Source organism: Corythoichthys intestinalis, chromosome 3 (genome assembly GCF_030265065.1).
Source record: "Corythoichthys intestinalis isolate RoL2023-P3 chromosome 3, ASM3026506v1, whole genome shotgun sequence".
Classification (NCBI taxonomy): Eukaryota; Metazoa; Chordata; class Actinopteri; order Syngnathiformes; family Syngnathidae; genus Corythoichthys; species Corythoichthys intestinalis.
Genome location: NC_080397.1, coordinates 52,779,708 through 53,068,065, shown reverse-complemented (window position 1 = coordinate 53,068,065; position 288,358 = coordinate 52,779,708). Strand labels below are relative to the sequence as shown.

At 38.9% G+C, this 288,358-nt stretch overlaps 5 protein-coding genes across 12 annotated transcripts; 4 read left to right on the top strand and 1 right to left on the bottom strand.

Annotated features, from left to right (window-relative positions):
- The first annotated feature begins 60,415 nt into the window (after positions 1-60,415).
- On the top strand, positions 60,416-71,402 carry cenph (centromere protein H). Its single transcript, XM_057832651.1, has 10 exons — positions 60,416-60,610; positions 60,692-60,790; positions 60,858-60,913; positions 60,978-61,023; positions 61,098-61,166; positions 65,537-65,593; positions 65,675-65,738; positions 70,901-70,952; positions 71,034-71,185; positions 71,256-71,402. Exons 2-10 carry the CDS (start codon positions 60,702-60,704, stop codon positions 71,346-71,348), a joined length of 678 nt encoding a protein of 225 aa, XP_057688634.1. The 5' UTR covers positions 60,416-60,610; positions 60,692-60,701; the 3' UTR covers positions 71,349-71,402.
- A 43-nt stretch (positions 71,403-71,445) lies between these two features.
- dimt1l (DIM1 dimethyladenosine transferase 1-like (S. cerevisiae)) lies at positions 71,446-92,086 on the top strand. Of its 3 annotated transcripts, XM_057832648.1 has the most exons (12): positions 71,454-71,667; positions 73,596-73,669; positions 73,737-73,823; positions 78,928-78,989; positions 79,059-79,152; positions 84,858-84,907; positions 84,985-85,108; positions 85,174-85,266; positions 85,512-85,576; positions 89,306-89,369; positions 89,443-89,549; positions 90,705-92,077. In XM_057832648.1, exons 1-12 carry the CDS (start codon positions 71,610-71,612, stop codon positions 90,745-90,747), a joined length of 921 nt encoding a protein of 306 aa, XP_057688631.1. In that variant the 5' UTR covers positions 71,454-71,609; the 3' UTR covers positions 90,748-92,077. The 3 variants fall into 3 exon arrangements, with proteins under 3 accessions (XP_057688632.1, XP_057688631.1, XP_057688633.1); XM_057832649.1 differs by lacking the exons at positions 79,059-79,152; positions 84,858-84,907 and having other exon boundaries at positions 71,446-71,667; positions 90,705-92,080; XM_057832650.1 differs by lacking the exons at positions 71,454-71,667; positions 73,596-73,669; positions 84,858-84,907 and having other exon boundaries at positions 73,738-73,823; positions 90,705-92,086.
- Positions 92,087-99,590: 7,504 nt separating this feature from the next.
- Positions 99,591-149,632, bottom strand: LOC130913274 (kinesin-like protein KIF2A). Of its 3 annotated transcripts, XM_057831744.1 has the most exons (23): positions 149,545-149,632; positions 149,391-149,461; positions 136,247-136,341; positions 135,844-135,960; positions 135,651-135,705; positions 131,633-131,746; positions 131,405-131,449; positions 125,639-125,739; positions 124,214-124,309; positions 124,080-124,134; positions 123,849-124,011; positions 123,652-123,742; positions 123,524-123,587; positions 123,359-123,450; positions 121,065-121,207; positions 120,764-120,968; positions 115,022-115,132; positions 114,869-114,936; positions 114,551-114,676; positions 111,152-111,299; positions 107,187-107,288; positions 106,942-107,080; positions 99,591-100,290 (listed from the first exon to the last, which is right to left on the bottom strand). In XM_057831744.1, exons 2-23 carry the CDS (start codon positions 149,449-149,451, stop codon positions 100,205-100,207), a joined length of 2,277 nt encoding a protein of 758 aa, XP_057687727.1. In that variant the 5' UTR covers positions 149,452-149,461; positions 149,545-149,632; the 3' UTR covers positions 99,591-100,204. The 3 variants fall into 3 exon arrangements, with proteins under 3 accessions (XP_057687727.1, XP_057687728.1, XP_057687729.1); XM_057831745.1 differs by lacking the exons at positions 131,405-131,449; positions 149,545-149,632 and having other exon boundaries at positions 149,391-149,537; XM_057831746.1 differs by lacking the exons at positions 114,551-114,676; positions 149,545-149,632 and having other exon boundaries at positions 99,592-100,290; positions 149,391-149,537.
- Positions 149,613-184,628, top strand: unc45b (unc-45 myosin chaperone B). 4 transcript variants are annotated; one of them, XM_057831740.1, is made up of 23 exons: positions 149,613-149,667; positions 152,386-152,479; positions 157,519-157,710; positions 157,862-158,006; positions 158,160-158,321; positions 162,903-162,939; positions 163,020-163,195; positions 163,412-163,501; positions 165,035-165,202; positions 165,321-165,486; positions 167,327-167,497; positions 167,577-167,748; positions 167,854-168,154; positions 170,490-170,584; positions 170,948-171,089; positions 171,178-171,318; positions 177,248-177,375; positions 177,495-177,561; positions 178,888-179,001; positions 179,088-179,203; positions 179,294-179,411; positions 179,494-179,649; positions 181,589-184,627. In XM_057831740.1, exons 4-23 carry the CDS (start codon positions 158,004-158,006, stop codon positions 181,859-181,861), a joined length of 2,796 nt encoding a protein of 931 aa, XP_057687723.1. In that variant the 5' UTR covers positions 149,613-149,667; positions 152,386-152,479; positions 157,519-157,710; positions 157,862-158,003; the 3' UTR covers positions 181,862-184,627. The 4 variants fall into 4 exon arrangements, with proteins under 4 accessions (XP_057687723.1, XP_057687722.1, XP_057687724.1 ...); XM_057831739.1 differs by lacking the exon at positions 149,613-149,667 and adding an exon at positions 149,684-149,897; XM_057831741.1 differs by lacking the exons at positions 149,613-149,667; positions 157,862-158,006 and adding an exon at positions 149,685-149,897.
- A 2,537-nt stretch (positions 184,629-187,165) lies between these two features.
- Positions 187,166-287,956, top strand: pip5k1bb (phosphatidylinositol-4-phosphate 5-kinase, type I, beta b). Its single transcript, XM_057831721.1, has 15 exons — positions 187,166-187,404; positions 223,151-223,252; positions 225,461-225,529; positions 229,058-229,188; positions 243,304-243,421; positions 246,675-246,827; positions 250,118-250,417; positions 269,805-270,001; positions 270,138-270,221; positions 272,385-272,433; positions 272,524-272,608; positions 274,240-274,401; positions 278,195-278,321; positions 287,078-287,201; positions 287,280-287,956. Exons 3-15 carry the CDS (start codon positions 225,461-225,463, stop codon positions 287,280-287,282), a joined length of 1,602 nt encoding a protein of 533 aa, XP_057687704.1. The 5' UTR covers positions 187,166-187,404; positions 223,151-223,252; the 3' UTR covers positions 287,283-287,956.
- The last annotated feature ends 402 nt before the right edge of the window (positions 287,957-288,358 follow it).

Here is a 288,358-nt window from a genome sequence, read left to right as displayed (position 1 = left end):
CCAAATGTCCCCGAATGCATTGCTGCTTATGGAGGGTGATGCCATTGACGTCCATGGACGTCCAAACTTCCCATTCATTTCCAATGGCATTTCTTCATGTTTGTTAACTCTATTGATGCCAAAGTACTTGGATTCCATTGACGCTTATGTAAGTTGATACCATTGACGTCCATGGACGTCCAAAATTTTTCCCATTCATTTTCAATGGGAATTTTTTTTTTCCCCCAAATCAACAGAAAATGACTAGATATCATAAGGACGTGTCCCCCAAATGTCCCCGATTGCATTGCCGCTTATGGAGGGTGATGCCATTGACGTTCATGGACGTCCAAACTTCCCATTAAATCCCAATGGCATTTCTTCATGTTTGTTCATTCTATTGATGCCAATGTACTTGGATTCCATTGACGCTTATGTAAGTTGATACCATTGACGTCCATGGACGTCCAAAATTTTTCCCATTCATTTTCAATGGTAAATTTTTTTTTCCCCCAAAGCAACAGAAAATGACTAGATATCATTAGGACGTGTCCCCCAAACTTCCCCGATTCCATTAACAATTATGAAAGGTGCCGCCATTGACGTCCATGGACGTCCAATTCTCCCATTCATTTCTAATGGCTTTTACTTTGTTTTGTGCCAATGACTGGCATTATGATCCATTCTATTGATAGACCTGAGTGGGGCTAAGATCTGTATCTCCACAGAGGAAAGACCAAGGTGTGTAATTTCTCCCGAAATTGCAGTTTCTAGTTATTATTATTATTATTATTCAATAATTCTCCGCGTTTTTTTGAGCCAACGCACAGCCCAAACCGTAGCACCGATCGGCACCGTTGAAGTATCGGCACGACCGGATTTTTCGCGTGACGATGGGAATTTTTCAAACCGCCACGAAAAATTTTCCGTTCGCCCGTAAACGGCAATTTTCCGAAAAATAAAAAAAGTTTCAAAATGTATCTAGTCCTACAATTTTTGACCAAATCGCATAATTTGGGCATCAAAAATTCCGGGACATTGAGGGGCATAAAAGTTGTATACAGAATTTGGCAAAAATTTACGGTTCCCCGGAAATTTGCCAAAAACTTTCCTATTCATTTTGAATGGAAAAAAAACGCGCGCTTCACAGCCCGAACCGTGAGACCGATCGGCACCGTTCAAGTATCGGCACGACCGGAATTTTCGCGTGACACAGGAAACTTTACAAATGGCCCCGAAAATTTTTCCGTTCGTCCGTAAACGGCAATTTTCCGTGAAAAAAAAAAAAGTTTCAAAATGTATCTAGTCCTACAATTTTTGACCAAATCACATAATTTGGGCATCAAAAATTCCGGGACGGTGAGGGGCATAAAAGTTGTATACAGAATTTGGAAAAAAATTACGCTTCCTCGGAAATTTGCCAAAAACTATCCCATTCATTTCGAATGGGAAAAGTTCCCATTCACTTCCAATGGGATTTCCAACGGAATTTACATTGCATTGATGCCATTGACGGCCATGCATGTCGAATCTACTGATGCCAATGTACTTGGATTCAATTGACTATATGGATGTCGATGCCATTGACGGCCATGGACGTCCAAAATTTTTCCCATTCATTTTCAATGGGGAAAAAACTACATTTCCCCAAATCAACAGAAAATGACCAGATATCAATAGGACGTGTCCCCCAAACGTCCCCAACTCCATTGAGGCTTATAGGGGGTGCTGCCATTGTCGTCCATGGACGTCCAAAATTTTTGCCATTCATTTTCAATGGGGAAAAAACTAAATTTCCCCAAATCAACAGAAAATGACCAGATATCAATAGGACGTGTCCCCCAAACGTCCCCAACTCCATTGACGCTTATGGGGGGTGCTGCCATTGACGTCCATGGACGTCCAAAAATTTTCCCATTCATTTTCAATGGGAATTTTTTTTTTTTCCCCAAATCAACAGAAAATGACTAGATATCATTAGGACGTGTCCCCCAAATGTCCCCGATTGCATTGCCGCTTATGGAGGGTGATTCCATTGACGTCCATGGACGTCCAAACTTCCCATTCATTTCCAATGGCATTTCTTCATGTTTGTTCATTCTATTGATGCCAATGTACTTGGATTCCATTGACGCTTATGTAAGTTGATACCATTGACGTCCATGGACGTCCAAAATTTTTCCCATTCATTTTCAATGGGAATTTTTTTTTTTTCCCCAAATCAACAGAAAATGACTAGATATCAATAGGACGTGTCCCCCAAATGTCCCCGATTGCATTGCCTCTTATGGAGGGTGATGCCATTGACGGCCACGGACGTCCAAACTTCCCTTTTATTTCCAATGGCATTTCTTCATGTTTGTTCATTCTATTGATGCAAATGTACTTGGATTCCATTGACGCTTATGTAAGTTGATACCACTGACGTCCATGGACGTCCAAAATTTTTCCCATTCATTTTCAATGGGAATTTTTTTTTTTTCCCCAAATCAACAGAAAATGACTAGATATCATTAGGACGTGTCCCCCAAATGTTCCCGATTGGATTGCTGCTTATGGAGGGTGATGCCATTGACGTCCACGGACGTCCAAACTTTCCATTCATTTCCAATGGCATTTCTTCATGTTTGTTCATTCTATTGATGCCAATGTACTTGGATTCCATTGACGTTTATGTAAGTTGATACCATTGACGTCCATGGACGTCCAAAATTTTCCCATTCATTTTCAATGGGAATTTTTTTTTTTCCCCAAATCAACAGAAAATGACTAGATATCATTAGGACGTGTCCCCCAAATGTCCCCGATTGCATTGCCGCTTATGGAGGGTGATGCCATTGACGTTCATGGACGTCCAAACTTCCCATTAAATCCCAATGGCATTTCTTCATGTTTGTTCATTCTATTGATGCCAATGTACTTGGATTCCATTGACGCTTATGTAAGTTGATACCATTGACGTCCATAGACGTCCAAAATTTTTCCCATTCATTTTCAATGGGAAATTTTTTTTTTTCCCCAAATCAACAGAAAATTACTAGATATCATTAGGACGTGTCCCCCAAATGTCCCCGATTGCATTGCTGCTTATGGAGGGTGATGCCATTGACGTTCATTCACGTCCAAACTTCCCATTAAATCCCAATGGCATTTCTTCATGTTTGTTCATTCTATTGATGCCAATGTACTTGGATTCCATTGACGCTTATGTAAGTTGATACCATTGACGTCCATGGACGTCCAAAATTTTTCCCATTCATTTTCAATGGGAATTTTTTTTTTTCCCCCAAATCAACAGAAAATGACTAGATATCAATAGGACGTGTCCCCCAAATGTCCCCGATTGCATTGCCTCTTATGGAGGGTGATGCCATTGACGGCCACGGACGTCCAAACTTCCCATTCATTTCCAATGGCATTTCTTCATGTTTGTTCACTCTATTGATGCCAATGTACTTGGATTCCATTGACGCTTATGTAAATTGATACCATTGACGTCCATGGACGTCCAAAATTTTTCCCATTCATTTTCAATGGGAATTTTTTTTTTTTCACCAAATCAACAGAAAATGACTAGATATCATTAGGACGTGTCCCCCAAATGTCCCTGATTGGATTGCCGCTTATGGAGGGTGATGCCATTGACGGCCATGGACGTCCAATTCTCCCAATCTTTTCTAATGGCTTTTACTTTGTTTAGTGCCATTGACTGGCATTATGGTCCATTCTATTGATAGACCTGAGTGGGGTTAAGATCTGTATCTCCACAGAGGAAAGACCAAGGTGTGTAATTTCTCCCGAAATTGCAGTTTCTAGTTACCTTGGTCTTTCTGAAAGAAAGAACAAGGTATTGTTATTGTGCAACTTTATTACCTTGGTCTTTCTGAAAGAAAGAACAAGGTATTGTTATTGTGCAACTTTATTGTACTTATTATTTATTCATCTTATTCTCCGCGTTTTTTTGAGCCAACGCACAGCCCAAACCGTAGCACCGATCGGCACAGTTCAAGTATCGGCACGACCGGAATTTTCGCGTGACGATGGGAATTTTTCAAACCGCCACGAAAAATTTTCCGTTCGCCCGTAAACGGCAATTTTCCGAAAAATAAAAAAAGTTTCAAAATGTATCTAGTCCTACAATTTTTGACCAAATCACATAATTTGGGCATCAAAAATTCCGGGACGGTGAGGGGCATAAAAGTTGTATACAGAATTTGGCAAAAATTTACGGTTCCCCGGAAATTTGCCAAAAACTTTCCTATTCATTTTGAATGGAAAAAAAACGCGCGCTTCACAGCCCGAACCGTTAGACCGATCGGCACCGTTCAAGTATCGGCACGACCGGAATTTTCGCGTGACACAGGAAACTTTACAAATGGCCCCGAAAATTTTTCCGTTCGTCCGTAAACGGCAATTTTCCGTGAAAAAAAAAAAAGTTTCAAAATGTATCTAGTCCTACAATTTTTGACCAAATCAAATAATTTGGGCATCAAAAATTCCGGGACGGTGAGGGGCATAAAAGTTGTATACAGAATTTGGAAAAAAATTACGCTTCCTCGGAAATTTGCCAAAAACTATCCCATTCATTTCGAATGGGAAAAGTTCCCATTCACTTCCAATGGGATTTCCAACGGAATTTACATTGCATTGATGCCATTGACAGCCATGCATGTCGAATCTACTGATGCCAATGTACTTGGATTCAATTGACTATATAGATGTCGATGCCATTGACTGCCATGGACGTCCAAAATTTTTCCCATTCATTTTCAATGGGGAAAAAACAAAATTACCCCAAATCAACAGAAAATGACCAGATATCAATAGGACGTGTCCCCCAAACTTCCCCAATTCCATTGACGCTTATGAAGGGTGCCGCCATTGACTTACATGGACGTCCAAAATTTTTCCCATTCATTTTCAATGGGGAAAAAACTAAATTTCTCCAAATCAACAGAAAATGACCAGATATCAATAGGACGTATATCCCAAACGTCCCCAATTCCATTGACGCTTATGGGGGGTGCTGCCATTGACGTCCATGGACGTCCAAAATTTTACCCATTCATTTTCAATGGGAAATTTTTTTTTTTCCCCCAAATCAACAGAAAATGACTAGATATCATTAGGACGTGTCCCCCAAATGTCCCCAACTGCATTGCTGCTTATGGAGGGTGATGCCATTGACGTTCATGGACGTCCAAACTTCCCATTCATTTCCAATGGCATTTCTTCATGTTTGTTCATTCTATTGATGCCAATGTACTTGGATTCCATTGACGCTTATGTAAGTTAATACCATTGACATCCATGGACGTCCAAAATTTTTCCCATTCATTTTCAATGGGAATTTTTTTTTTTTTCCCAAAATCAACAGAAAATGACTCGATATCAAAAGGACGTGTACCCCAAATGTCCCCGATTGCATTGCCGCTTATGGAGGGTGATGCCATTGACTTTCATGGACGTCCAAACTTCCCATTAAATCCCAATGGCATTTCTTCATGTTTGTTCATTCTATTGATGCCAATGTACTTGGATTCCATTGACGCTTATGTAAGTTGATACCATTGACGTCCATGGACGTCCAAAAATTTTCCCATTCATTTTCAATGGGAATGTTTTTTTTTTCCCCAAATCAACAGAAAATGACTAGATATCATTAGGACGTGTCCCCCAAATGTCCCCGATTGCATTGCCGCTTATGGAGGGTGATGCCATTGACGTTCATGGACGTCCAAACTTCCCATTAAATCCCAATGGCATTTCTTCATGTTTGTTCATTCTATTGATGCCAATGTACTTGGATTCCATTGACGCTTATGTAAGTTGATACCATTGACGTCCATGGACGTCCAAAATTTTTCCCATTCATTTTCAATGGGAATTTTTTTTTTCCCCCCAAATCAACAGAAAATGACTAGATATCAATAGGACGTGTCCCCCAAATGTCCCCGATTGCATTGACGTTTATGGAGGGTGCTGCCATTGACGGACATGGACGTCCAATTCTCCCAATCTTTTCTAATGGCTTTTACTTTGTTTAGTGCCATTGACTGGCATTATGGTCCATTCTATTGATAGACCTGAGTGGGGCTAAGATCTGTATCTCCACAGAGGAAAGACCAAGGTGTGTAATTTCTCCCGAAATTGCAGTTTCTAGTTGTACTTATTACCTTGGTCTTTCCAAAGGAAAGAACAAGGTAATGATATTCTACAACTTTATTGTACTTATTATTATTATTATTATTATTTTTATTCATCTTATTCTCCGCGTTTTTTTGAGCCAACGCACAGCCTAAACCGTAGCCCCGATCGGCACCGTTCAAGTATCGGCATGACCGGAATTTTCGCGTGACGATGGGAATTTTTCAAAACGCCACGAAAAATTTTCCGTTCGCCCGTAAACGGCAATTTTCCGAAAAAAAAAAAAAGTTTAAAAATGTATCTAGTCCTACAATTTTTGACCAAATCACATAATTTGGGTATCAAAAATTCCGGGACGGTGAGGGGCATAAAAGTTGTATACAGAATTTGGAAAAAACTTACGGTTCCCCAGAAATTTGCCAAAAACTCTCCCATTCATTTCTAATGGGAAAAGTTCCCATTCACTTTCAATGGAATTTACATTGCATTGATGCCATTGACGGCCATGCATGTCGAATCTACTGATGCCAATGTACTTGGATCCTATTGACTATATGGATGTCGATGCCATTGACGGCCATGGACGTCCAAAAATTTTCCCATTCATTTTCAATGGGGAAAAAACAAAATTTCACCAAATCAACAGAAAATGACCAGATATCAATAGGACATGTCCCCCAAACTTCCCTGCTTCCATTGACGCTTATGGGGGGTGCTGCCATTGACGTCTATGGACGTCCAAATTTTTTCCCATTCATTTTCAATGGGATTTTTTTTTTTTTCCCAAAATCAAAAGAAAATGACTACATATCAATAGGACGTGTCCCCCAAACTTCCCCAATTACATTGACGCTTATGGAGGGTGCTGCCATTAACGGACATGGACGTCCAATTCTCCCAATCTTTTCTAATGGCTTTTACTTTGTTTAGTGCCATTGACTGGCATTATGGTCCATTCTATTGATAGACCTGAGTGGGGCTAAGATTTGTATCTCCACAGAGGAAAGACCAAGGTGTAATTTCTCCCGAAATTGCAGTTTCTAGTTATTATTATTATTATGCAATGGTTTCTCCGCGTTTTTTCGGCGCGCCGCGCAGCCCGAACCGTACCACCGATCGGCACCGTTCAAGTATCGACACGACCGGAATTTTCGCGCGACGATGGGAATTTTTCAAACGACCCCGAAAAATTTTTCGTTCGCCCGTAAACGGCGATTTTCCGATTTTTTACAACTTTTTCAAAACGCTACTTGTCCTACAATTTTTGACCAAATCACATAATTTGGACATCAAAAATTCCGGGACGGTGGGGGGCATAAAGATTGTATACAGAATTTGGAAAAAATTTACGGTTCTCCGGATATTTGCCAAAAACTATCCCATTCATTTCCAATGGGAAAAGTTCCCATTCACTTTCAATAGTATTTCCAATGGACTTTACATTGCATTGATACCATTGACGGCCATGCATGTCGAATCTATTGATGCCAATGTACTTGGATTCATTTGACTATATGGATGTCGATGCCATTGACGGCCATGGACGTCCAAAATTTTTCCCATTCATTTTCAATGGGGAAAAAACTAAATTTCCCCAAATCAACAGAAAATGACCAGATATTAATAGGACGTATACCCCAAACGTCCCCAACTCCATTGACGCTTATGGGGGGTGCTGCCATTGACGTCCATGGACGTCCAAAATTTTTCCCATTCATTTTCAATGGGGAAAAAACTAAATTTCCCCAAATCATCAGAAAATGACCAGTTATCAATAGTACGTCTCCCCCAAACGTTCCGAACTCCATTGACGCTTATAGGGGGTGCTGCCATTGACGTCCATGGACGTCCAAAAATTTTCCCATTCATTTTCAATGGGGAAAAAACTAAATTTCCCCAAATCAACAGAAAATGACCAGATATTAATAGGACGTATACCCCAAACGTCCCCAACTCCATTGACGCTTATGGGGGGTGCTGCCATTGACGTCCATGGACGTCCAAAAATTTTCCCATTCATTTTCAATGGGAATTTTTTTTTTTTCCCCAAATCAACAGAAAATGACTAGATATCATTAGGACGTGTCCCCCAAATGTCCCCGATTGCATTGCCGCTTATGGAGGGTGATGCCATTGACGTTCATGGACGTCCAAACTTCCCATTAAATCCCAATGGCATTTCTTCATGTTTGTTCATTCTATTGATGCCAATGTACTTGGATTCCATTGACGCTTATGTAAGTTGATACCATTGACGTCCATGGACGTCCAAAATTTTTCCCATTCATTTTCAATGGGAAATTTTTTTTTTTCCCCAAATCAACAGAAAATGACTAGACATCATTAGGACGTGTCCCCCAAATGTCCCCGATTGCATTGCTGCTTATGGAGGGTGATGCCATTGACGTTCATGGACGTCCAAACTTCCCATTCATTTCCAATGGCATTTCTTCATGTTTGTTCATTCTATTGATGCCAATGTACTTGGATTCCATTGACGCTTATGTAAGTTGATACCATTGACGTCCATGGACGTCCAAAATTTTTCCCATTCATTTTCAATGGGAATTTTTTTTTTTTCCCCAAATCAACAAAAAATGACCAGATATCAATAGGACGTGTCCCCCAAATGTCCCCGATTGGATTGGCGCTTATGGAGGGTGATGCCATTGACGTCCATGGACGTCCAAACTTCCCATTCATTTCCAATGGCATTTCTTCATGTTTGTTCATTCTATTGATGCCAATGTACTTGGATTCCATTGACGCTTATGTAAGTTGATACCATTGACGTCCATGGACGTCCAAAATTTTTCCCATTCATTTTCAATGGGAATTTTTTTTTTTTCCCCAAATCAACAAAAAATGACCAGATATCAATAGGACGTGTCCCCCAAACTTCTCCAATTCCATTGACGCTTATGAAGGGTGCCGCCATTGACGGCCATGGACGTCCAATTCTCCCAATCTTTTCTAATGGCTTTTACTTTGTTTAGTGCCATTGACTGGCATTATGGTCCATTCTATTGATAGACCTGAGTGGGGCTAAGATTTGTATCTCCACAGAGGAAAGACCAAGGTGTAATTTCTCCCGAAATTGCAGTTTCTAGTTATTTATTCATCTTATTCTCCGCGTTTTTTTGAGCCAACGCACAGCCCAAACCGTAGCACCGATCGGCACCGTTCAAGTATCGGCACGACCGGATTTTTCGTGTGACGATGGGAATTTTTCAAACCGCCACGAAAAATTTTCCGTTCGCCCGTAAACGGCAATTTTCCGAAAAATTAAAAAAGTTTCAAAATGTATCTAGTCCTACAATTTTTGACCAAATCACATAATTTGGGCATCAAAAATTCCGGGATGGTGAGGGGCATAAAAGTTGTATACAGAATTTGGCAAAAATTTACGGTTCCCCGGAAATTTGCCAAAAACTTTCCTATTCATTTTGAATGGAAAAAAAACGCGCGCTTCACAGCCCGAACCGTTAGACCGATCGGCACCGTTCAAGTATCGGCACGACCGGAATTTTCGCGTGACACAGGAAACTTTACAAATGGCCCCGAAAATTTTTCCGTTCGTCCGTAAACGGCAATTTTCCGTGAAAAAAAAAAAAGTTTCAAAATGTATCTAGTCCTACAATTTTTGACCAAATCAAATAATTTGGGCATCAAAAATTCCGGGACGGTGAGGGGCATAAAAGTTGTATACAGAATTTGGAAAAAAATTACGCTTCCTCGGAAATTTGCCAAAAACTATCCCATTCATTTCGAATGGGAAAAGTCCCATTCACTTCCAAAGGGATTTCCAATGGAATTTACATTGCATTGATGCCATTGACGGCCATGCATGTCGAATCTACTGATGCCAATGTATTTGGATTCAACTGACTATATAGATGTCGATGCCATTGACTGCCATGGACGTCCAAAATTTTTCCCATTCATTTTCAATGGGGAAAAAACAAAATTACCCCAAATCAACAGAAAATGACCAGATATCAATAGGACGTGTCCCCCAAACTTCCCCAATTCCATTGACGCTTATGAAGGGTGCCGCCATTGACTTACATGGACGTCCAAAATTTTTCCCATTCATTTTAAATGGGGAAAAAACTAAATTTCTCCAAATCAACAGAAAATGACCAGATATCAATAGGACGTATATCCCAAACGTCCCCAATTCCATTGACGCTTATGGGGGGTGCTGCCATTGACGTCCATGGACGTCCAAAATTTTACCCATTCATTTTCAATGGGAATTTTTTTTTTTCCCCCAAATCAACAGAAAATGACTAGATATCAATAGGACCTGTCCCCCAAATGTCCCCGATTGCATTGCTGCTTATGGAGGGTGATGCCATTGACGTCCAGGGACGTCCAAACTTCCCATTCATTTCCAATGGCATTTCTTCATGTTTGTTCATTCTTTTGATGCCAATGTACTTGGATTCCATTGACGGTTATGTAAGTTGATACCATTGACGTCCATGGAGTCCAAAATTTTTCCCATTCATTTTCAATGGGAAATTTTTTTTTTTCCCCCAAATCAACAGAAAATGACTAGATATCATTAGGACGTGTCCCCCAAATGTCCCCGATTGCATTGCTGCTTATGGAGGGTGATGCCATTGACGTCCACGGACGTCCAAACTTCCCATTAATTTCCAATGGCATTTCTTCATGTTTGTTCATTCTATTGATGCCAATGTACTTGGATTCCATTGACGCTTATGTAAGTTGATACCATTGACGTCCATGGACGTCCAAAATTTTTCCCATTCATTTTCAATGGGAAATTTTTTTTTTTCCCCAAATCAACAGAAAATGACTAGATATCATTAGGACGTGTCCCCCAAATGTCCCCGATTGCATTGCCGCTTATGGGGGGTGATGCCATTGACGTCCATGGACGTCCAAACTTCCCATTCATTTCCAAAGGCATTTCTTCATGTTTGTTCATTCTATTGATGCCAATGTACTTGGATTCCATTGACGCTTATGTAAGTTGATACCATTGACGTCCATGGACGTCCAAAATTTTTCCCATTCATTTTCAATGGGAAATTTTTTTTTTTCCCCAAATCAACAGAAAATGACTAGATATCATTAGGACGTGTCCCCCAAATGTCCCCGATTGCATTGCCGCTTATGGGGGGTGATGCCATTGACGTCCATGGACGTCCAAACTTCCCATTCATTTCCAAAGGCATTTCTTCATGTTTGTTCATTCTATTGATGCCAATGTACTTGGATTCCATTGACGCTTATGTAAGTTGATACCATTGACGTCCATGGACGTCCAAAATTTTTCCCATTCATTTTCAATGGGATTTTTTTTTTTTTTCCCAAATCAACAGAAAATGACTAGATATCATTAGGACGTGTCCCCCAAATGTCCCCGATTGCATTGCTGCTTATGGAGGGTGATGCCATTGACGTTCATGGACGTCCAAACTTCCCATTCATTTCCAATGGCATTTCTTCATGTTTGTTCATTTTATTGATGCCAATGGACTTGGATTCCATTGACGCTTATGTAAGTTGATACCATTGACGTCCATGGACGTCCAAAATTTTTCCCATTCATTTTCAATGGGAATTTTTTTTTTTTTTCCCAAATCAACAGAAAATGACTAGATATCAATAGGACGTGTCCCCCAAACTTCCCCGATTCCATTAACAATTATGGAGGGTGCTGCCATTGACGGACATGGACGTCCAATTCTCCCAATCTTTTCTAATGCCTTTAACTTTGTTTAGTGCCAATGACTGGCATTATGGTCCATTCTATTGATAGACCTGAGTGGGGCTAAGATTTGTATCTCCACAGAGGAAAGACCAAGGTGTGTAATTTCTCCCGAAATTGCAGTTTCTAGTTATTATTCATCTTATTCTCCGCGTTTTTTTGAGCCAACGCACAGCCCAAACCGTAGCACCGATCGGCACCGTTCAAGTATCGGCACGACCGGATTTTTCGTGTGACGATGGGAATTTTTCAAACCGCCACGAAAAATTTTCCGTTCGCCCGTAAACGGCAATTTTCCGAAAAATAAAAAAAGTTTAAAAATGTATCTAGTCCTACAATTTTTGACCAAATCACATAATTTGGGCATCAAAAATTCCGGGACGGTGAGGGGCATAAAAGTTGTATACAGAATTTGGCAAAAATTTACGGTTCCCCGGAAATTTGCCAAAAACTTTCCTATTCATTTTGAATGGAAAAAAAACGCGCGCTTCACAGCCCGAACCGTTAGACCGATCGGCACCGTTCAAGTATCGGCACGACCGGAATTTTCGCGTGACACAGGAAACTTTACAAATGGCCCCGAAAATTTTTCCGTTCGTCCGTAAACGGCAATTTTCCGTGAAAAAAAAAAAAGTTTCAAAATGTATCTAGTCCTACAATTTTTGACCAAATCACATAATTTGGGCATCAAAAATTCCGGGACGGTGAGGGGCATAAAAGTTGTATACAGAATTTGGAAAAAAATTACGCTTCCTCGGAAATTTGCCAAAAACTATCCCATTCATTTCGAATGGGAAAAGTCCCATTCACTTCCAATGGGATTTCCAATGGAATTTACATTGCATTGATGCCATTGACGGCCATGCATGTCGAATCTACTGATGCCAATGTACTTGGATTCAACTGACTATATAGATGTCGATGCCATTGACTGCCATGGACGTCCAAAATTTTTCCCATTCATTTTCAATGGGGAAAAAACAAAATTACCCCAAATCAACAGAAAATGACCAGATATCAATAGGACGTGTCCCCCAAACTTCCCCAATTCCATTGACGCTTATGAAGGGTGCCGCCATTGACTTACATGGACGTCCAAAATTTTTCCCATTCATTTTCAATGGGGAAAAAACTACATTTCTCCAAATCAACAGAAAATGACCAGATATCAATAGGACGTATATCCCAAACGTCCCCAATTCCATTGACGCTTATGGGGGGTGCTGCCATTGACGTCCATGGACGTCCAAAATTTTACCCATTCATTTTCAATGGGAAATTTTTTTTTTTCCCCAAATCAACAGAAAATGACTAGATATCAATAGGACCTGTCCCCCAAATGTCCCCGATTGCATTGCTACTTATGGAGGGTGATGCCATTGACGTCCAGGGACGTCCAAACTTCCCATTCATTTCCAATGGCATTTCTTCATGTTTGTTCATTCTTTTGATGCCAATGTACTTGGATTCCATTGACGGTTATGTAAGTTGATACCATTGACGTCCATGGACGTCCAAAATTTTTCCCATTCATTTTCAATGGGAATTTTTTTTTTTTCCCCAAATCAACAGAAAATGACTAGATATCATTAGGACGTGTCCCCCAAATGTCCCCGATTGCATTACCGCTTATGGGGGGTGATGCCATTGACGTCCATGGACGTCCAAACTTCCCAATCATTTCCAAAGCCATTTCTTCATGTTTGTTCATTTTATTGATGCCAATGTACTTGGATTCCATTGACGCTTATGTAAGTTGATACCATTGACGTCCATGGACGTCCAAAATTTTTCCCATTCATTTTCAATGGGATTTTTTTTTTTTTTTTCCCAAATCAACAGAAAATGACTAGATATCATTAGGACGTTTCCCCCAAATGTCCCCGATTGCATTGCCGCTTATGGAGGGTGATGCCATTGACGTTCATGGACGTCTAAACTTCCCATTCATTTCCAATGGCATTTCTTCATGTTTGTTCATTTTATTGATGCCAATGTACTTGGATTCCATTGACGCTTATGTAAGTTGATACCATTGACGTCCATGGACGTCCAAAATTTTTCCCATTCATTTTCAATGGGAAATTTTTTTTTTTCCCCAAATCAACAGAAAATGACTAGATATCAATAGGACCTGTCCCCCAAATGTCCCCGATTGCATTGCTACTTATGGAGGGTGATGCCATTGACGTCCAGGGACGTCCAAACTTCCCATTCATTTCCAATGGCATTTCTTCATGTTTGTTCATTCTTTTGATGCCAATGTACTTGGATTCCATTGACGGTTATGTAAGTTGATACCATTGACGTCCATGGACGTCCAAAATTTTTCCCATTCATTTTCAATGGGAATTTTTTTTTTTTCCCCAAATCAACAGAAAATGACTAGATATCATTAGGACGTGTCCCCCAAATGTCCCCGATTGCATTACCGCTTATGGGGGGTGATGCCATTGACGTCCATGGACGTCCAAACTTCCCAATCATTTCCAAAGCCATTTCTTCATGTTTGTTCATTTTATTGATGCCAATGTACTTGGATTCCATTGACGCTTATGTAAGTTGATACCATTGACGTCCATGGACGTCCAAAATTTTTCCCATTCATTTTCAATGGGATTTTTTTTTTTTTTTCCCAAATCAACAGAAAATGACTAGATATCATTAGGACGTTTCCCCCAAATGTCCCCGATTGCATTGCCGCTTATGGAGGGTGATGCCATTGACGTTCATGGACGTCTAAACTTCCCATTCATTTCCAATGGCATTTCTTCATGTTTGTTCATTTTATTGATGCCAATGTACTTGGATTCCATTGACGCTTATGTAAGTTGATACCATTGACGTCCATGGACGTCCAAAATTTTTCCCATTCATTTTCAATGGGAAATTTTTTTTTTTCCCCAAATCAACAGAAAATGACTAGATATCAATAGGACCTGTCCCCCAAATGTCCCCGATTGCATTGCTACTTATGGAGGGTGATGCCATTGACGTCCAGGGACGTCCAAACTTCCCATTCATTTCCAATGGCATTTCTTCATGTTTGTTCATTCTTTTGATGCCAATGTACTTGGATTCCATTGACGGTTATGTAAGTTGATACCATTGACGTCCATGGACGTCCAAAATTTTTCCCATTCATTTTCAATGGGAATTTTTTTTTTTTCCCCAAATCAACAGAAAATGACTAGATATCATTAGGACGTGTCCCCCAAATGTCCCCGATTGCATTACCGCTTATGGGGGGTGATGCCATTGACGTCCATGGACGTCCAAACTTCCCAATCATTTCCAAAGCCATTTCTTCATGTTTGTTCATTTTATTGATGCCAATGTACTTGGATTCCATTGACGCTTATGTAAGTTGATACCATTGACGTCCATGGACGTCCAAAATTTTTCCCATTCATTTTCAATGGGATTTTTTTTTTTTTTTCCCAAATCAACAGAAAATGACTAGATATCATTAGGACGTTTCCCCCAAATGTCCCCGATTGCATTGCCGCTTATGGAGGGTGATGCCATTGACGTTCATGGACGTCTAAACTTCCCATTCATTTCCAATGGCATTTCTTCATGTTTGTTCATTTTATTGATGCCAATGTACTTGGATTCCATTGACGCTTATGTAAGTTGATACCATTGACGTCCATGGACGTCCAAAATTTTTCCCATTCATTTTCAATGGGAATTTTTTTTTTTTCCCCAAATCAACAGAAAATGACTAGATATCATTAGGACGTGTCCCCCAAACTTCCCCGATTCCATTAACAATTATGAAAGGTGCCGCCATTGACGTCCATGGACGTCCAATTCTCCCATTCATTTCTAACGGCTTTTACTTTGTTTTTTGCCAATGACTGGCATTATGATCCATTCTATTGATAGACCTGAGTGGGGCTAAGATCTGTGTCTCCACAGAGGAAAGACCAAGGTGTGTAATTTCTCCCGAAATTGCAGTTTCTAGTTATTATTCATCTTATTCTCCGCGTTTTTTTGAGCCAACGCACAGCCCAAACCGTAGCACCGATCGGCACCGTTGAAGTATCGGCACGACCGGAATTTTCGCGTGACGATGGGAATTTTTCAAACCGCCACGAAAAATTTTCCGTTCGCCCGTAAACGGCAATTTTCCGAAAAAAAAAAAAAGTTTCAAAATGTATCTAGTCCTACAATTTTTGACCAAATCACGTAATTTGGGTATCAAAAATTCCGGGACGGTGAGGGGCATAAAAGTTATATACAGAATTTGGCAAAAATGTACGGTTCCCCGAAAATTTGCCAAAAACTTTCCTATTCATTTTGAATGGAAAAAAACCGCGCGCTTCACAGCCCGAACCGTTAGACCGATCGGCACCGTTCAAGTATCGGCACGACCGGAATTTTCGCGTGACACAGGAAACTTTACAAATGGCCCCGAAAATTTTTCCGTTCGTCCGTAAATGGCAATTTTCCGTGAAAAAAAAAAAAGTTTCAAAATATATCTAGTCCTACAATTTTTGACCAAATCACATAATTTGGGCATCAAAAATTCCGGGACGGTGAGGGGCATAAAAGTTATATACAGAATTTAGAAAAAAATTACGCTTCCTCGGAAATTTGCCAAAAACTATCCCATTCATTTTGAATGGGAAAAGTTCCCATTCACTTCCAATGGGATTTCCAATGGAATTTACATTGCATTGATGCCATTGTCGGCCATGCATGTCGAATCTGTTGATGCCAATGTACTAGCATTCAATTGACTATGTGGATGTCGATGCCATTGACTGCCATGGACGTCCAAAATTTTTCCCATTCATTTTCAATGGGGAAAAAACAAAATTTCCCCAAATCAACAGAAAATGACCAGATATCAATAGGATGTGTCCCCCAAACGTCCCCAACTCCAATGACGCTTATAGGGGGTGCTGCCATTGACGGCCATTGACGTCCAAAATTTTTCCCATTCATTTTCAATGGGGAAAAAACTAAATTTCCCCAAATCAACAGAAAATGACCAGATATTAATAGGACGTATACCCCAAACGTCCCCAATTCCATTGACGCTTATGGGGGGTGCTGCCATTGACGTCCATGGACGTCCAAAATTTTTCCCATTCATTTTCAATGGGGAAAAAACTACATTTCCCCAAATCAACAGAAAATGACCAGATATCAATAGGACATATCCCCCAAACGTCCCCAACTCCCTTGACGCTTATGGGGGGTGCTGCCATTGACGTCTATGGACGTCCAAATTTTTTCCCATTCATTTTCAATGGGAATTTTTTTTTTTCTCCCAAAATCAAAAGAAAATGACTACATATCAATAGGACGTGTCCCCCCAACTTCCCCAAATCCATTTACGCTTATGGAGGGTCATGCCATTGACATCCATGGACGTCCAAACTTCCCATTTATTCCAATGGCATTTCTTCATGTTTGTTCATTCTATTGATGCCAATGTACTTAGATTCCATTGACGCTTATGTAAGTTGATACCATTGACGTCCATAGGCGTCCAAAATTTTTCCCATTCATTTTCAATGGGAAATTTTTTTTTTTCCCCAAATCAACAGAAAATGACTAGATATCATTAGGACGTGTCCCCCAAATGTCCCCGATTGCATTGCCGCTTATGGAGGGTGATGCCATTGACGTTCATGGACGTCCAAACTTCCCATTAAATCCCAATGGCATTTCTTCATGTTTGTTCATTCTATTGATGCCAATGTACTTGGATTCCATTGACGCTTATCTAAGTTGATACCATTGACGTCCATGGACGTCCAAAATTTTTCCCATTCATTTTCAATGGGAATTTTTTTTTTTTCCCCAAATCAACAGAAAATGACTAGATATCAATAGGACGTGTCCCCCAAATGTCCCCGATTGCATTGGCTCTTATGGAGGGTGATGCCATTGACGGCCACGGACGTCCAAACTTCCCATTCATTTCCAATGGCATTTCTTCATGTTTGTTCATTCTATTGATGCCAATGTACTTGGATTCCATTGACGCTTATGTAAGTTGATACCATTGACGTCCATGGACGTCCAAAATTTTTCCCATTCTTTTTCAATGGGAAATTTTTTTTTTTCCCAAATCAACAGAAAATCACTAGATATCAATAGGACGTGTCCCCCAAACTTCCCCGATTCCATTAACAATTATGGAGGGTGCTGCCATTGACGGACATGGACGTCCAATTCTCCCAATCTTTTCTAATGGCTTTAACTTTGTTTAGTGCCAATGACTGGCATTATGGTCCATTCTATTGATAGACCTGAGTGGGGCTAAGATTTGTATCTCCACAGAGGAAAGACCAAGGTGTGTAATTTCTCCCGAAATTGCAGTTTCTAGTTATTTTTTATTATTATTCAATAATTCTCCGCGTTTTTTTGAGCCAACGCACAGCCCAAACCGTAGCACCGATCGGCACCGTTGAAGTATCGGCACGACCGGATTTTTCGCGTGACGATGGGAATTTTTCAAACCGCCACGAAAAATTTTCCGTTCGCCCGTAAACGGCAATTTTCCGAAAAATTAAAAAAGTTTCAAAATGTATCTAGTCCTACAATTTTTGACCAAATCACATAATTTGGGCATCAAAAATTCCGGGACGGTGAGGGGCATAAAAGTTGTATACAGAATTTGGCAAAAATTTACGGTTCCCCGGAAATTTGCCAAAAACTTTCCTATTCATTTTGAATGGAAAAAAACCGCGCGCTTCACAGCCCGAACCATAGCACCGATCGGCACCGTTCAAGTATTGACACGACCGGATTTTTCGCGCGACGATGGGAATTTTTCAAAATCCCCCGAAAAATTTTCCGTTCGCCCGTAAACGGCAATTTTCCGGAAAAAAAAAAAAGTTTAAAAATGTATCTAGTCCTACAGTTTTTGACCAAATCACATAATTTGGGCATCAAAAATTCCGGGACGTTGAGGGGCATAAAAGTTGTATACAGAATTTGGCAAAAAATTACGGTTCCCCGGAAATTGGCCAAAAACTCTCCCATTCATTTGTAATGGGAAAAGTTCCCATTCACTTCCAATGGGATTTCCTATGGACTTTACATTGCATTGATGCCATTGACGGCCATGCATGTCGAATCTACTGATGCCAATGTACTTGGATTCAAGTGACTATATGGATGTCGATGCCATTGACTGCCATGGACGTCCAAAATTTTTCCCATTCATTTTCAATGGGGAAAAAACAAAATTACCCCAAATCAACAGAAAATGACCAGATATCAATAGGACGTGTCCCCCAAACTTCCCCAATTCCATTGACGCTTATGAAGGGTGCCGCCATTGACTTACATGGACGTCCAAAATTTTTCCCATTCATTTTCAATGGGGAAAAAACTAAATTTCTCCAAATCAACAGAAAATGACCAGATATCAATAGGACGTATATCCCAAACGTCCCCAATTCCATTGACGCTTATGGGGGGTGCTGCCATTGACGTCCATGGACGTCCAAAATTTTTCCCATTCATTTTCAAAGGGAAATTTTTTTTTTCCCCAAATCAACAGAAAATGACTAGATATCAATAGGACGTGTCCCCCAAATGTCCCCGATTGCATTGCTGCTTATGGAGGGTGATGCCATTGACGTCCACGGACGTCCAAACTTCCCATTAATTTCCAATGGCGTTTCTTCATGTTTGTTCATTCTATTGATGCCAATGTATTTGGATTCCATTGACGCTTATGTAAGTTGATACCATTGACGTCCATGGACGTCCAAAATTTTTCCCATTCATTTTCAATGGGAATTTTTTTTTTTTCCCCAAATCAACAGAAAATGACTAGATATCAATAGGACGTGTCCCCCAAATGTCCCCGATTGCATTGCCTCTTATGGAGGGTGATGCCATTGACGTCCACGGACGTCCAAACTTCCCATTCATTTCCAATGGCATTTCTTCATGTTTGTTCATTCTATTGATGCCAATGTACTTGGTATCCATTGACGCTTATTTAAGTTGATACCATTGACGTCCATGGACGTCCAAATTTCCCATTCATTTCTAATGGCATTTAATTATGTTTTTTCATTTTATTGATGCCAATGTACTTGGATTCCATTGACGCCTATGTAAGTTGATACCATTGACGTCCATGGACGTCCAAAATTTTTCCCATTCATTTTCAATGGGAATTTATGGGACGTCGGCGTCATCCGCACGTTGGACTTCGTCGACTGGACGTCGGCGTCATCCGCATGTTGGACGTCGGCGACGTTTGCTAGTTGGACGTCATCACCGTCCGCTCATTGGACGTCGGCGCCGTCCGCTCGTTGGAAGTCGGCGCCGTCTTTATGTTGGATGTCGGCAGCGTCGGCACTTTGGACGTCGGCAGCGACAGCAATTAGGACGTCGGTGACGTCCGCTCGTTGGACGTCGCCAAACTTTGGACGTCGGCGTCGTCCACTCTTTTGACATCGTCACCATCCGCTCGTTGGACGTAAGACGGCGCATTCTGCACTTTTGACGTTTGCTTGTTGAACGTCGTCATTGTCCCACGTTGGACGTCGGCACCGTCCGCTCGATGGACGTCGGCAGCGTCAGCACTTTGGACGTCGGTGACGTCCGCTCGTTGGACGGCGCATTCTGCACTTTTGACGTTTGCTTGTTGAACGTCGTCACTGTTCCACGTGAGATGTCGGCACCGTCCTCTCGATGGACGTCGGCGTCATCTGCTCTTTTGACGTCTTGGAAGTTGGTGACGTCCGCTCGTTGGACGTCGCCAAACTTTGGACGTCGGCGTCGTCCACTCTTTTGACATCGTCACCATCCGCTCGTTGGACGTAAGACGGCGCATTCTGCACTTTTGACGTTTGCTTGTTGAACGTCGTCATTGTCCCACGTTGGACGTCGGCACCGTCCGCTTGATGGACGTCGGCAGCGTCAGCACTTTGGACGTCGGTGACGTCCGCTCGTTGGACGTCGGCGCCGTCAGCAGTTTGGAAGTCGGTGATGTCCGCTCGTTGGACGGCGCATTCTGCACTTTGGACGTCGGTGACGTCCGCTCGTTAGACGGCGCATTCTGCACTTTTGACGTTTGCTTGTTGAACGTCGTCACTGTTCCACGTGAGATGTCGGCACCGTGCGCTCGATGGACGTCGGCGTCATCTGCTCTTTTGAGGTCTTGGACGTCGGTGACGTCCGCTCGTTGGACATCGTATTCTGCACTTTTGACTTTTGCTTGTTGAACGTTGTCACTGTCCCACATGGGATGTCGGCGTCATCTGCTCTTTTGACGTCGATGACGTCGGCCTCTCACGCTAACTTTTGACGTCGGCGCCGTTTGCTCGTTGGACGTCGTCACCATCCGTTTGTTGATCGTCGGGGACGTCGGCGTCATCTGCTCTTTTGACGTCTTGGACATCGCATTCTGCACTTTTGACGTTTGCTTGTTGAACGTTGTCACTGTCCCACGTGGGATGTCGGCATCATCTGCTCTTTTGACGTCGGTGACGTCAGCCTCTCGCGCTAACTTTTGACGTCGGCGCCGTTTGCTCGTTGGACGTCGTCACCATCCGTTCGTTGATCGTCGGCGCCGTCCTCTCGATGGACGTTGGCGTCATCCGCTCTTTTGACGTCGGCGACGTCCAATCCACTCTGAGGTATACGCATAAAGTAGGAAACTGACCGGGGATCGAACCACCATCCTCTCGTACCAAGGTCAGCGATAATAACACTGAGCTATCCATCTGCTAAATGCAGTGTTGTGTGATATGTATATAAAGTTATCATGTATGTGATACAGGCATTGACAAAAGCTAACTTGGTATTGACAGAGGTTCGATCCTACGACCTCCCGCATCAAAGTCATTTTTTTCAATTGGAATTTTTTTTTTTCCAAAAATCAAAAGAAAATGACTAGATATCAATAGGACGTGTCCCCCAAACTTCCCCAATTCCATTTACACTTATGGAGGGTGATGCCATTGACGTCCATGGACGTCCAAATTTCCCATTTATTTTTAATTATGTTTTTTCATTCTATTGATGCCAATGTACTTGGATTCCATTGTAAGTTGATACCATTGACGTCAATGGACGTCCAAAATTTTTCCCATTCATTTTCAATGGGAATTTTTTTTCCCCCCAAATCAACAAAAAAACGACCTGATATCAAAAGGACGTGTCCCCCAAACTAGTCCAATTCCATTGACGCTTATGAAGGGCGCCGCCATTGACGGCCATGGACGTCCAAATTTCCCATTCATTTCTAATGCCATTTAATTATGTTTTTTCATTCTATTGATGCAAATGTACTTGGATTCTATTGACGCTTATGTAAGTTGATACCATTGACGTCCATGGACGTCCAAAATTTTTCACATTCATTTTCAATGGGAATTTTTTTTTTTTCCCCAAATCAACAGAAAATGACTAGATATCAATAGGACGTGTCCCCCAAATGTCCCCGATTGCATTGCTGCTTATGGAGGGTGATGCCATTGACGTTCATGAACGTCCAAACTTCCCATTCATTTCCAATGGCATTTCTTCATGTTTGTTCATTCTATTGATGCCAATGTACTTGGATTCCATTGACGCTTATGTAAGTTGATACCATTGACGTCCATGGACGTCCAAAATTTTTCCCATTCATTTTCAATGGGAATTTTTTTTTTTCCCCCAAATCAACAGAAAATGACTAGATATCATTAGGACTTGTCCCCCAAATGTCCCCGATTGCATTGCCGCTTATGGAGGGTGCTGCCATTGACGGACATGGACGTCCAATTCTCCCAATCTTTTCTCATGGCTTTTACTTTGTTTAGTGCCATTGACTGGCATTATGGTCCATTCTATTGATAGACCTGAGTGGGGCTAAGATCTGTATCTCCACAGAGGAAAGACCAAGGTGTGTAATTTCTCCCGAAATTGCAGTTTCTAGTTACCTTGGTCTTTCCAAGGGAAAGAACAAGGTTATGTTATTGTACAACTTTATTGTACTTCTTTATTATTATTACCTTGGTCTTTCTGAAAGAAAGAACAAGGTATTGTTATTGTGCAACTTTATTACCTTGGTCTTTCCAAGGGAAAGAACAAGGTTATGTTGTTGTGCAACTTTATCGTACTTATTTTTATTTTTATTATTACCTTGGTCTTTCCAAGGGAAAGAACAAGGTATTGTTATTGTGCAACTTTATTATTCTTATTTATTACCTTGGTCTTTCCAAGGGAAAGAACAAGGTATTGTTATTGTGCAACTTTATTGTACTTCTTTATTTCTTTATTATTATTATTATTCAATAATTGTTGACGTTTTTTTCGGCGCGCCGCGCAGCCCGAACCATAACTCCGATCGGTACCATTCAAGTATCGGCACGACCGGAATTTTCGCGCGACGATGGGAATTTTTCAAACGGCTCCGAAAAATTTTCCGTTCGCCCGTAAACGGCAATTTTCCTGAAAAAAAAAAAAGTTTCAAAATGTATCTAGTCCTACAATTTTTGACCAAATCACATAATTTGGGCATCAAAAATTCCGGGACGTTGAGGGGCATAAAAGTTGTATACAGAATTTGGAAAAAAATTACGCTTCCTCGGAAATTTGCCAAAAACTATCCCATTCATTTCGAATGGGAAAAGTCCCATTCACTTCCAATGGGATTTCCAATGGAATTTACATTGCATTGATGCCATTGACGGCCATGCATGTCGAATCTACTGATGCCAATGTACTTGGATTCAATTGACTATATAGATGTCGATGCCATTGACTGCCATGGACGTCCAAAATTTTTCCCATTCATTTTCAATGGGGAAAAAACTAAATTACCCCAAATCAACAGAAAATGACCAGATATCAATAGGACGTGTCCCCCAAACTTCCCCAATTCCATTGACGCTTATGGGGGGTGCTGCCATTGACGTCCATGGACGTCCAAAATTTTTCCCATTCATTTTCAATGGGGAAAAAACTAAATTTCTCCAAATCAACAGAAAATGACCAGATATCAATAGGACGTATATCCCAAACGTCCCCAATTCCATTGACGCTTATGGGGGGTGCTGCCATTGACGTCCATGGACGTCCAAAATTTTACCCATTCATTTTCAATGGGAAATTTTTTTTTTCCCCAAATCAACAGAAAATGACTAGATATCAATAGGACCTGTCCCCCAAATGTCCCCGATTGCATTGCTGCTTATGGAGGGTGATGCCATTGACGTCCAGGGATGTCCAAACTTCCCATTCATTTCCAATGTCATTTCTTCATGTTTGTTCATTCTATTGATGCCAATGTACTTGGATTCCATTGACGCTTATGTAAGTTGATACCATTGACGTCCATGGACGTCCAAAATTTTTCCCATTCATTTTCAATGGGAAACTTTTTTTTTTCCCCAAATCAACAGAAAATGACTAGATATCATTAGGACGTGTCCCCCAAATGTCCCCGATTGCATTGCCGCTTATGCAGGGTGATGCCATTGACGTCCATGGACGTCCAAACTTCCCATTCATTTCCAAAGGCATTTCTTCATGTTTGTTCATTCTATTGATGCCAATGTACTTGGATTCCATTGACGCTTATGTAAGTTGATACCATTGACGTCCATGGACGTCCAAAATTTTTCCCATTCATTTTCAATGGGATTTTTTTTTTTTTTCCCAAATCAACAGAAAATGACTAGATATCATTAGGACGTGTCCCCCAAATGTCCCCGATTGCATTGCTGCTTATGGAGGGTGATGCCATTGACGTTCATGGACGTCCAAACTTCCCATTCATTTCCAATGGCATTTCTTCATGTTTGTTCATTTTATTGATGCCAATGTACTTGGATTCCATTGACGCTTATGTAAGTTGATACCATTGACGTCCATGGACGTCCAAAATTTTTCCCATTCATTTTCAATGGGAATTTTTTTTTTTTTCCCAAATCAACAGAAAATGACTAGATATCAATAGGACGTGTCCCCCAAACTTCCCCGATTCCATTAACAATTATGGAGGGTGCTGCCATTGACGGACATGGACGTCCAATTCTCCCAATCTTTTCTAATGCCTTTAACTTTGTTTAGTGCCAATGACTGGCATTATGGTCCATTCTATTGATAGACCTGAGTGGGGCTAAGATTTGTATCTCCACAGAGGAAAGACCAAGGTGTGTAATTTCTCCCGAAATTGCAGTTTCTAGTTATTATTACCTTGGTCTTTCTGAAAGAAAGAACAAGGTTATGTTATTCTACAACTTTATTATTATTATTATTATTATTATTATTATTATGCAATGGTTTCTCCGCGTTTTTTCGGCGCGCCGCGCAGCCCGAACCGTACCACCGATCGGCACCGTTCAAGTATCGACACGACCGGAATTTTCGCGCGACGATGGGAATTTTTCAAACGACCCCGAAAAATTTTTCGTTCGCCCGTAAACGGCAATTTTCCGATTTTTTACAACTTTTTCAAAACGCTACTTGTCCTACAATTTTTGACCAAATCACATAATTTGGACATCAAAAATTCCGGGACGGTGGGGGGCATAAAGATTGTATACAGAATTTGGAAAAAATTTACGGTTCTCCGGATATTTGCCAAAAACTATCCCATTCATTTCCAATGGGAAAAGTTCCCATTCACTTTCAATAGTATTTCCAATGGACTTTACATTGCATTGATGCCATTGACGGCCATGCATGTCGAATCTATTGATGCCAATGTACTTGGATTCATTTGACTATATGGATGTCGATGCCATTGACGGCCATGGACGTCCAAAATTTTTCCCATTCATTTTCAATGGGGAAAAAACTAAATTTCCCCAAATCAACAGAAAATGACCAGATATTAATAGGACGTATACCCCAAACGTCCCCAACTCCATTGACGCTTATGGGGGGTGCTGCCATTGACGTCCATGGACGTCCAAAATTTTTCCCATTCATTTTCAATGGGGAAAAAACTAAATTTCCCCAAATCATCAGAAAATGACCAGTTATCAATAGTACGTCTCCCCCAAATGTTCCGAACTCCATTGACGCTTATAGGGGGTGCTGCCATTGACGTCCATGGACGTCCAAAAATTTTCCCATTCATTTTCAATGGGGAAAAAACTAAATTTCCCCAAATCAACAGAAAATGACCAGATATTAATAGGACGTATACCCCAAACGTCCCCAATTCCATTTACGCTTATGGAGGGTGATGCCATTGACGTTCATGGACGTCCAAACTTCCCATTCATTTCCAATGGCATTTCTTCATGTTTGTTCATTCTATTGATGCCAATGTACTTGGATTCCATTGACGCCTATGTAAGTTGATACCATTGACGTCCATGGACGTCCAAAATTTTTCCCATTCATTTTCAATGGGAATTTTTTTTTTTTCCCCAAAATCAACAAAAAATGACTAGATATCATTAGGACGTGTCCCCCAAATGTCCCCGATTGCATTGCCGCTTATGGAGGGTGATGCCATTGACGTCCATGGACGTCCAAAATTTCCATTCATTTCCAATGGCATTTCTTCATGTTTGTTCATTCTATTGATGCCAATGTACTTGGATTCCATTGACGCTTATGTAAGTTGATACCATTGACGTCCATGGACGTCCAAAAATTTTCCCATTCATTTTCAATGGGAATTTTTTTTTTTTCCCCCAAATCAACAGAAAATGACTGGATATCATTAGGACGTGTCCCCCAAATGTCCCCGATTGCATTGCCGCTTACGGAGGGTGATGCCATTGACGTTCATGGACGTCCAAACTTCCCATTTATTTCCAATGGCATTTCTTCATGTTTGTTCATTCTATTGATGCCAATGTACTTGGATTCCATTGACGCTTATGTAAGTTGATACCATTGACGTCCATGGACGTCCAAAATTTTTCCCATTCATTTTCAATGGGAATTTTTTTTTTTTTCCCCAAATCAACAGAAAATGACTAGATATCAATAGGACGTTTCCCCCAAATGTGCCCGATTGCATTGCTGCTTATGGAGGGTGATGCCATTGACGTCCACGGACATCCAAACTTCCCATTAATTTCCAATGGCATTTCTTCATGTTTGTTCATTCTATTGATGCCAATGTACTTGGATTCCATTGACGCTTATGTAAGTTGATACCATTGACGTCCATGGACGTCCAAAATTTTTCCCATTCATTTTCAATGGGAAATTTTTTTTTTTCCTCAAATCAACAGAAAATGACTAGATATCATTAGGACGTGTCCCCCAAATGTCCCCGTATGCATTGCCGCTTATGGGGGGTGATGCCATTGACGTCCATGGACGTCCAAACTTCCCATTCATTTCCAAAGGCATTTCTTCATGTTTGTTCATTCTATTGATGCCAATGTACTTGGATTCCATTGACGCTTATGTAAGTTGATACCATTGACGTCCATGGACGTCCAAAATTTTTCCCATTCATTTTCAATGGGATTTTTTTTTTTTTCCCAAATCAACAGAAAATGACTAGATATCATTAGGACGTGTCCCCCAAATGTCCCCGATTGCATTGCCGCTTATGGAGGGTGATGCCATTGACGTTCATGGACGTCCAAACTTCCCATTCATTTCCAATGGCATTTCTTCATGTTTGTTCATTTTATTGATGCCAATGTACTTGGATTCCATTGACGCTTATGTAAGTTGATACCATTGACGTCCATGGACGTCCAAAATTTTTCCCATTCATTTTCAATGGGAATTTTTCTTTTTTTCCCAAATCAACAGAAAATGACTACATATCAATAGGACGTGTCCCCCAAACTTCCCCGATTCCATTAACAATTATGGAGGGTGCTGCCATTGACGGACATGGACGTCCAATTCTCCCAATCTTTTCTAATGGCTTTAACTTTGTTTAGTGCCAATGACTGGCATTATGGTCCATTCTATTGATAGACCTGAGTGGGGCTAAGATTTGTATCTCCACAGAGGAAAGACCAAGGTGTGTAATTTCTCCCGAAATTGCAGTTTCTAGTTATTATTATAATTCATCTTATTCTCCGCGTTTTTTCGGCGCGCCGCACAGCCCGACCCGTAGCACCGATCAGCACCGTTCAAGTATCGGCACGACCGGAATTTTCGTGCGACGCGGGCAATTTTTCAAACGTCCCCGAAAAATTTTCCGTTCGCCCGTAAACGGCAATTTTCCGGAAAAAAAAAAAAGTTTCAAAATGTATCTAGTCCTACAATTTTTGACCAAATCACATAATTTGGGCATCAAAAATTCCGGGACATTGAGGGTCATAAAAGTTGTATACAGAATTTGGCAAAAATTTACGGTTCCCTGGAAATTTGCCAAAAACTTTCCTATTCATTTTGAATGGAAAAAAAACACGCGCTTCACAGCCCGAACCGTTAGACCGATCGGCACCGTTCAAGTATCGGCACGACTGGAATTTTCGCGTGACACAGGAAACTTTACAAATGGCCCCGAAAATTTTTCCGTTCGTCCGTAAACGGCAATTTTCCGTGAAAAAAAAAAAAGTTTCAAAATGTATCTAGTCCTACAATTTTTGACCAAATCACATAATTTGGGCATCAAAAATTCCGGGACGGTGAGGGGCATAAAAGTTGTATACAGAATTTGGAAAAAATTTACGCTTCCTCGGAAATTTGCCAAAAACTATCCCATTCATTTCGAATGGGAAAAGTTCCCATTCACTTCCAATGGGATTTCCAATGGAATTTACATTGCATTGATGCCATTGACGGCCATGCATGTCAAATCTACTGATGCCAATGTACTTGGATTCTATTGACTATATGGATGTCGATGCCATTGACGGCCACGGACGTCCAAAATTTTTCCCATTCATTTTCAATGGGGAAAAAACAAAATTTCCCCAAATCAACAGAAAATGACCAGATATCAATAGGACGTGTCCCCCAAACTTCCCCAATTCCATTGACGCTTATGAAGGGTGCCGCCATTGACTTCCATGGACGTCCAAAATTTTTCCCATTCATTTTCAATGGGGAAAAAACTAAATTTCTCCAAATCAACAGAAAATGACGAGATATCAATAGGATGTATACCCCAAACGTCCCCAACTCTATTGACGCTTATGGGGGGTGCTGCCATTGACGTCCATGGACGTCCAAAATTTTTCCCATTCATTTTCAATGGGGAAAAAACTAAATTTCTCCAAATCAACAGAAAATGACCAGATATCAATAGGACGTATACCCCAAACGTCCCCAACTCCATTGACGCTTATGGGGGGTGCTGCCATTGACGGCCATGGACGTCCAAAATTTTTCCCATTCATTTTCAATGGGGAAAAAACTAAATTTCTCCAAATCAACAGAAAATGACCAGATATCAATAGGACGTATACCCCAAACGTCCCCAACTCCATTGACGCTTATGGGGGGTGCTGCCATTGACGGCCATGGACGTCCAAAAATTTTCCCATTCATTTTCAATGGGATTTTTTTTTTTTTCCCCAAATCAACAGAAAATGACTAGATATCAATAGGACGTGTCCCCCAAATGTCCCCGATTGCATTGCTGCTTATGGGGGGTGCTGCCATTGACGGCCATGGACGTCCAAAATTTTTCCCATTCATTTTCAATAGGAATTTTTTTTTTTTCCCAAAATCAAAAGAAAATGACTAGATGTCAATAGGACGTGTCCCCCAAACTTCCCCAATTCCATTTACGCTTATGGAGGGTAATGCCATTGACGTTCATGGACGTCCAAACTTCCCATTCATTTCCATTGGCATTTCTTCATGTTTGTTCATTCTATTGATGGCAATGTACTTGGATTCCATTGACGCTTATGTAAGTTGATACCACTGACGTCCCTGGACGTCCAAAATTTTTCCCATTCATTTTCAATGGGAATTTTTTTTTTTCCCCAAATCAACAGAAAATGACTAGATATCATTAGGACGTGTCCCCCAAATGTCCCCAATTGCATTGCCGCTTATGGAGGGTGATGCCATTGACGTCCACGGACATCCAAACTTCCCATTCATTTCCAATGGCATTTCTTCATGTTTGTTCATTCTATTGATGCCAATGTACTTGGATTCCATTGACGCTTATGTAGGTTGATACCATTGACGTCCATGGACGTCCAAAATTTTTCCCATTCATTTTCAATGGGAATTTTTTTTTTTTCCCCAAATCAACAGAAAATGACTAGATATCAATAGGACGTGTCCCCCAAACTTCCCCAATTACATTGACGCTTATGGAGGGTGCTGCCATTGACGGACATGGACGTCATATTCTCCCAATCTTTTCTAATGACTTTTACTTTGTTTAGTGCCATTGACTGGCATTATGGTCCATTCTATTGATAGACCTGAGTGGGGCTAAGATTTGTATCTCCACAGAGGAAAGACCAAGGTGTGTAATTTCTCCCGAAATTGCAGTTTCTAGTTATTATTCATCTTATTCTCCGCGTTTTTTCGGCGCGCCGCACAGCCCGAACCGCTGCACCGATCGGCACCGTTCAAATATCGAAACGTCCGGAATTTTTGCGCGACGATGGCTTTTTTAAAAACGGCCCCGAAAAATTTTCCGTTTTCCCGCAAACGGCAATTTTCCAGAATTTTTTTTTTTTTTCAAAATGTATCTAGTCCTACAATTTTTGACCAAATCACATAATTTGGGTATCAAAAATTCCGGGACGATGAGGGGCATAAAAGTTGTATACAGAATTTGGCAAAAATTTACGGTTCCCCGGAAATTTGCCAAAAACTTTCCTATTCATTTTGAATGAAAAAAAAACGCACGCTGCACAGCCCGAACCGTTTGACCGATCGGCACCGTTCAAATATCGGCACGACCGGAATTTTCGCGCAACGATGGGAATTTTTCAAACGGACCCGAAAAATTTTCCCTTCGCCCGTAAACGGCAATTTTCCGGAAAAAAAAAAAAGTTTCAAAATGTATCTAGTCCTACAATTTTTGACCAAATCACATAATTTGGGTATCAAAAATTCCGGGACGGTGAGGGGCATAAAAGTTGTATACAGAATTTGGCAAAACTTTACGGTTCCCCGGAAATTGGCCAAAAACTCTCCCATTCATTTCTAATGGGAAAAGTTCCCATTCACTTACAATGGGATTTCAATGGAATTTACATTGCATTGATGCCATTGACGGCCATGCATGTCAAATCTATTGATGCCAATGTACTTGGATTCTATTGACTATATGGATGTCGATGCCATTGACTGCCATGGACGTCCAAAATTTTTCCCATTCATTTTCAATGGGGAAAAAACAAAATTTCCCCAAATCAACAGAAAATGACCAGATATCAATAGGACGTGTCCCCCAAACTTCCCCAATTCCATTGACGCTTATGAAGGGTGCCGCCATTGACTTCCATGGACGTCCAAAATTTTTCCCATTCATTTTCAATGGGGAAAAAACTAAATTTCTCCAAATCAACAGAAAATGACCAGATATCAATAGGACGTATACCCCAAACGTCTCCAACTCCATTGACGCTTATGGGGGGTGCTGCCATTGACGTCCATGGACGTCCAAAATTTTTCCCATTCATTTTCAATGGGAAAATTTTTTTTTTCCCCAAATCAACAGAAAATGACTAGATATCAATAGGACGTGGCCCCCAAATGTCCCCGATTGCATTGCTGCTTATGGAGGGTGATGCCATTGACGTCCAGGGACGTCCAAACTTCCCATTCATTTCCAATGGCATTTCTTCATGTTTGTTCATTTTATTGATGCCAATGTACTTGGATTCCATTGACGCTTATGTAAATTGATACCATTGACGTCCATGGACGTCCAAAATTTTTCCCATTCATTTTCAATGGGAATTTTTTTTTTTTCCCCAAATCAACAGAAAATGACTAGATATCATTAGGACTTGTCCCCCAAATGTCCCCGATTGCATTTCCGCTTATGGGGGGTGATGCCATTGACGTCCATGGACGTCCAAACTTCCCAATCATTTCCAAAGCCATTTCTTCGTGTTTGTTCATTCTATTGATGCCAATGTACTTGGATTCCATTGACGCTTATGTAAGTTGATACCATTGACGTCCATGGACGTCCAAAATTTTTCCCATTCATTTTCAATGGGATTTTTTTTTTTTTCCCAAATCAACAGAAAATTACTAGATATCATTAGGACGTGTCCCCCAAATGTCCCTGATTGCATTGCCGCTTATGGAGGGTGATGCCATTGACGTTCATGGACGTCCAAACTTCCCATTCATTTCCAATGGCATTTCTTCATGTTTGTTCATTTTATTGATGCCAATGTACTTGGATTCCATTGACGCTTATGTAAGTTGATACCATTGACGTCCATGGACGTCCAAAATTTTTCCCATTCATTTTCAATGGGAATTTTTTTTTTTTCCCAAATCAACAGAAAATGACTAGATATCATTAGGACGTGTCCCCCAAACTTCCCCGATTCCATTAACAATTATGAAAGGTGCCGCCATTGACGTCCATCGACGTCCAATTCTCCCATTCATTTCTAACGGCTTTTACTTTGTTTTTTGCCAATGACTGGCATTATGATCCATTCTATTGATAGACCTGAGTGGGGCTAAGATCTGTATCTCCACAGAGGAAAGACCAAGGTGTGTAATTTCTCCCGAAATTGCAGTTTCTAGTTATTATTATTATTATTCATCTTATTCTCCGCGTTTTTTCGGCGCGCCGCACAGCCCGAACCGCTGCACCGATCGGCACCGTTCGGATATCGAAACGTCCGGAATTTTTGCGCGACGATGGCTTTTTTAAAAAGGGCCCCGAAAAATTTTCCGTTTTCCCGCAAACGGCAATTTTCCCGATTTTTTTTTTTTTTTCAAAATGTATCTAGTCCTACAATTTTTGACCAAATCACATAATTTGGGTATCAAAAATTCCGGGACGGTGAGGGGCATAAAAGTTGTATACAGAATTTGGTAAAAATTTACGGTTCCCCGGTAATTTGCCAAAAACTATCCCATTCATTTCTAATGGGAAAATTTCCCATTCATTTCAATGGGATTTCTATGGAATTTACATTGCATTGATGCCATTGACGGCCATGCATGTCGAATCTACTGATGCCAATGTGCTTGGATTGTATTGACTATATGGATGTCGATGCCATTGACGGCCATGGACGTCCAAAATTTTTCCCATTCATTTTCAATGGGGAAAAAACTACATTTCCCCAAATCAACAGAAAATGACCAGATATCAATAGGACGTGTCCCCCAAACGTCCCCAACTCCATTGACGCTTATAGGGGGTGCTGCCATTGACGTCCATGGACGTCCAAAATTTTTCCCATTCATTTTCAATGGGGAAAAAACTAAATTTCCCCAAATCAACAGAAAATGACCAGATATTAATTAGACGTATACCCCAAACGTCCCCAACTCCATTGACGCTTATGGGGGGTGCTGCCATTGACGTCCATGGACGTCCAAAATTTTTCCCATTGATTTTCAATAGGAATTTTTTTTTTTTCCCAAAATCAAAAGAAAATGACTAGATGTCAATAGGACGTGTCCCACAAACTTCCCCAATTCCATTTATGCTTATGGAGGGTGATGCCATTGACGTCCATGGACGTCCAAACTTCCCATTCATTTCCAATGGTATTTCTTCATGTTTTTTCATTCTATTGATGCCAATGTACTTGGATTCTATTGACGCTTATGTAAGTTGATACCATTGACGTCCATGGACGTCCAAAATTTTTCCCATTCATTTTCAATGGGAATTTTTTTTTTTTCCCCAAATCAACAGAAAATGAGTAGATATTATTAGGACGTGTCCCCCAAATGTCCCCGATTGCATTGCCGCTTATGGAAGGTGATGCCATTGACGTCCACGGACGTCCAAACTTCCCATTCATTTCCAATGGCATTTTTTCATGTTTTTTCATTCTATTGATGCCAATGTACTTGGATTCCATTGACGCTTATGTAAGTTGATACCATTGACGTCCATGAACGTCCAAAATTTTTCCCATTCATTTTCAATGGGAAATTGTTTTTTTCCCCAAATCAACAGAAAATGACTAGATATCATTAGGACGTGTCCCCCAAATGTCCCCTATTGCATTGCCGCTTATGGAGGGTGATGCCATTGACGTCCATGGACGTCCAATTCTCCCATTCATTTTTAATGGCTTTTACTTTGTTTCGTGCCATTGACTGGCATTATGGTCCATTCTATTGATAGACCTGAGTGGGGCTAAGATCTGTATCTCCACAGAGGAAAGACCAAGGTGTGTAATTTCTCCCGAAATTGCAGTTTCTAGTTATTTATTATTATTATTCAATAATTCTCCGCGTTTTTTTGAGCCAACGCACAGCCCAAACCGTAGCACCGATCGGCACCGTTGAAGTATCGGCACGACCGGATTTTTCGCGTGACGATGGGAATTTTTCAAACCGCCACGAAAAATTTTCCGTTCGCCCGTAAACGGCAATTTTCCGAAAAATAAAAAAAGTTTCAAAATGTATCTAGTCCTACAATTTTTGACCAAATCACATAATTTGGGCATCAAAAATTCCGGGACGGTGAGGGGCATAAAAGTTGTATACAGAATTTGGCAAAAATTTACGGTTCCCCGGAAATTTGCCAAAAACTTTCCTATTCATTTTGAATGGAAAAAAAACGCGCGCTTCACAGCCCGAACCGTTAGACCGATCGGCACCGTTCAAGTATCGGCACGACCGGAATTTTCGCGTGACACAGGAAACTTTACAAATGGCCCCGAAAATTTTTCCATTCGTCCGTAAACGGCAATTTTCCGTGAAAAAAAAAAAAGTTTCAAAATGTATCTAGTCCTACAATTTTTGACCAAATCACATAATTTGGGCATCAAAAATTCCGGGACGGTGAGGGGCATAAAAGTTGTATACAGAATTTGGAAAAAAATTACGCTTCCTCGGAAATTTGCCAAAAACTATCCCATTCATTTCGAATGGGAAAAGTCCCATTCACTTCCAATGGGATTTCCAATGGAATTTACATTGCATTGATGCCATTGACGGCCATGCATGTCAAATCTACTGATGCCAATGTACTTGGATTCAATTGATTATATGGATGTCGATGCCATTGACTGCCATGGACGTCCAAAATTTTTCCCATTCATTTTCAATGGGGAAAAAACAAAATTACCCCAAATCAACAGAAAATGACCAGATATCAATAGGACGTGTCCCCCAAACTTCCCCAATTCCATTGACGCTTATGAAGTGTGCCGCCATTGCTTACATGGACGTCCAAAATTTTTCCCATTCATTTTCAATGGGGAAAAAACTACATTTCTCCAAATCAACAGAAAATGACCAGATATCAATAGGACGTATACCCCAAACGTCCCCAACTCCATTGACGCTTATGGGGGGTGCTGCCATTGACGTCCATGGACGTCCAAAATTTTACCCATTCATTTTCAATGGGAAATTTTTTTTTTTCCCCAAATCAACAGAAAATGACTAGATATCAATAGGACGTGTCCCCCAAATGTCCCCAATTGCATTGCTGCTTATGGAGGGTGATGCCATTGACGTCCAGGGACGTCCAAACTTCCCATTAAATCCCAATGGCATTTCTTCATGTTTGTTCATTCTATTGATGCCAATGTACTTGGATTCCATTGACGCTTATGTAAGTTGATACCATTGACGTCCATGGACGTCCAAAATTTTTCCCATTCATTTTCAATGGGAATTTTTTTTTTTTCCACAAATCAACAGAAAATGACTAGATATCAATAGGACGTTTCCCCCAAATGTGCCCGATTGCATTGCTGCTTATGGAGGGTGATGCCATTGACGTCCACGGACGTCCAAACTTCCCATTCATTTCCAATGGCATTTCTTCATGTTTGTTCATTCTATTGATGCCAATGTACTTGGATTCCATTGACGCTTATGTAAGTTGATACCATTGACGTCCATGGACGTCCAAAATTTTTCCCATTCATTTTCAATGGGAATTTTTTTTTTTTCCCCAAATCAACAGAAAATGACTAGATATCAATAGGACCTGTCCCCCAAATGTCCCCGATTGCATTGCTGCTTATGGAGGGTGATGCCATTGACGTTCACGGACGACCAAACTTCCCATTAATTTCCAATGGCGTTTCTTCATGTTTGTTCATTCTATTGATGCCAATGTACTTGGATTCCATTGACGCTTATGTAAGTTGATACCATTGACGTCCATGGACGTCCAAAAATTTTCCCATTCATTTTCAATGGGAATTTTTTTTTTTCCCCAAATCAACAGAAAATGACTAGATATCATTAGGACGTGTCCCCCAAATGTCCCCGATTGCATTGCCGCTTATGGAGGGTGATGCCATTGTCGGCCATGGACGTCCAAACTTCCCATTAAATCCCAATGGCATTTCTTCATGTTTGTTCATTCTATTGATGCCAATGTACTTGGATTCCATTGACGCTTATGTAAGTTGATAGCATTGACGTCCATGGACGTCCAAAATTTTTCCCATTCATTTTCAATGGGAATTTTTTTTTTTCCCCAAATCAACAGAAAATGACTAGATATCAATAGGACGTGTCCCCCAAATGTCCCCGATTGCATTGCCTCTTATGGAGGGTGATGCCATTGACGGCCACGGACGTCCAAACTTCCCATTCATTTCCAATGGCATTTCTTCATGTTTGTTAACTCTATTGATGCCAATGTACTTGGATTCCATTGACGCTTATGTAAAATTATACCATTGACGTCCATGGACGTCCAAAATTTTTCCCATTCATTTTCAATGGGAATTTTTTTTTTTTTTCCCCAAATCAACAGAAAATGACTAGATATCAATAGGACGTGTCCCCCAAATGTCCCCGATTGCATTGCCTCTTATGGAGGGTGATGCCATTGACATCCAGGGACGTCCAAACTTCCCATTAAATTCCAATGGCATTTCTTCATGTTTGTTCATTCTATTGATGCCAATGTACTTGGATTCCATTGACGCTTATGTAAGTTGATACCATTGACGTCCATGGACGTCCAAAATTTTTCCCATTCATTTTCAATGGGAATTTTTTTTTTTTCCCCAAATCAACAGAAAATGACTAGATATCAATAGGACGTTTCCCCCAAATGTGCCCGATTGCATTGCCGCTTATGGAGGGTGATGCCATTGACGTCCATGGACGTCCAAACTTCCCATTAATTTCCAATGGCATTTCTTCATGTTTGTTCATTCTATTGATGCCAATGTACTTGGATTCCATTGACGCTTATGTAAGTTGATACCATTGACGTCCATGGACGTCCAAAATTTTTCCCATTCATTTTCAATGGGAATTTTTTTTTTTTCCACAAATCAACAGAAAATGACTAGATATCAATAGGACGTGTCCCCCAAATGTCTCCGATTGCATTAACAATTATGAAGGGTGCCGCCATTGACGTCCATGGACGTCCAATTCTCCAGTTCATTTCTAATGGCTTTTTGTTTTGTGCCAATGACTGGCATTATCATCCATTCTATTGATAGACCTGAGTGGGGCTAAGATCTGTATCTCCACAGAGGAAAGACCAAGGTGTGTAATTTCTCCCGAAATTGCAGTTTCTAGTTATTATTTATTATTCAATAATTGTTGACGTTTTTTTCGGCGCGTCGCACAGCCCGAACCGTACCTCCGATCGGTACCGTTCAAGTATCGGCACGACCGGAATTTTCGCGCGACGATGGGAATTTTTCAAACGGCCCCGAAAAATTTTCCGTTCGCCCGTAAACGGCAATTTTCCGAAAAAAAAAAAAACTTTAAAAATGTATCTAGTCCTACAATTTTTGACCAAATCACGTAATTTGGGTATCAAAAATTCCGGGACGGTGAGGGGCATAAAAGTTGTATACAGAATTTGGCAAAAATTTACGGTTCCCCGGAAATTTGCCAAAAACTTTCCTATTCATTTTGAATGAAAAAAAAACGCACGCTGCACAGCCCGAACCGTTTGACCGATCGGCACCGTTCAAATATCGGCACGACCGGAATTTTCGCGCAACGATGGGAATTTTTCAAACGGACCCGAAAAATTTTCCCTTCGCCCGTAAACGGCAATTTTCCGGAAAAAAAAAAAAGTTTCAAAATGTATCTAGTCCTACAATTTTTGACCAAATCACATAATTTGGGTATCAAAAATTCCGGGACGGTGAGGGGCATAAAAGTTGTATACAGAATTTGGCAAAACTTTACGGTTCCCCGGAAATTGGCCAAAAACTCTCCCATTCATTTCTAATGGGAAAAGTTCCCATTCACTTACAATGGGATTTCAATGGAATTTACATCATTGATGCCATTGACGGCCATGCATGTCAAATCTATTGATGCCAATGTACTTGGATTCTATTGACTATATGGATGTCGATGCCATTGACGGCCATGGACGTCCAAAATTTTTCCCATTCATTTTCAATGGGGAAAAAACAAAATTTCCCCAAATCAACAGAAAATGACCAGATATCAATAGGACGTGTCCCCCAAACGTCTCCAACTCCATTGACGCTTATGGGGGGTGCCGCCATTGACTTCCATGGACGTCCAAAATTTTTCCCAATCATTTTCAATGGGGAAAAAACTAAATTTCTCCAAATCAACAGAAAATGACCAGATATCAATAGGACGTATACCCCAAACGTCTCCAACTCCATTGACGCTTATGGGGGGTGCTGCCATTGACGTCCATGGACGTCCAAAATTTTTCCCATTCATTTTCAATGGGAAATTTTTTTTTTTCCCCAAATCAACAGAAAATGACTAGATATCAATAGGACGTGGCCCCCAAATGTCCCCGATTGCATTGCTGCTTATGGAGGGTGATGCCATTGTCGTCCAGGGACGTCCAAACTTCCCATTCATTTCCAATGGCATTTCTTCATGTTTGTTCATTCTATTGATGCCAATGTACTTGGATTCCATTGACGCTTATGTAAGTTGATACCATTGACGTCCATAGACGTCCAAAATTTTTCCCATTCATTTTCAATGGGAAATTTTTTTTTTTTTCCCCAAATCAACAGAAAATGACTAGATATCATTAGGACGTGTCCCCAAATGTCCCCGATTGCATTGCCGCTTATGGAGGGTGATGCCATTGACGTCCATGGACGTCCAAACTTCCCATTAAATCCCAATGGCATTTCTTCATGTTTGTTCATTCTATTGATGCCAATGTAATTGGATTCCATTGACGCTTATGTAAGTTGATACCATTGACGTCCATGGACGTCCAAAATTTTTCCCATTCATTTTCAATGGGAATTTTTTTTTTTTCCCCAAATCAACAGAAGATGACTAGATATCAATAGGACGTGTCCCCCAAATGTCCCCGATTGCATTGCCTCTTATGGAGGGTGATGCCATTGACGGCCACGGACGTCCAAACTTCCCATTCATTTCCAATGGCATTTCTTCATGTTTGTTCATTCTATTGATGCCAATGTACTTGGATTCCATTGACGCTTATGTAAGTTGATACCATTGACGTCCATGGACGTCCAAAATTTTTCCCATTCATTTTCAATGGGAATTTTTTTTTTTTCCCCAAATCAACAGAAAATGACTAGATATCATTAGGACGTGTCCCCCAAATGTCCCCGATTGCATTGCCGCTTATGGGGGGTGATGCCATTGACGTCCATGGACGTCCAAACTTCCCATTCATTTCCAAAGGCATTTCTTCATGTTTGTTCATTCTATTGATGCCAATGTACTTGGATTCCATTGACGCTTATTTAAGTTGATACCATTGACGTCCATGGACGTCCAAAATTTTTCCCATTCATTTTCAATGGGAATTTTTTTTTTTTCCCCAAATCAACAGAAAATGACTAGATATCATTAGGAAGTGTCCCCCAAATGTCCCCGATTGCATTGCCGCTTATGGAGGGTGATGCCATTGTCGTCCAGGGACGTCCAAACTTCCCATTCATTTCCAATGGCATTTCTTCATGTTTGTTCATTCTATTGATGCCAATGTACTTGGATTCCATTGACGCTTATGTAAGTTGATACCATTGACGTCCATAGACGTCCAAAATTTTTCCCATTCATTTTCAATGGGAAATTTTTTTTTTTTCCCCAAATCAACAGAAAATGACTAGATATCATTAGGACGTGTCCCCAAATGTCCCCGATTGCATTGCCGCTTATGGAGGGTGATGCCATTGACGTCCATGGACGTCCAAACTTCCCATTAAATCCCAATGGCATTTCTTCATGTTTGTTCATTCTATTGATGCCAATGTAATTGGATTCCATTGACGCTTATGTAAGTTGATACCATTGACGTCCATGGACGTCCAAAATTTTTCCCATTCATTTTCAATGGGAATTTTTTTTTTTTCCCCAAATCAACAGAAAATGACTAGATATCAATAGGACGTGTCCCCCAAATGTCCCCGATTGCATTGCCTCTTATGGAGGGTGATGCCATTGACGGCCACGGACGTCCAAACTTCCCATTCATTTCCAATGGCATTTCTTCATGTTTGTTCATTCTATTGATGCCAATGTACTTGGATTCCATTGACGCTTATGTAAGTTGATACCATTGACGTCCATGGACGTCCAAAATTTTTCCCATTCATTTTCAATGGGAATTTTTTTTTTTCCCCAAATCAACAGAAAATGACTAGATATCATTAGGACGTGTCCCCCAAATGTCCCCGATTGCATTGCCGCTTATGGGGGGTGATGCCATTGACGTCCATGGACGTCCAAACTTCCCATTCATTTCCAAAGGCATTTCTTCATGTTTGTTCATTCTATTGATGCCAATGTACTTGGATTCCATTGACGCTTATTTAAGTTGATACCATTGACGTCCATGGACGTCCAAAATTTTTCCCATTCATTTTCAATGGGAATTTTTTTTTTTTCCCCAAATCAACAGAAAATGACTAGATATCATTAGGAAGTGTCCCCCAAATGTCCCCGATTGCATTGCCGCTTATGGAGGGTGATGCCATTGACGTCCATGGACGTCCAATTCTCCCATTCATTTCTAATGGCTTTTACTTTGTTTTGTGCCAATGACTGTTATTATGATCCATTCTATTGATAGACCTGAGTGGGGCTAAGATCTGTATCTCCACAGAGGAAAGACCAAGGTGTGTAATTTCTCCCGAAATTGCAGTTTCTAGTTATTATTATTATATCATCAAATTATTCTCCGCGTTTTTTCGGCGCGCCGCGCAGCCCGAACCGTACCACCGATCGGCACCATTCAAGTATTGACACGACCGGATTTTTCGCGCGACGCAGGGACTTTTTCAAAATCCCCCGAAAAATTTTCCGTTCGCCCGTAAATGGCAATTTTCCGAAAAAAAAAAAAAGTTAAAAAATGTATCTAGTCCTACAATTTTTGACCAAATCACATAATTTGGGTATCAAAAATTCCGGGACGATGAGGGGCATAAAAGTTGTATACAGAATTTGGCAAAAATTTACGGTTCCCCGGAAATTTGCCAAAAACTTTCCTATTCATTTTGAATGAAAAAAAAACGCACGCTGCACAGCCCGAACCGTTTGACCGATCGGCACCGTTCAAATATCGGCACGACCGGAATTTTCGCGCAACGATGGGAATTTTTCAAACGGACCCGAAAAATTTTCCCTTCGCCCGTAAACGGCAATTTTCCAGGAAAAAAAAAAGTTTCAAAATGTATCTAGTCCTACAATTTTTGACCAAATCACACAATTTGGGCATCAAAAATTCCGGGACGGTGAGGGGCATAAAAGTTGTATACAGAATTTGGAAAAAAATTACGCTTCCTCGGAAATTTGCCAAAAACTATCCCATTCATTTCGTATGGGAAAAGTCCCATTCACTTCCAATGGGATTTCCAATGGAATTTACATTGCATTGATGCCATTGACGGCCATGCATGTCGAATCTACTGATGCCAATGTACTTGGATTCAATTGACTATATGGATGTCGATGCCATTGACTGCCATGGACGTCCAAAATTTTTCCCATTCATTTTCAATGGGGGAAAAAACAAAATTACCCCAAATCAACAGAAAATGACCAGATATCAATAGGACGTGTCCCCCAAACTTCCCCAATTCCATTGACGCTTATGAAGGGTGCCGCCATTGACTTACATTGACGTCCAAAATTTTTCCCATTCATTTTCAATGGGGAAAAAACTAAATTTCTCCAAATCAACAGAAAATGACCAGATATCAATAGGACGTATATCCCAAACGTCCCCAATTCCATTGACGCTTATGGGGGGTGCTGCCATTGACGTCCATGGACGTCCAAAATTTTACCCATTCATTTTCAATGGGAATTTTTTTTTTTTCCTCAAATCAACAGAAAATGACTAGATATCAATAGGACCTGTCCCCCAAATGTCCCCGATTGCATTGCTGCTTATGGAGGGTGATGCCATTGACGTCCAGGGACGTCCAAACTTCCCATTCATTTCCAATGGCATTTCTTCATGTTTGTTCATTCTTTTGATGCCAATGTACTTGGATTCCATTGACGCTTATGTAAGTTTATACCATTGACGTCCATGGACGTCCAAAATTTTTCCCATTCATTTTCAATGGGAATTTTTTTTTTTTTCCCCAAATCAACAGAAAATGACTAGATATCAATAGGACGTTTCCCCCAAATGTGCCCGATTGCATTGCTGCTTATGGAGGGTGATGCCATTGACGTCCAGGGACGTCCAAACTTCCCATTCATTTCCAATGGCATTTCTTCATGTTTGTTCATTCTATTGATGCCAATGTACTTGGATTCCATTGACGCTTATGTAAGTTGATACCATTGACGTCCATGGACGTCCAAAATTTTTCCCATTCATTTTCAATGGGAAATTTTTTTTTTTTCCCCAAATCAACAGAAAATGACTAGATATCATTGGGACGTGTCCCCCAAATGTCCCCGATTGCATTGCCGCTTATGGGGGGTGATGCCATTGACGTCCATGGACGTCCAAACTTCCCATTAAATCCCAATGGCATTTCTTCATGTTTGTTCATTCTTTTGATGCCAATGTACTTGGATTCCATTGACGCTTATGTAAGTTTATACCATTGACGTCCATGGACGTCCAAAATTTTTCCCATTCATTTTCAATGGGAATTTTTTTTTTTTTCCCCAAATCAACAGAAAATGACTAGATATCAATAGGACGTTTCCCCCAAATGTGCCCGATTGCATTGCTGCTTATGGAGGGTGATGCCATTGACGTCCACGGACGTCCAAACTTCCCATTCATTTCCAATGGCATTTCTTCATGTTTGTTCATTCTATTGATGCCAATGTACTTGGATTCCATTGACGCTTATGTAAGTTGATACCATTGACGTCCATGGACGTCCAAAATTTTTCCCATTCATTTTCAATGGGAATTTTTTTTTTTCCCCCAAATCAACAGAAAATGACTAGATATCATTAGGACGTGTCCCCCAAATGTCCCCGATTGCATTGCCGCTTATGGGGGGTGATGCCATTGACGTCCATGGACGTCCAAACTTCCCATTCATTTCCAAAGGCATTTCTTCATGTTTGTTCATTCTATTGATGCCAATGTACTTGGATTCCATTGACGCTTATGTAAGTTGATACCATTGACGTCCATGGACGTCCAAAATTTTTCCCATTCATTTTCAATGGGATTTTTTTTTTTTTCCCCAAATCAACAGAAAATGACTAGATATCATTAGGACGTGTCCCCCAAATGTCCCCGATTGCATTGCCGCTTATGGAGGGTGATGCCATTGACGTTCATGGACGTCCAAACTTCCCATTCATTTCCAATGGCATTTCTTCATGTTTGTTCATTTTATTGATGCCAATGTACTTGGATTCCATTGACGCTTATGTAAGTTGATACCATTGACGTCCATGGACGTCCAAAATTTTTCCCATTCATTTTCAATGGGAATTTTTTTTTTTTTCCCAAATCAACAGAAAATGACTAGATATCAATAGGACGTGTCCCCCAAACTTCCCCGATTCCATTAACAATTATGGAGGGTGCTGCCATTGACGGACATGGACGTCCAATTCTCCCAATCTTTTCTAATGGCTTTAACTATGTTTAGTGCCAATGACTGGCATTATGATCCATTCTATTGATAGACCTGAGTGGGGCTAAGATCTGTATCTCCACAGAGGAAAGACCAAGGTGTGTAATTTCTCCCGAAATTGCAGTTTCTAGTTTTTATTATTATTATTATTCATCTTATTCTCCGCGTTTTTTCGGCGCGCCGCACAGCCCGAACCGCTGCACCGATCGGCACCGTTCGGATATCGAAACGTCCGGAATTTTTGCGCGACGATGGCTTTTTTAAAAAGGGCCCCGAAAAATTTTCCGTTTTCCCGCAAACGGCAATTTTCCAGATTTTTTTTTTTTTTTCAAAATGTATCTAGTCCTACAATTTTTGACCAAATCACATAATTTGGGTATCAAAAATTCCGGGACGGTGAGGGGCATAAAAGTTGTATACAGAATTTGGTAAAAATTTACGGTTCCCCGGTAATTTGCCAAAAACTATCCCATTCATTTCTAATGGGAAAATTTCCCATTCATTTCAATGGGATTTCTATGGAATTTACATTGCATTGATGCCATTGACGGCCATGCATGTCGAATCTACTGATGCCAATGTACTTGGATTCTATTGACTATATGGATGTCGATGCCATTGACGGCCATGGACGTCCAAAATTTTTCCCATTCATTTTCAATGGGGAAAAAACAAAATTTCCCCAAATCAACAGAAAATGACCAGATATCAATAGGACGTGTCCCCCAAACTTCCCCAATTCCATTGACGCTTATGAAGGGTGCCGCAATTGACTTCCATGGACGTCCAAAATTTTCCCCATTCATTTTCAATGGGGAAAAAACTAAATTTCTCCAAATCAACAGAAAATGACCAGATATCAATAGGACGTATACCCCAAACGTCCCCAACTCCATTGACGCTTATGGAGGGTGCTGCCATTGACGTCCATGGACGTCCAAAATTTTTCCCATTCATTTTCAATGGGAATTTTTTTTTTTTCCCCAAATCAACAGAAAATGACTAGATATCAATAGGACGTGTCCCCCAAATGTCCCCGATTGCATTGCTGCTTATGGAGGGTCATGCCATTGACGTCCAGGGACGTCCAAACTTCCCATTCATTTCCAATGGCATTTCTTCATGTTTGTTCATTCTATTGATGCCAATGTACTTGGATTCCATTGACGCTTATGTAAGTTGATACCATTGACGTCCATGGACGTCCAAAATTTTTCCCATTCATTTTCAATGGGAATTTTTTTTTTTTCCCCAAATCAACAGAAAATGACTAGATATCAATAGGACGTGTCCCCCAAATGTCCCCGATCGCATTGCTGCTTATGGAGGGTGATGCCATTGACGTCCACGGACGTCCAAACTTCCCATTAATTCCAATGGCATTTCTTCATGTTTGTTCATTCTATTGATGCCAATGTACTTGGATTCCATTGACGCTTATGTAAGTTGAAACCATTGACGTCTATGGACGTCGAAAATTTTTCCCATTCATTTCCAATGGCATTTCTTCATGTTTGTTCATTCTATTGATGCCAATGTACTTGGATTCCATTGACGCTTATGTAAGTTGATACCATTGACGTCCATGGACGTCCAAAATTTTTCCCATTCATTTTCAATGGGAATTTTTTTTTTTTCCCCAAATCAACAGAAAATGACTAGATATCAATAGGACGTGTCCCCCAAATGTCCCCGATTGCATTGCTGCTTATGGAGGGTGATGCCATTGACGTCCACGGACGTCCAAACTTCCCATTAATTCCAATGGCATTTCTTCATGTTTGTTCATTCTATTGATGCCAATGTACTTGGATTCCATTGACGCTTATGTAAGTTGATACCATTGACGTCCATGGACGTCCAAAATTTTTCCCATTCATTTTCAATGGGAATTTTTTTTTTTTTCCCCAAATCAACAGAAAATGACTAGATATCATTAGGACGTGTCCCCCAAATGTCCCCGATTGCATTGCCGCTTATGGGGGGTGATGCCATTGACGTCCATGGACGTCCAAACTTCCCATTCATTTCCAAAGGCATTTCTTCATGTTTGTTCATTCTATTGATGCCAATGTACTTGGATTCCATTCACGCTTATGTAAGTTGATACCATTGACGTCCATGGACGTCCAAAATTTTTCCCATTCATTTTCAATGGGATTTTTTTTTTTTCCCCAAATCAACAGAAAATGACTAGATATCATTAGGACGTGTCCCCCAAATGTCCCCGATTGCATTGCCGCTTATGGAGGGTGATGCCATTGACGTTCATGGACGTCCAAACTTCCCATTCATTTCCAATGGCATTTCTTCATGTTTGTTCATTTTATTGATGCCAATGTACTTGGATTCCATTGACGCTTATGTAAGTTGATACCATTGACGTCCATGGACGTCCAAAATTTTTCCCATTCATTTTCAATGGGAATTTTTTTTTTTCCCAAATCAACAGAAAATGACTAGATATCAATAGGACGTGTCCCCCAAACTTCCCCGATTCCATTAACAATTATGGAGGGTGCTGCCATTGACGGACATGGACGTCCAATTCTCCCAATCTTTTCTAATGGCTTTAACTATGTTTAGTGCCAATGACTGGCATTATGATCCATTCTATTGATAGACCTGAGTGGGGCTAAGATCTGTATCTCCACAGAGGAAAGACCAAGGTGTGTAATTTCTCCCGAAATTGCAGTTTCTAGTTACCTTGGTCTTTCTGAAAGAAAGAACAAGGTATTGTTATTGTGCAACTTTATTGTACTTATTATTTATTCATCTTATTCTCCGCGTTTTTTTGAGCCAACGCACAGCCCAAACCGTAGCACCGATCGGCACAGTTCAAGTATCGGCACGACCGGAATTTTCGCGTGACGATGGGAATTTTTCAAACCGCCACGAAAAATTTTCCGTTCGCCCGTAAACGGCAATTTTCCGAAAAATAAAAAAAGTTTCAAAATGTATCTAGTCCTACAATTTTTGACCAAATCACATAATTTGGGCATCAAAAATTCCGGGACGGTGAGGGGCATAAAAGTTGTATACAGAATTTGGCAAAAATTTACGGTTCCCCGGAAATTTGCCAAAAACTTTCCTATTCATTTTGAATGGAAAAAAAACGCGCGCTTCACAGCCCGAACCGTTAGACCGATCGGCACCGTTCAAGTATCGGCACGACCGGAATTTTCGCGTGACACAGGAAACTTTACAAATGGCCCCGAAAATTTTTCCATTCGTCCGTAAACGGCAATTTTCCGTGAAAAAAAAAAAAGTTTCAAAATGTATCTAGTCCTACAATTTTTGACCAAATCACATAATTTGGGCATCAAAAATTCCGGGACGGTGAGGGGCATAAAAGTTGTATACAGAATTTGGAAAAAAATTACGCTTCCTCGGAAATTTGCCAAAAACTATCCCATTCATTTCGAATGGGAAAAGTCCCATTCACTTCCAATGGGATTTCCAATGGAATTTACATTGCATTGATGCCATTGACGGCCATGCATGTCAAATCTACTGATGCCAATGTACTTGGATTCAATTGATTATATGGATGTCGATGCCATTGACTGCCATGGACGTCCAAAATTTTTCCCATTCATTTTCAATGGGGAAAAAACAAAATTACCCCAAATCAACAGAAAATGACTAGATATCAATAGGACGTGTCCCCCAAATGTCCCCAATTGCATTGCTGCTTATGGAGGGTGATGCCATTGACATCCAGGGACGTCCAAACTTCCCATTAAATCCCAATGGCATTTCTTCATGTTTGTTCATTCTATTGATGCCAATGTACTTGGATTCCATTGACGCTTATGTAAGTTGATACCATTGACGTCCATGGACGTCCAAAATTTTTCCCATTCATTTTCAATGGGAATTTTTTTTTTTTCCCCAAATCAACAGAAAATGACTAGATATCAATAGGACGTTTCCCCCAAATGTGCCCGATTGCATTGCTGCTTATGGAGGGTGATGCCATTGACGTCCAGGGACGTCCAAACTTCCCATTCATTTCCAATGGCATTTCTTCATGTTTGTTCATTCTATTGATGCCAATGTACTTGGATTCCATTGACGCTTATGTAAGTTGATACCATTGACGTCCATGGACGTCCAAAATTTTTCCCATTCATTTTCAATGGGAATTTTTTTTTTTTCCCCAAATCAACAGAAAATGACTAGATATCAATAGGACGTTTCCCCCAAATGTCCCCGATTGCATTGCCGCTTATGGAGGGTGATGCCATTGACGTCCATGGACGTCCAAACTTCCCATTAATTTCCAATGGCATTTCTTCATTGTTTGTTCATTCTATTGATGCCAATGTACTTGGATTCCATTGACGCTTATGTAAGTTGATACCATTGACGTCCATGGACGTCCAAAATTTTTCCCATTCATTTTCAATGGGAATTTTTTTATTTTCCACAAATCAACAGAAAATGACTAGATATCAATAGGACGTGTCCCCCAAATGTCTCCGATTGCATTAACAATTATGAAGGGTGCCGCCATTGACGTCCATGGACGTCCAATTCTCCAGTTCATTTCTAATGGCTTTTTGTTTTGTGCCAATGACTGGTATTATGATCCATTCTATTGATAGACCTGAGTGGGGCTAAGATCTGTATCTCCACAGAGGAAAGACCAAGGTGTGTAATTTCTCCCGAAATTGCAGTTTCTAGTTATTATTACCTTGGTCTTTCTGAAAGAAAGAACAAGGTATTGTTATTGTGCAACTTTATTACCTTGGTCTTTCTGAAGGAAAGAACAAGGTTATGTTGTTGTGCAACTTTATTATTATTATTATTATTCAATAATTCTCCGCGTTTTTTTGAGCCAACGCACAGCCCAAACCGTAGCACCGATCGGCACCGTTGAAGTATCGGCACGACCGGATTTTTCGCGTGACGATGGGAATTTTTCAAACCGCCACGAAAAATTTTCCGTTCGCCCGTAAACGGCAATTTTCCGAAAAATAAAAAAAGTTTCAAAATGTATCTAGTCCTACAATTTTTGACCAAATCACATAATTTGGGCATCAAAAATTCCGGGACGGTGAGGGGCATAAAAGTTGTATACAGAATTTGGCAAAAATTTACGGTTCCCCGGAAATTTGCCAAAAACTTTCCTATTCATTTTGAATGGAAAAAAAACGCGCGCTTCACAGCCCGAACCGTTAGACCGATCGGCACCGTTCAAGTATCGGCACGACCGGAATTTTCGCGTGACACAGGAAACTTTACAAATGGCCCCGAAAATTTTTCCGTTCGTCCGTAAACGGCAATTTTCCGTGAAAAAAAAAAAAGTTTCAAAATGTATCTAGTCCTACAATTTTTGACCAAATCACATAATTTGGGCATCAAAAATTCCGGGACGGTGAGGGGCATAAAAGTTGTATACAGAATTTGGAAAAAAATTACGCTTCCTCGGAAATTTGCCAAAAACTATCCCATTCATTTCGAATGGGAAAAGTCCCATTCACTTCCAGTGGGATTTCCAATGGAATTTACATTGCATTGATGCCATTGACGGCCATGCATGTCGAATCTACTGATGCCAATGTACTTGGATTCAATTGATTATATGGATGTCGATGCCATTGACTGCCATGGACGTCCAAAATTTTTCCCATTCATTTTCAATGGGGAAAAAACAAAATTACCCCAAATCAACAGAAAATGACCAGATATCAATAGGACGTGTCCCCCAAACTTCCCCAATTCCATTGACGCTTATGAAGGGTGCCGCCATTGACTTACATGGACGTCCAAAATTTTTCCCATTCATTTTCAATGGGGAAAAAACTAAATTTCTCCAAATCAACAGAAAATGACCAGATATCAATAGGACGTATATCCCAAACGTCCCCAATTCCATTGACGCTTATGGGGGGTGCTGCCATTGACGTCCATGGACGTCCAAAATTTTACCCATTCATTTTCAATGGGAATTTTTTTTTTTTCCCCAAATCAACAGAAAATGACTACATATCAATAGGACCTGTCCCCCAAATGTCCCCGATTGAATTGCTGCTTATGGAGGGTGATGCCATTGACGTCCAGGGACGTCCAAACTTCCCATTCATTTCCAATGGCATTTCTTCATGTTTGTTCATTCTTTTGATGCCAATGTACTTGGATTCCATTGACGCTTATGTAAGTTTATACCATTGACGTCCATGGACGTCCAAAATTTTTCCCATTCATTTTCAATGGGAATTTTTTTTTTTTCCCCAAATCAACAGAAAATGACTAGATATCAATAGGACGTTTCCCCCAAATGTGCCCGATTGCATTGCTGCTTATGGAGGGTGATGCCATTGACGTCCACGGACGTCCAAACTTCCCATTCATTTCCAATGGCATTTCTTCATGTTTGTTCATTCTATTGATGCCAATGTACTTGGATTCCATTGACGCTTATGTAAGTTGATACCATTGACGTCCATGGACGTCCAAAATTTTTCCCATTCATTTTCAATGGGAATTTTTTTTTTTTCCCCAAATCAACAGAAAATGACTAGATATCATTAGGACGTGTCCCCCAAATGTCCCCGATTGCATTGCCGCTTATGGGGGGTGATGCCATTGACGTCCATGGACGTCCAAACTTCCCATTAAATACCAATGGCATTTCTTCATGTTTGTTCATTCTTTTGATGCCAATGTACTTGGATTCCATTGACGCTTATGTAAGTTTATACCATTGACGTCCATGGACGTCCAAAATTTTTCCCATTCATTTTCAATGGGAATTTTTTTTTTTTCCCCAAATCAACAGAAAATGACTAGATATCAATAGGACGTTTCCCCCAAATGTGCCCGATTGCATTGCTGCTTATGGAGGGTGATGCCATTGACGTCCACGGACGTCCAAACTTCCCATTAATTTCCAATGGCATTTCTTCATGTTTGTTCATTCTATTGATGCCAATGTACTTGGATTCCATTGACGCTTATGTAAGTTGATACCATTGACGTCCATGGACGTCCAAAATTTTTCCCATTCATTTTCAATGGGAATTTTTTTTTTTTTCCCCAAATCAACAGAAAATGACTAGATATCATTAGGACGTGTCCCCCAAATGTCCCCGATTGCATTGCCGCTTATGGGGGGTGATGCCATTGACGTCCATGGACGTCCAAACTTCCCATTCATTTCCAAAGGCATTTCTTCATGTTTGTTCATTCTATTGATGCCAATGTACTTGGATTCCATTCACGCTTATGTAAGTTGATACCATTGACGTCCATGGACGTCCAAAATTTTTCCCATTCATTTTCAATGGGATTTTTTTTTTTTTCCCCAAATCAACAGAAAATGACTAGATATCATTAGGACGTGTCCCCCAAATGTCCCCGATTGCATTGCCGCTTATGGAGGGTGATGCCATTGACGTTCATGGACGTCCAAACTTCCCATTCATTTCCAATGGCATTTCTTCATGTTTGTTCATTTTATTGATGCCAATGTACTTGGATTCCATTGACGCTTATGTAAGTTGATACCATTGACGTCCATGGACGTCCAAAATTTTTCCCATTCATTTTCAATGGGAATTTTTTTTTTTTCCCAAATCAACAGAAAATGACTAGATATCAATAGGACGTGTCCCCCAAACTTCCCCAATTCCATTAACAATTATGGAGGGTGCTGCCATTGACGGACATGGACGTCCAATTCTCCCAATCTTTTCTAATGGCTTTAACTATGTTTAGTGCCAATGACTGGCATTATGATCCATTCTATTGATAGACCTGAGTGGGGCTAAGATCTGTATCTCCACAGAGGAAAGACCAAGGTGTGTAATTTCTCCCGAAATTGCAGTTTCTAGTTGTACTTATTATTTATTCATCTTATTCTCCGCGTTTTTTTGAGCCAACGCACAGCCCAAACCGTAGCACCGATCGGCACAGTTCAAGTATCGGCACGACCGGAATTTTCGCGTGACGATGGGAATTTTTCAAACCGCCACGAAAAATTTTCCGTTCGCCCGTAAACGGCAATTTTCCGAAAAATAAAAAAAGTTTCAAAATGTATCTAGTCCTACAATTTTTGACCAAATCACATAATTTGGGCATCAAAAATTCCGGGACGGTGAGGGGCATAAAAGTTGTATACAGAATTTGGCAAAAATTTACGGTTCCCCGGAAATTTGCCAAAAACTTTCCTATTCATTTTGAATGGAAAAAAAACGCGCGCTTCACAGCCCGAACCGTTAGACCGATCGGCACCGTTCAAGTATCGGCACGACCGGAATTTTCGCGTGACACAGGAAACTTTACAAATGGCCCCGAAAATTTTTCCGTTCGTCCGTAAACGGCAATTTTCCGTGAAAAAAAAAAAAGTTTCAAAATGTATCTAGTCCTACAATTTTTGACCAAATCACATAATTTGGGCATCAAAAATTCCGGGACGGTGAGGGGCATAAAAGTTGTATACAGAATTTGGAAAAAAATTACGCTTCCTCGGAAATTTGCCAAAAACTATCCCATTCATTTCGAATGGGAAAAGTCCCATTCACTTCCAATGGGATTTCCAATGGAATTTACATTGCATTGATGCCATTGACGGCCATGCATGTCAAATCTACTGATGCCAATGTACTTGGATTCAATTGATTATATGGATGTCGATGCCATTGACTGCCATGGACGTCCAAAATTTTTCCCATTCATTTTCAATGGGGAAAAAACAAAATTACCCCAAATAAACAGAAAATGACCAGATATCAATAGGACGTGTCCCCCAAACTTCCCCAATTCCATTGACGCTTATGAAGAGTGCCGCCATTGACTTACATGGACGTCCAAAATTTTTCCCATTCATTTTCAATGGGGAAAAAACTACATTTCTCCAAATCAACAGAAAATGACCAGATATCAATAGGACGTATACCCCAAACGTCCCCAACTCCATTGACGCTTATGGGGGGTGCTGCCATTGACGTCCATGGACGTCCAAAATTTTACCCATTCATTTTCAATGGGAAATTTTTTTTTTTCCCCAAATCAACAGAAAATGACTAGATATCAATAGGACGTGTCCCCCAAATGTCCCCAATTGCATTGCTGCTTATGGAGGGTGATGCCATTGACATCCAGGGACGTCCAAACTTCCCATTCATTTCCAATGGTATTTCTTCATGTTTGTTCATTCTATTGATGCCAATGTACTTGGATTCCATTGACGCTTATGTAAGTTGATACCATTGACGTCCATGGACGTCCAAAATTTTTCCCATTCATTTTCAATGGGAATTTTTTTTTTTTTCCCCAAATCAACAGAAAATGACTAGATATCAATAGGACGTTTCCCCCAAATGTGCCCGATTGCATTGCTGCTTATGGAGGGTGATGCCATTGACGTCCACGGACGTCCAAACTTCCCATTCATTTCCAATGGCATTTCTTCATGTTTGTTCATTCTATTGATGCCAATGTACTTGGATTCCATTGACGCTTATGTAAGTTGATACCATTGACGTCCATGGACGTCCAAAATTTTTCCCATTCATTTTCAATGGGAATTTTTTTTTTTTCCCCAAATCAACAGAAAATGACTAGATATCAATAGGACATGTCCCCCAAATGTCCCCGATTGCATTGCCGCTTATGGAGGGTGATGCCATTGACGTCCATGGACGTCCAAACTTCCCATTAATTTCTAATGGCATTTCTTCATGTTTGTTCATTCTATTGATGCCAATGGACTTGGATTCCATTGACGCTTATGTAAGTTGATACCATTGACGTCCATGGACGTCCAAAATTTTTCCCATTCATTTTCAATGGGAATTTTTTTTTTTCCACAAATCAACAGAAAATGACTAGATATCAATAGGACGTGTCCCCCAAATGTCTCCGATTGCATTAACAATTATGAAGGGTGCCGCCATTGACGTCCATGGACGTCCAATTCTCCTGTTCATTTCTAATGGCTTTTTGTTTTGTGCCAATGACTGGCATTATCATCCATTCTATTGATAGACCTGAGTGGGGCTAAGATCTGTATCTCCACAGAGGAAAGACCAAGGTCTGTAATTTCTCCCGAAATTGCAGTTTCTAGTTATTATTCATCTTATTCTCCGCGTTTTTTTGAGCCAACGCACAGCCCAAACCGTAGCACCGATCGGCACCGTTCAAGTATCGGCACGACCGGATTTTTCGTGTGACGATGGGAATTTTTCAAACCGCCACGAAAAATTTTCCGTTCGCCCGTAAACGGCAATTTTCCGAAAAATAAAAAAAGTTTCAAAATGTATCTAGTCCTACAATTTTTGACCAAATCACATAATTTGGGCATCAAAAATTCCGGGACGGTGAGGGGCATAAAAGTTGTATACAGAATTTGGCAAAAATTTACGGTTCCCCGGAAATTTGCCAAAAACTTTCCTATTCATTTTGAATGGAAAAAAAACGCGCGCTTCACAGCCCGAACCGTTAGACCGATCGGCACCGTTCAAGTATCGGCACGACCGGAATTTTCGCGTGACACAGGAAACTTTACAAATGGCCCCGAAATTTTTTCCGTTCGTCCGTAAACGGCAATTTTCCGTGAAAAAAAAAAAAGTTTCAAAATGTATCTAGTCCTACAATTTTTGACCAAATCACATAATTTGGGCATCAAAAATTCCGGGACGGTGAGGGGCATAAAAGTTGTATACAGAATTTGGAAAAAAATTACGCTTCCTCGGAAATTTGCCAAAAACTATCCCATTCATTTCGAATGGGAAAAGTCCCATTCACTTCCAATGGGATTTCCAATGGAATTTACATTGCATTGATGCCATTGACGGCCATGCATGTCAAATCTACTGATGCCAATGTACTTGGATTCAATTGATTATATGGATGTCGATGCCATTGACTGCCATGGACGTCCAAAATTTTTCCCATTCATTTTCAATGGGGAAAAAACAAAATTACCCCAAATCAACAGAAAATGACCAGATATCAATAGGACGTGTCCCCCAAACTTCCCCAATTCCATTGACGCTTATGAAGAGTGCCGCCATTGACTTACATGGACGTCCAAAATTTTTCCCATTCATTTTCAATGGGGAAAAAACTACATTTCTCCAAATCAACAGAAAATGACCAGATATCAATAGGACGTATACCCCAAACGTCCCCAACTCCATTGACGCTTATGGGGGGTGCTGCCATTGACGTCCATGGACGTCCAAAATTTTACCCATTCATTTTCAATGGGAATTTTTTTTTTTTCCCCAAATCAACAGAAAATGACTAGATATCAATAGGACGTTTCCCCCAAATGTGCCCGATTGCATTGCTGCTTATGGAGGGTGATGCCATTGACGTCCACGGACGTCCAAACTTCCCATTAATTTCCAATGGCATTTCTTCATGTTTGTTCATTCTATTGATGCCAATGTACTTGGATTCCATTGACGCTTATGTAAGTTGATACCATTGACGTCCATGGACGTCCAAAATTTTTCCCATTCATTTTCAATGGGAAATTTTTTTTTTTCCCCAAATCAACAGAAAATGACTAGATATCATTAGGACGTGTCCCCCAAATGTCCCCGATTGCATTGCCGCTTATGGGGGGTGATGCCATTGACGTCCATGGACGTCCAAACTTCCCATTCATTTCCAAAGGCATTTCTTCATGTTTGTTCATTCTATTGATGCCAATGTACTTGGATTCCATTGACGCTTATGTAAGTTGATACCATTGACGTCCATGGACGTCCAAAATTTTTCCCATTCATTTTCAATGGAAATTTATTTTTTTTCCCCAAATCAACAGAAAATGAGTAGATATCATTAGGACGTGTCCCCCAAATGTCCCCGATTGCATTGCTGCTTATGGAGGGTGATGCCATTGACGTCCACGGACGTCCAAACTTCCCATTAATTTCCAATGGCATTTCTTCATGTTTTTTCATTCTATTGATGCCAATGTACTTGGATTCCATTGACGCTTATGTAAGTTGATACCATTGACGTCCATGGACGTCCAAAATTTTTCCCATTCATTTTCAATGGGATTTTTTTTTTTTTCCCAAATCAACAGAAAATGACTAGATATCATTAGGACGTGTCCCCCAACCTTCCCCGATTCCATTAACAATTATGAAAGGTGCCGCCATTGACGTCCATGGACGTCCAATTCTCCCATTCATTTCTAACGGCTTTTACTTTGTTTTTTGCCAATGACTGGCATTATGATCCATTCTATTGATAGACCTGAGTGGGGCTAAGATCTGTATCTCCACAGAGGAAAGACCAAGGTGTGTAATTTCTCCCGAAATTGCAGTTTCTAGTTATTCATCTTATTCTCCGCGTTTTTTCGGCGCGCCGCACAGCCTGAACCGCTGCCCCGATCGGCACCGTTCAGATATCGAAATGTCCGGAATTTTTGCGCGACGATGGCTTTTTTAAAAAGGGCCCCGAAAATTTTTCCATTTTCCCGCAAACGGCAATTTTCCAGATTTTTTTTTTTTTTTCAAAATGTATCTAGTCCTACAATTTTTGACCAAATCACATAATTTGGGCATCAAAAATTCCGGGTCGGTGAGGGGCATAAAAGTTGTATACAGAATTTGGAAAAAATTTACGGTTCCCCGGAAATTTGCCAAAAACTCTCCCATTCATTTCTAATGGGAAAATTTCCCATTCATTTCAATGGGATTTCTATGGAATTTACATTGCATTGATGCCATTGACGGCCATGCATGTCGAATCTACTGATGCCAATGTACTTGGATTCTATTGACTATATGGATGTCGATGCCATTGACGGCCATGGACGTCCAAAATTTTTCCCATTCATTTTCAATGGGGAAAAAACAAAATTTCCCCAAATCAACAGAAAATAGCCAGATATCAATAGGACGTGTCCCCCAAACTTCCCCAATTCCATTGACGATTATGAAGGGCGCCGCCATTGACTTCCATGGACGTCCAAAATTTTTCCCATTCATTTTCAATGGGGAAAAAACTAAATTTCTCCAAATCAACAGAAAATGACCAGATATCAATAGGACGTATACCCCAAACGTCCCCAACTCCATTCACGCTTATGGGGGGTGCTGCCATTGACGTCCATGGACGTCCAAAATTTTTCTCATTGATTTTCAATAGGAATTTTTTTTTTTTTCCCAAAATCAAAAGAAAATGACTAGATGTCAATAGGACGTGTCCCCCAAACTTCCCCAATTCCATTTATGCTTATGGAGGGTGATGCCATTGACGTCCATGGACGTCCAAACTTCCCATTCATTTGCAATGGCATTTCTTCATGTTTGTTCATTCTATTGATGCCAATGTACTTAGATTCCATTGACGCTTATGTAAGTTGATACCATTGACGTCCATAGACGTCCAAAATTTTTCCCATTCATTTTCAATGGGAATTTTTTTTTTCCCCAAATCAACAGAAAATGACTAGATATCATTAGGACGTGTCCCCCAAATGTCCCCGATTGCATTGCCGCTTATGGAGGGTGATGCCATTGACGTCCACGGACGTCCAAACTTCCCATTCATTTCCAATGGCATTTCTTCATGTTTGTTCATTCTATTGATGCCAATGTACTTGGATTCCATTGACGCTTATGTAAGTTGATACCATTGACGTCCATGGACGTCCAAAATTTTTCCCATTCATTTTCAGTGGGAATTTTTTTTTTTTCCCCAAATCAACAGAAAATGACCAGATATCAATAGGACGTGTCCCCCAAATGTCTCCGATTGCATTGCCGCTTATGGAAGGTGATGCCATTGACGTCCATGGACGTCCAAACTTCCCATTCATTTCCAATGGTATTTCTTCATGTTTTTTCATTCTATTGATGCCAATGTACTTGGATTCCATTGACGCTTATGTAAGTTGATACCATTGACGTCCATGGACGTCCAAAAATTTTCCCATTCATTTTCAATGGGAATTTTTTTTTTTTCCCCAAATCAACAGAAAATGACTATATATCAATAGGACGTGTCCCCCAAATGTCCCCGATTGCATTGCCTCTTATGGAGGGTGATGCCATTGACGGCCACGGACGTCCAAACTTCCCATTCATTTCCAATGGCATTTCTTCATGTTTGTTCATTCTATTGATGCCAATGTACTTGGATTCCATTGACGCTTATGTAAATTGATACCATTGACGTCCATGGACGTCCAAAATTTTTCCCATTCATTTTCAATGGGAATTTTTTTTTTTTCCCCAAATCAACAGAAAATGACTAGATATCATTAGGACGTGTCCCCCAAATGTCCCTGATTGGATTGCCGCTTATGGAGGGTGATGCCATTGACGTCCATGGACGTCCAATTCTCCCATTCATTTCTAACGGCTTTTACTTTGTTTTTTGCCAATGACTGGCATTATGATCCATTCTATTGATAGACCTGAGTGGGGCTAAGATCTGTATCTCCACAGAGGAAAGACCAAGGTGTAATTTCTCCCGAAATTGCAGTTTCTAGTTGTCAGTGTTATACCACCTAACCCAAAATTAAACTTTTCATATCTTTCCAAGCTAACTAAGGCTAACAACATAGACTGCTGGTCACCAGCCATTTACAGAACACATCAACAAGCACCTATAAGGACAGTTTTGGTTGTTTTTTTCCATAAACCTGACATGCTCTGGGAAGCCAGTGAACTCGTCAACTCCTTGTAAGGGTACGAAACAAGCTCAAAGCTGTGAATTCCATCCAACGTTTCAGATCATCATGAATGTGTAATTAAGTTATGAAAATGAAATTCATTAAAAACACCCCTGGAATGCCTAATATGGAATGAATTTTTGTTTCCAGGCTTTTTCCAGGTTACGTTTATCAATCAATCAAGCAATCAAATTTATTTATATAGCCCTTTACAAAACCCGAAAGGCCCTCAAAGTGCTTTACAACAAAACATGGCTCAAGATAAATAAAAGGCAGGAAAATATTATAAAATGACATTTAAAAAATAAAGTAAAACAAAGAGCGTATCACAATAAAAGTCCAGCAAGTAAAACAATAAAACCGATAAAATCAAAAAACATTAAAAAAGCCCTTAAGCTAATAAAACCAGGCTATCCTAATCTTTGTAAAAGGCGAGTCTAAAAAGGTGCGTTTTTAGCCGAGACTTAAAAAGACCTACATCCGTGGTGGTGCGGATTTCGGGGGGAAGGCTGTTCCACAGCCTGGGGGCAGCAACCGCAAAGGATCGGTCTCCCCACTGTTTAAGTTTTGACCTCGGAACATCTAAAAAAAGCTGGCCGGTCGAGCGAAGAGTCCTGCCAGAGTTACGAAAAGTTAAAATTTCCGATAGATAAGATGGAGCCTGGCCATTAATAGAATTAAAAACAAACAGTAAAAGTCTGAAATCAATTCTAAAATGGACTGGAAGCCAGTGGAGTGATGATAGCACGGGGGTAATATGCTCACATCTAGGTGTACCTGTTAAAAATCGAGCAGCAGCATTTTGAACAAGTTGCAGCCGAGAAATCGAGGACTTGGGTAGGCCAACATAAAGTGCATTGCAGTAGTCCAGCCTTGAACTTATAAAAGCGTGAATTGCTTTTTCAAGGTCGTGGCGACTAAGAAAAGGCTTCACTTTGGCTAAGAGACGGAGCTGGAAAAAACTTGCTCTTACAACAGAACTAATCTGCTTTTCAAAGTTAAGCCTGCTATCGAATATCACTCCGAGATTTTTAACGTGCGTCTTAAATATGTCAGCCGGAGCACCAGAGTTGGGCTCAAGGGCTTTCATCATGGAAGGTGTGCCAAAAGTAATAAATTCTGTTTTGCTCTCGTTAAGGTGTAAAAAGTTTTGTGCAAGCCACTGCTTCACATCAGATATGCACTCCATCAATTTAGCAAGAGCAGTTTTTTTGTTAGGTCTCAGGGGCAGATAAAGCCGCAGGTCATCAGCATAAAAATGAAAAGCGATATTATGTTTTTTTATAATTGATCCTAAAGGTAGGAGATAAAGCGCAAAAAGAACAGGCCCTAAAATAGAGCCTTGCGGTACCCCGCAAGACAGAGAAGATTGTGAGGAGGAAAATTCCCCAATCATTACCGAGAATGTTCTATGTTGTAAATACGATTTAAACCAGTTTAAAGCGTTACCACGGATACCTATGAAATGTTCTAAACGAGATACAAGGACTGAATGGTCAACTGTATCGAATGCTGCTGTGAGGTCCAGTAAAACAAGGATAGCCGGGTTCCCATTATCCACAGAAAGAGCAATGTCGTTATGTACTTTTAACAATGCTGACTCAGTGCTGTGTCTGGACCTAAAACCTGATTGGAACTTGTCAAGGGTGGAATTTGTCTCTAAGAAGGTTTGCAATTGAATAAAAACACGTTTTTTACGTATTTTATTGTTTTATTCTAATTTTGGAAGGCAAAAACAGTAATAAACAGTTGTTATGGAAATGTTATGTTTAATGTGTCGATTGATTACACTAGAGGGCAGCAGCTGACTTCAGCACCTCAAATGTGCCGTAATGTGTAGGAGACGAAGAAGAAAATTGCGTCACTTCCGGGCGGTTAAATTTGATCTAATTTCCTTCTGCTCATCTCGTTTACGTGCTAACAATTGAAAACAAAGCTTAAACGAAATTGTGTATGTATTGTCAAGTTATTTTGTTAGTTTGCGTTGCTTGTTGCGTCATTACCACCGGAAAATAAGATTTTGAACCTTTTATCGGACTTCCCAAGGTAAGTGTCAGGCCATACATGGCACCCAATAAAATGGCTGTCAGTAAATTTGATATTTGGATTTGTACGTGTTTCTGCCAGGCTGCGCGAAATGGAACCGTCGGACGTCAGGGGGAACTCTGACCTAGAGGAGGACATGCCCCTAAACGACCAATCGGACACCCCGCCAGACATACTGAAGTATGCTTCTATCATCTTAACAAATATCCATTGTTATATTCGTGTAAGTTATTGTCATTCCTTTCAGAATAACGGCGCAGCTCTATGCCCAGTGCTTTGAAATGGAAGTGCAACTCAACAGAGGTCAGCCTTTCAAACTAAATTTCTGTCTGGAGAACAAATATGACCATTAACTCTCCTCATGCAGAAAAAAATCCGATTCCTTGCTCAACGGCTGAAGCGAAGCAAGAGTTGTGAGTACTTGCTTGATCATCTTGCTGTTGTTGAAGTAAATATGAAGGAATTTTAAGATGTTTGCCTTTTACAGGAAAGCCAACGTCTACGAGCTCGAAAGAATCAAGTCACATCATTTTACCAGCACATTAGCTTTGCACAGGTAACCATTTACAGTTGTCAATGACATTGTGGAATGCGTTCATTCATGAAACGCCAAAATAAGCACTAAAGACTAGAGGCGGGAACCTCCTGGTACTTCACGTTACGATAATGATCTCACTATATGGCAATACAATGGAATCGCTACATTGCTTAGGAAATTATTTTGAAGACATTCTTAAAAAACGACTAATAAACAGAAAAACAAGCTGTTTTCATCCTTCTGCTGTGAATTGGAATAAGTTTATCGCTTGTAGAAGTCCAACCCGTTTGGGGTGGGAGGGTGGCAGTAGTCAGGCATGAAAATCACTCACCTTTCGGCGAAAATTCGCCGTTTTGAAGTAAAAAAGTGTGACCTATGTGAATTGTGTAGATCTGAGGAGAAATTTTTTAGGGGGGGGGTCGTAAGTCGATCTAACTAACTAACGACATGTTTAATTGAAGTTGCTAAGCCTGTCGCGATATGCAATGAGTCCATTTATCGCAAGGTAAATAAAAATGAGGGCGGTAATTTTCATGTCTGCGTTTTATCACCGCGTGCGTGCATACATTTGTGCATGCGTGTGGATGAGATGAAGCTCCAGTTGTTGTGTCCAAACGTTTATTGGTCAACAACACGCCGTAGAATTACAATTCACACATACAAAATAAGGAAACACACATTTCAACACTGTACAGTCACGTTAGCATTGCTACACTGAGACTAATGGGGAAAAAAGACAACTTACTTTAGACTGCTATAAAGCATTGGCAGTCCTTTCCAAAACGCCAACTTGCGGTTAAAAGGTGACACTTCAGACATGAAAAATCGCTGGTTAACAGCATTTGCTAACTAAATAAAAAAAAAAAAATCTATTAGTGACACCACAAGCAATGAGGAAAAGTGCTATTTGCGGAGTGTAAAGTTGTTAGCGGTTTAGCGAACGTACTTCAACATTTCAAAATAAAAGTACGTCCCGTATGTCATATACATAACGATTTCTGGAGTTAATCCCACATAGCTACTTCAGAATTAATACTATAATATGTAAATAATACTACAGAATTCAGATTTTACACTAAGAATAACTTTAAAATGACACCCTTTTTAAAAAATATGATTGGCAATTAATATTATATTTATTGTAATACTATTATATATGGTAGTATACTATAATAATAAAGCCAAACTGTTTTTCTTCATCAAAAGTGCAGCTATCACAAACGGAGCTATTCAAGTTTTTTGGTGAAAAATTTCTTGTTTTATTATTGCAATATAATAACGCAAACTCCCCAAAAACCGCAATGATAGTTTTTTCCAATGTCGTTCGGGCCTACTATCAGCATTTGACCTCAGTGTTCATGTGTGATTAATTATTATTTATATGTTTATTTGTACTTTAATAAAGAATTTAAGTGTTCCAAAATGTTTTGTGAATTAATAAGCGTCAACAAAAATTTCATTGCTAAATTAGTGAAAAAAAAAAAATTTGTCGACTAATTGTAAAAATAGTCGGCTGACTAATCGGGAGAAAATTTGTCATTTGGGACAGCCCTACCGGAACATATTTCCTCCACACCCTTCTCACCTTTTTAACCCCTGACCCATTTTCATGCCTGAGTAGTGCTGCAATGATTAATCGATTAATTCCAAGTAATTCGATTAGAAAAAAAGCTTCGAATCAAATTTTGCTGCTTCGAGGTTTCATTTAGAGTGGCGTTGAATTTGTTTTTTAACGCTTTGCATTTAGTTTTGTTGATTTGGATAGATACACTGCCTTCTGGTGGCAACTGTGAATATGACAACTCATTTAACATGACTGAATCCAGCTGCTCCCTGTTAAGACTAACTTAAGGCAAGTTTTTGTTTGAGCAAATTTTTTTTTATGCACTCATAATTTAGTTTATAGGTACACTACCGTTCAAAAGTTTGGGGTCATCCAGACAATTTTGTTTTCCATTTCAGAAGCATATGTTATATTTTTTAGAGAGTATTCGACGAGGAATACGATAGACCCATTAATAGACTTATTTGGAATAATCACCATTTCTTTAAGTAGTCACATCAATAATGAAGTGGCTTATGAAAATCAACGTAAAACAATTCGGCAAAGACTTTCCAGACAGTACTTGGTGAGTCACTCTTTAAACAATCATGTGGTATTAATAGCTGATTGATTGGGATTGATAACAGAATCGTTACATAATCTGCCAAATGATTTTTAATTGTATTGAAACTAGAGCTGAAACGAGTACTCGAGCAACTCGAGTAACTCGAGTTTAAAAACTGATCCGAGTAATTTTATTCACCTCGAGTAATCGTTTATTTTGACAGCTCTAAGCATCACGTTTTGCTCGGACTACTTTTAATGCAGGACAACGCGCTGTCAAGTGCGGAGAGGAAGAAGGGGAGAAAAAAAAAAAACTTACTGCAGCTGACAGCCGCTGTAGACCGCCACAAACGACGCCGACGTTGCCAAATACTAGCCCGCACGATGCTACCTTGGTAACAGCTAGCGTCTGATGCGTCTCATAAAGATAACATGTATGTTGAACTAGATGCGCAATGACAGACTCGGCCGCGTCTGGGCAGCGTTATTAAACAGCCGCCATCTTAAAGCAGTACAGCGCTAAGCGCTAGTAAAAAGCGCTAAGCGCTAATAAATAAGATTAACGTTACTGTCGCTACTAGCTCACGTAAAGTTAGCCCTGCGGAGGGCTAGGTTTCAATTAATTATGACCACTGTCGATGCGTGGCTAACGTGTCTTACATACAGGCTTTAACATAACATAGCATTGTGGAGTGATGAGGGTGTAAAATAAAAACTATCATGCTAACTATCAATTTTAGCTCAGTAGTCATTGCTGGATAAAACACCAAGTAGCACTGGTCCCTAATGTGCTCCAGTACAGCCTGTATCATACATTTATTTTGAACACTGCAAAAACTCAAAATCCTATTAGGACTTACAGTTTAGACTAACTTAAAACTTAACTAGAACTTAAAAATGGCTTGACACAAAGAGAAATTCAATTGAAACACGTGGGAAAAAATCCTAACTTTTAAGTGATGTGTGTTATCAAGCGTAACGGCATTTTTAGGTAATATATGTATATATATATATATATATATATTTTTTTTTTTTTTAATAAGATCTAAAAGTTTTTTGAGTGAAAGCAGTGAATTAATCTTTTTTTTTAAATTCTAGCCACATCTCAGATGCAATTGTTGGCTGTTTTCAACAATATACATCGAAAATAAAGACATTGATTGACTGAAAATGGTTCAAGATTAGATGAAATGTCTTGTTTTCTCATGTATATTCATAATTGCTCTTCACCTAAAAATATATTTGTTTTATCCGATTACTCGATTAATCGATAGAATTTTCAGTCGATTACTCGATTACTAAAATATTCGATAGCTGCAGCCCTAATTGAAACATTCCCTACACTTGTCGCTGCGACAGTGCAGTTAAGCTGCGTGTGCTAAATCTGTTGGCCGTCTGGCGGCCCCTGCTGACTGGGGGCCCTAGGCAATTGCCTGGTTTACCTAATGGGACGCGACGCCTCTGGGTGTAATTCTGATTAGTTTGATTTTATCTTCATTCAAAAAAACAGTGCTTTTCCTTCAAAAATAAGAAAATTCCTATGCGACCCCAAACTTTTGAACGGTAGTGTGTATGTAGCAGTTTTTTGTGGGGACATGTGTTTGAACGATTTGTTAACTTTATATATATATATATATATATATATATATATATATATATATATATATATATATATATATATATATATATATATATATATATAATGCTGTTAACATTTTATACCATTTAAGCTAGCGGACTTTTGCTTGGCAAGTTAGCCAATTGTTCTTTTGTTATATCCTCATCTGTTTTTTTTATACCGTTTGAAGCTAAGCTCAGGTATTTTATTTTTAAAAGAAAATGCAACTGCATAGTTTGAAGAAACACTCTGGAATTTTATTTTGTATTTTCATTTAATGCTCTTTTGAAAGTGCAATCTTAGCAAGACTTTGTTTAATATCTCCTAAAATCGATTCTGCAACGCATTAGATGTCCCTAATCTGATTACCGTAAATGGTTTTCGAATTCATTTGCCCCTCCCGGTTTAAATGGACTGGGCGTCTATCACAGTCAATGGCAGCCATAATGTTAACACAGACGCTATTGTGGAAGATACTGGTAGCAGCTTGTTGGTTCCTTTTTGTTTTTAAACATTGACACCTTTTTAAAACGATATACCGGATCTTGTCAGGAGCATATCGATAACCTTTTGGGATACAAAGTACGACGATAATCACATTTTGATATTTTGTCACACCGCTACTGAACACTGACTTCACCTGTGTTTTTTTTTTTCTTTTAGAATGCAGATGTGGCATGCCATTGCAAGAAAGTTGGAACAAAATGATCCAGAGGCGAAGTAAGTTAACAGAAATAATCAAGAGAAATAGAGCAAAAATGATGTTTGTGTCGGCTTCATTTGCTATTGGCTTGATTTCAGTGATCTGAAAGCCATCATTGATCGCTGCATGACGCTTTCCTCACATATAAACACACTTCAGGAGGTAAGCAAATGTATGTATATTAGGGATGGGAACGTCTTGGTACCTCATGATACAATTTTCGATACAAAACTCATGATAATGATGATCTGACGATACAATGGTTATCGATACATTGGTCAGGAAATCATTGTAGGATGTTCTAGAAAACAATTGGAATGGAATACAATGATGCATCGCTACTTCGCGCTTCAAACTTCGCGCCCTCAGTCTATCGCGGATCCGTGTCACTGTCGCTCTCTCCCTCTCTCTTTGCTCTCCGATTCCCCAGGCAAGCGCTGCGTGCATTGGAGTTGCTTATTGAAGTTGACGATGGTGACAGATGATTGTGCCGCACATGTCAATCATCGTTTAATTGCCAATAAATGTTAACAAGTTTGATCTCTGTGTGCATACGCGGGTGGGGAGAGATAGGGAAGTGCGCGCTGTAATGTGTGTGCGTGGCGAGGTTAGAGGCAGCCGGCCCAGCGTGATTGTCCACAAGGTACACAGTGATCGAGAGCAGTTTGTGATCGCAAGTCACACCAAGGGAGGTAACTGTGTATTTGAGAGGATTTGGTGATTTGGTGCGAGGCTCTGTGTGCGCATTGCGGGGGGGGGGCTGGAATGAATGTGCGTATGTATATGTGAAGTTCAAAAATAGACCCTTAGATAGACATTTGTAAAATTACCCCAAAATAAGGAGAGAAGACACTCAGTTTTCTTGGCCAAGGAGAGCAAAGAGGGACTAGACAGAGGAATGCTAGATTACGCTGTATAGTCACCAAAATTGATCTAAGGAAAAAAACCCTCTTTGCTCTTTTTATTAGGGGTTTGTCCTAACACAGAAGGGTGCCGCCCTGAAGGGAAGGGGAAAGCAAGCTGGAGACACCCATGTGATTTTGGTTGGCTATGTGTGAGCATGTAGGTGGAACTAACTAAATACACGTGTGTAAGCAAGGGCACAGGTAAAAAATGGTCAGAATGACCCAGACACTTTAGTTATGCAACGCTGCGGCCATGGAAGATGTCCTCGAATGGAAAATTGTCCTCGAAGGTCTAGACGGAAGTCCAGACGCCAGGTGCTGAAGATGTCCCGGAAGGTTTAGTTACGCAATGATGGCCATGAAGCAAGGCAGTTATCATCCCGACCCTCTTTACTCTTTGTAACACTTAAACATTATACTACAACCTAGTATAGCAAGCAATAATCATTTACTGGCTATATCAATAAGAAAAAATATGGCAATATGTATTATGTATGGTATATATGAGCACAAGCAAATATTCAATCAATCAAGCAAATAATCAATCAACCCTTGATAATTACCTCAACAGTATACAAAAAAAAAAAAACAAAACATTTATTACAAGACAGTATATATAAATTAGGGCTGTCAAAATTATCGCGTTAACGGGCGGTGTTTTCCGAAATTTCCAGGTTCGCTGTGAATCAGTAACAGGCACACTTTTGCAAAATAGACAATGTTTATTGATTAGAAAATGCAGAATTAATGAGATTGATTACAATCCCACAAGAGCAAGCAAACAAGTATCAACAAATGTCAACGATGACGCTAGATTTGAGTTTGTCAACCCCAGAATCCCCGCGTTACCGTTACAGCAAAACAAAATGTCCCTTAGCAATGAAAATCGCTTACCGTGACAAATGAGCGGGGAGCCAAAACACTCCGGTAAGGCGGCGAAGGAACAAAGCCAGGCGATCCGTACGTGACCCGCTGGCGGACTTCACGGGTCGCCCGGAAATGTCCGGTTTTTGTAGGGACGCGCCCCGCTGAGGCAGAGAGGCCAACATCCGTCTCCGAGTGGCGCGGCACTGCCCAATTACAAACATTAAAGCTACTTTTGGTTCAGCCCCCTTGAAAAAGGACTTTTCACATGGGACAAATGAGCTATGCTGCAACACACGCAACAAATGGTAAATGTTATGGGTTAGCGTGGTCCTTATATGGGGTCAAATTTTTTGGGGGGGAAATGTTCAACTCTCACCTCCTCAATGTGTTAGGAAATAAAAAAAAGTAAACTGTGCAAATTTTCAAAGTAATTATGCAATATTTTGAGGTTGCTCACAGCCTTTGAAATTTCCAAAATGTTCGTATTTTTAGAAATGTTACCGTTATCGGTTATTTTGGAAAAAATGCTTTCAATTTCTTTATTATCAACTGAATGTAGTGAAACTTCACAATGCATACACCAGATACAAATCTAAAAATTAAAGCATAATACAAACAACACATGGTTACATGTATATTTGTGGAATCATAAACCTAATTTGCAACCGCCTTATGATTACAGTCATTGTTACAGAATACCGCTGGTGTCCTCAGGTTCACAGCTAGTGCAAAACTGTGAGGAGTGCTTCAAAACAAGAAACAAATTGATTTGAACCAAACTATTGTCAAGATATTTTGACTGATTAATAAACTAAAAAGTATGGCAACATACAAAAGGTTCACTATCAGTGACTGATGATTATTTATTGATTTCACTAGTCTGGAGCAGTGTGGCCTTTTTTGCATCGGGGAATCTCTTCCTGTGGTCCTGTACGACTTGCAGCAAGTATTGTTTCTGTTCCTCATCATTAGTTAACAAAGGATTGTACTCTTCGATGAGTGCCACTCCCCTTTCAGCTAAATCGTTAACAACCTTCGGACTGTGCACGATGGAAGATGCTGCCTTGAAGTCGTCTCGGGAGTCCCATGTTTCTGGTTCAGCCTGGAGAAATTCTGCAGCTATGTCCAAATTTGTGAAGAAAATCTTGGTGTTTCGGTTCACACACCCCACAAGGGACATTTCCTGGATGGACTTCTTGGCAGCTTTTATGCGCTTTGGACCTTTTGGCAAACTATCAGAAGCAGATCCTTCCTCCAACATAGCTTCCACCATGGCTCTCTTTGTATCATTGGCTACTGCTGGGTCGAAGAGGGCCAACGCTACCAACTCTTCACTTAAATACCAAAGGTGTCCTGAAAACTTACTGACTGCAGCTTTGGAAATTGCTGGGTTGATGTCCTCATACATCTTCAAACTTTGCAAAAACCACAAATCATGACAAGGAGCAGAGACGGCATCAGGAGCAGTGAACCAGACTCGGACGTTCAATCGGACGATGAACACACAAACATCACGAATGCCTTTGTTTTCATGAGCAGTGAGCTTGAACTGTTCTCGAAATAGATAAATCTTGAGCGCATACAATGCCTTCGCCATCCAGCGTGCATGATGTATAGCTCCAGGAATCCTGAAATGAACACCACGAGGAGGACTACCGCCGAGAAAAATTATGACGAGTTCCAGGAGCTCTCTGTAATCATCTCTTGGTTGAAAACAGTCGAGGTGTTTCATGACAAAATCAGTGGTATCATCTTTGATGTCTGCAATCAAATCATTATCATCAGTTGTCACAGCCGGCCTGAAATCTGTGCGGTCAATGTACTCCCAGTGCTTCTGAAACCTTTTGAAAATCTGAACATCAGGACCAGAGGTTGGACCCACTGGAAGCACATGCTGGGGCAAAATAGCACTCGTCATCACTATCATCTTCTGTGTTGTCTTCGGAACCAGTCAGTGACGCTAGCTCATTCATCATGGATTCCTGACTGGATAAAACCACTGAATGTGACAAACATGAATCAATATTAATTCACGGCTGTGTTTTTAAGAATAGCCAAGTCAATTTCAACATAAATGTATGATACAAAATACCATAATCTGTCACACAATACATCTTACAAAACTCAAAAATACAGAAAAATGACAATATTTTTTAAACTTCTTGAGCAACCTCTAAATATTCTCTAATCTCAAAAAAAATTTTTCCTAATTATTTTTACATTGATTGTAACATGTTGGTGGGGTGAGAGCATGAGTATTTGAAAGTTGAAAAATAAGGACCACCCTAGTTATGGGTGCAAAACAAGTTATCTCGTGAGATTCCCTTCTAGCTATGGGATCCAGGCGTGTAACTATGGGATCCAGGCGTGTAATAAAACAATACTATGGTGAGAAACAAGTTATCTCGTGAGATTCCCTACTCAACCGCCTCCCCTTAACTATGGGAACAAGGTGAAAAACAATAGAAGTTGTTTACAGACATAAAAACAATAGAAGTTGTTACTATCTATGTCACAGAAGCAATCATGCATCACAAAGGCATAATGTAATATTTTCCCCCATCAGGCAGTAATAAATTTTTTAAATTAATCGCGTCAAAATATTTGACGCAATTAACGAATATGCCCTGCTCAAACAGATTAAAATGACAGCACAGGGTCATGTGCACTTGTTACTTGTGTTTTTTGGAGTTTTGTCGCCCTCTGCTGGCGCTTGGGTGCGACTGATTTTATGGCACCATTCATGAGCATTGTGTAATTATTGACATCAACAATGGCGACCTACTAGTTTATTTTTTTGATTGAAAATTTTACAAATTTTATTAAAACATTAAGAGGGGTTTTAATATAAAATTTCTATAACTTGTGCTAACATTTATCTTTTAAGAACTACAAGCCTTTCTATCCATGGATCGCTTTAACAGCATGTTAATGTTAATGCCATCTTGTTGATTTATTTTTATAATAAACAAATACAGTACTTATGTACAGTATGTTGAATGTATATATCCGTCTTGTGTCTTATCTTTCCAACAATAATTTACAGAAAAATATGGCATATTTTATAGATGGTTTGAAATACGATTAATTAATTTTTAAGCTGTGATTAACTCGATTAAAAATTTTAATTGTTTGACAGCCCTAATATAAATGTTTTTTTAAAATACTACTTTTGAAAAAAGTGAAAAAACAAGTATTATATGCATCTTTCCAATGCTAAATCTGAATAAATACATTGTACACACAAATTTTTTGGGGGGGGGCGGGGGTGTGCGCTACTTTGTGGTTTTCCACTTATCGCGGCGGGTTCTGGTCCCTATTAATCGCAAAAAACGAGGGATCACTGTATTGAGCCCTTTTTAAACGATTTCTCGATTCTTTGCATGAGCGCATCGATAATGCAAATTATCACGATATAGCACCATTTCGATATTTGTCACACCCCTAGTGTATACAAAATCTACTTTGTAATACAAACTGTTGTACAAATGGAAGTCATTAGCTTGGGTTTTATGTTGAAGCACCTAATTTTGTCCTCCTTTGTTTTTTCAGAAAACAATGACTCTTGAAAATGGAATCACAAAACTCCAGAAAAAACGTCTTGGTTAGCTATTAAATATGGTTTACAAAAGACATTTTTCTTTGCAATTTGTTTGAGACGACGTTTGTGGTGTATTTTGTTTAGAACTGAAGCAACGCATTCAAGAGAAAATGAAACAGATTGAAGAAGTGAAAGCGCACTGGTATGCAGAAAAGTACCAAGCTGTCTTGCAAAAAGGAAGCACAAACCTGGAGAATTATAAAAAGATGGTTGTCATGGCACAGAATATACTGAGGGTAAAACAAAAAAAAGGGGGGCAATTGTTTCAGGTTTGTCAACTAAAATAACAAAGTTGTTCTCCTGCAGGGACTTGTTTTAGCATGTAACATAAACTGGATGGATGATCCACACCTGCGAGACATCGTCATGAAGCTGGAAGAATTCCCTATTCCGGACTAAAGGAATCTACTTGTCTATTTTCTCCCATGTCTTTTGATGGTTTAAATAAATACCGAAGAAAACACACTACTACATGTAGAACTGTACAGTAGTTGTGAATGTCATACCGTGTACGGCCACCAGGGGGCGTCTCTTGCCTGAAGGATCTGAACAGATGCTAGTGAAGAAGAGTGAACGCATACACGTGTTTACTAAAACCGCTGAGAAATAGTTAACACATTTGTTTTTCCTTAAGCAGCGCTATTCATATTTGTTTAAAAAATGCCGAAAGTTAAAGCTGAGAAGAAGAGCAGGAAGCACCAAGAGGTTAAAAACCAAGGTATGTGTGAGCGTTAGCTTTAGCATATTAGCCACTGCGCGTAAAGTTGGAACTGCATTTGAGTATTAGCTAGCATTTAAAGTCATACGAGTGATGTATTGCGACATTTCATTAAACTGTCATGTTGAAAATATGCTGGTGTTAACGTTGACGTCTTTTGCTGTAGTGGCTTAAGTGCAAGTTCGTTAAATTACTTCCATTAACTCATTGGTTTCATTTGACGGTGGTAGACGTTCAACGTCCCAGTTTAAATGAACTGGACGTACATCGTCGTCAATGACACAAATGGTTAAGATGGGAAATTCGTCCTTAAAACCTGTCAAAAACGAAGGTTTCGAGGATCATCTGCAACTCTTGACAGAAAAGGCAGTCTTTCAAACAAGGGCGTAGGTTTAGTCTTAATGGTAGGGACGATATAACGGCATAACCTGCATGTACAATATTTGCCCATAGGGCTACATTTCTCAATAATATGAACCTAATTGATAGGCTAAATGATCAATACAAAATAAATCTCTTGATTTGTGCTAATTTTCATGTGTACTGGTTCAGGTGACACCGTTTGATTGAAACCTTTGTTTTCAAAAACAAACATTTTGAAAACTTTCAGAATTTTGGGATTTTATTAGCAAATTTAAATTGCAATATTTGAACATAACCTAAATTATATAAACATACAGAACAAAAACTTGTTGATAATCTCTTAACTATCCAGGAATGCAAAAAAAGAAACATTTGTTTTAAGACCGCTCAACATAGTTTGTCTAAATAAATAGATAAAAAATAACTGCAAAATAAATCTTCGTCAGGGTATAACAAAAATAAAATGGAACCTTCCTTCAAATAAAAAATTACTGCTTTTGTCCAAACAAAAAATGATAACGTTTTACCTCGATTATGACTAATTCACGATTATCTGGAAATATATTAAAATAATGTAGAAAATAAAGACATTTTAAATATATGCAATGCAAGTTATCAGCCAACCAAATGTCCATTTGAGGGGTTGTGGGATGGACCGACACATTCAGCAAGTGAAAAGGGGTAAATGTAAGTGAACAGGTTGCACAAACTGTACTTAATTGTACCTCACAGTATCTTATTGTTTACTTATTAACATAACGTGTTCTGTCCTCACTAAATGTGAAGCTGTTTAGCTTTACAAATATCAGTTGTGCTTTTCGAAGCTTTTTACTTCACGTTTGACCATTTGTAACGCTGTAACATGCATATGTACACGTTTGTTCAAAACAACCCGGATTAAATCAATAGATTAAATTAGCCTAATTTGTCCGCTATGTTAACTGCTTCGAATGCTGACATATTTAATTTTTCATAATAAATTACTCACCTGTAACTCCACAAACTGTAGCGCTAAACTTAATTACAAATGCATACACCAACATATATTAGCTGAAGCAACTTACAGCCTTCCAATTTACAGGCCAAATCAGAGCGCGGCTATCCTTTATCCATGTCAGCTGTCTGAGTGCTCCTGTATGGAAGCATTATTGAACAACAGTCCAGCCAGACCCAACGCTGCCACCAGAGGGCAGTGTATCCTCCTCCATTAAACAAAATCAATACTTATGGACCTTTTGGATAGTTTTTTTTTTTTTTTTTTTTAATTTTTCGAGGGTTAATTCCAATTTACGCAGAAATTTGAGTTGCGTCGCCAGCGTGGGAACGGAACTCGTTCGTAACGCGCAGACTACCTGTATTATTTCTCTTGCGGACCGGTGCCAAGGTGCTCTCAGAATGGTACCGGTCCGCGGACCCGTGGTTGGGGACCACTGATCTAAAACACCTACCTTCATTTTTAAAATAATTTGATTCTGGATCGTTTGCAATGATTGTCAAAAGTAAGCCGATTGTTAAATTTTATTGCAAGTTGTTTGGACATTAAAAGACGCATCTTTGTGTTGCAGGCATAATGTTCAACACGGGAATTGGCCAGCACATTTTGAAGAATCCTCTTGTTGTCAATAGCATCATTGAGAAGGTAGCCCGACTGCATTTGAGTAATATGATTGTAAGAAGTTTACATATTTGCAATGTGTCTTTTTTAGGCTGCACTGAGGCCAACAGATGTTGTTTTGGAGGTGGGACCTGGAACTGGTAACATGACAGTTAAACTTTTAGAAAAATCTAAAAAGGTAAGATTCATTTGTATAAAATTACTATGTTAGTATCTAGTCTTTCTGAATGCACAAATAGAATTGTTTTTTATATTCTTAATGGGTACCACAGATAGAAAGACAAGTAGTTCTTATAAATGTTACTGCGAGTTATAATAATTTGATGTTAAAACTAGGGCTGTCAAAATTATCGCGTTAACGGGCGGTAATTAATTTTTTAAATTAATCACGTTAAAATATTTGACGCAATTAACGCACATGCCCCGCTCAAACAGATTCAAATGACAGCACAGCGTCATGGCCACTTGTTACTTGTGTTTTTTGTCTTCTCCTGCTGGTGCTTTGGTGCAACTGATTTTATGGGTTTAAGCACCATGAGAATTGTGTAATTATTGAGATCAACAATGGCGAGCTACTAGTTTATTTTTTGTTTGAAAATTTTACAAATTTTATTAAAACGAAAACATTAAGAGGGGTTTTAATACAAAATTTCTATAACTTGTACTAACATTTATCTTTTAAGAACTAAAAGTCTTTCTATCCATGGATCGCTTTACCAGAATGTTGATGTTAATGCCATCTTGTGGATTTATTGTTATAATAAACACATGCAGTACATATCAGGGTACCCGCGGGTTATTAAAAGTATTAAAAAGGCATTGAATTTAGTTTTCCATTATTAAAGGTATTAAAAGTATTAAATTAGCTGTCGTAAGTCTGGAATTTTTTCACCGTGGTTTTAATTTTCAAGAACATCTCAGTGCAACCTAAATTATATCCGTGACAAAGTTTTTTTTTTTTTTTTTTTAAATCCATAACGAAGATGACGCGTAGAATTTTTACGATGCACTGCACCTCGTGCGTGCGCGCCGTTAGCATCAACATCAAAACAGCAGGCAATCGCACAGTACCAGGCCAGGAGTGGCTAATTGGGAGAACCGGGACAGTTCCCGGTGGGCCGGCTGACGTTTGGGCCGGTCGTAATACACATTTATAACGAAGCTTTCAGTTAAACTATTTACTAACGGCATCACGCAACCCCGCTTTGGGCGATAAATTGTGGCCCTTCTAGCATTCCTTTTGAAATTCAATACCCCGCAACAGGCTCCAGTATCATGGTATCATCCTGTTGACTTGATTATGGAAAAACTTAATTTTGGGTTTTAATGGCCGAAATGGGGCACGTTGAGGCAGCATGACGAGCGTGAACCCATCTGGCTGTTGGCGCTGTTGTTTTTGAGCATGTTTGGATAAAAGTACAGCGATAAACTGTAAATGAACATGCGGAATGAGATATTTTTCATGAGAGCACCACTATAACTTCCACCATGGAGGCTCCAGGCACTATTTTTGGGCACAAAGACGGAGGATTGGGGTGAAATCCATGTTCTCAGGCAAAACATAAGTTGGGCATTTTAACCCAAAACATTGCACTCTGAGATGGACTGATGAGCGTGAACTACCCTGAAATACACAGGTGTCTGAACTGTATAAGTGCATTGGGAGACAGCCGTTTTGGTGAGTTCAATTATTCTTTCAATCAATCATTCAATCTTTCACATTTAATTGCGGTAATTTTATGTCATGAATAATATGAAAACACTCATAAGTAATGATATATTACTTTTTAAATTTTTTTATTTAAACTTTATACAGTACGCCCCCAAAATTTTGAATATCAAGTAAAAGTTGTTTTATTTTGGTAGATTAAACCAACAAAATTGAGTATGTCAATTTGCATGTACCACAAACCCAAAAAAATGAATATGATGAAAAGCTTCAGTTTTGTACACACTTGCCACATGTGTAATTCAAAACACCTGCAAAAGGTTCCTCATTCTTTAAAAGGTCAGTCTAATATAAGATAAAATTATAGCTAGTACCCCAAAAATAAAATGGTAACTTCACACAGAACCTGCGCTTGAGCCCTTGATCTCAGAACTGTCAGTAGACATGCTCTTCCTCTGTGCCTCCCTTTTTACAAGTTATTTGGGGAAAATTCATATTTAATTCATCTTTTCAAGTGTAAAGGAAAACTCTTTTCTTGTTTCTAATGAGGCTTAAATTTGATGAACTCCTGTGCTAATAGGTGTATTTAGAAATTGAAATATACAATTTATGCATTTTAAAAAATCGCAAGTTTACTATTGACAGCATGCGATTAGTCGCGATTTAAAAAAATTAATCGCTTGACAGCACGGTTATTATTACAATATTTTAATAAGGTAGGTCATGACATAAAGAGGGCCGGTCTGTGGCACAAAACTTTTTGTTTTAATTGTATCTTCAATAAATGTGCATTCTTTTGTCAAACACACTTAGTAATTCAGGTTAAATTTGATGTTCAGTGCTTTATTTTTTTAATATGATGAAATATTATCTAAATAATGGGTGCATGAAAAGTATTAATTTTCAGTTGAAATGGCATTAAAAAAGGTCTTAAAAGTCTTGAATTTAGATTTATCAATCCTGGGGGGACCCTGCTTATGTACAGTATGTTGAATATATATATTCATCTTGTGTCTTATCTTTCCATTCCAACAATAATTTACAGAAAAATATGGCATATTTTATAGAAGGTTTGAATTGCGATTAATTACGATTAATTAATTTTTAAGCTGTGATTGACTCGATTAAAAATTTTAATCGTTTGACAGCCCTAATTAAAACCCCTCTTAATGTTTTCGTTTTAATAAATTTTTTAGAATTATTTAACTAGTAGGTTGACATTGTTGTTGATGTCGCGGGGCCGTGACGTCACATGGACTTCCACAGTGTCACTCTTTAAGTACATAAACGTCATCGGTTCTGCCCTTCCAATTTGAACCCGAGTGGAACATTAATGAGAAGGACAGCAAAAGCAAAATGAACAGGAAAGACTGGATGAGGCGAGTAGTGTTCATGTGTCAAGTTCGCTAGTGACAGACTAGCACTCTCCTGCTGTAGTGACGAGAGCAAGAGAGTGTTTTATTTCAAAAACTGTTTGCAGATCTTCACGGTAAACTATTGTGTGATCCAACTTGTTCCAATATTAAAATGGAGATAGTTAGCATCCAGATCTGTCGTGTTTGATTATTTTTTCTGATAGCCTGGGGCCGTGCATCACAACACACAAAAACGTTGATGCAGTTTGCCCTTACCGAGACGTCTCATGGCGTCTATTGACGTCATGTTACATGTCTTTTGTCACATAAAAGCAGATGTCCAGATTGTTGATCATCCTGCTGGTGTTCTCAGATTTATCAGACTTACCAGATTTTGCTGCCGAAGCTTTTTGCTTCCCGGTGAATAAGCGACACAGTAGACGAATAAATGTGTTAAACTTAGCTTGATTGCTGGCTATTCGTATCATTTTCTGCCCAACACATTGAGATCTAAGAGGCAGAGAAAGGTGAGTGGGCACAAGCGTTCAGATTCATAGCTCCGACCGCGCCGTGTATTGGCATAAGCTTCAGCAGCTCCTTCACAACATACAATTGAACATAAGTGTCATATAGTGAAAATCGTACAAAAATATCTCTCTCAAAAAATAATTTTCACAAAAAGAAAAGTGCTTCAATCTGTATTAATGAGGCCCTATTCTCACACAGTTAAACAACAATGCAAATAGAACTGGCATTCACAAATACACAATCAAAATAGATATGCAAAATACACATAAAACTTACTCAGACTTTGGTCAAACTCTATTCAAACATTTTAGCAACTCGTTTAGCTCAACAAATACACTGAATGGCAATATTTAGTCACAATATACACATTATGATGCTGGGAGCCATTATCAGGAGTCTTTTATGCTGTTGTATGTTGTAGTTTATTTTTTGGTTTAAAATTTTACAAATTTTATTAAAACGAAAACATTAACAAACATCAAATTAATATAACTCGTACTAAGATTTATCTTTTAAAAACTACATGCCTTTCTATCGGTGGTAACCTTTAACAGTTCACTGAACTGCATTGAGCTTGTATGCAGTGTTGGGAAAGTTCATTTTCTGCATGAACTAGTTAAAATTGAAGTCACAAATTTTAAAATGAACTTTTCAATGGCGTACCGTCAGCAACACGTCACTTTTACTCATTAATATTCATGACGTTAGCAATTGTAGCTAGGCGGATCAACCTGTCGTTTGTCCCAAATTGTAAATGAATGGAAATAGTGTAAGAACGAAATGTTTGCTGAGCAAAACCTACTAATTCTGTCCGAGAATGATGTCCCTGGTGCCAAATTCACTGGTAAAGATGCGGAAGAACATACAAATGTTCAGTTAAAGAGATTGCTTGAGTGTCGAGGGCTGAAAAAGACGGGGAAAAAGAGCTGAGCCAACCTAAGCTTAGCCTTAGCTTTTTTAATCGACATCTTTTTCTTACGCCACTGACAATGACATTCTCCTGTTTCAATCTATCCTTTACCACCATATGCTCCGTCTTTCTTATATATTATATCCTCGCAGATGGTACTTGGTGACAGCCAACTAACAGTTTTAATTTTTTCATTGATAACAAATCTTTATTCTGTAATTTAGTCACACTTCCGCCTTACTAAAGTTGTTTTTTTACAACAGAAAAGGTAACAGTGTCAGTCAGATAGCATTTTAATTTTTTTTCAGGTCATTCATTGTCAGACAGAAGCAGCACGTCAAAACGCCGCGCTAAAAAATAAGTAAAAATATCAGAATGGCTTACCTCTTCGTTGACCAAGCCCCCAACAAAATGTTTACTGCATATGAAATGTGAATGGGTTCACCTTGCTGGCGTTAAACTGGTCTTCTGGACGTCCGCGCAAGTTGATCCATTTTTCACATTTGCTCCGAGTTTTTGGTTTCGAGAAACATATGAAGAAAACATCCTTCATATGTCGTAATGTCTAGAGTCGTTTCTACAAGTTCCATATCAGCAGTGTTTGATCGGCATGTTTATTTTTGGAAGATGACTGGAGAAAACAAGCAGAAATAAAATGGATCGTATGCGAGGGCGTGTGTATAATGTCCCACTTCCGCGTTACGATGGTGCCGTCACGGTCTAAAAATAGCATTCGTGCGTTCAATTCACGTTTGCCCAAAATATGTACATTGTTCATTGAACGCGTTCATGCACAACACTCCTTATATGTGTGTTGCAGGTGGTGGCTTGCGAGTTGGATGGCCGATTGGTGGCTGAACTCCAGAAACGAGTACAATGCACGTGAGTGGAGTCACGGATGAGATGGAAAGTGAATGCACGGTGTAATAAGTATGTTGTGGCCTCCAACAGACCCATGCACACCAAACTTCAGATAGTAGTTGGGGATGTTTTAAAAACAGACCTACCGTTCTTTGATGTGTGTGTGGCCAATTTACCATATCAGGTAAACACCGTTTTTTTAATGAAATGCTTACTACTAAGGGTGTAATGGTACATGTAATAGTATTGAACCATTTTGGTACGTGGTAGTCTGTTTGGAACGGAGGCGTACCGAACAAGTTTCTGACGTAATATAACTAGAGCTGAAACGAATACTCGAGTAACTCGAGTTTAAAAACTGATCCGTGTAATTTTATTCACCTCGAGGAATCGTTTAATTTTGCCAGCTCTAAGCATCACGTTTTGCCCGCACTACTTTTAATGAGGGACAACGCGCTGACGTCACATGCGTAGATGAAGAAGCAATAAAAAAAACAAAAAAAACTTACTATAGCCGACAGCCGCTTCAAACTACGCCGACATTGCTAAAAACTAGCCCGCATGATGCTAATGCGGTAGCACGTAGTGTCCGATGCGTCTCATAGATATCACGTTCATTTAGGACTAGTAAACAGCTGCCATCTTTAAGCAGTAGACTTCTCAGCGCTAATAAATATAACATTACTGTCACTCGCTCATGTAACGTTAGCCCTTCGGAGGGCTAGGTTTCTATTGATTATGACCACTGTCAATGCATGGCTAGCGTGTCTTACATACAGTTTTTATTTAATCTGTAAAAACAGCGCTGTAGAGTGATGAGGGTGTAAAATTCAAACATAATAAAGCTAACTGTCAGTTTTAGCTCAGTAGTCATTGCTGAAAAAAACACCAAGTAGCACTGGTCCCTAATGTGCTCCAATACAGCAGGTATCATACATTTATTTTGAACACTGCAAAAACTCAAAATCCTATCAGTACTTACAGTTTAGACTAACTTAAAACCTAACTAGAACTTAAAAATAGCTTGACACAAATGGAAATTCAATTGAAACACGTGGGGAAAAACACGTAGCTTTCAAGTGATGTGTGTTATCAAGCGTAATTACATTTTTAGGTAAGATATGTTTATATATATATATATATATATATATATATATATATATACAGTGCCTTGCAAAAGTATTCGGCCCCCTTGAATCTTGCAAGCTTTCGCCACATTTCAGGCTTCAAACATAAAGATATGAAATTAATTTTTTTTGTCAAGAATCAACAACAAGTGGGACACAATCGTGAAGTGGAACAACATTTATTGGATAATTTAAACTTTTTTAACAAATAAAAAACTGAAAAGTGGGGCGTGCAATATTATTCGGCCCCTTTACTTTCAGTGCAGCAAACTCACTCCAGAAGTTCAGTGAGGATCTCTGAATGATCCAATGTTGTCCTAAATGACCGATGATGATAAATAGAATCCACCTGTGTGTAATCAAGTCTCCGTATAAATGCACCTGCTCTGTGATAGTCTCAGGGTTCTGTTTAAAGTGCAGAGTGCATTATGAAAACCAAGGAACACACCAGGCAGGTCCGAGATAGTGTTGTGGAGAAGTTTAAAGCCAGATTTGGATACAAAAAGATTTCCCAAGCTTTAAACATCTCAAGGAGCACTGTGCAAGCCATCATATTGAAATGGAAGGAGCATCAGACCACTGCAAATCTACCAAGACCCGGCCGTCCTTCCAAACTTTCTTCTCAAACGAGAAAACTGATCAGAGATGCAGCCAAGAGGCCCATGATCACTCTGGATGAACTGCAGAGATCTACAGCTGAGGTGGGAGAGTCTGTCCATAGGACAACAATCAGTCGTACACTTCACAAATCTGGCCTTTATGGAAGAGTGGCAAGACGAAAGCCATTTCTCAAAGATATCCATAAAAAGTCTCGTTTAAAGTTTGCCTCAAGCCACCTGGGAGACACACCAAACATGTGGAAGAAGGTGCTCTGGTCAGATGAAACCAAAATTGAACTTTTTGACCACAATGCAAAACGATATGTTTGGCGTAAAAGCAACACAGCTCATCACCCTGAACACACCATCCCCACTGTCAAACATGGTGGTGGCAGCATCATGGTTTGGGCCTGCTTTTCTTCAGCAGGGACAGGGAAGATGGTTAAAATTGACGGGAAGATGGATGCAGCCAAATACAGGAACATTCTGGAAGAAAACCTGTTGGTATCTGCACAAGACCTGAGACTGGGACGGAGATTTATCTTCCAACAGGACAATGATCCAAAACATAAAGCCAAATCTACAATGGAATGGTTAAAAAATAAACGTATCCAGGTGTTAGAATGGCCAAGTCAAAGTCCAGACCTGAATCCAATTGAGAATCTGTGAAAAGAGCTGAAGACTGCTGTTCACAAACACACTCCATCCAACCTCACTGAGTTCGAGCTGTTTTGCAAGGAAGAATGGGCAAGAATGTCAGTCTCTCGATGTGCAAAACTGATAGAAACATACCCCAAGCGACTTGCAGCTGTCATTGGAGCAAAAGGTGGCGCTACAAAGTATTAACGCAAGGGGGCCGAATAATATTGCACGCCCCACTTTTCAGTTTTTTATTTGTTAAAAAAGTTTAAATTATCCAATAAATGTTGTTCCACTTCACGATTGTGTCCCACTTGTTGTTGATTCTTGACAAAAAAATTAAATTTCATATCTTTATGTTTGAAGCCTGAAATGTGGCGAAAGGTTGCAAGATTCAAGGGGGCCGAATACTTTTGCAAGGCACTGTATAAAATCTAGAAGTTTGAGTGAAAATCAAATCGAAAATATCAAAAATAAAGACGTTGATTGACTGAAAATGGTTAAATATTGGATTAAATGTCTTATAATTGCTCTTTACCTAAAAAAAATGTTTTATCCGATTACTCGATTAATTGATAGAATTTTCAGTCGATTACTCGATTACTAAAATATTCGATAGCTGCAGCCCTAAATATAACCCTTTTCGAGGCTGTGAGTCGCTCGGGTTACAGTTTCTTTGTGTTGATTATATTTGCTCCGTCCTCTCTACTATAATGGGGACCAACATGGTAGGACAGTATAACCCAGAAACGTCAACGGCGCGACAACGTGGCCGCCGCGAGAACGCAGTGAAACGCGGGCGTTCGAGTCAATCAGCCAATGCACACCAGCCGCAGTGCGGCCGCGAGTTAGATGCGTCCCAGAAGCGGCTCAACGCGACGCATGTGAAAAGAACGGCAGAGTTTATTATTTGATGCGAGACGTGGCCCTCCTGCGTCAATACTACTAGCTAGGAACGAGCCGGAAGTCACTCGTGTAATAATACGGTGGATCTGGTCGATTTTCAAACTAATATGCAATCGTAACCTACTTTTTGAGTCCATCAGATCTCTAGAGTGGTAGATCGGGGCACAGTTGACTTGTCTTTGTTGATTTACGGCTGTCTTCTCTGCTATAATAATAACCAACACGGCCCCGTGTTTAATACAAAACGCTCGTCCTAGAGATGTCCGGGTTTTCACCGATTTACATAATCCATTCCAGTTTTTGCTTCGGTTTCCCTAAAATCCGGTCCGCATTTTACGGCACACCTTCAACACACTACATTTACGTTACCGTCTCCCAAGAGACGAGAGAGACTTTATCGGTAAAAATGCCAGCTGTGTGGGATCATTTCACCTTAAAGGACGACAAAGACGAAGAGGCAGAGAGCAACATATGCCACAATAAAGTCAAGCGTAGTGGTAAAGCTGTAAGAAGATTTAATGCAACCAACCTAATCAAGCGTTTAGCGAAATACCACCACAAACAATATGAGGAGTGTGTTAAGAAAACCGAAGACAAAAAGAAATGTCCTACGCAACTAATACTGGCAGAAACTTTTGCTATGCGTGACAAACTGGCACTCCACAGTCCCAAAGCCCAGGGAATAACAAGAGTCATTGCCGAAGAATTCATTCTGGATGACGAGCCATTATCTCACGTGAGTAAAGACGCACCATCCAACACGCGATTCGGCCGCTGAAGATTCGAGAACGATTCACAAACATCCAAATTCCGATTATTGAAATATGTCGAGTAAAGCGGAAGTAATACACAGCGCGGTCTTCGGGACACAATGCGCAAAGTAAACATAACTTGTCTTAGACCCGGGTAATGCAACTGCTCAACTCACGGCTTTAGCTCAACTCATGCCGCTGGATAAACACAAGAATACCTGACTTCTGCTGATAGCCGCAACAAACTACGTCACCGTTGTTTTACTGGAGATAATAGATATATGTAAATAGAACCAGATGCTACACGACAGACTCGACTGCGTTAGCAACATTGAAGAATGGAAAACTAAACGGCCGCCATCTTAAAGCAGGAGACTTCCCTAGTAGGCTGTTGTGAACCTTCCAAGCGAATCTAATTAACTTTTTATCTAAAATACTCCTAAATCGGCAAAATCTTGACTTGAATCTATCTTCAAAACAGTTTTAAAACTTTCACGTCGAAAGTAGACCGAAGGGAAATTATGGAATAACGGGAGCAATTTTAACAACTTTAACAGTTGATTCGCAAAATTAAATGAATTGAACGTAGTTTAAAGCTGCTGATACAGAATGGGGACTTGAGTATTTTGTTTACTGTTTTAAAATGTTAACTTGATACTGAAGTAGTCGTTTATTTAAACCTGAGAGGCTTTTTATACAATTTTTGTAACTAATGCACGAAACATTAAAAGCATCTAATAGCTTGGGGGATTTGTGGGATTTTCCACTGAGGTTGTTGGTGTGTTTTGCTTTTTTAAGACAGTTTACAACATTATTTGCACGTTTTACTGACTGACTATGCCATTTCTGTTTGTTATTTATAATGTTTTGTGTTTGTCACTGAATAAACAGGTCAGTTTCTTGTTACCAACCGTTATGTGTTATTCGAACTCACCTAATTCAGCTGACTAGTTGTTATCAAGGGTACTAAAACCTTTTTTAACATGAGTCTGACAACTAAGTAAGGAGGCTAAATAACTTTAAACTTTAACACATGCTCAGATAGGTCGGTATCGGCCAGTATTGGTATCGGATCGGAAGTGCAAAACAATATCGGTATCTGATCGGAAGTGCAAAAACCTGGATCGGGACATCCCTAGCTCGTACCACAACAAAACAAGTAGGAACTAATATTCACATAGGAACTAAAGTTATACAACATAAAATATACAATATAAATGAATACTATATCACATTTGTAAAATATAAACACATAATAAAATAAATAATAGCCCATTTAAATAAAATAAATTGAAATGAGCTAAAACACCTGTAATTAAACAATAAGAATAATACACACATCCTGCTTACACAATTAAATTTATTAATTTCTGTGTGGCGCTTTAACTTGAGAACATCCACCAATAAAGCTTTTGAAAACCGTTCATTAGAAGAAAAAAAAGGTTTCATTGAGGCATTTCATTTGTAAAATACATGTTAAAATCCTTGTCATTGGGATTTTTTTCTCTCTTTAGCACAGGACTTCTTTTTTCTTCTTTCTTTCAGAAAGAAAGCTGACCAATATGCGGGGTCTGAAAGGCAAATTGTTTTGATTATATTTAAATACCCGCTACTTTTTGAGCAGAATTCTTGCTTTGTATAGGCTAATGTTGCTATTGTTGAAAGCACAAAAGTGTATAATAAACAACTAGCACATTTATATTTTGCATTTTGTTTTTTTACTGTACCGAAAATGAACCGAACCGTGACCTGAAAACCGAGGTACATACCGAACCGAGATTTTTGTGTACCGTTACACCCCTACTTACTACTATTAAAACGTGTATTGTTGTGCTATATATCATATGTTGCTCTGAAATTTGGCAGATTTCATCACCATTTGTTTTCAAATTGCTGCTTCACCGACCTTTCTTCAGGTATAAAACTTCACTTTTCAGTATTTTAAAGTCACATTCAGGGGTAGTTTTGAGCTCGCTGTGCTTGTCTTGGTCAGGTGTGCCGTGTTAATGTTCCAGAGAGAGTTTGCAATGCGTCTGGTGGCCCAGCCTGGTGACAAACTCTACTGCCGGCTGTCCATTAACACTCAGCTGCTGGCTCGTGTTGATCATCTCATGAAAGTATGTCCATGTTGGGTTGACTTGACATTTGGCTAGGAAGATAATGAGTTTGTTTCTGTCGCCAGGTAGGGAAGAATAATTTCCGTCCTCCGCCAAAAGTGGAGTCCAGTGTTGTTAGAATAGAGCCCAAAAATCCTCCTCCTCCAATTAACTTCCAGGTAAGCTTTTGGTTATATTTTGAACATTTTTTCCGTTTTATGCAAGAATTATGATTTTTGGGGGGGGGGGGGGGGGGCTTACCCTTAAATAACCAAAAATAGTCACTTGCCCTATTAGGGTTAAAGGTCTTTAGTGTCAAGTGTTGAAAAGATGGCCACTGTAGTGACCCTTTTTTTTTTTTTTTTTTTTTTTTTTTTTTAAGAAAAAGGTGCACATTGTAACGTTTCTTTTGTGTTCTGCTCAGGAGTGGGATGGTCTGGTCAGAATAGCATTCATAAGAAAGAATAAAACCCTCAGCGCTGCATTCAAGTGAGTATGTTAGTGGTATGTGTAGGGGTGGGCGATATGGCCTTAAACAGGTATCACGATAAATTGAGCAGATCTACCTCGATAACGATAAATGACGATAAAGTCGCCCAAGCAGACTGTTATATAATTTGAAAATCTGAATCACTGCATGAAATACAGATTAACAGTTTCTTGTTGATTTAGTTACAAGCATTCAATTTGATATATTTAACAATTGTACATGCAGTCTAAACATTATAAAAATGTATTGTAAACAATAAGAATTCAAGTATGAGCATTTTAGAGCTGTCCCGACTAGTCGACATTGTCGACGTCATCGATGACGTAAATCCGTCGACGAGCACAACATGCCGTCGATGGTTAATGAAGGGTTAAAAAAATATATGCGTGGAAAGTTCAGAATGTCGGGCGCTTGGTATGCAAGCGGGCAAATCGGCACAAAGCCAAAAAAGCGCACCAGAGAGTCCAAAACATTCTTATTTTTAAAGAAAGAAAGGAGGGTACACGATAGTGCCCTGTCTCTTCAATGCCAAGCTTGGCTGCACGTCGGCCGTGAATGATAACGACAGGAGATTGTAAGTCCATCTAACTAACTAATGACATGTTTATTGAAGTTGCTAAGCCTGTCGCGATATGCAATGATTCCATTTATCGCATGGTAAATAAAAATGAGGGCAGTCATTTCATGGCTGCGTTTTATCGCCGCGCGCGCGTGCGTGCGTACATTTGTGCGTGCGTGCTGATGGCATATGAAACTCCAGTTCTTTTCTGTCATCAACACGCTGTAGAATTAAAGTTCAGACATACAAAATAAGAAAACACATCTATATTAAACACTATATACGTTAGCATTGCTACATTGAAGTGAATGGGAAAAAAGACGACCTACTTTAGCCGGCTATAAAACAGGCAGCCTTGTCCAAAACTTGAAGTTAAAAGGTGACACTTCAAACATGAAAAATCGCTGGTTAACAGCATTTGCAAAAGAACAAAAAATCTATTACTGACACCACATGCAATTACAAAAAGTGATTTTTTTGTGGACTGTAAAGCATAAATTAGCGGTTTAGCGAGCGTACTTCCGGTGAACATTTCAAAATAAAAGCATGTCATGTTCGTCATATAAATAACGATTTCTGGAGTTAATCCCACATACTTCAGATTCTACACTAAGAATACCTTTAAAATGACACCCTTTATGAAAAATCTGGCAATGAATAATTATTATAATACTATTATATATAGTACTACAGTATACTATAATATTAATGCTAGGTATTTTTTTTAAGAATTGTTGTGAATCATGTTGGAAACGTGAAGTCAGTGTTCTGAATCTGTTTACATTCCATTCTTTTGCACAAGTTAATTCTATCAGCATTTGAACTCATTGTTTGTGATTTATTATTGTTATTTATCTGTTTATTTGTACTTTAATAAAGAATTTAAGTGTTCCAAAATGTTTTTAAGAATTGATAAGCGTCAACAACAATTTCATTCCTAAATTAGTAAAAAAAAAAAAAATGTTTTTGTGAATTGATAAGCGTCTCAAAAATTTCATTGCTAAATTAGTTTTTAAAAAAAAATAATAATAATAATAAAAAAAAATTAAAAGATTAGTCGACTAATCGTAAAAATAGTCGGCTGATTAATCGGGAGAAAATTAGTCGTTTGGGACAGCCCTAGAGCATTTATAACAGCGTGTATGGCTTGAACAATGTACATTGTCAAAACCAATATGCCTGTGCAAGCATGTCATTGTAACACAAATGACTTGCAGCTTGAACAGTACACTTCAAAAAGACAATTTATTGTTAATGGCTGCTGTGACATAATTATTCAATACAAGTGTTTACTTTATGGTTTCAGGTTTTTATTTTTTCCCCAGTGCATTTTTTAATAAATGCACGCATACATGAACGCCCAAACAGACAGACAGACACACATTAAAGCTATATTGATCTTCTGCAAATGAAACATAAGATTTTATGATAGCAATAATGACACAGAATTAAGCACATACAGAAAAATAGCTTGGGCCATTTCTCGGTCATATTAATAAGTTTCACTGTTGGATTGTGCTTTATGCTGAATGCTTTAACATCACAAAAGTTATCAGAGAAATCACACACAGTCAGATAAAAAATAACACGACATAGTAATTGCTAGATGCAGTCCGTTCCCAATCCACTCATTAAGTTCAGCCGTTTCGACAAGGTTAGAGCCGCTATCCGACTCCATCACGTTCATTTGTAGCGTTAGCCGCCAGCGGCCGCTAGCGTTAGCCGCTAGCGTTAGCCGGTGGCCTGGCTACCAGTAGAAAGCACTGAAAGTACCATCTCCGGAAATCGTGAGAACAGGGGAGGACAGCGGGTGAAAGCCCGTCTGGATGCCACCAAGAGTCTACTAAATGTCGGGTGAAAGTTTGGCGAACCTCCCTTAAGCCACACTCCCATCACGTTTTGCTTGTAGCGTTAGCTGCTAGTGTTAGCTTACCGGGCTTCTGTTTGATTGGCTTCCTGATGATCACGTGACTCGCTACGTGAGTACATTGACTGCTTTCTTAAAGGGAAATGAACATAGACGAACAACACAGAGTCAAAGCGGGATGAAAAGACTATTTTCTTGTTTTATTAATTCACCGAATTTACCGACATGGTCAAAATTACGTCGGTCATCGTGAAGAATTTCGGTGACGGAAAATTTTCGGTTTACCACCCAGCTCTAGGTGTGTGTAATATATATGGCGGAAAACACAGACAAGACTGAAAAAGCAGTTTCTGCTCTTGCACCCCTCTGTAGAAGAAACTCCTTTATTTTAAGCCAAAAGAACTGTTGCGTTTGATAGAACAATATGTCTATATGCTGCAGTAGAAGATTCATGGCGCATTAAGCCCCCAAACTATTTTTAATTTGTCCGTTTTACCCTGAAAACCCTCGTTTACAGACGTCGCGCAACTGCTTTTGTTTCAACCCAGCCATAAAACCAAGGTAATTAATTATATTTCTTATTCAAAATGTCATTTTTAGCTTAGAATCATTAATTGATGTCTTATATTTCGTTTTTTTAACAAAAAAACAACTTTAAAAATTATTCACTCGCTACTTCGCGGTTTTTCACTTATCGCAGCGGGTTCTGGTCCCCATTAAACGCGAAAAACAAGGGATCACTGTACACTGTGGTGATGGTGAGTCATCCAAAGTCTTTCATAACAGCTGTTCGTCATCTAGTTAAAATTTCTTTAAAAAAATATATAGATATATATTTTTGATATCTCAATATAATATCACAATATATCGCAAACCCCCAAAAAATCGCAACAATAGTTTTTTCCAATATCATTCAGGCCTAATCCAAAACACAGAAGTAAATCGACTTCAGAATGGTTTAAAAAGAAGAAAATACATGTTTTGAAGTGGCCAAGACAAGAGTCCAGGCTTGAACCCCATTAAGATGCTGTGGCATGACCTAAAGACAGTGATTCATGCCCTACATCCCAGGAATTTGACTGAACTACCGCAGTTTTGTGTTTTTAGTTTAAGCAGTTTTTTTATCTGTGTGATTTTAACAAAGGCCAGCTAACATTTGATGGTGATTTTATGCCGAAATTTGAGAAATTCCAAAAGGTTCAAATACTATTTCATACCAATGTATTCAGTGTAACTGCAAAAAAATTGAACATCATACGCAACTGTTCATTGGATCAAAAGTGACCATTATTGTTTTCCTAGGTCAGCGGCTGTGGAGCAGCTTCTGGAGAAAAACTACAGAATTCACTGCTCAGTACATAATGTGGTGAGTGAAAGTGATAACAGTAATTGTGGTTTGTGGCACACTGGCTAGGATAACATTTGATTCATTCCGACAGCAAATATCAACAGATTTTAGCATCACCAAGAAAATAGAAAGCATCTTACAAGAGGCAAAATTCACTGAAAAGAGAGCTCGGACAATGGACATCGATGACTTCATGGTGTAAGTTGTATATCCGATCCATTTTACTTTTTTAGCTCCTTGACTAAATGCCACACCTGCAAACCTGGAATGGTGCATTTTTCATTTTTACCAATACCTTCTGAAATAGCATTTTTAGTTACCGTATTTTTTGGACTGCAAGTCTCACCTGAGTATAAGTCGCACCAGCCATGAAATGCCCAACGAAGAGAAAAAAAAAACATATATACGTCGCCCCTGAGTATAAGTCGCATTTTTGGGGTAAATTTACTTGATAAAATCCAACACATAGAACAGACATGTCAGAACAACGTGCTGAATAAGTGTACAGTGAATGAACAACAAAATGCGAATATACTGTCCTCACCAGGACGCTACGGCTCGATCCTGGCTATTCAGCGGGCTAAACTCCCACATGAGGATTCTGGACGTCCGTATAATTTGCTGAATCAATTTTGTCCTTGATACCAAACAGGTCCGCATCGTTGTAAATAAATGATAATTAGGTGCTTTTACAGCAATGACATGACGCAAATAGTTAGCATGCGTTCGCTAGCATTAGCACATCGTTCAAACAACCACACAACTGGCTCTAATTTTCTGATCGCGGGTGGAAAACACACAACAACAGGAATGATGATACACACAGGCGTTGCCTCTGTAGAGATATTTTACAAGCATAAACAATGAACGTAGGTTCGCAGCAGTGTTTCTCTCTCGCTAACTCGCCCACTCAGTCAGAGCTACTTAGCTGTCGGTCTTCTTATGGCGTGTAAGCGTTCTTCTTCACGTAAACAAGTGCAAGTACGCCCCCACGTGGGCGTGAAAGTGCCACAAACTAAAAGCATGCATTTCAATATAAAAAAGTCAATACAATTGAACACACATTGCCAACGTTGCCATAGATATTAAGTTATTAAGATAACTATAGCATAAAGAACATGCTAACAAGGTTACCAAACCATCAGTGTCACTCCAAAATAACATGTAAAATGATATCATAATCTGTTAATAATTTCACATATAAGTCACTCCTGAGTATAAGTTGCACCCCCAGACAAACTATGAAAAAAAAAACTGCGACTTATCGTCCGAAAAATACGGTACATCTGATGGCTGAAAAAAAGACTCAATTTATGCTCACTTCATGTAATTCTCGTCCATTTTTTTTTTCAGGTTGCTTCATGCATTCAACTCCGCGGGGATCCACTTTTCTTAAAGGCCAACCGAGTCGAGAAGCCTATAACCACTGTTTTCTACAGTTGCAGTCTAAGATTTTTAAAAATTTTGTTTCACAAAAAAATAGATGACAAACTCATATTGAGATTCTTCTATTTTGTACCACTGAGCATACTGTGTTTGGGCTTGTATGGATGAAGTTAGCAGTAATTGCTTAACCTCAACAAAGTCTTGAGAACACATCTATCATGTAATAAAATCATTGCTCCTTAACATGCCACTAACTTACGCTTTCACTTGGGTTTTAGCCAGTGTTGTTAATCTTACTTTAAAAAAGTAATTCATTACAGTTACAAATTACTTCTCCCAAAAAGTAGTTGCGTTAGTAACTCAGTTACCTGAATGTAAGAGTAATTAGTTACTTGGCAAAGTAACTGGTGATAATTTTCTTTCTTTTTTTTTTCTCAAAAAAAAAACAACAAAGAACTGACAATTGGCCTTAGCCCAATTTTTTACCCTAAACTCAACTACACACAGGGGTATTGTGGATATTGTGATACCTAGATAGTAACCTTTGCTATGTGTGGAAGTCATTTAATGTTGTGAATCAACTGTTAAAATTGCTCCCGTTATTGCATTAGTTCCCTTCTGTCTATTTTTGACATGTGTAAGTTTAAAAAAAAATTCATCATCTAAAGATTTAAGTTTTGCTGATTTAGAAACATTTTAGATAAAAAGTTAGATAGGTTCGCTGGGAAGGTTCACTACAACAGAGCCTTCCTGAGAAGTCTACTGCTTTAAGATGGCGGCTGTTTACTAATGCATCTAGTTCTTTATTGTACATGTTGCTAATGCCGCCGTGTCTGTCATTTGCATCTAGTTCTGTATACAGGTATATGTGATATCTACCGCAGCATTATGTGGGCGAAGTTTGTAGGCTATCGGCTACAGTCAGGTATTATTGGAGCCACCTAGCATAGTAGCATCGCGTTTGCAACGGCGTCACACTCCCTTACCTCCTCCCCACTCCTGCTCTGCTCACTCGACTCAGTGAGTCCGTCTTTTTCAGACTTTTCTCACGTCAGTCAACCAACATCGTAACGCATAGTAACGCACGCCTTTCCAGCCTCCCAAATTAACGGTAACTGCGTTGCCAAGATGAGAAAAGTAATTAATTAGATTACTCACTACTGAAAAAAATAACGCCGTGAGTAACGCCGTCATATTCTAACGCCGTTATTAACAACACTGGTTTTAGCGTTACGAACTGGTTCCCAATGTTGTTCTTCTTGCAATTTTCTGCTTTCCTCTGACACACCTGAATGGTTAAGAGCATACAGTGGGGCAAATAAGTATTTAGTCAACCACTAATTGTGCAAGTTCTCCCACTTGAAAATATTTGACAGGCCTGTAATTGTCATCATGGGTAAACCTCATCCACGAGAGACAGAATGTGGGGGAAAAAAAAAAAACTGAAAATCACATTGTTTGATTTTAAATAATTTATTTGCAAATCATGGTGGAAAATCAGTATTTGGTCAATACCAAAAGTTCATCTCAGTACTTTGTTATGTACCCTTTGTGTGCAATAACGGAGCCCAAACGTTTTCTGTAACTCTTCACAAGCTTTTCACTCACTGTTGCTGGTATTTTGGCCCATTCCTCCATGCAGAGCTCCTCTAGAGAAGGGATGTTTTCTCGGGCTGTCGTTGGGCAACATGGACTTTCAACTCCCTCCTCATCCCGTGGCGTCAAAATGATAACAAGAACGGTGAGTAAAAATCCCAGAACCACACGGGGGGACCCAGTGAATGACCTACAGAGAGCTGGGAACACAGTAACAAAGGCTACTATCAGGGACTCAAATCCTGCACTGCCAGACGTGTCCCCCTGCTGAAGAAAGTACACGTCCAGGCCTGTCTGCGGTTCACTAGAGAGCATTTGGATGAGCCAGAAGAGGACTGGGAGAATGTGTTATGGTCAGATGAAACCAAAATAGAACTTTTTGGTAGAAACACAGGTTCTCGTGTTTGGAGGAGAAAGAATACTTAATTGCATCCGAAGAACACCATACCCACTGTGAAGCATGGGGGTGGAAATATCATGCTTTAGGGCTGTTTTTCTGCAAAGGGACCAGGACGACTGATCTGTGTAAAGGAAAGAGTGAATGGGGCCATGTATCGAGAGATTTTGAGTGAAAATCTCCTTCCATCAGTAAGGGCATTGAAGATGAGACGTGGCTGGGTCTTTCAGCATGACAATGATCCCAAACACACAGCCAGGGCAACAAAGGCGTGGCTTCGTAAGAAGAATTTCAAGGTCCTGGAGTGGCCTAGCCAGTCTCCAGATCTCAACCCCCCCAAAAATCTGTGAAGGGAGTTTAAAGTATGTGTTGCCCGACAGCCCGAAAAAAAATCACTGCTCTAGAGGAGATCTGCATGGAGGAATGGGCCAAAATACCAGCAACAGTGTGTGAAAAGTTACAGAAAACGTTTGGCCTCCGTTATTGCCAACAAAGGGTACATAACAAAGTATTGAGATGAACTTTTGGTATTGACCAAGTACTTATTTTCCACCATGATTTGCAAATAAATTATTTAAAAATCAAATAATGTGATTTTCTGTTTTTATTTTCCCACATTCTGTCTCTCATGGTTGAGGTTTACCCATGTTGACAATTACAGGCCTCTCTAATATTTAAGTGGGAGAACTTGCACAATTAGTGGTTGACTAAATACTTATTTGCCCCACTGTAGGTGAGTAGTAACGCATTACATGTATTCTGTTACATTTACTTGAGTATTTTTTTGAGAAAAATGTACTTCTAAGAGTACTTTTGCTAACCCATACCTTTTACTTGAGTAGATTTGCGACGAAAAAATGTTACTCTTCTTTGTTACTTTGGGCTACAAAGGAGTCGTTACATTTTTCCTCTTTATTCTGCTTATTAGATTTTTATTTTATTTTTTTTGCCAGCGATGCCAAGAGTAGAGACATGACTGGTGTATTACCGGGGTAGCTCTACCGATTTTACCAATAAAATGTCGCATCAATAATCACATGATTCTATTATACCCATCAGATGCAAGTTTGCTGTTCACGCCAGCCGTTTCAATCATGTGGTGTCTTTAAAGCACCGTAAAAAAGGACATTTTGATATAAATCGTTTGCCTGGTACACCAGACTCACCGCAGTTCCAGCTATCGAGTCTGGCCACCATTCACGCGGATACAATTTCCAGGGCGGAGCAAGCCACAGCAAACAGACAGCGGAGTGGACCAATCAGCGACGGGCAGACGTGACGTTAGTAAAATGACGAAGGAAGGACGAGGGACTTGCGCGCGGAAGTAAACATACGAAGAGAGCGGAGTTTATTCAACATGGCTAGCGCGAAACAAACTGTTGTCATTACTCGTGTCGATGTGTTTTGGTCATTTAAAACGGATTGTACCGTGGATTGGAACATATTCTCGGCTCTCCCGTTCACCATCTGTGTTGGAGACGACTTTCGACGCGCAAGAGTGACGTTGCTCGTTAAGAACACGTCACGCAAATAACCGAATCTGATTTGTCGATTGATTTTGTACTTGCTCGAAAGGCCGTTAATGGGATGGTTCCCAGACTATTTCTCTCAGTGTTTGAAAAATACAGGGAGAATAGTCTGGCAGAGCCAGGCAAATAAATCGTTGCCCTCAGCATAAATCTTTTAACCTCTCTCCCGCTTTTTATTTGGCACCGACTGACCTCGGAAAACTGGAGATATGATCCTTTTAATTTCAATAAAGTAATTACGAAGGAACTCTTCACTGTTTAAACTCTATTTTCTCCACCAGAGGGCAGTCATGCTCTTTGGACGAGTAATGCTTCTTTGATGTTTTTTTTTTTTTCTCGACAATTCAATATTTTTTTGTGTGTGTTTCTTTGGTTTAATGTGGTTATGTAATGGGTTATTTTACAGTATCATTATAACAGTCCATATAGATAACTTTGTGCCATGGACTTCATCATATATTGACGGGACGTGGGGCCGATTAATAGGGGGCTTATCTCTGTCAAAGCTGACCGAGTGGAATCACAAAGAGCTTTTTCTGTTGAAAATACTTGTGAATAAATACTTAAATCCTTGAATTCTTTTTAGATATGGACGTAAAACAGTCTTGATTCTTGGTTAAAAGCACAAAAAAAAAAAAAAAAAAAGGCAGCATTTATTTTACGTAAATATGTCTAATGTGCTGCTAGTCTTTAAGTCACTGTGGCACCGCCTTGTCACCACAAAGAGCTCTTTACGTTGAAAATTCTTGTGAATAAATGGCAAATGGTATTATACTTTTATAGCGCTTTTCCACCTTTCAAGGTGCTCAAAGCGCTTTATAATACTTAAATCCCTGAATTCTTTTTAGATATGGATGTAAAACTATCTCGATTCTTGGTTAAAAGCAAAAAAAACAACAACAAAAAACAGGCAGTTAGCATTTATTTTACGTTAAAATGTTGAATGTGCTGCTAGTCTTTGAACTAAATATGCCGATCGATCGGGTCCGATCACGTCATTTTCAAAGTATCGGAATCGGCAAAAAAATATCGGGACATGCCTTTTTTTGATATATATATATATATTTTTAAATTAAATCGTTTTCTAATTGTATTTCACGTTACAGACAAAATGTCTTACACTCATCCAGAGTCTTTAGTTTTGGCTTAAAGTAGGACTGTCAAATTTTTCGCGTTAACGGCTGTAATTATTTTTTTTAAAATTAATCACATTAAAATATTTAATGCAATTAACGCATGCGCTGCACGACCCACTCACGCATTGTCGCGTTCAATCTATAAAGGCGCCCTTTTACCTATATATATAGAGCTAAAAGGCAGTGTAAAATGAGTAGAGTGAATTTAGGCAGTCTTTGGAGCCTTTATTTAATTTGCTAAAGCCTTGAAATCCCCCTCTCAATTAAAAGTATCATGGGAAGCAATGTGTGGAAGAAAGGTTGTAGTTGATCTTTTTCTTAACACCATGTATTATTTCTCCACGCAGAGAAGATATATCAATTGGTGTCACTACGCACTGTCATGGTTGCACTTCCCATCATGCATTTGGGCAGAACAGTTAAATGGCTACAGTATCATTTACTGAAAGCTCAACAAATACACCAGATGGCAATATTTAGTCAAAATATACAAAGTCACATTTATCCTTTAAGAATTACAAGCCTCTCTATCCATGGATCCCCCTCACAGAAAGAATGTTAATAATGTAAATGCCATCTTGAGGATTTATTGTCATAATAAACAAATACATTACTTATGTACTGTATGTTGAATGTATATATTCGTCCTAGTTTTATTCATTTTTTTTCTTAATGCATTGCCAAAATGTGTATGATCGGGAAAAATTATCAGGAATGATTGGAATTTAATCGGGAGCAAAAAAAAAAAAAAAGCAATCTGAAACGATCGGGATCGGATCGGGAGCAAAAAAACATTATCGGAACAACCCTATTAGAAACACATAAAATGTTAAATCAATGGCAATATTTTATAATATTAGAACACATTTTGACCAATAGTTGACGCCATGTTTTGCGGGCTCGCAGTGATGACGTACAGGGGATCTTTCCAAATGTGTAGCCTATACAACAATTGCTTATTGCTGCCTAAACTCGCGAAGTAAAATGCCACGATGTGCTGCTTTTGGATGCAATTTCCAGTCAAATTGAAACAAGGGGAGGGATGTGAGTGGTCAAGGTGGAATTATTATTTTTTGTGAATAAATGTGCATAAGTCGAAGCTTCTCGCCTTTTTGGTCCCTATATGCACGCAGGGCCGGCCCAGCCTATACGCAGACTATGCAGCTGCTTAGGGCCCATTACCACTAGGGGGGGCCCAATTTGGCAATTGTTTAATATATATTCTTTTTTGTTTACTATAGTTTGCTTTATTTGACTTTTGTGAGTTCTGATACTTGATTACAAGCTTAAAAAAAATAAAAGTTCTTCCTTAACTTCTTTCCTCTTAGAAAAAGGTTTGGCGCTATCTATTGTAAGTACTGACAATCATTTGGGGTGAGAAGTTTGAAGTATGCAGTGCAACAAAATCTGATTAATATACAAAATATGGATGTATGGGTTGGATTGCATGTATGGGTTTCACAGTACGCTGACGAAATGGTGGGCCAAAAATATGTGCCCCTTTGCAGTATTTTGCTTAGGGCCCCCAAATGGCCTGGGCCGGGCCCCGTATGCACGTATCCTACCAACCACGCGTTACAACTGGCGCACAAACATTTTTCCTGGATCCTTAGTCAAGTAAGGGATCCGTCTATTTTCTGGATCCGACGGTCCCACCGCTGCTGCAGTATTGGTTTTGGATCTATTTATTTTCTGGATTGGATGGTCCCACAGCAGCTTTTCGGATCCGTCTATTTTGTGGATTCAACGGCCTGATCGCTGCTGCAACGTTATCATGGGATCGGTCTAATTCCTGGATCTTAGACTGAGTACCATGCTGATTAACGCACGCCTTTCCAGCCTCGGCGTTGCCAAGATGAGAAAAGTAATTAGATTACTCGGTAGTGAAAGAAATAACGCCGTCATATTCTAACGCCGTGATTAACAACACTGGTTATAGCGTTGCAAACTGGTTCCCAACGTTGTTCTTGCATTGCAAACTGGTTCCCAAACGTTGTTCTTGCAATTTTCTGCTTTCTTTGACACACCTGAATGGTTAAGAGCATACAGTGGGGCAAATAAGTATTTAGTCAAGCACTAATTGTGCAAGTTCTCCCACTTGAAAATATTTGAGAGGCCTGTAATTGTCAACATGGGTAAACCTCAACCACGAGAGACAGAATGTGGGGGGAAAAACACCCCAGAAAATCACATTGTTTGATTTTTAAATAACTTATTTGCAAATCATGGTGGAAAATTAAGTATTTAGTCAATACCAAAAGTTCATCTCAATACTTTGTTATGCACCCTTTCTTGGCAATAACTGAGGCCAAACGTTTTCTGTAACTCTTCACAACCTTTTAACACACTGTTGCTGGTATTTTGGCCCATTCCTCCATGCAGATCTCCTCTAGTGCAGTGATGTTTTGGGGCTGGCGTTGGGCAACACAGACTTTCAACTCCCTCCACAGATTTGGGGTTCAGATCTGGAGACTGGCTAGGCCACTCCAGGACCTTGAAATGCTTCTGCTTCTGCAGCCACGTCCATCTATAATGCCCTTGCTGATTGAAGGAGATTTTCACTCAAAATCTCTCGATACATGGCCCCATTCACACTTTTTCACACACTATTGCTGGTATTTTGGCCCATTCCGCCATGCAGATCTCCTCTAGAGCAGTGATGTTGTGGGGCTGTCGTTGGGCAACACAAGACTTTCAACTAACTCCCTCCACAGATTTTCTATGGGGGTGAGATCTGGAGACTGGCTAGGCCACTCCAGGACCTTGAAATGCTTCTTACGAAGCCACTCCTTTGTTGCCCTGCCTGTGTGTTTGGGATCATTGTCATGCTGAAAGACCCAGCCACATCTCATCGTTCATGCCCTTGCTGATGGAAGGAGATTTTCACTCAAAATCTCTCGATACATGGCCCCATTCATTCTTTACTTTTTACAAATCAGTCGTCCTGGTCCCTTTGCAGAAAAACAGCCCCAAAGCATGATGTTTCCACCCCCATGCTTCACAGTGGGTATGGTGTTCTTCGGATGCAATTCAGTATTCATTCTCCTCCAAACACAAGAAACAGTTTTGGTTTCATCTGACCATAACACATTCTCCCAGTCCTCTTCTGGATTATCCAAATGCTCTCTAGCGAACCGCAGACGGGCCTGGGCGTGTACTTTCTTCAGCAGGGGGACACGTCTGGCAGTGCAGGATTTGAGTCCCTGGCGCCGCATTGTGTTACTGATAGTAGACTTTGTTACTGTGTTCCCAGCTCTCTGTAGGTCATTCACGAGGTCCCCCGTTCTTGTTATCATTTTTAAACCACGGGGTGAGATCTTGCATGGAGCCCCTGATCGAGGGAGATTATCAGTGGCCTTGTATGTCTTCCATTTTCTAATAATTGCTCCCACAGTTGATCTCTTTACACCAAGCGTTTTACCTATTGCAGATTGTCTTCCCAGCCTGGTGCAGGTCTACAATTTTGTCTGTGTCCTTCGACAGCACTGACTGAAGTTGTGGACAGGTGTCTTTTATACCGATAATGAGTTAAAACAGGTGCCATTAATACAGGTAACGAGTGGAGCCTCGTTACAAGAAGTTAGACCTCTTTGACAGCCAGAAATCTTGCTTATTTTTTGGTGACCAAATACCTATTTTCCACTGTAATTTGGAAATAAATTCTTTAAAAATCAAACAATGTGATTTTTTTCCACATTCTGTCTCTCATGGTTGAGGTTTACCCATGTGGCCTCGCTAATCTTTTCAAGTAGGAGAACTTGCACAATTGGTGGTTGACTAAATACTTATTTGCCCCACAGTATGTACTGTGTTCCAGCACCTTATGATTTACAAATTAAGCGCTGACAGTAGGTATCATACAAAAAAAAAGTTATGTCATAACATTTATAACATGGATATTATCTGAAATTGAGGATTTTAAGTCACACAGCATGGCAAGTGGGCATTTGCGTGTTGTTTTCTACACGATTTACTGCGTATGTTCCAGGACTTGTTCCCGTCACGTCATCCCTGCGCTGTCATATGTACTTTGTGTTCCGGCACCTTATGATTTACAAATTAAGCACTGGTCCCTACCAATATTGAGACCAAACCTACGTCCTCGGGCTAATGGGTTGTGCCAGACGCATCACTGAAAACGCTGCGTGACCGACCATCCTAAAACCAGACAGGTGGTCACCTTACCCCATCATTAGACACAAACTGCAACTTGTTTTTCACTATACATTTATTTTCAGGTTCTTCCTTTCCAGTTGTTTTATAACAAAGTGTAACCCGTGAAAAACATGTCGAACATTAGTGTAGAAACTATTGCCTCATGGCATGAAATGGCACGAATGGGAACAAGCTACACATAAAAATGCATTTGGGGAAACTTCTTCCACACTGGTAAAAAGTGGAGGGGGAAAAAGACAGACTGCATATGGGACATGAATATATATAGTGCCAAAAAAGCATTAAGACGCCATAACATCAGTGCACATGCAGACTGTACAAGTTAGCTGGGGGCAACCGTAAATCAACCAGTTCTGTGTGGCAAAAAAAGTACAAACAAGTATTAAAAGAAAATAATTTAAGAAGAACGGTTTAGAGTTCCTAAACATTCCTCGTGAAAAACATAACCAAAAAAATCTTCCCCATGTTTTCTTCCTAAATTTCCTAACAAGACCATAGCAACACAGTTATTTCCTATATAAGAGTCATTATAGTTGCAACTTTTTGAGCCTGTAGGAAAGGTCGGTCCTTTTTTTTTGTGCTTTCGCAGGCAAACGTTTGTCTAGTGGTTCTCTTCCCACCTTCCCGGTCCGTCTAAAGAGCTCGTGGCCTCTTGGGGTTGATCTGCTTGCTGGCTTTCTCCTCCTCTTGGAGAGCACAGCGGAAACACTTCACTTTATCTGTTGGAAACAAGGCCAGGTAAGATGTTAGTCTTGATGAGGGATTTGACAGGGTTCTTGTAACCTTTTAAGTCATATTTAACCCTTAGATGCATAAGTGGGTCAAAAATGACCCGGTGAGGTTTTCTTGAAATATCTTCAGAATGAAAAATTGTTATTAGTTCATATTCCAGGTATTCCTCCAAAAACATGTTTTTGATATAATGTCATTCTAATTTTTGATGAACTTTTTATACATTTGAAGAAATTGTCATTTTTGTATTACTACTAGAGCTGAAACGAATACTCGAGCATCTCGAGTTTAAAAACTGATCCGAGTAATTTTATTCACCTCGAGTAATCGTTTATTTTGACAGCTCTAAGCATCACGTTTTGCTCGGACTACTTTTAATGCGGGACAACGCGCTGCGTAGAGGAAGAAGCAAAAAAAAAAACTTACTGCAGCCGACAACCGCTACAAACGACGCCGACGTTGCTAAATACTAGCCCGCTCATGCTACGTTAGTTGCAGGTAGCGTCCAATGAGTCTCATAGAGATCACATGTATGTTGAACTAGATGCACAGTGACAGACTAGGCCGCGTCTGGGCAGCGTTATCAAACAGCCGCCATCTTAAAGCGGTAGAGCGCTAAGCGCTAATAAAGAGCGCTAAACACTAATATATAAGATTAACGTTACTGTCACTACTAGCTCACCTTACGTTAGCACTGCGGAGGGCTAGGTTTCAATTAATTAAGACCGCTTTCAATGCGTGGCTAACGTGTCTTACATACAGGCTTTAACATAACATAGCGTTGTGGAGTGATGAGGGTGTCAAATAAAAACTCAATAATGCTAACTATCAATTTTAGCTCAGTAGTCATTGCTGGATAAAACACCAAGTAGCACTAGTCCCTAATGTGCTCCAATACAGCCTGTATCATACATTTATTTTGAACAGTGCAAAAACTCAAAATCCTATCAGGACTTACAGTTTAGACTAACTTAAAACTTAACTAGAACTTAAAAATGGCTTGACACAAATAGAAATTTAATTGAAAAACGTGGGGAAAAATCCTAACTTTTAAGTGATGTGTGTTATCAAGCGTAAAGGCATTTTTAGGTGTGTTCATATATATATATATATATATATTTTTAAATTTTAAATAAGATCTAAAGGTTTTTTGAGTGAAAGCAGTGAATGTCATTTTTTAAAATTCTAGTTACATCTGAGATGCAATTGTTGGCTGTTTTCAACAATATACATCAAAAATAAAGGCATTGATTGACTGAAAATGATAAAATGTCTTGTTTTCTCATGTATATCTATAATTGCTCTTCACCTAAAAAGATATTTGTTTTATCCGATTACTCGATTAATCGATAGAATTTTCAGTCGATAGAATTTTCAGTCGATTACTCGATTACTCAAATATTCGATAGCTGCAGCCCTAATTACTACCCTAAGCTTCCACAAGTGGGTCAAAAATGACCCACATGCATTTTCTATGGAATCCAATGGGAATCTTTCTTTCTTATCAACTTTGGGTGTCAGGAATAAATTTACCGTGGACCACACAGACTAGGTATGTAAAAAGTGACATCCCTTAAGAAGATTATTTTACACAGCAAGAGCTGATACGTGTACTGTAAGTATTATGGCCATATAGTATTTTGTGTGTGTGTATTTCACGACTCTTCATTATTATTTATCAACAAATCAACCTACTTCATAACTAGCTAGCTAACTAAGGCAAGGTTCATCCCGCAGGTCCTAATGCACAATTCAGATTTTTTGTCATACCCGTTCAGACTGCCTTTGTCCCTTGAGCCTGTTCAAGTATCACACGTGCACTCTAATTCGCAGTCCGAGATGCGCTGAGCACCGAGCATTGTCAGGCTCATTCTCAACCCATTTAATTTTTTTATGACTGTTGTCAACGCCGCGTTCAAGCTAGGCGCTAACGCTAATGCACAGCTGCACCGCTACCGTAGCACCGTCGCTCTCGCTCTTTGGTGATGTTAATAGCTGCATGAATTCCAATTTGGGGGACTTGACAGTTCGGACCGCAGCCACATTCTGGAAAAATGTGGCCCGGATGGGATTTTAACCACATACGAAAGTGACCTGGATCGAATTTGAAAATGGTCCACTTTTATGCGACTTTTCCCGTTCAGTCGAGTCGGAAAAACCCGAAAAAAATCAGATTTGTGCAAGGTTTACAGCTGAAATGGTCCTACAGATGTTGGATGATGGAGAGGCAGTGACAGGGTTGGACTCAAGTGTCTGAAATTTCTGATGATGAGGACCTAGACTATTGTCCAGGTGGCAGTGGCAGTTGTCCCCCTGGAAATCCAACCGAACAGGATCAATCTGACTCCTAAGTTTCCACTTACAGTGCTGCTCGAAAGTTTGTGAACCCCCTCAACATTTTGGAATTTTCTATTATTTCAACCTGATTTCCTAATCAATCAATTCAGTAGTTTTTTTTGTTTTTTTAACAGTTGTGTTGTCGAGACTAAATTAAAAAGAGTTTTCATCAACTGATGTAGGTGCAAAATTGAACTGTTTGGTCACAACCAAAACCGCCATGTCTGGTGAAAAGTCAACACTGCATACCACCAAAAGAACCTTCTCCCAACAGTGAAGCATGGAGGTGGGAATGTCAAGATCTGGGCTTGCTTTTCATCCTCAGGACCTGGACAACTCCACATAGTCCAGGGAATCATGAATTCTGAGGAATATTGTCAAATCCTAGAACATAACCTGACGCTATCTGTTTTGAAGTTAAAGCTTGGCAGAAGGTGGATCATGCAACATGATAATGATCCAAAGCATTCCAGCAATACAACCAAGGAATGGCTGAAAAAGAAGAAGATTCGTGTTCTGGACTGGCCCAGTCAAAGTCCTGACCTAAATCCCATTGAAATGCTGTGGCGGGACCTGAAGCGAGCAGTTCATGCCAGACGCCCATCAAACCTCTCTCAACTGACTGCGTTCTGCAAGGAAGAATGGGCAAAAATCCCCCAAAGTAGATGTGAGAGGCTGATTAGTCACTACAGAAACCGTTTGGTTGAGGTAATCTGCAAAAGGAGGCGCAATATCCTATTAACTGAAGGGGTTCACATACTTTTGCACACATGATATCTGAGTTTTTCTTAAATCAACCACTTTTGTTAAATAAAGAATGACAATATATCTATTTCTTTTGTTTCAGTCCATTATTTGGAATGTCAGTATTGTGGATTTGGGTATAACTTAACATTTAATAAGGTTATTTTAGTTTTTTTTACAAAAAATCTGACCATCGCTGTGGGGTTCACAAACTTTCGAGCAGCACTGTATGTGTCCTCTGAAGAAGAAAGTGTCCAAATCATGGCCAACAGATCGAGTTGGTAGGGCTCTTACTAGAGAGATTTACCTCCCACCCAGGGCAGAACACAGAGCCACAATATCCTCAGAAATCGGCCAGGGCCTCCACAAGGGCTTAGCACTGCTGTCTCACCAAAAAGATGCATGGGAGCTTTTCATCATTGATGATAAAATACAAGGATGGATTAAGTCTACTGCTGTTCTGTATTATCCCCCCCCCCCCCCCCCAAAAAAATGTTAATTGAATCATAAAGATATTTCAAGCATGAAATCATTCTTGTGTGGCCCTAAATATCATACTAATTAATATACAAGTTATTATTCTTCACCAAAATGGCCTAGAAAAACACATTGGTTCTAAAATGGGTCATTTTTAACCCACTTATGGAGGAGTGTAGGGTCCAGTAACCTGTGCATCTAAGGGTTAAAGACCAAAACATGTCAAAAAAAAATTCTGAACACAAATCATGTGTGACTCGACAGCTTTGACCCCCATTATCTTTCTGCTGTGAATTGGAATGTGTTTATAACTAGTAGACGTCCAATACGTTTTAAGTGGGAGGGATGGCAGCGAATGAACGAATGTTCATTCGCTGCCACCCTCCCACTTGAAACGAATTGGACGTCTATGACCGTCAGTGGCAGCAAATGCCAGGCAACGAGTTAATTTTGGGGCATTTCACTTCCATTTTTCGGTTGATTTTTGCTCGTTTTGTAGTAGTAGCATCATTTCTTGTATTTACTGTTTGACTATATTACACAAACACACCCAATATATAATACAGTGGTATGAAAAAGTATCTGAACCTGTTGGAATTTCTCACACTTATGCATAAAATCATCAAATGTGATCTGATCTTTGTCAAAATCACACAGATGAAAAAACATTGTCTGCTTGAACTAAAAACACCCAAACATTTATAGATTTTCATATTTTAATGAATATAGTGTGCAAACAATAACAGAAGGGGGGGGGGGTTAAGTGAACCATCACGTTTAATTCGTGCCGCAACGATTAACTCGAGTATTTGATTAGAAAAAAAAAAAGATTAAATTTTGCTGCTTCGAGTATTCGTTTAAGTGGTGTAGTAATGGTTTGTTTTCATAGGGTTTTTAGTTTTATTGATTTGGGTGGATACACTGCCTTCTAGTCTGCCTCATTTCACATGGCTGAATCCAGCTGCTCCCTGTTAAGACCAACATAATCCAAGTTTTTGTTTGAACTAATAATTTTTTAATGCATTCGTAATTTTCCCACTTTTTGTGGGAATATGTCTGAACCATTTGTTAAGAGCGTAGTAAAAAAAAATGGCATTTTATAGCATTTAAGCTAGCCAATTGTTCTTTTATTTATTTATTTTTAATTCTGTTCGAGGCTTAGCTCCTTCCTTATCCGACTACTCAATTACTCGAACTAACTAGTTCATTGATTAATCAACTCCTAAAATAATCGATAGCTGCAGCTCCACATTTAATATTTTGTGGCATTTCACCTCATTTCCTGTTGATTTTCGCTCATTTAGTAGTAGTATCTTTTCTTGTATTTACTGTTTGACGATATTACACAAACACACCCAATATAAAAGACAGTGGTATGAAAAAGTGTCTGAACCTGTTGGAATTTCTCACACTTTTGCATAAAATCATCAAATGTGATCTGATCTTTGTCAAAATCCCACAGATGAAAAAACTGTCCGCTTGAACTAAAAACACCCAAACATTTATAGATTTTCATATTTTAATGAGGATAGTAAACAGATCCTACTTACACAATTAAATTTATTAATTTCTGTGTGGCGCTTTAACTTGAGAAAATCCACCAATAAAGCTTTTGAAAGCCGTTCATAAGGGAAAAAAATGTTTCATTGAGGCATTTCATTTGTAAAATACATGTTAAAATCTTTGTCATTGGGATTTTTTCTTCTCTTTAGCACAGGACTTCTTTTTTCTTCTTTCTTTCAGAAAGAAAGCTGACCAATACGCGGGGTCAGAAAGGCAAATTGTTGTTGATTATCTTTAAATACCGGCTACTTTTTGAGCAGAATTCTAGCTTTGTATAGGCTACTGTTCCTATTGTTGAAAGCTCAAAAGTGTGTAATAAACAACTAGCACATTTATATTTTGCATTTTGTTTTCTTACTGTACCGAAAATGAACCGAACCGTGAGCTCAAAACCGAGGTACGTACCGAACCGAGATTTTTGTGTACCGTTACACCCCTAATATTAGGGCTGTCAAAATTATCGCGTTAACGCGCGGTAATAAATTTTTTAAATTAATCACGTAAAAATATTTGACGCAATTAACGCACATGTCCCGCTCAGATAGCATTCTGCCTTTTGGTAAGTTTTACAGCAAGGTTTTTTTTGCTGTCTAACAGCGAACTCTTGTGGTCGCTTTGCGACATGTTTTATTTCTTTCTTGCCAGTTCAATATGGCTGAACGACGTCTCGGGCTGACGCCTACGTTGTAATGTTGTGCTTATATGATCCTTGGACAAGATTTGTCCGTAACTATGGTTGTTGTAAAGAATGTACATATTATGTTAGTAAGCGAAATGTTATATTTTTTGTATGAGACGCTTTTTGTTTATGTTTAGTGAACCTGTATAGTGTGCTAAGCTAACGTTGTTGCTAATGCAATGCTTGTGTACTTTTTTTTTTGTAGTTTCACTACGGTCTAAAGAGGACAGTGGTTTGAGGCCATTTTATTAATAAATCAGATGAAAAAGGAAGAAGTCTGATTATTAAGGCGTCGTTCACTAGCTGTCTAGCTTTGGAAAAAGTAGACGCTTCGGAGTGAGGACAGCATAGACAGATTTAAATGACAGTAGAGTGAAATGCCCACTACAGACTACATTCCTTATGTACCGTATGTTGAATGTATATATCCATCTTGTGTCTTATCTTTCCATTCCAACAAATTATTTTACAGAATATATATATAATTTACAGAAAAATATGGCATTTTTTATAGATGGTTTGAATTGCGATTAATTACGATTAATTAATTTTTAAGCTGTAATTAACTCGAATAAAAATTTTAATCGTTTGACAGCCCTAATATATATATATATATATATTTCCAAATTGAAAAAAAATGTGCAATGGACTGAGTGCACAAAGTTTGAAGCGCAAAGTAGCGAGGGATCACTGTAGTTTCTGTCACATGTTCACAATGTGTGACATTTAATGTGTAGTCAGCCTGCATCGTCTGGTTGTGTCACTCATGTGACTCATGCGGGAGCCCTGTTTGATGGAACAGTATTTCCTGTTCGATGTGCGTCTGCTTTTGACAAACCTCGAAGCTCAGTGAGAATGTCTATTTTCTGGTCCAGGATCTTCTCCAACTGAGTCGCATACGATTCCACATCGTAGTCCACCTCCTCTTCTGTCATTTTCAGGAGCTCCTTCTCATCCTCTAGCCACCTGATGGACTCCTGGAAATAGAAAAGTTTTACTACTGAAGGAGTGGAAAATTATTTTCAGTCATGAAAATTAGTGAGTCGATGCACTGAAATTTCCAGTGTTCTTTCTTTATCTGACCTGGAAAACAGCTCTGTGGTCCTCTAGGACCTGCTCCTCCATCTCCACCAACTGAGAGACAGCTTCATGAAAGGAGAAGAGCTGAGGAGAAACTTCCTCCTCCTAAGAGACATGCAAACAAAACAGGAGTTTCATTTGGGATTCACACAAATCAGCCCATACACAAAACACAAGGCTAATATCCCTTTTAAAGGGCAAGTGACTATTTTGCACATATTTGGAGATCACAAAATAATGTTAAAATTTAATTGATTAAAAACAGATATACACTCTACAGATGTACGCGCGCGCGCCACTGGTTGGAGCAAGAGAGAGAGAGTTCACTGCTACACTGAGGTGGGATGCTGAATCAATAACATTACAAAGTGTCAAGAGTTATATTGTATTTTGTGTTGTTAGAGCCAGTGTGCCTCCGTGAAAGATGAGTAAATGAAGCCAATAGTATTGCTTGTATTCTTTGTTGATGAGACGTTACTACTTAGCACGTAGCGCTAAGCTAGTTCGCGATTATGCTAATCTAATTATCCGTTTGAATTGTGTTTCAGAGAAGCTTATTAGCACTTGAGTAATTGTTAGATAGTAAAGTTGTCTCATTTCTTTTTATAAAGAAACCACACACACACATTCATATAACAACAACACAAACTCAAACTGTAAATTGCTATACAAGAGAGAGTGATTTGAAATTGGATTTGGATAATATTTATGAACAACTGTTTGATAAAAAAAAAACAGATTCATTACAGTCTGCCTCCTCCTTATTCGATTTTGTTGTTGAGTTTGTTTACAGAAAATAAATGAGCCACTGACACAACTTACAGTGGGGCAAATAAGTATTTGGTCAACCACTAATTGTGCAAGTTCTTCCACTTGAAAATATTAGCGAGGCCTGTAACTGTCAACATGGGTAAACCTCAACCGTGAGACACAGAATGTGGGGGAAAAAAACAACAGAAAATCACATTGTTTGATTTTTAAAGAATTTATTTGCAAATCATGGTGGAAAATAAGTATTTGGTCAATACCAAAAGTTCATCTCAATACTTTGTTATGTACCCTTTGTTGGCAATAACGGAGGCCAAACGTTTTCTAGAACTCTTCGAAAGTTTTTCACACACTGTTGCTGGTAATTTGGTCTGCTGCAGGTCTACAATTTTGTCTCTGGTGTCCTTCGACAGCTCTTTGGGCTTGGCCATAGTGGAGTTGGAGTGTGACTGACTGAAGTTGTAGACAGGTGTCTTTTATACCGATAATGGGTTAATACAGGTGCCATTACAACAGGTAACGAGTGGAGCCTCGTTAGAAGAAGTTAGACCTCTTTGACAGCCAGAAATCTTGCTTGTTTGTAGGTGACCAAATACTTATTTTCCACTCTAATTTTGAAATAAATTCTTTAAAAATCAAACAATGTGATTTTCTTTTTTTTCCCCCACATTCTGTCTCTCATGGTTGAGGTTTACCCATGCTGACAATTACAGGCCTCTCTAATCTTTTCAAGTAGGAGAACTTGCACAACTGGTGGTTGACTAAATACTTATTTGCCCCACTCACTGTATATCAGTGTAAGACTGCAGCTATTGATTATTTTAGAAGTCGATTAATTGATGAACTAGCTAGTTCGAATGATGAGGTAATCAGATAAGGAAGACTGGCATCATAAGACTGTCATAAGACATCATAATTATGGCATGATACTCTCATGAGTATTTATGAATCCTGATGACAGATGTTATCATGTGTCATCCGGTAAATTTTATCACTACATTTATGTCCAGTCCACTTCTTTTACATCCATTCAAAATTAACATAATTTGCTGGACCCTCATGACGGTCTTATGACGCACTGTCCAATAGTGTTACCGTATCGTGTTTAGGGCTGTCCCAAACGACTAATTTCCTCCCGATTAGTCGACTAATCTAATATTTTTTTTTTTTTTTTTTTTTACTACTTAAATAATGACATTTTTGTTGAAGCTTATTAATTCACAAAAAAACATTTTGGAACACCTACATTCTTTATTAACGTATAAATAAATAACATAAATCAATATAATAAATAATAATAAATCAATAATAAATCACAAACAATGAGGTCAAATTATGCTGGCATTAACTAGTGCAAAAAAAAAAAAAAAAAGTAAACGGAAACACTGAGACTTCACCTCTTTAACAGGAGTCAAAACAATTCTTACCCTTTTTGTGGTATGTCATTGTCTATATTGTTCTAAATGTTAAAATGAATTGCAATGTCCCGGACAACCATTTTCAGAAGACTTTGTGTGAGTTCAGATGCTTTTTCTGGTGTGCATTCTGCATTTTTTGGGGAGGGGAAAAACTGTTCAACTTTTGTTTGCTTTAACCTGAAAATAGATAAAGTAGAGGGCACACTGAAATATTACCACAACTATTTTGAATGAGAGGCACACATACAGTAACAAAAATTAAATATATAGTATTAATTTTATAGTATACTACTATATGTATATACACAGTGATGATTTATAATATAAAGTGACTAACATTAGTGCAGTCATGGATTACAGTAAGCAGGCCAGTGCTGTTTCCATATATATTTTCATTATATTATGTATATACAGGATGTATGTATATATTTTCCCCAAGTGGGAGCTTCCCCGATCCTAATAAATTTAATAATAATTAAAAATATATATATAATCATACATACATTAATTATTTTATTAAATAAAAATGCACGTTGATACGACGCACATAAAGGTAACTTCCATTTTTTAAAAATAGTTAGAAAGTTGTATGGACTTACAATCCGCTAGCTTGTTGTTTGCTGTCTTGGAAAATTATACTTGGGTGACGGCGCTTCAAGTGTTCGTTCATAGCCGACGTGCTACCGTGGTATGCGAGCTCAGCTTAGCAAAGACACAGTGGCACCCTCCATATTTTCCTTGAAATTATTCCATGCTCTGGCTACTCTGGTCCGCTTTTTTGGCTTTATGCCACTTTCATGTGTCACCAATTCTGCCCTTTTTGGTAATTGGCGGTGTTTCCAACTCCTCGCCTTAGTGAGGAGTGAACCAGCGATTCACTTGGCTCGTTGTCGTGGGTTCGGCCCATGTCCTCCTCAGGAAAGCGACGGCGTGCATAAAAACACTGAGAGGCGTCGGATGGCTCTTTATGGATACTTTTATTGTCCAAAACAAAAACGCAGGGGCTGCAGCCACTGAACTTGGCGCTACCCGCGCACTTTCCAAACTCACCGATCTCACTCCCTCTGTTTCGCTCCCTCTCGCTCACTCGCCCACTTTCTTCCTCTTTGCTCAATCTGACAATGCCGGTCACATTGAAATAACAGCGGCCCCCTTGGGGGTGTTAGTAACAACCGCTTGCATCGCGAGCACCCGCCATTCTAAACTTTATCCGCATGTAATTTTTTTTTAACCCGTCAATACCCGTTGGCGGTATGTTTTGCCCGTCGACGCATTTACGTCATCGATGACGTCGACAACGTTGACTAGTCGGGACAGCTCTAATTGTGTTATACATCACGCTACATTCTTGATTTCTAAAAACACTAGTTTTGTTAAATGTTATACTCTAGATCAGGGGTGGGCATTACGTCGATCGCGATCGACCAGTCGATCGCAACGCTAGTGTGGGTAGCTCGCAGCATCAAAAAAAAAATTTTTTTTTTTTTTAAATGTACATAGTTAATCATGTTATGTGAGCAAACATAATTTACCCTCCATTTTTTATTTATATTTTTTTAAATGTACACAGTTATTTGTGTTTTGTGAGCAACATAACCTCATATGTTGCTCACAAAGCATAATTACTGTAACTGTACATTTAAATTTTTTTCTTTTTTTTAGTTCACCCTCCTCTTTCAAGGTAGATCGCGGGAGGTTGTCTCATTTAAAAGTAGATCTTGGAGCAAAAAACTTTGAGCACCCCTGCTCTAGATTAACATCAAACTGCCCCAAACTACTTACATTCTGCTCACACAACAGTTTGAGGTCGTCTCTCTGCGGTGAACTGTTCTGCCATTCCTCGTCCAAAATGTCCAGCTGGTTGACCGTGTGGATGTTGGTTCGGCCTCCCTCCATCACCTGGTTGTGGTCCACTGTAAGTTCCTTCACCCTAAATGCCAATGGAACATTAATTTCATCAGAACTGATAGCATTCAACCAGCAGACAGTGGTGGTGGCTGAAGGTGGCAAAGACTGGTGACATCATAGGAGTAGTGAGGGGTAGTTGGTACGGCCAACTTCGCTCTCATTTCATGGATGACCACCAATAGTGATTGCTCAAAGATGTATTGACAGTTCATAAATGAAAACGAAAAGAAAAAATATGCTGCTGTTAAAACCAAAGAAAAAGTCCCAGTCACATGCAGTTGAAGGTAAAAAGGCTTAAAGATGATGGATGGGTCCAGCGGTAAAAGGTCACGGCGATGAAAAAAGAAAAGTCAATGAAGATGAATGTTCGTATGCACAAGCAGGCCACCTCACAGCACAATGAGATCCAATGCAAGAGCTGTAACTCACAAGTAGTATTTAAGTATGCAAATCGTGCATTTCTTAGACCTCTGATAATGGAGATTGAAGCACTTTTCTTCTTGGTGACATTTTTTTGAGAGATATGAGTATTAGTTTTGTAGTATTTTCACTATATTATACTTATGTGTGTTGTGAAAGACTTGCCGAAGCTTATGCGGTGTGAGCTACGAATCTGAATGCCTGTGTCCACTCTCCTTTCTCTATCCCACTCTAGATTAAAGAAACTACAGCGTCAGTCAAGGGGAAAAAAAACGCACTCATTGGCTTGATCCCTAATTTATCTAAAACTCACCATTGACACCTTGTGGTGTATTTAAATCACTACCTTACATAATTAAAGCGTGACACTTTTTAAAAAAAAAATTTTTTTTTTTAAGAGTGACAGGTGGAATTCTGGCAGCGTGGCCCTGTGACGTCAACAACTATGGCGACCTACTAGTTAAACTAATTTTACAAATTTTATAAAAAAAAAAAGAAAAGATCAAGAGGGGTTTCAATATCAAATTATAATAACTTGTACTAACATTTATCTTTTAAGAACTACAAGTCTTCCTATCCGTGGATCCCTTTAAGAAAGAAATTTCAGGTTACGAGAGAAAAATAAAATACTATAAAAGACGTATCTACAGGTAGTCCCGGGTTACGACGTACCCGACTTACGTGATGTTGACTTTAAATGTTGACTTTTGTGATGCATGTAGCACTTCCGCACGGAAGTAAGAGCGCATGTACACACGAAGAATGTGCACTGGTATGAAAAAGTATCTGAACCTTTTGGAATTTCTCACATTTCTGCATAAAATCGCCATCAAATGTGATCTGGTCTTTGTCAAAATCACACAGATGAAAAAACTCTGCTTTAGCTAAAACCACCCGAACATTTATAGGTTTTCATATCTTAATGAGGATAGTAGTATGCAAACAATGAAAGAAGGGGGGAAAATAAGTCAGTGAACCCATCACATTTAATATTCTGTGGCCCCCCCCTTGGCAGCAATAACTTCGACCAGACGCTTCCTGTAGCTGCAGATCAGTCTGGCGCATCGATCAGGACTAATCGTGGTTCATTGTTCTCTACAAAACTGCTGTAGTTCAGTCAGATTCCTGGGATGTCTGGCATGAATCGCTGTCTTTAGGTCATGCCACAGCATCTCAATGGGGTTCAAGTCTGGACTTTGACTTGGCCACTCCAAAACGTGTATTTTGTTCTTCTGAAACCATTCTGAAGTTGATTTACTTCGGTGATTTGGATCATTGTCTTGTTGCAGCATTCATTCTCTTTTTAGCTTCAACTTTTTGACAGACGGCCTAGGGTTTTCCTGCAAAACATCCTAATAAACTTCTGAATTCATTCTTCCATTAATGATTGCAAGTTGTCCAGGCCCTGAGGTAGTAAAACAGCCCCAAATCATGACGCTACCTCCACCATGCTTCACGGTAGGAATGAGGTGTTGATATCCGTGAGCTTTTCCAATTTTCCTCCACACATGACGTCGTGTGTTACTCCCAAACAATTCAACTTTGGTTTCATTAGTCCAAAAAATATTTTGCCAAACCTCTGTGGAGTGTCCAAGTGCCTTTTTGCAAACATTTACCAAGCAACAATTTTTTTTTAGACAGCAGTGGTTTCCTCCGTTGAATCCTCCTATGAACACCATTCTTGGCCATAGTTTTACATGTACTTGATGTGTGCACATAGATATTGAACTGTATCAGTGATTTCTGTAAGTCTTTAGTAGACACTCTAGGGTTCTTTTTTACCTATCTGAGTATTCTGCGCGGAACTCTTGGCGTCATCTTTGGTGGACGGCCACTCCTTGGGAAAGGAGCAACAATGCCAAACTCCCTCCATTTGTAGACAACTTCTCTGACTGTCGATTGATGAACATCCAGATGGTTTTGTATCCTTTCCCAGCTTTACACAAATCAACAATCCTTGATCGCAGGTCTTCAGACAGCTCTTTTGACCGAGCCATGATGTATATCAGGCAATGCTTCTCATCAAGACACTTCTTACAAGGTGTGTGTTTTATAGTGGGCAGGGCAGCTTTAACCACTCATCAGTGATTGGGCACACATCTGACTTAAATTGTTTGGTAAAAATTGGTTTTAATTGCTCTTCAAGTGTCCTTAGGCAGAGGGTTCACTTATTTTCCCCCTCCTGTCATTGTTTGCATGCTATCCTCCTCAAAATATGAAAACCTATAAATGTTCGGGTGGTTTTAGTTAAATCAGACACTGCTTTTTCATCTGTGTGATTTTCACAAAGATCAGATAGCATTTGATGGTGATTTTATGCAGAAATGTGAGAAATTCCAAAAGGTTCAGTATGTACACGAAAACCATATTTGCGCACACGAAGAAGAGCGCACGCACACACACACGAGGAAGAGCCATTTGCTCCAACGAAAAAGGTGAAAGAGTTGCAAGCCTGCGCTCACATTTGTTGCTTGTGAAGCATCCAAATAGGAAACACCTGTATATAACACATTTTGCAGTGTTTATTGTGCGTTTTCAATTGTGGTCGAATACTTGGGGCGCGATGATGTCATTGTTTTTGATTATGTAAAGGACGATAACTGATACATGCTAATCGTTTGTTTGTTTGCAAATTTGATTTTTTTGTTATTGAAATACTGATTTAATTTCATTTTTATTTTAGTTTCTTTCTGCAAGTGTTGATGTCATGAGCTGCTGAATAAAGTCAGCAAACCACCCGGAAACTTTTTGATTCAACTCTTGTATCTGGTCTCATTGTGCCAATGTAACAAATGTAAGTACCTGATAAAACCCATGCATTTATGTTTGTGTTGTGCTGTGCAAGCGCTTGACCTGCCGGGGGGAGTAGCAGCAAAGTCATCGTACTCAAAAGTATTGGTCGGCGAGTGCTCGGGGCGACTCCCCTGACCCCCCTGAGAGAAGGGGATGTCTGATGGACTAATCCCAAACTCCTTTACTCTATGCCAGCGCATTGCGGGGCAGCATGAGAGAGTAGACAGGGAAAGGCAAGAGGAATAACGGAAAAGAGGGATAGAGTCACACCAGAATAACAAGAATAAGAAACAGGTTCACATTAATAGTGAGTGAAGCGCAGTCACTATAAAGGCAGCTAGTTATAGACTGTACAAAGTGACTACTGTATATGAGCACCTGTTGGCGTAGCGAAGCGTGTTGAGGGTATTCTCACAGGATGTCATACCAGGAGAGATTGTTGCAATCTGCAGAGACAAAGATCAAAATACTCCAGATGAATACTTTTAACACGTGGAGGGAAACGTCACATTATTGCGGTAACTGACTTACCATGCATGTACGGGAATTTTCACCAATGAAGGAGTCCCGCAGGACCTGGGTAAGTTTACTGGCTCGGAAAGGCGTGTGCGGCTTGTTGCGACCCAAAGCCCTGATGCACTCCTGAAACAAAGGAGCATGTACTTTTATTATTAAAATATATAATACATGTCATTCACAATAGGGTTGGGCATCGAGTAGGGGTGTAACGGTACACAAAAATCTCGGTTCGGTACGTACCTCGGTTTTGAGGTCACGGTTCGGTTCATTTTCGGTACAGTAAGAAAACAAAATGCAAAATATAAATGTGCTAGTTGTTTATTAGACACTTTTGTGCTTTCAACAATAGGAACATTAGCCTATACAAAGCTAGAATTCTGCTCAAAAAGTAGCGGGTATTTAAAGACAACAATTTGCCTTTCAGACCCCGCGCGTTTGTCAGCTTTCTTTCTGAAAGAAAGAAGAAAAAAGGTGTCCTGTGCTAAAGAGAAAAGCAATCCCAATGACAAAGATTTTAACATGTATTTTACAAATGAAATGCCTCAATGAATCATTTTTTTTTCTTATGAACGGTTTTCAGAAGCTTTATTGGTGGATTTTCTCAAGTTAAAGCGCCGCACAGAAATTAATAAATTTAATTGTATAAGCAGGATCTGTGTATTATTCTTATTATTTAAATACAGGTGTTTTAGCTCATTTCAATTTATTTTATTTAAATGGACTATTTATTTTATTATGTGTTTATATTTTTCAAATGTGATGTAGTATTCATTTATATTGAATATTTTATGTTGTATAACTTTAGTTCCTATGTGAATATTAGTTCCTACTTGTTTTGTTGTGGTAGGAGGGTTTTGTATTGAACACGGGGCCGTGTTGGTTATTAATATAGCAGACAAGACAGCACTAAATCAACAGACAAGTCAACTGTGCCCCGATCTACCACTCAAGAGATCTGATGGACTCAAAAAGTGGGTTACGATTACATATTAGTTTGAAAATCTAATCTAAAATCTAATTGAAAATAGCTGCCGAACACCACGAAGAAGAAGCCACATGAAGTGTTTGTTTGTGCATCAGGCATGAAAATGGGTCAGGGGTAAAAAAAAAAAAAGGTGAGAAGGGTGTGGAGGAAATATGTTCCGATACACTGGACAACTAGGGCTGTCCCAAACAACTAATTTTCTCCCAATTAGTCAGCCAACTGTTTTTACGATTAGTCGACTAATCTAATAACCCCATTTTTTTTCGTTTGCAAATGCTGTTAAGCAGCGATTTTCAAGTGTCACCTTTAAACAGCAAGTTTGTTTTTTGGAGAAGACTGACAAATGTTTTATAGCAGGCTAAAGTAGGTTGTCTTTTTCCCCCCATTAGCCTCAATGTAGCAATGCTAACGTTTACAGTGTTTAATATAAATGTGTTACCTTATTTTGTATGTCTGAACTTTAATTCTACGGTGTGTTGATGACAAATAAACATCTGTGAAAAGAACTGGAGTCTCATATGCCATCAACAAGCACGCACAAATGTATGCACGCCCGCGACGATAGAACGCAGCAGTGAAAATTACTGCCCTCATTTTTATTTACCGTGCGTAAAATGGACTCATTGCATATCGCGACAGGTTTAGCAACTTTAATAAAACATGTCGTAAATTAGTTAGATGGATTTATAATCTGCCAGCTTGTCTGCTGTCGTCTTCCAAAATTACAACTGGGTGACGGTGGTTTAGGTGTTCATTCAGGGCTGACGTGCAGCCAAGCTTGGCATTGAAGAGACAGGACACAACAGTGTACCCTCCTTTGTTTCGTTGAAATATATCAATGTTTTGGCCACTCTGGTGCGCTTTTTTGGCTTTGTGCCGCTTTCCCCCATTTGAATACCAATCGTCCGACATTAAAAAAAATCTCCCGCCCCCTAAAAATGTTCTCGGATCTACACAATTCACGTAGGTCACCCTTTTTAACTTCAAAACGGCGAATTTCGTTGAAAGGTGAGAGATTTTCATGCCTGGTGCATTGCAATCTGATTTCACTCGTAGTCACTGTGGGGCGGCGCTGAAAAGTTTGGCACAACTTCACGAAGAATAATGACCAGTCAACTCAGTGCAACATTTGCAACACAGCTATATCACGCAAAGGTGGCTGCACAACCAATACTATTAAACACCTCCGGCTTCATGGAATACAAGTGCCGAGTAGTGTATAGCTGAGTGCCGCGTATTTGACACGCTGCGCTGGACCTCTAACCAGTCAGAACCAAGTAAGTAAAACAATAAATTACGACTGTCTTCTGCGGCCCCATGACCCGACCCCGGACAAAGGGCTAGATGATGGATCGATGCGTGAAATAGTACGAGAATAAGGCGTATTATTACGTCAGGCTAATGTAGCTATATTGGCTTTGGCGTCGCCGTTAAAATCAACAGTATTAAAAGCTCATCAAATTATGATTAGTGATGCACCATAATGTATTTTTCAGTCGATACCGATAACCGATCATTTCCTCCTCGTTCCAACCGATAACCAATAATGTCAAGCCGATAATTTTATTAAAAGATTTATGTAAAATTTTAAAGTATACACAAGAGAAAATATTACTGTGCAAAAATATTATTGCGCTTTTTTTCCAACATCAAATGTGAACAAGTAGTAAATCCCAACATCTAAATAAAGACAGATTGTCTGACATTGTGTAATGGTAAATTTTGGCAACAATTACTTAGAGTAAATACATAAGTTGCACAAAAATGGCTTTAAAAGTAAGCCATACCAAACGTATAACATTACTACACAGCAAAAACACAACTCCTTAAAATCAGTTAAATTCCCTTGTTTTCATTGTAAATCTATTGGAAATAAGTGAAATTAACTGCCAGCACTTCAAGTATATTTCACTCAGATTTCTTAATAGCCAGCTGAAAATAAGTTTAGCAGCTTTATTTTAAGCAATAAATTATTAAACATAATCCTAAAAAAAAAAAAAAAAAAAAAAAAACTTGTCAGAAATGTTCTTTATTCAAGAATATGTATGGTTCAAAACATTATTTGAAAGCAATTTTTTCTTGATTTAGGTGAAAGATTACATTTTTTTTAGATGTTTGGGCTTAATAAGAACAAATGGCAATATTTAGTTCAAGTAAGTGGAATAATCTCGCGCATTCATCTGTTAACACTCAAACAAGATGGGGAAAATTATTTGACTAGATTAAGAAGAATGATCTGATTAAGACGTCATAAATTTAAAGCGTACTGAATGCATTGCTGACTGGATGACTTATTGTTTGGTGCATGTTAAAATTATCAACTAACCACTGTGCCGTCATGATAAACATGCTTTCTTGACATCACTTGTGTAAATGTCCGTGGTAAAACGGCATGTCTTTTCATGAAGAATCGTGGTCGGATGTTTCTTCATCCAGGGGTTTGGCTATCGGGTCATTTCGGGAATTTCCTCCCGCCTGTGCCCTTCAGTACGCCCGGCTGCCAAATTAGCACCCGCGCCAGGCCTCTGTCTGGAACCGGAGTGGCGGCGGGAGATAAGTTCGTACCGGATATCCGCCCGCCCCGGCCGGCTCGCTGCGGCATATTCGGTGCTTGGCTCTGCTCTGCCCGCCGAGGGCGAGGCGGCGGCGGCCTGCGTGACCGGAGCGGCGGCCTCCGTCTGAAGACAGCTACTTGTCGACTATCTGTCTTGTGAGGTGTTAAGCCATAGATGGGAGTTTACCACCCGCTTTGAGCTGCATTCCCAAACAACACGAATCCGGGAGGACCACAGCGTCTCTGTATCGTCACAAGCCCCGTAGTTTCCTTTATAGTTTATTTGTGTTTACAATAGCTTTAGCATTCGCGCTAGCAGCAGCCTCGTATTCGTTCCAAAAATCATTGTGATGCAGTTTTAAATGGCTGCTGGGTTAGTTCTAGTGGTGTTAGATGAGGACGCTTTCTTTACGCCTCGTGGAACTGTTTTGTAGATGGCGAGAGCGTCGTTTATTTCATTTCACACACGGGAAAAGCAACGCAAGCACGCTAGTGAGAGCGCCTCAACACTGAACACTGATGTGTAAACACCGCCGTACTCGTCAAACCCTCCTCCCACAGGGGCTTCAGAGAGGGGAGGGGTTGAGCAGGCGGCGGTGGAGAAGTGGAGAAAACTGCTTGGTTGCGCACATTTGGAGGCTAAATCAAGTATATAATTATCGGATTGCATTATCGGTTGATTTTTTAAAAACCTGTATTATCTGTGTGACGTCATAATTGCCATTATCGGCCGATAATTATCGGTCACCGATATTATCGTGTATCTTTAATTATGATCAATAGAAGAATTGATACTAATGCTTCGTCGTAGCGCCTAGCTAAGGTACATGTATGTAAAGTGCGTAGCGGCTCACAGCTACCTTACCGCTACGTAGTATTTGCGACTAATCTCGTAGTCCTTTTTTAAAATCTATTCAATTTGGCCCTAATACTCCGTCGTATCAACATGCATCATTTTTTTTTTCACGTGCTTCACTAGTGATACGTGACATTTACTTATCTACTCTGCTGTGAGCACCAGCCACCAGCTGTTATGCGTTCAAGCTTCATCTACACCCAGTGAATGCGTGTCCACTGCAGGAGACAATATCTATCCGGAACGCTCACGTTTACTGCCTGAGAAGGCATATATGATCATTTTCCTCAACAAAAACTGTTTCTGATTTTATACTGTACCTTCTGCTAATCTGGACTGAGTTTTATAAGTTTTTGTTTGTTTGTTTGATATTCTGCACCAGGTTAGCCCATTAGTGGGAGGTCAATAACATGTAAAAATGCCTGCAGCATAAGACACTCTAAAACATAGGCAAAATAATATGTGTAAATGTTTCCTCCGTGAGCTTTTGAAAAATAAATTCTTTGTGGAAAGAAACATCATATTCAAGTTCAAAGACTGATCTTATATAAAAGTTAAAAATTGCCCTGTGAGAAATTCATGGCAAAGTTAATTGAAAGTTCATATAATGTAAAAAATAATGGAGTTAAGAAATTAATATTAACCACGCAATTTTTTTGACCCTGCCTATTAAAAGAATCGGAATCGATTGGAATCAGAATCGAAACGTGGAATCGGAATCGTTCAAACTCAAACGATGCCCAACCCTAATTCACAATCAGATATATGCGGATATAATTGGGTCAGAATTGAGAACATTTTACGCCCCATCCTTCAAATTTTAAGTTAACCACGTACAAAACACTATTACGTGCCATTTCTGAATAAATGTAGCCTTCTTGTCCTCAGCCCAAATCTTAAAAAACTAAGAAAAGATAAAAACAATTTTTTTAAATAAACTTTTTTTCCACCGGTATCACATCGGGATTCGCAAAATCAGGTGACTGACTCCGGTGCAAAAATATGCAATCGGGCCATCCCTATTAGTAAGTTTGTCCTCTTGATAAGCAGTAATAGCTAGATAAACATCCAGCTTCTTTTCCTGAGAAAAAGTTAACACTACAATGGATTTGCAACCATGTTAACTGTGATTATGCAGTGGGGAGAACAAGTATTTGATACACTGCCAATGGGTTTTTCCATTGACTGTGTATCAAATACTTGTTCTCCCCACTAATTATGCCATTTATTGTAAATGATCAAATACTGCCAATCGTGTACCAAAATTTGACCATTTATGTTCAATTCTGGCAGAGCCGTTATACCATGATAGGTTACAACTGAGATCATTCATCAACTCTCATTTAACACTGCACAAACCTTGAGAGCTAGCAGGCTTTTGTTGATCTCCGCACCCTCCAGGCGAGTTTGGCGGTCAGCACTTGAAGTATCGGCGCCCCTCTCATTTCCAGCCAGGTCGATGAGCGAGAACTTGCCGTGCATCTTGCCCTTCCTCCGAAGAATGATCTGGAACACGGCGTGGCTACGAGACGAGTGGGCATTGGCTGACGTCTGCCCTGATGTCCTTGGGGGAAGGGGAGGGCAATGATATTATTATGAACAAGGCAATAACCTGTATTTGAAGACGTCCATCACCAAATGTTTCAAATTTAAGGTATACCTGCAGCTGTTGCCCACTTCTATGAGTTTCAGGACATCCTCTGTACACCTGACGTCCTTCTCCTGAAGGCCCACAACCTGCACTTGCTGCTTCCGGTCCTCCAGCACCCTCAGTTTGGTTTTTCGGTTAAGCAGGTCAAACACCTTACAAAACGTACACAGCCGATATTGAAATAACGCATTACAGGAGAAGTGACTATTTTTTTCGTGATTAAATTTTTTTTTAAAAATTGGTATTCAAGTATGGTCTACATCAGGGATCCCCAACCACCGGGCCGGGGACGGTTACCGGTCCATGTCAAAACATTGGAGCTAAGTCCCAGCTAGAAAGCGGGCTAAGCTCCGAAATGACGATGTCAGACGTCCGTGTGGCTTCCTGATAATATTTAGTTGACACAGTTGACAGTAAACACTGTCAGGAAGTGAAAAGTGGCAAGCATATTTACTATATATATACTTTTCCTATTTCAAGGAGCAGGCAGCATTATAATAGCTGCTTAAATAGCCGTGAATAGTTTTTTGTTGTTGTTGTGAACTACAATTCCACACAAACACACATCGTGGTACCATTTAGCTTAGCAAGGAAAGGTATGAGAGTCATGTTTCGAGCGTCCCAGAGCTCACGAAACTTAAAATTTAAAAAAAAAAAAGGCCCATTTATCAAGGTTCAAACAGGCTGATAGAACAGCTGTAAGTACACCTTCCCCTCTGCTATTGGATGCGTTGTTAACGTCAGCGGAGCAGCGCTGTAAAAATAGCTACGAAAATTCACTCAAGACTTTCAGCTCCGTCCAAAACGACCGCCGCCGCTAACTTTCACTGAGAAGTCCCCATCCACATACACAATAAATGGGTTGCGGCTGAACCTTTCACACTAGGCTGCCTCTAGTTTGAAACGGCCTTAATCCGAGCAAAATGACCAGAAGTACCTCGTCAGCCATTGCTGAGGTGTGCCGCATGCAGCACACATCCAACAGCAGCTAAGGTTACTGCTTACATTGACTGACGCTGGGCCGGTGTATATGTGCAAACACCCCAATAATGGTGGCCAAACACTAGAAGGTGATGTACACAAATCTCTACTCGTATGGCGGCCAACCACTGGAGGGCGCCGTACACAAACCTCTACTCAGACAATAGCAGCCCAGTTTCAGTCATTGTAAACCGTAATGTTAGCTGCAGTTGGATGTGTGCTACGGGCGTTGATGTCTTTAGACAGTTTTTTTTTTTTTTTTTTTACGGGGAAAGAAGAGGAGCCAGCAACCAAGTCCATTCTGCCTAATATGTGGCTAAAAGCTAGCAAACCAGGCAACAAACGCGACTGAACTGAGAGCATCACAACTCGTGGCAAACTATCGCTAAAACCAAGAAACATTCCACGATTGGGGAAGACCAACCAAGTTCACATTAAAGGAAAAAGTTAGTCTTGGTGAGTTGTTTGTTCTCACTGAGCTGGCTAAATGCTAGGCGCGACGCTAGTGAAATGCTAATGCTAATCGCGACGCTAACATGAAGCTAACGCTAAGCTAGCGCAACTCCAACGTTAGCTTCATGTTAGCGTCGCGATTAGCATTTCGCTAGCTTCGCGCCTAGCCAGCTCAGTGAGAACAAACAACTCGCCAAGACGAAGTTTTTCTTTAAATGTGAACTTGGGTGGATGCAGGCTCCAATCCTCCGGTTCACATACACTCCAAGTTCAATCTGACATTCTCAAATTAGCAATGATGAACGTCAGCACCAATTTCCCTTAATTTTGTCAAAAGAACTCATGATGCCAGCGACCAAGGATATTTGCTGTCAAGTTCTAGGAGAGGCCGCTGCTAAAAAAGGTTGATTGGGTGTATGTTGAGTTAACTTTTCCCTACACTTAATGTTCATTTTTAGCCCCGTCGTGTTATTTTTTATTTACTGTAATTTTCTGCCACACATTGCCGGTCTGTGAAAAAAAGGCCTACATCGCACCATGGTGCAAAAAAAGTGGGGAACCCCTGATGTACACCACAATATTAAAATGTGGTATTCCTACATGACCCAAAAGGTGACATCATATCACGTCCACATGTCTGACACCAGGTCTCAATTACAACTATATTACTAGTGTTATTATTCATCATTAATGTATTTTTTTCCTAAATAAAATAATGAATACAATTTAAAAAAATAAAATGAATAAAACTAGAAAGGCACCCAATTAATACTCCAAAAGTTGCATATTATTTAATTTTAAAGTATTTAAATGAGCTATGAAGGAATCAAAGAAAAGCCATGCAACACAGAGAATTTGGGTTCACTCACCTTTCCACTGTAGATTTCAAAAAAGGTTGCGTACACTTGTAACTCTAATTTCTTGTAGTTGGGTTTCTTCAACATGAGAAATACATCCCGAGCTAGACAATAAATATGTATTTTTAAATATTTTAAAAATGAATTCAAACATCGCACATAGAGCGCATGACATACCAGCCAATGCGTAAATTCCTTTAGAGCAGTCTTGGTTCTTTCCAGAAAAATCTCCACCCATTGTCTAAAACAAACCGTTTTAGGACTTGAAAAATATATGTCAGATTTCAATTTGCAGTACTACTCACATGAGTTTTACCACTTCCTGTTTGCCCATAGGCAAAGCACGTGGCCATACCCCTCTCAAATATGGTCTCCACTAATGGTCTGGCAGTGAACCTTTAAGATAACAAAGAACATTAGTTCTTGAGGCACACTCACATAATACTGAGATCAGTTTATCTGTGTAAACACAGACCGAGAAAATACACAATCAGTTCCTAACCTGTAAACCATCTCATTGGTGGTAGCGTCGTCAAAGGCATAGTCGAAGCGGAAGGTTTGGTTCTCCAAGAAACGAGTAAGGTCTACCTTCTGTTTAGGTTCGTGTACCATCACCACGTCTTTACTTGGAATGGTTATCACATCCAAATCCTTCATGGTGAGTTCTGAATCAAAGCCCAAGTGAGAATCAGTAGCCCATTCAATGCAATCTACACACATAAGACAGACATACCTTTTTTGTTTAGTGGACGCTTCCTCACACATACACATATTCTATGTTCTTCAATCTGTGTGGCGCAATAAAATGTTACATTAAATATTGTATTGCTGAGGTGTCAAGGTGAAGAAGCTATGCCTTCATCTCACCAGATCTGCTGTGGTCAGAGGTCGGTAGTCTAGACTTGCACGGAAATCTCTAATCATGCACATGATCTCATAATTAGGAATGGTTGTATCCACCTCCTGAAAAAAAACAAAAACAAGTTTATGTAGAGATAAATTGGACTACTAATGAAATGGGTTTTAACTCGCTTTATCGATTTTTAAATTAGTGTTAAAAATTAACGACATGTATAATTGAGGGGAAATAATATCAATATACTAGGAGTTAAACACAGCTTAAAAATTAATTGTAATTAATCGCAATTCAAACCATCCCTAAAATATGCCATATTTTTCTGTAAATTATTGTTGGAATGGAAAGGCAAACGGATATATACATTCAACATACTGTACATAAGTACTGTATTTGTTTAATATAACAATAAATCAACAAGATGGCATTAACATTATTAACACGGGCATTAATATTATTAACATTCTTTCTGTGAAAGGCATCCACGGATAGAAAGACTTGTGATTCTTAAAAGATAAACGTGAGTACAAGTTATAATAATTTTATATTTAAACCCCTTTGTATGTTTTTGTTTTAATAAAATCTATAAAATTTTCAATCAAAAAATAAACTAATAGCTCGCCATTATGGAAGGTAGTGAGAAATGCACCACAAGGTGTCGAGGGCGAGTTTTAAATTAATTAGCCTAGCCAAGTTTTTCTAGTGTGTTTTGCCCCTCGACTGACCCCGTAGTTTCCTATTTACCAGGTCCAATCCATTGTACTTCACGGTCATTTGAGTGCTGGCTTCACAACGTACGAGACCTCTGATAGTTTGTATAATGTGACTAAATATTGCTATCTAGTGCATTTGTCTAGCTAAACGAAATGTTTGAATAGTTTGACAGAAGTCTGAGTATTATTTTGCTTAGCTTATTTGATTGGGAATGCCAGTTCTTTGCATTGAGCGCTTTTCTTTTTGTGAACATTATTTTTTTTGAGACATAGGAATATTATTTTTGTTGTGCTTTCAGTAAATGACACCGTGGCGACTGAACTGTTCAGCCCAAATGCATGATGGGAAGTTGGGCAACCATGACTGTCAGTGGTGGCTGCAAATGGTATATCTTCTCTGCGTTGTGTCCAGTACAGGGTGTTAAGAAAAAGATCACCTCCTGTCATTCTTCCCCACGTCGCTCGACACAATAGTTATAATTGTTGTGGAAGAGATGCCAAAAAATTATGCCAATTAATAGCACGGCCCCAATGAATGCCTGTGTCCACTCCACTCGTCTCTGCCTCTTAGCTCTCAATATACATAAAACGGCGCAATTGTAGTCCGTTTGTGGCAAAGCATAAGTGGGTCGTTCCACGCATGCGTCAAATATTTTAACGCGATTAATTTAAAAAATTCATTACCGCCGTTAACGTGATAAATTTAACCGCCCTACAATATACCTGAGCTCTCTTTTCCCTGAGCTCCTGTTGCTGGAGACGACGCTTCTCCCTTTTCTCCTGTAGCTTCTCAACCTCCTTCACACAGTTTGACTTCCTCCTAGCTGTCACAAGACAAGAGAAACAGAAACCTCAAATTTCTTCCTTTAAATATGAAAATAACACCCTTACCATTTACATACAATCTAGAAAAAATGTTTGAGATCATCAAAAATCAGTCAATCTAGTCTTAATAATATGGTAATTTTCAGTTTTTCAAAAAGCATTGGAAAGGGTTCCCAAGTGTCCTCATATTTAATTTAAAGTGTTTTCCAAACCCAAAGCTCCCAGCACCACACACCAACATATTAGTGTGAATAAGGGTAAAAATAGTTCCAAGTTCCACACCTTGTCACTCCAAAGAAAGCACCATCAAAGACTTCACTATTGGTTGACGAGAAACGGGGCGCGGGAACGCTCCGTAGGGGGCCTATTCTCAAAACTTAAAATTCACATATTTTCAAAACCAAAGCCGTTAGCAACCTAAAACCAAAACAGGCACCTTCCTTAGGCATATACAATACGAGTCTCCATGAGCAGCGGCATAAAAAAAAAAATCTAAGTTGTTCCCTAAAAAAAAATCCTGATTAATTTTTATATACAGTGCCCTCCATAATTATTGGCACCCCTGGTTAAGATGTGTTTTTTAGCTTCTAATATTTTTTTTTATTCAAATAATATGGGACCTTAATGGGAAAAAAAGAAAAATCCAACCTTCAATACAAGTGTATTTATTCAATGGGGAAAAAATCCCACATAAAGACATTATTTGACATCAAATAATGTGTGTCACAATTATTAGCACCACTGGTGTTAATACTATGTACAACCCCCTTTTGCCAACAAAACAGCACCTAATCTTCTCCTACAATGTTTCACAAGCTTGATTTTGTGTCTGGTGAACCATTTCTGTGTAGATTTGGCCATATGTTTGAGGTCATTGTCTTGCTGAAAGACCCAGTGACGACCCATCTTCAGCTTTCGGGCAGAGGGCAACAGATTTTGATTTAAAATGTCCTGGTATTTCAAAGCATTAATGATGCCATGCACCCTAACAAGGTACCCAGGGCCTTTGGAAGCTAAACAGCCCCACAACATCGCTGACCCACCCCCATACTTCGCACTGGGTACGAGGTGATTTTCAGCATGCGCATCTTTCGTGGCACGCCAGACCCACTTAGAGTGTTTGTTGCCAAAAAGCTCCATCTTGGTCTCATCTGACCAAAGCACACGGGACCAGCTGAAGTCTGGGACCATACCCACTGTGAAGTATGGGGGTGGGTCAGTGATGCTGTGGGGCTGTTTCGCTTCCAAAGGCCCTGGGTACCTTGTTAGGGTGCATGGCATGAATGCTTTGAAATACCAGGACATTTTAAATCAAAATCTGTTGCACTCTGCCCGAAAGCTGAAGATGGGTTGTCACTGGGTCTTTCAGCAAGACAATGACCCTAAACATATGGCCAAATCTACGGAGAAATGGTTCACCAGACACAAAATCAAACTTGTGAAACATTATAAAGATTAGGTGCTGTTTTGTTGGCAAAAGGGGGTTGTACAAAGTATTAACACCAGGGGTGCTAATAATTGTGACACACATTATTTGATGTCAAACAATTATTCCTTATGTGCGATTTTTTCCCCGCTGAATAAATGCACTTGTCTTGAAGTTTGGATTTTTCTCTTTTTTTCCATTAAGGTCCCATATTATTTGAATAAGAAAATTATTAGAAGCCAAAAAACACATCTTAACCAGGGGTGCCAATAATTATGGAGGGCACTAAGTGAAACACAACTTAAAATGGCTATAAAATTCTCAAATTTTACACTAGATGCACAAAAATCAACAAATGCAGAGATAATCTCGTATATTTATTGGATCAATAGCAATATTTAACATTATCATACAGGTTTTTGTGTAAAAAAGGGCCTTAAATATTTTTAATTTACCTTACTTTATTTACAACTGACTATAAGCCACCACCCACCAAATTTGGCACAAAAACGACATTTGTTCATAGATAAGCCACACTGGACTATAAACTGCAGCTGTTCTCACTGCATTATGGGATATTTACACCAAGGTAAAGTTACGCTATTTTGTACAGATACAAAATCCAACATGGTGGCCATCACGAACGTTGACAATTCTTTTAAATAAATGCATAAATCCCAGAATTTCTATGATATGAATGTAAAACAGTCTAGATTCTTGGTTAAAAAATAGAAAAAAAAAAAAAGGGGCAATTATCATTCATTTTACGGAAATATTTCAAGACAATTTTACAATGTTTTTCCCCATTCATTTCAATTTTTTTCACGTTTCAAAGAGCAGTCATGGTGCTATTTTAGATAATAATTACCTTGAATCCTCAACCAAATCACTCGAGACAGTCCTGCCAGCTTTGTATGCACTAAAACTTCCATCCTGTTTCCGCCTAAATCCGGCATTAGAACGCAGCGTGTGTTTGAGTTTCTCAGTGAAACCTTCACGACACTCTGCCTTGCCCGGCCCCCTACAGGAAGCTGTGGCGCAATGTCTGTCGGAGCTGTCTCGTCAACTGATAGTGAAGCCTATGGCACCGTAATACAATCTTGATCCCCTGCTTTCTCCATTTCCCAAGACAGACAGACTATCTCACAAGACTGGTTAATAATCTCTCTAGGAGGAATTAACGAGCTATGTGAGCACCAAAACAAAGCGGTAAAGTGGGGAAGCATCACTATTATTTGTAACTAAATACATGTGGGTGACACAGTATGAGCTTTCCAAAAGACTCATGAGTGAACACCACACTACAGGGCTACAGTGGGGAGAACAAGTATTTGATACACTGCCAATTTGTCTGGTTTTCCCACTTGCAAAGCTTGTAGAGGTCTGTAATTTGTATCAAATTCTCTTAGACTGTGAGGGACGGAATCTAATACAAAAAAACAGAAAATCACATAGTATGATTTTTAAACAATAAATTTGCATTTAATTGCATGAAATAAGTATTTGATACATCACAAAAATCAAACTTAATATTTGGTACAGAAACCTATTTGCTATTACAGATACCAAACGTTTCCTGTAGTCCTTGACAAGGTTTGCACACACTGCAGCAGGGATTTTGGCCCACTCCTCAATGCAGATCTTCTCCAGAGTCTTCAGGTTCCGGGGCTGCTGCCAGGCAACACGGGCTTTCAGCTCCCCCCATAGATTTTCTATCGGGTTCAGATCTGGTGACTGGCTAGGCCACTCCAGGACCTTAAGATGCTTCTTACGGAGCCACTCTTTAGTAGCCTTGGCTGTGTGCTTTGGGTCGTTGTTATGCTGGAAGACCCAGCCACGACCAATCTTCAGGGCTCTCACTGAAGGAAGGAGGTTGTCAGCCAAGATCTGGCGATACATAGCCCCATCCATCCTCCCCTCAATACGGTGCAGTCGTCCTGTACCCTTGGAAGAGAAGCAGCCCCAAAAAATGATGTTTCCTCCTCCATGTTTCGCGGTTGGGATGGTGTTCTTGGGGTTGTACTCATCCTTCTTTTTCCCCCAAACACGACGAGCCGAGTTCAGACCAAAAAGTTCAATTTTGTTCTCATCCGACCACATGACCTTCCCCCATTTCTCCTCTGGATCATCCAGATGGTCAGTGGCAAACTTCAGACGTGTCTGGACATGCACTGGCTTCAGCAGTGGGACGTTGTGTGCAGTGTAGGATTTTAATCCATGACGGCGTAATGTGTTTCCGATGGTTTTCTTTGAGACTGTGGTTCCAGCTCTCTTCAGGTCATTGACCAGGTCCTGTCGTGTAGTTCTGGGCTGATCCCTCACCTTCCTCATGATCAGTGATGCCCCACGAGGTGAGATCTTGCATGGAGCCCCAGAACGAGGCAGATTGACCGTCAACTTGAACTTCTTCCATCTTCTAATTATCGCTCCAACAGTTGTTACCTTCTCACCAAGCTGCTTGCTTATTTTCCTGTAGCCCATCCCAGCCTTGTGCAGGTCTATTATTTTACCCCTGATGTCCTTACACAGCTCTTTGGTCTTGGCCATTGTGGAGAGGTTGGAGTTTGTTTGTTTGAGCATGCGAAAAAGGTGTTCAAGTTCAAACAGGTGCAGTTACTTCCGGTAATGAGTGGATTCCGTTAATGAGTGGAGAACAGGAGGGGTTCTTAAAAAAGAACTAAGAGCCGAAATATTTACTAGTTGGTAATGTATCAAATACTTATTTCATGCAGTTAAATACAAATTTATTATTTAAAAATGATACAATGTGATTTTCTGGATTTTTGTATTAGATTCCGTCCCTCACAGTTGAAGAGAACATATGATACAAATCACAGATCTCTACATGGCTTGCAAGTGGGAAAACCAGCAAAATCGGCAGTGTATCAAATACTTGTTCTCCCCACTGTAGCTTTTTTTTTTTTTTTTTAATCATGTGCTTAGAAGAGTACGTTCTTTGCCAGAGGCTTTTCCACGTGCGGTAACTATTGGCGGCCTAAAAGCCCGCTCAGTGAAGGAGTTATTTAGCACTATTTTAACTGCCTGGCTGACACCCACAAATCCTCTCGGCAGGGTGGTTTGAATCAGGACTACATCACCAACACACCAGTGACAACACAGCCTGAATAAAATAGTATCTGGCAGGCATTTTGAATGTACATAAAAAAAGTACTTTTTAGGTGCGGTTAGATCAATCTCAATTTTCTCTCTGTTCACTTAAACAACAGTTTGCACCTTTAGCATTACCAATATCTGTCCTGTTTGATTACAAAACATTAAACATTTCATTAAAAAAATGTACAAAATTACTTTTAATTGCACATGCACATCATCAACCGGTAAGGAAAATGATAAATTGATAATACTGAATTATATCAGGAAGTCTTACTTTTTCACATTTTAATACTTTTTAATTCTGTAACAGTTTGAATGTGAGTCAAATGTGAGCTTTCACAAAACAGGTATTATTTGACTGAATTCACTAACAAAGGAAGGACAGCGTAATGAGGCCATCTCGTGGCCGCAAAACAATTACACAGTGTCTATATAGAGGGGTTGGACAAAATAATGGAAGCATCTAACATTTTGGCATCCTAATCATTGACGATAATAGTTAAAGAATGGCATGAGGAACATTCTAATGAAGTTGAGCATCTCGTATAGTCTGCACAATCCCCAGACCTCAACATTAATGAGCATTTATGGTCAGTTTTTGAGATTCATTTAAGCGACGATTTCAACCGCTATTGTCTCAAATAGAGGGTATTCTAATTGAAGAACGGCTTAAAATTCCTTAGGAATCAATTCACAAGTTGTAGGAATCAATACTTCGGAGAATTGAGGCTGCTACGGCCGCAAAATGCGGACCTACACCATAGTAAATTAGTTTTTGTTGATTTTTTAAGGTGTTTCCATTATTTTACCCAACCCCTGTATAACGCCAATACAAATGTCCCTCCTCTCCACATTAACGTAGCAAAGACCAAATTCATTCCGGCTAATGTGGCTAACTGACTCAAGACGCAATGGACTGACAAGATCAGTTTAAATAGCGGTTTTATTTATGGTGATCGGCCAATCACTGATCCACCAAAAATGATTAAATCGGCCCCCTATTGAACATACAACCGCTTAATTGGTGCACCTTTACTTTTAAGGCAAAACACCTGCCAGATTCTATTGGGAATTCTATTACAATAGCCAAAAAGCAACAAGGGCGATAAGTAGGTGGTACATACAAAGTTGTCCCATCTCCTTTCTGGTTAGTGGTTGGTGTAAAGTCTCTGTAATGAATGTGGTCAACAAACATAAGATATTCAAAGCATTTCAAAAAGGGGCACCTTTTCTTTTTAAAAATCAAAACATTGGGCAGGTTAAAATAGTTAAGTGAATTCTACAAAATCTTTTTCCTGATTTAACACTGGACGCTGCACAAAGTAGTTCTGTGGTGAAAACTTTAACATTACCATTCTGGAGCTGCTGCTGTGTGGGTGCCTGGGCAGGCTGAGCCTGCTGTGATGGAGGGGGCGGTGCTGTTTCAGCGTGTTGAGACTGATGGGGTCGGGCCTGGGTCGGAATCACTGGAAAGCCACCAAAAAAACCCCACAAAAAACAGCATATATATACTTTAGACCTTTATTTTGAAATTCTTCAACAAGAAAATTTATGTTTTTGGTTGTTTATTTTTGTTATCCAACACAAATCTCAAGAGTTGAAAATGGACATATATGAAATTTCGTAAGAAACTACCATGTGAACAACAAATGGTTATATATTTAACTATTTTTAACCCAAAACATTTTTTAATTTACAGATATTGCAACTTGCAAGACTATTCTATAGTTTATTATATACTGTGCATTTTACAGATTCACTGATAAGTCCAAAGTGTTGAATCTGACCAAAAAGCAGTACGTATATACAGGGGTTGGACAAAATAATGCAAACACTTCACATTTGGCATCATAATTGTTGAACATAATTGTTAAAGAATGGCATGAGGAACATTCTCATGATGTTGAGCATCTCATATGGCCGGCACAATCCCCAGACCTCAACATTATTGAGCATTTATGGTCAGTTTTAGAGATTCAATTAAAGGGTATTATAATACTAAGGGGCTGTGAGATATCAATAGAACCGTTATGTGGCAAGATAACAAATATTAATAAAGGTAACAAAAAAATAAATCACATTCATGAGCAATTATCGAAAATAGATCGAAAATTATGAACATTTCCGAAAGTATTCCGGAAACAACCGAATGGGGCTTGGACGTCACAGCAAGGAAACAAAAGGTCGAGGCAGGTGCCATCGTTGTTTATCGACGAGAGAGTTGCGTTCGCGTTTTATCAAAAAAATTGCTAAAATGGTTCAAACCTGTCATGCTACGTTGTGTACAAATAGCCATTTGTCGCAATGTAGTACCCATGAGTTCCCGAACGCGAGAAAAAGAGCTGGACTACGCAGAAATTGAGTAAAGTTCGTCCGTGCTAAGAGGGCTAATTTTGCAGACCCAGCCTCCGGCACGGTTTTGTGTGGTGCGCATTTTATACCTGAAAGCTATTCGAACTATGGACAAATGAAATCAGGTTTTGCTAAGAAATTGCTGCTGAAAGCAGATGCGGTGCCCATCATACATGCGCAGCCACCTAAATGTCCCGAGATATCAAGAAAGAGGACGATGACTGGCTCTGATGAGACCACCCCACCTCCCCAGGCTAAGCAAAGGAGGGAAATGGCCAGAGTGAGTACTCTTTTATAATAAAAAATATATCACGCATTGGATATAGGACTGGACACATGTATAAATTATCGCTTGTAAAATATATACAACAAATCCTCTAATCCCGTTCATATTTGTGTCTGTTGGCAGAGCGTAAACCTATGATAGCACAATGAATGATAAAATATTCTATACATTATTTTGCGGTGACGGTGTTTCAGCTTCACAAAAAGAAATGCAAAACAAACCATTCGGTGTTTCTCACACGATCTGTTGCCTGTGTTTCATAAGTGTGATTGCTCCCCTTCATTAGGCTGCATTGGCTTTCGTTTGGGCTCAAATTGATAACCCAAAACGCCAAAGAAAGGTTCATAACTCTCCTCGACACCATTAGAAGAACGTTCGTTACGTCGGATTCGTCGCTGCAACTAGAAACAAAATTATCCGCCAACATCGCCGCCATTCAGTACTAAGCACTGAGCCGGGTGTTTCCTTGTTGTGACGTCACGCACACAATATCCTAGATTTCCGGGATCTCGGGCGTCGGTCGTTTTAGCTTGACAATCGATCCAAATGTCTATCATTTTCTTGGTGTTGCGATGTGTGTAATTACACGAAGTGGCATGATATGAATCCAAAAGGCATGCGTTTATGGATAAATGATGGAATATTAGCATTTCCTCAGGTGTTGTAATACCCTTTAAGAAATCCATTTCCACCGCCATTGTCTAGAAGAGAGGGTATTCTAACTGAAAAATGGCTTAAAATTCCTTTGGAAACAATTCACAAGTTGGATGAATCAGTACCTCGGCGAATTGAGACTGTAATTGCCGGAAAAAGGCGGACCTACACCATATTACGTTTAGGAGTGGGAACCTCTTAGTACCTCACGATACGATACGATTTGCGATACAAAGCTCACGGTAACGATGATTTGACGATATGGCGAAACAAAGATTATCGATACATTGGTCAGGAAATCATTCTAGGATATTCTACAAACAACTAACAAACAGAAAAACAAGCTTCTGCTGTGAATTGGAATGAGTTTATCACATGTAGACGTCCAATCCATTTGAACTGGGAGGGTGGCAGCGAATGAACGATTGAACGTCTATGGCCGGTAGTGGCAGCCAATGCCTGGCAATGAGGTCATTTTGGGCCATTTAAGGTCAATTTCCTGTTGATTTTCAGTTACTTCCTGTTTATTTTTGGGCTATTTAATGGGTCTCTCCCTGTTTATTTTGAGTTACAGAACAGGAAGTGACCTGGGAATCACCCAAATGAATAGGCAGTGACTCAAACTCAATAGAAAATGACCTGTAAATGCCCTAAAATGAACAGCGAGTGACCTGTAAATGCCCTGAAAATCGGACAGAATGACTGAATGCTCTGGCTACAAATGAACGAACGCTCCCAGCAGAGGTTGCGCTAGACTTTTTCGTTGTCTGTCATTTTGACTGACAGGGTCATAAAAATCCAGTCATAATCTATTTTTACCCGTCACTTAAATTTTTAAAATGAAATGAAAAAATGAAATAAAATGCCGCTTGGTCGCTCAGTAGTTGCCGAGGGCTGATTTCTTGTTTGTGTCGCGTGTTGCTGCTTGTCAGAATTTGTTTTTGTTGCAGAGCCGGCTGTGGGGGTGTGCCGACGTCGCACCTGCAGCTAATCCCTGCTCATCAGCTACAGTATATAAACGCAAACTATCCAGGAGAAGAACGCCGAGATATTTCCCTTGCTGGTCGCCATTAACACGTACTGCTTTCGAGTCGCTTGGTATATGCCTTCTAGTTCGTCAGACGTCTTAGTTTTGTGATCCTCTACCTTGTGCAGCTTTCGAGTGTATTTTTGTTTGTCTTTTGGCTCTGCCCTCCGCTCGGTTTTCGCGTTTTTGATCCCCGTCGACCTATTTGTCGCGGACCCTTTTTGTTATTCCCTTTTTACCGGGTTCGCGTGTTTTGTTTTATTTGTGATTAATAAATCCCCGAACGCTTCCCCTCTGTTGTTTGCTTTTGGGTTCAATTTTGTTCGCCGCATTCGCGGATCTCAAGTTTGTCCTTCATCCTACATTGCATCAGTCCCTCTTTTTTCACCTCTTTTATCAACACCATCGTCGTTTTGGGGCTTTTTGAAGAAACTTCGGACACTCAGTTGCCTTGACATTTTTCCGAGTAAGGCCAACGACGTCATGCATCAAGAGAGACAATAGCTAATTAATATGCTCACTCGCCACCCTGTGGTCTGGGGTGTGGATTGCAACCTGTCAAAATGACAAGATGGACTTCAGTTTTTTCCGTCACGGTTTTAAAAAACCAGTGAACGACGGAAAATATTCGGTTAACGCGACCCCTGGTTCCCAGTCTAAATGGATTGGGCGTCGTGCGCCGTCAATGCAGCCTATGAGTTAATAGACACTATTATGGTGGAAGATTTTGGTAGCAACTTGTTCGTTCATTTTTCTTTTAGACATTGACACCTTGTGTCTCGATTCTTGGCAGGAGCATATCGATAACCTTTTGGGATACAAAGTATCACGATATATCACCATTTCGATATTTTGTCACACCCCTAATTACGGTACTTAATTTTTGTTAATTTTATAAGGTGTTTCTATTATTTTGTCCAACCCGCTGTAGGTGCAATAAATTTGACTAAGGATAGCAAAATGTAAAACTCAAATTCAAACTACAACATAGCTAATTTTGAGTTCATCCTAACTTTATGCAAAAGGCTTGCTATTTCTCCCATAAACAAACCTCTACTGTCCCTGGATGGAGTGTCAATCTTTGAAGGTGCTATCGTTCCACGATTCTGGAAAAAGAAGCCAGAATATATGAGTATGATCAAATTTTTAATGTCTAATCTATATTCCACTCCACTGTATGTTCAAGCATACATCTGATTATGTTAAATGAAAAAGTAATATCAGCTCTTTGCACATGTACTCACTTTTGCTATTTTATTAACTTTCGGACCGGTATTTGGAGGGGGAGTCTCTGGACTCCGGATAATCTCTTCTTCTGGACCCACATCTGGGTTAAGTGCAAATATACTCTCCAAATCAATCTGCAGGGTAATAGGACAATTATAAGCCACTTTGACATACACCTAGTTGTCAAAAAATATAGACAGTAATGTTTTATTGTCATACAACACCTCATATCCAGCACAACAAATATCTATTTAGGCCACACTTGGCTGTATAGTAAGTGTGTCCTCAGCATTGTATGTTATGCAGGCTTGTTGTACAATCATCAAAACTCATTATGTCTTCTCATTAATTATTCATAGCTTTGGAAAACATGGCCCATGTTGCTACTGGTGCCTTGAGCAGTGATAAATTGTGGTTTACCTCTTTCCCTTTTGTGTCTCCATTCTCCACCCATTCAACGGTGACGCTTTCGTTGTCCTCATTCAGGGACGTCACCATTGCCTCATGTATGCGACCTGTCTCAGAATTAAAGAGACAAACATCAGATAAAGACATGAGTAGGTTACAAACAGGAGGTTCAAGATTGAAGGCTTCAAGAGGTCTCTCATTCTGAGCACGCCCTAAATATTGCTTAAAAAAAAAAAAGACCGTTGAGGCGGATCTCACTTGATTCTGACGGTAGTTGTAATTGCAAGTGGACTTTGAGATGTGAATTTCGAATTAAATCAATTTGAAAAATTACGCTTTTAAGCAACATTATGTAAATTTTCGGTTTTGGTCAATTTTAGCGACACCGGTGGACAAAAGCGGCAGTGCATGGCCTTAAGGAAGACTTTCTCATGAGGACCAGTGCAAACCCGCAGTGTCGTAAAATTTTCAATCAATCTCTCGCTCGGCTGTGTGAAGGATGAATAGTAATGAGGTAATGAATACAGTTGTGGCTAAACAACAGCATATGACCGTTACCAACCTGTGGCTTAGTGTGGCTAGCCCGCTCACCACACCCGAAATGTCAGCGCTGACGAGTCATGCCAGCGAGTGAAACCAGGGCCAATGTTTATTCTGTATATCCTGGCAGGCTGGCAGCCTCCCTTTTTTCCTTCTCAAATAAAACTTTTTGTCTCTATTGTTGCTCTGCCATCTTTGCAGAATTTGCACGACAGCGTACGCATCAACTTCAGTCTTTAATGAACGAGCTTTGATATGAACTGGCTTCAAATGCGAATTTGTCTCAAATATTTTTTCGCATTCAAAAACTTTACTGATTGAATTTTTTAAAATTTTTGAGAGAAGTGATTTTTCTTTTGAAAATATATATTGTTTTGTTTGGAGCAACGTATTTTTTGATTGAATAATAAAGACACAAATGTCCGAGTTAAAATGTGGCCCAAATGCAAAATTACATTACTTCAATCAAAAATTCAAATTTATTTTTGCGTTTAAAATTTTTTTTTTTGATTGAAGAGACTTTTTCTTTGATTGTAAATACAGTGGGGAGAACAAGTATTTCATGCACTGCCAATTTTGCTGGTTTTCCCACTTGCAAGCCATGTAGAGGTCTGTAATTTGTGTCATAAGTTCTCTTCAACTGTGAGGGACGGAATCTAATAGAAAAATCCAGAAAATCACATTGTATAATTTTTAAATAATTTGGATTTAACTGCATGAAATAAGTATTTGATACATTACCAACTAGTAAATATTTCGGCTCTTAGTTCTTTTTTAAGAACCCCTCCTGTTCTCCACTCATTACCGGGAGTAACTGCACCTCTTTGAACTTGTTACCTGTATAAAAGACACCTGTTCACATGCTCAAACAAACAAACTCCAACCTCTCTACAATGGCCAAGACCAAAGAGCTGTGTAAGGACATCAGGGATAAAATAATAGACCTGCACAAGGTTGGGATGGGCAACAGGAAAATAAGCAAGCAGCTTGGTGATTATTAGAAAATGGAAGAAGTTCAAGTTGACCGTCAATTGTCTCGTTCTGGGGCTCCATGCAAGATCTCACCTCGTGGGGCATCACTGATGAGGAAGGTGAGGGATCAGCCCAGAACTACACGGCTGGACCTGGTCAATGACCTGAAGAGAGCTGGAACCACAGTCTCGAAGAAAACCATCGGAAACACATCACGCTGTCATGGATTAAAATCTTACAGCGCACGCAAGGTCCCGCTGCTGAAGCCAGTGCATGTCCAGACACATCTGAAGTTTGCCACTGACCATCTGGATGATCCAGAGGAGCAATGGGAGAAGGTCATGTGGTCGGATGAGACCAAAATTCAACTTTTTGGTCTAAACTCGGCTCGTCGTGTTTGGAGGAAAAAGAAGGATGAGTACAACCCCAAGAACACCATCCCAACCGCGAAACATGGAGGAGGAAACATCATTTTTTGGGGCTGCTTCTCTGCCAAGGGTACAGGACGACTGCACCGTATTGAGGGGAGGATGGATGGGGCTATGTATCGCCAGATCTTGGCTGACAACCTCCTTCCTTCAGTGAGAGCCCTGAAGATGGGTCGTGGCTGGGTCTTCCAGCATGACAACGACCCAAAGCACACAGCCAAGGCAACTAAAGTGTGGCTCCGTAAGAAGCATCTTAAGGTCCTGGAGTGGCCTAGCCAGTCACCAGATCTGAACCCGATAGAAAATCTATGGAGGGAGCTGAAAGTCCATGTTGCCCGGCAGCAGCCCCAAAACCTGAAGGCTCTGGAGAAGATCTGCATGGAGGAGTGGGCCAAAATCCCTGCTGCAGTGTGTGCAAACCTTGTCAAGGACTACAGGAAACGTTGGGAATCTGTAATAGCAAACAAAGGTTTCTGTACCAAGTATTAAGTTCGATTTTTGTGATGTATCAAATACTTATTTCATGCAATTAAATGCAAATTTATTATTTAAAAAATCATACAACGTGATTTTCTGTTTTTTTGTATTAGATTCTGTCCCTCACAGTTGAAGAGAACTTATGATACAAATTAGACCTCTACATGCTTTGCAAGTGGGGAAACCAGCAAAATCGGCAGTGTATCAAATACTTGTTCTGCCCACTGTATATATTTTGATTGAAGTAACTTTTTTTTTTAATTGAAGCAACTTTTTTTTATTGAATAATAAAGACACAAATCTACCTCCATAGCAGGGTTCCTGCCACCCTCCTCAAAGTTAATTAGTGCCGGTGAAAGCAATACAGAGCCCCTCGAGATATAAAAGAGGTGTCATTCAACTAGTTGTCAGTCGACATATCGTCGCAAATGTTATGAAAATATAAGTTACCTAGTGTTGCTTTAAACTCAAAGCGCTGTACTGCTTATGACAGACGCCCATCATAAGTAATAACCACTCATAAGCAATAATGTGCTTATGAGAAAATGCATTAGAACCAGCAATTTAAAAAAGTCATAAAAATGTCCGTGCACTCGCGAACAGACAGTGACCAGTGAGACTTAATTTGCTAGCACCATGAGTGAAACAAGAACATGTTCTTGAGAATAAAATTAGGTCACTGAAAACAGCAGTCTCAGCATTTCTTCACTCAAGCTAAACACCGTGGGCCAAACCATGCTATTTATCAAATAATTCCACGGGCCATATATAACTTCACACCAGGCTTTATGTGGCCCAGGGGCCAGAACTTTGACACGGTGTTTTACACTAATGTCCCTTCTGTTTGAACTCTCATTGGAAGACCACACGTTCTCAACGTGACACTGTACAGTTTCCTAAATGAACTTTGATGCACATTCTCAACGTATCTGTAATTCCACTGACGGCATTCTTTTGAAAGTTGGTCATCATGAGAACAATTTTCAGTCCCGTCGTCACAAAATTCTTCTCTACATGCTTACGCACATGCTAATACAGCTCACACCAGCTAATACTGTTCTCTAACATTCACAGGAACTTCTGTGACCACCTGAATCTGCATTGGTGTGTTTAAGATAAGTAAAAGATGAGCAGGTTAATTGTCTTCAGAATGAATTAATAATCTTCAGAATGAATATATATGTCAAGGGAGATGGCGCGCGCTCCTTTTGTTTTTAGAACAAAAAGGTCTTTTAAAAAGTTTACTTATGATCACAAGGAGAACATCAATCAAACACTGAGTATAATGATGCTCTGACGTGGCAGAGCTTAGGGCACTGTGGGAAATGGGAAAAGGCAGGGTTAACTGGTCATATGATTATAAAAAAAACACGTCATATCACGAAGTGTAGGTGGGCGCCCAGGCAAGCAGCCCTTTACCAATTAAATGTTACATTGTATCTTTTGAAGGACTGGCTAACCCCCGCCCTCCCTCGCCTAAGGATGCAGACAGCTGTGTAACTTGACTTATGAATTTTAGATAACTTTCACAATAATAAAGCTTAAGCTATACAGTGGGGAGCAGAAGTATTTGCACCCCTTGTGACTTTGCAAGTTCACCCACTTAGAAAATAGATCGAGGTCTGAAATTTCAAACATACAGTGGGGAGAACAAGTATTTGATACACTGCCAATGGGTTTTCAGTGTATCAAATACTTGTTCTCCCCACTGTACATGCATTTCCACTTAGAGAGACATAATCTAAAAAAAAAAAATCCGGAACTCACATTGTATGCCTTTTCAATAGAGATGTCATTTTCAAAGTATCGGAATCGGCAAAAAAAAAATCGGCCATGCCTTTTTTTAATGTATATATATTTTTTAATTAAATCGTTTTCTAATTGTATTTAACGTTACAGACATAATGTTACACTCAACCTGAGTCTTTAGTTCAGGCTTAGGGTAGGGTTATCAAATTTATCCCGATAACGGCGGGAATTAATTTTTTAAAAAATGTATCACGTTAAAATATTTAATGCAATTAATGCATGCACTGCACGACCCACTCACGCATTGTCGCGCTCAATCTGTTGTGGCGCCGTTTTACCTATATATAGAGAGAAAAGGCAGCGTAAAATGAGTAGAGCAAATTTTGCCAGCCTTTGGAGCCTTTTTTAATTGGCTAGAGCCTTACAATCCCTCTCCCTACGATGAGAAATATCATGGGAAGCAATGTGGGGAAGCAAGGTAGCAATTGATCTTTTTCTTAACACCTTATGTTATTTAGATATGTTATTTATGTGTACTCATCCTTCATTTCCTCCACATTGCGGAAAACACAGACAAGACTGAAAAAGCAGTTTCCGCTCTTGCAACCCTCTTCAAAATAAACTGCTGTATTTTAAGCCAAAAGAACTGTTTAACTCCCCTTTCAAATGTCGACTTTGTAAATAACAGGCATTAGTTGGATGAGCAGCACAACTCAAAATCTATGACTTCACTTAATATGCTTTCTAAGACTGATAAAAAAAAAAACATTGTTACAGAGGGAAAACAGTCTAAAAAACAACAACGTCCAAACATCTGTTTTCTATTTATTAGCTACTTAAATAAGACTCAATTAAAAGGGTCTGCATTCTAAGCCATCACTGCACTATTATCATCAAAAGGAATAAAGCATTAAATGATTTTTAAAGCACGTTTGCAGTTTGTGGGGTATTTGGTTGAAGATCCACATACATGTTTAATGTTTAATTATAATCTCTAATTTTGTTTATGGCGGAAAACACAGACAAGACTGAAAAAGCAGTTTCTGCTCTTGCACTCCTCTTAAAAGGAAATGCTGTATTTTGAGCTAAAACAACTGCTGTGTTTGAAAGAACAATATGGCTATACGTTGCCATAGCAGATTCATGGCACATTAAGCCCCCGAACTATTTTTAACTTGTCCGTTTTACCCTCAAAACCCCCGTTTACAGACGTCGCACAACCGCTTTCGTTTCAACCCATCCATAAAACCTAGGTAATTAGTCATATTTATCGTATTTTTCGGACTATAAGTCGCACCTGAGTATAAGTCGCACCAGCCATAAAATGCCCAACGAAGAGGAAAAAAACATATATAAGTCGCACCGGAGTATGTCGCATTTTAGGGGGAAATTGACTTGATCAAATCCAACACATAGAACAGATATGTCATCTTGAAAGGCAATTTAAAATAAAAATACAATAGAGAACAACATGTTGAATAAGTGTACAGTATGACAATGTTACATGATGCATGAACAACCAAATGCAAACGTGGCCGTAATGTTAATGTAACATAGCTAGTAAGAGTTATTCTGATAACTATAGCATAAATAACATGCTTACAAGTTTACCAAACCATCAGTGTCACTCCAAAACCCCCAAATAACATGAGAACTGATATAATAATGTGTTAATAATTTCCCACATAAGTCACTCCTGAGTATAAGTCGCACCCCCAGCCAAACTATGAAAAAAACTGTGACTTATAGTCCGAAAAATACGGTATTATTCAAAATGTCTGTCATTTTTATCTTAGAATCATTAATTGATGTCTAATATCTCGTTTAAAAAAACAAAAGACAAAAAAATTATTCACTCGCATATTTTAAACTTTAAAACAAATTACGTCACCAAGAAAAAAATGGTGTCTGTAAAAAAGTCACGGATATCTACCTCATAACTATCGCTTAATTGTATTTTTTTTGTTACTATGGCATTTTCTCCGATATGTTAGATGATAAATAATCGATCCAAACAAAGAAAAATTGAAAAACAACATTTAAAAGGATAAATATATGAAAAAGAACATCTCAACCACTCCTTGATGTCTGCGATTTCTGCATTGCGATTCTTGTTATATTACCATGTTTCACCCATTAAATCCCCCAAAAATCCAGCTGTGGCCTTTCACAGCTTGACACTCAGTGATACATGCTACATGGAGTTTTTGGATCGAAACAAGATAAGTACGCGATAATATCTCGTTAAAGTCATGGCGTCTTTAATTCTGCTCTCGCGTGCTCTCACCTCCAGATAGGGTTTTGCTGTTTAAAATGTTTTTATTTTTTAGAAATGCCCTCCTGTTCAAAATTTTCCTTCTACCAGAAAATTGAGATTTTAAGCTTTCCAATGACGTATCACACATGCATATCGGACAATTTTGAAAGTTGGCCAAATTGGGGGTCTCAGCGCGGGACTTCAAGTCACCTGAGTGTTTTCCGCCACATGCAACGAGTAAAGTTTGCACGAAAAACTTTGGTCTCATCTGACCACATGACTATGTCCCATGACCCCTCTGCAGCATTCAAATGGTCCCTGGCAAACTTCAGACAGGGCTTCACTTGTACTAGCTTCATCAGGGGAACCTTCTGAGCAAAGCATGATTTTAAACCATTGCACCGTAGTGTTCTACTGACAATAGCCTTTGAAACTGAGCATCCAGCTCTCTTCAGGTCATTGACCAGCTCCTGCCGTGTAGTTCTAGGCTTAGCCCTCACTTTTCTCATCATGAGTGATGCCCCACGAGGAGAGATTTCACATGGAACCCCAGTCCAAGGCAGACAACAATCGCTGCAACTGTTTATTTACTCTCTGCAAGCTGCTTTCCAGTTGTCCCATATCCTTTTCCAGCTTTGTGGAGCTCAACATTTTTTTCTCTGGAGTCTTTCGAAAGGTCTCTGGTCTTGCCCATAGTAGCAGTTGGATTATGACTGATTGTGGGGTGCACAGATGTCAATATTGAGCTCAAACGGGTGGTGGGTGGTTAGTCATGGGGTAAAGGTGCACTTTTTTAACGGTAGACTGACAACTCATTGAGTGTTAAAATTAATTATTGCCGATTCTCAGGGGTACAAAACTTATGAACCCCAGTAAATTACTAATATATTATCGAAAAATCATACAATGTGAGTTCCAGATTTTTTTAGATTATGTCTTGATAAGTGGGAATGCATCTATGATTGAAATTTCAAGCCTCCACCTATTTTCCAAGTGGGTTAACTTGCAAAGTCACAAGGGGTGCAAATACTTCTGCTCCTTACAGTATATTAAGATCTGAGAAGCATATGTTGGGAAGCAATTCCTGAACAATAAATATTTTACATGTGTGCTGCTTGATATTGAGACATCTCCTCAATCTTAAGGGAATGGTGTTAAACTCATCCACACCTATTGGTTTTGTACCACTTAAGTAATTTAGTAAGTGTTGGATAAAATGAAGCATATGCCATTTGAATTATTCAATCTCAGGGAACACAAAAACAAGAAAAGAAGCCTTTAACACCCATACACATCTACTGTATAGGCAAATTAATACAAGAAAAGAAGCCTTTAACACCCATACACATCTACTGTATAGGCAAATTAATCTAACATGCATCAGAAAAACGCTATGGAGCACTACCTCTGAGTTTCACTTGAATCTTAATAATTTTAGCTAGAAAACTAGACTTATAATTTATTTAGTTTTCTGTTTCAGCATGACTGTGCAAAGACAGTCAAAAATACAGCCAGTCATGCTTTATTTAAAACTACTTTAGACCTCAACCTCATCAAACACCTTTGGGGATGAACTAAAAGAGATGATCAGACAGGCCCTTTGCTCAAACGTCAGCTGCCTAACAAATATTTTGTAGACTAAATAAAATCATTACATTAAATACTGAGGAAAGGATCTGAATAGCTAATGCCATGGGATGTTTCCGTTTTTGTTTCGTTTTCGGTGTTTTTTATTGTTCATATGGGTTAATTAACTTAAGTTACCGTATTGGCCCGAATCTAAGACGGCCCTGATTATGAGACGACCCCCTTTTTCAAGACTCAAGTTTGAAAAAAAGACTTTGAACACCAAATTAACTTTTATACAGAAAATAATTACAGTACATCCGAATAGAGAAAAAGCATGTTATTTTGCCTCATTCAAATCTTAATATCTGAACATTTAAATATGTAAACTAAAGTGCAATCACATTCGTAAATGAATGGCTTCTGGTTTTTAAAATGTAAATAAACCAATCTATTGTGATAAAACAACAAAATGTCAATAACTGCATTAACCATCAAAGTGAAGTCTAACTGTAACCGTAATCTTGAAACAAATCTGAATAAGGAAAAACATTGCAATAAAATAATGCAAACTGGTTAAACTTAAGAGTAGCTTGAGATCTGTCATGACAGAACACCGCTTCAATGATTTCTGGCGCCATCTAGCGTCGTGAATGGGGAGAGTAGCTGAGATCTGTCATGAGAGAACATTGCTTCAATGATATCTTGCCCCATCTAGCGTCATAAATGGGTATAATGTCTAGAAACGAATATAAGACGACCCCCTATTTTTCAGTCTTATTTATGCAAAAAACACAGTCTTATCTTCGGGCCAATACGGTATTTTAGAAAATGGCTGTAAACTAACAAAATTCAAGGGGATCTGAACACTGTATTCCATAAGTCTTTCCAGAAAAGCGCAAGATCCTGATGAACGGGAACTAGAAACATATTCGTAGTTTAAGCAGTTATATTAGAATCTCAAGACCACAACTGTACTTTTCTTCATTTACACTGCCAAGAGCTCGCTAATCACACACTAGGGTCTGTCACATTCACAGCAGTTAATCTGAAAGAATCCTTTGTGTCCACTGTGTCCCACTTTTATACAAAAAACAGGCTGATACTTCGCAGTGGCTAACGGGCTTAAAGTAGCGGGTGCGCCGAGCTCTGATAAGCCAGAGAAACAAAAAAAAAGGCTCTAAACTATAGCATCAATAACAGTTTAAGGGCCAAATAATGAATTAAAACAAAATCAGCATGTTGAATAACACCTAGCTTAGAATCATTTATCATGATTGACTTCAATGTTATTATGAGATATACTAGTATATTGTTCATTCATTCATTCATTTTCCATGCTGCTTATTCCTCACGAGGGTCACGGAGGTGCTGGAGCCTATCCCAGTTAACTTCGGGCAGTAGGCAGGGGACACCCTGAATTGGTTGCCAGCCAATTGCAGGGCACAAGGAGACACACAACCATTCACGCACACACTCACACCTATGGACAATTTAGAGTGTTCAATCAGCCTACCATGCATGTTTTTGGGATGTGGGAGGAAACCGGAGTTCCCGGAGGAAACCCACGCAGGCACGGGGAGAACATGCAAACTCCACACAGGAAGGCCGAAGCCCGGGATTGAACCCTTGATCTCAGAACTGTGAGGCAGACGTGCTAACCACTCAGCCACCGTGCCGCCCTAGTATATTGTACTAGTCAATAATATGGGTTTAAGTGATCTCGCTATTCCAGAGTACCTATGACGAGTACTAAAAAAGTATCGGGAGTGATGTCAGAATTAAGGATGCTGCCTTCAACAGATGGGGTGATGGCCTGAATCTAGCGCTCACCATCATCCCCCCTGCTGAGAGGGAAATCCTTGCTTTGATGGCAGATCGGCCTGCTGAAGACTGCACTAACTGAAATACGGTAACTAAGGGGGACTCTGCACTATTCCAGGTCACAACTGACTCCTGTAAGAACTGACTGCAAACATGTAATTACACTACTAAACACACACCATGGGAGATGGTTTTAGACTGATTCCATGAACAAACATCAGAGCCAACACATCTGGGTCACTCAAAGAATCAATTGTACTGACACCGATTATTACCGCTATAAAACCTTTTTGCTTCATAACATCTCCACTCTAGGGTGCTCATAAATATTGTGTCTCACACAATTACTGTACTGTTCTTATATATAGTGGAACATCATTAGATTAAAACAAATGTTTACTGTTCTTATACAGTGAGGAGCAGAAGTATTTGCACCCCTTGTGATTTTGCAAGTTCACGCACTTAGAAAATAGGTAGAAGTCTGAAATTTCAATCATAGATCCATTTCCACTTATAGGGACAAAAAAATCCCACAAATCCCCCCAAATCACATATAATTTTTCAACATTTATTTGTAATTTACTGGGGTTCATAAGTATCTGCACCCCTGAGAATTAGCAATAATTATGACACTCAAAGAGTTGACAGTCTACCTTAAAGAAAGTCCACCTTTACCACATCAGAACCCACCCACCCACCACCCGTTTGAGCTCTTTATTGTCACCTGTGCACCTCACAGTCAGTCATAATCCAACTGTTACGATGGGCAAGACCAGAGAGCTTTCGAAAGACACCAGAGAAAAAATTGTTGAGGTCCATGAAGCTGGAAAATGGTATGGGACGATTGGAAAGCAGCTTGGTGAGAATAAATCAACAGTTGCGGCAATTGTTAGAAAATGAAAAAGGCGAAACATGACTGATAATCTACCTCGGACTGGGGCTCCATGTAGAATCTCTCCTCGTGGGGCATCACTCATGATGAGAAAAGTAAGGGCTCGGCTTAGAACTACACGGCAGGAGCTGGTCAATGGCCTGAAGAGAGCTGGATGCTCAGTTTCAAAGGCTACCTTCAGTAGAATGCTACGGTGTGATGGATTTAAAATCATGCATTCCTCAGAAGGTTCCCCTGATTAAGCTAGTACATGTGAAAGCTTGTCTACTCTGAAGTTTGCCGGGGACCATCTGAATGATAGAGACGGGTCATGGGATAAAGTTATGTGGTCAGATGAGCCCAAAGTATAACTTTTTGGTGCAAACTTTACTCATCGTGTGAGGAGGAAAAAGAAGCATGAGTACAATCCCAAGAACACCATCCCCACTGTGAAGTATGGGGGTGGACCTCATGCTTTGGGGCTGCTTTTCGGCAAAGCGGACAGGACAACTGCACTTCATAAAGCAGAGGATGAATGGTTAAATGTATTGTCAGTTTTTGAGCCACAGCCCCCTCAGTCAGAGACTTGAAGATGAGTGGCTGGATCTTCCAACATGACAATGATCAGAAGCACACAGCCAAGCTGACCAAGGAGTGGCTGCGTAAAAAGCCTATCAAGGTTCTGGAGTGGCCTACCCAGTCTGCAGACCTCAATCCAATAGAAAATCTTCGGATGGAGCCGAAACTTCATGTTTCTCAACAACGGCCTCACAGATCTTGAGAAGATTTGAGTGGCGGAATGGACCAAAATCCCTGTTTACATATGTGAAAACCTGGTGAAGAACTAGAGGAAAGCATCTAACCTCTGTAATTGTAAACTAAGGCGTCTGCACTAAATATTACCATTGATTTTCTCAGAGGTACAAATACTTAAGAACTGCAGTAAATTACGAATAAATTATTTTAAAAATCCCACAATGTGAATTCCGGATTATATTTTTTATATGTCTCTATAAAAGTGGAAATGCATCTATGATAACATCATGACACAGAGCTAAAACTGTTAAAGCATTTCTAGGAGAAAGACTTATCCAGTCTATGTCATGGCCTGCAAATAGCCCAGATCTCAACCCTATTGAAAACCTGTGGTAGAAATTGAAAAAAAAAGGGTTCGCAGCAAGGCTCCGACCTGCAAGGGTGATTTGGTAATTGCAATCAAAGAGAGTTGGCACCAAATTGATGAATACTCATTGAGTCCATGTTGCCATAAAAGCCAGAGGTGGTGCTCCTAAATACAAGAGATGTGTTTTGATTGTTATTTCGCTGTTTGTTTCCCATGATTCCATATTTTTTTCCTCAGAATGGTGTGATTCCATATATATTTCCCTGCACTTGCTCTATAAAAGTAACATTTACTGACTACCACAATGTTTTTTTATTCATTTCTTTTAGTATTTCTGAATGCAAGAGAGTTGCACTTTTGAACTAATTCATTATTTTTTCAAGCTTTTCATCTGAGTTTGTTCTACATGATAAAATGTCAGAGTGCTCGTCCGAGACTGATGATTCCATACTTTTTGCTAGGGGTTGTATAATGGAACATCATGGGTTTGGGGTTCTAGTAATAGCTTTTTTGTTTATTTTTTTCTTTTTAAACATCAATCGGTGGACTGAATAAAATGTTCATGACTCATACTGTATATGGCTCCATGACTGTTGGTGCTTTGCCTCGACTGTAGGCCAATATGCAGTAGATCTAACATAACATTAAAGGTTAAGGAAAAACATCCAAAGGATAAAGAGCATACTGATCACGATTTTAACAGTATTCCTTTAATACATTGCACGTTATATCACCGATGTTGTTGTGGACATCACAAGGTATCCATAGCAACTACCATTTACAAAGTCGACCTCCCGCCATTAACATTTATACCAAGAAAAGCCAATTTAGGGGAGGGAAAAAAAACCCTGAACATTTGCATTTGTCATCCGGTTAAATACTTGACAAGTTGACACATACATGACACCCTGTTTCGGATCCGCGGTAAGAAGCCGGTCACGTTAGCATTAGCCGTTAAGCTAATCCCTATTTAATGCTCAGCAATGAAGCACAGGCGACTACTTGAATTGAAACATTTTGAAAACGTGCGTTTATGAAATGTAAAATTCAAATCGTGCTATATCCTAGCATTTTTGGCTTTTTTGTCATTCAAAGCAAAATGAGGACGCCGGTTGAGCATAAGATGAAACCGAATCTCGAATGAATGAGCCTTGTGTGGTGAAGAAACATGAAATATTGAGTCAGACTGTCATTTCCTCGTTAGTTTTTGTTCGAAATTAGCCATCACAAAAGAAGCATCGCTGCATTCAACAACACCACAGCAACAAAGCTCCCCAAACAACTTGGGCGAGCCGCGAACACTCATACTGCGACGAAACGTCGACAAGAGCGGCTCGCCTTCAACTTACCGTCACTGCGCTTAATTTCCACACAAGTGCCGACGTCGAGCTTCCCAAACGCCACCGCCATTCTACATTCCCTGTACAAATGAACAAGTAAAAGACTAAATAGCTAGAAGCGAGGTGGCCTTTCGGCAAATGGGTGGAATTGTGAGGAGCCTGCCTGCAGAAGCTCCAGCTTACAGGCCAGTTCCGGTGCAGTGTGGGTCCACTTCCTGTCAGAACCCGGAAGTAAACAAAGCATTCGTTGTCCCGGTTGGTTCGTTGTGCTCACCACGCGACGATGGTGAGTGACTGATGTGATTTTTCGCCAGCAGCGACAGTACTTTGTGAAAATGACGCCAATGATAGACTGTTTCATCACTTTGATACACTCCGCGTTGTTTCAGAGCGACTTACGAATTTTGACACGCGTCACGCGCCGTTTTTATTCTTGTTATCTTTTATTGTGTCTTTAAAGCCACCCGACATCATGTACTGTAACTCTGTTTCCGAATTTACCTCATTTTGTAAGAGGTGAGAATTATCAGTTTGTTCAGTATGTTTTACATAGCTACAATTAATTGTATATGGATATTTTTTACAATGAATTTAAACTGACTAGCTGTGAACATAGGCGGAGTTTAACTTTTGGGGCAGGGGGGAACAACATGTTGATGACGTCGAAACGCAGTGTCAGCAATAAAATTAACTTACAACAATGTTTATACTAATAAGTTGAAAATGAGCGTTTTTTGTTTCCCATCATTCTTGAGGGGGAATTCCAAACCAGACCTCTTAGGCTATACTTTTGCCAAGATCGTCATCCATTGAATATGGTACGCTCACCGGTGTCGTGCCAATGTAGTTACCCCAGTCAAAAATTGTATCCCCCGTGCGTGGCCATATGGAGGTAGATTTGTGTCTTTATTATTCAATCCCCAAAAAAGTTGCTTCAATCAAAATATACAGTGCCCTCCATAATTATTGGCACTCCTGAAAAAGATGTGTTTTTTTAGCTCCTAATTTTTTTAAAATTCAAATAATATGGGACCTTAATGGAGAAAAAAAAAAAAAGAAAAATCCAACCTTCAATACAAGTACATTTATTCAGTGGGGAAAAAATCCCACTTAAAGAAAAAAATATTTGACAACAAATAATGTTTGTCACAATTATTAGCACCCCTGGTGTTAATACTTTGTACAACCCCTTTTTGCCAACAAAACAAGGTCTGGGGACTGAAATTGCCATGGGAGGAGCTTGATCTTGTGTCTGGTGAACCATTTCTGTGTAGATTTGGCCATCTGTTTAGGGTCATTGTCTTGCTGAAAGACCCAGTGACGACCCATCTTCAGCTTTCGGGCAGAGGGCAACAGATTTTGATTTAAAATGTCCTGGTATTTCAAAGCATTCATGATGCCATGCACCCTAACAAGGTTCCCAGGGCCTTTGGAAGCGAAACAGCTCCACAGCATCACTGACCCATCCCCATACTTCACAGTGGGTATGAGGTGTTTTTCAGCATGTGCATCTTTCGTGGCACACCAGACCCACTTAGAGTGTTTGTTGCCAAAAAGCTCAATCTTGGTCTCATCTGACCAAAGCACACGGTCCCAGTTGAAGCCTGGGACCGTGTGTATTTTTGTGTGAGTCAAGTTTTTTTTTTTTTTTATTAAAGCAACTTTTCCGATTAAAGTAATGTTGATTTGTTTTTGGGCCACATTTTGGCTAGGACATTTTTGTTTTTATTATTCAGTCAAAAAATAAGTTGCTTCAAAAAAATATAGATTTTCAAAAAGAAAAATTTGAATCATAGTAAAAGTTTTTGAATACGAAGAAATATTTGAGATTGAAAAATTTGCATTTGAACAATTAATCTTTCATTGAAAAAGTTTTGATTGAAGCAATCCTTTTTGTGTTGGAGGTATTGCCTCCTCGACCCCCTGCAAACACGTTTAACATATCAGTTGGCCCTCCTCCTCTAAGCAGCGGCCGTCTGTAACTTTTCTGTAGCCGAAGTATTCCCATACAAGCGATTTCGTTTTCTTCGATGGGTGAAAAAGTTCGGGAGTTTCACCTCCTCAAGCCATCATGTTGCACGGCTGACACACACTGACACTGAGCAACAACCGGTGGGGGTGGGTTGAGCCTTACAGCTGCAAGTGAGAGATTTCCCTTATGCATTTTTGAGACATAAAAAATAGCTAATACCTTAGGGGCGGTATGACAGAATTTTTTTGCGATTTTAAAACCTTAATGTTTTCATACCACTGTATACCTTGAAACCAGTTATCTGCACATGTCTAGTGTGTACATAATATTGTATAAACTCAATCAAAGTAGCGGTACCGCTCGTTGATTGAATATGAGACTCCAGTTCTTTCGCATATTTTTAATACAACATCACATCATGGAGCGCTTTAGCCTGCTCTCCACCAGTGGCGGTCTTCTTTAAACGCAATATTTGCTTCAAAGCTTCGAACATGAAACTTTTTACAGTAATATACTCACAACATATATACAAATATATATATATATATATATATATATATATATATATATATATATATATATATATATATATATATATATATATATATATACACAACATGCATGAGGATGCCAAACGTCTTTGTTCAAGTGTAAAGCACCACTCTTTTATCAAGTGTAAAGGTTCCACAGTTAGAGACTCGGCATGTGCACTTCTGGCGAACATTTCAAAAGAAAAGTACGTCATGTCTGCAGTAACAGTAGAATCGTGACAGACTTTATAATATCAGCAAATATCATTACAGCAGAATGTATGGGATTTCCCCTCGAGGGATTATAATCAGTACATAAAGATATAGAACGCTATAGACACTTTTCAATATGATCCTGTTAAATTGCTTACCACGGCAAACAATTGCACTAATGAACATATTGTTAGATTATTAGACTTATGACAAATAATTAGTATGATTTGACAAAGTTTATATACTTTTTAACTTCTGTGGCTGTGTTTTTTTTATTTTTTCGTTGTAGATGCAACATTCAGTTCTTCAAGCAAGTGAAAAACATACAATGAAGTGGGGCACAAAATACAAATACAATACTGGATGTTCCCTGTCTCACCATTGTAAGTGATTTGTTTGTGAATATACTATGTCTTGTCATTGTGAAAAGGCTCCTATCAGCCTAATGGAAATTGATTTATGTGCAGTTCTATCTTAGTGTTTCAAATGAAATTAAGTTTCAGTTAACAATATAACACATTTACGATTATACTGTAAATTACGAATCCTCTCAAATCAATAATAATAATTGTTTCAATGAATTTACTTACAATTAAGTCATTTGTGAAAAATGTTTGCATAATTGTTGTATTTGTTGTTATGACAGGTTATGAGTAGATGTTATGCTTTTATGCAGCTTCAGGAACACAAACCACGACAACTAAGATGTTTCCAGAAATGTGCTTCCAACATTCAAATTCTGCAATAGTTTAATGTTTATGTCCATAAAATAAGATTTTTTTTTTAAATTCTGGTGAATATTTCTTAAAGTTATCAAATAAAATTTACTATAAAGTGTCCTGCAACCCATATCTTTAAAATACAATAAACTAAACTACATTCCGCGACTCGCTTTCTAAACGTCTCATAAACCCAGACATGATAAGCCCACCTGAAGAGTGCACATGCCCACTACCGGCTAACTCTGCATCTAGACAACATTAAATCCGCAATTTATTAAAAAAAATTAGAATATACCGTATATTCGGACTACAAGTCGCACCTGAGTATAAGTCGCACCAGCCGTAAAATGCCCAACGAAGAGAGAAAAAAAAACATATATAAGTCGCACCGGTGTATAAGTCGCATTTTTGGTGGAAATTTACTTGATAAAATACAACACATAGAATAGACATGTCATCTTGAAAGGCAATTTAATATAAAAATACAATAGAGAACAACATGCTGAATTAAGTGTACAGTGCATGAACAACGAAATGCGAATATACTGTCCTCACCAGGACGCTACGGCTCGGTCCTGGCTGGCTGGCTGGTCCTCAGCGGGCTAAACTCCCAAATGACGATGCTGGACGTCCTTATAATTTGCTGAATCGATTTCGTCCTCGATACCAAACAGGTTCGCATCGACGTAAATAAATGATATAATTAGGTGCTTTGACAGTAATGACATGACACAAACGGTTAGCATGTGTACGCTAGCATTAGCGCATTGTTCAAACAAATACACAATTGGCTCTAAGTGTCCGATCGCGGGTGGAAAACACAACAACAACAGAAAAGATGATACACACAGGCGCTGCCTCTGTAGAGATATTTTACAAGCATAAACAATGAAGGTAGGTTCGTTGCTGTGTTTCTCTCTCGCTAACTCGCCCACTCACTCAGAGCTACGTAGCTGTCGGTCGTTTTCTGGCGTGTGAGCGCTCTTCTTCCCGTAAACAAGTGCGAGTGCGCCCCCACGTGGGCATGAAAGCGCCACAAACTAAAAGCATGCATTTCAATATAAAAAAGTCAATAATACAATTGAACACATATTGCCAAAGGCAGAACGCGAACGTGACCATAGCTATTAAGAGTTATTCATATAACTATAGCATAAAGAACATGCTAACAAGTTCACCAAGCCATCAGTGTCACTCCAAAACACCAAAATAACATGTGAAATGATATCATAATGTGTTAATAATTTCACACATAAGTCGCTCCTGAGTATAAGGCGCACCCCCAGCCAAACTATGATTAAAAACATATAGTCCGAAAAATACGGTACCCATCAAATTTCATTCTGAGCAGTCCGCCAATAACTGAGAAGTAGCCATTTTAGTTGGTGTCCTCACCAAGAAGAATAAGAAATAGAAGAAAGCGAGACCTTTAGCCCTCCCTTCACGCTGCCGCTGTCTAAAAAAACAGCAAACTCATTAAGACAAAGTCTGTGAAGATGCTTGAGTAAGTTTTCTCGTAATTGCTTACAATGGCATTAGGGCTGCAGCAAACGATTATTTCAATAATCGATTAATCGGATGATTAATTAAATGATCAATCTGATAAACGTCGCTTTTTTCACTTACCTTCGTAATCTACCTTGAAGTTGTTTTAGGCCTGTTGTAAGTAACAATGAAGACAAAATAGATGACTTTCCTTCAAACATATTTTATTACAGCTTCCTGAATGAGCTGAAGTCTTAAACTGTATCGATTATCAAATTTGTTGGCAACTAATTCATTAATCGATTTAACGATTATTTGTTGCAGCCTTATTAAGAAGCTAGTTTAGACAGTAAAATGTCAGAAAATTGGCTAAAATGTGAATTGTTGTTTTCCAAAGTAAAAGCAGATTTTTGTTCATGTTCTACTTTGACTTAACAAAAATACAACAAAGAAATCTGATAATATTTACAATTGAGAAGTTATATGTACCGTAATTTTCGGACAATAAGCCGCTACTTTTTTCCTTCATTTTGATTCCTGCGGCTTATAGTCCAGTGCAGCTTATATGTTGATTTATTTGGGTTAATAGGTAACACTTTATTTGACAGCGTTGTCATAAGACCGTCATAATTATGACATGACATAATCATGGGCATTACTGAATGCTTATGACAGATGTTGTTATGTGTCATCCGGCAAATTATGTCACTAACTCCATTTATGTCCAGCTTGGATCTTTTACATCCATTAAAAAGTGAGATAATTTGCCGGATAACACTAAATGACATCTTTTATAAGCATTCATTAATGCTCATGACAGTGTCATATCATGATTATGACTGTCTAATGACAGTTTTATGGCGCCACTGTCAAATAAAGTGTTACCAAATACCATAAATAGCAATTATGAAAAAACTGGAAGAGTAACTGAAGATATAATTAACACAGAACATGAATTTTGATTGTTATTTACGTCTGTACCACTGCAATACATGCTAGGAGGCATGTTGGACAATAACAGTGTTGGCAGCAGAGGTTGACTGTCTACCCCAAGGGAACAGTGATGGCCAAATGAAGCTTCTTGAAACAATGAAACTTTGCAGCCAATTGGTTCAAAGCTTCATGGTGGTTCGTTTGGTCTTATCACAGTCGTATGATGCCGCTGTCAAATAAAGTGTTACCGGTTAATATCTTTTGGTGTAAATATCCTATAATAGAGTAAGGACAGCTGCGGCTTACAGTTCAGTGCGGCTTATCTATGAACAAATGTCGTTTTCGTGTCAAAGTTCGTGGGTGGTGGCTTATTGTCAGGTGGGCCTTATAGTGCGAAATAGGGGTGTAACGGTACACAAAAATCTCGGTTCGGTACGTACCTCGGTTTTGAGATCACAGTTCGGTTCATTTTCAGTATAGTAAGAAAACAAAATGCAAAATATAAATGTGCTAGTTGTTTGTTACACACCTTTGTGCTTTCAACAATAGGAACATTAGCCTATGCAAAGCTAGAATTCTGCTCAAAAAGTAGCGGGTATTTAAAGATAATCCAACAACAATTTGCCTTTCAGTTCCCGCGTATTGGTCAGGTTTCTTTCTGAAAAATAATAAGAAAAAAAGAAGTCCTGTGCTAAAGAGAAAAGCAATCCAATGACAAAGATTTTAACATGTATTTTACAAATGAAATGCCTCAATGAATCATTTTTTTTCTTCTTATGAACGGTTTTCAAAAGCTTTATTGGTGGATTTTCTCAAGTTAAAATGCCACACAGAAATTAATAAATTTAATTGTGTAAACAGGATCTGTATATTATTCTTATTATTTAATTACAGGTGTTTTAGCTCATTTCAATTTATTTCATTTAAATGGGCTATTATTTATTATGTGTTTATATTTTACAAATGTGATGTAGTATTCATTTTTATTGTATATTTTATGTTGTATAACTTTAGTTCCTATGTGAATATTAGTTCCTACTTGGTTTGTCGTGGTAAGTGGGTTTTGTATTGAACACAGGGCTGTGTTGGTTATTATTATAGCAGAGAAGACAAGTAAATCAACAAAGACAAGTCAACTGTGCCCCGATCTTCCACTCAAGAGATCTAATGGACTCAAAAGTGATTTACGATTGTATATTAGTTTGAAAATCGACCAGATCCACCGTATTTTTACACAAGTGACTAATGTATTTTGGTAACAAATCGTGAACTGGGCCACATAACCATCTTTGAACAGAAATGTATTAGTCTACAGGTTTTCACGACCATATCCCGATGACAATCACACATGTATGACATTTATTAGTTCAAGCAGAGCAGAATAATACATATTCACAGTACAAGATTTATTAGTTCAAGCAGAGTAAAAAGATATATATTCACAATAGAATATTTATTAGTTCAAGCAGAGTAAAATAATACATATTCACGGTAAAAGAAAGTCGTTTCCGTGTCCATCGATTGGTAAGAAAAAGCTGTTTGTACGAGTGACGTGTGGGCGCTTCCGTCAGGGGGGACATTTCATGCAGGGTTACATTACGTCAGAAACTCGTTCGGTACGCCTCCGTTCCGAACCGAGCACCCAGAAGCGAAACGGTTCAATACAAATACACGTACCGTTACACCCTTAGTGCAAAAATTACGGTATGTTATAATTTCAAGAATTTAGACAAATTTAAGGTGAAGAAGGTCATGAATGATTAACTGGCTATCAAAATAGTTGTTGAATGATTTGCGAATCGGTTAGTTGTCGATTAATTGTTGCACCTCCAACTGGCGTTTTTTTTTTTTTTTTTTTTTGAAAATACACACAAGCTGTTTACACTTGACAAAAAACATCAACAGATAGACAGACAATTATCCCCAATTACTACCCTCACAGCTGACTTCCCCCACCACTTTGAAGGCTCGAGATCTTTCTCTTTCCAGAAGCTACTAGCTTACTCTATGGCTCTCCAGCTGTCACCTCACACCCTCCACCCCCCACCACTTGCAACAGGCATTCACTAGTGAGTTCTCAGCTGTCTGTACCCTAAATAACTCTTATCTGGAGGAGACCATCGTGTAGACCGGGGTTGCTTATGTGAGATACACATGTACTAGTACATAATTATAATTTTCCTCAAAATATTTACCGTACTCGGCTGAAATATTTTCTGCAACACAAGTATCTAAGTTATCGTGAACTGTTTAGGTAAATTTTTTTTGTTTTGTTTTCTCAGGGGAACTTGCGTCTTCATGTGGGCCCCCCCATCCGTCGTGAGTGGTCCACCTTGACTTGTCCCGCCTCATTGCGACGACAAATATAATTGGGGGTTGCAGTGGAGGAGGTTAGAAATACCCATTGACAATCTCACTTGACTGAAGTTTTGGGACAGCGATTGGAAGAACTATTGAATTCAAAGAAGAACAAGGTAAAGAGCATTGGAGATGCTCATCCAGTTATTTCTTTATCTTGTTTTTTTGCGCGTGGGGATATTGAAGCATGTTGGGGGCGTACGCACACAGTAAAAGACAAAGATCATGATTGCTGGAGGTGTGCAACTGTACATTTCTGTCCATTAGGAAAGCAGCATTTGTTACACTGCGAAGGCACCATGCCCAAAAAAGGCCTGAGGGGAGGCCATTTAAAGTGCATGTGTATGAGATAGCATTTGCTAATAATTTGCTGTAAAGACTCAGGTCAGCAAGACACCGATTCCAAACAATGGTGAGAGTTGCTGCAATTGAAATAATAGAGAATTAATATATTCGGCCGCTTTTTGGAGAGATTATATTGATTGTCGACGCTTCTATTCAAGTATGTATTGAATGATGATGATCTGATAATTGTATGCTTTGTGATTAAAACTTTTTTTAATAGATGGGGGACCCAATCCAGTTAAAAGATGAGGGAAACAAACATTTTCAAGCTGGAGATATTGATAAGGCTATCGAGTGTTACACCAAAGCAATCAGTGTTTGTCAAGACAAGAAGGTCTTGGCTGTTATTCACAGAAACAGATCTGCATGCTATCTGAAAAAGGTAAGAAACTTGGTTAAAACAGTTTTTTTTTAAATATGTATGTTCATTCTGTGATCTATCTGGGATAGGCTCCAATACAGTACACTGGAGTGAGGATAGTTACAGTGAAGGAAATAAGTATTTGAGGACCCTGCTATTTTGCATGTTCTCCCACTTAGAAATCATGGAGGAGTGTGAAATTTTCATCATAGGTCCATGTCCACTGTGAGAGATACAATCTAAAAAGAAAAATCCAGAAATCACAATGCATCATTTTTTTAACAATTTATTTGTATTATTCTGCCGCAAATAAGTATTTGAACACCTGTCTATCAGCCAGAATTGTGAGCCTAAAAGACCTGTTAGTCGCCTTTAAAAAGTTCACTAATGCCCCTTTCCCACTGAAACTAGTGGGTCAACGCGTGTTTTTTCCAAACCGATGCAACCCACTAGCAATTGGCATTTGGCACCTTTCCCATTGACAAAAAAAGCCGCCTTTTTAAAAAAAATTATCACCCGTCTAACCCCCCACCCCTCCTCAGCCGTGCGTAAAGTTACGTGACGTCACCACGCTAAGATGCGCGTCGACAAGTGCGACGGAATTCATTCATTTCAAGGAAGTAAACAATGCAGAGCAACATGGAAGCCTCCTTTCTCCACGGATGGAAAGGAGCTGGCAGGTCTCATCATCTTTCCAATGCTGGGACATGTTGTTCAATGTGGTGCGCTACTGGCTCCTTCTTCTTCTACTAGCTTTGTTGTGAGCATCGATGTAACTACGGTTGTGGGGCGTGTTAAATGGGAGGCGACTGGCACGTTGTTATGACGCATCACGTAAGAGCCTACGTCACCACGTAGATTAGGGTGTTGACTGTTGAGCCGGGGTTTTGCTTTCACACTGCATGACGATCAGAGACGAGGTGATTTTAACGCGGGTTGCTTGGCGGGTTGATTGAAACGGGTCGAGCCGGGTAGCTGCACCTTTCCCACTGCCACCAAAACCCGATTGTTAGTGGGTTGACATGGGTTTTTTGGCCAGTGGGAAAGGGGTGTTATTCTCCTTAATAATTGGAGTGGAGGTGGACTTGAATGAATCTGACTTTTTGACCTGTTTGAGGCAGTTAGCTGCATAAAAACACCTGTCCACACCATACACCCCAAAGAGCTGTCCAAAGACACCAGTGATAGAATTGTAGAGCTCTTCAAGGCTGGTAAGAGTTATGGGGCAATTGCCAAGCAGCTTGGCGATATAAGATCCACCGTTGGAGCAATTATTAGAAAAAGAAAAAGAGCTAAACATGACTGTCAGTCTCCGTTGGACTGGGGCTCCATGCAATATCTACCTCGTAGGGTGTCATTGACTTTAAGAATGGTGAGTAATCAGCCAAGAACTACACAAGAGGAGCTGGTCAATGATCTGAAAGGAGCTGGGACCACCATTTTCAAGGTTACTGTTGGTAATACACCGAGACGTCATGGTTTAAAATCATGCATGGCACTAAAGTTTCCCCCGTTTAAACCAGCACATGTCCAGGTCTGTTTTAAGTTTGCCAGTGACCATTTGGATGATCCGGAGGAGTCATGGGAGAAAGTCGTGTGGTCATATGGGATCAAAATGGAACTTTTTGGTCTTAATTCCACTCATAGTGTTTGGAGGAAGAAGAATGATGAGTACCATCCCAAGAACACCATCCCTACTGTGAAGCATGGGGTTGGTAGCATCCTGCTTTGAGGGTGTTTTTCTGCACATGGGACTGGACGACTGCTTTGTGTTAAAGAGAGGATCACCAGGGCCATGTATTGTGAGATTTTGGGGAATAACCTCCTTCCCTCAGTTAAAACTAAGCTTGAGAACGATAAACCGATACGACCGGATATCTGGTTTTGCAGGTGAGAGATACAGATGTATCGATAGTAAAGTTACCATTCGACAGTAATTAGCCATTAAATATTCAACGAACCAATAGTAGAGATAGAATTCGGCTATCGCGAGCACAGGAGTCGGCTTCTAATGCCTAGTTCAATGCATTGCGTAATATGATAATAATTTAGCTTTTACTTCACATGCTGCGCTTGTGTCATTCACCACACAGCGCACTTAGATCGAGACCGCACGCATGATATAATATGGACAAGCACTACTCACAGTCGTGGTTACCTTAACTTCCCATGCATTTCGGCAGAACCGCTAGTAATCGCTGTCATTACCTGATCGTCACGGGCGTGTCATAACAAAGAGCTAACGAAACCACTGCAACGCACACTCCGTAGCATTTTCTTCACAGCCCAAAACGAAACTAGTAGTGGCAACGAAGCAACATGCTAAAACAATGGACCGTGTGATCACGTCACGCGAGCGACGTGCAGCGATTGATTTTCAACGCACCCAGGAAAACAAAAGTCGGATTTTGAAGTGATGAAGGCAGCCAGATCTGTTCGCAAGGGACAGAGCTTGTGTGAAGTGTGGAGCGGTACGGAGATCGTGAGTTTTTAACCCTGAAAAATAACCCACTACAATGGTGAAAAAGGCGACATATTGTTTCCACGAAACGCAGTCTACTTAAACATGAACATGGGGATTAATTGATCTTCCTCAAGAAAAATCTGCCCTTCAAAAAAGATATAGACAGTGATGAGGAATAAAAAATGAGAAAGCACAGGCATAAGTGAATGAATTTGCTGTGTATTAGGTTAAAGTAATGATTAATGACCTGTCTGTCTAAAATGTCATGTTTTTATTCCCCCAGTTATACCAGTTGTAAAGCATAATTTATTATTTATTTATGATAACACTAGCGGGTTTAATTTTTTTTCTAGAGCTGCTGCATATAATTAATATTTTTTGTTTGTAAGATGTTTACATTGAAAGTTTGCACTTAAATTACTTACCTCTTGTGTTAAAAACACCAGGAAATACAGTAATTGAATTACTGCACTTTATTGTTATTTGTCACTGGAGTTTTATTTTATTATCAATCCCATCCAACATAATGACGGTCATATAGTAAGCCTTATTTTTTTTTTTTTCATAAAAAAATAAAACATAACATTGGTATGAAATGCTATTGTTTTAATTTTGCTATATTAGAAATGTGGTCTTTTTATATGTTTAAAATACTGCACAAACACACACAACAAATTTTTACTATCGTATCGTTTTCACACCATCGAACCGTATCGTTCTTACGCTGTATCAAATCGAATCGGTCGGCCTTAAAAATTTATCGTTTTTTTTTATCGAATCGTAACCTGTGTATCTAGATACATATCGAATCGGCTTCATGCCAGAGATTCCCAACCCTAGTTAAAACATCTAAAATGGGTCGTGACTGGGTCTTCCAACATGACAATGGACTGAAGCAGACAGCCAGAATAACCAAGGAGTGGCTTCGCCTAGCCAGTCTCCAGACCTAAACCCAATAGAAAGTCTTTCGAAGAAGCTCAAACTCTGCAAACTCTGTGTTTTCAGTGACAGTCCAGAAACCTGATTGATCTGGAGAAGATCTGTGTGGAGCAGTGCTGCAAAATCCCTGCTGCAGTCTGTGCAAACCTGGTGAAAAGTTAAAGGAAACGTTTCACCTCTGTAATTATAAGTAAAGGCCATTATACTAAATATTGACATTGATTTACTTATTTGCAGCAGTACAATACAAATAAATTGTAGAAGTGGGAACCTCTTGGTACCTCACGATACGATACGATACGCGATACAAAGCTCACAATAACGATGACTGACGATATGGCGATACAACGATTATCGATACATTGGTCAGGAACTCATTCTAGGAGTCTACAAACCACTAATAAACAGAAAAACACGCTTCTGCTGTGAATCGGAATGAGTTTATCACTAGTAGACGTCCAATCCATTTGAATTGGGAGGGTGGCAGCGAATGAACATTCGTCCATCCCATCGGTGGCAGCCAATGCCAGGCAATGAGGTACTTTTGGGCCTTTTAAGGTCATTTATCTGTTGATTTTCAGTTACTTCCTGTTGATTTTGGGGTATTTTATGGGTAATTTCCTGTTTTTTTTCGCATTACAGAACAGGAAGTAACCTCGGAATCACCCAAATGAATAGGCAGTGACTCTCACTCAACTGGAAATGACCTGTAAATGCCCTAAAATGAACAGCAAGTGACAGAATGACTGTGAATGCTCTGGTTTTGAATGAACGAACGTTCCCAGTCTAAATGGATTGGGTTTCGAGCACCGTCAATGGCAGCCTTATAGATAACTGAGACACTATTATGGTGGAAGATTTTGGTAGCCAGTTGTTGGTTCCCTTCCTTGACACCTTTTTAAAACGATATCTCGATTCTTGGCAGGAACATATCGATAACCTTTTGGGATGCAAAGTATCACGATATATCACCATTTCGATATTTTGTCACACCCCTTGTTTAAAAAACATACACTGTGACTTCTGTTTTTTTTTTTTTTATTGTCTCTCACAATGGACAAGCACCTACCATGAAAGAGTGGGAGAACTTGCAAAATCGCAAGGTGTTCAAATACTTATTTAACCCCACTGTAGTAAGAAGAATGGTTGAGTATTTGCAAATGGTTCTCACAAACTTGATTGTTTTTACTTCTTAACAGGAAAAGTATTCCAATGCAGCCTCTGATGCATCCAAAGGTACCGCATAGTAACACACAAAAATGAATATGAACCACAATACAAATATGAAACCTTTGTCTTTTCCTCACCGTATACAGCTATTGATGTTGATGCATCTGACATCAAAGCCTTATACAGACGGTGCCAAGCTCTGGAGAAGCTTGGGAAACTTGACATGGCCTTCAAAGATGTGCAGAGATGCGCGACCATTGAACCAAAGAACAAAACGTTCCTGGAGACTCTTCGCAGGCTGGGGGCTGAAATCCAGACTAAGGTCAGCTTTGAATAAACCGAACTCAGTCAGCAATGCCATCAGAATACACAATACAAAATTAAAACATCCACAATAGCTGAAAGATATTTTATGTGTTGATGGTACGTTTTTTGAAATTGCTTTATTGACTGGTGTACATTAATCATTTGTACATAGGGCATGGCATAAATATTAAAATCACTTGCCCAATAAATCCTATCTTGTTTTCGTTCCCAGCTCAAAACAACATTCTCCACAGATTCAAGGGTACAGAACATGTTTGATATTCTTCTTGATGATGAAATGGAAAAGGACAAGAAGGAAAAGGTAGATTTTCTTTTTAGTTAAACCCATTTTAATATGTAATTAAAAAAAATATATAAATATATAAAGAGAAATAAATAAATGAATGAAAATACAAGAGTATATATTGTCATTGACTTTTTCTTTTCGTCATAGAAAAACACAAATGGAAAAAACAATGGCATTTTTTTTCTTTGCCTTTGCCTTTTCTATTTCTCTTGTCTTTGCCTTTGCTTTTGTTTTTGCCTTTGCTTTTACCGAAAGGAATAGTCTGTCAATCAAATGGCGTTTTTGATTGTCTCGGTGACAGGGTAGTTGGCTGAGGCGACCCATCCAGCCTGTAAGTTGTTTCTCTAAGCAGCTGTGAAAAGGATAATTCCATATCTCTCCAAATAAATGATGACTCAAAAATTGCACGTGATACAGATTTTACCCCCATCGCCCCGAGACGTCACTTTCCTTCAGGTAAACTAGGAAGTAATCAGCTATTGGCTACTATTTCTGTTTGTAAAGCCCCTCCCAACGCCATTTGATTGACAGACTATTCCTTTCAGCAAAGCAAAGGCAAAGAAAAAATTGTCATTGTTTTTTCCGTTTTTGTTTTTCAATGAAAAAACGTAAAAGTCTACGGAGCCCCTACAAAGGACATCCACAGAAATAAAAGAAACTCACCAGAAACAATTTGGTAAACATTAGCATTATATAGCATTTAAACTAGCGGACTTTTGCTATGCAAGTTAGGCAATTGTTCTTTTGTAAGATCCTCCTTTATTTATGTATGTTTTTATTTCGTTTGAGGCTGAGCTCAGGCATGCATCGGACACCGGCAGTTTCGGCGTGCTAAAAATGATAATACAGGATTTAGTTGAGGTTTACTTCAATCTTGGACTGAACTAACGGCTTAGTTTAGCCTAAAACGATATAAACAAATAAATAAAGGAGGATCTAAGTACAACAAAAGAACAATAGGCGAGCTTGCATAGCAAAAGTCCACTAGCTTAAATGCTATACAATGCTAATGTTTACCAGATTGTTTCAATTTACCGTATGGGTCCGAATATAAGATGGCCCTGATTATAAGATGACCCCCTCTTTTTCAAGACTGAAGTTTGAAAAAATACTTTTTGAACCCAAATTATTTTTATACCGAAAATAATTACAGTACATCTGAAACAAATGATATCTGGCGCCATCTAGCTTCGTGAATGGGTATAACGTCTAGAACGCGAATATAAGACGACCCCCACTTTTTCAGTCTTATTTCAATGTAAAAAAACACTTACATTTGGGCCATTACGGTATTTTATTTTTGTCAATGCGTTTAGCGGCTTTGTCAAAGTCAATGACAAAATATAGTTTTATATTTTAATTTATTAATTTATTCATTCATTTGTTTCTCTTTATATTTATTTCTTTATTCATTCATTTATTTTTTAATTTTGGCACTCCTGTGATTCCATATTTTTAACCACCGACCATGAAAATGTTCCAGTTGTAGAGCACATCAAATTACACTTACAATTTTTATTTTATTTTATTTATTTTTTCTATGTGAAGGCTGCCAACAACCTGATTGTACTATCCAGAGAGGATGCAGGAGCAGAGCGAATCTTCCAGAATAATGGCGTCCCTCTACTCCTCAGCATGATCGAGACAGGAAAATCAGAGATGATCCTCGCTGCTATTCGTACTCTTTCGGGAATGTGCACAGGTCATAAAGCTCGGGTGAGAATTGAAAATAGATGAATATGATTTTTCAGATGTGCGCACACCCATTAATCATGACAATCTGGACATAAAATCTTTTAAATAAGTACATTTCTTTTAACAATGTTCTCTGCAGGCAATGGCTATTATTCACATGGTGGGCATTGATAAGTTGTGCAGCATTATGGCACTTGACAATGAGGAGATTGCACTGGCAACATGCAATCTCTTTCAATGCATCAACGATTCCCTCACAGGCGGTGATAAAAGAGAATATGGGAAAGAGGAGTCCTTGGTTTTAGGTGAGACTGATTTGCCATCTATTATTATTAGAAAAACAGGGTAACACAGAAAATAGTCACTGTTGGTCTTGATCATCATTAATAGACTTTAGTAAGTAAGTTAGTAGTAACGCATTACATGTACTCCGTTACATTTACTTGAGTAACTTTTTTAGAAAAATGTACTTTTAATAGTAATTTTACTAAGCCATACTTTTTACTTTTACTTGAGTAGATTTGTGAAAAAGAAATGCTACTTTTACTCCGCTACTGTGGGCTACACTAGTTGTTACATTTTCCCTACATATTAGATTTTACTTCTTTTTTTTTGCCAGAGACGCCAACAGCGGCTTAACCAGTTTCACCAATGAGATGTCGCAATAATAATCACATGATTCCATTATACCAATCAGACTCAAGATTGCCGTTCTTTGATCACGCCGACCTGTTTAATCACGTGGCGTCTTTAAAGCACCGTAAAAAAATAACTATTTGACATAGAGTGCCGCCGTCAACATGACTCAAATGCATGGATTTTGACCTCTCTCCCAGTTTTTATTTGGCACCGATTGACCGCAGAAAACCAGAAATATGCTCCTTTTTAGTTTCATAATAGGACATATATTTTCTCCACTAGAGTCACATGCTCTTTGGCCGAATAACGCTTAATTTCTGTAGATTTTTTTCCCTCTAGCCGGAATTCAATGTTTTTATTGTTGTTGTGTTTCTTTGGCTTAGTGTGGTTATGTAATATGTTATAGTACAGTATAATAATAACAGTTCATATATATCAGTTTGTGCTGATAAAAAAATATATGTATATACCGTTGTTTAAAAAAAATAAAAATCAAACATCTTAAGCAGTTACTCACAATGTAACCGATTACTTCAGTATTCTATTCACCAAATACTTTTTACTAGTACCTGAGTACATTTTTTTGACGACTACTTTTACTCTTACTTGGGTAATATTATGTTGAAGTAACGCTACTCTTACTTGAGTAAACGTTTTGGCTACTCTACCTACCTTTGGTCTTAGTCAAATTTTAGTCATTTTAAAATGTCTTCGTCTAGTTTTAGGCAACAAAAACTTAGACAAATTTCATCTAGTCTTAGTTGACAATTACTCAAAAATGTTTTTGTTTATAAACTCCAAAAGTTTTAGTCCCTGAATAAATAAATAGATAAAAGGTTTCCAACAATTGCGAATGAACATTGACAGACGAGGACACGATTACTTAATACACAATCAGCAGGAAAACAACTCATTATTTTCAATTAAACTTACCTGGCCGCCACAAACTGTATTTAAAAGGTTTTCCAAGAGTTTAAGATGACACTCACCACGCTAAATGCTAACGCTAACACAAAGCTATGCTAACGCTACAAGTTACGTCGCGTGATGATCACTCAGCACAGACCTTTAAAGGCTAAAGCAACATGGCATATCTAGCCAAGATAAGAAAACAAAACTTACCAAGCAGCACCTGACACACGCGTTTCACAAAGGGAGGCTGGAGTGGGTATAAGCTAACTCACCGGCCGGTGAGTAAGCGTTTGTGTGGGGAGGGGGAAAGGCGCAGCAAGTCACATTCGTGACACAACCAAACACTGCTAAGATACGTGCTAACTACACATACAGTAAGAAAATGTCGCACATTGTGAACTTATGATGGAAACTATGGCGAATTATCATCTTGTTCTGGTCTTGTCAGACGACAACTGGTATCCATCCCGTTATGTTTTAGTCTCCCCAGACACGTTTTTAGGTCATCATCGTCATGAAAAAAATTGTTCGTTTACGCAATATTTCCGTTATCGTCATCGTTGACAAAAACAACACTGCTTCTGTCCTTCATAGATGCCGCCAAAGACTTGAAGACTATTCTCCTGTCTTTGCTGGAGATGGTTGGTAGTAAAAAGGTGTCTGGCCATGGCCGAGACCAGGCGTTGAACCTCCTGAGCAAGAACGTCCCTCGCAAAGGACAGAAAGAGCTTGACAACTCAAGGACACTTTTCACTATTGATCATGGTGAGATCAAATGAATACTGTATTTCAATTCGCATAACACATTTAAAAGACAACTTATTCTTTTGTCATTTTTTGTCAGGTCTAAAGAAAATTCTCAAGGTGTGTGGTCAGGTTCCTGAATTACCTGACCAGTTGCCCTTGACTGAGAACACCCAGCTAATTGCCAGCGTGGTTCTCAACCGGCTCTATGATGATCTCACATGTGATCCGGAGAGAAACAACTTCAGGGATATATGTGATGAGTACATAAAGTATGTTCATTTATTATTTCTCATAAATTCCAGACCAGTTAGATGATGTTTTCTTATCATATGTCAAGTATAACACCATAACACCATCTACCATCTTTTCCACAGAACCAAAATCGACCCTAATGACATGGATAAAACAATTCACGCCATCAACGTGATTTCAGGGCTGCTGCAAGGTCCATTTGAGGTTGGGAACGCTTTGGTTGGTAGGCAAGGCATCATGGAGATGATGGTGGCGCTGTGTGGCTCTGAACGTGAGGTGGATCAGATGGTGGCAGTGGAGGCACTCATCCATGCCTCGACAAAGATGAGCCGTGCTAGTTTCATCATCACCAATGGTGTGTCACTGCTTAAAGACATCTATAAGAAGACCAAAAATGAGAAGATTAAGATACGTTCGCTGGTGGTGAGTCGCCCTTGGATTAGGGCTGAAGGATATTGGAAAAAACTGACATTTTGACTTTTTTTTTGGGGGGGGGGGGGTCCCGATCCGATCATGCCATTTTTCTCAGGTTCGGAAAAGGATCGGGTTATACAGTGGGGCAAATAAGTATTTAGCCAACCACTAATTGTGCAAGTTCTCCCACTTGAAAAGAGGCCTGTAATTGTCAACATGGGTAGACCTCAACCATGAGAGACAGAATGTGGAAAAAAAACCAGAAAATTACATTGTTTGATTTTTTAAAAAATTATCTGCAAATTAGAGTGGAAAATAAGTATTTGGTCACCTACAAACAAGCAAGATATCTGGCTGTCAAAGAGATCTAACCTCTTCTAACGAGGTCTAACGAGGCTCCACTCGTTACCTGTATTAATGGCACCTGTTTTAACTCATTATCGGTATAAAGGACACCTGTCCGCAATGTCAGTCAGTCACACTTCAAACTCCACTATGGCCAAGACCAAAGAGTTGTCGAAAGACACCAGAGACAAAATTGTAGACCTGCACCAGGCTGGGAAGAATAAATCTGCAATAGGTAAAATGCTTGGTGTAAAGAAATCAACTGTGGGAGCAATTATTAGAAAATGAAAGACATACAAGACCACTGATAATCTCCCTCGATCTGGGGCTCCATGCAAGATCTCACCCCGTGGCGTCAAAATGATAACAAGAACGGGGAGCAAAAATCCCAGAACCACATGGGGGGACCTAGTGAAAGACCTACAGAGAGCTGGGACCACAGTAACGAAGGCTACTATCAGTAACACAATGCGCCGCAAGGGACTCAAATCCTGCACTGCCAGATATGTCCCACTGCTGAAGAAAGCACATGTCCAGGCCCATCTGTGGTTCGCTAGAGAGCATTTGGATGATCCAGAAGAGGACTGGGAGAATGTGTTATGGTCAAATGAAACCAAAATAGAACTTTTTGGTAGAAACACAGGTTCTCGTGTTTGGAGGAGAAAGAATACTGAATTGCTTCCAAAGAACACCATACCCACTGTGAAGCATGGGGGTGGAAACATCATGCTTTGGGGCTGTTTTTCTGCAAAGAGACCAGGACGACTGATCCGTGTAAAGGAAAGAATGAATGGGGCCATGTATCGAGAGATTTTGAGAGAAAATCTCCTTCCATTAGCAAGGGCATCGAAGATGAGACGTGGCTGGGTATTTCAGCATGACAATGATCCCAAACACATAGCCAAGGGCAACAAAGGACTGGCTTCGTAAGAAGCATTTCAAGGTCCTGGAGTGGCCTAGCCAGTCTCCAAATCTCAACCCCATAGAAAATCTGTGGAGGGAGTTAAAATTCCGTGTTGCCCAACGACAGCCCCAAAACATCACTGCTCTAGAGGAGATCCACATGGAGGAATGGGCCAAAATACCAGCAACAGTGTGTGAAAAGCTTGTGAAGAGTTACAGAAATCGTTTGGCCTCCGTTATTGCCAACAAAGGGTACATAACAAAGTATTGAGATGAACTTTTGCTATTGATCAAATACTTATTTTCCACCATGATTTTCAAATAAATTCTTTAAAAGTCAAACTGTGATTTTCTGTTTTTTTTTTTTTTTTCAACATTATGGTTGATTGTTATGGAATGGTTGAAGTTTACCCAAGTTGACTATAACAGGCCTCTCTTATAATTTCAAGTGGGAGAACTTGCACAATTAGTGGTTGACTAAATACTTATTTGCCCCACTGTATGTTTTTCTGCTTCATGCTCGTACTGCCTCTCCCGCTCTCTTCTCCTAAGCAGTGCAACCAACTGTTTTTCTTGGTCACCAGTGCAGTTGGCGTTTGGTACTTGAAGTTAATGATGATCTTACATCATAAACTTAATACTTGAGGAAAGCATGGAGAATCATCATAATTTTACTCAACAAAAGCAAAATCTGCATTTTTCTATGTACATTCACAACTTATTTAGGTTGAATTGTGCTATTGTGTCGAGGTACAAAATCTAACATGGCGGCCGTCACTAAACAAAGAGCTTTTTAAGTTGAAAATTCTTGCAAATAAATGCTTAAATCGTGGAATTTCTATGGACATGAACGTTAGATAGTCCGAACTTAAATGGGCAGTTATCATTCATTTTACGTACCGGTAAATATTTCAAGCTAAAGTTAAGCTAATTTTTTCGATTGATTTCATTGCATTCACAAATCACAATGTATCAAAGTGCATGGAGTATAGAAGTCTGTGTTAAGGAATGCCATCTAGAAAACAACAATAAGGTAGTTATAGGCATAAATCACAAACATACAGCATATTCTCATTAATTCCCATCTTCTCTACAGGGTCTCTGCAAACTGGGCTCAGCAGGAGGTGATGACTACAGCTTAAGACAGTTTGCTGAGGGCTCAACTGAGAAGTTAGCCAAACAGTGCAGAAAGTGAGATTTCAAACATGTCAAAGTTCTGAAAGTCTATTCACTTGACATAAAACATTTTAATAGTACTAACATAATTTTTCTTTAAATTACATTGACAACAGTATAAGGACATCTATTTATAAGATATAAAGGAGGTGAAAAATGATGAGATTGCACAGCTGGTAAAGCGTAATATTGACGCAAATGTGAGATCTAAATTCAGGGACAACTAACTTGCTCATGCAGTTTAGAGGTATGCCTCACTTTTTTTGACAACGTAGTCTTCTTTTTGTTGTCGAAATAGTTTTAGCCCAAAGGTTTAACCAAATCATCTAACAGTCTTATTGTATATAAAACGTAATTGTTCTTTGTGTACTCTTTTAGATGGCTCTGCAATCCTATGATTGATGCCAAAACAAGAAAGTGGGCTGTTGAGGGTTTGGCCTACCTAACTAATGATGCTGATGTCAAAGATGACTTTGTTGAGGACGAGCCAGCATTGAAAGCCATGTTTGAACTAGCCAAGGTGAAAAAGACTCAAAAGAAAATTTGATTATACCCCTTATCTAGTTCGACACCGGATATACTATTAACTTCCTTTTTTATGATTTCAGTCTAAAGATAAAACCATCATATACGCAGTGGCCTGCACCTTGGTAAACTGCACCAACACCTATGAGAAGAAAGAGATAATCCCCGAGCTGGTACAGTTGGCAAAGTTCTCAAAACAGCATGTGCCTGAGCAACATCCCAAGGTACAACCAACTGCTAACCCCAATACATACAGTCATGTGAAAAAATTAGGACACCCCATGAAATATTCAGTTATTTATTAAGAAATGTTTACTTATCAATGTCTGATCTTGTTTTTCTTTATCTCTTGAAAAGAAATTGATTTAATAGCGTACCACATGAATGCTATTTTTAGACCGTGACGTCGCATCGTAAAGCGGAAGTGGGACATTATAGACCCACCCTCGCATACAAACCATTTTATTTCTGCTACTTTTCTTCGGTAATCTTTCAAAAACAAACATGCCGATCAAGCACTACTGATATGGAACTTGTAGAAACGACTCTAGACATTACGATATATGAAAGATGTTTTCTTCAAAACTAAAAACTCGGATGAAAAACTGAAGAATGGATCAACTTGCGCGGACATTTAACGCCAGGAAGGTGAAGGCTTGAAGCCATTCACATTTCATATGCAGTAAACATTTTGTCGGGTTGGCATGGTCCTTCAGAGTACAAAGAGGTAAGCCATTTTGATATTTTTTTACTTATTTTTTAGCGTGACGTTTTGCCGTGCTGCTTCTGACTGCCACTGTTACCTTCTCTGTTGTAAAAAAACAACTTTAGTAAGGGGGAAGTGTAAATAAATTATAGAATTAATATTTGTTATTAATGAAAAAATTAGAAGTGTTCGTTGGCTGTCAACAAGTAGCATTTGCGATCGCTACACTAAAATAGCAATGTACATTGCCCAAAAAGAATGGTCAGAGATGTAAGACAACCAGAGGATATAATATATAAGCAGGGGTGCACATAAGTGGTCCGCATGCGCACATGCGTACTGGACGTAGACAAATGTGCTGGCCCTCAACGGCTTCCATACGCTTTTGCGTACCGATGGCTGACCACTGTATTCGCGGCGGACACGAGAAAATAACTTCTCAAAATTTTGAAGAGGCAGGCCACACTGAGTAATTACTTTAGTGATGGGACGAAATGAGCCGAGGTTCCGAAGCTTGTGTCGAGTAATGGGAGGGGGGTTTCCACGAAGCTTGTAGCGAGGCGCGCTTCATTTTGGCAAAACCCGGAAATGATGATGTGGGAAGCCTCGCCGACGGCCGCGGCCGGCTGAATCTCGTGAGTGCTTCGGAAGTGATCCAACGTTTGGCGCGCATTGCAAAAACAGGACAGACTACGGTATAAATTGGTTGCAAAAGGCAATGGCGATCGCCTGTTATCTCACATTTTGTGGATTTCGGGCTCCTGTACTTGTTACATCTGTGCGCAACAGTGCAACCAGTGCAATCTTTTTTTGAGCCTTGTCCTTTGCTTGCGATGGAACCTGCGCGAAAAGAGCGATCCTCCCCTGTATGGGAACATTTTGATTTGATTGCTTTCAATAAGGTAAGGGAGAAAAACTACTTTAATATAAATGTGAGAGTGTGTGTGTGTGTGTGTACCTATCTGAACCAAACATCAACAGAATGAACAATCCATTAGTGTACTGGGAGGCACAAAAGAATACCTACCCAAATTTATATAAACTGGCACTCACATTTCTCTGCACCCCAGCTTCATCTGTGCCTTGTGAAAGAATATTTTCTAAAGCTGGTGAAATATTTTCCAAAAAAAAAGAAACTGTTTAAAGCCAGCCACTGTGGGAAAGCTATTATTTCTAAATAAAAATGAATAACAAATTACCCTTAGCACTTGTTGTATTTTGGTCACATACTAAATTACTAACACAAGCACATTCATATCTTTGTCTTAAGCAAATAGCCATTGAATTCTTAACAATGTTGACCTCTTGGGCTTCTAGACCACTTGATGGCGCCATAGGGTAAATGAAGCACCAATTGGCTGCAAAGCTTCATTGCTTCATGAGGCTTCATTTGGCCATCACTAAATTACTTCTGTGTTCCCCCACCCCCGTCAAAAGACAGACAGACGACAGAGACGTCACCGGAGCTACCGAAAAAAAGGACTTTTGCTGAAAAGTGGCTACAGGAGGTACCATGGCTAGAAGCAAATGATGCTCGCACGGAAATGCGGTACAAAATGTGCCGTGAGAATCGCAATGTCGCCGATAAGAGCAGAGCATTTTATGTAGGGTCAAAGAATTTCAGCCATCCAAAATTTGAAAAGCACGAAAAAAACAGAGCATGTGGCAATTAAGCAAACTATCGATGTCAAACAGGACCCCACTCGCCCTATGGACAAGTGGCGGAATAAAGGTAATGAACAGCGACATGCACTGACAAACGTGTTTTTGCTCGCATTTTACAAAGCTAAACATGCACGTTCAATGAGGTCTTATGAGGAGGATATCCCACTTTTAAAAAGGCTTGGAGTTAATGTGGGAGCCGCATAATGCCCTTTATTTTGAATTGGTGCTTCTTATTTCTTTACATTTCACTTCAAAGTAATGGCAATTTTGTTGTGCCAGTTGATGTTAATCAAGCATTAATTGTTAATATAATTAATTAAAGTTAATTGGCTGTAAGTAAAGCTTGTCATAAATTTATCGCATCAGGCGGATCGGCTCTCAAGCTCAATGAGGACCAAGTCACATCTCCAGGTCCTCCTCTGAGAACCTGGGCAAAAAAATTATGTGCACCCCTGTATATAAGATAGGGCATATGGTGGTAAAGGATAGATTGTTGAAACAGGAGAATGTCATTGTCAGTGGCGTAAGAAAAAGGTGTTGATAAAAAAGCTAAGACTAAGCTTAGGCCGGCTCGTTTCTTTTTTCAGTCTTTTTCAGTCCTCGACACTCAGGCCATCTCTTTAACTGAACATTTGTATGTTCTTCCACATCTTTACCAGTGAATTTGGCACCATTTTCGGACAGAATTGGTAGGTTTAGCTTTTTAAACATATCCTTCGTACACGATTTCCTTTCATCTACTATTGGGGACAAGCTCCCGATTAACCCCCCCCCTTAGCAAAATTAGCTAACATCATGAATATTAATGAGCGGAAGTGACGTGTAGCGTGCTGTATGCCGTTGCAGGTAAACAATAAAAACTAACATTGTTTTACTCATGAAACCAAATATATCAACAAAAATGCACATTCTAACTGAGGAAAAAGTTAGGACAACCTACCACCTAATAGCTAGTGTTACCCCCTTCGGCTGCAATAACTTCAGTGAGACGCTTTTTGTAGCCCTCTACCAGTCTTTGACAATGGTCTGAAGAAAGTTTGCCCCGCTCCTCAACAAATAATACTTTCAGCTGTGAGATTTTTGAGGGTTTTCTTGCATGTACAGCCCGTTTCAAGTCACCCCAAAGCATTTCAAAGGGATTAAGATCTGGGCTTTGACTCAGCCATTCCAGGACTCTCCATTTCTTTCTTATTTACTGGTATGTTTTTGGGTCATTGTCATGTTGCAGGGTCCAGTTTCTCTTCAACTTTAATATTTTTTACAGATGATCTCAGATGTTCCTGTAGTACCCTCTGATACACGATAGAATTCAGGGTCGATTCTATAATGGTAAGCTGGCCAGGTCCTTCTTCAGCAAAGCATTCCCAAACCATGACACTTGTACCTCCATGCTTCACAGTTGGTAGAAGGTTCTTTTCCTGGAATGCAGTATTGGGTTAACGCCAAACATGTCCTCTGTTCTGGTGTCCAAATAAATAAATTTTAGATTCATCTGTCCAAAGAACATTATTCCAGAAGTCCTGGTCTTTGTCTAGTTTCACTCCATCAACTTCAGTCTGGCCTTCATCTTCTTGTTGAAGAGCAAAGGTTTCCTCCTAGCACAACTCTTTTGAAGGTTAAACTTGTGAAGTCTCTTTCTGATTGTAGAGGCATGCACTTCAACATCAACAGTAGCAAGAGCCTGCTGTAGGTCCCATGATGAAATTTTAGGGTTTTTGGAGACTTCTTTTAGCATCTTGCGGTCTGCTCTTGGGGTGAACTTGATTGAATGGCCAAACATGGGCATGTTGGTAGTTGTTTAGAATGTCCTCCACTTGTAGACTATTTTCCGGACAGTGGAATGACTGATTTTATATTCTTTTGAGATCCCTTGAAATCCCTTACCAGACTCATAAGCGTCTACAATCTTCTTTCTGAAGGCCCATACAGCTCCTTTGGATCTCACATCATGTTTTCTCTCACTTCAACAGTCAGGGGCACACCAAACTAAGGCTACGTCTACACTTGGACAGATAATTTTCTCCAGGGTATTTTGCAGACTATTTTTACACCTGTCCACACTTTGTTTAAGGTGCGTTTAAGCCCCCCACCCCGCTTCTGCAAGATACGCCTGCATTTGCACAAACTAAGCATGCGTAGAAAGGAGAAGCCTCATGTGTTACGTCATAGCCCGAGTGGTTTACCTCTGAACCGGAAACTCATTACTCGCCCCTGGCAAATTTTGAAATTACTACACCCTCTAGACCAGGGATGGGCAAACTATTCCACAAAGGGCCTCAGTGGGTGCGGGTTTCCGTTCCAACTTATCAAGAGGAAACCTTTTCACTAATCTGGTGTCTTGCAAGCGCAATCAGTTGATCGCAGTCAGGTGCTTCTTGTTTCAGCAGAAACCTCATTGGTTAAACTGTCTGTACTGGATCAGTTGGAACAAAGACCAGGACCCACTACGGCCCTTGAGGACCAGTTTGCCCACCCCTGCTCTAGACTGTGATTATTTTGTGATCACTGTTTTTTTTACTGATCGCAATTGCACGCATCACGCAGGAGTGAGAGTGAAGGGAGAGCACGCTCGGCTTTTAAGAGTAGGTGCCGAGTTGTGATTGAAAAAAATCTTGATAAAACAACGAAAGCCTGACATCATTACTTGGGATGTAACAATCGATGCTTAGTTGCGCTCTCACCACTTGGAAAATAAGAAATAGAAGCATATTGTGTGGCGCTGCATATATTTCCTGGAAGCTGCAACCAGGATTGCTTGTGCATAACAGTGATGATCCGGGAAGTGGTGACAGTTTTGACAGGCAGAAATGTCTTGGGGGGAAAAAAATTATCGCGTGCCTCTTTGACTGGGGGTACCACGCAGGTCACTTTTCGGGGTTTAATTTTCCTCTACGCATTTTTACATACAGTACTCATGCTCTGTCGGCATTGAGTTGGGAGGGGCCAGCCTCGCAGCTGGCTGATCGGAGACAACTCGGGAGACAAGCTCTGTAAGAAACGCTCATCTCCACCTCATCCGTGATAGGAGGACCCCAAATAGGCACTTAATTGATGCATATTATTGAGACGTAGTTTGATGGTTCAAGAAAAATGTGTGGAAAAGAAAAGAGGAGCAGGAATGACACGTCGTGATCGTCCCCCTCCATTGTTTATGAAGCTGTCATGACTCATGCCGCACTAAAAATAGTTACGGCATGACGTCCCTTCCTGAATATCCGAATGTTGTACGGAGACAGCAGTCCATATTAGGTCGCGCGTAGGCAGCGGGTAACATTACCCGCCTCCATTATCCATCTAACAACTAATCCGGATAATAGGCATACTAGTGTAGCCGACATGCCGTATAGTCCAACTAATTACACGTTTAAGGCCATTATCCGCCCTAGTGTAGACGTAGCCTAAATGTGAGGTAAGGCAAGCCTCCTTCAAAACATTGGGTAATGATGTTCTAATCATGTGCACCTGATGTGATACACCTGTGTGTGATTCTAGCCATTTTAAGTGGGGTTGAATGTGGGCGTGTCCTAATTTATTCCTCAACAGAAATCGCATTTATTTAAAATGACATTGTACAGAAAGTTGCAAAAAATCTTTTTTCCAGTTTTAATTGTTTAGTTCTATTACTTGAATCCCTCAAGATTGTTAAAATTGATATTAAATATCCATATGACCAAATATGTTAGAAAACACACAGCCTTCCATAGGTTGTCCTAATTTTTTTCACATGACTGTACATTTCCAATGCGCACACCTTTTATATTAAATTCCAAACCTGATTACAGGACAAGAAGGATTTTATTGAGAAGAGAGTTAAAAGACTTCTCAAAGCTGGGGTCACATCTGCTCTTGCTGTAATGGTTAAAGCAGACAATTCTATTCTGACGGACCAGACCAAAGAAATGCTTTCAAGGTACGAAAGGAAAGAATACTCACAATAGGAATATGTTCTTCCAAACTAAATTGAGTGAGTCATTGTTTTTCTACATAGGTTTCACCATCTGTTCTTGTTTTACTTCCTCTTTTCTCAAGGGTTTTCTTGGCATTGTCTGAGGATCCCAAAGATCGTGGTACTATTGTTGCCCATGGTGGAGGAAAGGTGAGTTTGATTTTGGTTTGGTCACCAACAGTGTTGTTTTTGGCAGCCACTTTAATTTTCGTATTAGCCTTTTGGACGATAATACTTATTAGTCTTAATCAAGTCAAGTCAAAATGTGTTTGACTTCGTCTAGTTTTTGTTGACGAAAACTCAAGACTAATTTTGTCTGGTTTTAGTCTACGTTTTCGTCTAAAATAATTTAAAAAAAAAAAATCTTACTCCAAAAATAGTCATTTCGGAGCTTAGCTCACTGCCTAGCAAAGGTCTTAGCTCCAAAGTCTTGGCAAGGACAGTACAATGACTTATAATACATGTTTTTAGTTTTTTTTTTTTTTTTTTAATTTAGAGGGTGTTTAGAGGTATTTAAAGGGTTAATTCCTACTTACGCGGAAATCCGGGTTACATCCCCAGCGCAGGAACGGAACTCGTTCGTAAACCTGGACTACCTGTATTTTCAATAACCATATTATCCGCACTAGAAGGCGCACCTAAAAGCCTTCAATTTTCTCAAAAGCAGACAGTGCGCGTTATAATCTGATGCGCCTTATATGTGGATCAATATTGGTTAATCATGGCATGACATTCCCTTTAGCGCAGCACCATCTCGTGGATGTATAACGCGTATAACCCCAACCACTACTACTACTACTACTACTACTGAGCTTTATAATGCAGTTCAACCTATATATGAAAACAGTTGTAAAATAGGCCATTCAGTGAAGGTGCACCTTATACGCCGATGCACTTTATAGTGCGGAAAATATGGTAAGTATAACCACATGGACCTCACATACTGAAAGTAAAAATGTTGTCCGAGAGGTTAAGAGGACGCTGGCTGTTAGCATAATGCTAACACAAAAGCGAATGCTATGCTAATGCTACGAGTTACATTAAGTGTGTGATGATCACTCAGCACAGAGTTTTAAAAGCTAAAGCAACATTGCATAATCTCTTTGGCCAAGAAAACAAATCTTACCGTGTGTGCAAGCCTGCATGGAGACTGGAGACGATACACTGGTAAGTCAGGAAGTGGTTAGGCACAGCAGTGACACAACCATCACTGCTACGATGCAGGCTAACTCCATATAAAATGTCACACATTGTGAACGTGTGACGGAAACTATTGCGCATTTTCCTCTCGTCGTCTCGACAGACGATAACTGGCATTCGTCTCGTTATGTTTTAGTCTTCCAAAAACAGTTTTTAGCACGTTATCGTCTCGTCATCTTCATGAAAAAGTGTTCGTTGACAAAACAACCCTGGTCACCAAAATGCATCAAAGAGCTAATGTTGCTATATACACAATACATTTGGCTCTGCCCTCAGGCTTTGATTCCTCTCGCTCTGGAAGGAACAGAGGCTGGAAAAGTGAAGGCCTCTCACGCGCTTGCCAAAATTGCATCCATTTCAAACCCAGAGATCGCCTTTCCTGGTGAAAGAGTAAGAAAATGACTAACACAATGGCTATTTATATACTTTTTTCTAGGCATTTCACATCTTGTCTTTCTTTCCATCTCGCTCCTCAGGTGTATGAGGTGGTCAGGCCGTTAGTCAACCTTCTTCACACAGACAGAGATGGAATCCAGAATTTTGAGGCCCTGCGAGGCCTTACCAACTTCGCTGGATTCAGTGAAAAGCTAAGGTATTGGTACATCTCCTACATATGTGTGTGATTATTGCACATGTGATGTAATTACAGCTTTGATATGCTTTTACTGTTTGGATTTTGCAGGATAAAGATCGTGAAAGAGAATGCGCTACCTGATATTGAGAGCTATATGTTTGAGGAACATGAACAGATCAGACAAGCTGCCACTGAATGCATGTGCAACCTTGTGACATGTAAAGATGTAAGAACATAAATAGATAGTGTCACATTTCCAATTCAAGAGTGTTCAGTTTGTAGACGTTTAACTTTTATTTTTATTTTAGGTACAAGAGCGCTACCTAGAGGATGGTAATGATAAGCTGAAACTTCTTGTACTACTGTCCGGAGAGGATGATGAGAAACTTCAGATTGCTGCAGCTGGAGCATTAGCCATGCTTACTGCTGCTCAGAAGAAGCTTTGCACCAAGATGACACTTGTGGTACGTATCCCAACAGAATGAAACTACGCATGGAAGCTACTCTTTAAGTCTCCCTACCAGAACACATGTGCAGGTAGTCCCCGGTTTACAAAAAAGTTCCGTTCCTGCGCTGGCGATGTAACCCAGATTTCTGTGTAAATCCGAATGAACCCTTTAAATACCCCTAAACACACTCTTAATTAAAAAAAATATCCAAAAACATGTATTATACATCATTGTACTGTCCTCGCCAAGACGTTAGAGCTAAGTCCTAGCTCGACAGCGAGCTAAGCTCCGAAAGGACGATGTTAGACCTCCGTGTGGTTTGCAGACAATATTCAGCTGCTAATGACATCAACACTTGCAGAATTAAATTAAAATTTTTAATCGAGTTAATCACAGCTTTAAAATGAATTAATCCTAATTAATCGCAATTCAAACCATCTATTAAATATGCCATATTTTTCTGTAAATTATTGTTGGAATGGAAAGATAAGACACAAGACGGATATAAACATTCAACATACTGTACATAAGTACTGTATTTGTTTATTATAACAACAAATCAACAAGATGGCATTAACATTATTAACATTCTGTTAAAGCGATCCATGGATAGAAAGACTTGTAGTTCTTAAAAGATAAATGTTAGTACAAGTTATAGAAATTGTATATCAAAACCCCTCGTAATGTTTTTGTTTTAATAAAATGTTTAAAATTTTCAAACAAAAAATAAACTAGAAACTCGCCATTGTTGACGTCGCCGAGCGAGACGTCACATGGGCTCCCTGCCGTAAAATAAAATCAGTCGCACCCAGGCGCCAGCACAGGGCGACAAAACAACAACAAAAAACACAAGTAACAAATGGACATGACACTGTGCTGCCATTTTAATCTGTTTGAGCGGGGCATGTGCCTTAAATGCGTCAAATATTTTAACTTATATATAACTTATATATAAATATTGTAACTAATTTTTAAAAATTATTTACCGCCCATTAACGCAATTATTTTGACAGCCCTAACATAAAATAAAATCAAATCAGTCTTATCTTCCATATGAACAATTCAAATTTGCTGCTGATACAGCAATAACAAACGATTAGCATGTATCAGTTAGCGTCCACACATCATCAAAAACAATCACATAAACTCGCTCCAAGTATTCGACAGTGGTTTGAAAGAGTATGTGAAGCTTTTGGAATTTCTCACATTTCTGCATAAAATCACCATCAAATGTGATCTGATCTTTGTCAAAATCACACAGATGAAAAAACTATCAGCTTTAACTAAAACTACCCAAACATGTATAGGTTTTCATATTTTAGTGAGGATACTTTGCAAACAATGACAGAAGGGAGAAAAATAAGTAAATGAACCATCGAATTTAACATTTTGTGCCCCCCCCCCCCCCCCCCCCTGGCAGCAATAACTTCAACCAGACACTTCCTGTAGCTGCAGATCAGTCTGCCACATCGATCAGGACTAATCCTTCCTGAGATGTCTGGCATGAATCACTGTCTTTAGGTCATGCTACAGCATCTCAATGGGATTCAAGTCAGGATTTTGACTTGGCCAATCCAGAACGTGTATTTTGTTCTTCTGAAACCATTCTGAAGTTGATTTACTTCTGTGTTTTGGATCATGGTCTTGTTGCAGCATCCATCCTCTTTTTAGCTTCAACTATCTGACAGACGGGCTCAGGTTTTCCTGCAAAACATCCCGATCAACTTTTGAATTCATTCTTCCATTAATGATTGAAAGTTGTCCAGGCCCTGAGGAAGCAAAACAGCCCCAAATTATGATGCATTATTATTATGATGATTATTATATATCATTAGAGACCATAAACACGAAACAAAAATGTAAAAAGGTCTTGCGAGCTCTGACTCGCTAGCACTAGTTTTACATAACCACGCTTTTGCTGCTGTGATACTAAATGTTTGTCATCCTTCAACAGACTGCCCAGTGGCTTGAGATCCTACAGCGGTTATGTCTACACAGTAACCCAATGATCCAGCACCGCGGCCTGGTGACGGTGTACAATATGCTCAACTCGGACGATAGTGAGCTGGCCAAGAAACTTATTGAGAGTGAGTTGCTAGAAATCATGTCAGTCATTGGCAAGGCAGCAGACAATCCCAAGAGACAGGATGTCATCGATGCGGCACGGTCATGTCTGGTCAAAGCTATGGACATGGGTCTGATCAAACCTTTCTCGACCCCTTCTTAAACACAGGCCATAGACACCACAACACAAGGAGACATTCTTCTTCTTCCTTTCTCTGTTGTTTGTTTTCATCAGATTTTTCCACATTAAAGAAGTCACTGGATGATATAACTTACTAAAATAATGTGTACATATATTATTAACAAGGATGCACAGGATTAGGCATGTGCCGGTATGAGATTCTGACGGTATGATAAGTTTAAGCAAAAATTTTACAGTATCACGGTATTGAATTACAGCTCTAAAATGTGTTACCTTGAGATATCTGGGTTAAAAAAAGCAAAAAACTTTTTTTCCAATGCACAGGATTTTTATTTTTCAAAACATTAGCAAAATGGAACATAAGTATAATGATAAGTTCAAATAATAAAAAAAAACAAAAACAATTCTATATGAAATTTAAACCTTTAGGTGAGCGTAAACCCACAGCCACAGCTTAACATTATTATCATCAGAACAAAAATAATTGAATTATTTTCCATGAAAAGCACATGTGTATGACTCGTATCATGTTTACATGATACACTCTTTCTCAACACAGACAGTTGCCAGGGCGATAAAAAACACGTTTTACCATCGCTAGACACACTAAACATGCTGGAGTTAACTCTTGTAGCTGGTGAGAACGTTCATGATCGTGTTTACTAACCTTTTATTTTGTATAAATGCGAGAACATACTGGATGTATTGCCTCCTCTGCAGCTACCCTCAGCAAACATGTTTTACATGTCAGTTGGCCCTCCTCCTCTAAGCAGCGGCCTTCTGTAACTTTTATGTAGCCAAAAGTATTCCCATACCAGCGATTTCGTTTTCTTCGATGTGGGGGAACAAGTTCAGGAGTTTCACCTCCTCCAGCCATCGTGTAACACAGCTGACTCACTGACACTGAGCAACAATCAGTGGGGGAGGGTTGAGCCTTGCAGCTGCAAGCGAGGGATTTTTCCCTGCATTTTAGGTAAATAAAAATAGCTAATACCTAGGGACGGTTTGACAGAAATTCTTTGCGGTTTTGATACCGTGACATTTTCATACCACGGTATACCTTGAAACCGATTATCGGCAGATGCCTACACGGGTATAGACATCTGACAATGTTTGAACATGTCTCACCTGCAAAATCATACTGGTACCTGATTCAATCGAAAAACAGGATCCAGATCGAATTTGAAATTAATTTTACTTTTTGAATGTATAATTTCTATTGTGAAAGAATCAAGACATGATATTGATATAAAGAGGGGTTGGACAAAATAATGGAAACACCTAACATCAAAATCATTGAACATAATTGCTAAAGAATGGCACGAGGAACATTCTAATGAAGTTGAGCATCTCGTATGGCCAGCACAATCGCCAAAACTCAAAATCATTGCGCATTAGGGATTCAATTAAGACGTCGATTTCCACTGCCATCGACTCTAAAAGAATTAGAGGGTATTTTAACTGGAGAATGGCTTAAAATTCCTTTGGAAACTATCCACAAGTTGTATGAATCAATAGTTTTGAGAATTTAGGCCGTAAATGCCGTATAAGGCAGACCTACACCATAATAAAGTAGTTTTTGTTGATTTTTTTCCAGGTGTTTCCATTATTTTGTCCAACCCATGTATAGGTTTGAATGTGTTTACATTGTGTGCGTGTAACAAAAGTTTTGTTTGTTTTTTGAAAAAAAAAAACATTTCAGTGTTATTTATTGGAGCTCATTTGAATATGCTTCCATAATTCTACAATTAGGGGAATCAATGATGACAAGACTAAAGTGCAAAACAGTACAAACTGGTTACAATTAGTTTTGCAGTTTCTGCCCTTGTTCTGCGACCACAATTATGTCAGTATTGGGCTGTCACATGCAAATGTTTGGAGACACAACTGTGCTTCTAGAGGAAATGGAATGTAAGTGCACTGTTTTCCAACCTTTATCAAGACCAAAAACCTTAAAAAAAAATCTCAAAGCACACTAAACGAAAATGTCACAGAATTTTGACAGGAGTGACCTCATTGCACGATACATAAATAATTAACTATATAAATTCATGTGAAATTTGGGCCGGTTCAATTAAACAATTGTTATTTTTTGCAAGTTAATTGTAATTGTACTTTCTGCCTTCTCGTGCAAATGCAATTCACCATGCAGTACATCACTCGAATACAAACAAAAATCATGGTGAATTTGGTGATTTTTCTTCATACTTTGTGTACTATATGGCTTTTGCTTTGCTTTGTAAAGTTTTAACATGCATGTAATGACAAATGTTTTTCCCTGAGACTACATGGCAATATCCTTTAGTTATGCCTTTTTTTTTTATGTCATGCAGCAATCTAAGGTCATGGGCATTCCGTGTTGCTTTTTGGCCTTTAATCTTACGTGCAGAGATTTCTTGAGTTTTTCCGAATCTTTTGATGATATGGACTGATGAAATCAATTAGCTCCTTGAGAAGAAATGGCGCAATCACGCACAAACACATTTGAAAACTTAAAAGGTCCAATAAGCCTTGGTTTAACGCCCACATTTCACAACACTCAAAAAACTGCACACGAATATCCAACAGCGCGCTGCACGATGGTATCTCAACAGCAACAACAAACAATAATATGGCTACAATGCAAGCTATATGAAGTTCTCCACTGGCTAAATCTGCAGCTAACTTTTCCTCCCTGGGCACTATATAAACTATTATAATAATCTTAATTCTCGACCTCGAATTGACTTTTAGAAAATTTAGCTGTTTTTGTAAAGAAAAAAATCACTAATTTGTTTTTGCGCCTCCTCAACCAACAGTTAACTTTTCCGTTCCAATCGCGCCTTATTCAACATGACATGGTAGCAAGCAAGGTTGGTGACCATGTTATTAACAACAACAACAACAAAAACTTTTTCAACATATATATTTAATCCCCGAGGTTAAATATGCTATTGTTTCAATATGTTTTATTTATTCTTTTATTTTTAACTCCCCCCCCCAAAAAAAATCTACCAAACATTTTTTCCCCAACACCAGGGGGTGCTGCAGCACGCTCAGCTTCCAGCGCCACTGGTATTATGGAGGTAGATTTGTGTCTTTATTATTCGTATTTATTATTAAACTTTTTGCTCTTCAATAAAAAAAAAGGTAGTTCAAAACTTTTTCTTCTTCAATCAAAAAAAGGTAGTTCAAAACTTGCACTTCAAAAAAAGTGACACGTCAATAAAAAAATAATTTTAAATAAAAATATATCAAAAATTAGGGAAGGGCAATTTATTTTTCAAATGATTTTTTTCTTTGGTTGAAAAATTGTTTTTTTTTTTTTTTTTGATTGAAGCAATTTGTTTGGGGGATTGAATGATTTATACATAAATGTCCTACCCATATAATGGCCCAAACACAAGGATTGCTTCAAAGAACATTTTCAATGAAAAATTTAGTGTTCAAATGCAAACGTTTGAGTTTCAAATATTTTTTCGCATTCAAAAACATTTTTTTTCATGATTGATTTTTTTTTGTGTAAGTGATTTTTCTTTTGAAAATATTTTTTTTTTGTTTGAAGCAACTTATTTTTTTAAATTAAATAAGACACAAATGTGCTAGCCAAAATGTGGCCCAAACGCAAAACTAAATTACTTAATCAAAAAGTTGTTTCAATTAAAAAAAAACTTCAAATTTATTTTTTCATTCAAACACATTTTTTTAATTGAAGTGAGTTTTTTTTTTTTTTCAATTGAAGCAACTTTTGGGGGGGATTGAATGACTTAGACACAAATGTCCTATTTTTTTTTTAATTGAAGCAACTTTTGGGGGGGATTGAATGACCTAGACACAAATGTCCTACCCATACAATGGCCCAAACACAAAAATGATTGCTTGAATCAAAGAAAACATTTTCAATGGTAAATTAAGTGTTCAAATGCAAATTTTTGAGTCTCAACTATTTTTTCGCATTCAAAAACTTTTTTCTCTGATTTTTGTTTTTGTTTTTTTTAATTGAAGTGATGTTTATTTTGAAAATATTTTTGTGTTTGAAGCAACTTATTTTTGATTGAATAATAAAGACACAAATGTGCTAGCCAAAATGTGGCCCAAACGCAAAACAACATTACTTCAATCAAAAAAGTTGTTTCAATAAAAAAAAAAACACTTGACTTCAATCCAAAAAAATGAAAGAAATATAGTTTAATAGCATTTTTTTGAGTTTCAAATATTTTTTCGCATTCAAAACATCTTTTTTTCTATGATTGAATTATTTTGTGTTTAAGTGATTTTTCTTTGAAAATATTTTTTTTTTTGTTTGAAGCAACTTATTTTTTGATTGACTACGACACAAATGTGCTAGCCAAAATGTGGCACAAACGCAAAACTAAATTACTTAATCAAAAAGTTGTTTCAATAAAAAAAACAAAAAAACTTCAAATTAATATTTTCATTCAAACACATTTTTTTTTTTTATTGAAGCGAGTTTTATTTATTTATTTTATTTTTTTTTGATTGAAGCGACTTTTTTTTCCTTTTCTTATTGAAGCAACTTTTTGGGTGATTGAATGATTTAGACACAAATGTCCTACCCATAGTATGGCCCAAACACAAAAAGGACTGCTTCAATCAAAGAAAACATTTTCAATGGAAAAATAAGTGTTCAAATGCAAATTTTTGAGTCTCAACTATTTTTTCGCATTGAAAAACTTGTTTTTCTATAATTGAAATTTGTCTTTTTTTGAATGAAGTCATTTTTCTTTTGAAAATATTTATTTTGTTTGAAGCAACTTTTTTTTTCATTGAATAATAAAGACACAAATGTGCTAGCCAAAATCTGGCCCAAACACAAAACAAAATTACCTAATAAAAAAAGTTTCAATTAAAAAACAAAAACAAAACTTCAATCCCCCCCAAAAAAATTCAAAGAAAAATAGTTTTAAAATGCATTTATTTGAGTTTCTTTTTTATTTTTCCATTCAAACACATTTTTTGATTGCAAATATACAGTGGGGAGAACAAGTATTTGATACACAGTCAATGGGAAAACCCATTGGCAGTGTATCAAATACTTGTTCTCCCCACTGTATATAAATAAGTATAAAATATATATTTTGATTCAAGCGACTTTGCGACAATCTCTTTTTTTTTTTTTTTTTTTGAAGCAACTTTTTTTCCAGATTGAATAATAAAGACACAAATCTACCTCCATACACTAGGAGGGACAGACGGACGGATGCAACCTTTACCACAAACCAGTAAGGTTTCGTTACTGATGTTTCTTTTCTGGCCAGCAGATGGCGTTTGTGAGTCTGTTTTCAAAGTTGTGCGGTTGTGCTGCACTCAGGCTGTACTGAATGACACCAGGTCACACGCGCGCATACACACTCCCACCCAGTAGTCATCCTGCCTGCTGTTGTCACTAGAGTAGTTTGTCCCCAGCTAGAGTAAAAGTGCGGTAGCTTTGGCGTAAGCCGCGCTTGAGTTTATTCATATTTTTCGCGGACTTGACTGCAGCATTACATCGCACTCCCGCCGAGGAGGAAGAGGAAAACATTTATTTTTCTATTCGTCTGCTCACTGAAGAGGTTGGCTAGCAGGTAAGATTAGCCTCTGTCCAATAAACCAAGCAAATATCTTTACAACAAATAACACTCACGTCGTGATGTACATTAGCACATCTCAGTTATTGTTCGTGTTTTAGCAGGCTATCGTGACAGTTGAGCGAGCAGGTGAATTTACTCTTTTTATGGCGTCCAGCCGTCAACCCAACGTACTTACATTTTTCTGATTATGTGAAACTAACCAGTCCACCTCATTTTCACCACAATATTGAATTAAACCTGTATTTATCAATGATAACTAATCAAGGGCGTAGGTTTGCATAGGGACGGTAGGAACATAACACTACCAACTTTTCAGGTGCTCAAATTGTCCTCAACTTTTAAGCACCCTTATTTTCATTATATAATGACTTCAGTTATATAGGTAATTTACATTATCTTCCAATATGTTGTAAAGATAGAATTGACCTTAACATTATTAAGTGAATTACTTTCATTATGTTCAGACTTACATTTACCCCTTTTCATTTTCTGAATGTGCGAGTCCATTTTTTCCCCTTCAAACGCACGTTTGATTGACTGATGACTAGAACCCCCACATTCACACAATCTCGAAAGAAATACATATCACCGATCAACATGCCGTCTCCTTGCCCCCTTTGTTTGAAGAAGAAGGATATTAGAAGTGTTTTTGGCCAGCAGCAACAGCCACTTTAAGTAATGTAAAAGACGTCAATGTTGTGGAAGTGGGGAACACGCCACTAATTTCGCTACTGAAAGTTCAACATGCATCAGAGTTAGCATAACATTAAACTGCGTGAACTTGCTAACCTGTAAAACTCAAGTAGAAAGCTGCTTAGAGAGGTGTCTTCCTGCATATTTTCTACGGTTAACGCTAATTTAATTGCATTTTGTTAAATTATTGTGCTATCTGCCTGTTCAAACAGAGGATTTTTTTTTAATCTAAGTGATTTTAAACTTTGTGACCTGGTTCTTTAACCAGGATATTTTTATCCTTCAAGCAGGCATATATATATAAGGCAGAAAACACTCTGAGACCCCCAATTTGGCCAAATTTCAAAATTGTCCAATATGCATGTGTGATACATAATTGGAAAGCTTAAAATCTCAATTTTCTGGGGGAAGAAAAATTTTGGACAGGAGGTGATTTTAAAAAAAAAAAAAAAAAAAAAAAAAAAAAAGTTTTTTAAATAGCAAAACCTTATCTGGAGGTGAGAGCACGCGAGAGCAGAATTACAGACGCCATGACTTTAACGAGATATTATCACGTACTTACCTTGTTTCGATCCAAAAACTCCATGTTGCATATATCACTGAGTGTCAAGACACAACTGAATGGCCCACAGCTGCAATTTTGGGGGATTTTATGGCTGAAACATGGTAATATAACAAAGGTCGCGATGCAGAAATCGCAGACATCAAGGAGTGGTCGAGATTTTCTTTATCGTATATTTACCCTTTTAAACTTTTTTTTTTTTTTTTTCTTTGTTTGGATCGATAATTTATCTAACATATCAGGAAAAATGCGACAGTAACAAAAAATACAATTTAGCGATAGTTATGAGGTAGATCCGTGACTTGTTTACAGACGCCATTTTTTTCATTGTGACGTAATTTGTTTAAAAGTTTAAAATATGCAAGTGAATATTTTTTAAAGTCGTTTTTTTCTTTTTAAACAAAATATTAGACATCAGTTAATGATTCTGAGCTAAAAATGACCGACATTTTGTAGAATAAATATAATTACTTACCTTGTTTTCATGGCTGGGTTGAAACAAAAATATGCGCAACGTCTGCAAACGGGGGTTTCCAGGGTAAAACGGGCAAATTAAAAATAGTTTGGGGGCTTAATGCGCTTAATCTGCTATGGCAGCATAGAGACATGTTGTTCTATCAAACACAACAGTTGTTTTGGTTTAAAATACAGTTTCTTTTAAAGAGGAGTGCAAGAGCAGAAACGGCTTTTTCAGTCTTGTCTGTGTTTTCCGCCATAAACAAAATTAGAGATTATAATTAAACATTAAACATGTATGTGGATCTTTAACCAAATCCCCCACAAACTGCAAACGTGCTTAAAAAATCATTTAATGCTTTATTCCTTTTGATGATAGTGCAGTGATGGCTTAGAATGCAGACCCTTTTAATTGAGTCTTATTTTAAATAGCTAATAAATAGAAAACAGATGTTTGGACATTGTTGTTTTTTAGACTCTTTTCCCTCTGTAACATTTTTTTTGGATCAGTCTCAGAAAGCATGTTAAGTGATGTCATAGATTTTGAGTTGTGCTGCTCATCCAACTAATGCCTGTTATTTACAAAGTCGGCATTTGAAAGGGGATTTAAACAGACTATGAAGGGTCTGACATTTGTGGGCAAGATGCATCGTTACAACAAAGAAGCATCATTTTGTTCTAGATTTTATTTGCAGTGATAATTATGGTTGACTGCAGGTTTGCGGTTTTCTTTAGGAAGTTCCTGTGTTCATCCTGAATTTGCCTGGAAGGCAGCAGGGTTATTCCGCACTGGCTGAAACTATTTGAAATGGAAATTGCTCATGCAAATGCCGTGCTGTGTCTTTAGGGGTAACACCGGACTTTCTGTGCCAATTCTGTTACTCTTTAAACTCAAGTGTAATGTAGTCCGTGTGAGCAGCATCTGTGTGTTATATAATCCTTCACAAGAGTTAAGATATACCACCATATTACAGGTCTGAATATTTGTTCGCATTGGTCTTAAAAATTATCTACTTTTTCAGTATACAGTGGGGCAAATTATTATTCAGTCAACCACCAATTGTGCAAGTTCTCCTACTTGAAAAGATTAGAGAGGCCTGTAATTGTCAACATGAGTAAACCTCAACCATGAGAGACAGAGTGGGGAAAAAAAAACAGAAAATCACATTGTTTGATTTTTAAAGAATTTATTTCCAAATTAGAGTGGAAAATAAGTATTTGGTCACCTACAAACAAGCAAGACTTCTGGCTGTGAAAGAGGTCTAACTTCTTCTAATGAGGTCTAACGAGGCTCCACTCGTTACCTGTTTTAACTCATTATCAGTATAAAAGACACCTGTCCACAACTTCAGTCAGTCACACTCCAAACTCCACTATGGCCAAGACCAAAGAGCTGTCGAAGGACACCAGAGACAAAATTGTAGACCTGCACCAGGCTGGGAAGACTGAATCTGCAATAGGTAAAACGCTTGGTGTAAAGAAATCAACTGTGGGAGCAATTATTAGAAAATGGAAGACATACAAGACCACTGATAATCTCTCTCGATCTGGGGCTCCATGCAAGATCTCACCCCGTGGCGTCAAAATGATAACAAGAACGGGGAGCAAAAATCCCAGAACCACACGGGGGGACCTAGTGAAAGACCTACAGAGAGCTGGGACCACAGTAACAAAGGCTACTATCAGTAACACAATGCGCCGCAAGGGACTCAAATCCTGCACTGCCAAACGTGTCCCCCTGCTGAAGCCCGTACACGTTCAGGCCCGTCTGCGGTTCGCTAGAGAGCATTTCGATGATCCAGAAGAGGACTGGGAGAATGTGGTATGGTCAGATGAAACCAAAAGAGAACTTTTTAGAAGAAACCCAGGTTCTCGTGTTTGGAGGAGAAAGAATATTAAATTGCATCCGAAGAACACCATACCCACTGTGAAGCATGGGGGTGGAAACATCATGCTTTGGGGCTGTTTTTCTGCAAAGGGATCAGGACGACTGATCTGTGTAAAGGAAAGAATGAATGGGGCCATGTATCGAGAGATTTTGAGTGAAAATCTCCTTCCATCAGCAAGGGCATTGACGATGAGACGTGGCTGGGTCTTTCAGCATGACAATGATCCCCAAACACACAGCGAGGGCAACAAAGGAGTGGTAAGAAGCATTTCAAGGTCCTGGAGTGGCCTAGCCAGTCTCCAGATCTCAACCCCATAGAAAATCTGTGCAGGGAGTTGAAAGTCCGTGTTGCCCAACGACAGCCCCGAAACATCACTGCTCTAGAGGAGATCTGCATGGAGTAATGGGCCAAAATACCAGCAACAGTGTGTAAAAAGCTTGTGAAGAGTTACAGAAAACGTTTGGCCTCTGTTATTGCCAACAAAGGGTACAGAACAAAGTATTGAGATGAACTTTTGGTATTGACCAAATACTTACTTTCCACCATGATTTGCAAATAAATTCTTTAAAAATCAAACAATGTCATTTTCTGTTTTTTTTCTCCACATTCTGTCTCTCATGGTCAGTGTTGTCACCGATTACTTAAAAAAGTAATTTAATTACTGATTACTGATTACACCTAAAAAAAGTAATCTAGTTACTTTACTGATTACTTTATTATCAAAGTATTAAGTTACTTTAAAAGTAACTTATCAGTCATTTTTTACCATTATTTTTTCCTTTTGCTGCCTCAACATAAAAATAACAGAAAAATGTCATCGCGTGTAATGGAGTTTTTCCACATAAGGCTTAATCTTTGAGTTAGCGGGGGTTTAATTAGTCGACCACCATTGACTCGCTGTAGCTTAGCCATTCTGTAGCCCTAAAACTAACAAATAACTGACAAACTGCACAAAATTTGTTTAAATCAACTCCAACGACTAAACCCCCGCTGACTCCAAGTGTGTGGTCTCACACAAAAATACACATGGTCCCAGGCTTCAACTGGGCCCGTGTGCTTTGGTCAGATGAGACCAGGATTGAGTTTTTTGGCAACAAACACTCTAAGTGGATCTGGCGTGCCACGAAAGATGCGCATGCTGAAAAGCACCTCATACCCACTGTGAAGTACGGGGGTGGCTCAGTGATGCTGTGGGGCTGTTTCGCTTCCAATGGCCCTGAGAACCTTGTTAGGGTGCATGGCATCATGAATGCTTTGAAATACCAGGACATTTTAAATCAAAATCTGTTGCCCTCTGCCCGAAAGCTGAAGATGGGTCGTCACTGGGTCTTTCAGCAAGACAATGACCCTAAACATATGGCCAAATCTACACAGAAATGGTTCACCAGACACAAAATCAAGCTCCTCCCATGGCCATCTCGGTCCCCAGATCTTGTTTTGTTGGCAAAAGGGGGTCGTACAAAGTATTAACACCAGGGGTGCTAATAATTGTGACACACATTATTTGATGTCAAATAATTATTTCTTTATGTGGGATTTTTTCCCCACTGAATGAATGCACTTGTATTGAAGGTTGGATTTTTCTCTTTTTTTTCCATTAAGGTCCCATATTATTTGAGTAAAAAAAAAATTATTAGAAGCAAATAAACACATCTTTTTCAGGGGTGCCAATATTTATGGAGGGCACTGTATGGCTTTCGTAGTGTGAGATTAAAAATAAGGAAAAAAATACAGTAATGGGCTTTTAGGCATCTATTGAACGATATATCACGAGGCCACACCCCTTTTAAGACACCCCCCCAAAATTGGGCAGGTGGTGCTGGAATGTTTTAATGAACTTCCAATTCATTTCAATGGAGGTTATTAATTGTAATTGAGTTGCGGCACGGTATCAAGGTATTATTGGCTAGACTCCCTTATGTTTGTAATTTTTTCTACATTATGGATATATTGGAGCATGTTTAGTCCACAAACTGAGCTTCTTGAAAAGAGGCGACTCAACTATGTGGAACTCTAAGGCTTTGAGTGCAGTCTTGTGATTGTCGGTCAAAGAGCGCTCTGTGTGTACAGTGCTCCTTGGGATCCAGTGGTGACTGCAGCGTAATAACAAGCATATGAGGATCATTTAAGACAGTTACGTAAGCATAAGCTAGTTCCCAGCGATTGCTCTCATGCCTGATAATGGTGTTAGGGGCCGAGGCACCTCGTGTCTCCGTGAAAGGGTGTGTCCCCTCGGTTGGCTTTGTTACACTCTGATAAAATGTCTCACGGTAATGTGATAATGAAGTGCCGGCAACTCGTCATGTCAGTTCATCGTTTTCATATATTTATATTTTTAGTAGCACAAAGGGAATGTCCTGGTTATCTTTCAGTAAGTATACAAGCTCGCTTTGTTTCTTGTTTCTTTGTTGTGACAACGAATACTTCAGAGCAGATAAAATGCGATCATTGCCCATATAGGAATGTTAATTGGAAACAAGTGAGTGTATGAAGGAGAAGAGCAAGAATGTAGCAGCAGGTGCTGGTGGTTTTCCTCTCTAAATAGATTTTATCATTCATACAGAGCAAGTAAATGTAAGATTTAGAGTTGTCCGATAATGACTTTTAACTGATGTCCGATATTGTTCTACTCCAAAAATCCGATACCAGTATCATACTGATACCGAGATATCAGTTGTGGTAACTTTTCAGTTTTGGTCGATTTTAGCGGTATTGTTTTGCCTTAAGGAAGACTGCATGAGGACCAGCGTGCACCCGCACAGTGTTGTAAAATCATGATCTTCCGGTCGCCCTTAGGTAGATTGAACGACATTTCTGTTTCCAGCGGCTGTCTGGAGGATGAATAGTAATAAAGTAATGAATCCAGTTGTGGCTAAACAATAGCATATGACGGTTAGCCACCGTGTGGCTTAGTGTGGCTAAGCCCCACACCCCACCCAAACTCGTCAGTTAGGTCATGCCAGTGAGTTAAAGCGGGGCCAATGTTTATTCTTGAGTATCCTTTTATCCTGGTAGCCTCTCTTTTATTTCTCCTCGGACAAAACTTTTTGTCTCTTTTGTTGCTCTGCCATCTTTGCAGAGTTGGTGTGAAAGAGTTGGCATTGACTTCTATATTTTATAATGGATGGGGAAAGGGGGAAGTGACGTATGCAGTAAAGCAGTCAGCACATTTGTAGTTTTTTCGTGTGGCAAGGTTGCTGCCACGCTCCTCAAAGTTAATTAGAGCCGGTGAAAGTGATACAGACCCCCTTCAAGATATGATAGACGTGTCATTAAACTAGTTTTCAGTCAATGTATCATCACAAATGTTATGAAAATATTTTGTAAAGGTTGAAAAGTTACCTATTGTTGCTTTAACACATTCTGGCTAATTGCATTGTGAGGCCCCACTGGATGCTTGAATAATGATAAATGAAAATTCAAGGTTTTCCAAATAAACATTCTGTTGAAAATAAGAAGGTGTGCTAAGCTGTGACCAGCCGTTGTACAAAGGCAGAAGGCTTCTACATTCTCTTTGAAAGCAACATACATATTAGCCCAAAACCAATAATGGCAAATCGATTTTGATATTATCCATTATCATTTTAAAATGCGTTTATCCCCGATATTATTAGCTACCCTATAATATCGGACAAATCTGATTGTGTGAAATATAATTTTATTAATCATGTCCTAAAGCAGTTGAACCAAATAGCAAGGCACTTTATTGGCTGAAAACTAGGCATGTGCTGGTATGAGATTCTGACGGTATGATAACCTTAATCCAAAATATCACAGTTTCATGGTATCACGATATTGCATTACAGCTCTAAAATGTGTTACTTTGGGATATCTGGGTTTAAAAAACCAAAAAAAAACATTTTTTTTCCCTATTGAACAAGATTTTTATTTTTCAAAACATTAGTAAATTGGAACATAAGTATAATCTGAAAATAAAATTTAAAATTAACAAAATATTCTAAATACAATAAATGCAGCCCTTTAGGTGAACGTAAACCCACAGCCACAGCTCAACATTATTACCATCAGAACAAAAATAAGTGAAATATTTCCCCCCCCAAAAAACGCGTGTGTATGACTCATATCATGTTTACATTATACATAAAAAAAAAACACCACGTTCTAGCACTGCTAGACACACTAAAGACGCTGGAGTTAACTCTCGTAGCTGTTGAGAAACGTTCATGACAGTGTTTACTAACATTTGATTTTGTATAAATGCAAGATCATATTGGAGATATTGCCTGTTCAGCAGCCACCCTCCGGAAACCTTTTTCATTTATCTGTTGTCCCTTCTGTAAGCCACGGCCGTCTGTAACTTTTTTTGTAACCGAAGTAATCCCATACCAACGATTTTGTTTTCTTCGATTGGGGAAAAAGTTCAGGAGTTTCATCTCGTCCGGCCATCGTGTAGCACAGCTGACTCACTGACACTGAGCAACAACCTGTGGCGGAGGGTTGAGCCTTGCAGCTGCAAGCGAGGAATTTCTCCATGCATATTTGGGACATAAAAAAATACTAATACCGTAAGGGACGGTATGACAGAAAATTTTAGCGTTTTTGAAACCTTGACGTTTTCATACCATGGTATACCTTGAAACTGGTAATCGGCACATGTCTAGCTGTAACCGGCAGAAGTGTTGTTTAGTCTCAACCTCTAGCTTGGTGTAGGCCATCTTAAAATTAGTGATGGGAAGTTGAATATCTGTAGCATCATGATCGGCGTACGAATCAGGACAAACTGGAATGCACTGCAAACTACAGAATTTGGCTGTATTTGACTGAATTAGTTGAATGCCAGCAGGTGAAGGTGCTGTCATCTGTTTGTGATGGGTTAATAAGTGATAAGAGTGCTCTTAAGATAGTAGCAGGCCCTCTGGCTTTACCTCTAATGATTACGCTCTAACTGGTTAATCTTGTACTCCTTTCAGCAAGGAAGTCTGAAGTTGTCAAGACATCTGTTTTCGCGATCATTGACAATGCATAAAAACATAATCTTTTGATAAGCTGACAAAGTTTTTTTGATGCGCCCATTAATTATGATAATCTCACCAAAAATGTACAGTCAATATTCAGGCCCTAATATGAATTATGTAGAAGGTGCTTTGTGGCGTAAACAGGTCAAGCAGGGCCATAAAACTACATAAACATTGAGTATTTGCCCAATCTCTTGAGGTTTAGGTTGCCTACATCTATTCACTTTTGTAAAAAGATAAAAACGACACGGTCTTTTAGCTCCTTCTATTGTGTTCATTTATTCTTGACTCCCCAAAACTAGAGATGGACCAATATGAGCTTTTCAGGACTGATTCCGATACCAATTACGAGTAGTTAGAGTCGACGATAACCGAATTTTGGAGCCGATATTCATTTGCAGTAACAGTGTAAAAATTGGCGCAAAAAAATTGAATAATGCATACACTGAACTTCATTGTAATGCCAAAAGCATATATATTGAATCAGTGCCTGAATTTCCTAAACTCAGAAACTTCTCATATAAGGTTTAATAAAAGGTTAAATAAATTAGGGCTGCAACTATCGATTGTTTTAACAGTCGATTGATCGATGAACTAGTTTGTTTGAATAATCGAGTAATCGGATAATGAACATAAAGAATTCAAATACCTGAGCCGAGCCTCAAACTGAAAAAAAAAAAAAAAATGTAGGATGTAAGTACAACTAAAGAACAATTGGCTAACTTACAAAAGTCCACTAGTTTTATACAATGCTAATATTTTTTTACAATGCTCTTAACAAATGGTTCAAGCACATATTCCCACAAAAAAAACGCTAAATATACCTAGAAACTAGATTACGAATGCATTAAAAAAAACATTAGCTCAAACAAAAACTTAGCTTTTGTTGGTCTTAACCGGGAGCAGCTGAACTCAGCCATGTGAAATGAGTCATGTCATATTAACTGTTGCCACTAGAGGGCAGTGTATCCACCCAAATCAATCAAACTAAATGCAAACACTTTTAAAACAAACCATTAAAACACCACTTTAATTTAACGAATACGAAGCAGCAAAATTGAATTTGATTTTTTAAAAAATGAAATTCGTCAAGTTAATCGATTAATCATTGCAGCACTAAAATAAATATCTCTACGGGAAAAAAAAGTTGTAAACATCGTACTTTCCAACCATGTCGCCTTCATAATGCGAATTATTTTCAAACAAGAATAACGTAGAAAAATGCTGGTTTTTATTAAATAATTCATTGAGTGAGTCCAAATCTGCTCACTGCTGAGAACAGCAGTCCACACTAGTGTTTAACAAGCCAAATGATGATTGACACATTCGGCGTCTTTGAAGGTAGTGCTGCCAAGCTTCTCTGGCAAGATCAAAGCTTCAACGCCTGTCAAACATCAGTAACTTTAACAAGCAAACTAGCAGCGAACTACTGACCAAGAAAAGCAGCAGAGGGGAGAGGGAGGCTGTACCAGCATGAAGCACTAAAACATCATTTTAAAAAAAAAAAGAAAAATTAAAAACCCGATCCTTTTCACACAATTCCGATCCTCTGAAAAATGTCTTGATCTCTAGTCCCTACTCCTAGTTTTAAATTGACTTTTTCATATCGGCTGGTCGGATTAAAAAAAAGGCTGATACCAATATACAGTGGGGCAAATAAGTATTTAGTCAACCACTAATTGTGCAAGTTCTCCCACTTGAAAATATTAGAGAGGCTTGTAATTGTCAACATGGTTAAACCTCAACCATGAGAGACAGAATGTGGAGAAAAAAAAACAGAATCACATTGTTTGATTTTTAAATAATTCATTTGCAAATCATGGTGGAAAATAAGTATTTGGTCAATACCAAAAGTTCATCTCAATACTTTGTTATGTACCCTTTGTTGGCAATAACGGAGGCCAAACGTTTTCTGTGAGCTTTTCACACACTGTTGCTGATATTTTGGACCATTCTTCCATGCAGATCTCCTCTAGAGCAGTGATGTTTTGGGGCTGTCGTTGGGCAACACGGACTTTCAACTCCCTCCACAGATTTTCTATGGGGTTGAGATCTGGAGACTGGCTAGGCCACTCCAGGACCTTGAAATGCTTCTTATCGAAGCCACTCCTTTGTTGCCCTGGCTGTGTGTTTGGGATCATTGTCATGCTGAAAGACCCAGCCACGTCTCATCTTCAATGCCCTTGATGATGGAAGGAGATTTTCACAAAAAATTTCTCCATACGTGGCCCCATTCATTCTTTCCTTTACATAGATCAGTCGTCCTGGTCCCTTTGCAGGAAAACAGCCCCAAAGCATGATGTTTCCACCCGCATGCTTCACAGTGGGTATGGTGCAATTCAGTATTCTTTTTCCTCCAAACAAGAGAACCTGTGTTTCTACCAAAAAGTTCTATTTTGGTTTCATCTGACCATGACACATTCTCCCAGTCCTCTTCTGGATCATCCAAATGCTCTCTAGCGAACCGCAGACGGGCCTGGACGTGTACTTTATTCAGCAAGGGGACACGTCTGGCAGTGCAGTATTTGAGTCGCTGGCGGCGCATTGTGTTACTGATAGTAGCCTTTGTAGCCTTTGAAAACGTTTGGCCTCCGTTATTGCCAACAAAGGGTACATAACAAAGTATTGAGATGAACTTTTGGTATTGACCAAACACTTATTTTCCACCATGATTTACAAATATGTTATTTAAAAATCAAACAATGTGATTTTCTGTTGTTTTTTTTTTTCCACGTTCTGTCTCTCATGGTTGAGGTTTACCCATGTTGACAATTACAGGCCTCTCTAATATTTTCAAGTGGGAGAACTTGCACAATTAGTGGTTGACTAAATACTTATTTGCCCCACTGTATGTCAAATTTCCAAATATCGGCCCGATATATCAGTTTATCTCTGATCAACACTTGACAAGTTTTGCACAAGAGCATAAGGAATACCACAAACTCAAGAAGGCATTAGAAATCTGAAGTCCGTTACGGCAGTGGTCCAGTCCAGTGGTTGCTAGTATTCTAATTTGCCGTGCTGTTGTACACTCACCAACGGAAACTGCGATTTAAAATGTCAAAACTACATCACGTCTCTTGAACTATTAGATTTTTCAAATGCATTGATGTAATAATAAATGGCAATTTGTCTGTCTGTGGCTTGAGTATGTTTATGAAAAGAACACTTGGCAACACATGACAAAGTACTCTTGTCTGAGTTCATGCTTCAAACAACCCTAATTTAGATTTTCCCAATAACTAGCCTTGTCATGTGGAAAGTGATTTGTGGCTTTAGACTATTCAAGTGAATTCTGTTGACGCAAACAACAACTCAGATTATATAACTTGTTGAAGTGGCCTGATACTGAACATGTGAAGTTTTTCTACTTCATGGAACTGTGCTATGTATGATATGAACATGAGAACTGGGGGACTTGTACAATGTCAACAAGTACCAGTATCACTTTCATAATAGTTGGAGCATGCTGAAAACAGACGCAAAATTTGGCTTCTTAATTCAACTGATTAATCATGACCTTCCCTTTATTGCTCTGTTGCCAGGGCTCATAGCCCTAATTGTAGCATAATTAAACTCTTTGTTAGACCATTGCAATGGCTAGCTGGCATGATGAAAAATTAGCATACTTGCTAGTAGCCTGGTGATTCATTGTTTCATTTTTTTGTCATGCTTTTTGTCCATTTGAGCCCACATGCCCACCTCCTGCTCCCCTGCCATGATAGTGATAAGACTGGGAGAGGCCCACCCAATGGGGGCCCAGACATATGGATGACAAGTGAAAGAAAAACCTTGCCTAGAGAAAGCAATATTTGAAGAATGCGGAAAGCTGTATGTTATTATAAATTATTTTCAACATTTGTCTTTGGCAGTTGTAATACTTCAGTGAACATCTATTGTTTGGGGCATGTTCTTTGACTTTTTGTCATGTTTTGCATGTGTTGTCACCACAAAACAGGTGTACAGTGATGGCAACAAAGAAAAGTGTATTCATAACCATGGTGAAACCTATGGGGTTTAAAAAGGGTCTGGCCTGGACATAGCAAGTAATAAAACAATGTGAAACAAATAACCTTAACCCATTATAGGGCACCCATTTAGCTTATTGGCTGCCATTGATGACGCTAGACTCTCAAGCCATTTTGACGTTTAAATGATTTGGACTTCTATCGTTGTCAGTGGAGGGCAATAAGTTAAATCATATGAAATTAACAAACAAAGAAATCAACTTTAGTCTGACTGGGGGCTATAGCCAGAGTGCATTTGTATTTTTCTTATAATTTTTTTTAAGATTGTTTAAATTTATAAACTTATGACATTTGGGGGAAAAAAACTTTGTAGTGATATATTTATACTGTATATATATCTACCAATGGTATATATAGTATAGAAGGGTTTACTAAATCCGGACCTCGGTGCCACTTTTCCTGTTGTGTTTTCCACGTCTCTCTCCCCTAACACACCTGAATCAAATTATTATGTCATCAGCAACCTCTCCAGAAACCCGATAATGATCCTGAATATTTTGATTCAGGTGTGTTGGAGGAGGGAGACATGGAAAACACGAAAGGAAAAGTGGCACCGAGGTCCGGATTTAGTGAACCCTGTAGTGTACATACTAGTATATACTAGGGGTGTGGCATCTTAGGCACCCCACGATTCGATTTGATTATGATTCAGGGTGCTACGATTCGATGATTGAATGAAGATCACGATTATTGATGCATCATACATTACTTATTGATAAAGTACCCAAACAAATTTATGTCCATTATTTAAAATATCCTAATGATTGAACAGGAATGATGGAAACATGCCAATACAACAAAAAGATGCCCTTGAGATTTTTTTTTTTTTTTAAGTATTATTATTTATTTATTTTTTAACATGAAAGTGCAAAAACATTAACCATTTTAAAGGCAGTACTTACTGTATTTCTCAACATGCCTATACAACACACAGATGACCTTGAGATGCTCTTTTTCACAAGAAGGTACAAAACATTAGCTGTTTCAAAGGCAGTACTTATTTCTCTCAACAATACAATAAAATTTACACTGGTGGAATGAATTCCACATTTTCTGGAAACAAACAAAGTGTCTTTAGAAATGAGACTTCTTTTAATCAAATACTTTGTTTTCATAGATATCTGTACTATTTCGCATGTTTGTTGTATTACTGCTGTACTTAATTCGGATTTCACATGTTCTGCATCTGGAGTAACTTTTGTACACCACCAAACAACGCGCAAATTGACATGGAAATACATGTTAGCGAAGTCGCTAATTAGCATAGCGAACGGCGCTAACTAGTAACATCTCAAAAAAGAGCAACAATAAAAGCTAAACAGTACAACAGCGTTCGTGTACTCACCTCTGATAGACGGACACAGGACTTAACAAAATACTAGGGAATTTTTCCAATTAACACGACTTGAACTTACTGCTGGACAACTTAAAGACAAGGAGCAACGAACTATCTCTCTTCCCCTCTTACTCTAAAAAAATAACTCGCGCACAGAAGATGGCGCAAAGCATGACCGCCTGGGCACTGCCTGTCTCATACACAAATTTATTTTCGAGTCTTTTGAACAGGAGTAAATCTCTCGCTCAGTAACTTCAGCTGCAGCATCATAATGTGCGTCCGTTAAAGGTGTCCGGGTGGCAGACGTGTCTTTAATATCATTCCGCTACTAACGGCTGTCATAAAATAGGGAAAATGCTCGATTTTGAACATTTATGAATTGTAATCGAATTGTCACGTGTCAAATCTTGATGCATCAAATAATCGAATTTTGGCACACCGCTAATATATACGATAGGGGTGTAACGGTACACAAACATTTCGGTTCGGTACGTACCTGGGTTTTGAGGTCACGGTTCGGTTCATTTTTGGTACAGTAAGAAAACAAAATGCAAAATATAAATATGCTAGTTGTTTATTACACACTTTTGTGCTTTCAACAATAGGAACTTTAGCCTATACAAAGCTAGAATTCTGCTCAAAAAGTAGCGGGTATTTAAAGATAATAATCTGACAACAATTTGCCTTTCAAACCCCACGTATTGGTCAGCTTTCTTTCTGAAAGAAAGAAGAAAAAAGAAGTCCTGTGCTAAAGAGAAAAGCAACCCCAATGACAAAGATTTTAACATGTATTTTCCAAATGAAATGCCTCAATGAATCATTTTTTTTTCTTATGAACGGTTTTCAAAAGCTTTATTGGTGGATTTTCTCAAGTTAAAGCACCACACAGAAATTAATAAATTTGTTTGTGTAAGCAGGATCTGTGTATTATTCTTATTATTTAATTTCAGGTATTTTAACTGATTTCAATTTATTTTATCTAAATGGGCTATTATTTATTTTATTATGTGTTTATATTTTACAAATGTGATGTAGTATTCATTTATATTGTATAATTTATGTTGTATAACTTTAGTTCCTATATGAATATTAGTTCTTACTTGTTTTGTTGTGGTAGGAGGGTTTTGTATTGGACACTGGGCCGTGTTGGTTATTATTATTATAGCAGAGAAGACAGCAGTAAATCAACAAAGAAAAGTCAACTGTGCCCCGATCTACCACTCAAGAGATCTGATGGACTCAGTGGGTTACGATCAATGTTGTTAATCTTACTGAAAAAAAGTAATTAATTATAGTTACAAATTACTTCTCCCAAAAAGTAATTGCGTTAGTAACTCAATTACCTGAATGTAAGAGTAATTAGTTACTTGGCAAAGTAATTGGTGATAATTACTTTTTTTTTTTTTTCCCTCAAAAAAAAAACAAAAACAAAAAAACAGTGGCCACACTATGTGAAGTTTTTTGGTACAATTGGCCCGAGCCCAATTCTGTACCCTAATTTACTCTTTACCCTGAATCAACTGTTAAAAGTTGTTAGAATTGCTCCAATTATTGCATTAGTTCCCTTCTCTCTACTTTCGACATATGAAAGTTTTAAAACTGTTTCATCATTTAAAGATAGATTCAAGTCAAGATTTTGCCGATTTAGAAGTATTTTATATAAAAAGTTACTTAGGTTCGCTAGGAAGGTTCTCTACAACAGAGCCGTCCTAAAAAGTCTACTGCTTCAAGATGGCGGCTGTCTACTAACGCATTTAGTGCCATGTCTGTCATTTTGCATCTAGTTGTATCTATATACAGTACATGTGATATCTACCATGTCTACCATATCTACCATAACATGCGGGCGTAGTTTGTAGGCTATCGGCTACAACATGTATTATTGGAGCTACCTAGCATCGCGTTTGCTCGGCGTCACAACTTTCTTGCCTCCTCCCAACTCCTGCTCTGCTCTGTCGTCTCGGTGAGTCCGTCTCCCTCAGACTTTTCGACCAATATAGTGACGCATAGTAACGCATGCCTTTCCGTCCGCAGTAACGGTAACGGCGTTGCCAAGATGAGAAAAGTAATTAATTAGATTACCCACTACTGAAAAAAATAACGCCGTTAGTAACGCCGTTATATTGTAACGCCGTTATTAACAACACTGGTTACGATTGCATATTAGTTTGAAAATCGACCGGATCCACCGTATTTTTACACGAGTGACTTCCGGTCTGCCCGATCCTAGCTAGTAGTATTGATGCAGGAGGGCCGCGTCTGGCGTCAAATAATAAACTCTGCCGTTCTTTTCGCGTGCGTCGCGTCGAGCCACTTCTGGGACGCGTCGAGCACGCGGCCACACTGCGACTGGTGTGTATTGGCTGATTAACTGCGTTCTCTCGGCGGCCACGTTGTCACGCCGTTGACGTTTTTGGGTCATATACTGTCCTACCGTGTTGGTCCTCATTATAGTAGAGAAGATGAAGTAAATATAATCTACACAAAGAAACCGTAACCCGATCGACTCACAGCCTTGAAAAGTAAGGGTTACATTACATCAGAAACTCGTTCGGTACGCCTCCGTTCCGAACCGAGCACCCCGTACCGAAACGGTTCAATACAAATACATGTACCGTTACACCCTTAATATACGATATATTAATGAATAAGTATTAAATTGAATTTAATCTAAGTATAATAAATAAATTAAAAAATACATAAAAGTCAATCAAACCAGAGGAACCCACGGAATCTCTAAAATTGGATTCAGCAGGAAGTAGATGTGCGTTTGTTCTTATCACTTTGTTGATCGTTCGCGGACACAATTCTAACAATCTGTGCAGCCTGTGTTAACATGAAGTGTAGATTGATACGCAAGCCACTCGAGTGACCTTAATGAGGCAACATTACACATAATATTACAGTTGCCGAATGCTGAATGGCTGACACAGATTTTGTTGCTACAAGGAACTACTACAAGGTATTGTTTATCTGGTTATAGTTATGGTATTATGAGCTCATCATATATAAACCCAAATAGTATGTCATTCTTTTTTATTGCCGATATTGATCGCAATAAAACTCTTACAAATGGAGCGGACTCACGTGCAGAATTCAGTGTTTTATTAACACAAACAATCAGGAGCAGGAACGAGGGCGCTCCAGAAGGAAGAAATAACGAGCTATGAAATAAAATGATACAACAGGAAACAAGAGAGCCAGGCAAAATGCACTGGAGTAGAGCTCTACAACAAAGGGTTAGGAATGTGGCACAAAGTAACCACAAACTGTCGTAGAATACTATGAACAAACATACAACGTAGAATATCTTTGACTATGGGTACGGGCTGTAGTGGTAACAAAGAGCGAAGACACTGTGGCACGAGACTAGGGAGCGACAAACAATTTAAGCACATTCGGAATGGAGCACAGGTGGAAACAATAGGTGATCACAATCAGAGACAGGTGAGGCAGAAGGAAGGTTGAGTGGTGGAAAGAGGAGGGTTAGGCTTCAAAATAAAACAGGAAGAGACATAACAATAAACCTAGACAGGACAACCCTCTCCCAGGCGTGACAAAAACTTTTGGACAACGTGATTCTATTTCTTCTTTTATTTAGAACGATTGTTGCATGTGCAAAACAGGTCAATAAATCACAATTTATAAAATGGCATTAAAAATTCATGCCAGACATCCCAGGAATCTGATTGAACTACAGCTGTTTTGTAGAGAAGAATGGGCCAAGATTAGTCCTGATTGATGTGCCAGGCTGATCTGCAGCTACAGGAACTGTCTGGTTGAAGTTATTGCTGCCAAAGGGGAGGGCCACAAAATATTAAATGTGACGGTTCACTTACTTATTTTTCCCCCTTCTGTCATTGTTTGCATACTATCCTCATCAACGTATGAAAACTTATCAATGTTTGGGTGGTTTTAATCAAAGCAGACAGTTTTTTTTCTGGGTGATTTTGACAAAGATCAGATCACATTTGATGGTGATTTTATGCAGAAATGTGAGAAATTCCAAAAGGTTCGGATACTTTTTCATACCACTGTATATATGTATTTAATTTTTTTATTACCTAAAATAGTTATTTGGGTTAACCACAACATGGCTTAAATTGAATTAACTCATTCACTGCGTTTGACGGTGATAGACATCCGATCCATTTGAAGCGAATGGTCACTGCCAGTTTTTCCCAGTTCAAATGGATTGGACGTCTACTGCAGTCAATGTCACTGAAGCATAATCATTCACAATATTATCGCTGCCACCCTCTCCAAGTTAAGAATGAGTTAAGAATGTTAAAAAATGTACTTAAAGAGGCACTAAAGTCATTTTCCAATATTTTAAATTCAAGATTTGCACTGTGGCGTGCATGTAAAATTGTAAATAAACATGGCAGCCACCGGAAGAAAATAAATGCATTTTCTTTTTTAAAACATTAAACTATTCAAGTAAACAACATTTAGATAAGTAACATGTCACAAAGTTTAGACTTCTTGGATTTCTTTTTCTTTTAAGAAAGTGGTCAGTTTGATCCTGAAACAAACCAACAGAAGCATTGCTTGCAAATCAAACGAAAGATTGACCTGTATCATCCAGCTGGTTTTTGACAAAAAAACTGGTTGTAATACAGTGGGGCAAATAAGTATTTAGTCAACCACCAATTGTGCAAGTTCTCCTACTTGAAAAGATTACAGAGGCCTGTAATTGTCAACATGGGTAAACCTCAACCATGAGAGAAAGAATGTGGAAAAAAAACTGAAAATCACATTGTTTGGCTTTTAAAGAATTTATTTCCAAATTAGATTGGAAAATAAGTATTTGGTCACTTACAAACAAGCAAGATTGCTAGCTGTCAAAGAGATCTAACTTCTTCTAACGAGGCTCCACTCGTTACCTGTATTAATGGCACCTGTTTTAACTCATTATCGGTATAAAAGACACCTGTCCACAATTTCAGTCAGTCACACTCCAAACTCCACTATGGCCAAGACCAAAGAGCTGTCGAAGGACACCAGAGACAAAATTGTAGACCTGCACCAGGCTGGGAAGACTGAATCTGCAATAGGTATAACGCTTGGTGTAAAGAAATCAACTGTGGGAGCAATTATTAGAAAATAGAAGACATACAAGACCACTGATAATCTCCCTCAATCTGGGGCTCCATGCAAAATCTCACCCCGTGGCGTCAAAATGATAACAAGAACGGAGAGCAAAAAATCCCAGAACCACACAGGGGGACCTAGTGAATGACCTCAGAGAGCTGGGACCACATAACAAAGGCTATTATCAGTAACACAATGCACCACCAGGGACTCAAATCCTGCACTGCCAGACGTGTCCCCCTGCTGAAGCCAGTACACGTCCAGGCCCGTCTCCGTTTCGCTAGAGAGCATTTGGATGATCCATAAGAGGACTGGAAGAATGTGTTAAGGTCAGATGAAAACAAAATAGAACTTTTTGGTAGAAACACAGGTTCTCATGTTTGGAGGAGAATGAATACTGAATTGCATCCAAAGAACACCATACCCACTTTGAAGCATGTGGGTGGAAACATCATGCTTTGGGGCTGTTTTTCTGCAATGGGACCAGGACGACTGATCTGTGTAAAGGAAAGAATGAATGGGACCATGTATCGAGAGATTTTGAGTGAAAATCTCCTTCCATCATCAAGCGCATTGAAAATGAGACGTGGCTGGGTCTTTCAGCATGACAATGATCCCAAACACACAGCCAGGGCAACAAAGGAGTGGCTTCGTAAGAAGCATTTCAAGGTGCTGGAGTCGCCTAGCCAGTCTCCAGATCTCAACCCCATAGAAAATCTGTGAAGGGAGTTGAAAGTCCGTGTTGCCCAATGACAACTCCAAAACATCACTGCTCTAGAGGAGATCTGCATGGAGGAATGGGCCAAAATACCAGCAACAGTGTGTGAAAAGCTTGTGAAGAGTTACAGAAAACGTTTGGCCTCTGTTATTGCCAACAAAGGGTACATAATAAAGTATTGAGATGAACTTTTGGTATTTACCAAATACTTATCTTCCACCATGATTTGCAAATAAATTCTTTAAAAATCAAACAATATGATTTTCTGTTTTTTTCCACATTCTGTCTCTAATGGTTGAGGTTTACCCATATTGACAATTACAGGCCTCTCTAATATTTTCAAGTGGGAGAACTTGCACAATTAGTGGTTGACTACATACTTATTTGCCCCACTTTATATTTTAAATGTTTGGGTTGAACAGGTTCGTAGTGGGTTTGAACAAGTTGCTCTTTCTTCATCTTTCATATCCTTGCTAGTCTATGATGTTTGATATGATGTTATTCATGACACGTTCACAATTGAGGAAAAGGTGTATACGCCATGGCACTGATGTCATTAAACAATATAGTTTGCCCACTCTGTAATGCATGCAAGTTCATTATGAATCTCTGATACTATAGACAATATTGCCTCTTTTTTTGGCCATCTAATTGTCTCCAGTTCCCTACCTCCACCCCTTTGGTTGGTTCATGTGACTCACAGGAGATACCTTTTCCTGAGTGCACCTCAAGCAGAATGGAACTGAAGAGAACTCGGAATAGCCTATCAACAGGCCTCTCCTAGGGTTTGTTGTGATTTTATACCCTTACACCAACAGAATGAGTGTGGTCAATGGACCTATTGTGTGTGATTGTACTTGTTAAAATAGACTTCATTGTCAGTAGTGTAGACTACACAGCGGCGCTTGTTTTCAGCACTGGCTGTGTTACGAATATATTCTGATATGTCTCACTCTAATTTGTCGTAGTGGGAGATAGACAAGCAACTAAACACTACAAATGGCAAAGCCTTTTCTTTGTCTTTCTCATTACTCTTATCTTACTTTCTTTTATCTGTTTATATTACTAAGCTAAAGGTCAACTCGCTCATCCGCTAAAGGTCACACACACAGAATGGTGGCATGCAATATAGTATTGTTTAGAGCAGGGGTTCCCAACCTATTCCACTAAGGCACACTGTGGGTGCAGGATTTCATTCTTACCAAACAAGATGACAACACTTTTTCCCCAATCTGGTGTTTTACAAGTGCAATCAGTTGATTGCAGTCAGGTGTGGCTTGTTTTAGCAGAAGCCTCATTGGTTCAACTGTCTCTGCTGGATCGGCTGGAACAAAAACCAGGACCCACAGTGTGCCTTGAGGACTGGGTTGAAAACCCCTGGTTTAGAGGTTCCATGCACCATTGTGACACAATGCATTCAGGTCTACTTTGGTACTGCTGTTGCTAAGTAAACGGATAATGCCACATTTTGTAATGTTGCATTACCAAAGGAAGTTCAGAACAATGTACTAAACCATAAAGATAGAGTAATTTACTCACATAAGGTCATGAGGTCAGTACATGTCTCGCTTTGTATTCTATTGGAGATGTGACCAAAAATTGGGCGCCGAAAATAGCTAAAATTTCTTTTTCCGTTTTCAGTTAAAAGGCCGAAAGATTACCACCGAAAAGTGTGAAGAATCTTAGTCCTCTTGTGATGACGTAATCAAAACACAGCGCTAACACTACTAGTTCACAGCTACGGCCGTGCGGTTTACTGAAAATTTACTGAACTAAAATTAGGTCTTTTCAGCCCACTTCGACTATGTGTCGTTCGGCCATGCTCATTCCCCTTTAAGAAAGCAGCCAGTTTACTTACATGTGAAGTCACGTGGGTATCAGGAAATCAAACAGAAGCCCAGTACGCTAACACTAGCGGCTAACGCTAAGAGTGAACGTGATGGAGTTGGATAATAGTGAAACAGCTACTAGTAGCCAGGCCACAGGCATTTCGAGTATAGCATTAGCCGACACTCATAGTGTAGTGCCAAGAAAGTCTCCCGGTACGGTAACGCTAGCGGCTAACGCTACAAGTGAACGTGATGGAGTTGGATAATAGTGAAACCGCTACTGGTAGTCAGGCCACAGGCATTTCGAGTATAGAATTAGTCGACGCTCGTAGTGCGGTGCCAAGAAAGTCGCCATCACCACCTGTGACAGCGGCTCTAACCTTGTCGAAGCGGCTGAACTTAATGGTGGATTGGTGGCACGGACTGCATCAAGCAATCAGTACGTCACTTTATTTTGTGTCTGTGTGTGTGTGATTTCCCTGATGGTTTTTCTGATGGTGCAACGTTCAGCATAAAGTATTATCCAACAGTACAGCCTATAATTTGACCGTTTAATGGCCACAGCTTTTTTTCTGTGTTTGCTTTGTTCTGTGTCATTGCTGCCTTCGTAAAATCTTAAATGTTTCATTGGCAATTTGGCATAAGAGTAAGCATAAGCAGTATAGCTTAATTTATGTGTGTGGGGGGGTGCATGTGTGCGTGCGTGTATTTCAGAAAATGATCTGGGGGAAAAAAAACCTGAAACCTTGAAGTAAACCCTTGTGTTGAGTAATCATGTCACAGCAGCCATTAACATTTAGATGTCTGATACTCGGTCCTCTGTCGGAAGTGTACTGTTCAAGCCCCTCTTGCCGTTAAGTCATTTGTGTTACAATGACAGTGTTACAATTTTGCACTATGGCCATGTTGATATTTGTAATGTTGTACATTGTTCAAGTCATACAAGCTGTTATAAATGTTCAAGATATTTTTGTATAATTAATGTTTACAGTGCATGCACAATTGTCAAATCGACGAGAAACGGTTATGATCTTGATTGATGAAATGTGACGACCAATCCTCAATGTGAAATGAACAAATAAGGGGAGGATTAGCATTCATGGAGGATATTTCCTCACAGGATTGTTCCTGCTTAGTTTCAAGGACAAAACACAAGTGACACCCTTATTTCCTGAAATCATTCCTTTTGCACTTCCTTGTGCTTTTAATTTAAGTTCCTCACCTCCATAGTCTAGTCAATAAACAACTATAGTCAATAAACAGCTATGATGACTTGCCAAAAGCAGGGCAGTCAGTAAAATGTTGCTAAGGGTGGACCAATGTGCATTCAAACAGGGAAATGTTAGTATGTATAGAGCAGAATGTAGTAACATGAAAGCATACTGAACTAATTTACCAAACCACACTTTCAATTGGTGCAAAATAAGGTCAGTTAATTGGCCGGTGGTATCTTGTTGGTTAGTCTGGTTGGTTAGCATATTTATTTACATATAGGCCTGTGCTGGTATGATAATCCTGTGAAATCCAAAATTTCACAGTATCACAGTATTGCAATTACAGCTCTAAAATGTGTTACTTTGAGATGTCTGGGTGAAAAATTTTTTTTCCATTGAACAGGATTTTTATTTTTCAAAACATATTAGCAAATTGGAACATAAGTATAATTTTATGGTTAAATAAATGTAAAAAAAAAAATCTTTATAAAATTAAAATAAATGTAGTCCTTTAGGTTAGCCTAAACCCACAGCCACAGCTCAACATTATTACCATCAGAACAAAAATAATTGTTTTCCATAAAAAACACGTGTGTAAGACTCGTATCATGTTTATATTATACACACACTCTCTTTCTCAACACAGACAGTTGCCAAAGAGAAAAAAAAAACAAGTTTTATCACCGCTAGACACACTAAACATGCTGGAGTTAAGTCTCGTAGCTGGTGGGAAACGTTCATGACAGTGTTTACTAGAGGTGGGAATCTTTGGGCACCTAACGATTCGATTACGATTCAGAGGCTACAATTCGATTATAAATCGATTATTGATGAACCCCCCCCCCCCCCCCCCCCCCCGCTATTAGCTTCCCACTATTAGCTGCTTTTAATGTTTTGTATATTAGTTACAAAAACTGTAAAAAAAAAAAAAAAAAATTTAAAGCCTCGCAGGCTTAAATAAACGATTATTTCAGTGTCACGTTAACAGTTAAAAACAAGAAATAATATACTCAAATCCCCATTCTGTATCAGCAGCTTTAAACTATATTCAATTAATTTCATGTTGTGAATCAACCGTTAAAGTTGTTAAAATTGCTCCCGTTATTCCATAATTTCCCTTCTGTCTGCTTTCGACATGTGAAAGTTTTAAAACTATTTTAAAGATAGATTCAAGTCAATATTTTATCGATTTAGGAGTATTTTAGATAAAAAGTTAATTAGGTTCGCTTGGAAGGTTCGCTACAACAGCCTTGAAGGGAAGTCTACTGCTTTAAGATGGCGGCCGTTTACTAACGCCCGCATCTAGCTTTCTGTACATGTGCTGCTAACGCCACCGAGTCTATTTCGCATCTTGTCCTATATAAATATGATATCTACCGTACCATTATGTAGACGTACTTTGTAGCAGCTGTCGGCAGCAGTCAGGTATGTGGTTGTTTTTTTATCTCGCGGCATGAGTTGAGCTTGAGCCGTGAGTTGAGCATTGCCATTAGCCGAGGGGCCGGGTAATGACAAGCATGATGTTTAGCTACTCTCGCTCCGTTCCTCATTGCGTCCCGAAGACCGCGCAGCGCGCTGAGTGTGTTTTACTTCCGCTTTACTTGACATATTTCAATAATCGGAATTTGGATGTTTGTGAATCGTTCTCGAATCTTCCACGGCCAAATCGCGAATAATCTAAGAATCAGAAATTTTGCACACCTCTAGTGTTTACTAACCTTTAATTTTGTATAAATGCAAAATTTTATTGGAGGTAGGGCTGTCAAATGAGTAAAATTTTTAATCGAGTTAATCACAGCTTAAAAATTAAATAATCGTAATTAATCGCAATTCAAACCATGTCTAAAATATGCCATATTTTTCTGTAAATTATTGTTGGAATTGAAAGATAAGACAGCTATATATATATTCAACATACTGTACATAAGAACTGTATTTGTTTATGATAACAATAAATCCGCAAGATGGCATTAACATGATTAACATTCGTTCTGTGAAAGGGATCCACGGATAGAAAGACTTGTCATTCTTAAAAAATAAATGCGAGTACAAGTTATAGTAGTTTTATATTAAAACCCCTCTGTATGTTTTCGTTTTAATAAAATCTGTAAAATTTTCAATCAAAAAAAAAAACCCATAGCTCGCAATTGTGGAAGGTAGTGATTGAAATACACCACAAGGTGTCAAGGGCAAGTTTTAATTTAATTAGAGATCTAGCCAAGTTATACTGGTGCGTTTTGCCCCTCGACTGACGCCGTAGTTTCCGGGTACCTTACGTTCATTTGAGTGTTGACAACGTCGAGACCTCTGATAGTTTTTATATTGTGACTAAATATTGCCATCTAGTGTATTTGTTAAGCTAAACGAAATGTTTGAATAGAGTTTGACCAAAGTCTGAGGATCATTTTGCATAGCTATTTTGATTGGGAATTCCAGTTCTCTTTGCATTGAGCGCGTTTCTTTTTGTGAACATTTACTTTTTTGAGAGATATGAGTATTATTTTTGTTGTGCTTTCAGTAAATGATATGTAAAGACTTAACTGTTCCGCCCAGATGCATGATGGGAAGTTGGGCAACCATGACTGTCAGTGGTGGCTGCAAATGGTATATTTTCTCTGCGTTGTGTTCAATACAGATCATCTCCTGTCATTCTTCCCCACATCGCTCGTCACTATAGTTATAATTGTTGTGGAAGAGATGCCAGAGCTTATGCCAATAAATAGCGCGGCCCCAATGAATGCCTGTGTCCACTCCACTCGCTTGTCTCTGCCTCTTAGCTCTCAATATACGTAAAACGCCGGAATTGTAGTCTGTTTGCGGCAACGCATGAGTGGATCGTTCCGCGCGTGTGTTAAATACGTTAAATATTTTAGCGTGATTAATTTTAAAAATTAATTACCGCCCGTTAACGCGATAAATTTGACAGCCCTAATGTTTTACATGTTTGTTGGCCGGCCTCCTCTAAGCTGCGGTCGTCTGTAACTTTTCTATAGACCCTACTCACGTGACGTCACAGCCACGCCCCCGCGCCATGTTGTCCGTATACTCGTCATGTTAATGCATTAGCGCTTCGTAAATTCCTCCTATTATGGCGTGTTTTTCTGCTCGTTAACATTAATAATCAAAATGGTGAAGTCGTGTGTGGCGGTCGGTTGCAAAAACAGAGAAGATAGACGGAGAGACTGAAGTTTTACCGTATTCCGAGAGACCCGAAGAGGAGACCGAGATTGACTGCTGCAATTCGACAAGAAAACTGGGCTCCAAACGACTACCACAGATTATGTAGTAGTCATTTTATATCTGGTAAGATGCGTTTAATATATATTTAGAGGGTTTTGGGCTGACAACCACAATTAAGATCATTGCTAGGCTAATCGCTGACAACATACACTCAGACGTTGAGAATGAACTACCTGAAAATATATAATTATAAGGGGATAATCAGACAGTTGTCATACAATTAATTTACAATTTCACTATTGAGGTCAAAAGGCAAAAAATAAATTCAACTAGGGACAATCTGGAGTAGTGCTATCGCACTTCAAATTTATTACATATTATATATGTATGTAGTGAGAGTGCTATCGCTAAACCATATAAACATTAAAAGCCCTAGCTCCATTGACAAATGACATGAAATACATTAGACCTGACAGTGGATGTTAGCAAGAACAAAAGATTTTGAATTGAAAATTTCGTAACTCACCTTCCGAGCATAAGATTCCTGCCGAATTTTCGTGTATGAGGACCTGTTTCACCCAACCAGCAACGTAGCATTTATAAGCCTCCAAGGTCTTTAAGTTTTTCAAACTTTCGTGAGAATAGGCTGATTTTGTGTGGACAAGATAGTTGTAAATATCAGGATAGCAGATGTCAGGCGAAGCCAGCGGGTCGAAAAACATCGATTTAGGCATCAAATACGGATCTGGCGAATGGATAAACTGAAGCTTTTCCACGTAACGCCTTTTATGCAACACATCCAATGAGTTTACAGCGTCAGATAACACCGGGGCTTCCATGAATTGCTCTATAACTTGCTCGACTAATTGAAAACAATGAGAATAGGTCTAAAAAATAGGTACAATATAGCGGCCAGAAACAGCGACACGCCCATTTTGTGACGTAGGTGAGTAGGGTCTATTGCAGAAGTATTCAACAACCGGTGGGGGAGGGTTGAGCCTTACTGTTGCAAGTGTAACCCGAGGCTGGGACGCGAACCCGCGCGCCGCGACGATTCTAGTCGGCAGGCAAGTTCGGTAACCACTGCGCCAATAAGCTCGAGCCAACGGCGCAGCCGTTAGCGTCCTTACATGAAGGAATCGGCGGGGAGGTTTCGATGTGCTACAACGGATACACGTTCTGTGTACCCGTTACACAAGTGAGGGATTTTCATGCATTTTTGGGACATAAGAAATAGCTAATACCTTAGGGGCGGTATGACAAAATATTTGCGGTTTTAAAACCTTGAGGTTTTCATACCATGGTATACCTTGAAACCAGTAATCGGCACATGACTATTTACATGAAGTGCAAAATATTAGAAACCGTTATCATTATAAGACATAGCTCTTCTGACAATTTCACTCAATTCAACATTATTATCTTTATTCAAGCTTATTTTTATATACAGGACTATGTTTGATCTGCATAATGTTCCGGTCAGAAAGGGTTCATCTACGTGAAAAACAACAGTTGATCCATGAAGACCCCAATTCATTTTATTTTACATTGTTAATTGATATATTTCCATCTAGTGGAGTAAAGACCACACACGGGAGTTTGCCGCTTGCTTTATGATCTATAACAGAAGTGACTTTTGTATTCTCCACTGCAGAGTAACTAAGCCACTGTCACATCAAACAGTGACAAGTGCTTATCCAAGGTGGCAGAAATACAAAGTACTGCCACATGCAATGTATACACACAGTGTCTCTCTTTGTTTGGACCTGTATTTTACACAGTTAATATGACCATGGAGCTTGTGGTGCAAGAACTAGATTTTAGTTTTTAGGAATAAAAAACAATGGTTGGATGCAAGGAATGTAATTTCTGTCTGGAAATTGATTTTTAAATCTGACAGTTTAACAGTGTGAAAGTTTGTTTAGATTTCTCAAAAGGAAATCCCTATATTACCTTTAGATTACGGTGATCCCTCGCTACTTCAAATAAATAAATACAGATGAGCTATCCTGAGCCAATCACGTAGCCTCACTCTCCTTACTGCTGCTCTTTGTTGGCCAGGCAGTGTACTGGAGTTGCTTCTTAAAGTTAACGATGATTGACAGACGTTTAATGTTTGATCTTGCCACAGATGCTTGGAAACCGAAGCTTGAAAGCGCTGCGTGTGTCAATCTATTCATCATTTAACTTGTTAAACAGTTGCTGTGGCAACTCATTGGGTGTAAGTGAGCAGCTTGAGCGGATTTGAGTGGACTCACTCAATGACGCATTTAATAAAGATAGCCATTTTTCTGCTTTATTGTTGTTTAAAAATAATTCAGTGGGACAGTAACATGTTTAAAACTTATTATAATGATTACATTTTAGTGCTTAAAAACTTGTTATTAAAATATATATATATACTAGGGCTGTCAAACGATTATAATTTCTAATCGAGTTAATCACAGTTTAAAAATTATTTAATCGTAATTAATCGCAATACAAACCATCTCTAAAATAAGCCATATTTTTCTGTAAATATTGTTGGAATGGAAAGATAAGACACAAGACGGACATAAACTTTCAACATACTGTACATAAGTACTGTATTTGTTTATTATAACAATAAATGCACAACATGGCATTGACATTATTTACATTCTTTCTGGGGATCCACAGATAGAAAGACTTGTAGTTCTTAAAAGACAAATTTGATTACAAGGTATAGTAATTTTATATTAAAACACCTCTTAATGTTTTCGTTTGAATAAAATTTGTAAAATTTTCAATCAAAAAATAAACTAATAGCTCGCCATTGTTGCCGTCGCCGAGCGGGACGTGACATGGGCTCCCTGCCGTTTTTCCACAGTGTCTTTAACTACGTAAGGTAGTGATTGAAATACACCACAAGGTGTTAATGGGGAGTTTTAAATTAATTAGAGATCTAGTCAAGGCCAAGTCTGAGTAAGTTTTATGTGTATTTTGCATAGCTATTTTGATTGGGAATTCCAGTTCTCTTTGCATTAAGCGCTTTTCGTTTTGTGAACATTATTTTTTGTTGAGAGATAGCAATACTATTTTTGTTGTGCTTTCACTAAATTATACTGTTGTGACTTAACTGTTCCGCCCAAATGCATGATGAGAAGTTGGGCAACCAGGACTGTCAGTGGGGGCTGCAAATGGTATACAGTATAATCTGCGTTATGTTCAATTAAGCGTGTTAAGAAAAAGATTGTCTCCTGTCATTCTTCCCCACGTCATTCGCCACAACACTCATATTTGTTGTGAAAGAGTTGCCAAAGCTCAAGCTAATAAAAGGCGTGGTACAATTAAGCCTGTGTCCACTCGCATTTCTCTGCCTTTTCGCTCTCAATGTGCTTAAACGGCGTCATTGTGAACTGTTTGAGGCAACGCTTGAACGGGTCATTCCGTGCATGCCTTAATTGCGTCAAATATGTTAATCACGTCATTTTCAAAGTATCGGAATCGGCAAAAAAATATTGGACAAGCCTTTTTTTAATATATTTATATTTTTTAAATTAAATCATTTTCTAATTGTGTTTAACTTTACAGACAAAATGTCTTACACTCATCCAGAGTCTTTAGTTTTGGCTTAAAGTAGGGCTATCAAATTTATCGCGTTAACGGCGGTAATTAATTTTTTTAAAATTAATCACGTTAAAATATTTAACGCATGCGCTGCACGACCCACTCACGCATTGTCGCGTTCAATCAATAATGGCGCCGTTTTACCTATATATATATAGAGCTAAAAGGCAGCGTAAAATGAGTAGAGTGAATTTTGGCAGTCTTTGGAGCCTTTTATAAAATGGCTAAAGCCTTACAATCCCTCTTTAATCAATTAGAAATATCGTGGGAAGCAATGTGGGGAAGAAAGGAAGGAGTTGATCTTTTTCTTAACACCCTATGTTATTTCCCAACGCAGAGAAGATATATCAATTGGTGCCACTACGCACAGTCATGGTTACACTTCCCATCATGCATTTGGGCAGAAGAGTTACATGGCTACGGTATCATTTACTGAAAGCTCAACAAATACACTAGATGGCAATATTTAGTCACAATATACAAACTCACATTTATCCTTTAAGAATTACAAGTCTTTCTATCCGTGGATCCCTCTCACAGAAAGAATGTTAATAATGTAAATGCCATCTTGAGGATTTATTGTCATAATAAACAAATACAGTACTTATGTACTGTATGTTGAATGTATATATTCGTCCGAGTTTTATTCATTTTTTTCTTAATGCATTGCCAAAATGTATATGATCGAGAAAAATTATCGGGAATGATTGGAATTGAATCGTGAGCAAAAAAAAAAGAAATCGGATTAGGAAATATCGGGATCGGCAGATACTCAAACTAAAACGATCGGGATCGGATCGGGAACAAAAAAACATGATCGGAACAACCCTAGTTATTAATTTAAAAAATTAATTACCGCCCGTTAACGTGATAAGTTTGACAGCACTAATATATACACATACGTTTTTTTATATACATATATATTTTGGGGAAAAAAGTGAAAAAAACATGTCTTATTTGTATCTCTTTCAAATTCTTAATCTAAATAAACATAATGAACGTGGCTACTTTGCAGTTTTTCTCTTATTGCATCGAGTTCTGGTCCCCATTAACCGCGAAAAACGAGGAAACACTGTACATCAATTGCTGTCCAGAGCTCTTCTAACAGCCAATTTTTTGGAGGGTGAAGGTCGTAGAGGTTCAGCCCAAAACCAAAGTTTAGTGGTTTCTCTACTATTATGTTACTACTAGACAGCATATTCACAGTAATGAAAACGAAGCCTGCAGGAAGAAGATGCTGTGTTGATCTAACAGTTATCATCTTAGGGTTGGGCATGTTCTGTAATGTTTATACAAACCAAGTCCTGCTTTTATTTTTGAGTGCCAAGAATCAGCTGACAAGCAAGCGTATGACCTTGACTTTCAGCCAATTCTGAAACATTGCATTTTTATCATACCAAATGGTCTGTTTCTGCTTCAATTGCATATTTGTCTTGGCAAGACTTAAGGGAAAGAGCTGTTTGATTTCCATGTAGACTAACTGGAGTCAGTGGCGTTGTCTATAAAACCATTATGAAAGTATTGTGGAAGACTTTGTTTGGGCTTCGTTCAATGAATGTATTTATTTAAAGGGTGTGAGAGTTTCAGAACAGGGTACGCATGAGTTTTTAAGAAGTCTTGAGATGTGTGCATTGGATTACACTGCTGCAATAGGAAATTATGGTATGATGCTTCCATCGGTCTGTCCGCTCTTTTGTTGTGGTGGACCACAGTAGGTCTGTTGTTCACCGTCGCTACTGGCCTCTTCGTGGATTGTTCTGGAAAAGTCTGTTAGACCAAACACCAGCTGATGGGAGGGATCAGGTGAGGGTGAGTGGCTAGAGAGCAGCAGTTGGTGAAACAGGCTTACACACACATACACCCCCACGCACACACACACTATCAAACACTTGAATCGATGGATCACTACCTTTTTGTAGTATTCAAATCAGTAGGAGCGGTGTTACTTGTTTTATTTTTTTGACAGTGATAAAGTAAAGGAAGAACCTCTACAATTGTCGATAATTTGGGTTAACATAAGCGGTACAGAACATGAACGAATGAATGGAGTTTTTCCCAGTGGGTTTGTATTTTGGTGTCTGTGTTCATAGCAACCAAAGAGCTAAGGTTGGGTTATTTTTAGACCGAGATCGAAGATCGAGGAAAAAAAAAATTGATCCATCCCATTGATCAGCCGGGTCATTTTTAATCGACTATATATGAAGATACAAACTGACTAGTTTGGCAGATTTTGAGAACTCGCTCTAAAAGAGTTCAATGTTGATGGGTTTTTACGTGGTTTGTTCTACTCCAGATAGGTCACCTGTAAGGCAAAACAAACATAACAAAGAAAATTATACATATTCTGCACTAAAAGAGCCTAGCTTCATTCTAGTATACAATTTGAGACACCCTTGTAGAAAAACTACCAGTGGGGAAAAAAAGACATAAAAATCAAGTTTAAAAAAATCATGAAAAGAATCAAGATATCAAGATCAAAAGACATAAAATGGTATGAAAATTTGTGATTTTTTGGGGGGATGTGAGGCAAGATCCCGCAGATATACGAAGGCCGGATAATAGTACATTCTGTGATTTTTGCACAAGAATAATGCCCACATCCTGCTATTTTGCAAGTTCTCCCACTTAGAAATCATGGAGGAGTCTGAAATTTCATCGTTGGTGCATGTCCACTGTGAAATAGATAATCTAAAAAGAAAAATCCAAAAATCCCAATGCATAAATTTTTTAACAATTTATTTGTGTAATACAGCTGCAGCTGAGCTGTCCAAAGACACCAGAGACAAAATTTTTCACCTCCACAAGGCTGGAAAGGGCTACGGAGCATTTGCCAAGCAGGTTGGTGAAAAAAGGTCCACTGTTGGCGCAATCATTAGAAAAAGGAAGAAGCTAAACATAACAATTTCGATCGGAGTGGAGCCCCATGTAAGATATCACCTCGTGGGGTCTCAATGATCCTAATAAAGGTGAGGACTCAGCCCAGAACTACACGACAGGAGTTGTTCAATGACCTGAAAAGAGTTGGGATCACTGTTTCCAAGGTTACTGTTCGTAATACACTTAGACGTCATGGTTTGAAATAATGCATGGCATGGAAGGTTCCCCTGCTTAAACCAGGATGATGGATGATGCAGAGGAGTCATGGGAGTAAGTTTTGTGGTCAGATGAGAGCAAAATATAACTTTTTGGTCACTATTTTCACTAACTGTTTGGAGGAAGAATAAGAATGATGAGTACTATCCCAAGAACATCATCCCTACAGTGAAACATGGGGGTGGTAGCATCATGCTTTGTGGGTGTTTTTCTGCACATGGGACAGGACGAATGCACTGTATTAAACAGAGGATGACTGTGGCCCTGTATTGTGAGATTTTGGGGCGCAACCTCCTTCCCTCAGTCAGAGCATTGAAGATGGGTCGTGGCTGGGTCTTCCAACATGACAATGACCCGAAGCACACAGCCAGGAAAACCCAGGAGTAGCTCCGTAAGAAGCATATCAAGGTTCCAGCATGGCCTAGCCCAGTGGTGTCCAAACTATTCCACATAGGGCCGCAGTGGGTGCTTTGACACCCATAGCCTAGCTAGTCTCCAGACTTAAACCCAATACAAAACCTTTGGAGGGAGCTCAAAGTCCGTGTTTCTCAGCAACAGCCCTGAAACCGGACTGATCTAGAGAAGATCTGTGTGGAGGAGTGGGCCAAGATACCTCATGCAGTGTGTGCAAACCTCGTGAAAAACTGCAAGAAACGTTTGACCTCTGTAATTGCAAACAAAGGCTACTGTACATTCATTTTACTAGGTGTTCAAATACTAATTTGCAGCTGTATCACACAAGTAAATCGTTTAAAAATCTTACATTGTGATTTCTGGATTTTTCTTTTTAGATTAACTCTCTCAAAGTGGACATGCATTTACGATGAAAATTTCAGAACCCCCCATGATTTCTAAGTGGGAGAACATGCAAAATAGTAGGGTGTTCAAATACTTATTTTCGTCACTGTATTTCCAGTACGAGGACTAATGTGCTAAAGAGCTTTAATATTTGAAAAGTGCTTTTGAATTTGCAGCTTCATCTATCATTTATATGCAGGTGGTGACACCACTGCAGACTTGCCCTGCCAGACTATGGTTAAATGCTGCTATTGTTTTTTTTTTTTTTTTTTTTTTTTTTTTTTTAAACTTTTCAACTCCTGCCTCCTCAACTGCAGTCCTTGCTCAGTCAGATAACACTGTGGCACATTTATCTAATGCTTTGTCCGTACAAGTATACTGGAACTTCTGAGGCTAAACACAATGGTCCACAATGGTTGATCCAAACTTATATCTACATGTGAAAACCATTGTTATGAGCATGACAAAATCATTGGCACAATCAGCTCTAACTATGACGTTTAGCTCAGAAACCTTAAAAAAGGTTATTTGTTTGTCTTTTCTATAAAATACAGACGGACAACAACATTGAGTCATAGAAAAAGGTACTGAATGTTAAGTGTTAAGCCAAGTACACATGAAAAAGTTACATCAGTCCTATGCAGTATGTCGCCATGTAAGTATCAGTCTTTGGAGGAAGGCCAAAATGCATTTAAACCATACATTTTTTGCCAGTAAAATGGATGGAAAATGACCTGTATTTTTCAGTAACCTCTTTGTTGTAATGTACAGAGCTACAATCCCTTGAGACATTCTCTGCTGCCCTGCTCATTTATGAACTGTTAACTCTAAATTAGAGGAAACATTTATCTCACCCTTAAAGAGCATACGACAGGAGAAAAAAAGTCTTAAATAGCATTATTATGTGAATTAGAATCATATTTTGAGACGATTCGACTATTCACAACAATTTAGCAAAGCGCAGATGACGAGAAATTAGTCTTTTAATCTGCCAGTTAGCCACGCCTACCATTATAGGGCTCTAGCGTCCCCAACAGGTGGGTGACGTCAGCGGGAGACTGGGCTCATCGGTTTTATTATTCAGCAGATTGAGGGGGAAATATTCAGAACGAGGAAAACGTGACGAAGAGAGCCGCAAAATGTCATTGTTTCAGTCTCTCTATTCCAATATTTTTACAGGATATTCTTTTTATCCAAGTATTTTCCCCAATTGCTAAATAAATGGCATGGTCATGACAAATAACAGTCTTGTGCTAAATGGAATATGAAATAATAAAAATGAACTTATTCAAGACGACATAGCAAAATTACTCCGTAATGGTCAAAACTGTCGACTTCACCTTTACTGTCGCACCTCCCGAACGATATTTTATGACACCTAAATCGGACATATGTCATTTCCCTTCCCCGGCTTCGGAGAATGTAAACAAACCAAGAGGCGTGACAGTTAGTCGACATGCTAACCCGAACCGAGTGAGGTTTCAAAGTCTTCGAAGCGGAAAATCACACATAACTAGCCCGGATTATTTGACATGACGACTGGGTTGTCGATTGTCTTCGCGGATCGGCAAACCGCCCGGCGGAGAGCAATTTACAGCTCGTTCCCCATTGTTGTGCAGCTAATGTGCATGAGGAGAGCTTTTTACATGCCTATCAATGATCAAACGTAAGTAGTCCTTTATTTCAAGAAAGTTTGTAGTGTTTACTTTGTAATTGCTGTATTCGTATTTGACATAATACAAAACAAGATGTTTACTCACTTCCTCGTAAGTCCAGTGGTCCCACAGTAGTAGGGCTTGTTTTGGCCAATATCCACGGTGAACGGGAACCTTTTGAAACTCCAAAAAGGCGCACACGCCTCTCCCTTATACTGCAAGATTTTTCTGCAGCCGTTTGGCTGGCGTAATGCGAAAAATAAACGTATTAATCCGCAAAATCAGCTGAATCCTTCGTCCTCATACACAACAGTACGGCTGTGTAGTCAAGAGGACGCCTTCACCCGTACACGTCACAGCGCCCTCCTCCTCAATGCAAAACCTAAGCCGGAAGTCACTCATTTTCATGGCGCGGGATTCAAAAAACTAAATAAATATAGTGATCGCATCCACATACATCCAAGCGGTCCCTATCATTCAGGAGCATAAAATACCGCGTGTATTATGGAATTAACATGCTTTTTCGTGTCACATGCACTTTAAGTTACCTTTTAAAGGAGCTGTTAACATGATTGGCTCAGGTTTTCCACTGTGCTTAACTGACTATTTGTGCATCTCTGTTCCTATTCAGGTTCCCCACCTACATCTCAGAGTGTGGATAAACATTCCACCTTGCAATCAGGAGATGTTGCCGTAATAACTATTTAATGGACACAGCTTTTCTTTAAGCAAGGTAAATATCATCAACTAAGCCAAAATATCACTTGTAACTTGTGTACTGGAACTATTGTCTCATGCACTGAAATTATTGCAACTTGTTTTGTTTTTCATTAGAAAAACTTATATAAAATTAGCAGCCTTATGTAGTTTTATACGCCATAAGTTGTAACGTCAATGAATTGTCATATTTGCAAAACGGCATTGGATTGACCGATTATAAGCACAGTGCCAACGAGATGTCGTAACTGTATTTTGCACCCGCCACAGATCATATGCTATTTTATATCACTAATCTAACTACAAAAATGAACATTTCTTTTATTGACACCCTTGCACACTAAATCTTGCATTGGTATCATTTAGAGAGGCAATAAAGCAGTTTGTTCTTATGGACATTGTCTACCTTGTGATTGTGATGGTGCCGTGGCAACTTTGCTTTGGTCAGTCAAAGCCAACCTTCACTCTCTAGCTTAACTAGTTCTTCAAAATGTGGCTACACATTAAAATGTACTCATTTTTCGATGCCGGGCTACTTATATTTTTAGACAGGTAAAAATAATGGGAAAAAAAATATCGTATTTTTATTTGGGCTGCCAAACGATTAAAAATTTTAATCGAGTTAATCACAGCTTGAAAATTAATTGATCGTAATTAATCGCAATTCAAACCATTTATAAAATATGCCATATTTTTCTGTAAATTATTGTTGGAATGGAAAGATAAGTCACAAGACGGATATATACATTCAACATACTGTACATAAGTTCTGTATTTGTTTATTTTAACAATAAATCAACAAGATGGCATTAACATTAAAATTCTGTTAAAGCAATCCATGGATAGAAAGACTTGTAGTTCTTAAAAGATAAATGTTAGTACAAGTTATAGAAACTTTATATTAAGACCCCTCTTAATGTTTTCGTTTTGATAAAATTTGTAACATTTTCAATAAAAAAATAAACTAGTAGCTCGCCATTGTTGATGTCAATAATTACACAATGCTCATGGTGCTGAACCCCATAAAATCAGTCGCACCCAAGCGCCAGCAGAGGGCGACAAAACACAAGACAACAACACAAGTAACAAGTGGACATGACACTGCTGTCATTTTAATCTGTTTGAGCGGGTCATGTACGTTAATTGCGTCAAATATTTTAACGTAATTAATATGAAAAATTAGTTACCGCCCGTTAACGCGATAATTTTGACAGCCCTAATTTTTATGTATTAAATGGATCTCTGCTGGTACCTCCTAAAGAATGTTACACGATGCTCTGTTAGTATTATTAGTTTCTAAAGAGCAGTAATCTCACTCAGCGGACATATTTGCCTAATGATTTGATTTACAGCAGCTGAAAAGCACAGCGGAACTGAAAACACGCCGCTTCTAGATCGGATCCGATCTTGTCACCAAATCCAATACTGTCCGATAATCCAAAAATATTATATACCGGTACTGTCATATACTGAGTATCGGATCGGGACTTTATTACCTGTGATTAGGGCTGAAGGTATCCATTATTTCAGTATATAAATTATTAGAAATAATCAAGTAATCGGATTAGGAACATTTAATGCGTTGCAGAATAAATTTTAGGAGGTGTATAACAAAGGCTTGCTAAGATTGCACTTTCTAAAGAGCATTAAATACAAATACAAAGTAAAGTTCCTGAGTGTTTCTTCAAACTATGCAGAATTGCAAAAATAAAATACCTGGTGGTATTAAAAAATAAATAAATGAGGAACTAAGTACATTTAAAGAACAATTGGATAAAGGTCCGCTAGCTTAAATGCTATAAAATACTAACGTTTTTTTTCCCCAATACTCTTAACAAAGTATTCAAACATATATGAACATATTATGCTTACAAACTAAATTACGAATGCATAAAAAACATTACTTTATGTTGGTCTTAACAGGGAGCAGCCAGTTTCAGCCATGTTAAATGAATTATGTCATATTCACTGTAGCCACTAGAGGGTAGTATATCGACCAGAATCAATCAAACTAAACTTTTCAAACAAACCATTGTAACGCCACTCTAATTAAACGAATACTGGAAGCAGCAAAATTTGATTTGAAGGTTTTTTTCTCATCGAACTACTCGAGTTAATAGATTAATTGTTGCAGCGCTACCTGTGATCATAATATACGTAGTGTTTATATGTAGGAACTGATTTTCAATAATTGGATTGAGGATGAGTGACCCTTTTCTTCCAGATGTCAACCGCAACAGAAAATGGGATTGGGGGGGCTTGGAGTTCCAACAGAGAGAAAACCTATAAGAAGGTAATAAATTTTGACTTTTCACACAAAAGCCTTACTGTGTTATTTTGTATCTGAAATTCAGGGTGACTCAAAAAAACAGGAATTTTTAAAGTGTGCATTGGCAGACATGAGCAAGTGTCGATCTGTGCGAAACGGTTACCTTAACCGAGTAAACACGCCACCATTTTAGTAACCACGGTGAATTCAGGATGAAATTTACCGCATCGCAGCGAAGATGTTGCTGCAGTCAGTGAGGAACCTCAACAGCAGATTTCAAGACTGCATTTGTACTGGAAGGCACTATATTAAGGACATAATTTTTAAAACATGAATATCCCATCGTTTCTTAAATGTCTTTTTTTTTCTTTCAGATATGTTTTATTCAATTTTTTAATGTACATATACAAATGAAAGATTACAAAATAATCATAAAAGTGAACAGAAGGCTAAAGGAAAACAAAAAAAACAAACAAAAAAAACCCTCACAAAACAACACAACCCCAAATGTCCTGAATGGTTTTATTATATAGGCAAACCAAATATAACAATGATGAGGTATTAGCAGTGCATCACAGAGTCAAGGCTGTCGTATTTATATTCATACTGTATATGTTTTTCTCATGGCTTTGTTTGAGTGTTGTGGAAATAAGTCAAAAAAGGGTCCCACGTCTTATGAAACTTTCCCCTTGACTTATTCATAGAGAGGCGCAACATTTCTAATTTGAGACAGTTAAATGTCATTTTTTAAGGTTTCAATAACATTGAATATACCTTGAATATACCGTAATTTTCGGACTAAAAGCTGCTACTTTTTTCCTTCATCTTGATACTTGTGGTTTATAGTCCAGTATGTCTTATTTGTTGATTCATTCATTTGGGTTAATATGTAACACTTCATTTGACAGCGGCGTCATAAGACCGTCATAACAATGACATGACACTATCATCGGCATTACTGAATGCTTATGTCATTAAGTGTTAGAGGCGTGCGAAATTTCCGATTCTTAGATTATTCGCGATTCGGCCGTGGAAGATTCGAGAACGATTCACAAATATCCATATTCCGATTATTGAATTATACCAGGTAAAGCGGAAGTAAAACACAGTCAGCGCGGTCTTTGGGACGCAATGAGGAACGGACCGAGAGTAAATATCGTGTTCAACTCGTGCCGCTAGATAAAAAAACAATCATACCTGACTGCGGCTGACAGCCGCTACAAACAACGCCCAGTTGCTAGTTGCTACAAACATACGGCTACAGTAGATATCATATATATGTAGAACTAGATGCAAAATGACAGACGATGGATCGAAAATCGTGTCCCCCGTATCGAAAATCGTACCGAACCGTGACTTAACTGTATCGTTGCATCCCTATGGAAAGTTTTCATTTGTCTAAATGCTTAAGTTATTCAACTGCAACTGTATTTTTTTTCTTGAAAAACACATTTTATTTATTCTGTGTTTCTGTGCGGTATTAATATTGTTGTCTTTTACTTAAGAGGCATGGTCTATTGTTTTTAGTTGTAATTTCTTATCTTGTTTAAATGGGTGTACTTGATCTATTAATATATACTGTATTCTCACTGTTATTGTAAATTGGTTTTAAAATAAATTGGGGGGGGCGCAATAATATCGCAATAATTTATGAGATAAATTATCGCACACTAAAATTTGTTATCGCGACAGGCCTACAGCTGCGGCTTATAGTCCAGTGCGGCTTATCTCTGAACAAATGCCGTTTTCATGCCAAATATCGTGGGTGGGGGCTTATAGTCAGGTGCTCCTTATAGTGTGAAATTTACGGTAATATTTTTCATCCAACACTCTTGGTTCTATTTGATGGTTAATTTTTTTTTTTTTTTTTGGGGGGTTACCCTGTATTTATTTTGACTTCCTATGTCAAAGACAATTTCCCTTGTATACATGTGATCCACATTAGTTTGTAAATGCACTTACAACAAACACATAATGTCCTGAACCTTGCTTTCATATAGGGCTGCAGCTATCGAATATTTTGGTAATCGAGTAATCGACTGAAAATTCTATCGATTAATCGAGTAATTGGATAAAACATTTTTTTAGGTAAAGAGCGATTATAAATATACATGAGAAAAAAAGACATTTAATCCAATATTGAACCATTTTCAGTCAATCAATGTCTTTATTTTCGATGTACATTGTTGAAAACAGCCAACAATTGCATCTCAGATGTGACTAGAAAAAAAAATTCACTGCTTTCACTCAAAAAAAAACTTCTAGAGCTTATAAAAAAAAATTATATTTATATAAATTATATATTTCTTACCTAAAAATGTAATTACGCTTGATAACACATAACACTTGAAAGCTACGTGTTTTTCCCACGTGTTTCAATTGAATTTCCATTTGTGTCAAGCTATTTTTAAGTTCTAGTTAAGTTTTAAGTTAGTCTAAACTGTAAGTACTGATAGGATTTTGAGTTTTTCCAGTGTTCAAAATAAATGTATGATACCTGCTGTACTGGAGCACATTAGGGACCAGTGCTACTTGGTGTTTTATTCAGCAATGACTACTGAGCTAAAACTGACAGTTAGCTTTATTATGTTTTCATTTTACACCCTCATCACTCTACAGCGCTGTGTTTTTACAGATTAAATAAAGCCTGTATGTAAAACACGTTAGCCACGCATCGACAGTGGTCATAATCAATAGAAACCTAGCCCTCCGAAGAGCTAACGTTACGTGAGCGAGTGACAGTAACGTTATATTTATTAGCGCTGAGTACTGCTTAAAGATGGCGGCTGTTTACTAACGCTGCCCAGACGCGGCCGAGTCTGTCATTTCGCATCTGGTCCTAAATGCATGCGATATGAGACGCATCGGACACTACCTGCTAGCACACTAGCATCATGCGGGTGTAGTTTTTAGCAACATCGGCGTAGTTTGTAGCAGCTGTTGGCTGCAGTAATTATTTATTTATTTATTTATTTTTAAATCCTTCTTCCTCTAAGCACGTGACGTCAGCGCGTTGTCCCGCATTAAAAGTAGTCCGGGCAAAACGTGATGCTTAGATCTTCCTCGAGGTGAATAAAATTACTCGGATCAGTTTTTAAACTCGAGTTACTCGAGTTGCTCGAGTATTCGTTTCAGCTCTACTTTCATACAAAGAGATCAGTCAACTTCAGGTCACACGTCACTGTTTTTGTCAACCATTTTTTAGGACGTCACTGATGCAAGGCTTCTCACAGAGGCTGCCACTGTTCAAATTGCACATACTGTAAAATCAGTCAGAAGTCATCACGTTGCTACCCATAAAAGACTGCTTTATGGTTGCGCCACATCCTCTCTTAGGCCATTTTTGTAAACATCACATGTTGTGCTAAATTGTTCAAATGTGTTTGTAAATAGCTATTTGGATACAGTTTTGGTAGAATAGTGCTTATTATTAAATAACATTGTCTCCCAGGGTCCCTATCATATTTTCTAATTGGAGTTTGTTAGCCTACATATGTTGTGTGCAATGGGGACACTAGTGACACAGTGAAATAACTCGTTTTCTCTTGCAAGACGACATCATCGGCGTTGAAGGGAGCCATTCAGCTCGGCATTGGCTATACAGTTGGAAACCTCACCTCTAAGCCCGACAGAGATGTGCTTATGCAAGACTTCTATGTGGTTGAGAGTGTCTTTCTACCCAGGTCAGTCTTTGTAAATGATGACTTCAACCTTAAGCCTCTAAATGCCGCCAAATTGAGCAATTTTCTGAAATGTTTTTTTCTATATTTGGCATGAAAGATTTACATAACAGCCAGACCACTGTATGAACCCAAGGTTATGTCTTTAAAAGAGCCTGTGAATCATCCATCATTGAATTAGATTGTGGGTAGCTGTTAGCCGCTCTTTGGTTGCAACAGTTTCCTCTTGCAAAGTAAATAACACGAGGTGGGGAAAGCTGTATTTGCTAATCTGATGGTTGTTTTTCTCCAACCCCTTATGAAATAGTATTAATCATGTTCACTCCAAGCTGAAATGACAGAAAAAGTGATTCGTTTTGCTACCACAACAATTTCTACACTATAAATGACAATATACTGCTTAATTAAATATGGTAAGTCAACCAAACTAAATTTTTATCAACCTGCTGTGAACACAAATCTTAGTAAGTACCGTAATTTCCCGAATATAAGGCGCACCCATGTATAATGCGCACCCCAAATTTACTTGTAAAATCTAGGGAAAATTATTGTACCCGTTTATAACGCGCACCCTAATTTTAGCACCAAAAAATAGAAAAATACAAGAAAACAAAGCTCGTGTACAAATACAGAAATGTCATTTTACTGACTGGTGAAACACAGCACAAGCATAGCACATTGGTTGTTCAAAACATTACCATAAACGGACAATATTTACGGTAATAATATGATTTGACAACTTCTCCAACTTACCAGAATCTAGGAGAAAACAAAACAGATGTGACTTTTCTTTTAAAGGCTGCTGTATAACTTGCTCATTTCATCATGATGAATAAATGTTTCTTCCCTGGATTGATACGGTAAAATGAAAGTGAGAACGTAAGTCGGAAATCCGTGAGAGCTCATCGCTGTCAACACGACAGTAACAATTGGAACTATTGTTATTTGGGTTTGAGTTTCCCGAGGGACAGATATAGTTGACGGACACAGGAAGTCTGTGTGCTTATGTTTGTTATGGTCCGAGTTGCGGAGCTGCAATAAACGTTGACTCAAATGAGTTCAAGAAACTAAATTCTGTGCTTTATGAAGAGTGAAAAAAGCAGAATTTAACACAGACGAAATCATTCGGCAGATTAGAGTGAAGTATTACCGAAACAAAATGGTGACGTCACGTACCGTAATGGTCGGCAACGGGTTGCATCATACGTTTCTTCAACATGTATGTACATATATATATATATATATATATATATATTAGGCCTGAACGATATATCGTTTAAACATCGCCATCGCGATGTGCGCATGCGCAATAGTCCCATCGCAAGGACGTGCGATAGTTTTTTCATTTCACTTTTTTTAATCCACTAACGTTTGTTTTGAGGAAGGAGCAGGAAGGACAGCCTCTCATTCCCTCCAACTCGCAGTCATCGGCTCCTCCCCCTCCCCTGCTGCAGCGGAGTGGAGGGAGGAGGGGCCGAACAGCAGAGCGGAGGGAGGAGGGGCCGTTTTCAAAGTGAAAGCAAGCAACACGTTGAATAGGGAAGACTGTCTCCAAAAGGAGTTTTGGAAGTATTTTGGCTATCGACAAGATTGTAAGGAACAAAAAACAGCCCTGTTGACAGTGCCTCGCCGTGGTTGCCTCAACAAGAAGTAATCCGTCGAACATATGGGACCATTTAAAACGCAGGTATCTATGCATTTCTGCTACGAGCCTCCCATCAGAGGCTTTTTAGTCCAGGTGGGAACATTGCTACGTGCCAACGTTCTTGTCTCAAGCCTGCAATGGTGGATAAACTAGTTGTCTTGGCCAAAAACCTATGAGACCCAGTTGAGAATTGCTGAGCAAGGAAGGTGGACGATATGCAGACAAATACATAACACAGCTGCAGGAATGTCTTTTCTTTTTACTCATGTGACAGCTATCAGGAAGGAAGGAAATTTGGGAGTTAAAATGGTTCTGTTATTCATCACAGTTATTTGCAGTTATTCAGTTCAATTATTTACAAGCTGAATTGAGTTTGTTTCTTTTATATTTAAATTAATTGTAAATCGTATTTTTCAAATAACTATAGTACAGCTGCACATAAAGTTTTGATACTTAATATTTTTGTTTAAATATTTTTAAAACTTTGTTGCAGTTTTACAGTTTTATATTGTTATATTTTGTGCAAACAACTCAGGGGATTAATGCACTTGCACTTTTATTTGACAGATTTAATATTTAAGTTCAAATATGTTGACAACTTTATTGTTGTTTTACTAAGGTTTTTATTTATTGTTATAGTTTGTGAACAACTCTTATTTGTCATATTTAATATTTTTGTTCAAATATGTTTACAACTTTTGTTATTTTACAGAAGTTTATTTATTGTTATATTTTGTCAAAAACTTGGGGGACGAATGCACCTGCTCTTTTATTTGTCATGTAATATATTTGCTGCTGTTGAAGTGTCAAATATTGTGTTCAATAAATTATCTATTTTGAGCAGACATGGCTTCCTGGATCCCTTCATACAGCAATCTTAATCATTCACTAATGAAACGGTATTATATGAATACACTGTTGTCACGGTGTGTCATGCAAAGTATTTCCAAACAGCTATTCAAGTCATCTAGTGAACATTTCTTTAAAAAAAAAAAAAAAAAAAAAAAATATATATATATATATTTTTTTATTATTATTATTATTATTTTTTTAATTTATTACTATCGCAATATAATATCGCAATATATTGCACACCCCAAAAAAATCGCAACAATAGTTTTTTCCAATATCGTTCAGGCCTAATATATATATATATATATATATATATATATATATATATATATATATATATATATATATATATATATATGCCTTCAGAACTGCCTCAATTCTTGGTGGCATAGATTCAAAAAGGTGCTGGAAGCATTCCTCAGAGAGTTTGGTCCATATTGACATGATGGCATCACACAGTTGGTACCGATTTATCTGCTGCACATCCATGATGCGAATCTCCCCTTCTATCACATCCCAAAGATGCTCTTTTGGATTGAGATCTGGTGACTGTGGAGGCCATTTGAGTACAGTGAACTCATTGTCATGTTCAAGAAACCAGACTGAGATTATTCCAGCTTTATGAGATGGCGTATTATCTTGCTGAAAGTAGCCATCAGAATCACATTGTGGTCATAAAGGGATGGACATGGTCAGCAACAATACTCAGGTAGGCTGTGGCGTTCCAACGATGCTCAATTGGTACCAAGGGGCCCAAAGAGTGCCAAGAAAATATTCCCCACACCATTACACCACCACCACCAGCAGCCTGAACCGTTGATACAAGGCAGGATGGATCCATGATTTCATGTTGTTGACGCCAAATTCTGACCCTACCATCCGAAATCGAGACTCATCAGACCAGGCAACGTTTTTCCAATCTTCTATTGTCCAACTTAGCTGAAAGGAGTAGCACCCGGCATGGTCTTCTGCTGGTGTAGCCCATCTGCCTCAAAGTTCGAAGTACTGTGCCTTCAGAGATGCTCTTCTGCCTACCTTGGTTGTAACGGGTGGTTATTTGAGTCACTGTTGCCTTTCTATCAGCTCGAACCAGTCTGGCCATTCTCCTCTGACCTCTGGCATCAACAAGGCATTTCCACCCACAGAACTGCCGCTCACTAGATATTTATTTTTTTTGGACCATTCTCTGTAAACCCTAGAGATGGTTGTGCGTGAAATTAAGTGTTAACGAGCAGTTGGACAGGTGTACCTAATAAAGTGGCCGGTGAGTGTATATGTAACATATATATGGGGGGCATTCAAAAAGTAATGCGCATTGCTCGTACAGGATTTTACCAATCTTGTTTATATTTGGCACAAACATGATAGGACACACCTTTTTGCGATTGTTATACAGTGCTGCTCAAAAGTTTGTGAACCCCCTCAACATTTTGGAATTTTCTATTATTTCAACCTGATTTCCTAATCAATCAATTCAGTAGTTTTTTTTTGTTTTTTTAACAGTTGTGTTGTCGAGACTAAATTAAAAAGAGTTTTCATCAACTGATGTAGGTGCAAAATTGAACTGTTTGGTCACAACCAAAACCGCCATGTCTGGCGAAAAGTCAACACTGCATACCACCAAAAGAACCTTCTCCCAACAGTGAAGCATGGAGGTGGGAATGTCAAGATCTGGGCTTGCTTTTCATCCTCAGGACCTGGACAACTCCACATAGTCCAGGGAATCATGAATTCTGAGGAATATTGTCAAATCCTAGAACATAACCTGACGCCATCTGTTTTGAAGTTAAAGCTTGGCAGAAGGTGGATCATGCAACATGATAATGATCCAAAGCATTCCAGCAATACAACCAAGGAATGGCTGAAAAAGAAGAAGATTCGTGTTCTGGACTGGCCCAGTCAAAGTCCTGACCTAAATCCCATTGAAATGCTGTGGCGGGACCTGAAGCGAGCAGTTCATGCCAGACGCCCATCAAACCTCTCTCAACTGACTGCGTTCTGCAAGGAAGAATGGGCAAAAATCCCCCAAAGTAGATGTGAGAGGCTGATTAGTCACTACAGAAACCGTTTGGTTGAGGTAATCTCTGCAAAAGGAGGCGCAATATCCTATTAACTGAAAGGGTTCACATACTTTTGCACACATGATATCTGAGTTTTTCTTAAATCAACCACTTTTGTTAAATAAAGAATGACAATATAACTATTTCTTTTGTTTCAGTCCATTATTTGGAATGTCAGTATTGTGGATTTGGGTATAACTTAACATTTAATAAGGTTATTTTAGTTTTTTTTACAAAAAATCTGACCATCGCTGTGGGGTTCACAAACTTTCGAGCAGCACTGTATGTGTTTTTCATATTTTCTGATTTTTAAAGTTTAAACTAGCTTCCACAATGGCTGCCTCTCTTGAAGCTCGTCAGAAACAAAGAGCTGTAATCAAATTCCTTGTTGCAGAGGGAGAAACCCCTCTGAGGATTCACAACCGGCTGGAAAATGTCTACAAGGATGATACCATAGACTATGGTACTGTAAAAAAAAATGGGTACAGTGATTTAAAAACAGTACTGAAGACAATGAAGAGGTGGGTAAAGCCAGAATAGCCGATAAGCCCCATAGTGGTCGCCCATCCACCTCTGACGAGCTTCAAGAGGGGCAGCCATTTTGGAAGCTAGTTTAAGCTTTAAAAATCTGAAAATAAGAAAAACACATATAACAATCGCAAAAAGGTGTGTCCTATCATATTTGTGCCAAATATAAACAAGATTGGTAAAATCCTGTACGAGCAATGCACTTGAGTGCATTACTTTTTGAATGCCCCTCGTATATTTCTGTCTCCATTCATGTACCCGTTTATAATGCGCACCATGATTTTACAAGTTGATTTTGGGGGGAAAAAGTGTGTGTTATATTAGGGAAATTACGGTAAGTAGTAATTTGAGACTGGAAAACATGCCCAACTTGATGTATCTCAGTTAAGTCAAGTTAGAAAAAAAATTGTCCCCAGTGTTATCTGGGCGTTCTTTCGAATATGCGCAGATCTGCCTTGTTTATTTCGCTCTTTTCTGATGCCAAAACATTCCCGCACATGTCCACGATGATCCGCGCCGTCAACCAGAGCTCTCTTAGGAACTTTCACTTACAGTGTATCACAAAAGTGAGTACACCCCTCGCATTTCTGCAAATATTTAAGTATATGTTTTCATGGGAAAACACTGACAAAATGACACTTTGACACAATGAAAAGTAGTCTGTGTGCAGCCTATATAATAGTTATTTTAATTTCCCCTCAAAATAACTCAAAATATAGCCATTAATATCTAAACCCCTGGCAACAAAAGTGAGTACACCCCTTTGAAAAAACGTACATCCCTAAATATCCAAAATGAGTACTGCTTGTCATTTTCCCTCCAAAATGTCATGTGACTCAAGATGGCATTTACATTATTAACATTCTTTCTGTGAGAGGGATCCACGGATAGAAAGACTTGTAACTATTAAAGGATAAATTTCACTTTGTATATTGTGACTAAATATTGCCATCTAGTGTATTTGTTGAGCTTTCAGTAAATGATACTGTAGCCATTTAACTTCTGCCCAAATGCATGATGGGAAGTGCAACCATGACTGTGCGTCGTGGTACCAATTGATATATCTTCTGTGCGTTGGGAAATAACATAGGGTGTTAAGAAAAACATCAACTACTACCTTTCTTCCCCACATTGCTTCCCACGATTATTCTAATCGTTGGGAGAGGGATTGTAAGGCTTTAGCCATTTAAAAAAAGGCTCCAAAGGCTGCCAAAATTCACTCTACTCATTTTACGCTGCCTTTTAGCTCTATATACTGTATGGGTAAAACGGCGCCATTATAGATTGAACGCGACAATGCGTGAGTGGGTTGTGCAGCGCATGCGTTAATTGTGTTAAATATTGTAACGTGATACATATAAAAAAATATTAAATCTCGCCGTTAACGCGATAAATTTGATAACCCTACCTTAACCCTTTAAGGTCTGGGCCTATTTTGTCTGATTTTGCATGCCTTTCAAGTTGCCTTTATATTTCAAAGAAAGAACTGTTTACGATGGCCTGGTTTGGTCCCTTTTTTTGTGACACCTTGAACTTCATGTCCAAACTGTTGTTTCCGTCACTGACCAATTATAAATCATCATTTTGGGCCCAAAAAAACCAAAAATTCCACAATCGTTTTGTCAAAATTTTTAATTTTGATGTCCAATTGACAACCAAACATGCGTAACGAACCGTTTTGAAACTTTGTAATATTTATTCAACATGTTAGGATGAACATTCTACCCAAAAAATTTAGAATAAATAGTCTTATATTTGACAATTCAACATAAACAACAGGTATAGCATAGGCGTTTTTTGCCTTTATACATGCTCTAGTCAAAACAGGTTATATACAGCAGACCGAACAGTGAAAAAATATATACCATCTAACACAAAAAGTGTTTAGAGGCCATCTCTTTATGAGTTTAGGTATTGCGGCCCATCACCTGATGAAAACTATGTACACACAATCAAGCTTCTTGAACACACATTTATATACACAAATTGAGAAGACTGATTGTGGGAAAAAATGTATATATATATATATATATATAACATTGGGGGGAAAAAAGTATTTTCAAAAATATTTACAATAAACAAGTTAAATTTTTTTCAGGCATGCCACTTCGAAAAGCAGTTTCGTCCTGGAATTCGAAACAGGGCGACATCACACAGCCCACACTTCCATGGGGTGTCGGTCCTCTTTCCACCCTTCCATTTTCATTTCACTTTACTTTCATTGTCACTATAAATGTACATGAAAAAAGTCAGTATTTATGAAAATAATAAAGTATAAAATAAATATATATACAGCAATAAATAATAATGGAAATCTATATGTATGACAATAGAAAGAATACCATAGCTGAATATGTGCTACATCCCTAATCTTCATATAGAAAGAAGATCACCACAATTATAAATTCCTGCCTTGGATACACACAGTTCACGTACGACTTTGATCTGATATGCACATTTTATTATTATATACACAAACACACACTTATATTGCATCAAAATTAACTTTGTCTTGCAATATCAAAAGAAACTTTCAAAAGAAACTTTTTCCAGCCTAAAAAAAAAAAAGTGAGTTTGCTTACCTCTGCTCGTCGATGGCGTCACCCACGTGTTCAAATACGTCACTATCTTCACTCGAGGACTCTTCCGAAGAAGACGATGATGACGAATTTGGACCATCCTCTTCCTCAAGTTGATCAAATAGCACAATTGCTTGTGCTAAATTTAGTTTTCCGTTCATTCTAAAAGTCACACAAAGTCGCTGCTCGATCCAAACGGCCGTCGGCTCGCCACCTCGCTGCTTCAGAACACTCCTCCCTCTCGTTCGGTGGAACCTCGCATGGCAGTTATATTTATTTAAAAAACGCATTTTGTGCTTCCACTGTGACTTCGAAAGGGTTCGTTTGATTTGTGGTTTTTTCATGGAGCTTCCGTTTTGAAAAAGGACAAGAAATGATGGAAATATAGACACAAACAAATGATCCATGCAGCGTTTTAATGTTTTTTTGAGAGGACAATAAAACTATCAAACTTAAATGACAATATCTCACGTTTTAATTGGTCGATTGACTTCAAATAATAACGAGAGTAAACCGCAACTTCCGCACTTTAAAACGAGACCAACCAACGGCATGTGGGTGACGTAATTAAAACGTGAGGGCGCTTCAAAGACGACGTGCGCTGAGGACGCGCCGGCGCGTCCTTCGACTCTCAAGGGTTAAGCTTAAACTAAAGACTCTAGAAGAATGTAACACATTATGTCTGTAACGTTAAATACAATTAGAAAACGATTTAATTAATATATATATATATATATATATATATATATATATGTATATGAAAACGGCATGTCCGATACTTTTTTGCCGATTCCGATACTTTGAAAATGACGTGATCGGTGATCGATGGGGACATCTCTATCTTTTACTATTCTATTTCTATTGCAATTAATTTGTCATAGCGAAACCACAGCTTTAACTGGAAATGTTTTGTTTTTATGATGCACCTGCGTATGCAAACTCCATGCAAATTTTCTCTCACCTGATGCTCGCTTAAATGTTGACCTTGTTTTTTTGGCCTCACGGTGACTCTTGTCCGAGATGTTTGTTGTAAAATACAAATATGAGTCAAAGCTTTAAGGGAGAGTCAAACATGGCAGAGAGAGGAACAAAAAAAGAGAAACGTTTTCACTTGACGACATGAGCGCATCTCAAGAGAGCTGACTGATGGAGCTGCTGTTTTTTTTTTCTCCCCACTTTACACTCTCTTGAGGTTCTTGTTTTGGCCCTGTCAGCCTATCACCGGATCGCCCTCGATGACACTTCACATTCTATCTCAGTCGTTCGTGACGACAACCAGATTGGACGCACCACACGACTTAATAATTAGATCAAATGAAGCATTTCAACGTGTGTGTTGCTAAATTGTTTCCATAAGAGGCCTTCGCTGCCTTTGTTGTCACTACCAATTGTTTTTGTCTTTGACACACTAAACAGGGCAGTCAGATAACACTTTGGGGTCAGGTGTAGTATTACACAGCAGTGCCCTATAGATCCTCTTACAGACTATAAAGCGAGTACAAAACAGCCATTATAACGTCTTTACCAGGAAATTGATTTGATTGAGCGCAATGTTTACCAGCTTTAAAACCACTCGGAAAGAAAATAACTTTTCTGATGCAATCAATTTGTCCTTCAGGGGGTAACCAAAATAGTCCAGAGAAGGAAGAATTTTACAAAACACATGGCACTTTACCTGATGTGCTTCCTTGACTTTCAGGTTAGATGAGTTAGAAAACAGGAGAGGGCAATATTTCTGGAAAAGCTTAGATATAGTATTACATTCAAGACAATACAAGTGTAAGGTATCTTGTTTTTGTGTTGTGTTTTATCATCCTTGCGTGACACAACGTGCATATATTTAGCTTCTGTGGTTGATAGTGTAATTGGAAAACACACAAAATTCAGGTGACTAAAGGTTCCTTAATCAACCCTTTAACACCTGAGCCTATATTTCACAAAAAGAAATGGTTCACAATGGCCTGGTTGGGTCCTTTTTTCCAGGACACCATAACCTTCATGTCCAAGCTGTTGTTTTCTTCACTGACCAATTATAATCAACATTTTGCACCAACAAAGACAAAAAAAAAGCCCAAAATCTTTTGTCAAAATTTGTGATATTGGTGTTCTATTAATAACCAAACATGCTCGACGAACCGTTTTGAAGCTTGATAATAAAGTGGGGCAAGTAAGTATTTAGTCAACCACCAATTGTGCATGTTCTCCTACTTGAAAAGATTAGAGAGGCCTGTAATTGTCAACATGGGTAAACCTCAACCACGAGAGACAGAATTTGGAAAAAAAAACAGAAAATTGCATTGTTTGATTTTTAAAGAATTTTTTTGCAAATCATGGTGGAAAATAAGTATTTGGTCACCTACAAACAGGCAAGATTTCTGGCTGTCAAAGAGGTCTAACTTCTTCTAACAAGGTCTAACGAGGCGCCACTCGTTACCTGTATTAATGGCACCTGTTTTAACTCATTATCAGTATAAAAGACACCTGTCCACAACAACAGTCAGTCACACTCCAAACTCTACAATGGCCAAGACCAAAGAGCTGTCGAAGGACACCAGAGACAAAATTGTAGACCTGCACCAGGCTGGGAAGACTGAATCTGCAATAGGTAAAACGCTTGGTGTAAAGAAATCAACTGTGGGAGCAATTATTAGAAAATGGAAGACATGCAAGACCACTGATAATCTCCCTCGATCTGGGGCTGCATGCAAGATCTCACCCGTGGCGTCAAAATTATAACAAGAACGGTGAGCAAAAATCCCAGAACCACACGGGGGGACCTAGTGGATGACCTACAGAGAGCTGGGACCACAGTAGCAAAGGCTACTATCAGTAACACAATGCGCCGCCAGGGACTCAAATCCTGCACTGCCAGACGTGTCCCCCTCCTAAAGAAAGTACACGTCCAGGCCCATCTGCGGTTCGCTAGACAGCATTTGGATGATCCAGAAGAGGACTGGGAGGATGTGTTACGGTCAGATGAAACCAAAACTTTTTGGTAGAAACACAGGTTCTCGTGTTTGGAGGAGAAAGAATACTGAATTGCCTCCGAAGAACACCCTACCCACTGTGAAGCATGGGGGTGGAAACATCATGCTTTGGTGCTGTTTTTCTGCAAAGGGACCAGGACGACTGATCTGTGTAAAGGAAAGAATGAATGGGGCCATGTATCGAGAGATTTTGAGTGAAAATCTCCTTCCATCAGCAAGGGCATTGAAGATGAGACGTGGCTGGGTCTTTCAGCATGATAATGATTCCAAATACACAGCCAGGGCAACAAAGGAGTGGCTTCATAAGAAGCATTTCAAGGTCCTTGAGGGGCCTAGCCAGTCTCCAGATCTCAACCCCATAGAAAATCTGTGGAGGGAGTTGAAAGTCTGTGTTGCCCAATGACAGCCCCAAAACATTAATGCTCTAGAGGAGATCTGCATGGAGGAATGGGCCAAAATGCCAGCAACAATGTGTGAAAAGATTGTGAAGAGTTACAGAAAACGTTTTGCCTCAGTAATTGCCAACAAAGGGTACATAACAAAGTACTGAGATGAACTTTTGGTATTGACCAAATACTTATTTTCCACCATGATTTGCAAACAAATTCTTTAAAAATCAAACAATGTGATTTTCTGTTTTTTTTCCCCACATTCTGTCTCTCATGGTTAAGGTTTACCCATATTGACAATTACAAGCCTCTCTAATATTTTCAAGTGGGAGAACTTGCACAATTAGTGGTTGACTAAATACTTATTTGCCCCACTGTATTTTTTCAACTTGTTAGGCTAAACATTCAACAGAAAAAATAAGACTGAATAGTTTTATATTTGACAATTCTACACAAACAGCAAGTATGGTCATTGGTGTTTTTGGACTTTACACATACTATGGTTAGAGCAGGTTATATACAGTAGACCAACAGTGCAAAATAGTAAATATATATTCTAACACAAAAAGGGTTTGGAGGATAGCTCTGTGAGATTAGGTGCAGTGGTATGAAAAAGTATCTGAACCTTTTGGAATTTCTTACATTTCTGCATAAAATCACCATCAAATGTGATCTTTGTCAAAATCACATAGATGAAAAAACAGTGCTTTAACTAAAACCACCCAAATATGGTTTTCGTATTTTAATGAGGATAGTTTGCAAACAATGACAGAAGGGGGAAAAACAAGTAAGTGAACCATCACATTTAATATTTTGTGCCCCCCCCCCTTTGAATACCTTCAACCAGACTCTTCCTGTAGCTGCAGATCAGTCTAGCACATCGATCAGCACTACTCTTGGCCCAGTCTTCTCTACAAAACTGCTGTAGTTCAGTCAGATTCCTGGGATGTCTGGCGTGAATCGTTGTCTTTAGGTCAAGCCACAGCATCTCAATGGGGTGCAAGTCTGAATTTTGACTTGGCCACTCCAGATGCTGTTCTTCTGAAACCATTCTGAAGTTGATTTACTTCTTTGTTTTGGATCATTGTCTTGTTGCAGCATCCATCCTCTTTTTAAGTTCTACTGCCTTAGGTTTTCCTGCAAAACATCCTGATAAACTTTTGAATTCATTCTTCCATTAATGATTGCAAGTTGTCACTGAGGGAGCAGAACAGCCCCCTCTGTCATTGTTTGAATACTATCCTCATTAAAATATGAAAACCTATAAATGTTTGGGTAGTTTTAGTTAAAGCAGACACTGTTTTTTTATCTGTGTGATTTTAACAAAGATCATATCACATTTAATGGTGATTTTATGCAGAAATATGAGAAATTCCAAAAGGTTCAGATACTTTTTCATACCACTGTATATACAATTATCATACAATAAACTAGTTCAGTTCAATTTTTCCAGGCATGCCACTCACTTTCCCCTTGAACAAGACAAAGGGCTACGTCATACTCTACGTCATACAGGCCACTCTTCCGCCATTTGCGCTGTCAGCATGTCACTCTTCCCAACTCGCCGACTTATCCCAAGAAAACAACAAATCTGGTACATCCTCTTCTTCGAGATGATGAAATAATGCATTAGCTTGCGCTGAATTAATTTTGGATTAATTCCGCACGTTTCAAAGTCGAATGGAAATGTGGGCATAAACACATGGTCCACGCAGCGTTTTAATTAGAGATGTACCGATCGATTGGGTCCGATCACGTCATTTTCAAAGTATGGGAATCGGCAAAAAAATATCGGCCATGCCTTTTTTTAATAAAAATATATATTTTTAACTAAATTGTTTTTTAATTGTATTTAACGTTACAGACATAATATGTTTCACTCTTCCAGAGTCTTTAGTTTAGGCTTAAGGTAGGGTTATCAAATTTATCCTAATAATGGCGGTAATTAATTTTTTAAAAAATGTATCACATTAAAATATTTAACGCAATTAATGCATGCGCTGCACGACCCACTCACGCATTGTCGCGCTCAATCTGTAATGGAGCCGTTTTACCTATATAGAGAGATAGAAGGCAGCGTAAAATGAGTAGAGTGAATTTTGGCAGCCTTTGGAGCCTTTTTTTAATTGGCTAAAACCTTACAATCCCTCTCCCCACGATTAGAAATATCATGGGAAGCAATGTGGGGAAGCAAGGTAGCAATTGATCTTTATCTTAACATCATATGTTATTTCCCAACGCAGAGAAGATATATCGATTGGTAGCACTACGCACAGTCATGGTTCCATATGACTACAATATCATTTACTGAAAGCTCAACAAATACACTAGATGGCAATATTTAGTTACAATATACAAAGTCACAAGTCTTTCTATCCGTGGATCCCTTTCACAGAAAGAATGTTAATAATGTAAACGCCATCTTGAGGATTTATTGTCATAATAAAAAAATACAGTACTTATGTACTGTATGTTGAATGTATATATTGGTCCGAGTTTTATTCATTTTTTTCTTAATGCATTGCCAAAATGTATATGATCGGGAAAAATTATCGGGAATGATTGGAATTGAATCGGGAGCAAAAAAAAGCAATCGGATCGGGAAATATCGGGATCGGCAGATACTCAGACTAAAACGATCGGGATCGGAGCAGGAGCAAAAAAACATGATCGGAACAACCCTAGTTTTAATGCTTATTTATGAGGACAAGAAAACTGTAAAACTCAAATGATATTATCTCCTGTTTTACTTGGTCGGTTGACTTCAAGTAAAAACGGGCATGGACCTCAATTTCCGCACTTTCAAATAAGACGAACCAGCGGCACGTGGGTGACGTGATTAAAGCGTGACGAGGCTTCAAAGATGATATGGGTAAACGTGTCGCCGCCAGCACATCCGGTGTTAAAAGGTTAAGATTAATCTAACCATGCCCACTGATGTTCAAGAAACCAACTATCCAAGCATGCTTTGAATACATTTGAGATTCATTTCATGATTTACATTTCATTCATTTTAACACTGTTTATTTATTTATTTATTTATTTTTCTGGGGTGTCGGTTGTTTCTCTGCATCCTAGTGAAGGAAGCAACTTGACCCCGGCACATCATTATCCGGACTTTCGCTTCAAGACCTACGCACCGCTGGCCTTCCGCTACTTTAGGGACCTGTTTGGCATCAAACCTGATGACTATCTAGTAAGTCCTGGCTGCCTCCCTACTATGACTTGAACTAAATCATCTGTGCCCAAAGTTCAGATCAGTTGATGTTAAGCCTGTCGCAATATGCAATAATTCCATTTATTGCGCGATAAATAAAAATGAAGGCGGTAATTTTTCCGCTGCGATTTATCGCCTCGCGTGCACATGCCTGCGCGCGTGCGACAGACGTGCTGTTAAAAGTTCGGATTCCTCGTTACCAACTGCGCAAAATGCATCTTCGTTCCAGGTCCGGCAAAAACTAGCGCCGGAGCCAATCGTTCCCATTATATCCTATTGTTCAACGTATACCGGCCTGTTCAGTGCTCCGGAGTGACTGTAGACCATCTATGGCGCGCCGGTGTTGTTGACGTGTGGGCGCTCCCGTCAGGAGTGACATTTCACGCGGGGCGGCTATTTTTCGGCACAATGCCGGATATTTACAACGAAGTCCGCTAAAACATTGTTACCGACTTGGCTGCTACGAACAACCTCTGTTTGACAACAAACAGCTGAATGAAATTAAGAGCGCTGTGCTTCAAACTCGTCCTGTTTATGAAAGTCGATTGTCATATGCTGGTGTTGTGTAGTAATGAGCAGAAGTGACTTCAGCGGCGCTTGCTAACTTTTTTAATGCGCGCACGCCGCACACACTAGATATCATGAAATGGCAAACTAGATGTGCTATATCCTATGCCACTGGCTACGTGAGCCCAGAGTGATTATGGGACACGTAGTCCATATACTACATCGATGAATTCTAAACTGTCATGACTGAATGGAAGTTAAGAAGGCGAAATCAATCCATACCAGTGACTATAGATAATGTTGCAAATATTGTTAATTCAGTACGTGACACAGATGGATTCGGACCACAAATAGGATGTCCTGCTCATGTAGTAAACCTAGCTGCTTTTTGCTCGTTAGCAAAAAACAAAACAAAAAAAACAACAACAAAAACAAAAAACCGAAACAAAAAATCTAATTGTTATTTATTTATTTATTTTTTTTTTTTTTGAAAGCATTAGATGTATTTTTTTTTGTACTTTTACCTGGTGTATTATACATTTGTTTTGTTGGCTAAAGCTAGATAAACTCCAGGCAACGGATTTCCCATTGTTCCTGAGTCCTTACAATAAACTGAAACGTTCACATTCTCACCTCCCAATTGCATGCTTTGGCTTCAAAGACATTTTTCAAATACTTTCTTTCATACTAATGAAAATCCCAAAATCTTGGATTAGTTCATCCAATTTGGCCATTCACACACCATGAGGTCTCACAACCTTTGTTTCAATACATTTTTTTTTATAACACATAATCTATTTTTGTGTCAGAAAAAGACCACACAACATGTAAAAGATAACATCAAGGCATTGTAGCAAGCAAGTTTGAGAGAATACAAATGGTTGACCATAGACTTCACTATCAGTTGACGGGACTTGGGACTCAGGGCCGATCTATAGGGGGCATATTTTCAAAAACTTAAAATTCAAATATTATCAAAACCAAAACTGCTAGCGACCTAAAACCAAAACAGGCCTTGAGCATATATGAGTCGCTATGAGCAGCGACATCAAAAAATTCATTGTTCCCTAATAAAATCCCTGAAAAAAAGGTATAACGAAACTTAAAATGGCTATAAAAGCCTCAAATTTTACGCTAGATGCACAAAAATCACCAAGTTTTTGCCCAAAATAGCAATTTAATTTTTTTAAATTTAGTAATTAGTTTTCAAACAGCTAATAAATCACTCAATTTTCACTTAATACTTGAGGAAAGCATGCAGAATCCTCTTAATTTAACTCAACAAAAGCAAAATTGGCATCTTTCTAAATACAATCACAACTTACTTTGGTTGAATTCCGATGTTACTAAATTGCCTCAGCACATAGGCACGTCTTGCTGGCTATCTGGCCCTCGTCTTTTTTACATTGAAATGTTCCATAAAATAAAGAACTTAAAAGGCAAAAAAAAATTTGTACGAACGCAGAAATGTCTAAATTACTACTTTTTTGCCCCAAAAATGGGCAGTAGGCCCAAAAATTACCTGATCATTTAATGTAAACTTACGCTACTGTGTATGGATACAACATGGCGGCCATCACAAAACAAAGAGCTTTTTATGTTGAAAATTCTTGTAAATACGTGTACATCCTGCAATTTCTATAGATATGAACATAGAACAGTCTAGATAGATCCTTGGTTAAAACCAAAAAACTGGGCTGTTATCATTCATTTTACATTAATATTTCAAGCTAAAATTACGCTATTGTGTAAATCCAACGTGGCGGCCATCACAAAACAAAGAGCTTTTTAAGTTGAAAATTCTTTTATATAAATGCATACATCCCTGAATTTTTACAGATATGAACGTAGAACAGTCTACTGTGCAGATAAATAATAATAATAATGAAATAGTAACAATAAAAACATTTGTGTCACATTTTACACCATGAAAATAGTATGTAAGCAAGGACGCGAAAAAATTAGAACGTAGACATGAAGACAATGAAAGGAACTTTTAAATGACATGAGTTTCATTTCATTTTCCAATGTGAAAATCAGCAGGCAAAAGGCAAAATTATTTTTAGTAAATGTTACATTTGAAAACATTTGAATTGGAATCCACTTATTGACTAGTCCGAGTAGATATTCGTGTACGTCGCCCTCTAGTGGTTGGCCGCCATTACTGGGGTGTTTACACATCTATAGCAGCCCAGCGTCAGTCAATGAAAACAGTAACGTTACCTGCTGTTGTCTGTGTGTGCCGGGCGGCACACTTCGGCAATGGCGGACAGTCGTTTTGCTCGGATTAGTCTATATATTAGTTAACTAGCTTAGCTATATCGGTTTTGAATTTGAAAAAAACATGTAATAATGATAAAATTTCAAAGGGTTCGGCGAATGCACATGTGAAACTTGCCGGTTTCGGTACCTTTAGTAAGGTTAAGAACCATGGCCCTAAAATAACAAAAAAAAAGTCTTAGAACAAACCACTTCAACAAATTAAGAGTTAACTTGGAATGGATCAGATTTGATAACAGATAAATGTTGATTCTCCAACTTCCGACAACAATCCCTTTTTCTTCTTTAAAAAAAAAAAAAACAAAGTCGATAAAGGCACCGGTGTTTAAGAACATGACCGTAATCCCATCAACCACCTTTGAAATCAACTAAAATGTCAATTATGAGCAGTTAAGATTTACGGTTCCACAAATAACTGATTTCATTTGTATTTGTGCTATTCCAGTACTCATTAGTCAATGAGCCTCTGATTGAGCTGACCAACCCTGGAGCCAGTGGCTCGCTCTTCTACTTGACCAGTGATGACGAGTTCATCATTAAAACGGTGCAGCACAAAGAGGCAAAATTCCTCCAGCGATTACTTCCTGGATATTATATGGTAAGTCATAAAGCATGCAGAGTCAGTAGCTATGTCACAATATAATTGTTTGTATGATTACAAATTTAAAATCTAAAAGTACAACCCCTGGCAAAAAGTATGGAATCACCATTCTCGGACAAGCACTCACTCAGACATTTTATCATGTAGAGCAAACTCAGATAAAAAGCTTGAAAAAAAAAAGAATTAGTTCAAACGTGCAACTCTTTAGCATTCAGAAAGACTAAAAGAAATAAATAAAAAACATTGTGTTGGTCAGTAAATGTTACTTTTATTGAGCAAGTGCAGGGAAATATATATGGAATCATTCCATTCTGAAGAAAAAATATGGAATCATGAGAAACAAACAAAGAAATAACAATCAAAACACATCTCTAATATTTAGTAGCACCACCTCTGGCTTTTATGACAGCTTGCAGTCTCTGAGGCATGGATTTGATGAGTATTCTTCATCAATTTGGTGCCAACTCTCTTCAATTTCAGTTGCCAGATCATCCTTGCAGGACGGAGCCTTGCTGTGGACCTTTTTTTTTTTAATTTCCACCAAAGGTTTTCAATAGGGGTTGAGATCTGGGCTATTTGCAGGCCATGCCATTGACTTGATAGGTCTTTCTCCAAGGAATGCTTTAACAGATTTAAATCTGTGGCATGATGCATTGTCATCTTGAAAAATGACAAATATATTTTCAATTGAGGGGATAAGAAAGCTGTCTAAAATTTCAATGTAAACTTTGTAGCCTTGTAGCCAGTGTAGCCTTTATTGAAGATTTAACCACAGCCATCTCCCCAGTGCCTTTGCCTGACATGCAGCCCCATATCATCAAGGACTGAGGGAATTTTGATGTTTTCTTCAGGCAGTCATCTTTGTAAATCTCACTGAGACAGCACCAAACAAAAGTTCCAGCATCATCACCTTGTCAAGAGTCAAGAATCTGAATGAGTCAAGAATCTGCATTGGACAAGGTGTCAAGAGTCATCACCTCGTCCAGTGCAGATTATTGACTCTTGACACCTTGTCCAATGCAGATTATTGACTCTTGACAAGGTGATGATGCTGGAACTTGAGTTTAGCCTCAAACGGTTTGAAAAAAATAAATAAATGAGGATCTAAGAAGAGAAAAAGAATAATTGGCTAACTTACATTGCAAAAGTCCGCTAGCTTAAATGCTATAAAACACTTGATTTTTTTTTTTTTTAAATAATCTTAACTAGGGTTGTTCCGATCATGTTTTTTTTGCTCTCGATCCGATCCCGATCGTTTTAGTTTGAGTATCTGCCGATCCCGATATTTCCCGATCCAATTGCTTTTTTTTTGCTCCCGATTCAATTCCAATCATTCCCGATCATATACATTTTGGCAATGCATTAAGAAAAAAATGAATAAAACTCGGACGAATATATACATTCAACATACAGTACATAAGTACTGTATTTGTTTATTATGACAATAAATCCTCAAGATGGCATTTACATTATTTAACATTCTTTCTGTGAGAGGGATCCACAGATAGAAAGACTTGTGACTTTGTATATTGTGACTAAATATTGCCATCTAGTGTATTTGTTGAGCTTTCAGTACATGATACTGTAGCCATGTCCAAATGCATGATGGGAAGTGGAACCATGACTGTGCGTAGTGCTACTAATTGATATATCTTCTCTGCGTTGGGAAATAACATAAGGTGTTAAGAAAAAGATCAATTGCTACCTTGCTTCCCCACATTGCTTCCCATGATATTTCTAATCGTTGGGAGAGGGATTGTAAGGCTTTAGCCAAATAAAAAAAAGGCTCCAAAGGCTGCCAAAATTCAGTCTACTCATTTTACACTGCCTTTTATCACTGTATATAGGTAAAAGGGCGCCATTACAGATTGAGCGCGACAATGCGTGAGTGGGTCGTGCAGCGCATGCATTAATTGCTAGTGGGGTAAATTTGATAACCCTACCTTAAGCCTAAACTAAAGACTCTGGATGAGTGTAAAAAAAAAAAAATATATATATATATATATATATATATATATATTTAAAAAAAGGCATGGCCGATATTGTTTTGCCGATTCCGATACTTTGAAAATGACGTGATCGGACCCGATCTCTAATCTTAACAAATCATTCAAACACATATTCCTACAAAAACGGCTGAATATACCTATAAATTAAATTACAAATGCATAAAAAAATTTGCTCAAACAAAAACTTACCTTATGTTGGCCTTAACTGGGAGCTGCTGGATTCAACCATGTTGAGTTATGTCATATTCACTGTTTAGAGGGCAACATATCCACTCAAATCAATAAAACTTAAATACAAACACTTTCGAAACAAACCATTACAACGCAACTCCAATTAGACGAATACTCGCAGCAAAATTTAATTTGAAGCTTTTTTCTAATGAAATTACTCAAGTTAATCGATTAATTGTTGCAGCACTAAACATATGTACTTTGCTGAGTTTATCTTACTTTAGTATACTGTAATTTGGATGGTATAAAGTCTGAAAAGTGTAAATGAAAATACCGTAATTTTCGGACTATAAGCCGCTACTTTTTTCCCTCATCTGGAATCCTGCGGATTATAGTCCAATGCGGCTTATTTGTTGATTTATTTGTTTTAATAGGTAACACTTTATTCGATAGCGGCATCATAAGACTGGCATTAGATAGTCATATTTATGACATTACACTGTCATGGGCATTAATGAATGCTTATAAAAGATGTCATTAAGTGTTATCTGGCAAATTTTGTCACTAACTGCATTTATTTTCTTACATCGATTCAAAATTGAGATAGTTTGCTGGATGACACTAAATGACATCTGTCATAAGCATTCATTAATTTCTTATGACAGTGTCATTAATTACTTATGACAGTGTCATGTCATAATTATGATGGTCTTATGACAGTCTTATGATGCTGCTGTCGAATAAAGTGTACGGTTAATATCTTTTGGTGCAAATATCCCATAATACAGTGAGGAAGGCTTCGATTTATAATCCGTTGTGGCTTATCTATGAACAAATGCCATTTTCGTGCCAAATTTGGTGGGTGGCGGCTTATAGCCTGAAAATTACGGTACATAACGTATACTGTATGTCATTGGATTTGATGTGTTACTGCAAGTTCTAGTGCTAACTTTACTTTCTAAGTTATGTAACGTACTTGTACTTAGTGTGCCCCCAAAATACAAGATAAGATTTTTATTTGAAGACGAGTTCAAATGTTTATAGATGTAGACATATGATTTTTAACCATTACTTTACCAATGTTTCTAAATGTCTGTCACCTCTCAGAACCTGAACCAGAATCCACGCACCCTACTCCCCAAATTTTACGGACTATACTGTATCCAGTCGGGAGGCATCAACATCCGCCTGGTGGTTATGAACAATGTGCTGCCTCGCTCGGTTAAAATGCACTACAAGTACGATCTAAAAGGATCGACGTACAAAAGACGAGCGTCACGGAAAGAGAGAGAAAAATCGTGTCCGACCTTCAAGGACCTGGACTTCCAGGACATGCACGAAGAAGGGCTTTACTTTGACGCAGAGACTTACACCAATCTGATGAAGACTCTCCAGAGAGATTGCCGGGTGGGTGGAAATTTTTTTACATACCAAATCTTTTACTCAGCGGAAGGAATGTTGACATGAACATCGGGTGATTTTTAATCATCAGTGTGATCAGCATTCCAAGTGAAATTCATTCATTCCTCCATGCTTCACAACACTGAACACATAGTTCTTTTGCTATCAGGATGCACCAGGCTTAATGTCAAAAAAACCTGGCATTTGAACAGGGGCTTGTAGACTTATTTGATCGACTTCTTTTGCATAATTTTTGACTGCAATGGCGATCTTTTTTTCAAATATGTCTCTTGTAGATTATTTTAAATGTTTAATGAAAACTCTGGGAAGTACAGCATGTTCCGTCTAAGCTCCCAGTTCCCTCCAGACTCTTTGCTCTTCCTCCTTGTGGCTGTGTTTCACGAAATGACATCTGGGCAAACACGGAATGAGATTAAGACATGATCCTGTTAGCATGAGGTACTTGGAACTCAGTTTAAAGCCATGTGTTTGTGAGGTGGCAAGTGGTTTTGAATATTTTATTTAGATTTGCTGTAGTAAGTCTGCAGTAAGTTTAGTATTTAAAACAAATAATGTAGCACTTAGTCCAGAAGGTTAAAATACTGTATAATGTATTTTATTTTTAATTTCAACACGAAACATTACACACTGGTTTCAAGTAGAGATGTCCCGATCTGATATTTGGATCGGATCGGACGCCGATATGGGCAAAAAAATGCGCATCGGTATCGGATCGGAACACGGAAAAATTCCGTTCCAGACTTCCGATCCAGTTTTTTTTTTTTTTTTAAACTCCGGTCTGGCTTTTCCAGCGCACCGATTTACATAATCCATTCCATTTTTTGCTTCGGTTTCCCTAAAATCCGGTCCGCATTTTACGGCACACCTTCAACACACTACATTTACACTACCGTCTCCCAATTTACCGAGAGACTTCATCGGTAAAAATGTCAGCTGTGTGGGATCATTTCCCCTTAAAGGACGACAAACAAGAAGAGGCAGAGTGCAACATATGCCACAATAGAGTCAAGCGGAGTGGTAAAGCTGTAAGAAGTTTTAATACAACCAACCTAATCAAGCATTTAGCGACATACCACCACAAACAATATGAGGAGTATGTTAAGAAAACCGAAGACAAAAAGAAAGGTCCGACGCAACTAACACTAGCAGAAACTTTTGCTATGTGTGACAAACTGGCACTCGACAGTCCCAAAGTCCAGGGAATAACAAGAGTCATTGCCGAAAAATTCATTCTGGATGACGAGCCATTATCTCACGTGAGTAAAGACGCACCATCCAACACTTAACCACGGTACAACATGCCCAGCCGTCATTACATCCTTAGCGATTCGGCCGTGGAAGATTTGAGAACGATTCACAAACATCCAAATTCTGATTATTGAAATACTGTATGTCAAGTAAAGCGGAATTAATACACAGCGCTGTCTTCGGGACGCAATGCGGTCAGTTTCTCATTTACTTTCGGTACTTTCGGTGCAATGCGGTACTTTCGGGACTGCATTGCGTCCCGAAAGTAAACATAATGCTCGTCATAAATCCCGGGTAATGCCAATGCTCAACTCACGACTTTAGCTCAACTCATGCCGCTGGATAAAAAACACAAGAATACCTGACTGCTGCTGACACCCGCTACAAACTACAGTATGTCAACGTCGTTTTACTGGAGATAATAGATATCATATGTACAGTATACAGAACTAGATGCAAACCGACAGACTCGACTCCGTTAGCAACATTGAAGTATTGAAAACCAGATGCGTTAGTAAACGGCCGCCATCTTAAAGCAGGAGACTTCCCTAGTAGGTAGGCTGTTGTGAACCTTCCAAGCGAACCTAATTAACTTTTTATCTAAAATACTCCTAAATCGGCAAAATCTTGACTTGAATCTACCTTCAAAACAGTTTTAAAACTTTCACATGTCGAAAGTAGACAGAAGGGAAATTATGGAATAACAGGAGCAATTTTAACAACTTTAACAGTTGATTCGCAAAATTAAATGAATTGAATGTAGTTTAAAGCTGCTGATACAGAATGGGGACTGGAGTATTTTTTTTACTGTTTTAAAATGTTAACTTGATACTGAAATAGTCGTTTATTTAAACCTGAGAGGCTTTTTATACAATTTTTGTAACTAATGCACAAAACATTAAAAGCATCTAATAGCTTGGGGGATTTGTGGGATTTTCCATTGCGGTTGTTGGTGTGTTTTGCTTTTTTAAGACTGTTTACAATATTATTTGCACGTTTTACTGACTGACAATGCCATTTCTGTTTGTTATTTATAATGTTTTGGTTTTGCCACTGAATAAACAGGTCAGTTTCTTGTTACCAACCGTTGTGTGTTATTCAAACTCACCTAATTCAACTGGCTAGTTGTTATCAAGAGTACTAAAACCTTTTTCAACATGAGTCTGACAACTAAGTAAGGAGACTAAATAACTTTAAACTTTAACACATGCTCAGATAGGTCGGTATCGGTATCGGCCAGTATCGGTATCGGATCGGAAGTGCAAAACAATATCGGTATCGGATCGGAAGTGCAAAAACCTGGATCGGGACATCCCTATTTTCTAGCCTGTTGTCCTATAATGTCGCAATTTGTACCATTTACTTACATTTCATCAGATTTAAGCAGAAGGACTTTTATGTTAATTATCAACAAACATAAATGAATGACACTGTCACGGTTAGTTCATGAGCAGTTCGATGCTGCAAGTATGTTGATTTTACCTTGCGCTCTTAGGTAACACATAATCTCATTCCTGTTTGCAAAAGTGTGCAAATAGATGTAAATCTCCTGATGCCTTTCCACATTTAAAGTCAAACCTTTTCTGCCTACATGATAATTCAAGTGACTATAGTAAGGTGAGATAGCTGTTGAACTAACCATCATGCTGACTTTGTTCATATTCTTTTTCTTTTCAATGTTTTGAGGAAGGATGACATCCTCCTGTTTTGCTTAGTCAGTGTTTTCTTTAAGTTCAACTTGACATGACATAACACCCCCCCCCTCACACACACACACACACACACGCAATCACACAATGTAGTTGGTACATCCCTTCGCTGCCCAATATGAAAAGCACTAGAATCCGTACAATGTTTCTGGTGAATTATATTTTGTACACTGCATAGATTTTCATGTGCGCTGAGTATGTGCAAGCAGTGTGCGATTGCGCTCGCGTGGAGATTGGGGGGAACATTACTTTGAGGTAGTGAAAAATGAGATTTAGCAATTCAATGAGCCATCTACCTTAAAAATATAAAAATAGGATCTGTATCGGCAATATTGGCGTTGTAGCCACTTGGACCAGGTCGATGCCAATATATGGAGTAATCTGTGTTTTAGTCCCACCTCCAGCAGAGAGCTGTTTTGCTATTTTACTCTATAATTGATGATAAATTGATTTCACAACAGGCCTACCTGTGACCATGTCAAAGTGTCCAGTTGCTCCTGATGCTGCAGCATTACTACAATGAGGAGTGAAACACTAAACCCCATTTAGTGTATATTTGCTAACATCACTATTCAGTTATACATAGGCATGTGCTGGTATGATATTCTGACGGTATGATAACCTTAACACAAAATATCACGGCATCATGGTATTGCAATTATAGCTCTCAAATGTGTTACTTTGAGATCTGGCTTTTAAAAAAAAAAATTTTTTCCATTGAACAGGAGTTTTATTTTTCAAAACATTAGCAAATTGGAACATAACTATAAAGTTATTTTAAAAGTTTAACTATTTTTTTAAAGAATGCTAAAAAAAAATAACATAACTGAAATGTTCTAAATAAAATTAAAGTAAATGCAGTCCTTTAGGTGAGCCTAAACCCACATCCACAGCGCAACATTATTGTCAGAAAAATAATTATTTATTAAATAATTATTTTCCATAAAAAGCACGATAGGCTTGAACGATATTGGAAAAAACTATTGTCGTGATTTTTGGGGGGGTTTGCGATATATCGCGATATTATGCTGCGATATTAAAAATATATAAAATAAATTTTCACTAGACGACTGGAATAGCTGTTTGGAAAAACTTTGGATGATTCACCGTGACCAAAGTGTACAGTGATCCCTCATTTTTCGTGGTTAACGGGGACCCGAACCCGCAGTAATAAGTGAAAAACCGCAAAGTAGCGCACCCCCCCCCCCCCCATTTTTTTTTTTTTTTTTGGGGGGGGGGTGTTCAATGTATGTATTCAGATTTAGCATTGGAAAGAGATACATATAAGACACGTTTTTTCAACCCCCCCCCCCCAAAGTATGATTTAAAGAAATGTATATATATATATATATATTTTTTTTTTTTTATTTTTTTTAATAAATGGTTTTCAAGCACTTGAAATGCAATAATTATGATCAGCTTTAAATATTACTGTCCCACCAAATCATTTTTAAACCAGAATAAAGTGCTGTAGTAGAAAAATGCATATACTTTATTAAATGCTTCTGTTTACCTACCTTGGCTGTGACTCCTGGAGTGACATGTAGAAATGACCAACTCCTCAAGATCACTTCTGGTGTTTAATACTACGACACACGGCTGCCTCAAACGTCTCAACACACACACATACATTCATTCCTCATTCGCTTCATTGCTCAGCAACTATTTAACAAGTTAAACAATGATTGACGTATGAGGCGCATGTGAAGTCCGCTTCTCTGGCAAGATCAAAGACAACCATCTGTCAACATCGTTAACTTTAATAAGCAAGTGCCACAGTGACTAAGGAACAAAGTGCTGGGAGAGTGAGGGAGGGAGGCTGTGTGGAGTGCATGAAGCAGAACAAAAGTTTGTGGATCCAAAAAAAAAAATAGTCCTTGCTATGGAACTATTGCGCATGCGCACATCGCGATGGCGATTATTAAACCATTTATCGTTCAGGCTTAGTGTACGATATCATGTTTACATTATACACACACACTCTCTTTCATGTTTTACCACCGCTGGACCCACTAAACACGCTGGAGTTAACTCTTGAAGCTTGCGGGAAACGTTCATGACAACCTTTCTGTAAATGCGAAATCATATTGTGAGGTATTGCCTCCTTAGCAGCCACCGTCCACAATTATATTTGGCCCTTCTCCACTAAGCTGCGACCGTCTGTAACTTTTTTTGTGGCCAAAGTATTCCCATACCAGCGATTTCGTCTTCTTTGATGGGGAAAAAGTTCAGGAGTTTCGCCTCCTCCAGCCATCGTGTAGCACAGCTGACTCACTGACGCTGCGCGACAAACGATGGGGGAGGGTTGAGCCTTACAGCTGCAAGCAAGGGATTTCTCCATGCATTTTTGGGACATAAAAAATAGCTAATACCTTAGAGATGGTAGACGGAAATTTTTTGCGGTTTTGAAACCTTGACGTTTTCATACCACGGTATACCTTGAAACCAGTAATCGGCGCATGTCTAGTTGTACATAGTAATTCTAGAGGCAATCAGAAGAAGAATAAAATGAGATTGTGAAATGGACGGAATGATGAATTATGAAAGGATTTATTAACATTTGAAGGAGGAAGGCAGATCCTAATAATAAAATCATGTGTGGGTTAGTGTCGCCAGTTCACATGGGCATGAATACATTGCATTGCATTGTTTTCTGGAGCACATTTTATGTCAGTAGCCACAAATAAGAATGTGGTAATACTGTGAGCAAATGAATACACAATCCCAAGAAAGTGTCTGAAAAATATAGATATCCATTATTCATCAGATAGATGTGGATCTTGCTCAGAGAAGCACATAGAATTTAATATCCTTGACTGAGTGTTCTCAAATAATAAATGAGACTAGAATTTTCCTTCGCGGATCAGATACTGTTTTCCTCCCTGTGACACGAAAACGTAAAATGATCCTGCTAAAAGGTACGTGAGAGGTAAAATGACTGTATTGGATATTTTAAGGTAATTAACAGCTCGGTGAAATAGTACTTGAGACGGATGCATAATGTTAACTTCAACCATGTATTGAAAAGCGATAATCGTGTTTGTTGACAAAACCATTTCAGTCTCAGTAAGGAAAACACTACATATTAATATTTCCAACATGTACTGTATTATATCTACTTTGTTCTTCATCAATTATCACTGTCATGAGACAAAACCTGTCACTTGCTGTACAATCACATTTAGCATGATTATAAATGCACTATTTTGTTTTGGGATTACAGTACTATCAAAGGGCTGCATAGTAACCCAGAAACCGGTTAATATTGTTTAACTACAATATGGTGGACATATCAGCTCATCGCCTCTCAGTTCATCCCATTCCTGCACAAACATATCAGTAATATTCACGTTCATAGATAAGCAAGTCTCCCCTCCCTCCTCGTTTCTTGCACTCCGTTCACCCCCTGTTGCTAGGCGGCCACTGACCTCCCCTCTGTGTTTTGATCGGCCAGCTTCTCCTAGGCTGACGGCCTGAGCTGCTTACTCATGGAAATAGACACACACATTCTGCTTAGAGGGCATTTTGCTTCCCGCTCAGGAGGCAAGAACAGGAAGAGGTGAAAATAACAAACTGCAGTCAGCCTCTCAGAGCTGCCGGCCTCATGTACGCCATATCAAATTGATACAGTACAAAGGGGATATGCACACTTGTTTATACAGAAAATGCACACTTGTTCAAGATAGAGTACACACACGCCTTCCAATATTTCCCCTTGATAAGGCAAGGCAAGGCAAATTTATTTATAGAGCACAATTCAACACAAGGCAGTTCAAAGTGCTTTACATCACATGAAGATCATAAAAATCACATTTAAATCAATACAACGTAAAAACCAAGACAATCAAAATCGGAAATAAAATTATACATAAAAATCGCATTTAATCACAAATAGAATAAAAATTAAAAAATGAAAATAAAACAAAAAGTACTACTACTAATAATAATTGAAATAAGCAATGGAGATAAGCACAAGAGGAATAGAAAGCAAGTAGATTGAAATATATAGACAGTAATTCATATGCAGTGCTAAACAAAAGCGTTTTTAGCCCTGATTTAAAAGAGCTAACAGTCTGTGCATACTTCAGACGTTCAGGTAACTTGTTCCAGAGGTGAGGAGCATAATAACTAAAGATGCACCGATAACGATACTAGTATCGGCAGGGGGCGCCGATCCGGGCCGAAATGGTGGTATCGGTATCGGCGAGTACCAACAAAGACTGCGCCGATACCATTTACCGGTCCATTATTTGACCGCAGCCTTTTTTTTTTTCCTCCTGGCGCTCACTACACTGTGTCTCCGTGTTGTGTGATGACACATGAACACCAAGCAGCTATCGCTATTGGCCTGCTCCAGACCAATGAGAACAGGCCAATAGCCACTCCTGACCAATGACAAGGCCGACATGGCGGCGCCGACATAGCGGCGGTCGGGAAATATTTCAAAATAGAAATCCCGTCAATTAAAATCAATGGCTACATGCAAGATTTGCGGCCCGAAAGTTTCGAGATGTGGAGTTAAATCGGCCAGTTTCAATACCTCGAACATGATAAAACATTTGAAGATGAAGCGTGAACGAACACAACGAGTTTGAGCCTGCAAGAGCAGGACTGCTATGGAAGGGCGCTGGACCGGTGCAACAATATCTGGTCAGTTCACTACGTCAACTTTACTTTGTCTTTTACTTAACCCTTTAACACCTAAGCCTATTTTGGCCGAATTTGCATGCATTTGATGTTGCCTTTATATTTCAAAGAAAAAAATTTTCACAATGGCCAAGTTGGGTCCCTTTTTTAAGGACAGCTTGAACTTCATGTCCAAACTGTTGTTTTCTTCACTGACCAATTATAATCCACATTTTGGACCCAAAAAGACTAAAAAAATCCCAAAATATTTTTTCAAAATTTGTAATGTTGATGTCCCATTGACAACCAAACATGCTCGACCAAACGTTTTGAAGCTTGATAAATCACAACGGCTCTTGGGATATATGTAGTCTTTTGTGCTGCTTTCGGTTTTGAAAAAGGACAAGAAATGATGGAAATATGGAAATAGATACATGGTCAATAAAGCGTTTTAATGCATAATTATGAGTGCAATAAAACTATCAAACTCAAATGACATTATCTCCCGTTTTTCTTGGTCGATTGACTTCAAATAAAAACTGGCGTGGACATCAACTTCCGTACTTTCAAATGAGACCAACCAGCAGCACGTGGGTGACGTAATTACAGAGTGACGAAGCTTCAAAGGCGACATGCGTAAACGCGTCGCTGCCGACACGTTCGGTGTTAAAGGGTTAAAGAAATGCTGCAGTAATTTGGGAACTGTTTCCAAAGTAGGGTTGCCACCTTTCAGAAATAGAAAAAAGGGACTTCCCCCTCCCCCCTCCCGAAAAAAGGAGGCTAATAGAGAGACGGGATGCTGTGGTCAATTATTATTACTTAGAATTGTTAGCGTCCGCAAATACGGAAACAAGGTTGGACCTCGAAGCGGGCAACAAGCGGGGGATAGGTACAAGGGTTTAATGATTGCAAACAAAAAAATAACACACGATCGCGGGATAGTAGAAATAACAAAAGGAGTCCGTGACAGCAGGTCGACGGAGCTCAATACTACAAACTCGAAGGTTGACTAAGACGATAGGCAGCGAGCCAAAAAGTCAAAATAAAAACACTCAAATACCTGCACAGGGTAGAGGTTACAAACGATTGCAGCACACTAACAGAAAAAAACCAATGCAGGGGCGTAACAAGCAAATGTAGCGAGACTATAGTGCGAGATGTCAAATGGCGATCAGTAAAGCAAATATCTCGGCAGCCTTCTCTGAGCTCACCCGTGCTTAAATGCTGCGTTGATGAGCCTGCATTGGATTCAGGTGCGACGTCAGGAATGCCCCCACTAACAGCCCAGCAACAAAACACAATCTAACCAGCAGCAGAATGTGACAATAATTTCATGAAAGTTGCACTGTTTGGCCTTTGAGAAGTTTAAAAAAGTTTACTCAGTTCATTCAGAGTTTATTATTATGAACTTATTTTTACTTTCTTACTGTTGGGCTAGTATTATACTTTATACAAATCCTTTTCCTATTTTGCAAAGGTAAACAACAGCCTGACAAAGCCTTGATAGCAATGATTTCACATCCAATTATGTAGCTCTTTGGGGAGGGGGAAAAAAAAAAAATATATATATATATAAACGGGGTGGTATCGGTATGGTATCGGCCGATACTGCACAGCCAGGTATCGGTATCGGGGCCAAAAAATGGTATCGGTGCAACACTAATAATAACTAAATGCTGCCTAACCCTGCTTGGTTCTTGTTCTTGGAACATGCAGGAGACCGGTTCCAGACGACCTTAGGGGTCTAGATGTCTCATAGAAATCTAACAAATCAAACATGTATTTTGGTCCAAGGCCATTAAGTGTTTTGTAGACGAGCAGTAGCATTTTATAGTCTATCCTTTGACTCACTGGAAGCCAGTGTAGCGATTTCAAAACCGGTGTAATGTGGTCCAGTTTCCTTGTATTTGTGAGGACTCTGGCTGCAGCATTCTGTACTAGCTGCAGCTTCCTGACTGATTCTTTATCAAGACCTGTAAATATACCGTTGCAATAGTCCAATCTGCTGAAAATGAATGCATGCATAAGTTTTTCCATGTCTTGTTGAGTCAGAAGCCCCTTAATTCTGGTTATATTTCTTAGGTGATAATAAGCAGATTTACTAACGGACTTTAGATGGCTATCCAATTTTAGGTCTGAGTCAATAATTACGCCAAGGTTTCTGACTTGATTTGTAGCTGTAAGTGACATTGTGCTAAGTTGCCTGCTTATCTTTGACCTTTCCTTTTTTGGCCCCAAAATGATCACCTCTGTCTTCTCCACATTTAACTGGAGAAAATTCTGGCACATCCATTCATTGATTTGTTGAATGCATTTACTGAGGGAGACTAAGGGACTATAATCATGTGGGGACACAGAAATGTACAGTTGTGTGTCATCTGCATAGGCGTGATAGGAGATGTCATACTATTCCATTATCTGAGCTAAGGGAAGCATATAGATGTTAAATAAGAGTGGTCCAAGAATTGACCCTTGAGGCACTCCACACGTGAATTTGGTTCGTTCTGACTGATGGTTTCCGATTGACACAAAGAAATCCCTATCATGTGATAATGATAACTAAAAATGCATGGCTGTAGATATTGTTTGACTGTAGTCATTTGTATGTGGCGGAAAACACAGACAAGACTGAAAAAGCAGTTTCTGCTCTTGCACCCCTCTTTAAAATAAACTGCTGTATTTTAAGCCAAAAGAACTGTTGTGCTTGATAGAACAATATGTCTATATGCTGCCATAGCAGATTCATGGTGCACTAAACCGCCGAACTATTTTTAATTTTTACGTTTTACCCTGATAACCCCATTTATAGACGTCGCGCAACCGCTTTTGTTTCAACCTAGCCATAAAAAGATGGTAAGTAATTATATTTATTATTCAAAATGTCTGTCATTTTTCACTTAGAATCATTAATTGATGTCTAAATTTTAGTTTAAAAAAGAAAAAAATGACTTTAAAAAATTATTCACTATTCAGCATATTTTAAACTTTTAAAAGAACTACGTCACAATGAAAAACTAGGCGTCTGTAAAAAAGTCACGGATATCTACCTCATAACTATCGCGTAATTGTTTTTTTTTTTTTTTTTTTTACTATCGCATTTTCCCCGATATGTTAGATGATAAATAATCGATCCAAACAAAAACAAAAAAAAAATGAAAAATAACGTTTAAAATGGTAACTATATGAAAAAGAAAATCTCAACCACTCCTTGTTGTCTGCGATTTCTGCATCGCGACCCTTATTATATCACCATGTTTCACCCATAAAATAAAATTAAAAAATCCGGCTGTGGCCATTCACAGCTGTGTCTTGACACTCGGTGATACATCCTACATGGAGTTTTTGGATCGAAACAAGGTAAGTATGCGATAATATCTCGTTAAAATCGTGGCGTCTTTAATTCTGCTCTCGCGTGTTCTTGCCTCTAATTAAGGTTTTGCTGTTTGAATTTTTTTTTTTTTAATGCCTTCCTGTTCAAAATGTTTCTTCCCCCAGAAAATTGAGATTTTAAGCTTTCCAATGATGTATCACACATGCATTTCGGACAATTTTGAAAGTTGGCCAAATTGAGGGTTTAAGAGCGGAACTTCAAGTCACCTGAGTGTTTTCCGCCATATCAAAATCTGGACTTAAAATTGTGATAACTCACTAGTCTTTGGTGTTAAACAGTAGGAGTGGGAACCTCTTGGTACCTCACGATACGATACGATTTGCGATACAAAGCTCACGATAACGATGATCTGACGATATGGCGATACATTGGTCGGAAAATCATTCTAGGATATTCTACAAACAACTAATAAACAGAATATACAAGCTTCTGCTGTGAATTGGATTGATTTTATCACTAGTAGACGTCCAATCCATTTGAACTGGGAGGGTGGCAGCGAATGAACGAATGACGAACGAAATGCCATCCCTCCCACTTCAAACGGATTGAACGTCTATGGCTGGTAGTGGCAGCCAATGCCAGGCAATGAGGTAATTTTGGGCCATTTAAGGTAATTTACCTGTTAATTTTCAGTTACTTCCTGTTGATTTTGGGGTATTTTATGGGTCACTTCCTGTTTATTTTGAGTTACAGAACAGGAACTGACCTGGGAATCACCCAAATGAATAGACAGTGACTCAAACTCAACAGGAAATGACCTGTAAATGCCCTAAAATGAACAACAAGTGACCTGTAAATGCCCTGAAAATCGGACAGAATGACTGTAAATGCTCTGGTTTCGAATGAACGAACGTTTCTAGTCTAAATGGATTGGACGTCGAGCACCGTCAATGCAGCCTTAGAGTTAACTGAGACACTATTATGGTGGAATATTTTGGTAGCAACTTGTTGGTTTATTTATTTATTTATTTTTAGACATTGACACCATTTTAAAGCGATATCTCGATTCTTGGCAGGAGCATATCGATAACCTTTTGGGATACAAAGTATCACGATATATCACCATTTCGATATTTTGTCACACCCCTATTAAACAGTACAGTTTTTTTTAGACAACAAGCAGTTTGGAAGAAAAGAATGAATCAGGCATGAAAATCTCTCACCTTTTGCCGAAATTTGCCATTGAGAAGTCAAAAAGGGTGACCTACATGAATTATGTAGATCCAAAGAGAAAATTATTTGGGGGCGCTGGGGGTGCCGCCCGGACACCGTTAACGGACGCACAGACGCACAATGTTGTGATAGATGCAGCTGGTTACTGAGCAGGAGATTTACTCCTTTTCAAAAGATTTGAAACTACATTTGTGTAAGAGACAGCCAGGAACCACTGTGGTTGTTCATTGTTTTTTCATCAACTCACTCCATGGCACAACTTGACCTTACCCTGGCCAAAGCAGGAATTTTCCTATAGTTAAAGCCAGACTCAAACATATAAAATAGTATAGTCTCATGAACAACGAGATTTTTTTTTTTTTTTTTTTTAAGTTGGCCAAATCAGTTATATTCAAAGTAAACTAATGAAATTGCTCCTGTAATTTCATTCTTTTAATAAACTACTTAACTTACAATGATCCAAGGTTTGGAACAGTTGTGATACTGGCGTGTGGCCACAGCATACACATCTAATGTTGCTCACAGTGTTCCTCAGTGTGCTCAGAGAGCATGTTTGTCTGCCCAAACACATGAAAAAATAGAGGGAATATTGCCTCAAAGTGTTTCTGCGTTTATTCATTTTTATGTTTTAATATGCTAGCAGGAAAATAAAATCAATGATACTATCGATTATCGCGTTTGTCAGGACTAGTCACAGGGGCTCAGGATCGAAGCCCTACCGATTTCCTTCATGTTGGGAAATAACCATTTTGCCACATGAGCCAATGAACTCTGCAATTATTAAAACAACCTGAGAGGTTTCCAGACTTGTCCATCATTATTATTGACTCCAATTTTTTTTTTTTTTTTTTTAATTGAACAATACAAAACATAAACAAACAATAATACAAAGCAACTAGTTCACTTAGAATATAACCTTTTCAACACGTTTACATCGTAAGACATACAAAAACAAAACCAACAATAATTCAAGAGGAAACAATATATTATGAGCTAAATAATTTTGCATTAGCTTCAAGAGTAAACTTGCATTTATTATTTTGTAGCATATTAAGTGATGTGAAATATGAGTCAAATTCAACCCAAAAAATGTTCAAGTTCGGATTTACTTTTTGAAATTTAGATTAATGAATATGAAATTTCCCTAGCAATATGTAAAGATTTAATATAGTAAATATTTTTGTATCTTTTAGACCAAAAATTATGGTGATCTGTCGTTGCTGTGACGATGTAAACAATGATAAACTTATAAACTTTAAAATAAGTAAGCCCACGTCATTCTTATGAAGCTGTTTAAAGGTCAAATTTAATTTTAAATATTAAACAATTTAATTTTACACAAAAAAAAAAAAACAATGGAGGCTTCACTTATGTTCTTGTATTATAGACAAACGGTGAATACACAGGTTTTATCTTACTTTCTGCCATTTAGCAGAAGAGCATTCAATTGTTCTGTTCTATTTTTCCTAACTGTTCCCCAGTGTAATTAGTAATTCTCTGACAGATAAAGTAAAATTGGGTCATTCTCCATGGCATCTCTTATGATTTCTCATGGCACAATATTTTGCCAAGGCACTCTGGTGCGGCATCATTAAAGTCATAGGTTTTTTCCCAAAATCTAAAATTGCATTTTTTTTTTTTACTCTGTCCCTCACACATAAACATCATTTATTAAGAAGCCTGGCAAACACAACTTGACAAGCACAGAAGTTTTCTTTCTTCCATTCCAACTTGATTGTGGGCCTGGGAAAAGCAAGACCGGGGCAAAGCGATGCCCTTTCGTAGGCAGACCAGTGTGTCCAGTATGTGTATGTATGTGTGTGTGTTTCCAGCCTGGTTTCATTTTGAGTAGGCTTGGAGCGAAGGGATGCAAATCTTTGTTGTGGAAAACTTCAAAGCTTTGATAAAAGCCCCAGTGTTTGTTTTAAATCATTTGCTGTATTTCGTGTCTGCATGCCAACACGTGCACGTGACTATTAACAAATCCACAGTGACGTCTGCATCGACATGAGCACTACAACTGGGCCTTCTGTTCTGGACTTAATGATTTCAGAAAACAACCTCACAAGTTCTCCAGCCGAATTTGCATTAATTAGTGCCCTTATTATGATATAAATTAACATCAAGAAGCCACAGAATATATTATAATCTGAAAATGGCTGGCCTTTGCGCTTTTGTTTTGCTCAGAAAACGAGTTTTTTGTTGTTGTTGTTGTTTTTGTTAACACAGAAGTGATAATAATTTTTATTTCGCGAATACGAAGTTCCTAAAGCCAAGCAGTTGTCTCCTTGTTTGCTGCATGAAAGGTAGGCATGTGCCGGTATGAGATTCTGAAGGTGTGATAATCTTAAGAAGGATTGTTCCGATCATGTTTTTTTGCTCCCGATCCGATCCCGATCGTTTTAGTTTGAGTATCTGCCGATCCCGATATTTCCCGATCCGATTCCAATCATGTCGATAATTTTTCCCGATCATATACATTTTGGCAATGCATTAAGAAAAAAATGAATAAAACTCGGACGAATATATACATTCAACATACAGTACATAACTACTGTATTTGTTTATTATGACAATAAATCCTCAAGATGGCATTTACATTATTAACATTCTTTCTGTGAGAGGGATCCACGGATAGAAAGACTTGTAATTCTTAAAGGATAAATGTGACTTTGGATATTGTGACTAAATATTGCCATCTAGTGTATTTGTTGAGCTTTCAGTAAATCAGGGGTTTTCAACCCAGTCCTCAAGGCACACTGTGGGTCCTGGTTTTTGTTCCAGCCGATCCAGCAGAGACAGTTGAACCAATGAGGCTTCTGCTAAAACAAGCCACACCTGACTGCAATCAACTGATTGCACTTGTAAAACACCAGATTGGGGAAAAAGTGTTGTCATCTTGTTTGGTAAGAATGAAATCCTGCACCCACAGTGTGCCTTAGTGGAATAGGTTGGGGACCCCTGCAGTAAATGATACAGTTGATGCAATTACAGCTCTAAAATGTGTTACTTTGAGATATCTGGGTGAAAAAAACCAACCTTTTTTCCATTGAACAGGATTTTTATTTGTCAAAACATGTTGGCAAATTGGAACATCAGTATAATGTTAAAATAAATTTTAAAATAAATAACAAAAAATAAGTGAAATACTCTAAATAAAATAAATGCAGCCCCACAGCTCAACATTATTACCATCAAAACAAAAATAATTGAATTATTTTCCATAAAAAGCCATGTGTATGACTCGTATCATGTTTATATTATGCACACATTCTTTCTCAAAACAGACAGTTGTCAGAGAGAAAAAAAACACAGCGTTTTACCACCGCTAGACACACTAAACACGCTGGAGTTAACTCTCGTAGCTGGTGGAAAACGTTCATGACATTTTTACAACCCTTAAATTTCGGATAAATGCAAAATCATATTGGAGGTACTGCCTCAGCCACTCTCCGCAAACATGTTTTACATGTCGGTTGACCCTCCTCCTCAAAGCCGCGGTCATCTGTAACTTTTCTGTAGCTGAAGTAATCCCATACCAGCCATTTCGTTTTCTTCGATGGACGAAAAAGTTTAGGAGTTCCACCTCCTCCAGCCATCATGTAGCACAGCTAACTCACTGACACTGAGCAACAACCGGTGGGGGAGAGTTGAGCCATGTAGCTGCAAGCGAGGGATTTCTCTATGCATTGGGACATAAAAAATAGCTAATACCTTCGGGATGGTATGATGGAAAATTTTTGCAGTTTTGAAACCGTGACGTTTTTATACCACGGTATACCTTGAAACCGGTGATTGGCAAATGTCTAGATTCGAGCAGTGGGTGGGCTGTGGATGTCTTCAAGGATTGGTAGCTGAGGAGAGTCTGTTTTTTTCTTTAAGCATCCTTTGAGTTAGTGCTGCTCGCCAGATGTTTGGGGGAGGGGCTATGTTAGAAGGACCGGGAGCCAGGGGAGTGGTGTCAAGCAGATTGTCCTAGTTATGATTCTCATGGTTGTGTTGAGCTGGATGTCTACGTAGTATGTGTAGGATGACCTAGGACAGACAGGAGCACAATATTCTGCTAAAGAGCACGGCAGGGTGACTGCTGAGGTGCACAAGCGAGCTTGTAGGGCAGGTTGTTTCTTGACCTTAGCAGCCGTCACCTTTAGATGTTTCCTGAAGGATAGAGTCCTGTCAAGGGTCACTCCAAGGTAGCTTGGATTTGAGGCATGCTTAAGCTTGAGTCCGTTGAAAAGGCAGATTTTGCATTGTGGAGATGGAGTACACTGAAGACGGTCTATGCTGGGCTTGATTTTAGGTGCCAGGTTATGCAGAACTGGTTCAGTTTAGCAAGATCTTCTGTGAGCACCTGTTCCAGTGGGTCAAAGGTGCTTGGAATGCCAAACTGATATCGTCTGCATAGATGAATTTGCGGGATTTTGTAGTAGGCACGTAATTTGTGTAGAGGTTGAATAGGGTGTGATGATACTGAAATCCAATCGATGCACATTCCTGACCTATTGTGTGTCATTAAATATTTCAAATTGTGATTATTGTCAGTAAAGGGGAAGTTTAGAATTTTTGACAATAGTTCGAGTTCGCGGTGGTTTAATCAGTCGGTGCACCATTGACTCGCGCTAGCTTAGCCACTCCGGAGTTCTGCAACTAACAAATTACTAACAATCTGCACGGAATTTGTTGAAACAAAACTGAAGTGGCTAATTAAACCCCCGATAAATGGAAATTTAAGCCTAATGTCAAAAATTCGGAACGTTAATGCGATTTTCATACTTAAATACTTTGAGAAACCGTCTTTCACATGGGCTACGTTCATACTACAGGTCTTAATGCACAAATCCGATTTTTTCGTGTTTTTCTGACTCAAGTGAGGCATTAACTTGACGGTCTGATCGGGACAAGTCGCATAGAAGTGGACCATTTCAAATCCGATCTGGGTCACTTTCGTATGTGGTTTAAATCCGATCTGGGCCACATTTTTCCAGAACGTCGCATGCGGTTTGAACTGGCAAGTCTCCCAAATCGGAATTCATGCAGCAATGGCGTACCGCACACATGCTATTTTTAGACCGTGACGTCGCATCGTAAAGTGGAAGTAAAGCTGAAGTGGGACATTATAGACCCGCCCTCGCATAGAAACAACGTAATTTGTGCTACTTTCCGCCGGTAATCTTTCAAAAACGAACATGTCGATCATGCATTGCTTTTTTGGAACTTGTAGAAACGACTCTAGACATTACGACACATGAAGGATGTTTTCTTCATACATTTCCGGAAAGGAAGGAGGAAAAATGTGAAGACCAAATCAACTTGCGCGGACTTTAACACTAGCTCGGTGAATCCATTCACATTTCATATGCAGTAAACATTATGTTGGGTTGGCATGGTCTTTCAGAGGACAAAGAGGTAAGCCATTTTTATATTTTTAACTTATTTTTTTAGCGCAACGTTGTGCCGTACTGCTTCTGTCTGACAATGAATGACCTGAAAAGAATTACGATGGTATCTGACTGCCACTGTTACCGTTTCTGTTATATATATAAAACACAACTTTAGTAAGGGGGAAGTGTAAATAAATGATAGAATTAAGATTTGTTATCAATGAGAAAATTAAAAGTGTTCATTGGCTGTCACTGAGTAGCATTTGCGATCGCTACACAAAGCTAACTAAATTACCCCCAAGAACGGTCAGAGACGTAGGACAACCAGAGGATATATAAGAAAGACAGGGCTGATGGTAAAGCTTGTTGAAACAGGAGAATGTCATTGTCAGTTGCGTCGATAAAAAAGCTAAGGCTATGCATAGGTCGGCTCGTTTTTTTTCGTCTTTTTCAGCCTTCGACACTCAAGCCATCTCTTTAACTGAACATTTTTATGTTCTTCCACGTCTTTGCCAGTGAATTTGGCACCAGGCACATCATTTTCGGAGGGAATTGGTAGGTTTGGCTCTGTAAACATCTCCTTCGTACACGATTTCCATTCATTTCCTATTAGGGACAAACGGTGGCTTGTCCCTACTTAGCAACAGTAGCTAATTTCATGAATGTTAATGAGCGGAAGTGACTTGTTGCTTGCGGTACGCCATTACGTCATCAAAGAGGGAGAGAGACGGCGCGCTATGGTAGCGGTGCAGCTGTGCGTTGAACATGCGATCGATCCATTTAAGCTTTGAATATAAGCCTAAACGGGGATTATTTATTGTCTGTTATTTGTGACGCAATGACGTCAGCAAAGAGCGAAAGCGGCAGGCAGGACGGCAGTATTTGTTGTTAATAAAGTTGGAGAAAAAAAAAAACAAAAAAAAACGACTGCAGCGATGTAGCTGTGCATTAGCTTCTAGCATGAACTCTGCTTTTAAGCACGAAGCGGGCTTGACCACAGTTATAAAAAAAATAAAATGAAAAGGATAAGCCTGACAATTTACGATTTTCATTCTGTGCCCCGAATGAGCAATATTTCATGATCGCTTACATGGCCGAGTTGGGGCAAACTGACGCACCCATGTCATTTCACGCACACACGTCAAGGCGTATGTGTATTCGTGTATGCGTTCTATCAGTTCATATAAACTTTGAATATAAGACTAGACGGGGATTATTAATGTCTGTTATTTGTGTCCTCTTTTGGGAAATCAAAATATGATCACCCAGGAATGACATACAGCTAGCATGTGAAATTTGTTTTGACTCGTCTGCGCATGCGGGTCACTTTGCTGAGCGCATCTCGGACTGCGAATTAGTGCACATGCATGATACTTGAACGGGCTCAATGGACAAACGCAGTCTGAATTGGGAGGCCAAAAAAACACATGACAAAAAAATCGGATTTGTGAATTAAGTTAAAGTCATTTATACAAGGTGGATCAGCCACCTCACTGGTGATGAGAACTTTCTTGGTCTCTGATAACACAGGTTGCTGGTCTACTTCCACCTTTCACCTCATTTTTGGCTCAATGAACGCTCTATTTTAACTCCTCAAAGTCAAGCCATAGGGAGACTAGATGTCGGGAGACTTCGGGAACTGGGTGAAAGGCTCCACACACCGTTTAGTGTGTAACACTTTGTGGAGAAACACCTTGTTTAGTTTGCTCAAATCCGGTTGGAAGAGGAATTTCCTCCACTGACCTTTGAGGTGATGAAGCATATAGCTGATGCATTGTGTTCAGGAAAAATATAGGGAAAAATGCATTTGTGTCATGAATTTCAACATTTTGTCGTTTCCGTAGGTGTTGGAGAGTTTTAAGATCATGGACTACAGCCTGCTGCTGGGTGTCCACGTTCTGGACCAGAACCAAAGAGAAGGGCAGGAACAGGCAGCGGGCGATCGATCTAGACCTGTGGGCCAGAGGGTCCTCTACTCCACGGCCTTGGAGTCAATCCAAGGGGACGGCAAGGCGGCTGAAGTCCTCACTACAGATGATACGTAAGTGGAAGCAGATCGAGAACACACAATCCTTAGTTATACAATGGTAGTCCAACCTTGCAAACTTTCAGAGTCATTTACCGTCACTGTACTGATATTGAAACAACTATTGTTTAACAACGCCTTATGTCTATAGCATGGGTGGCATCCCTGCCAAAACACACAAAGAAGAGAAGCTGCTCATCTTCCTTGGCATCATTGACATTCTACAATCATATAGGTACAGTAGATAGATCCCTTTTAAGACCCACGTATGCTAAGTTTTTGTTTGTGCTAATGTTTTTTTTTTAATGCAGTCGTAATTTAGTTTATAGGTATATTTAGCAACGATTTATCGATTAACTCGAGTAATTCATTTGGGGAAAAAAAAGAGTCAAATTAAATTTTGCTGCTTCGAGTATACATTTAAAGTGGTGTTGTAATGATTTGTTTTGAAATTGTTTGCATTCAGTTTTATTGATTTGGGTGCATACACTGCCTTCTACTGGTGAATATGACATAACTCATTCCACTTGGCCGAATCAGCTGCTCCCTGTTAAAACCCACATAAGCTAAGTTTTTGTTTGTGCTAATGGTTTTTTAATGCATTCGTAATTTAGTTTATTGGTATATTTAGCAACGATTAATCGATTAACTCGAGTAATTCAATTAGAAAAAAAGATTCGAAATAAATTTTGCTGCTTCGAGTATTCGTTTAAAGTGGTGTTGTAATTTTTTTTTTGTGTTTGCATTTAGTTTTATTGATTTGGGCGGATACACTGCCCTCTACTGGCGACAGTGAATATGACATAACTCATAACATAACATAACATAACATGGCCGAATCCAGCTGCTCCCTGTTAACACCCACATAACCTATGTTTTTTTGTGCTAATGTTTTTTAATGCATTCATAATTTAGTTTATATATATATTTAGTAGGGCTGTCAAACGATTAAAATTTTTAATCGAGTTAATTACAGCTTAAAAATTAATTAATCGTAATTAATCGCAATTCAAACCATCTATAAAATATGCCATAATTTTCTGTAAATTATTGTTGGAATGGAAAGATAAGACACAAGATGGATATATACAGTCAACATACGGTACATAAGTACTGTATTTGTTTATTATAACAATAAATCAACAAGATGGCATTAACATTATTAACATTCTGTTAAAGCGATCCATGGATAGAAAAACTTGTACTTCTTAAAAGATAAGTGTTAGTACAAGTTATAGAAATTTTATATTAAAATCCCTCTTAATGTTTTCGTTTTAATAAAATTTGTAAAATTTTCAATCAAAAAATAAACTAATAGCCCGCCATTGTTGATGTCAATAATTACACAATGCTCATGAGTGCTGAAGCCTATAAAATCAGCCGCACCCAAGCGCCAGCAGAGGGCGACAAAACTCCAAAAAACACAAGTAACAAGTGGACATCGCACTGTGCTGTCATTATAATCTGTTTGAGCGGGGCATGTGCGTTAATTGCGTCAAATATTTTAACGTGATGAATTTTTAAAAATTAATTACCGCCCGTTACCGCGATAATTTTGACAGCCCTAATATTTAGCCGTTTTTGTGGCAATATTTGTATGAACCATTTGTTCAGAGCATTGTTTAAAAAAAAAAAAAAAAAAAAAAAAAAAAGCTTTTTATAGCATTTAAGCTAGCGGACTTTTGCTATGTAAGTTAGCTAATTGTTCTTTTGTTATACTTAGGTCCTCATTTATTTATTTTTATACCCTCTGAGGCTCAGCTCAGGTATTTTAATTTTTTATGTTTCTTATCCGATTACGCGATTATTCGCGCTCACTAGTTCATCGATTAATCGACTACTAAAATAATCGATAGCTGCAGCCCTATTCTCAATTAAATGGGATGCTTACAAACTGTTCAAAATGGTTAAATAAATAACTCTCTGACCGGCAGTGTTTAAATATAAGCATTTTTGGTCTTTGTAAAAGGTTTTTAAACATACTGTATATATGCTTACGTGAAATTTACGTATGGGCTTATGACTGTAGTCACCAAAAGCCTAAAAGACTTTTTGCCATTCACACACTGGTTTTATTTTTTGGAAGCGAGGAAGGTGATGTCGTAATGGTGGGAGAGGCATTTAGCTTAAAGGATTTCTGGAAATATAAAAGTGTCACTTGTAGTGTTGGTGGCTGCTGGAGGTCATTTCAGGTCCAGCAGGATAAATAGCGCCAAGCCAATTATATTTTTAAGACGGCCTCTTAAAAGTAAAACATTACATAATGCCAAACAAGGGTGTGCTTTAGTAAAAATAATAAACTATAGTTATAGGTGCCAACAGGGGTACAATCTACGGTTTAGTGAAAGGTTGTTATATAAACCTTGGTAACAAGCTGTTTTGTTTTTGCTCTCTGTAGATTCATAAAGAAGTTGGAGCATTCATGGAAAGCTCTGGTGTATGATGGCGTAAGTCACCTGACAGAACAGCTCTTTTTTTAATGAAAGGAGCCTTTTATAGGCTCATAAAATCAACTTTAAGTCATTTTCTCTCCTCAGGATTCCGTGTCGGTGCACCGGCCCGGTTTCTACGCCAGCCGCTTTCTCAAGTTCATGAGTACTCGTGTCTTCAGAAAGACTCACCGTAAGTTAAATTTTTTTCTCTCAAAAAAGGGGAAGATGCATTTTTCATGTGAAATTTCAGCATGTACTGTAATTGACGGGTGTGCCGCAATACTATTGTGAAATTAACGGATGTCTAGTTCCTTGTATTGTCTTCTTGCTTGTATGCTTATAACAATGAGGCATTTGGCCAACATGAAATCTGTTTAGTGTTACATGATCAATGTCTTATCTGTGAGATATTAATTATACAGTGAGAAGTATTTGTACTTGTTGTGATTTTGCATGTTTACCCACTTAGAAAATAGGTAAAGGTTTGAAATTCATTCATAGATGTATTTCCACTCATATAACACATAATATATATATTTAGTAGTGCTGTCAAACGATTAACATTTTTAATCGAGTTAATCACAGCTTAAAAATTAATTAATCGTAATTAATCGCAATTCAAACCATCTCTAAAATATGCCATATTTTTAGGTAAATTATTGTTGGAATGGAAAGATAAGACACAAAACGGACAGAAACATTCAATATACTATACATAAGTACTGTATTTGTTTATTATAACAATAAATCCACAAGATGGGATTAACATTATTAACATTCTTTCTGTTAAAGGGAACCACGGATAGAAAAACTTGTTCTTAAAAGATAAATTTTGTGTACAAGTTATAGTAATTTAAATTTTTTTTTGAGAAATAGGAATATTGTTTTTGTTGTGCTTTCACGAAATGATCCTGTAGCGACTTAACTGTTCTGCCCAAATGCATGATGGGAAGATGGGCAACCACGACTGTCATTGGTGGCTGCAAATGTCGTGCAGTATGTGCTGCGTTGTGTTCAATTAGGCGTCTTAAGAAAAAGAACGTCTCCTGCTCCGCCCAAATGCATGATGGGAAAATGAGCAACCATGGCTGTCAGTGGTGGCTGCAAATGTCAAACAGTATGATCTGTGTTGTGTTCAATTAGACGTGTTAAGAAAAAGAACGTCTTCTCCTCCGCCCAAATGCATGATGGGAAGATGGGCAACCATGGCTGCCGGTAGTGGCTGCAAATGGTATACAATATTTTCTGCGTTGTGTTCAATTAAGCGTGTTAAGAAAAATATCGATTCTTGTTCCAAAATACTAGCAATAGTGTGTGAAAAGCTTGTGAAGAGTTACAGAAAACAATTGGCCGACTCTGAAGGCTCATGTTTCAGTGCCATTGACACAGCTAGACATCCAATCTATTTTGACTGAGAAGCCTGGAAGCAATCATTCGCTGCCAGCCCTCCTAGTCAAATTGGATTAGACGTTTTCCGCCGTCAATGGCAGCCAAGTAGCTAAACGCGTTCCCTGTAAAGGGTTTAAATGTAACGATCAATATGTTTGTACTCAAAATTCAAAAATAGGCTTTCTAATTTAAACCCTGATGAGAGCTTTTAGAGCTGATCAATAAATTGCAGAGATCACACAAGCATCTATTTTGCTCGCACACCGTTGTTTTGGAACTTCCTGTCGATATTAAATATAACCACGTTACGCAACTATGCGGGAGCCCCAGTGGGAACGAACACGGCTGAAACACTGACGTGAGGACTCGCCAATGCTATTAGTCTGCGCTCGGGTCTGATTTCTCCCGCTTCCTTTTTGTGTTCGTGTACAGAGATTCGATTTTCCCCTTCAAAGAGGACACGCACATCAATCCACGCTCTGAAGTCGTCCTCACAGGAGATCCTTTCGTCGCAGGCGGATGAGAGGGACGAAGACCAGAGCGGGGGCAACCGTAGGTGGGGGGCCCGCAGTCTAGCGAGTCTGGATGGACAAGGTACATGAAAAGTATTCCTTCAAAGGGGAACAAGCAACCTTTTTGTTCTTTGCAAAGGTTATCTTCAATGATACTCATACAGGAATCTCTTGTTTGTTTCATCATCGTCAGTGCACCCGCAGCTCTTTTATTTTATGGACCGTGACAAACACCTTGTGGCCCATCAGCAGCCGCTTAATTGGCCTGTAAAAACTTTGTGCAGCTTGCATAAGGTGTGTCTATGGGATAGCATTCCATCTAACCAAAAGTCATTTTGAGGCTTCATGTTGAGCAAATTGAGAACGAAATCCTTATACGTTAAACAGGCTCGACAAAAGCTACCCCTGGTAGTTTTCTTTGATAAATCTCTCGTTGTATGGATCAGCAATTTCAGTTACATATATCATATAGATTGAGAAGCATAAGTATTTGCACCCCTTGTGATTTTTCAAGTCCACCTACTTGGAAAATAGGTAGAGGTCTGAAATTTTAATCATACAGTGCCCTCCATATTTATTGGCACCCCTGGTTAAGATGTGTTTTTTAGCTTCTAATTATTATTTTTTTTAATTTAAATAATATGGGACCTTAATGGAAAATCCAACCTTCAATACAAGTGCATTTATTCAGTGGGGAAAAAATCCCACATAAAGAAAAAATTATTTGACATCAAATCATGTGTGTCACAATTATTAGCACCCCTGGTGTTAATACTTTGTACAACCCCCTTTTGCCAACAAAACAAGGTCTGGGGACTGAGATGGCCATGGGAGGAGCTTGATTTTGTGTCTGGTGAACCATTTCTGTGTAGATTTGGCCATATGTTTAGGGTCATTGTCTTGCTGAAAGACCCAGTGATGACCCATCTTAAGCTTTCGGGCAGAGGGCAACAGATTTTGATTTAAAATGTACTGGTATTTCAAAGCATTCATGATGCCATGCACCCTAACAAGGTTCCCAAGGCCTTTGGAAGCGAAACAGCCCCACAGCATCACTGACCCACCCCCATACTTCACAGTGGGTATGAGGTGCTTTTCAGCATGCGCATCTTTCGTGGCACGCCAGACCCACTTAGAGTGTTTGGTTCCAAAAAGCTCAATCTTGGTCTCATCTGACCAAAGCACACGGTCCCAGTTGAAGCCTGGACCGAACAGGCTTCTCCAGTTGAAGCCTGAAGCCTAACCCTTTCCATTAAGGTCCCATATTATTTGAATAAAAAAAAAAAAAGGTAACACATTATAATAACTATCCGTTTTACTAGTTAATAGATCATTAGTAAACTGTTGATAAATGATTTATTGTTGATTTGTGAAGTATTTGTTAACAGTTTGTTAAGAATTTACAAGGTGTTCCAATATGGTTGACCCCATTCTAAATGCCCAGGCTAGTTGATGGATCTTAATAAAACTATGTACTCTTTATGTTGAAGGTCATAAGTTTTATTGGTTAAATATACAAAGAAAAGTACAAATATTTGTTGGTTCTATGGCAGATTTTCATAAATGCGTAACATGAGCGCTGCCTCCGAAATGCCTTATCAAAATGCCTTTTCTTTTGAAGTGAACTACATTTCTTAACCTGAAAAGATAGAAATGCCAAACGTTACACACAAAAACTTTAAACGTTTCTACACAAACTGTTTCAGGTTAAGAACACCCTGTAAATGCTTAACAAACTGTTAACAAATACTTCACCAATCAACAATAAATCATTTATCAACAGTTTACTAATGATCTATTAACTAGTAAAACGGATAGTTATTATAAAGTGTTAACAAAAAAATTATTAGAAGCTAAAAAACACATCTTAACCAGGGATGCCAATAATTATGGAGGGCACTGTAGATGCATTTCCACTGAGAGACATAATCTAAAAAAAAAAATCAAGAAATCACGTATGATTTTTAAAAATATTTTTAATTTACTGGGGTTCACAAGTATTTGTACCCCTAATAATCAGCAATAATTATGACACTCAAAGAGTTGTCAGTCTACCTCAATTAAAGTCCACCTTTACCCCATGGGTAACCATCCACCCACCACCCACATAATGATTTCTTCTCCAATCATGAAAGATTTCTTGGGTATAGCAATACTTGAGGTATGATGCTCTCAGTGCATACGCTGTTGCTGCCTCTTTTGCTAGCTTTTAGCTACAGTGTATCACAAAAGTGAGTACACCCCTCACATTTCTGCAGATATTTAAGTATATCTTTTCATGGGACAACACTGACAAAATGACACTTTGACACAATGAAAAGTAGTCTGTGTGCAGCTTGTATAATAGAGTTCATGTATTTTCCCCTCAAAATAACTCGAAATATAGCCATTAATATCTAAAACCCTGGCAACAAAAGTGAGTACACCCCTTTGAAAAAACGTACATCCCTATAAGTCCAAATTGAGTACTGCTTGTCATTTTCCCTCCAAAATGTCATGTGACTCGTTACGGGAGTGCTGTCAGCATTGCTGCAGAGATTGAAGAGGTGGGGGGGGTCAGCCTGTTAGTGCTCAGATCATACGCCGCACTCTACATCAATTGGTGTGCATGGCTGTCACCCCAGGAGGAAGCCTCTTCTGAAGACAGTACACAAGAAAGTCCTCCCGTCTCATCAGACCATAGGACATGGTTCCAGTAATCCATGTGCTTTGTTGACATATACATACACTTAAATATCTGCAGAAATGCGAGGGGTGTATTCGCTTTTGTGATACACTGTATATATTATGCAAAATGGACTTGGTAGTAGGCTCCTCCTCTGCCTCAGCAGGAAGCCTTTTCGCCGTAAAAAAGATGTCCAAAGACGTCTGTTTTTTAGTCATCTTCGCTAACGTGTGGGCTTATTATTTCTAGGAACAAAACTGATGCGGCTACATCATTATCGAGAACAAGACTAATCCGAGCAAAGCCACCGAAAGTTCGCCGTCCGCCATTGCTGAGGTGTGCTGCCCACAGCACACAGCCTACAGCCGCTAACGTTACTGTTTACATTGACTGACCCTAGGCTGCTATCAGTGTGCAAACACCCCAGTAATGGCGACCAACCGCTAGAGGGCTTAATTAATTGAAAATAATGTACTGTTTTCCTGCTGAGTGTATATTATCACCAAGTTGACATTGTCCTTGTAGTGAACCATAAGTGTTGGTCTGTCCAAGTTATTCGAAATTGTCGGAAACCTTTATTTATTTATTTTTGGACTAAAAGTTTAGTATTTTACCATTTTTGAGTAAACGTCGACTAAAACTAGACAAAATTAGTCTGACAACAAAACAACAAAAACTGGGGGAAGACAAACACATTCTGAAATAACTAAAATATGACTAAGACTATTAAGTATTATTGTCCAAAAGACGAAAATTAAAAGGGCTACTAAAAACAACACTGGAGTTACGTTAGAAGTTACAGCGAAAAGTAGTATCATTATGTAACGTAACAAATGTAAGGGTGTTAATTCCAACATTGCTGATGCATACAACCAATCATTTCTAAAGGAAAATCTGGAAAATTATCAGGGTGCTCAATGCTTTTCATACCACAGTATGTGTGTCAGTCGGCAACATCCTCCGACATTCCAGACCAATGCATGTCAGTTTCACTGAAGACTAAATTATCCTTGTGGTGTTATTGTCAATGTGCACCCAGTGGTGGGCTGGCAACAAAGCTGCTATCATTTTTGAATGAATTTAAAACCCTTTCACACTGGAGTATGATTTTTTTTTGTCCTAAATGTTTTTATTACACTCATTTACTCTTTTGACAGCCATTGAAGACAATAGAAGTGACAACTCCATTTTGTGACGTTTGTGTCCCCAGGTGTGTATGGCTCTTATCTACATCCTGATCTGGTCCCCCCCAACCCATCTTACTTTGAGGGCTCCTCAGTGGGCACGCTGTCATGTTCCTCCATCATGGTTGGCGTGGACAACCAAACAGACGAAAGGTACATCACGAGGTCCTGTTTGCATGCGTGTGTATTATGCCTGTCCCAAACGACTATTTTTGTCCCGATTAGTCAGTGGACTATTTTTACGATTAGTAAAGTAATCTAACAATACTGTATATACATATGTATATGGCGGAAAACACTCAGGTGACTTGAAGTTCTCCTCTGAGACCCCCAATTTGGCCAAATTTAAAAATTGTCCTATATGCATGTGTGAAACATCATTGGAAAGCTTGAAATCTCAATATTCTGGGGGAAGAAAAATTTTGAACAGGAGAGCATTAAAAAAAAAAAAAAAATTTTTTTTAAACAGCAAAACCCTAACTGGAGGTGAGAGCACGCGAGAGCATAATTAAAGACGCCTTGATTTTAACGAGATATTATCGCATACTTACCTTGTTTCGATCCAAAAACTCAATGTAGCATGTATCATCGAGTGTTAAGACACAGATGTGAATGGTCGTAGCCAGGTTTTTTGGGGATGTTATGGGTAAAACATGGTAATACCATGGTAATAACATAGTAATAAGGGTTGCGATGCAGAAATCGCAGATATCAAGGAGTGGTCGAGAATTTCTTTTTCATATATTTACCCTTTTAAACTTTTTTTTTTCAATTTTTCTTTGTTCGGATCAAGTAGTTAATCATCTAACATATCGGGGGAAATGCAACAGTAACAAAAAAAATTAAAATTAAGCCATAGTTATGAGGTAGATATCCGTGACACATTTACAGACACCATTTTTTTCAATGTGACGTAGCTTATTTAACAGTTAAAATATGCGCGTGAATAATTTTTTAAAGTTTTTTTTTGTTTGTTTTAACAAAATATTTGACATCAATTAATGATTCTAAGCTAAAAGTGACAGACATTTTGAATAAGAAATATAACTACTTACCTTCTTTTCATGGCTGGGTTGATTCAAAAACGGTTGCGCGACGTCTGTAAACGGGGGTTTCCAGGGTAAAACGGGCAAATTAAAAATAGTTCGGGGGCTTAATACGCCATGAATCTGCTATGGCAGCGTGTAGATATATTGTTCTATCAAACACAACAGTTGTTTTGGCTTAAAATACAGCAGTTTATTTTAAAGTGGAGTGCAAGAGCAGAAACTGCTTTTTCAATCTTGTCTGTGTTTTCCGCCATATATATAATTTTTTTTTTTTTTTTACTAATTTAGCAATGGCATTTTTGATGACGCTTATTAATTCACAAAAAATTTTTTGGAACACTTATTCTTATTTAATAATTCTTTATTAAAGTACAAATAAACATGTAAATAACAATAATAAATCACAAATAAACAATGCTGTCAAATGCTGATACCATTAAGTAGTGCAAAAGAATGGAATATCAACAGATTTAGAACATTGACGTCGCCTTTCCAACATGATTCAAAACAATTCTTGAAAAAAAAAAAAATAATAACATTAATATTATAGTATACTACTATATATATAATAGTAATATAATAATATTTCATTGCCAATCAGATTTTTCATAAAGGGTGTCATTTTAAAGCTGTTCTTAGTGTAGAATCTGAATTCGGAAGCATGTGGGATTAACTCCAGAAATCGTTATTTATATGACAAACATGACGTGCTTTTATTTTGAAATGTTCACCAGAAGTACATTCGCTAAACCGCTAACCGTAAGCTTTACACTCTGCAAAAAACCACTTTTCGTCATTGCATGTGTTGTCAATATAGATTTTTTTTTTCGTTTGCAAATGCTGGTAACCAGCGATTTTTCATGTTTGAAGTGTCACGTTTTAACTGCAAGATTGCATTTAGGAGAAGACTGCCAATGTTTTATAGCAGGCAAAAGTAGGTTGTCTTTTTTCCCCATTAGCCTCAATGTAGCAGTGCTAACGTTTACAGTGTTTAATACAGATGTGTATCCTTATTTTGTATTTCTGAACTTTAATTATACGGCGTGTTGATGACCAATAAACATCTGTGAAAGGAACTGGAGTCTCATATGCCATCAACACGCACGTGTACACTCACGCACAAATGTATGCACATACGCAGACACTAGGTGAAAAATGCAGCCTTGAAAATTACCACCCGCATTTTTATTTACTGTGTGATGAATGGACTTATTGCCTATCGCGACAGGCTTAGCAACTTCAATAAAAAATGTCGTTAGTTATTTTGATGGACTTACGATCTGCCAGCTTGTTGTCTCCTATCGTCTTCCAAAATTACAACTGTGTGCCGGCGCTTCAGGTGTTTATTCACGGTTGACGTGCAGCCAAGCTTGGCATTGAAGAGACAGGACACAACAGTGTACCCTCCTTTGTTTCGTTGAAATAAGTCAATGTTTTGGCCACTTTGCTGCGCTTTTTTGGCTATGTGCTGCTTTCCCCGCGATTCTCAACTTTCCACGCATATATTTTTTAACCGTTCATAAACCGTCGACGGGATGTTGTGCTCGTCGACGCAGTTACGTCATCGACTACGTTGACTAGTCGTGACAGCTCTAGTGTGTATGCGAGAATGAGATGTTTTGACTTTTTTGAAGGTGATCACTAGGGGTACGAACCTCTAGGTAGCTCACGATACGATTTTGGCTCACAATAATGATAATCTCACGATATGGCGGTACAACAATTATTGATACATGGGTGAGGAACTCATTGTATGATATTCTCCAACACAACTGATAAACAGGAAAAGTCGAGCTCTTTTCATCTTTCTGCTGTGAACTGAAATGAGTTCATGACTAGTAGAAGTCCAATCCATTTCAACTGGGAGGGTGGCAGTCAATTCCCACTAAACATCTGACATGGATAAAGGATAGCGGCGGTCTGGTTTGACCTACATAAGGCTGTAAGTTGTTTCAGCTAATACAGTGGGGCAGATAAGTATTTAGTCAACCACCAGTTGTGCAAGTTCTCCTACTTGAAAAGATTACAGAGGCCTGTAATTGTCAACATGGGTAAACCTCAACCATGAGAGACAGAATGTGAAAAAAAAACAGAAAATCACATTGTTTGATTTTTTTAAAAATTAATTTCCAAATTACAGTGGAAAATAAGTATTTGGTCACCTACAAACAAGCAAGATTTCTGTCTGTCAAAGAGGTCTAACTTCTTTTAACGAGGTCTAACGAGGCTCCACTCGTTACCTGTATTAATGGCACCTGTTTTAATTCATTATCGGTATAAAAGACACCTGTCCACAACCTCAGTCAATCACACTCCAAACTCCACTATGGCCAAGACCAAAGAGCTGTCGTAGGACACCAGAGACAAAATTGTAGACCTGCACCAGGCTGGGAAGACTGAATCTGCAATAGGTATAACGCTTGGTGTAAAGAAATCAACTGTGGGAGCAATTATTAGAAAATGGAAAACATACAAGACCACTGATAATCTCCCTCAATCTGGGGCTCCATGCAAGATCTCACCCCGTGGCGTCAAAATGATAACAAGAACGGTGAGCTAAAATCCCAGAACCAAACGGGGGGACCTAGTGAATGACCTACAGAGAGCTGGGACCACAGTAACAAAGGCTACTATCAGTAACACAATGCGCCACCAGGGACTCAAATCCTGCACTGCCAAACGTGTCCCCCTGCTGAAGAAAGTACACGTCCAGGCCCGTCTGCGGTTCGCTAGAGAGCATTTGGATGATCCAGAAGAGGACTGGGAGAATGTGTTATGGTCAGATGAAACCAAAATGGTAGAAACACAGGCTCCCGTGTTTGGAGGATAAAGAATACTGAATTGCATCCGAAGAACACCACCCACTGTGAAGCATGGGGGTGGAAACATCATGCTTCGGGGCTGTTTTTCTGTAAAGGGACCAGGACGACTGATCTGTGTAATGGAAAGAATGAATGGGGCCTTGTATCGAGAGATTTTGAGTGAAAATCTCCTTCCATCAGCAAGGGCATTGAAGATGAGACGTGGCTGGGTCTTTCAGCATGACAATGATCCCAAACACACAGCCAGGGCAACAAAGGAGTGGCTTCGTAAGAAGCATTTCAAGGTCTTGGAGAGGCCTAGCCAGTCTTCAGATCTCAACCCCATAGAACAGGGGTCCCCAAACTATGGCCCGGCCCGCGGCCACATTTGGTCCGGCCCCGTGAACAAAAAAAAAAAATATTTTTTCTTTCTTTCCCAATAGTGTTAATTATTTCCTGGCTTTTTTTCTGTGACGAACCCAGAGAGAGTTATTTGGTTATTATCTATTTAAATAATAGGGTTATTATTATTTATTATTATATTTAGTGCTGCAACGATTAATCGATTAACTCGAGTATTCGATTAGAAAAAAATATTCGAATTTAATTTTATTGCTTTGAGTATTCGTTTAATTAAAGTGCTGTTGTAAATGGTTCATTTTGAGAGTGTTTGCATTTAGTTTTATTGATCAGGGTGGATATACTGCCCTTTGGCCTGCCTCATTTCACATGGCTGAATCCAACTGCTCCCTGTTAAGACTAACGTAAGCCAAGTTTTTGTTTGAGCTGATGTTTTTTATGCATTCATAATTTAGTTTATAGGCATATTTAGCCGTTTTTTTGTGTGAATATGTGTCTGAACCATTTGTTAAGAGCATTGTAAAAAAAAAAAAAAAAGTTAGCATTTTATAGCATTTAAGCTAGCGGACTTTTGCTATGTAAGTTAGCCAATTGTTCTTTTGTTGTACGTAGATCCTCATTTTTTTAATACCTTTTGAGGCTCAGCTAAGGTATTTTAATTTTTCATGTTCCTCGATTATTCGAACTAACTAGTTCATCGATTATTCGACTAGTAAAATAATCGATAGCTACAGCCCTAATTATATTATATTATATTATATTATATTATATTATATTATATTATATTATATTATATTATATTATATTATTATTTTGTTTACTTTTGGTCCGTGAAGAATCCAGAAAGGGTTATTTGATTGTGTCTTTTTGAAAAACAATACATTTTTACATTTAGGCACTCCTGCAATCATCACACCTTTTCTGTTACAAACTGACCCCGGCCCCTCATCAGAGAAGGGAAAGGTTATGTTGCCCTCACAGGAAAGAGTTTTGGGACCCCTGCCATAGAAAATCTGTTGAGGGAGTTGCCCAACGACAGCCCCGAAACATCACTGCTCTAGAGGAGATCTGCATGGAGGAATGGCCCAAAATACCAGCAACAGTGTGTGAAAAGCTTGAGAAAACGTTTGGCCTCCGTTATTGCCAACAAAGGGTACATAACAAGTTATTAAGATGAACTTTTGTTATTGACCAAATACTTATTTTCCACCATGATTTGCAAATAAATTCTTTAAAAATCAAACAATGTGATTTTCTGTTTTTTTTTTTTTATCCACATTCTGTCTCTAATGGTTGAGGTTTGCCCATGTTGACAATTACAGGGCTCTCTAATATTTTCAAGTGGGAGAACTTACACAATTAGTGGTTGACTAAATACTTATTTGCCCCACTGTATGTCTAAGACACTTTGTTTCCAGAAAATGTGGAATTACATCTACAGTTTGAGGAGTTACGTGATTTTCTGTTAGAATTGTAAATTCGTAGCATTTAGGCTAGCTGACTTTTTCTTCGGCAAATTAGGCTACTTGAATCTGCTAAATTTACATATTGATATGTGCGTTACAGCTTTACAAACTCAAAAGTGAGGGAAGTAAAAAGCACAATTGCCTTATTTGCTGTCTGTAAAGCTAAACAACGTCACGTTTAGGGAGGACAGAGTCACAGAACATGTCATATTAATAAAGTAAAGTAAAAATAAGATACTGTGAGGTTGAAATTGCAGTCGAGTACGTCATAACCTGGGGTATACTTGTGTTGTCACACAACTCGTGATCGCCTTCCAATCCGTCAGTGGCAGTCAGTAAGTTAATAAGCTGGACAGCACACACATGCCGCGCTCCCACGCTGGTTTCACCTGCGCCTTTAGCAATAAATATGTCACTAAAGAGGTGACTCAGTGCCTCCAGGATACGCAAGTGTTATATTCCATTCTATAGGTGTCGGCTTTCCAAGCTGCCGTGAAGGTGTCGCCGCACTTTTAGAGCTTTTAGATCACCTGACTGGGTTTTAGTGTACATCTATGAAATATTCATGATTGTGTTACATCAGAGGTGCCAACATCCTACTGTTGGCTTGGCGTCTTTTCTCCAACGTGCCGTCAGCTGCTTGTTGTTCTTTTAGAATAAAGACCTGAATTGAAGTTTGATTGGAGGCGGGATCATGTGAGGAGATGTAAACATAGATGAATTTTGGTGCATGACATGACATGAATGACATGTCAAAAGAGCAAAATACCGTGCAGTGTTGAGAGTACGGGGGCTCACGTAAGTGTAAAAACTCATCTGCTTCCACCTAGTGGATAAAAGACATTTTGAACACTTCCTGCATTGGTCTCAGTTAAAAGGGGAAATTATTCACAGAGAACGTGTTGTGGCAGTTGGCGACAGAGGAATTTTATTATTAAAAAACACCCATTAACGCAGTACTTCTTAGTTATTTTCTGCAAGCCCCCCCCCCCCCCCCCCCAAGGAAGACATAAACATTTCGCGCCCCCACAACTCTGCCACCACTGTAAATAATATCATTTGTCAATAAAATTATTATTGTAAGTACACCTCTGCATAACATTGTGTCCTGTTTAATTTTAAAGAAAGAAAAATATAGATCAGCATACAATAAACTATGTTATCAACATTGTTTTGTTGGGAACAGAAAAGACTTAAAGTGCATCACTTTGCCTGAATTAAAAAAAAAAAAAAAAAAAGTCACATCCAAAGTGTAAAAATACACTCAAGGTACTACATTTTTTGACCATTTAATACTGAAAAAGGAAATATAATAAAATCAATAAATAATAATAAATTCAAATTGATTAGGAACATGAAGTCATGAGAACAATATGCCAAACTATATGACCAGAAAATTTAATAAAATGGTTTTAGTTAAAGCAGACACTGTATTTTCATCTGTGTGGTTTTGACAAAGATCAGATCAGCATTAGTGATGGGCGATACCAGTGATTTTGGATTCGATCCGATACCAAGTAATACCAAGGTCAAATATTGCGATCCCGATCCGATATCGATACCGGAAGTTCATAATTTATAATATATATACATATATATATATACGTATATATATACATATATATATATATATATATATATATATATATATATATATATATATATATATATATACACATATATACGTATATATATATATATATATATATATATATATATACATACATATATATATACATATATGTATATATATGTATACATATATACATATATATACGTATATGTATACATATATATACATATATACGTATTTATATATACATATACGTATATATATATACATATATACATATACATATATATACACATATATATACATATACATATATATACACATATATATACATATACATACATATATATACATATATATATACATATACATACATATATATACATACATATATACACATACATATATATATATACATATACATACATACAGTGCTGCTCGAAAGTTTGTGAACCCCACAGCGATGGTCAGATTTTTTGTAAAAAAAACTAAAATAACCTTATTAAATGTTAAGTTATACCCAAATCCACAATACTGACATTCCAAATAATGGACTGAAACAAAAGAAATAGTTATATTGTCATTCTTTATTTAACAAAAGTGGTTGATTTAAGAAAAACTCAGATATCATGTGTGCAAAAGTATGTGAACCCCTTCAGTTAATAGGATATTGCGCCTCCTTTTGCAGAGATTACCTCAACCAAATGGTTTCTGTAGTGACTAATCAGCCTCTCACATCTACTTTGGGGGATTTTTGCCCATTCTTCCTTGCAGAACGCAGTCAGTTGAGAGAGGTTTGATGGGCGTCTGGCATGAACTGCTCGCTTCAGGTCCCGCCACAGCATTTCAATGGGATTTAGGTCAGGACTTTGACTGGGCCAGTCCAGAACACGAATCTTCTTCTTTTTCAGCCATTCCTTGGTTGTATTGCTGGAATGCTTTGGATCATTATCATGTTGCATGATCCACCTTCTGCCAAGCTTTAACTTCAAAACAGATGGCGTCAGGTTATGTTCTAGGATTTGACAATATTCCTCAGAATTCATGATTCCCTGGACTATGTGGAGTTGTCCAGGTCCTGAGGATGAAAAGCAAGCCCAGATCTTGACATTCCCACCTCCATGCTTCACTGTTGGGAGAAGGTTCTTTTGGTGGTATGCAGTGTTGACTTTTCGCCAGACATGGCGGTTTTGGTTGTGACCAAACAGTTCAATTTTGCACCTACATCAGTTGATGAAAACTCTTTTTAATTTAGTCTCGACAACACAACTGTTAAAAAAACAAAAAAAAAAACTACTGAATTGATTGATTAGGAAATCAGGTTGAAATAATAGAAAATTCCAAAATGTTGAGGGGGTTCACAAACTTTTGAGCAGCACTGTATATATATACATATATATACACACATATACAGTATATACACACATATATATACACATATATATATACACACATATATATACACACATATATATATATATATACACATATGTATATATATGAAAGACATAGCCGATATTTTTTTGCCGATTCCTATACTTTGAAAATGACGTGATCGGACCGGATCGATCGGGATGCAGATAGATTGGGACATCTCTAGTTGTACCTCTACTTCAGAGCGTCTCGACATCCAGAATTTTGAAAATATGTCATCTTTCAGAGAGGACGCCGGCTCCAGCTCCACGTTCACCTTGGAGGACAGCGCCATCTGCCTCACATCTGAGAACAGCACCATGGACGTGGACACGGAGCGCGACGACGGCTCCGTTCTCGACGTCTACTTGGTCAGTCTGTCACAGCCACGTGATCCCCTGAAATCCGCTTCTGATATTAACGACAATTTTTTGTTTCGTCTCCTGCAGTGAACCTTTACCAGCTACAATCTCCTTTTGTGATGCTACTGCCATTGCTGCAGTCATGTTGCCACTCATATTGCCAACACAAGAGATTGACTGTGAAAAGATGTCACCTGAATCTGTGACATCACAGCGTGCATTGAAGACACTTTACGCCATCATGTATCTTATCATGGCCTCCACAGCAATCTGCTCTACAGTATATTTATTTACTCCATATTGTATTGTGCTGAATAGACATTTTTCCAAGCTCCGTTAGTAGCTGATCCGTTGACAAATGTTCACCGACCACCTGAAATGAGCAAGGACAGAAACCTGGACCACATTTGTACCTAGAATGGATGGAGTGGCTCACTGAAGCACAACCTTCGAAGAGCGAAAACAGGCACTTTTCTCTTTGGACTTCTGATTGTGCACAGCAACATTGTAGATCATTTTGATAGTTTTGTTCGTGTCATTGCGGAAGGTCATTTCATACTGAATAATGCTTTCTCTTGCAAATCTCACATCCACGATGCTGTCCGATTCATCATCAATATTCCAACGACAAATGTAGGATCTTGTGAGTCAATGCCATAATTTATTATATAAATTACCTTTTGTTGAGAATCACATTTAGACAATGCATATTTATGAACGACATCCTTGTGAATAAAGTTGAGTGAATCAAAAAAATAACCTTTACTGCATCTGCTTTTGACGCTCTGGTCATGAGAACGTAAGAGAAACTAGGCCTTCAAGAAGGACTGAACGGGCCCTCGCCAGAGGTGGGTAGAATAGCCAAATCTTTTACGCAAGTGAGAGTAGTGTTACTTCAAAATCATACTACTCAAGTAAAAGTAAAAAAATATTTGGTTAAAAGTAGGGCTGTCAAACGATTAAAATTTTTAATCGAGTTAATTACAGCTTAAAAATTAATTAATCGCAATTCAAACCATCTATAAAATATGCCATATTTTTCTGTAAATTATATATATATTCTGTAAAATAATTTGTTGGAATGGAAAGATAAGACACAAGATGGATATATGCATTCAACATACGGTACATAAGGACGGTAGTGGGCATTTCACTCTACTGTCATT

What these genes read in the sequence shown, in the direction of transcription:
- cenph (XM_057832651.1), top strand. Translation starts at nt 60,702, where the DNA reads ATGGAACCGTCGGACGTCAGGGGGAACTCTGACCTAGAGGAGGACATG. An exon ending in ACCCCGCCAGACATACTGAA is followed by an intron (nt 60,791 to 60,857) that starts GTATGCTTCTAT and finishes CATTCCTTTCAG; the next exon opens with AATAACGGCGCAGCTCTATG. An exon ending in ATATAAACACACTTCAGGAG is followed by an intron (nt 65,739 to 70,900) that starts GTAAGCAAATGT and finishes TTGTTTTTTCAG; the next exon opens with AAAACAATGACTCTTGAAAA.
- dimt1l (XM_057832648.1), top strand. Translation starts at nt 71,610, where the DNA reads ATGCCGAAAGTTAAAGCTGAGAAGAAGAGCAGGAAGCACCAAGAGGTT. An exon ending in TCAATAGCATCATTGAGAAG is followed by an intron (nt 73,670 to 73,736) that starts GTAGCCCGACTG and finishes TGTCTTTTTTAG; the next exon opens with GCTGCACTGAGGCCAACAGA. An exon ending in GTGTTGATCATCTCATGAAA is followed by an intron (nt 85,109 to 85,173) that starts GTATGTCCATGT and finishes TTCTGTCGCCAG; the next exon opens with GTAGGGAAGAATAATTTCCG.
- LOC130913274 (XM_057831744.1), bottom strand. Translation starts at nt 149,451, where the DNA reads ATGGCGGTGGCGTTTGGGAAGCTCGACGTCGGCACTTGTGTGGAAATT. An exon ending in TCCATCCAGGGACAGTAGAG is followed by an intron (nt 131,747 to 135,650) that starts GTTTGTTTATGG and finishes GTGGCTTTCCAG; the next exon opens with TGATTCCGACCCAGGCCCGA. An exon ending in CTCTGACCACAGCAGATCTG is followed by an intron (nt 124,135 to 124,213) that starts GTGAGATGAAGG and finishes TGCGCCACACAG; the next exon opens with ATTGAAGAACATAGAATATG.
- unc45b (XM_057831740.1), top strand. An exon ending in GGATTCAGTGAAAAGCTAAG is followed by an intron (nt 179,204 to 179,293) that starts GTATTGGTACAT and finishes TGGATTTTGCAG; the next exon opens with GATAAAGATCGTGAAAGAGA. An exon ending in ACCTTGTGACATGTAAAGAT is followed by an intron (nt 179,412 to 179,493) that starts GTAAGAACATAA and finishes TTTTTATTTTAG; the next exon opens with GTACAAGAGCGCTACCTAGA.
- pip5k1bb (XM_057831721.1), top strand. Translation starts at nt 225,461, where the DNA reads ATGTCAACCGCAACAGAAAATGGGATTGGGGGGGCTTGGAGTTCCAAC. An exon ending in GACATTCTACAATCATATAG is followed by an intron (nt 270,222 to 272,384) that starts GTACAGTAGATA and finishes TGCTCTCTGTAG; the next exon opens with ATTCATAAAGAAGTTGGAGC. An exon ending in TGTCTTCAGAAAGACTCACC is followed by an intron (nt 272,609 to 274,239) that starts GTAAGTTAAATT and finishes GTTCGTGTACAG; the next exon opens with AGATTCGATTTTCCCCTTCA.